The 247,239-nt window shown below is 40.4% G+C and overlaps 1 protein-coding gene and 1 long non-coding RNA gene across 10 annotated transcripts; one reads left to right on the top strand and one right to left on the bottom strand.

Moving 5' to 3' along the window:
* The first annotated feature begins 42,500 nt into the window (after positions 1-42,500).
* BICD1 (BICD cargo adaptor 1) lies at positions 42,501-237,882 on the top strand. Of its 9 annotated transcripts, XM_026119770.2 has the most exons (11): positions 42,501-42,998; positions 141,601-141,813; positions 178,953-179,105; positions 182,708-183,145; positions 188,850-189,944; positions 199,345-199,496; positions 206,095-206,412; positions 207,387-207,577; positions 214,176-214,229; positions 225,322-225,397; positions 232,073-237,882. In XM_026119770.2, exons 1-11 carry the CDS (start codon positions 42,786-42,788, stop codon positions 232,158-232,160), a joined length of 2,991 nt encoding a protein of 996 aa, XP_025975555.2. In that variant the 5' UTR covers positions 42,501-42,785; the 3' UTR covers positions 232,161-237,882. The 9 variants fall into 9 exon arrangements, with proteins under 9 accessions (XP_025975555.2, XP_064370542.1, XP_064370538.1 ...); XM_064514472.1 differs by lacking the exon at positions 214,176-214,229; XM_064514468.1 differs by lacking the exons at positions 214,176-214,229; positions 225,322-225,397.
* Positions 222,481-223,993, bottom strand: LOC135328820 (uncharacterized). The gene is made up of 2 exons (XR_010389857.1): positions 223,862-223,993; positions 222,481-222,874 (listed from the first exon to the last, which is right to left on the bottom strand). It is a non-coding gene; the product is annotated as an uncharacterized LOC135328820 (long non-coding RNA).
* Positions 237,883-247,239: the final 9,357 nt, after the last annotated feature.

Raw genomic sequence — 247,239 nt, 5'->3', positions numbered from 1 at the left:
AATGCACCCAGTGCAAACAATACATAATTCTTATTGAGAATTTCATCTGGAGTTATGTTCTGCCTAATGATATTTGAAGCTAACTTAAATGGCAGAATTAAACCTTTTCAATAGGAAATCATTCAATGCATTGGCCCATGGCAATTATGTTCTAAGTATCTGCAAAAGTAAGTATCTGCAGAAGTCTGCGGATTCTCCTGCTCCCTATGCTGCTGACTGAGACCGTGATGCTACAGCTGGCCCTTGGCAAGACACCTGCATCCATCTAGATGTGGCTATTGGGAAGAAACTAGAGCTATGTTGCTTGGAGAAAACTGACAAATGTCAACATGGAGGACACTCACGAGCAGTGAAGATATCTATCATGGGTCTGGTGTGGGGTCATCATCTTACTTATCCCCTGTAGTTGAAAGGTGGTTAGGAACTTGATATAAATGTCATCAGTAGGGTTGCTTTGTACAACCTATGATGAATGATCAGCTGGATACTTTCAGGGCACTAACAAGCCTTGCTGGCCTTGACTAGCCTCAGCTGGGCCCTCCACCCACACCTCATGCCCATGGACTCAGGAGCTCCATTTAAGCTCAGACCTGGACCTTCAGTCCCTGCCTGAGGTATGTCATAGGTGTACCTGCCTCTACCTGTGTTGCAGCTGTGTCTGTGTCTGGCTATGGACCTATTTATTGATTTGGGTCCTGGCTTGCAGATTGTCTTCCTAGCCTGATTGCAGGCATACCTTGTTGCTATTGAGCTGCCCAGCAATTGATTGCTGGACTGTATCTGATACAGATTACCACTGCTGGACCTGATCCTGACCTGCAGATTGACTTTCCAGCGTGACCTCAACCCTCCTTCACATCACAAACTGATCTGGCAGTTTGGATTTTTAGTTGACCCTGATTACCATCACTGGGCCTGTCCTGCTCAACTTGCTCTGGTGCTGTGAGATCCCTGTCCTGCTGGTTGTGGTATCCTCAGCTCCTGGTGCATCATCCCTTAGGTATCAGCCAGCCCTCACTACACCCTACTGGATGCAGAACTCCGTGATGTGGGTGAGCAATGTCCTCTCCTGTTTGTGCCTCTCTTCTCTTGTCTCTTCTAGGAAGTTATATATCTGTAGGAAAAACTATGATTTCCATCATCCTTGACCCTGTATCCCAGGAGGCTAAGGGCTGCAATTACAAAGTTTGATGTCCTTGTCTCTTGCATTGTTGATGTTAAGCCAAAGTGAGGCATCAGCATCCAAAACGTGAGTGACTCCCTGGTTTGATTCCATGTCTCCTGAGACTACCAGTCCAAGTATCTGTTTAGATCCTGACTTCCTGATGGGTGGAAGTGGAATGTGCATTTAGGTGCCTCACTGCTAGCTGGAAAGTTTGGACAGAGAAATTGAATGATTGTTCCTTCATTCTGTGAAGTTCATTGTGCAAGACACAGTAGTCTACAATCTGTGGGGAACCACTTCAGACAGAAGGGTGTCAAGAGAAGTTCCCCTAGGTATGCTGACAGCAAAAGGAAGAATAATGGAAAATGTGATCTTGCTACTCAATGGACAGTGGTTCTAGCGATAAAGGGTGTGGAAAATGCCTTCTGTACTTCTGTCTTTGCTGTTAGGTTTGCTATCAGGCCTACTATATCCCTGAGCCTAGTGGCAGAGTCTGCAGGAATGCAGCATTAACTCTGATAGAGGAAGACTGAATCAGAGACCACTCAAGCCAATTAATTGTGCACAAGTTCATAAGACCAGAGGACATGCATGTAAGGGCGATGAGGAGATGTGGCTGGTTTCGCTGCAAGGCTGTTCATCATGACAACTAGGAGGAGGTTCCTGATGATAACTGGAAAAAGGCAAATGTTATGTGATACCTATTGTCAAAGACAAGAAGATGCTCCAGGGAACTACAGGAGGCTGGTCAGCCTGACCTCTGTCCTTGGGAAGGTTATGGAGTAAATCTTTCTGGAAGCCATGTCTTCCCAAGCATCTTAAGGATAATGTGATTTAGAACAGTCACCATGGATTTACCAAGGGTAAATCATACTTGACCGATTTACCAAGGGTAAATCATACTTGACCAACTGGATTGCCTCCTATGAGGAGATGACTGATTCTGTGGACAAGGGCAGAGCAGTGAATGTTTACCCTGACTTTAACAAGGCCCTTGATAGGGTTTCTGGTAGTATCTTTGTAGCCAAATTGGAGCAAGATGGTTTGGATAAGTGGACTACAAAGTGGGTGCAAAATTAGCTGAATTGCTGACCATCTGCAATCAATGCTAAAAAGTCCATGGGGGTAAAAACTAGTGGGGTTGTCATTGTTCACTGTCTTCATTAATGAATTGAACAATAGGATATAGTGTACCTGGCAGGTACATTAACAGATTTGCGTGGAGAAATGGGCTCCTCAGGAACCTCATGAAGTTCAACAAAGGCAGGTGTGAAGTCCTGCACCTGTGAAAGAACCCCCTGCACCAGTGCAGGCTGGGCATTCACTGGCTAGAAAGCAGCTCTCTAGAAAAGGAGGTGGGGTACTAGTCAAGAAGTTGAACATGAGTTAGTAGTCTGGCCTTGCAGCAGTAAAGGCTCACTGCATACTGCGTGGTATTAACAAGAAAGTAGGCAGCAGGTTGAGGGAAGTAATTCTTCCCCTCTTCAGCTCTCTTGAGGCCAACTCTGGAGAACCGTCATGTTTTGGGCTCATCAGTACAGGTGACATTGACAAAGTTGAGCAAGACAAGTAGAGAACTGGGCTTTTCCAGCCTGGAGGAGAGAAAAAATAGAGACGATCTTGTTGCTGTTCTCAAATACTTGATGGAAGGGAGTAAAGAAGACAAAGCCTGACTCTGAGAAGAGGTGCACAGCAAAGGAATGAGGTGCAATGGACACAAGTTGCAAAAAGGGAAACTTTTATTTCATGTAAAGAAAAAATATTTAACAGTTATGGTTAAGCACTGGAATGGGTTGTGTAGAGATATTGTGAAGTTTACATCCTTAGAGACATTCAAAACCTGACTGGACAAGGTTCTGAGCAGCCTGACTACCTTTGATGTTGGTTCTTACTTGAAGCTGACCCTGCCTTGAATGATGTGCTGGACCTCTGGAGGTCCCTTCCAATCTTAACTATTCCACTGTGCAAGGTTTCTCTGATTAACTTCATTAACCTGACAGTTGTTCTACAAATTCAGGAAAGGAAAGAAGGCTTGAACTCCTAGTAGGTATGGAGCTGTGTGATGCACTCATCTCAAGGATGATGGTGAGTGGTGTGCATGCATATGTATGTCAAGGGTGGAGGGAGGGAAGGGGCCAGTCTTCCCCAATGGCCCATGCGCACGTGTGACAGTCACAAGTGCTTGCTTTACTCCAGGCTGACAGCAAGCCAAGCTGCTCTGGGTTCAGTTACTGCAGAGAAGTGATCTCTAGGTAGTGCAAGACTGTCACTGAGGGTCCATTATTTTGCTGTGTAGAAGTGGTGCATGGCCAGGAGGGACAGAATGGTATGGGAGGTTTCTAGAGCAGCTGTGTGTGCCTCCTGCTTGCCAGAGATGGCTCACCGTCACATAGGGTATATCACCATAACACCTCCTTTCTCTGACACACTTCCAACAAGTGACACTAGAAATATTCACAAGAGCTGATCTCTAAGGGTGGGATGAGGCCATGGTCCTAGAGGATGGCCTGTCCAGCACATGTTTATCTTTGGCTTCAGGCAGCAATGCCTCTATAGAAACTGGGCTCTTATCAGCTCCAGGATCTGATAAGAAGCCCCTGCACTAACCTTCTAGGGTTCAAAGCCCAGAAGATGCCCCATTTTGATCTTTTGGCCAAAATTTTGGTCCAGTTCATCATGTTAGTTTGAATGTATTTGGATACATCCAAACCAAAGGAGGGTTTTGGCTGTCTCTCAGCCACAAATTGCTCACGTTCCCTAAGATATTTTCTGTGAACTATTTTTCACCAAGTGTAGATAAGAGAAAAGCCAAAGGACCAGTACTGGAATGACTAGGTATCAAAACCTGTGAGGCTTGGGCCATCAACAGCATGTTAAGTAGTATGAGGACATTTCAGGGCTGGTGAGGGCACAGCACCTCCTGGGTAAAACACCAGAGGACTGTTTGAAGTTGGAAGAGCAGTCTTTAATCTTTCCCCTTGGGTCACAGGCAGCTGAACACTTAGACTGGGTTCCAATCTGTCATGGTTTGTACCTCTACATTGTGTTTACACCAGCTTCAGGCTTCAACCATGGAATGAATTACTATGTCTCTGGCACACTGATAGGCTAACTTGTTCTGCTCTAGTTTGGACTCAGTGGAGTGAAATTCTTATGTATTGTGTGGATATTTCAAGGACTAGCAGTCTGGAATGGAACATAGATTGCACCACATAGAGTAGATGCACCTAGTATTATGCTCCACTTTTCGATGTCCTTAATCTTGCCATAGCATTTATCAGTAAGATGATGACTGCAACAACCCTCAAAGCAGGAGGCATCATCGGAATGGTCTCTGTCTTGATGACTGTCTAGCAAAGGTAATGGCACATTAAAAAGTAGTCACAGATATTGTGTAAAATTAAAAAACAATACACTATGTATTAGGATGTTATAATAAGGCATTCAAAATTACCAGAAATAATAATATAATTTTGACACATCAGTCTGGTTTAACTGCACTCATACTGTTTTTTTTTTTTCCTCCCAATCCTTTCTTGTTATTTGCATAGGATGGCTGATGTTCAGTGTATGAGCAGATATCTTATTTTTTTTTCTCCACTGTAAAATGTAGGGCCCTAACGCTGTATTTACTGAACAGATTTCTAAACTCTGCTATGAATGTGGACTTCCCAGTATCCCATAGGTTTCCACATAGCAGTTGTCCTTAGTGTAAATAAACAATCACATTTGTGTCTGCAGCATTCCAGTGAGTTGCTGTGGTTGTATTATTCTCTTTGTCTTGAGGTGGTAGTAAAAAAGTAAGGTCTGAATGCTCACAGGACAATTCTTTTTGACTTCACTTGCAAATTAAGCTTCAAGCATCTCAGGTAGACTACCTAGAAAATGGAACCTGGACAGTGGGTGAACATCTGTGATGTTTCATTTTAACGGTCTGCTTGACATCATGCAGCAGATCACACAGTGCAGTCCAGTTCCCCAGGAATGCCTTTGCCTGTCTTCAAAACAAGACAGCAAGTTCAAGCATGGAGGAAGTTGGAGCACTTCTACTCTATGAATACAATATGTTGCCCCACAGAGTTTTTTTCATCTAGCAAGTTTGATAGGATTCTACCATGAGAAATAGAAAGGACAAAGGTTGCTGTAGTAACCCCTGTCAGATGGTTGAAAGGTCTTAAGCGACTGTGCCCCATCTTTGAAGATTCTACCTCAGCTTATCCATGAAACTGGTTTTGACCAAAAGTATCAAAATCCTGAAGAATGAAAGACTGTAGCAGTGAAGAAAGGCACCATCCCACACCTAGTGGAGATCTGTGGGGAAACAAATGTGGAAACAAACATCTCAGACCTTCCCGGACTAATCCTGAGGGAAGCTAAAACCTTGAGGTAAACTCCTTTTCTTTTTGGGATGTGATGTTCTTACTTTAAAAGTGAGTTGAGGAAGAAGAGAGAAATAATAATACTTTGAGGTAGGAAGATTGTTCACCACTGAACACCTGTAGCTTTATAGTGGGTTGTTATGCTTTGAGTTTGCTGGCAAAATCAATCACTTAGTGTATATATAAGAAGTGGTGCAATAAAATAAGCAGGTCATGGGGCATGCAAGACAGGCAGGAAGTCCTGGGATAGCTGCTGGTTACCACAGAAGTAATTCCAAGCAATTAAGGTCGCACTGCTATATAACTGAAAGGGTTGTAAGCAGTTTTGACAAAGGTGGAGTCATATAAGTTAGGCTTATGCAGGTATAGGTGTAGGCATTGGCTTGCTAGGGTTAGAGTATAAAAATAATCAAAAGAGCCACTGCCAGACCTGCCTTCCAGAAACTGCTTGTTTTGGCACTGTGCCTGCCACAATTGTGTCAGGCATTTCTGTCCAGGTGCTTGTTTGAACTTACATTTCTAGAAAGCAACCGGACAAAGGCTTAATTGGCTGTAATACAGGAAATTTTTTTTTAGCAGGCTTATGGATATGGTCTGTTCAGTTTCCATCACACCAAATCACAAAAAATCTGTTAAGGGAGGTGCATCTGGGAGTCAAACTTGTTTGGATTTGCAACATGAAATTGTAAGGTAGGTGCTATAGCTGAGACCCTGGTCTAAGAACAGGAGGTATGTGGAATATCTGCAGGTAAAGGGATCACTAGTAATCAGAGAAGATCCTGCTTAACTTTGTGAATAAACAGATATATAATCAAGAGCTGAGACTTGGCTGATGCACAGCAATGTGCTTCTGGTGATAATGAAGCCCACAGAAAGTCAGCATGAATTGTGGTGTTCAGCAGCATGAGGGAGAGTGGCTAGATAGGGATTGCCCTCGTGGTGGCGTGCAACAATAGCTTTATCTGAATCAAGCAGATCAACAGACCAAACAACTTGAATAAGCAGTGAGTTGGGGGGCATTTCTGGGGCTCCAAGAAAAGTTTTCTTCTGGTGTCAGAGATAAGCCACATCTCATTCATTTTCCCTCTCAGAGAGAAATTAGGATGAAGCAGTTTAACAGAAAAACAATGGTTTTTTTAAAGAATTTATTATCCTGCAGTATATGTTAGTATCTAGCAAGTTAGTTTACCCAAAGGCTCTTTGTGCAGATGTTCAGGAGATGTTGGTGGGGATGTCAATAGTCTGCTTGGTAAAGAATTGACTTATAGAGTTGGATAAATCATTAAGCAGACTCCAAGCTGGGGTCTATAAGCCTCAGAGTTCTCCATATGGTTGGTGTGTATTACATGTCTCACTGTGGTGTTGCTACCCGTGAGACATCTGTACCAGTGTCTGTGTCAATAAAAATTGTAAGCTGGTAATGGGCTATGGGCTTAGAGTTATCTTCCTTGAATTCTATATATATATTCTATCATTTCCTGGTAACAAAATGAAGCCTGGACTTTTAATGGAATGCTGAAAGAGATCAAAAAGATGATTATATATTTATATATAGATATATTTATATATAGATATATAAAAAATATATATTTTTTTATATAAAATATAAAAAGGCATAGTAAGCTCCTGTAGTGAGAATAAAGTGAGGCTTTTGACTTTTGCAATAAATGAGCAGTTTCTTTTACTGTGTGATCCTGAATTATCACTCATTGCCTGATCTGTCCTGGGAAAACAGTGACATGTGCTCATGCAGTTTAAAACATCACTGCAAAGTACCCATGCAGTAGATCAGTATTAGAGTTCCACATGCATTTCTTAACTTTGTGTTTTATTCCATCCACACATTCTTTTAACATAACTTTGGCCCATCTGATTTCCTAGTGTTCTGTAAAAAAAAACTGAAATACACACTAGCATCTGTAGTGGACATTCCTGGAAGACCTTTGTATTGAAGTCGGTGATCCACGATAATGGTTGACCTGGATAATGTGGTAGGCTGCTGCTGTATAGAGTGCTTGACTGCTGAATAACAGCTGAAGCACACACAAGACTGTGATATATATATGTGTTGTCAAACAGTGCCCACTAGAATAATCGCTTTTGTCATGTGAAGCTCCTGAATTGTCTTTGAATGCTTCTTACCAAATACCTCGCCCACATACAGCATTCCTAACCTGTCATACTTAGTTTATGGGGACATTTACTGGTAGAAGAAAACTGTAAGTACTTTAACTACTTAGAGGGCTGCTGAGCCTCATCATGGATGGAATCTGCACAGCAGGCTGTGCTCCAAACAGAGGTTTGCCAATGCTGTATCATCTCAGGGTTCCCAGCATCTGAAGGGATGTAAACTGAATTTGAACTCTCTTTTCTGTTAGCTTCTTAATAAATGTATTTTGTAAACTCATGTGGAGTGCTCATGCCTTTCTTATTGGGATCTTAAATGAACAGCAGCTGCTGGTGCAGAACCGCATCCCTTTGATCCTCTGCATCAGCTACAAAGCTAGAACTTCAGGAGCCACTGAAGAAACTGCCATAATTTCAGCCCATAGAACAACTGAGGGAAAAATGGGAATTTCTTCCAAAGAGATCTTCTGTTTTGACCTACAGAAAGAGGAAGACCACACTCTGCTAGGGAGTTTTGTAGAGTTTGCTGGCAGCAAAAAAAAAAAGGTGAGACTTGGAAATGCTGGTTTGCATTCAGCGTCTGAAGAGGAGAGTAATAGGTTCAAATCTTTCTGACAACTTCTTCCATGCACACATTTCCGTAAGAAACTGATTCATGACTTTGGCATAAATACACACATTTTGTCTCCTGTTATAAGCAAACCCATACTTAATTTTTCCCATCTACTTGAAAGTGATGTGCAAGCATGTCAATAGAGTGGAAGTCCTTGTAGCAGCAAGATAACAACTTGGATGCGCTTAACCCCAACACTGTTACTTCCTTTGACCAGATATGAACACACATGCCATAATTTCAGTGGCCATTTATTTCACACAAATGTCATGATGCATTGTAAATCACACCCGCTGTATTGCCATGTGTCCACTGTGACCCCATCGTGAGACCTAGAACAGAGCCAGTCATTGAGAACAACATCATCTGCAGGAAAGCATGCTTTACGAAGTGCTGGGCTTGGGAACTTGGAAGAGTTTTACCACCAAATTTGGAGCTGACTGTACCTTCCTTCCCAGGTATTTTAAGTACCTGTTTTCCTAGTGTTACCTCATTAGCTGAATGCTGCTAGGCATGCTAGGCTTGCCCATCAAGAGTAATTTTCTTGGTGGCAGACAGGCTGTAGCCTTTATTCTAGTAACCCTGGTCCTTTAAAATGAAAAATCTTCCCTAAAACTTGACTGTAGTGCCTACATGTAAATATTTCTCTGTCTCTGTTCTTGTCTCTTTGTCTTCCTAAACCTAATCTGTTGTCCTTTCTTTCGGAAACCCTGCCCTGCCTTCATCTTCATTTTTTTCCCTTCCTGGGAGTTCTTATTCAACTGCAACAGGCACTCTAGCCTTGTTTTTGAAGTCTTTTTGTCTTCTCATCTTTCTGGGATCTAATTTGTCTTCTTCTGCTTGCAGGCCCCCCAGTCTGTTTTCCCAGTGGAGCTCCCAGTCTTAGAACTTCTCCCAGCCTCTAGCTCCAGCTCCACCAGCTCAACCTTGCAAAGCCTATCTCATGTTTATACTTCCACACTTAAGCCAGGCAGCTGTTTTCTTTTTTTCCTTCATGTTCTTTGTACATCAGCATTAAGACCACAAGGGGAAAACGGTTCCCTGCTTTCAGCTTTTGTGTTCATTGCTAAAGCAGCTCCCAGGTGGCAAGAAAAGCAACTGGAATTTTCCATTTCCTCACAGCTGGCTTGGTCTGGAGGATGCCCATGGCAAAGAGAGCCTTGGAGCACTTAGCTCTGAGTCCCAGCAAGTCCCCCTGAGTACATGCAAACTGACATTTTTTGAAAGTATTTGGTTAGCCAGACTGGGCTGTTCTGGTTTTGTTTGCTTGCCTTTATTGGGGTGGGGTGGGGGAGAGAGGTGTTTGGGGGAAAGATCAAAAGGCATGTGGCTACACCAGGAACCCTGGCCCACATTTCTAGCCCTTCCTGCTCCATAGGAAGATGCTGGAACTTACCAGCAAATGGAGCACAATTTTCTAGCATTTTATTCTTTGAAATGACTGAATTATTTCTGAAGAAACTTTAAAAATAACCTGAAGCTAAGTTCCTGCTATATGACATTTCCGATGAGACAATTAAAGCTTGGTAGTCAACAATGGATTTAAGCTTTCAAACCAAAGCTATGATGTTTTTCATGGGTACATGAAGATCTATCAGGCTCTCTGGAAACACATCAGCCTCAGTGCTAAGACTTTGTGAGGGCAACTTCTCATTGTTAATGCTGAGATGATAGAAACTGGTGTCTACTGAAGTTCACATGAGTGTGGGCCTTGCAGTCTTCAATATTAAAGGTGAAATTCACCTCAGTGTTTAAATTTAATGAGCAGTAGGAAAAAAGAAGACTCCTACCTTTATGGATATATCATGGCATAAAGTGAAAGATATTCATATGCTGTAATGGCAGACTGCAAAAGTATCTGTTTTCTGTAATGTTGCTTTCTATAGCTACATGCACATAAGCATTTTACGGTACTGTTTAGTTCATATTACTGCTTGTTTTTCTCCATGCAGTGCTAACTGATGGGAATTGTGTGTTTGATCCTGGAATGCCGGCTTAAGTTATTCGAAAATTGATTTCTTATCTTAAAATGACTGAGGTGCATGTGATTTCTTGCTTCTGTTTCAGAGTTATGTTGCTATGGCAGTAATAATTCAAGAGAGTGGGACACAAACCCATATTCTGAGAGGATGTTAGGACTGTAAAATGGAGCCTACACTCTTGTGTCCTGCAGGCCCTGCCACATCCCCTGGGGACTGTTGTAAAGTCTAGTTATGAACAGCATACTCTTTAAAAATAAAATAAAAAAATAAAATCCCCTTGCTCAATAGACTACAAGTTAAAGACAGGAGCTACAGTCCTTGCAACAAAATAATACTCCAGTAAATCAGCACGAAAGATGGCCTTCAGACTGAAATGTAGATATAGCTAATAAGGAGTAAAAAAGCACTCTGTATGTTAATTGGCTCATAGTGCCTTTTCCTCACATCCCTAATACACATCTTTCCCAAAGAAGTTAGCCTCTCCCAGTAATTTTGGGCTCTGTTGGCCAGTATCAAGCAAATACTGTAGAAGAAAACATTGATGGCTAGTTTGACATGAATAAGCCAATGAATCCTTTCTTTTCCCTGTGCTAAGGTAAAGGCCAGGAGATCTCCACTCTCAGGTTAGACTGCACACTGATTTATGTGCAGTTCCCAGCTAGTCACAAGAGATGCTGATGTATACCACACCAGGAGACAATGTGGAATGGAATTAGGGTGCCATATTAGGGCCGTGCAAAATATGGATCTGAACATGGGATATTGTAGAGGAATTCAGAGGTTGCTGATTGCAGAAGTGAGGGAGCATCTCTGCGGAGACGCGGGACATGAATCTGTGAGAAACAAACTTTGTTAATCCCACTGCTTACAGTACTTCTCTGCCTATCTAGTTCTTTAATAGTTTAACTGCGATGATTAAAAAAATTGCATACATTTCTTTTGCTTAAGAAGTACGGAGACTGTCCTGAATCCTTGCAGAAGCAAGATGCAGTGTTGCCAGAAGCAGTAGAAACAGTCAAGGCAAGGTGGATTTATTGCAGAATTCACCTTTAAACTGAAGCAAAATTAAGTTTGGCACAGAGAGCTGCTTGTTCATTCTGAAGACATAAGGAACCAAAATGGGCAGTGCCAGCACAAACCTGAAAGACTTGTTAGATTTGTTAAGTCCATAGTGTGCTCTCAGGAGGACTTCAAGGAACAGACAGAGCAATGTACATTAGAAATAAGAGGCTATAAATGCAAAGGATATAAATGAAGACTAGGATAAATGCTCTACCTGTGCAAAAAATTATTCTGCAGATAACAAGAAAAAGAATGCTGTTCTTGGACCCTAGTGGATGGTAGACTGTGGCCTACCCTACAAATTCATCTTGTAGGACATTTACTCAGAACCAAAGAAGAGTAAAAAATGTGGACATATTCTCTAACTGGATGCCAGTTTTCCTAATAGAAACCAGCAGGACCACCACAATCGTAGAACAGGCATTTTCTTTCAAAGACCTGTCTGCAAAATTAGAACTGAATCAGAAAGCCCGCAGTACAGGAAACTTCTACAAAAGTGTCCATAAACATCATGCATAAGTGATTCATGTTCCTTTGCCATCTTTGGTGAAGGAGGAAAAGACAAATGGAATCTTAGTACCAATATTAAGCATGTCTGTCTCAGTAAAAAAGAAAAGATTGGCTACTTTCAAATATGAGCAAATATCAACACACTAAAACAAAAGACAATAGCAAGACAAAATCACATAGGCAGAAAAATGCAGGCTTTTTTGTGTTCATTATCACACCTGGCTTGCCAAGGGATATTGACAAAAGGAAAATTATCTGATCTTATCAACGTGGAATAATTAGTTCAGTGGTGGATATCCTTAGGTTATGTCAGAGGTTGTAAGACATTGGTAATTTGTCAAGCTCTATAAACAAATGTCCCTTAATGTAATTTGCAGTTTGGGTTCAATGGTGCCACATCCAGCACAGTTACTGTTATTTTAAACTGCTCTATGCAGTTCCAGTGTCCAGTGTATTAACTGCAGAGCATTTTTGCCAATATTGGAACTGTTTTGATAAATTGCAGTGACTGATAAATTGGCCACTGTCCATTCAGACAGCTGCTAAGAGGAAAATACCTGCAAGGAGCAGCATTGTGGCTACATGGAGTAGCTACAGGGAGCAGCATAAAAATCCTGAAGGCCATCTGCTTCATAGAAGCAGTCTTGATATACACATAAATGTCACAAGTTAACATCACATCTCTCATTGTGGCCAGCCCGGCTTGACATCCACCTGCATAACAGAGGGCTGACCACTACTGTGCTATCTGCTTCACCTGTGGGCATCTCCAGTGGCCTGCAATATAAATAGGCGGTACAGCAGAATAACCAACAATAAAAACTTTCCATAGGGAAACCTGATGTTACTCCTCTGCATTTCTGTTCTGCATCTCATGCAGCTAACTGTGGAACATCATCTCAGCTGCAAGCACATCCAAAGTGAGTTTCCTCTCTGGTATGAGCTTAGATTGCTACATACAAGACTTAAGCATGCACGTAAGTCCCTCAAACTCAAATTTTAAAATGGTGTTATGACAGAAAGATATTTTCTTTATAGAAATTAGCAATAGCGTGAATAAATGACAAAATCCTGACATGCTTTAATATATGCAGGTAACTTAGGAATACTCATTTTCATATATAACTAAAGGTTAGTACTGAGGATTTAATGGTTTTGTAAATGCTGTTGATTTTGTGGTATTAATGTCAAATGACATTTTTATACTCTGCTATAACAGTATATATTCTGGGTAAAGCACTGTCATCTCTTGCAGAAATGAACTGACAAAAAGCTTCACCCTGTTATAATGAGCAGGGCAGTAAGAAAGAGATGTTTAGTACATGACTGTATCATGAAGATACTTGTACTGGATTTACTTGTGAACACTAGCCCTAAAATGCTTTTGGCTTGTATTAATTTGGCACTGGGATGATAGGTTTCCACATGTAGTGTAAAGAAAGAGTCTTAGGGGAAAAAAGGAGTAAAATGATGAGTCCTACTGCTGTCTGGTAGGGATGTGTTTTACACTGGGTGAATACAAATGGTTTTAAGCTTTGTTGTGCTTCTGGGATGTTTTGCTCCAACTGAGCTATGAAACTGCAGGGATTTTTCTGTAATGTTGTGACCATCACCAAGCATACTCCATTGGTCTGTTTGCTGGGAACAGAAGGAATGTCAAGGAGATGTGTGGTAACACGGACGGTGGCTTGACGTATGGATTCTGTAGCTGCAAGCGTTCTTCTTTCTCTTGTGTCAGTCAGACTTCTTCATGGGGTTATTTTCAGATTTCATCAGAAGACACTGTCTTTCTGTAGCCTTGTCTGCTTTATAAGTCTTCCTTGGTTGTTACAGACATTTATTCTTAATTCTGACATGGATACAGTTTGTGGAAAGCAAAATCTGGATTGAAAATGCACTGTTTTACTGCTTGCAGCTTCCATTTTGAAAAATCAGCAGTGACTGAGGGGTCACCTCTTGGTGAAAAACTTGAAATTAGCAAGTAGGTATATTTTTAGAGGAGTCTTTGGCTTAGTCAGGCTGAGATGTCCCTTTAGTTAAGACAGTGTCTTAATGAGAGAGAGTCTGGTAAAATATCTTGAGGGTAAAAGTTGGTAACAGCCTACTAATGCTTTCTTATTTGATTAATAAGCTGCAAGTGTGAATTTTGCTCTGGTAACAGGTATATAATTTAAAGCAGAAAATCACTTCACCCTGAGGGATCAGAAAGCTTTTCTGCATGAGCAGTGCATGAGGAGGTGAGGAACATAAAATCCCCTTTTAGCTCAGGGCCAGGATGTTACATTAACACCTAGTCCATGTCCTTGAAACATAGGCATGTATTATCTCCTGAGATAGCCACAAGCTGTGACATCAGTAAGATATCTAAACCCTCGGAAAGATTCTATTTTTTCCCAGACAGAGAAATGATAGCAGAAGTACAGCAAGAAAACTCATCATGTGATGGTATCTGTTCAAGGGTTGTTGAGACTGTTTCACAAGCAGAGCACAGAAAGCCCCCAGTAACACCTGACTATAGCTCCTGTACCCTGAGCTCATGTGTGGTTTTCATGCGCTCAAGGGCTTTTTTTATCATTTAGCAGGAAAGAAATCTCTAGCAGGAGGAGGCAAAGGGAGTTTCTATTCCAGCAGTTGACAGTCCATTCTTCTGGCAAGCAATGCATCCAAAAGAAACTTCAGGTTTGGTTTCCTCCCAGGGCTGTGTTTACCACTTCTTGTATTTCTTGCTGATTTTCTTGCTCTTATTTTCTACTGACATCCAGGGTCAGCTACACCAGACTCCATCCACTCAGTCCTATGGCTCCTATTTCGTGACTAGTGTTAAGAAAACCCATCGGCTTATTAGCATAGGATTACATGCCTTAAATTGCTGTGTTTGAAGCTTCCTATTACATTCAGTTTTCCTTAGGTGAAAAACATTTAAGTTTCTTTTGTTAGGATGCCTAAAATAGACTTTTTGTTTGTTTGTTTGTTTTATACACAAGGCCTGTGAGCCTTAAGGCTTTGCGATAGAGTGGATTAGACACTTAGAGCAATACTGCCTACACTCCTGGTTCTTTACAGAAGCACCACCTTGACTAAATTAGACCACGTTAATAGGAAATAGCACAGCAGAACAGAGCTCCGAAAGGGGACATAACAGAAGTGAGAAATGGACCAGAACTTCCCAATAAAATGAGTTTAACCACAAACAACTAAGTATATCCACATGCCTACTTGGGACACTTGGTTTATGTATTCATGTTAAGATTACGGAAAGAGAATTCTGCTCTGAAATAATTTTTCTCTGGTGCTGAATTCTGTTCCTCCACTGGCCCTTTCAACAGGGAACAGGGTTTCTATTAAGAGCTCGATGGTGGGTTGATTAAGTAGTCATCTCTGGGAGACTGGCCACCAGTTAGCAGGGTCACTAACACAGACTTAATCTCCCGCTGTCATTTGTAGCTCCTAAGTCATATCTAGCACATACACAAGTTTCTGAATTCCTTGTGTCCTGTGTATAAGAGTACGTGCAATGCAAGAACATCTGCTTCGTTCAGGTTAAATGATCAAGGACATTTTCAGTGGAGAAGGGATAATAAGTAAAGGGGGAAGCCAAAACCAAAACACAAGGAGAAACAAAACTGATGGACAAGGGATAACAGAGACAATGACAATGACCAAAAGCCTCCAGCCACTAATTGTTGGGCCATTAGGAAACTACAGGGACAGTTCTGGAGAGGGCCAACCTGGACTTTGTAACTGATATGAAGGGAGGAAGAAGCTGAACATGAGGATGAGGATCTGGGATATCTGAGGGAGGCCTGTGGGATCTCTTTCTCAGGGATGTGTGGGGAAGGGGATCGGGGAGGACTGAGGAGGGTGGAGTAGGGAGGAGGGGTGTGAAAGTGGTGAGAAAGGCACCAGTCGTGTGCAAGCCAAGGCTGCTCAGCTTGCTTGTCTGACCGAGCTCTGTGCCTGAGCACTGCAGCTTACCCTACCTACTTACTAAATTCTTTTTTAACTGAGTTTCTGTGTAATCTCACTGCCTGTCCCCTGTGCGAGTGCTGTAAGGCCCACATGCCAGCACCTGGAGAGACATGAGCAAGCAAATCTGGGGCCAGTGCCTGGAGTCAGAGCTTGGGCGATGGTGGCTCTGTGTCCATGGTGCCAGCAGCAGAGGCAAGAGGGGTCCTGGCACCAGCAGCTGACACAAGACCAGGCTCATAGGGCCTGTGTGTCAGGGTGCTGGCTATGGCAGGGCCAGAATGTTTGTAATTTCCCCTAACCTGGTGTGTGTGGGGGGTGTAATTTGCTAGCAAACTTCAAACTGGACTAGGCAGCAGGTATCCAAGGGATGCACAAATGTGCATGTGTGTGTGAAGCAGTGAGTGAGGGCATGTGCACTTTCACTGATGAACTTCAGTCTTCACTAGCCAGAGACGAGGAGAGAAGGATGGTGACTTGGCTGTCTGTACTGATGTTTGTGTGAGTTCTGGTAGTGTTATATGTGGGTGTTGTTTAAGACAGTTCCTTGTCTGTGACAGCCTGTGTAACCAGCCGTGTTAGTGTCCTCTGTGTGTGTGCCCCTGCGATACACACTCAGGCTCGCTACTCATTGAACTTTCAAACGGGAGAGCAACAGTGTCCAGCAGCCTGGGAGGGAGAGACCCCCAGGTCTCCAGGTTGGGCTCCAGTGGCTGGGCAGAAGGGATCCCCAGTGTCCCCACTGGAGGCAGTAGCCTTTGTAACATCCCTTAACACTTTGTGCATCATATATTATTTACTTACCATAACTCCAGTCAATTAAAATTCTGGAAAAGTAATTGCTGCAAACACCAGGTTTCTCTAGTGCAGGTTGGCTGAACTCTGCATTCCCAGCTTACGTCCAGGAGTCAACCATGAATGTGGCAGTTGTTCTCTTTTCCAGCTAGATGAATACTGTAGCCTATGGAACAGTTTTTTCCCTCTGAATTTCTGCAGAGGGTCATTCCAATGGTTATTAAAATGGAGATTTCTATTAAAAACAACCTTGCAATGCAATCTTTCAAAAGCTTTTTGATAGAGCCTTTGATGTGAATGCAGAAGCACAGTTAATGAAGAAAAGCTGGTATGCATAATCTCCTGGTTATTTGCAAACTAAAGTGTTTAACGCCTCACTCACCCTTTCTGTTGTATGTCAATGGCCTCATATTCCTCCTTTATGTCTTCTGATAAGTCATTTTTCCTTCTTCCTCAGTTTTTGTAGCAGAAAATCTGAAGGCAGCAGGAGGTCAAAAACCTATGGTAGGGAAAGGGGACCACTGAGCCAAGATGGACCAGTAATTGAATTGCCAACCTAGTACAAACATGTTTAGCATTTCTTCTGATGAGACAGAAATTAACCAGATCTCTAACTTAGTATTATTATAAATGTAAAGCAGTAACCTAATTGCTTGTCTGACATTAATATATTTAGCGAATTGCTGATTTAACAACTTTTGGCCTTTAACAACAGGTCATAGGGAAGACAATGTACTAACACTGTGGTTAAAACAGCTGCAGAGAAAGGATGAAGTGGCCAGTTATCTCTGGGTCACTCTGGGGAGCTGATGCCCAGGAAGGCAACTGTAGGATGTAGGTGGAGTGACCCCTTATCTTTGGGCCGGATTCAGAGCTGATTTCCCAGGCACAATAAGCAATCTGGCTGTGTAAATGAGGAAGTACAGGAGGCCACAAGTCACAGAAATGGAGGTGATAAAAGGGAAAATCAAAGACTAAGAGGTAGGCCCAGCAGAATAGGATCAGTGTGGAAGACTCCGCTGGCTGGGAATCAACAGATACAGAGGCAAACATCTCCAGGCTACCTCCACACACGAGGTGGGACACCCCTGGGCTTGCCGTGCCATAGGTGTGGACCCTAAGGGCCAACAAATGCATCTTGCAGACCTTAACAGACAGGGAGAACTCAGGATTTTGAGACTGTTTCTCAAGATTATAACACCATTCTGCTAATATGCATCATACCCGTATGCTCCTAAGTTGTTACATACTGTTAAGGTTAGGTGAGCGTAACTGAAACAATTGTGTGTCACAATTTCCTTAACCCTGTAGTACTTGAGTTTATGGGGCAACTTCTCAGAGTAGAAAACTCCAAACAGTGTGGGGCTGAAGCCTGAAGAGGCAGAGATACCATACGGAAAGAAAGAAAAGCAGCCAGTGTGCTTAACCTGTTAGAGCTGTCTGTGAAAACTGGAGGGGCGTCAGAGGACACCTGTGTCACATACAGTAAACCCTTAAGGACATTTATTCTGCATCTGTCACAGCCAAGGAACTTCTCTCTTTTCCCTATAGTAGGGTAGAAGCATTTTCCTGAAAGAAAGGAAAGGAGACATCCTGTAGTCACTAGTTGACAATGGGGAACTAGCCTTGCTGGTAGTCACACTAACCCAAAGCAAAAGTGATTATTAGACAAGGGGTTTAAGATGGAGAAAATGAAGTTATTTTAAAAAGGGGAGTCAAAAAGGAGCAATCCCAAGAGAACTGATTGAAAAAGGCAGAAAGTGTGTAGAAAGAAATGGTTTAGCTGTGTTATGTCCACTGAAATTGCAATGTAGTGTTAGGCTGAGCTCTGGATATAACGATTAAATCCACTAGATGACAGTGTGGAGAGTGCATTCTGTGCTGCAGCAACATCTGTCCTGCTCTTTATGGGCCTGTTGCTGTTGTCTCACTCCACTGCTTTAAAAATCAAAGCTTGAAACATGCCTCCTCTCATGCCTGGGTTTGTAGTGTCATCCACAGAGAGAGGAACAACTTGCTAGGTACAGGTAACAAATGTAACATTGGCACTGGAGAAAGGATTGTCACTTCTTTAGCACTGGCTGTTTTTTCTTTAGCCTAGTGATCTGGGGGCTTGGATTAAATTGGAGAGTAATGATGGAAAGTAAGTTAATGGGCAACCACCATCTCTCTGCTGTGCCTTGCAGCTTTGCAGACAATTCTGCCCTTACTGGCACACTATGAGCTCTCCCCCTTGCTCCCTCGGTGCATTCCCACAGTGCGCGGTGCCTGACCCAGCAGTCCACCAGAGACCGCCAACCGATACAGCAGAGAAAAAGCTGGAAGGAAGGGGCCAGAAGACAGTGAGGTGACAAGGACTATAGTTTTGGCTTCAGTTTTGCAAGAGGTAATGAACAAAGCAGGTGAGAGCACCCAGGAAACAGAGCAGGTTTCCTTTCACCGAACTGGTATTGCCACACGGCCTCTTTCTATCTAGTGACCCTGTGTACAGGTAGTATCACTGCAGCTGTAGTGTGAAGGACCACTAAAAGTTACTACTAAATATTTAATACCCAACTGAGATTTACAATTACGAGAAAAAGAAAATAGAAACAAAGACTGTATGTGGATCAAAAGCAGTACAAAGTAAGTTAATGTAAATCATGCTATATATATGTAATGTAATTTTTATGGCAACACTATCTGTCTTGAAAATGTGCTATCATTAAATAAATTAGGTAAAATATAGCCTGAGTCTGCAAATCCTGGTTGTTGTGATTAGCTTTGCTGTAAGCTGATAGATGTGATCTTTATCACTTAGCCCTCTCAAATACCCTTCAGTTTGTAGGGCATCACCCGTTGTCATCCCAAGGTCGTCCAGGTTTCACACTGGCTCCGTATGTTGCTCTGCCTCCCTCTCCTGCAACATTAATGTGGAAATGTGCCTGTGTCAGAGAGCAGGACACCCAGAGGGCAGCTTTGGGAGCTGCGCACTAACGGGAAGAGTATGGAGTGAAGCACGAACAACTTGTGTGCCCCTTGAAAAGGGGAATATGAGTGCACTCTGTCTAAATGTGTGAGAGGGGTGAAGGTTAGCCGGGATGTCAAAAGAAGCTGTGCAAACCCAGCTGGGACCAGAGGTAATACTCTCCCTCTGAAGCCCAGTGCCAGCTCACTGCTAGGTCCCACCTGAACTGGCAGGCTGAAGGCAATGTGGTTATGCCCATCTGGTTTTCAGTCGCGCTCTTGCAGCCCAGTAACCTCTGATGGGTTACAACAGCATCTTCCCATGGGGCCTCCCTGGGGGCAGAAGCGCTGCTGGGGACTACATTGGGCACGAGCCCTCCAAGTGCTGGCTGTGCTGTCGTGGGGATAAGGTGATAGCCCTCTTCCCTTCTGTCTCTTCCCTACTAAAAAAATGGCTTCGCTCGAGAGACATGAAATATTAATCTGTTTATGCCATTTATTGTAGCGCAGCTTATCATCCACTGGAATCCCAAAGTGCCCTCAATTCTCTCTCAGCCACAGCACTGCCGGATATGTATGCCTTGCAATTGGCATTTGGCACTTGTCCCAGTGATTTTATAACATGCAGGGTTTCAGGATTTCTGTTTCATGTGCTGGAGAAACATGTCCTTATATGGGATAATATGAAATTCCACAAGTGAGAACAAGTGGACTTTCTTTTGCCCTGCTTTTTCTTACCATTTAGGGAAGATTTGTCAGCCTAATTCTCCTTACCATCCTTTCTGTAAAGAGATAGAGGATAAGAAATACTGTGAGTGATCTCACTTAATAACCACCAATCCGTGAGTCTTTCATGGCCTTTAGATCAGGCAGCTGTGCAAAGAAGAATTTAAAATCAGGACCTTTGTGATTGTCTTTTCCTTCTAAATTAACCTTATATTGCAATTTCATGAACAATTATTTCAGTCTCCTTACTTCTCAACTCAGTATTATTTATCATTAAAGGCTGCTTTGAATGTAAAACTGCTAGGATGCCCTTTATTAGACTGGCTTACTGCAGCTCTCTTTCTAATGAATTTTTTGCTTTATGACTTGCTTACTGAGTTTGGGCTCTTATTTTAAATCATGCAATTGATTCAGTGTTCAAAGTCAGTTTATCGGACCATATCTTCATGAAATTGCCTGCCAGTGGAGAAGCCTAAGCAATGAAAAATTAGGATGGCAAACAAAGTAACCTTGTTATTTTTTAAATTGTCCAACATTTGGGGTCTGCTTCTGCAACCCTTAAACTGGTGGAGGGAGGGAGGGGTACTGAGCAAGGTTTTACTTACTGATCACATCTCAGTGAGCTGTCAGTGGCCCCTGAATCAGGCTACAAGAGCAAGCATAAAATTGGGTCCTCTGTGACTTGTACATGGGCCTTGGTTTGAAGGTTTTTAAGAGAGGACCACTGACCGCAGACACACGGACGGTGCGTACTGGAGGGAGGATTTTCAGTGGCAAACAGAGATTCTTGCAGCACTGAATGCTTCACACCTTTGACGCCATTTCTGAGGACCAGCATTGCCTCTGCAGCAGTGCAGTTTGGGGAATTAGCAGCACTTATTTGCTGGGCCAGCATGGGGCACATCTGCCTTTCACAACAGTGCCAGATACAGAGATGCCTGGGAGAACTGTGATCCAACCAAAGACACCCAAACAGTGCACTGCAGAGCTGTGTGGAGGGGTGAGCCAGGCTGCTGAAAGCAGTGCAGCCGCAAAAACACAGCTGATCTGCTTTCAGTTCCCCCAGGCACTCACCTGGTGCTACCAGGAGCACGGCTGCACCATGTACCATTGTATAGCGTTACCGTGCCCACACCGCCAAAGCAAACTGCTGCCCCAGAAAGGCCATCTGCTTCCAGCCTAGCAAACCGAAAAGCAAGCAGTCCTCTGGGACGCCTGTGGTGATGAAACTGCAGGTGGGGACAGTCCTTTATTTTCCACTGGGAATATTCCAACATGACCTCCTCTTAAATAGCCTCAGTACATCCCTTCCTCCAGTGCCTTACAGAAGGGGGAAATGAGCCAAGGGACTGTTGTGGGAACGGCCTGGAGCTGCCCAGCTTTCCTGCACACTTTGTTATGTGGCAGACTCCCTCTTTTTATCTTTGCGGTGAGATGTCTGTAAATGCCTGCACTGCATTTTCTTTTTGTCGGTGGAGCATACGGGGAGTGTAATAAGCCCCAGGAAAGCCATCGTTCCCAGTTGGTAACTGTGGTGAGTGATCGTGTCTAGCAATAAATGATAGGCATGATAGCATAATGATAGCAAAAAATGCCTTCCTCATATGGCAATGAGAGGAATTTTACAAGTTTTTATAACTGAAACAATAATGATGAGAGACATAATCTCAGAGAATGAGGTTATGATAGGCACTAGAGGGAAAACATTTGTTTTGCATTAGCTAGCCTGGTCTTTCCACTGGTGAAGCAGACACCAAGGGAAGCTAGGATGGCCTCAGAGCCTGGCACATTTAAAACTGTGCTGGACCCAAAGCAGGACATTTGTAATCTTGCTTTGTCTTAGACCAAGAGAACATGGTGCAACAGGTCTTCATAATAATTTATCGCTCTGCAACTCAGTGAGTGAAATAACTGGATATTTGAAGGACGTTCTGCCCTCTCTGCCCAGCTCACGCATGAGGTCGGCAAGGCAGCATTTAAACACAGCAAAGATTCAATTTGCCAACAGGTCAGCTAGCAGCAACACTAACCAAGCAACGTGCTTCAGGGGTACATTAGCCTCTCTTTCCTCATTGTGCCTTTTGACAAATAACACCCCCAGCCTTGTGTCAGATGGTGGGAGCAAAAGTTGTGCCTGGTGGCTGTCTGAGGAGGGAAAGGCCAGGAGTGATCTGTATATGGGATATCTGCAGTTCCACAGTCAAGGGTAAGAGAAGTTTATTAGCTTCTAAAGTAAGCAAACTCGGGTCTCACCACCTGGACCATTAAATGGGGAAATGTGCATGTTTTTATTTTCCAATGCAAGGTTGTGCCTTGGAGCTGAATTCCTGTGAGCCAGAGTAAGGCACAGGTCCTGCCCGCAGGACTGAAATGCTGCTGCCTGCCCATGTCTCAGCCCCATGCACCAGCTGCAGATGTTAGGCAAAGGGAGCCATGGCACAGCCTGACACGCAGTGTCAAACGTGTCCCCAGCAAAGCCAGATTTTGAAGCTGGGTCCTGCCCATACAGTCTAGCTAAGCATAGTAGCTTCAGCACTATCAATTCCACACATGGAGCAAGCAGTTCATTAAACTGCTTTGGTTTTGTGGTTAGTTAGGTGTCATCTTCAGGTTCATATAGACGAAAGATGCTAAGCTGTGTGAGGTGGTTTGATGTTTTAAAATTTGCTACATTTGTAATGTCAATGGAAGGGTGGGGGTGTCACATGGAACAAGCCATCAAGACCAGTTAGTATGATTTTACTGGCGTGATCACTTGATGCTCATATCCTGCCATGTAGATTTAGTATAGATAAAAAAAGCCTATAGGATTCCTTGGCATCTTCTGACACAGAAATCACACATCCCATAGCTGAAGAACAACTGGTCTTCCTGTTCAGGGTAACTGTGGTTGGAAACAGCATCTCTTTCTTGCCTGTGTAATCATTTCTTATGCAGAAACCCAGTGATGAACTTGCCTAGGGACTGGTCGTAGAAGACTTCTTGTTGTATCAAACAACTCAAATTAAATATAACCCAGAGCTCATTCTAGAAGATAACAGGAGAACAGGAGAAAAGTCACGGGGCTGTTTTAGAAATGCTTGAGGAGCACTTCCCTGGTGAGTGAGGGGCTGGAGCTAAGTTTGTGTCTCATACTCAGAGTAGAGGTCTTGTCAGGTCTGCACTGTAAGAGTTACAGCAGCACAGCTATGCCAATGTCTAGTTTCATGTATGCCTCAGCTGTCTGTAAGCAGGAACAGAATATGACCCTTTAATAAATGAAAATTCCACATGGTAAAACCTCTTGGTGTTTATAGATCAAGAACTATCACATTAAAGTACTTTCTGAATGTACACTTAATTTTGGGTACTCTTGACATTGCAAGGCATGTCCTATTGTAGTGCATTGACATATTGTGGCGTGTCACTCAATGAGCATCTGGGATTAGGGCTAAGTGGTTCTACACATACGATGAATGCTGGACAACACTAAACAACGAACACCAGACCAGCTACAAGTATAACAAAGCTAAGAAGTACAGTAAAGCTAGAAATATAGCAGAAATAAAAATATATATACGTATCAGAGCTCTACGGTTAAGCCATGGATGCATAGTATAATGACCGTTCTCACCCTTTCCTTGTCCTTATGGGCCACCCCTCCAGTATAGTTTTCCCCAGATAGTTCTCACCATGCTTGAGCTGCGCTAAGGTGATTCATGTTCTCCCTGGCAGTTGGCATCAGGGGCATCCCCACTGATGGGTGGGTTGTCGGGTCTGCAGGCCAGCTGAAGGTGAGTCCGAGTCCACACAGAGGTATGTGGCTTACTTTCTTTTATCTTTATTGGGCTTAGTTCATTTGAACAATGCTAGACCATGGTTGCACAACAGAACAGATGGCCTCAGCCGATAGGAGTCTGGTCAACAGTATGGTCAACAGATAACAGTACGCATATTCAGTAAGTAGCCCAGTGCAAAGCTCCACAGGACCTAGATGCTTACAGTGCCACTTCTTCTTTGTTGACTAGGTTTGTTCAGCACTCATGGGGTCATTGGAGGGCTACAGTAACCCCTAAGCGTGGTGACTCTGGCCGTGGCACACCCGGGTTTCCTTAACTGTTGGGAAGCACCACAGAGCAAACCCTTCTTCTCTGGGCTGTGCCATCCTGAGTCCCGCGCTTGCTTGTGCAGCACCTATCACATAGGAAGTTGCAAATACTTCCTGACTGCACAATACTACCAGAAGAATTTTCAATTGGTCAGCAGAACAAAGAGTTAAATAAGAATCCAGAAAATCTTGGTTCTTGAAGAAACATCTCATTTCATTTACTCAGAAGAAAAATTATTCATGTTAAATATGCATCAGATCTTTATACAAATTTTAGTCATTTTTATTGCTTTTTGGTTCTTTCTCAAAATATATTTTTATTTTAATAAAGCATATACTTGCGTCTCTTGGTACTGAAATGAGACCCACTGGATTGCTATTTTTGAAGAAGTAGAAAGAGTAATGACATGAACTGCAGTAAGAGAAACAGCATTATAACACAGTGGAGGAGTCCCATAAAAAGCATACTCTAGTGAAGAGGAGACCGACAGACAGCTATAATCTCAGGAGAAGCTGACTATTTTTCGCATTAGTGGTGGCTCTAAAGTAAATGTGCAGGCAGGAATGTTGGTACTTGCCTAGTTCAACTCACATGGCAGGTTTCAAGATTGTAAGAGGTAATTTCTAGACTTGGGTGGAAAATAGATCAGGAAATCCTGATAATGCATTATTTCTTTTGACCTAAATTGGAATGCAAATATGAAACATTTTCCCCCAAGATTTTGATCTAGAAATGCTAACAAATTGCATCAAAAGAAATCAGCCTGACATTCCTGAAATTGGAATACATGTTGCTGTAGTGCTAAGTACTAAGTAGTTATGGTAACACAGACCAAATTCTGGTTTTATGTAAACTTGTGCAACCCCACTTAAAATCAGTTTGTTGTGACTGATGGCAGAACTTGGCTGTTTAACAAATAACAAAAATTGTTGCATTTCATAATAACCAAGTGAATAACTTCAGGACTAAGTCATATTATTTGAAAAATATTTCTTGATTGTAGAAATGCTTTCTTTAGAGTAATTCATCACTATATAGCTTTTTGAGTATTGTGCATTGCATCTTGGATGTTGTTTTTGAGAAACCTGATGCTTGCTATAGACAAAGTTTTCTCATCAAATAAATTCCCCATGGCGGAAAGAATGTAGGCCTACAGTACAATTTGTATTACATAACACAGCAGTCGGCAATGGCAGTTTATTGTACAGTGCTTCAGAATGAAACATACTAGGCCACTTGGAAGAATATTGAACTTTACTTGAACTTAAGTATATGCTGTCTTGAGTACAACCTACAAAGTCTTTAATTTCAATGATTCCAGTTGTAAACTGAAATTTTTTCCTGCAGGAAAATTTTAATTCTGCAAAAGTTGCTTTTCTATTAGGAAATGAGCTAGCTATTCAGTGCACAAAAGACTTTTCAATTGACTATTCCTCCCATATTGCAGGAGAAAATATGACCCTTTGTCTTAGATCTTATTTGAGTTTCATCAGAAAGAAGGAATCATATGACCAAGACTACTCTAAACTGCAATCAAACTCTTTCCTCCAACTGACCCAGGTATCAAAAGGCACCTCTCCGTATGAACCGAAAAAAGACAAAGTCAGGCTGGTGTGATGCAAGTCAGGCAGGTGAGTTCAGAAACTAGCATGTAGTTACTATACTATTCTAATGGACTAAAAAAATCAGAAGTATATTATCTGCAAATTGATCTGCTTGATGAAAAATGTATACCAGTAAAAACAGAGGGAGACATAATATGAATTACTTTTAACTATAACCATACACCTCTGGGTGTTGTCTCAGGACTGTCTTAAAAGGAAATAAGCAACAGCTACTCCAAGTAATCAGAAAAATTTTGGCTCCTGTGTGAGGAACCTATTCAATTATCTGAGCTTGTAACAAGCATCGAGTCATCTGGCAAGGGGTGTAAATCCCTGAGGAAAGTCATCTGCTGCAAGCAGACAGGAAATTTTTAAAAGGAAATTCGTTGATGATCCATTTCTAGATTGAGTAAGAAGGGAGGAGATCTGGCCTGGAATCAGTGAATGCTAAGGAGAAAAAGGCAATTTGGGAAGGCAAAGACTGGGTGGGTGGGATGTTGAGGAAAGCTGAGGAAAGTAATTGCATGCAGGTTTTGCTGTTTTTCCTTAGGTTTGTATAATCTCTTGATCTGTCCTTAGAGTTAAGCTTGTGTGTAGATACTTCTTTGTAGACGCCATGAGTTCTTGCTCTATCACATTGTCCATGAGCAGTGAAACCAGACAGGTCACATTAAGTTGTGGATAGGTGTGTCAGGTACAGAATATTTATTGGGAATGGTAATTGAGAGCCCTGGATGTGAAACATACATTGCTGAGAAAGAACCGGCCCCAGTTGCACTAGATGCACAAAAATCAAAGTTTGGGGTCAGCATTGTAGCTTATGCAGATGAAGCTTATCCAGGCTTCTAACAGTTGAATTAAAGTTTATTCATTCTGGTATGAAGCTGTGGGAGTAGATGACATATGGAAGAGGAGACAGGAGATGGCAAACTATTAAATTCTGCAAATCATGCCATGTTTGCCTGTTCTGGGTTCAAATACGTTAATATAAATTAATTATGAACTTGCCATCAAAATGAAAAGATGGATATTTATGGAAGGGATACAAAGTAGCATAACGTTAAGCAACTTGGCAGAATTCTAAAAATAAAGCAGTTTGGGCTAAATAAGAGGAAAAATGGGGACAAAACATGCAGTATTCTATATCCAGCTTCTGTGTTTTGAAGAGAACTTGACTGAGTTTGTTCTGCAGTGCTGCAAAATATTATGGGATGAAAAAGGTTGACCCATATGGAAATTTCTGTTGAAAAATCAAATTTGATCATGCTGCTTTTCTGACAGCAGTGATGTTTGATAACAATGCAAATCACAGACACATACATAGAAAAATATAGCTGAAAAGAACTCTCTGAGGTGATGCTCTTACTTTCCCAGCTATCTTTTGAACATATCTACCCTGGCTCTGTGCAGGCACTGACACTAGGGCCACAGGTCTATGACGGCAGGAGACTCCCATGAAAAGATGCTAATGGCATCTATCAGGATTCCCTCTAAAGAAACTTCTAAACAGTCCCACTCCCAAGAAAATACACTGAAACATTCCTGTCTTGCTTATAAGTCCAAATAAAATGTCTATCACCTGATCCTAAGTTTTAGACTCTGAAAGAATCTAAGGAAACATAGAAACTAAATGGAAGCAAAACTTTCCTCTATATCTAGATTAAGCAAGCTGACATTGCACTGTATCAAGATCTTTATACATAGTAATTTGATTTAAGCTTCAATAATAAGAAGAAAAATGATAAAGAGTCACTGTCTCTAAATTATGGAATAAATTGCAAGGCCCAGTGGGGGTGTAAGGAATCACTGTTATGTACCTGAATAATTAAAAAAAAAAAATTAGATTGAAATAATTAATCCTAGGTGTCCTGTAAAGGGATATGAATACTAATGTCTTTCCTAGGCATTTATTATTTGAAGAATATTTTATCTAAATCTACTAGAGAGTCAATCATGTAGAACAGTTCACTGTTTTAGCTGAGGAAATGGATTTCTCTTCTAGTAATACTAATTTCTTACAGTACCTATCTGTCAAGATGGTCCTAGTAATTATCATTCCTTATCAGAATGGAATTTCTGATCTGAAAGATCAATTTTCTAATACATCTTTGGGGCTGGCTGGGAAGTCAGCTAGAAAGTAAGTTAAATAATGATGCTCATGACTGTACTTTGCTTTAGATATCTCAAGTTCCTTGGCATCATATTCACAAATGATGTGAAAAAAGACTGGGTTTGACATGGGAGCTCTGGTTTTTAGCTCACTCTATCATTTCTATTCCTTTCCACAGAGGATATCTACTTCCTTACGTTCTCATTTTCTTGTTGGTACATGTTTCTATTGTTGTCTTGTCTCCAACCCTCCAACTTTAAGATTTTCTTTCTTTCTTTCTTTCTTTTTTTGTTATTTGAGAGATACAGATTTTCTTTAAGGGAAAGATAACTTGCTTCTGTGTGTTTAATGGACTATTTGAAAGAGTTGACAATTTCTTTTAATACTATTTCTCATTTCTGACTATATAGCACTCAAAAACAGTCCTTCTAACTAAATAACAGAAGAACAGCTGTACAATATCAGAACAAAGGTCCATATATCCTATCTGATAATTATATCTCTACTGCATCCAGTATTAGATAGTAAAGAAAGAGAGATAAAAACAGGGAAATATTGGACTCATATTTTTTCCAAGATAATCTCCCAGTTTCCACCAATTTCTGATTTAGTGACTTTCTGATCTATAGATTGCATCTACATTATCTTGTCTAGGTGCCCTTGACAGACCTTTCTTCTATGAACTTATCTAGTTGTTTTTGGAATTTATTTATACTTTGGGCATCCAAACAAAACAGGATGATATGTTCTGCAGTGTAATCAGATGCTGTGTGCAGAACTGTTTTCTTTCATTTGTCTTTGACCTGCTGCCCGAGGATTTCATTTAGTGCCCACTAGTTCTTGTCACATGAAAAATAATGACTAATCATTCCCTCATTGCCTGCTCCATGTGATTTATGATTTTCTAGACCTCTATTATGCCTTCAGTCATCTCTTTTCCAAACTGAGGAACCCAAATCTCTTTACTGTCTCCTCCAGTGGAAATACTTCTGACCATTCTGATCCTCCTTCTCTGTATATTTTCTGGTTGTAAAATACCCTTTCTGAAGTGAATTGACGGCAACGTCACACAAGATTGAGTACACCATAGCTTTATAGAGTACCAAGTGATAGTTCCTATTCCTTTCCTGGCCTTTTTGATGGTCAGGGAGAAGGAAGCTTCAGCTTTCAAAGAACTACTTAAAATTACATACAAAAACTCTTTGCTTGGTGATAAAAGCCAACATGAGAGCCTATTACTGTGAACATATAGTTAGTGTCACTCTTCCTCATGTGCACTGCTTTGTGTTTATCAGTGCTGAATTTCTCCTACCACTTTGTTAGCCCCTCAGTACTGGGAGATCCTTCTGTAACTTCTGTCTGGCAATTGCAGTTCCATCTCTCTAAAGCACTATCCCTTCTGAGAAAAACTGAACAAAAATTATAGAGAGTTTTATATCAAATTGTACAAAAGGTCACTTCTTGTGCTTGTTTCCAGTTGTTAAACAGCCAGGAATAAAAGAAACAAACAAAATACAAAATATTTTTTCAACTTGTTTCATCTCCCAATTTATCAGGCAAACCATTTCCTTCAGTTATAAGCTGAAGGCAGAGACCACAAGCCGGTTTCCTTATTGTGCAGTCTCCATCAGTAAAACTTTCAAGAACAGGCCAAAAAGCTGTAAAGAATGGCAGAACAACTCCTGTCCTGGGCAAATAAAATTCATGTCTGTATGAGATTTCCTCTAAAGTGATGACTGCAGAATAGCCATAGACTTGGGATCGATACACTCACAATGAGACCTTGCTGGGTTTGGCACATTTCATTATACTGAGTGAAAAATAGTTGGCCTCATTGGCTTATCATTCTTTCATATGTGTTTTTAAGGATGGAGCATACATCATGGGTATGTGATGTATGTATCAGTGTCACATCAGTATGTAACAGCTGAACACAGCAGTGATGACAGTATTATTTAGATTACTTATATATAGAAATACTTTGAAATCTCACTTTATTAACAGGTCAGATGATAATCTTAATGAAGCAGATGCTCTCATACTGCACATACCCTTACAGCTTGAGGAAAGCTGGGAGTGTAAAGGCAATAGAGAACAAAAAGAAGAGGAATGTACAGAGGAGTGCTACATAGTGTCAGAGGGGGATTTAAGAAAAATAAAACTGCTCAAAGGTCAAATAAGCAGATTTTTTTGTCTCCCAGGGAACAGGCTGAAGTCGTTCAGGAACAGTTGACGTATAAACCCACAAGGAAGAGTAAAGAGCAGAAATGTAAAGAACTAAGGCCTGTGGCAAATAATTCTTCTAGCTGCTGTGAGGTGTCCCTGCCTGTTTCTCACTGTTGTTAAGAAAAGTCTGCAAAAATGATGCAGTGGGAAGCGTAGAAACACATCTGGAATTTCCTATCATAAGCTCATAAGAATCCCACCTTCTTCATTTGAAAGAATAAGCACTGACACTAGGAGGTTTGCAATTCTGCTGTCCCTCTGCATGGGCATGGAGCTGTTTTAATGGTTTTAGATGGTGAGATGTCATGTTGGCTTGTGTAACAGGTAAATGTGACTTTCATGTATATAAGCAGGTCTGCAAAATTCAGCATTAAGTATTGTTTAGAGAAGTGCTGTTTTGTTTCAGATATAATTCTTAACTCAAGGACTATAGGCCATTAATATGGAGTCATTCAGTGAAATCATCAGGTCTGCATGATGAGGAGAAAATGAAACAGAAGACAAGAGACCTTTAGAGGCTTTTTCTAAGTTCATACTGCCAGTCAGTACTTCACATTCCTAAGATTTAAGTACTCAGTTGTGTAGAGATTAACTCCAGTCAGAGAAAGCAGTTTAGTCATGCTGAAGTAATCTTGAATTGCAACAGTCTGTCAGGTTTGGGTGGGTGGGCGTTTGGTGCTCAGGGCTTCAGGGGCAGCGCCAGCTTGCCGAGTCCCAGCAGGCTGCTCCTCCTTCCCTGGCCCCACTCCCCTGCGCCAGCTGGGCAGCTTGTGATGCTCTGCGCCACGTGGGATCAGGGAAGTGATCCACTGGGGAATTTGGGCCACCCGTAATATTTTTTGCTTTTCTCTTTAAGCAGATCACTGGTTAAAAAGGAAATCAAGAGTCTTAGAGCAGCTAGTGTGATCTCTGCCTACTTTTATTACATCCAGTCAGTACAACCACAGCTGTTAATAGCAACAGTTCAAGAGAAATTTCGCTTAATAGGGGGGTTTCTTTTCCCCTTAGGGTGCAAATAACTTTGCAGTATGTAATGTCATTTTTCAGCATCAGGTTTCATCTACCATGCTGGCTATAATATGCCTCTCTCTCCAATTTTTTAATGTTTAGGCACCTAAGTTAAGTTTTCTCTTGACATTTTTATTCAATTCTCTCTATCAAAATAGAGTCTGGAGCGCATGAAGCCCCAGACTGAGGTGAAAGCAGTGTACTGGAGAAGGCTGTTGGATGGTAGCTGTCAAACTGCTTGTCTCCTGTGAGAGTGGTAGCAGCAATGCACTTTTGGACACATTTCCTGAAGGGCCTTTTTCTGCTTGGTCATATCCCAAGACATTGGTGACAAGGATCAGAGTGGCAGGTTGCCATCTCTGAATATTATAACAGGCGGGCTAATCCTTTCTACCCTCAGTTCTGCCTCTGCTCCCGATACCTCTAGTTTACCCCTTCTCAGCCAGAGAAGTCTCACTTTTTCCCCATACATTTCTTTATTTTCTTTTTCTTTTCTGCGTATTGCCATATTGACAAAGTCATCCTTCCACCACTCTCTTACTCCCTTTTTTCCTGGTTCTCATTTGTCATGGGTGGAAAAGGAACACTAGACAACATGACACTGCCAAGATCAACTTACTAAGTCAGCCAAATGAGGGATAGGCTGCATCAGGAAAGGCTGTGTACACACACACACACACACACACACACACACACACACGCACACACAGAGTTGGGTCGGCCCAGTCAAGCCCAGGGCAGATGCTCGCTCTGTCCGACCTGTCTCAGCATCAGGCTCGTGCTGCAGTTCAGCACCAACACGCTGGTTCCACCTCAAGCAATCTGCTTCTATGTAGTGTTGGACGTCTCCATAATGATGTGTGCCCCCCACCTCTTCCCAGTCTCTATTATCGTATAACACTGGGAGGTTTAGAGGCAGAGGAAGACACAGGCCACCAGTCAAACCAGTCCACAATGATACCACCTTCCCAGCAGTTTCAGGTATTGTTCTTCTCTATTTGTCAATGCATGGCCTATCCCATGGCTCACTGTAGTTACTCAACCCTCGATCAAGGCAAGATCATGGTGTTCCTATGACATCATTATAAAAATACACAGATCTGTGTTTAAATCATGTTTTGTATTTGCTTAACAACAAACCTCAACAGCTTGGCATATGAAAGATATTGTAAAAGAGGATGGAAAAAAAAATTCTGCTCGCCCTCTTCTTTGGATAACCCTGCAGCATGTGTGTGAGTGCACGTCTGTTCAAGCTTTCCATGAATTGGAGTCAAAGGATGCCAGCTAACCGTCATGCCAGGTCAGCCAAGTGATATGTCTCTTCTGACCATTCCCACTAGGAATCTCTTGTTCAAAACAAGTCCCTCATCCTGCTAATTCATTTTCAAAACATGTTTCTACTCTGACAGATCCCTTGCAGAGAGAATCTGTGACAAGTTTGCAAATCAACCTTCCCTTCTGCATCTAACATCAGTGAGTTGCCAAATCTCTTAAAATGTAGCAGCTGCCATTTTCTCACTACATTAAGGAGAGGTAATTCACTTAAAGAAAACTAGAGGGGAGAGGGACTTAATATTTGGGTTTCTCCTGTTATCTGGGTTGTATTGTTTGTATCATGCTTGTATTGTTTTCTCCATTGTAGCCAATTTCTTCTTTGAAGGATGTTTCATACTTATTCAATTGCTTGTGAACAAAGGCTTTGAATGATTGGCAGCAAGCAGCAGAGCAGCTGGAAGTCGGGCAGAAGGAAGAGAACGATCAGGTGCCCACATTTATTTTCCCCTGGTTATATGTTACACTCCAAAACACCATCTTTCTTTAAGGGAAGGTTGTCTCTCCAGCTTTGTGTTTGCAGAGATTGTTCCATTCTTATTGTGTAAATAAATGAGAAGATGATAGCTGCCTGAGTTTTCAGACAGCCTGAAAAACAGAAAAACTCATGAACTATCTTCTTCATCAAAAAAGGAATAATAAACTGTAATCATTAAACATCAGAGTTAAATAATATCAAGATGTGTTATCTCTTTGCTCATCAAAGCAGGCAAAAAAGGGCTGTGATCAGATATAGTGTTGATAGATGTTCTGCAGAACTGCACACTGTTATCAGAACTGTAGTATGATATTTGTGTGGACTTTTGGTTGTGACTGGATTTTCAGAAGATATCACTCATCTTTATTCAATGTGGGACATAGCAAATAGTTATTTTGCATGCTGTCCTGTACAGCTATTTCTGATCTGACATGACTACTTGGGGACTTGCAAAGAACTGAGCTAGATATAACTCAGGGTATAGCAACCCTTCTTGTCAGGCCCCTTCCAAGAGCAGAATTATGCTCTCTCTGCCATTTTCTCCTATACACGCCACATTTACATTTGCCATTCACAAGATGTCTCTGAAGCTTTTCAGCGTATAAGCTCCTGGAGCTCATGGGGGAAGTGGTAGCAGACAGATGGGTAACTTGCATCAAAGGAATCACCATCTGTTATTTCGGTTCCCAATTTTGTGCAAGGTTGGCATGGAGTTGAGCGTTTCCCCTAGTCTCCCTTGATCCTTTGCTTGGGCAAACAAAGGTAGGCAAATAGCAGCATCTCTTGCCTTTTCCCCTCTTTATAACAGGAACTCCCATAAGCAGCTGTAACATTTGGCACCCAAAGGTGATTATGCCCACACTTCACTGACTCCCCATGCCAAGCTTCATCTGCTGTACTTTCAGAAACTCCTAATCATCCAAGAAAAAATATAAAAATCTCAGCAGACAAACTCGCAGAAACTGCAAGTTAACTTTAGCCCCCTCTGAAGAGATATTACATGTCAGGAGGGGCTCTGGCACCATGGTTTTGTTTTACTCTACTCTTATACCATATTATTACTTCCCAGCTACATACCTATAGATAGCTATTGTTAAACTACAACACAGTATCTTTCCACATCTGCTTGTTGATGAGACTTGCTCTAGAAATAAAAATGATTCACCCCAAATCCTTACCATGTCTCCTACCAGGACAATGCTAAGAATTCAGCCATGTTTTCTGCTCTGTAAGGTCAATATTGATAACTGCTGCATTCTTATTATGTCTTGCTAATTTGCAGCAGGTTTTGTTACAGTCCATCTCTCTTGGGCCTCAAAAGCTTATTCAAGAATGTCAGGATTTGTTAAAAAAAATAAAGCTCTAGGTTGTAAGGAAAAGCTGGAATCAGATACCAGTTAGTTTTGACCTGGATCAGAAAGCAGGGAGCAAATGAAAGTAGCCTAAAATATTGCACCCCCTCCTCCAACAAACCAAAAACAGAAAGAAAAATCCTTAGTATTGAGTTTCATCATTTTCAAATGGTCATACTTGACAATACAGAACACATGTGAAATAACTTTATGTAATATACATTTCAGCCATTCCAGTCCTTTTCTGTGTGTTGAATAATGCAATTATTAGGAGAAAAAGAGTTTTTATAATATAATTGCAGTTATGGCAGGGGAAAAAAGGTTCTAGAGAGATTTTTAAGTAGTTGTGCCTGTGATACCCTGCTATATGACAGATCAGCCTGATGTATGACAGATCAATCATTTGGTCCAAGACCTGCAAAGTGTGAGTGGGAATATTCACACCGAAGTCATCTCCAGTTCATAGCTAGGTCTTAATTTCCAAACTGTGCTTGACTTCTCTGTTACCCAAGGAAAATAAATGTAGCTTTAATCCAGATGCCTTCTTTGTAAGCCTTCATTCTAGTGTTTAAATATACACCACATGTTCTGTATTAGGTGTTTTGACAAGTACCTAATAAAACCCAAATTTACAGGATGGTGTCATAAATCTGGCACCTTTCCCAAATTCTACACTTACTTCATGTAAATACAACATAATTTTCTTGGTGCTGTGCGTTCTGCATCCATTGTAATGTGTGTTTAGCAGCCGCATTTGAGAGAAGGCCACTGTCAACCCATTCCTGAGAGTTCAAATATTATCTCTCTCTACATCTCTCTACAAAATCAGTTAAAATGTGTGCCTTATTTAGTATCTGAATCATTTTTTCCTAATATTATCGACACAGCATTCTAATTAGATTCCCCATAAAAATTTCAGTTTCTCTCCCAGCCGTCATTGTCTGTGAATGTTTTTAGACACTGATGCTTGACAAGGATTGTAAAGCAAATGTTAACTCCTGTAGAAATTAGTGCTTTTTTGAGCTGTATTTTATAGGTGCACTGCAGCTTTCAGTTTTGAGAAAAGGCACAGTGCTACATACGAGTCTGTTCCCCTTCCCACACTAATCACTCGCGAGGAGAAAAATCAGTTAAAACTGGATCACAAGCTGTAGTTTGCTTCTTTTTCCAGAGCCAGCTTCCACTGGAAACGCAGGGTCTACGCAATCGCCTGATTTTGCCAGCTGCTTTCACGGTGGTAGGAGGGTGCCCAGGAGGCGAGCGGCCCTGCGTGACCACTTGCTCCACAGGCCCTGGTGAGGTTTCACGTCATAAAAGGGAAAAAGGAGACACAGGGAATTACGTACAGCCTCATTTCCCTTCCCAGAAAGAGACTAAGGGTGATTTAAAAAGTTACACGCACGTGCCTAGAAAAGAGTGAGCTGGGTTTAGGAAGTGCCAGCACGGAGCTGCCAAGGAGAGGCGGCCCAGGCCAGCCCCTTCCCTCGCCTCCAGGGAGAGCAGCTGGCCCGGAGGGTGCCACTGCCAGTGCTGCTGCTCCAGGAGGCCACTGCTGCGGCCATTGGCTCGGCCCAGTGGCCACCAGCTCAGCCCTGGCCCCACGAGGGAGGAGGCCAGGCACTGAGGGCCGCGGTGGCCACCCGGGGATGGGGCCTCTGCATGCAGCCCCCACCCATGTGCAAGGCCTGGTGGGGGGTCGAGGCATGGCCGGGGCCTGGCCCCCTTCAGGAGTTTCTCTTCTGGCTTTCAGGAGGCCGTCTGCAGCGTAAGCCGGTGTCCCGGGGCTAAGGGAGGGGAGCGGCCTGAGCCCCGTGCGGAGGCAGCGGCCATGACGGAGCAAGGAGCAAGGATTGCCGGTGGCTGTGGGCCACCGCCAGGCCCCAGCTGGCACGCGTGTTTCGGGGCGTTTCTGCCAAAAAAACCCCTAGGCTGCGGCAACGGCGGAAAATCAAAGCGCTGTTGTCGCGCCAGCATTGCGGTAAAGGTGGCAAGCCTGAGCTGCAGAGCCGCTCGCGGAGCTGTTAGGACGGGTCCCTAGGAGAGTTACACAGGCAACGTGGGAGATACCTGAGCCATGCTTTTCAGCAAGGGAGAAGCCTTCTGCTGGAGAGACTATGTTCAGCCCAGCAGGCCAAAAAATGAGAGAGTTCAGAAAAGACCATCAGGAATTACGAGAGATTTACCAGGGCGGCTTGAGGGGTATGAGGAAAAGGTGGAGATTTGCTTCACGCAGAACAAGGCAGCTATAAGCTGTAGGGGAACAGCCTTCACGCATTTGAAAGACTGCTGTGAAGGGCATGGTGTTTACCAAAGAATTCAAATAGATCATCCCAATATGTAGTGAAAAAAAGTTAAAAGTCTACATTAGAAAAGTTTCCATTTGTGATGCTGGTGAAATACTGGAGTAGGCTTTGTAGGGATATTGCAGTAGCTCTGTCACTGAGAGTTTTAAGAAGATATTAGGTAAATCTCTACCACGAATGGTCTAGATAGATTTCATCCCCACCTGCACGTGGGACTGGACTAGATGACCCTCAAAGACACCTTCTAGTCCTCCATTTCTCTGATCTTAGTGTAGAGGCAGAGCAGCTCCAGACCTCTCAGGAGCGGCGGGGGAAGATGCCGAGGGCGAGTGCAGGAGGAAGGGGCAAAGCACCAACACAGCACGGTGGGGAGACAGGCCAGCAGCTCCGCTGGAGCTGAGAGGGGGAAAGTAAAGGTGAAATTGTTGCTGCTGGGAGGATCTCATCGCCCAAATACAAGTTGCCATGCCCCTCCATATGACCCGCTCTCTCAGCGTTTGGCTTCCCAAGGCTCTGGCAAAATTAAAAAGGAGTTTTGGAATATGGTTATTTTGCCCTTCTCTCTCGTAACAATGTGCTGCCCTAGACAACTGCCTACTTTGCCTTTTGCCTGAGCTGTAATTGTAGCAGTCCTCCGAGCAATGGCTGCTTCTGCCGTTTACCTGCGATAGATCGTGTTCTCCCTTCTCTTCCTGGTTTTAGATCTGTCCAGTAAAAAACAGCACTATGACACTAATTTATCTAGATGAAATTGCTGAAAAGCTGTTTAGACAATGTCTTCTAAATGGATGGGTCCTCCTTGTGTCACAGGAGAGTGCCTAGTAGTTTAAACATAAATAATAATCCTTTCTGTGCTTCTTTAGGGCATTTTTTGTGCTGTAAGACTCTGCATAGAATGGGAGAGTTGTGTCCTCAGTCCTGAGTCTAAGGACAATGCTGTTAACTAAAAGAATAAGCTGACATCTGTGAAGCTGAATGAAGACCCGTGTACTACACTGGCTGAGAGCAACATCCTTTCAGGCTGAGGTGATATTATTCAGTTTAATGGAACAATATCACATTCTTTGCTATGGTTTATAGTTTTCCTATACTGCAAGAATTGCTTTGTTGTTTAATTCTTGCTGTGTTCTGTCATTGTGCTTTATTCTTTTGGTAGTTTTTTTGTAAAAGTTGTTTTTTGTTCTCTGACTCCTGCCCATTGCATAAAAAACTTCCTGACAACCATGTTTGAATGGTCCTTTGTTGTGATTTCCTTGCTGAAGTGTTTTGTTTTACTCTGTTCCCCTTTTCAGATACTGTATATTTTACATAAGCAGTTTTCAACCTTTTCAGGTTTGCAGGACCCAGAATTGTTCTGGTGGAGATACAGGCTCTCGTACACTAAATTTTAGCACACTTGGATATAGGCTTGTTCTTGTATTTACCTTTGCAGATCTTTTAGAGGTAGTTTATGGAGAACTCAGATGAGGACACCACTGTTCAAAAACCTTTCTTCTGAATACTGACACTCATGTTAATCAGTATAATACCATTACTTTTTATTATATACAGTATTGCTTATTAACTTTTGTGTTTAGTTTCTCTTAATGTTCTCTATAAACTAATTGTCTTAAAACCTATTACCATTTCTACTGCACTATGAGCTTTAAATTTCTTCTTAAATTTCATTTTCTTCTGAGTGCCTCCGTTTTATCTCTAGGCTGGTCATTCATTACAAATGTGTAAGATGAAGGTTTGGCAGTATGACAGCTACTTGTTTATTTCCAAAACAGACACAGCCCAGTTATTGTACTGGCTTCCATCAGTGCTTTTTTCCTCTTTTTGCTTTCAGGAAATCAATCCCATTCCTACTAACAAGGACAAATTGGTCCTCATGCCCCCTCCCCCCCTTTTTTTTAATCTTTGGACACTCTGGTGAGCCTGCCAAACACTACTAATTAGCAGTTGCTAGATTTGGGCTCCAGTCCTGTGAGATGCTCCATACAAATGGACTCAAAGTGATTTCTGCATACTCCGCAGGTGCAGTGATTCAGCCATCTGCAATATAGTACCAGACGGCTTTATATGTATTTTCCACTACAATGTAGAACCAGTATTTCATTTCATATAGATCATTAAATGCTTCTTAGATGTTTTGGAATTTTGATAATATTATCCTGAGCAAGATTTGGACTATAGCATTTTGCCTGTTGTTGAATATCTGATTGTATCAAAAAATAGGTAATCAGAATAGCATTTTTTGGTACTGGAACCTAGTATCCTCAGTTTAGAGTCTAGCAGTGTCATATGCCAGGAATTCAAAGGGCAATTTCTGCTCATAAAGTGGATACAGTCATAATGAGGCTTGCTTCACAAGGGTGTCACTATATGGCTATAAACTGTTCTGAAATATTCATGTGCAGGGAGCGCAGCAGGGTAAAAAGAGGGAGGAATAATGATGCAGTGTGATATACTAACCTTTAATAAGATGGAGACATGGGTTTTGAGCTGGGAAAGGCAGAAAATGTAAGAGCATTGTAGCAAGACTTAAACCAGTGTGAAACGATGCATATTTGTGCAGTGAAATTATTTAAAATTCCCACATCGTTGTTTAGGGTTATATATGCTAACAAGTATGCTCCTAAAGGTAACAGAGCCAAGACCTGAGACCATCACTTCGTTGGCACCACCGTGCAGTCACTTTCATCCATATATTATTATAGCAGTCGAGATAGCAAGAAATCTCCATCAGAGGAGATCCTGTTGTTTCAGTTATGAGACATTCACTAGAGACATTCACAGCCACCTTTGGGTCATGCTGCGATAATTCCTTCTTTAACAATGTCCTTCCATATGACTAACATGCTATTTGTATGCTTATCCACCCTTTCTCATCTCCCCAGAGTCAGGAATGAGGTAAATCAGAGCTCCCTACACTGGTGAAAGGAACTTGAATACTTTTTAGCTCCATCAGCGACCTTAGTAGTCCATTAAAAATACAAGTGATTTTGGGAAACTAGAGTGTGGATTTCAGTTTCAGGACCCAAGAAAAGGTATATAGATACAATAGGTGGGATTCATTTGAGTAAACAGAGAAGTCTGAATGCAGACATCCACGACTGAGCTGGTCACCCTAGCTCCAGGTCAGTGGCGAGACACTACCAACTCTAAGGCATGGTTCATTTCATCCTAAAGTAGATGTCTAAAACAGTAGACTTCTAAAATGAGATATCAAAAGGTGGTTGAGACGAATCTCATCAAAGGAGCCAGATTTGGTACTGCACAGGTATAGAAGGCACAGTGCAAAATAGATCAGTGCTAATGATAGCAAATCACAGGCACATTGGGGGTTTTCAATTTAGAGTAGCTACAGGACTTCTAGTTTAGGAAAACTTTCCCATAGTTACTGTGAACTTCTGCACAGTCCATAATAGCTGGAGTTCATTCCTCCTTCCAGTTTAAAAAAAAAGAAATTCTTTTAAGCCTTCTGTGTGAGGCATTGCAGAAAAAAGATGCATTTTAATGAGCTGGATTTCCTCACTGAGGTACAGATGTTCAGACATGTGGCGAGGCTGCCCTTGGGTTATGAGTGAGATTATCAACAAAAGGATGTAAGTGGAGTTCTACCAAGGATAGATCATGTACAGGCAACCAGTTGCTTCAGCCAGTTTCCACATCGTCCTTGAAACAACTGCTCATTTTCAGCACTGATCTTAAACTGTTTGTTTTCCAATCCATTCTCGAATGATTGTTCACAGAAGACTTGCTTTCATAGTGGCCTGGATTGAAAGCTGAAGAAGAGAGCTCTTGCTAGAAGTTGCAAAAACTCTCAAGACAACATTTTGTCAGCCTTTTTTTGCTGTGGTTTGTAAGATCTTTGATCCTCTTTCAAGAAAAGGATGTTGAGGATAGGAGTACAGTTGGGATTACAGTTGGAGTATTGTTTTTTCCCCCTCTGCTTTGAGATTCAGTCATTCATGAGAGCCACTTGCTTTCCTTTCCTATTATTATTCACTCTTGTTTCTTTCCTGTTTATATTCACTCTTGTTTCTACACCTGAATTTATTGAAAATGTGCATTTTTGGAAACTGCTTTCAAGCCCCTCAAACTTCGTCAGCCCCACTGACAGAACACCTATTACTTTGCATTTTCATCCCGTTTATGCTCTCCAGGCAACAAGAAGTAATGTTTATGCAGAGACTAGATTACAACAATGCGTTAGAGTTATGCATGCATGTATATATATTTATAATATGTGTTATATAGTATATACATATATTGTATGATTAGTGTTAATGCTTTTATTTGCAGATCTCAAAACACCTTACTGAGCAGTCTAAACATTATTTTTCTTTCTTACAAGATGGGGAAGCTGAGGTAGAAAAATGATGTGACTTGTCTGAAACTGCATAAGAAGTCAGCAAGAAAGGGAATTCATGTCTTTGATTTCCAATACAGTGCTCCACTGGTGGACAGTGATATCCATCTTCTGTATGTAGCATCTTTTTTTAAACAAACCGCATCTTCCTTTTCCTGGAAATTATAACCTAATTGTTAAACATTATAGTGTAAAGACCTAATTTTGCTAGTATTTTTAAAAAATATGTTTGTCGGAGTGAAAACTTGATCCCATTAGTAGTTACGGCGAAACTCAGTCAATATCAATGTGATCAGGTCTTTTGTTTCTAAGCTGTAGTTTGAAGAAACAGTAAATTTGGGTTCCAGATGCCTAGTACCAAATCAACAAGGCTGCGATAAAGACATACTAAGACATTGATCCAGCATGGACTCATGAACTCACTCTTCCAGTTCAAATACACAGAACCCCCTAATTTGATGTGTTAACTTCGTACTGGCAGACTTCATATGAGATCAGTTACTGTCCATCTGCCCCACTTTAATTTTCTGCTGGACAAGTATCATGTCTTTCTGCAGCCAGCATAAAACTGACATAATCTATGCATCAGATTCTCTGGTTAATTTGACAGAACAACAATGGTGTGACCACATCTGCTCTGGATCAGATTTGTACTGCTGTCTAATCAGTAGAGATCTTGCATTAACAGTCATGGAAGTGTGGCCCTAGCTTAACGCCCTGCTCCCGCGGTTGTTTCACAGGCAGGTTCCCTGCACATTCCCATGTGCATTCACTGGGGACAGGGAACGGAGCAGCCACTTATTCCTTTGCAATTTTCCGAAATGGCAGGTGAGTGCTTGAGGCTGTGCTCCTGCTCCTGCAGTTCACTGGCTGCATCTCAGCTTCTATTTTTAACAGCACCGCCAGTAATGTGGCCCTCGCTGCAACATGCTCGGAAAACCAAGAGGCGCTCAAATTGCACCACACTTCTCCAGCCTTGCTGCGCTGTCAGGAGTGCGCTGGACAGTGTCCAGGAAAGGCTTCAAAATTAGCCAGCGCAGAGACGCTGCTGGACGCCTCAGCCACGAAGGCAAGGCGTAATCTTCTAGGAACGAAGGGGCTGTAGGCGCTGAGCGCGCCTGGCGCTGAGCACCCCTCGCTCCGTGCATGTGCTTTAGTGCTCTCCCCCTTCTTCTGCTACTCACTAGCGGAAAACTTAGGACACCGTCATCTCCAGGAGCGCAGGGGAGGGACCGGCTGCGCGGCCAGGAGGTGGAGGTGCCCGCTCCCCGCGAGCAGCATCTGCCCCCGGGCGCACCCGCGCCGAGGCTCCCTCCCCGCCGCCCGAGCTGCAGCCCCAGCCTCCGGCCGGGCCGCGCCGCTGCCGCCGCTCGCCAGCCCGGCTCGGGCTCGGGCTCGGGCTCGGGCTCGGGCTCGGGCTCGGGCTCGGGCTCGGGCTCGGCGCCGCCGCAGGCCCACGCAGCGCAGCGCAGCGCAGCGCAGCGCCGACACTGCGGCGGGGGCGGCGGCGGCGGCGGCGGAGCGCGCAGGCGGCGCCGGGCCCCGGCGGGCTGCGCGGGGCTGCGCGGCGGCGGCGCCGCCCCTCCGCCGCCCCCGCCCCCTGCGCCCGCGGCGCGGCGCGGCTCGGCGCGGCGGCTCCGCACTGCCGGCAGGGCTATGGCTGCGGAGGAGGTGCTGCAGAGCGCCGACCACTACAAGAGCGAGATCGAGCGGCTGACCCGCGAGCTCTCGGAGACGACCCACGAGAAGATCCAGGCGGCGGAGTATGGGCTGGTGGTGCTGGAGGAGAAGCTCACCCTCAAGCAGCAGTACGACGAGCTGGAGGCGGAGTATGACGGCCTCAAGCAGGAGCTGGAGCAGCTCAAGGAGGTGAGCAGCGGCGGCGGCTTTTGTCTCTGCCCGCGGCCGCCGGGATGCGGCCGGGGGCTGCGCGGCGTTGCGCGCCTCTCCGCCGCCGGCAGTGCCGTGCGCCGCGGCGCCCCTCCAGCCCGCGCAGCCGTCAGCGGTCGGGAGCCACAGCTTCTGCCCGGGGGCGTTTGCGGCGCCGGGGGGTCCTCGAGGCATGCCTGGATTGTCTGCAGCTCTTCCTAAAAGCAAAGGGGAGATGGAGCCGCGCAGAGATGAGAGCCGAGCAAGCCTCGTGGGCATATATATATCTATATATATATACATACACACATGTACACGGGATCCATGTACGCGGTTGTCTGCGATAGATGGAAAGAGAGGCAATTCCTCCTGAAGTTATTTATAGGCCCCCTTTATCAGGGGAATCACTGCCGTTCAGAAGGAAAAAGTAGCCGTACGGTAGTCCTGAGGTCACCCCAATCAGTGGAAATTAAACTTCTGCGTCATGCTGAAACGTTAAAATATGCGGGCTGAGAGGTGTTTTGCGGTTATCTTTTAAACAAGCTTTGGTAGCATCCAGAGTACCAAGCAGGAAAGTGCTGCACCTAACCTTTTAGCTTTACTAAATGTGACTCTTAAATATCGTTGCTGTTCCTATGTTCATCATGAAGGGGAGTAACTTGAGATTGATACAGTGCACACATACAGGATCTGTGGAAGGGGTGTGTGTACACATATATGCAGTAGTTGTCCGATCTCCACATTTCATAGTATTTTTACACTATATCACAGTGTAAACTCTTATGTATTTGGCAGAGAGAAGGTAAAGGATAAAACAGAAAATTTCCAAAATTTTAAAGGTATCTTCTAGTTTTGTCTATGAAATTATATTGCTATATATAGAGAAATTCTATTGAGTCAGAAATCCTGAATACATTCTGTACTGAGGAAAGTCACTTAGTAATCAAACTTAGATTATATATAAATTTATTCTTTAGAATACTAGCTCTGATGGACTTTTAGAAACATTTTTTGTAAAGATAAAGGTTTGATTTTACTTGCAGGTAAATGTGTTTGGCTACACACTTGGTTCAGTGAGCAGAAGAGGTTTAAAAATTGCTTTTTGATGAGGAAGAGAGCTAATTTTCAGAAAAACCTATTGATCTACTTAAACTTGATATCTGCTTCCCCACCCCCTGATGAGACTATGCAGTATGCTCAGGATTTCTGAGACCCATAATCACAGGTGCAGGGATGGGGATACATAACTTGCGCTGGCATGAAGGCAGCACTATTTGAAATGACCCAGCAGTAATAGAGGGACAGAATCAAGAGGGAATTGTGCAATGCAATTTCTATGAAAAAAAGAGATAAGCAGAGGTAGCTGTTATCACATCATAATAAGGTACAAAAGAGGACTGATCCGTAACCAGGGAGAACACATGAGTGTGCATCGCCACAGATACAATGGATAATGCGAGGAATTGAGTTTAAATTATTAAACTAGAGGGATTAGGCAACATGATTAACTGAAATCAAAGATGGGCACAAATTCTAGTCCTGTTTATGTCCCCTTGAAGTCAGTGGGATTGCATGTTCTGCAGCCCAGAATTTGCCCCATGGGGCCATGCCTTCATTCTGTGCCAGCCACAGCCTGGCCATGGAGGATATCCATGGAGAGAGGAAGAGGAAAATCCTGTGGCTTGTCCGACACCAAGCAACAGTGGAACCACTCCAGTTTGCAGTTCAGGCCCAGGGCTCTAAATTCCAGACCTCTCCGTAGTTGTGGATAGGATATTCTAGCCCCTATGTAGGCTATGGGGAGATTCCTTTTCTCCTTTCCAATCTTTATGGGAAAAACTGCACAGATTTTTATGGCACATGCAGCCCTGCGGAGGAGAACTTTCTCATATAGTTTCTCAGAGAACTCTCTCTTCTTGTCACGGTAATCCATTTTCTGATTTTTATCTGTTAACACACTTCCATTAGGACCATTCCTTGAATGCAGATCAGGTTCATAACTGTGAAAAGTAAGCAAATGGTGCCTCTAATGACATTATCTAGGTAGAATTTAGCCTAAGATGGTTCAGGCAAACTGCATGGTGGTGATTTGGGGGCTAAGACTTTTGGGTCGTAGGATTCTTTCTGGAAGCCCTCAGAAAAAGTGACACGGTAAGCCTAAAGCCAGCTATTTCATTAAGGATCCCTCCAACATGTGCTGAGAACGGTCTTTGTGTGTCCTCTCCAGCAGGCACTGCAGGGAATGTCCTGGGCTATGCGCCTGGGGTGTGGACTGCCTACCTGGATATCAATACACCATGAAAGACAGGATTTAGGAAAACTCCTCGTGAACATCTGTGCTGCTCTCTGTATTTGTATCTGTTCTGAAGTCATAGTGGAGTAAAACTTAGGCCTCAGGTTTCTCCTGGAATGAGTAGTTTATCCATTCATAAGGAACAGTAGGCGTGAGTGTGTGGGCGGGATTATGTTTAGGATTATTACCTCTCTGTGTGGACCTTCTTTGCACAGGTTAATTTGCCGGAGTTGAATCTCACCTATATTTGTATTGAGGCAAGTCTTCATTTCTGAACTATTTCATTATTAAATTCTTACGTTTTGCTGTTAGGAACTCACTGTGTTTATTGTTCAGCAGATGGTTTAGTAATCTAGGATCTGAAGTTTTAACCTGTACACCTTGGCAATTCAAAACTCCAGTGAACTTCAAATCTAGATTGCAGTGCAGAGCCTCAGCTATATGGTGGCTGACCATTGTTGGTCAGTGAGATGGGTAGGTGAGCCCATTTTGTAGAAGGAAAAGCAAGTTGCAGTATGTTACACTAAATATTAATACTTGTACCTAGAACATATGCCGTCTACCATGCAATATGAATTGTTTTAGTAACCTCTGGTGTTTCTTGTGCTCTATTCAGAGGTCTCTACTTTAAACTAAGACTTTGATGTTTTGGGTATGAGATTCATCTACATTACAAAAGCCTTGAAGTTTTAATCAGTGACCTAGTATGGACTTCTGTCTTCCAAAATAGAGCAGTTATTACATGTATCAGCTGTCCAGGAAAGACTTGTGCATCTATCAGCTATAGACCTTATGTTGTCAAAAACTGGACTGAATAGTAGGAATGTGGAAAGGTATACTCTGTTGTGTCAATTTTTAACAGCTTTCAGTGTTATGAGATGGAGTAGAGATAGTCCTGATGTTAGACAGGATTGTAGGAATAGAGTTACAAACAGAACATTATTGCTTTAAAAGCTTTATTAATTTTCATCGTAGTTTTTTTTCATTCTGCAAATAATGTTTCTGTGCCTCACGCAATTACATCTCAAACCAGAGGAATTTTGCCTGTGCAGTGAAAATGCTATACTTCTAGGACCTCTGTTAAGGAAGTTACTTCAGCAGATGTACCTTTTAACCTGCAGGGAATAGGAGTGCAGTCAATAAAACTCATTGCTACTAGTCATGCACGTAAAGGTAGCCTGTTTGCACTGTCTTACTGAGGTGGGAATTTAATTACCAGCATTTTTGTAGAAACCATTTTCCAGTGGTTTTAGTATTTGTGGTCTGACATTGCATTTGCTGTAAGGATAATGTTTGTTTTAGTTTTCATTCTTCTAACGAAGTATAAAAATAGCTTCATGTTGACAAGTTACTGTGGAGGGCTAGCCTGTAGTGTTTTCAGAGGGGAGAAATATCATTCACCTCCGGTCATGAAACTATGTGAAGAAGGCTGAGGCAGCTTTGGTGACCAAATATTGCAAGACATTATGGGCTGGAAATCCGAAGCAGACAGATTTCTCTTTGGGAATCAGATCATGAGCATAGTGGCCTATGATGAATAGATCTCCCTGGCTCCCTCTCCAACTGACTAATTCAAGCAATTTCTCACTTGGCTTCTTAGCATCTGTGTATTGCATTCTATGGGGACAGACTCTTCTCCTGAGCTGCGCATAGAGCTGCTACCTGATTTTCAGGTTGAAGATGCACTTTGGTGTTTCTGTTATTTTAAACGTAATTATACTTGGTAAGTTGTTGGAAACCAGGCTATTGATGAACAGCCATATCCTTGTCAAGTGGAAAATGTTTCTTTTAATGTTTCTTTCTTTTCTATGTTTCTTTTACTCACAGAGATATTCTATCAAGCATTATGAAGTGCTTAGTCAGTTTAGTAATGGGGTTTCCACAAATGATTCTTGGTTTCTGACGAAAAAGGGCTTTTGAGGAATAAAGCTGAAGCTCTCTGTGGCAGCCTCTTTTCTGTACTGCTCTTCTCTGCACTGCTTTAACCCAGGTCACTCAAGATCCAGCTCCCCACTCTTCTGACCCAGTGTTGGCCCCTCCAACTCCCCCAGTGCTCTCCGAAGCCCTGTATTTAGAATTTCCTCCTCTTACATGCCTCCTGCTGCAGTCACTTTTCTCTCTTTTTCATCTTTGAAGTGTACATTTGGTGGGACCTCTCTGGGCCCAAAAAAAGGGCAGAAGGCTGGAGGGGGAGACACCCTATCCCAAATACAGCCCTGTTAAATGGGGAATTGCTTTACACAACTGTCTGCAGAACAGGATGCTTAGGAAGGTGTGAATTGGCTCATACATCCCAGTGAGACATTTTGAATACTCCCCAGAGATGAATGTGTCCCAAATACATAATTCTTGAGAGCTGTGAACTGCTGCCATTTCAGTACGTATTTTCACCTCCTTTTAGTGACAGGATTTGTGGGCTTGGGCCAGATGAGGTTGAGCATTTTCAGCACCTCATCCTGGCCTCAACACTTTGTTTTTGGTGTCTGTTCATTTTGGGTCATTGAGAAAAGCAGCATTGCCTAACACCCAGCTCAAAGATGAGGGCAGAGAAAGGGTGACTGGGCTGCAGACCTGGAGGGGCAGTAGTCAGACACTCTCTGCAGTGTTATCTCCTCTGGAGTCCAGCTGACACTATCTTTGTCTCTAAGACATACACTGCTAATGGAAGGCATCTTACCCCGTTCCCTTTCAGCTGGCCTGGTTAGGGCAAGAGAGCAGGAGAATATGGGAAACAGTTACTTGCAGAAAGAAGAGAGTGGAAGGCAGAACTTAAAAACCTCAGTGATAAAGCCATTATCTAAAGACCTGTAAAGCAGCTGGATCTAGAACAACCTTAAGTGGGAAAAACTGACAAAAGGCCTGGGTATCCCTCCAAATCTTCGTTTCTCTATACTCTCCTTTGTAAGCAGAGATCAGCAACAAAAAGGAATCTGAAGATGCTCTGAGCAGTTTGTTTTGGGAGCTGCGCTTGTAAGGATTGCTTTAACAAAATCAAGCAGCAGCTTGCAAAACTTTCCTGTGGTTATTACAGGCTGGGGACTGACTGACTGGGGAGCAACTCCGTGGAAAAGGATTTGGGGAGTCTGGTGGACAGCAATTTGAACATGGGCCAGCATTGTGCCCTGGCAGCAAAAGGCTAACAGCATCCTGGGCTGTATTAACAGGAGCATAGCCAGTAGGTTGAGAAAAATGATTGTCGCCCTAAAACTGGTACTTCTTAGACCACGTCTAGAATACTGCATCCAGCTCTGGGCCCCCAGTACAAGAAAGACATGGATAAACTGGACCATGTTCAGCAGAGGACCGCCAAGATGTTCTGCAGGTGAAGAACTTGCCCTCTGAGGAGAGGCTGAGGGAGCTGGGCTTGTTCAGTCTGCAGCAGAGAAGGCTTTGGGGGGACCTAGCAGCAGCCTGCCTCTGCCTATGAGGAAGTTACTGAGAAGACAGAGCCAGGCTCTTCACAGCAGTCCATGGTGGGAGGACAAGGGCCCTAATTTGAAACAAGACAGGTTTGGACTGGATTTAAGGAAGACCTGTTTCACCATGAGGACAGCCTGGCAATGGCACAGGCTGCCTAGAGGGGTGGTACAGTCTCCTCTGGAGGTTTTCAAGCTCCGGCTGGACAATGCCCTGAGCAATCCAGTCTGAGCTCAGAGCTGCCCCCGCTTTGAGCGGGAGGTTGGGTTAGAGAGGGAAGCAGGTGGACAGCGAGGCACATTGACCAATATTGGCAGGGTCTCTGAGAGCACTCGCCATGCGCAGTTAAACTCCAGTAGCACCTTGCTGCGAGTTACCCAATACGTAACAGCACACTGCCTAGAAACAGTGTTCATTAGTAGGGCTGTAGTCTCACTTCATGCTTGAATTTCACTTTCTTCTGCATATCATTAAGCTTGTATTGACCCAGGGTTACGAAGGGTGTTGTTTGATGTGCTTTTCTCTCAGCAAGACCAGCCTGCATCTCCCTTTGTCATTCCTGCCCCTGTTCTGGCTGTCAGTTGTACAGTCATTTGTGCTGCCATACCAGCGTAGAGAACTGACCTAGGTTAAAAATAACTGAGGAGGGGGTGTATGCTATCTGTAACCCGGACTGGTTACAGGATCCGGTTCACAGTATGTCCCCGTAAACTGTTTTACCTGCATTGCCGAAAGGTCAGTATGAGGAGAGGAAAGAATGCCAGGAAAAGAGGGAAATGGGATGAATTGCTTAAACAGGTACCGTTGTTAAAAGAGACACTCATCAAATTATGGCAAGATTGCTTCCTGTAAAGGGAAATAGATGCTGTGCATTAGCCTACAGAAAACCTAGGCAGCTGAGATCATCTTAAGGGAAATGAGGGCTATTGTGGAGTTCAGTTTCTTTTTTCTCCTTAGTTAAATTATTTTCTGATTTTTCACTCTTTCTTCTAAGAAATCTATGAAATCTCTCTTTAATCTGAAGGATTCTCATTGAACCAGTCATCTGCATTGGACTCCTCTGGGATAACTGGGAGTTGCAACTGGATTTTATGTCAGGGAAAAGTTAATTTTCCATAGATTGTCTATAAAATATTGGATTAGTACCAAATCTAAAATGGCTGATTGAAGTGTTGATGGATGAGGCAGGCATTATTATTGTGAAGTACTTTCTGTTTAAGACATGAGATGTAAAAATGATGGCTTACTGAATAGATTTTAATCTAAAGGTCTGCATCTGTTTGGAATTAGGCCTTTTGTATTAGATTAAAAAAATTAATTAGCTACCGTCTTTTCATCTTCCTTTATATGAAATATATTTCCTTCCCTTTTCTATTGTGTTGTAGCATTTTTCCTTCTAAGATGTGCTGTGTGCAGTAGGTAGTATGCATGATGACAGTCAGACTGAACACCTGGCTTTATTGAAAGTGCAGCTGGGTGCAAAACTGTGGTGAAGAAGATAAGATTTGGCATAAAACAGTAATTTATGAACGTTCATCAAGGTAAAATGAGGAGGATTCTCAAAGTAGGATGCATAGATTAAATTTGCGCCTGATCCTCTTTTACAAATTTTATGCAAATGGCACTTGGAGGAAAATACATGCAACATTATTATACATTTTTGTGGCTGTATTGAGGCCCTCTAGAAAAAAAAGCTTTTCTTCGTGAACAACCTCTCAGTTTTTCGAACAAACTCAAACATGTTCATTCTTCAGCACCTCATCTTCTGGCATGTTTTTGCATTGGTGTTTTCTTCATCATATGGACAATGGGAATAAAATCTGACTCGCCACTTCTTTCTAATTTTTGCCGTATCCCTCATAGCTCTGCTGCGTTGTAGGTCTCTTTTTCAAAGTTGCCTTTGCTATGCATTTCCCTTCCATACTTGTCTGATAGCTGAACCGGTGATGTTTAACTCACTAGAGTTCTGCACCATGCCTTTCTTCTTTTGGATGGTTTTAATTTAAAATGGCAGAGCATGAAAAACACACATTCATTTTTGTTGCACTATCTTATGTTTGTGGCATGATTGCTGTTTCCCTCTTTCCTCTTTTCCTTGTGAAGCCAACAACACTGTGTTTTATGGGGGAGGAGAGGGTATATTCCTAATTTAGATGAATTGATATGGCATGTAAAGACATGAATGTTCCGTTTGTCCCCTTACCCAGGTCTGCTTGCATCACTAGCAGCAGATGACTATGAGGAGAATACAGCAATTCTTTCAGACTGTATTATGAAAACAGTCTGTGAGTACAGACCGGCTACAGATGGAAGTAGTTAGAACTATTCAAAAGGTGAAAAATGCATCTCAGCAAGGGTAGGTGTCTAATGCTGAAGTAAGCAGCTAGAAATTAAGGTAGATTGCAGATTAGTGCTTTAATGGGAACTCAACTTCTCTGGAGAGGGTAAGATTAAAAATAATTTCAGGATTCTAATATTTGGATCTCTAAATTTCTTTCGCTATCAAAGCTAATAAAACATAGTAGCTAAAAGAAAAAGCAAGGCATTCTGTCCTAAATCTATGGTTTTGGGACAGGCCTATGAACCCTATTTAAATGTCAGAAGGCTTTCACAAGACTGAATTCGGTCCATTCCTGTTTTTTGCATATCTCTTGTGGTTCCTTCCTCTCTGTCTGCAGCACTTGATTTTCTGCATCTCATTTTTGTACAGCATTCGTCTCCTGTCCATGGTGGTGTACACACTCTTTTATCTTCCATTTTGCCAGTCTCTGCCCTACCATCTTAATTAGTGTTGATTTGCCACCTCATAATACACTGAGCTGAATATTTTATATTAGAGACCCTTTTTGTCATTGTCTGCATGTAAAAAAAATCTGGCCATTTAGGACAGACTAGACCTTCCACACTGTGCCTGGGTATTGCAGCGACAGGGGAGCACAGAAATTCTTCGTAATGCTGTTTTAACAAGGGCTGCAAATGGAACAGCAGAGGATTTGTCAGCTCTGCTTCGTAGCAGCCACACCATTCTGATCCTCCTTAGAAAGATCATCTTTTAAGGGAGTTTTAAAATTGGGTTGGCTAAGGGAGTGCACAAGAAGATACCTTTTCATAAAGTTTTGCAAAAAAATAACCTTTTCTGTGACCTATTGAACAGGAAAGTTTCATTGCTCCGTTTCTAGGGTTATTTACTTGTTTGACCCCTAGATAGGAAAAATGATGCATAACAAGGTTAAATAATGCAGTCAAGTCCTTGTGATCTGAGCTGGGCGTGGAATCTATTAGCCACAGTCTTCCTTTTTCCTTTGAATCACACTGAGTTTGCTTCTGTGCTGTATATCTGTGTTAAGCCCGTGTGTACAGCAAGTAGTTTTGTAGTGCTAACAGTAATATATTCAACACTATATTTAACCGAGAAGAATAAAAGAAGCCATCACAGTTACTGCAGGGTAGTCACCTTTCACTTCAGTCAGTCGGTTCGGGGGACATTTCAGCTGAACTGTATAAACTGCATCTTTCCTTCTTGTTCTTTTTGGTCTGTCTTTGCTTATTTTTAATTTTGTGCTCTCAGAGATCACAGGTGGCACACAGTATCAGGATAATGCCATGCATTCAGTATGCATGCTAGGAAGTTTATCCACGCAAAACAGCCTTTCCTTGGTTTCCCTAGTTACTCTGGATAGATTTAAATGCCAATGTAATGAGAACGAACTGTGAAGTCTCTTTGTCATCACTGACTATTGGGCACATCCATGGAGGGAAGCTGGAATTTGGTAACAGTTGCCATTGCAACTTGTTTCGAATATTGAGAGGAGAAAAAACAGCTCTTAGTAGAGGTAAAACTCAGGTAGGAAGACTGAAAAGAACTGGCAAACCTCTAGGAGTCAAGGTAGGAATTTGGGTCAGTTATGAGGTCAGGCAAAGGGAGTAGGTGGCTTGGTGAAATAACTCATTTGTAAAAGTTTGGCTATTGGCCAGACATGAAGACAGCATTTATTTGGATTTAGTTTTACTCAGGACTGGAGTACTGTCTATTTCCCACATCCACATGGCAAGATGCAGGATGCCAAATCCTGCAGAGTCCTGGCCCCGTACTTCCAGCAAGGCCGAGCTGTCAACCTTTGGCACTCACGTTCTGAGAGAGCTAGAGAATGTCATATGAGGATGCATGGGGAGTTCACAATTGGGTTAAACTGTGTAGACTGGTTTCAAATTTTATGCATAATCCAGGATATGTAACAATTATTGCCCAAAATTCAAATTTTCAATTCAAATGTTATTAAAATGTAGTCTCAATAGCTTGTAGTTTATAAAATTCATTGCTTTATTAAAGACAGGATTTTTTTTTAATTGGGTGGGAAAAGGTTTTTCTCATACCCAGAATACATCATAGAGCTTTTACAATGCATTAAAAGGTTGTGCTGTTGTGAGTAAAACTAGGCATCTGCATGGCAATCACAAACATGCAGAGCTGGTCCAAGTCTAGTTAATGGGAATATTTGCATTCATTTCTTGCTTTCTTTGAAAACTGCATGCAATTTCCACCTGCCAATAGTTAGGAAAGGTTTTATTTAAGCATTTTGTGTGAAGAATGCTATCTCTAACAATTTACCCTATATTCAGGATTGTGCCTCAGGGTCATTCATAGTAGATACAATTTGAAGACCTACATTCAAGTCCCGGCTACGTGGGTAAGTTGCAGGAAAATTATTAATGGGGCAATGATTTAATTGTTGAGTTTGTGCCCACCAGCTGCTGGAAAACAGCATTGTCATCAGGATGCAAATGGTAAAATGTTATAAACTTGAGAATTCAGAGTTGTTCCCATCAAAGAAGGCAGAACTGGAATAACCATAATTTCTAGGTCTCAAACATGTGATCTTATTATTGCAGCTAAATGAACTGTCATAACTCAGTTGAACTTCAATAGCTGACCATGTGCATACACTTGACTTGCTGCAAATGGGTAAGGATAAGGTTTAAAAAAAAATAGCAGAAACCTGAAGGAAAGAGATTTCAGCTGACATGTTTTATCTTATATCTGCAGTGAGCTAAAAATGTGCAGAAGATCAATTACTTACTAATCTGTAAAATCTCTGTCATAAATCTGGGTCCTTACTGACAATTTTTTAAGTCAAATTTAAGGATATGGTCACAAAGACTCCTTTATGATATAAAATGTGTGATATATTACTGCATGGAAGAGGAAACTGTGTATACTAATATGGAAGTTGGAGGCAAATAGCAACTGTTAGGAGTTCGGTTCTTTGGGCATTAGGTAATTCCATTTCTAGAGCATTAGGTAATTTCTTACTTTTTCTGCCAGTTAAGGGCTGATGGCTGCGATCTGGTAATAACAAAACCTTCATTTAACATGATGTAAGCTCAGCTGTGTAAAAATAGGAGCATATCTGGAATAACACAATTGAGGGATAGCATATTTCCAAACTTGTACAATTTGAAGTTACAGTGATGCTTTATATTAGATCCTAAAATAAAGTCCATATTGAAGTGATACAACTGGATTATAAAACTTTGATACCTGGAAGTTTGTGCCCTAAAATCTTTATTTTCGTTGTCTCATGGAAAGCATTATTTTTGCTTTAATAAGCAGGTTGAGTAACCTCATATTGAAACCTATACGACTTCCTTTTGCTCACATAATTTGAAATTACACATATCTAGTTGAATGACTACTTGTAGATTTAGATACATATATAGGCTGCCACATTTAAAGTTTTTTGCTGTAATCTACTTAATGCTGCTTCATGATTTGTGATTTCAAACATTTTTTGTCTTGTTTGCAGTAGTCTGGAACAATATATTCAAGAACAGGAAATGAAATGACACCTTGAGTATAGCTTTGGCACTTGGTGTTTGAAAAGTACTTTACTCTCCATTCTTTTGGCTGAGATTACATACATTCAGAATCATTCCTATGTTTTATTGCTGTTGAATTTACTTTTCTAGCACATTAGACTGATGAAAAGAATCTAAATTGAGCATATGAGCCTTGTTTGGGTATAAATCACCCTTTTCCAGTGTATAATAAGAAGAGTTAGTAGTTAAAGATCTTGCTTTATACGCTTCTGTTCTGTAAAGTTTCCTGTTTGCAAGGTTCTTCTTGAAAGGGGGCCTCTGGTTTCTCTACCAGTGAGAACATCTGTTAGAGACCCATAACTCATGCTGGGCGCTAAGTCTGAACACAGACGGTTGTCACTTTCCTGCTATTACTCAAGGATCAGTTTGTTGTGAGAAACTAGTACACTAATCATTCCACTCTGCAGACGTAGGTTTGGAAAAGGGGAACCTAAATTCTACCCCCAAAACCTGTGGCAGAGATTCTTCTCATACTAGCTTCTGCAGCTCAGCTCTTTCCTTAGGAATGTTGTCTGGTTTAGAGTGAGGAGCCTCTATTTCAAGTGTTTTATCACTTTTTTTAGGTAGAAAGTAATCAGCTGTCTGAAAAGAAATCAGAAATCTGATAGGCAAAATTTTTAGGAGCTTGCAGTTCAACGCTTTGTGCTGTCTGTAGAGAATGGAATTGCAGCTTTGCAAGTGACAGCGTTATGAATAGTCAAGCACTTACCGGAGCACTGGCTGTGGATGCAGGGGAAAAGCCAGAGAGAGTGAGTCAGCATGACCTTGGCTGCCACCAGTGATGGGTAATGCATCTAGCCTAAGCAGTGCCTGACATTGGTTGGGGTCTTTAGAAGGAAGAGCCTATGGTGAAATAAAATTCAGTAGAGTAACCAGAGATGGGATATGGCTGACAAGTGAAAGGGCCAAGATGCATACAGTGGTAAGGAAGATGTGCATCAGCATAAAACAGAGTCTATACTTTAAAAAAAGTAGTTTCATTGGTAAACAGGTCGAATTCTTTCATACACTGTGAAAGAACACAGACTACTCTGTGTAAAACAGAAACATTCTGAAAACTCAAAATACTGCTTGCTTCATGAGCTTCTGTTTTGCCCACTGGATCTCAGCAGGGTGGGATAAATTGTTCCTTATTGCATGACAGTAGTACCTGGGGATTCCACGATGCCAAGCCCAATGACTTTCAAACATATAGATAATAAAAATCCAGAGATCTTACAGTGGAAACAGGCATGGTTGCCAGGGATTTGGTCTTAAGGAATAATAAGGGGAATTTTTAGATGAGGAATGGAGGCCCAGAAGCTGTGGAGTAATAGGTTGCTTAGCCATAATCTCATAGGAAATCCATGGCTAAATCATGAAGAAAACAGATTTTCTCAGCTCCAGTCCAATGATTTATCTGCCAAAGATCCCTCCATATTAAAAAGCCAATCAACCAAAAAGCCGAAGCAATCAATTGCCCTGTACTCGCCAGATGTGAAGTCCCTGAGTGTTCACTGACCAGCATGTGCATTGGCAATACCTCCCACTGATACTAGTGAAGACCAGTCAGGCTAGTTAGGAATGGTTTCAGTGGTTGTTTTGCTACTGTAACACAATCAAAACTTGATGAAAAATGAGGATGAAAAATTTGTGGAAGCCTGTTTGGTTTCTTAATTCATTACTTGGCAGTGTTTCAGTGGTGAAGTCCTTGTCATTAAAGACTTTTGGTAGCTCTCCACCTTCCTCTGCCTCCTGTGGAATTGCCATCTTCACCTTTCAAGCCTTTTATGGTTCCTCTCCCATTTACTCCAGTGATCTCATCCTTCTCTCTTTCCCAGCTGTCCTTTCTGTTCTGCCACTTTTGGCTTCCACTTTGCCCTCTCTGCCTTTGGCAGTTAACCATTTTCTGGCTGCCACTCCAGTATTTGCAATAGTCTTCCCACTCCTTCCCACTCATCCCTTTCCAAAACATGACTCTTCTCTGCTATGATTGAAATTTTCACATCAACATTTGCTAATCCCTAGAGCTGGCTGAAAGACTTCACTTTTTCTTCTTTCCTAAAAGCCTAACTGTTCATCGCAAGGGGAGACAAAATTCCAGCCACCTCTCCCTATAAAGAATGCCTCACGCCTCTCCTCATCCACTGTCTCCATCTAGCCTCATCCAGCTCTTACCACAACGTATCCATTGTTGGTACTGCTGTGTGTGAAAAAAGTTAAATGACGCCGTTCACTGTGTTGGGCTCTGGAACGTGGGATGCCCCTTGCAACGGCAGTGCGGGGGAAATGTTCATCTAATTCTGCAAGACATGACTTTTGCCATTGCCTTGGGAGCTCATGCTGGCCAAAACCTTACAGGGTCTGTTCAGCACCAGCTCAGCCTTCTGGCAGAGCTGGCAATAGCTAATGGGGAGCTTGGACTGAGAATTTGTAGGCAGCGCGCTCTGTGGGGCAAGGCCTGTCCTTGCCCATCTGTTTGTATTGAATGTAATACAGTGAGGCTGTATTCTTGGTTGGGATAATCAGGTTCTGTGGCAATATGAGTAATTAATAATAATAACAGGGCCTCTTCTGTGGACAGACTGTTAGAAATAATTTCCTTCTGCCAGTTGCTTCTCTAGAATGTGCTTTTGAACTCGGAGAACCCGAAAGAGATAATGAAAACACCAGCAGCTGTCACAAATCTTTAGCTTTGTTTATGTTGGCAGTGATGGAAATTCTTTAAACTAAATTGCCTAATGGCTCATTGGTTTGCTTCTGTTTTGTTAAAGCATTGAGCTGTTATACAATGCACCCTTGTCTGATTAAAGACCATTCTCAGTAAGAGTGGGCTCCAGTGATCACTGTTTCTTCTAAGGGGAGAAGCAGCAAAATCGTGTAAGGCAAACCACTGATCTTCTGTTGCTCTGCATCTGTTTCACTCAGGAGTGCCCAGTGTCACTCTATGGATTTAGCTGTGTTATGTACTGACGTTGCACTGCTGTCAGGGTGATCCAGCTGCTGGAGCTGCAAGAGTTGACTCTTCTTTCCAGATTTATGGTAGCGGTGACCCTGAATCCTGCCATTTACCCATGCAGCATCTTGGGCCTGAAGGCAGGATGAAGCATTTGGCTGCTTTGGAAGGTCACAGTCCTTCAACAGCCATTCTTCATCCCCTTCACAGGAGAGTCTGGGCCATTTGTCCCCCAGGCTGCCATTTAGATGAGTTGGTGAATGGTGCCACAACATAAAAAGTAGCCTAACATCAGTCTTCCTGTCCTCAGGGTTCCTTAACAGTCTGAAGGCTCCTCTGTCCGTCATCTTCCCCATTTCCGGGAGGAGCTGGACCATGCAGGCCTTCAGGAGCCTCTTCCACAGCCTTCTTTGTAGCCTTTGTCAGAACATTTCCCAGAAAGGTATTAGTGACCCCTACATTTAAAATTTAGTATCCAAAATGTGCTTTATTCCTCCAAATTATTTACTACTACTAAAAAACAAATGTTCCTCCAGTGAATGCAAGCATGAATTTTTTCAGGAAGCTGACAGCTGGTGACGTGGTAGTGAAGATGAGTATGACTGAGAATGTCATATTGTAATTCAGAGTTTTAGAGTATTGGTCTCTTGGCAAGCAATGCAAGCATAACTTCAGTAGACTGTTGCTAATGAAGAAGTTAGTCATTTCTTAAATGTGGACATGTACTCTAACTTCCCCCCCATTTCCACTCTGGTAACCATAGTAATTATGCTACAATTTTGTTTTTCTAATCTTTCTGTGACCAAAATCTCTCTGGTGACCAGATCTGACCTGCAGTCAAAGACATTGGTACTAATACAGAATATGATTTTAGCTGTTCTCGTAAGCTACATAGTCAGGTACAATAAGTACTTTTTCAATTTATTTTTTATAAAAGGATTGGACTTCATAACAACACTGTATGAATTACGATCTGAATTCTCTGCTGCTGCACCTCTCCTGAAATCAATAGAATTATACTAGCAAAGAATTTGGCCCTTTGTAGTGTTAAATCACACAACACTAATAGCAGCTGTCATGACAATGTTCCCAGAACTATAAGGTGTTTTGACGGAAGGACTTGGCGGCAGAATCCAAGCGTTGGTGACTCAGTAGGCAACAGGCTGACTTCTGAGTCAATAATGAACCACTGCTCTAGCAGTGCAGTTTGTAGTTTGGTTTTCGTTTCCCTCTTTATGGGAGCTAAACCCATCTGTTATCATAAAATTGTTGCATATTACTTTTGCAAGAGGAGAGTTACTGTTCTTGATGCTTTTTTGTAAATTACTATCAAGATAGCCACTTCTGGTGATGAGTTCACTCTTTGCAGTATCAGACTGGATGAGTTATTCGTCATCACTTTCTGCCCTGGGGAAAAGAAGCAATTCTAAAATAGTGGAGTGACTTAATTCATGAGAATAACTACCCTGTTTCCATTCAACATTGTCTGCATTTTGCAGGGGTGAAGTGATTTCTGTTTAGAAGGAGACAGTTTTCAGAGACATGTAGGGGCCTCTGTAAGTCAGTGGATGTAACAGGTACAGGGCATCTTTCAAAATCAAGCCTGTAAACATTCTGGAAGCCTTTGGGAAGAAGGAACATGTTGTTCTGTGCCTCGTTCCCCACTATTTTGTGTTACTTGGTTGAGAGACCTGTTGTACCTGTTTTCTGTGTTTTCCACTTCCACCTTTAAAAATTCTTTCCTTTTCTTCTCCCTGTGCTTTTCCTGCAAGGATGTCAAAAGTGGCATCCAACCATGTGCATTTGACTGTAAAAAAATTGCGTATAGAATAAAAAAAAAAAATAGGAGCAAATGTGTGACTTTTAAACCCCATCTCCTCTCTCCCTAGCGATCTATTTTTACAGATCTGGTACAAGATGAATCATCTTTGGAATACTTTTCCCTCTGTCAAGTTTCGTTGTAATTAGCCAACAGATTCAAAAATTATTGGAGAAGGCGAAACTTTAAAAGCCCATAGGAAAGAGGCTAAGAATTGCTGTCTGTTGTTAATTAGACTTGGATAGTTAGGTCTAAACTTGCACTACTGAACTTGACCTGGGCACCTTCTTGGGATGACATCCATCCTAATGAGGATCAAAGCCAAATTCCATTCTCAGGTGCACTGCTGCAAATCCTAAGTTATCCCATTGACTTCAGAATCCAGATTTTTATGGTGTTTTCCAGATTTAGGATCTGTTTGCAGAAAGGAGATTTTCTTCTATGGCAGTTATACTGTAAGTGAATTAGAAGACTTTTGCAGTGATACAGTGTGGGAGGAAAAGGGCAGCAGTACAAGCGTCAGCTTTTGTAAACGAGGCAGCCTCTTACACTGGAATAAATAAGAGCGCAGTCTAGCCCTTATGGCTGGTCTAGAAGTTGTTCCTCTTTGCAAACGTTAGCCGAAAAACTTAGCTAATACACCTTAAAATTCCAAATAAGCAAATCTGCGTGTTACTGCTCAGCCTCGGTGTGACAGTCAAATTTCTAACTCTGACATAAGAAGGAAATGTGGGCAAATCAGTCCTCAGATTAACCACCTATCAGTATGTAGCCATACTTGCTTCAGGATTCACGCAACATACCTTGGCCTAAGGAGCCACCAGAAATCTTGTGTAGGTAGTCTTTTTTTCCTAATAGGTATATTGCCAGTTATTATGAAATTGTTAAAAAGGTCTAATTTTAGGTCATGCCAGCTGGGTGGGGGCTAAGGAACTTTTATGGTCTGTCATTTGTGAAAGATTATTTTACAGCTTATGTTTGAAATCCAGTTGATCTTCTGAGGGGAGAAGCAAACAGGGATAGAAAAGTCAGCACTTTAGAGACCCACTTTGCCCCCAAACTTCTCAAGTAGACTAAGACTCCTTTTACAGCCTTACAGAAGCCAGGCTGCTTAAAGCAACATACAGAAAACCCTTAAGTTAGCAAAGAAATAAAGGAGTTCTTTAACCTGACCTTAAAACTTCAAGTGCATTTGTGAAAACCATGGAGGGTTTTTGCTTCTCTATCTGAATTCCCTTATCACTTTCATAAAAATAAAATAAAGGAAACCAAGTAGACTATAACCAACAAAAGAGATCAGATTTCCAGAAGGAGCATCTCACCAGGGCAGGCTTCACCTTGGATTGTCCCCTAGTGGGATTAGTTTTGTAATCCTGTGGAAGACCTGCTGAACTAGCTAGAACTGGCATGTAAATATTATATGAGCTTGGCCTGCTATTTTTCTCGTAACATTTTGCAGTAGTAAGTGTACTCTAAATATGCAACTTCTACATATGCTGCCCTCTGATCTCACAGGAACAGACAACATTAAGGGGCTGGATACCTGTGCACCAGCAGCTCCGCTGAACTGGGTTGGAAGTTAGGACACATCCTTTCCACCAAGTTGCAAAGGCTTGCATGTACCATGTCTGTAAACAGAGATGTTCTGCAACATCTGTTAGCCAGGACCTCTTTATCCAACAGCAGAGGGAGGGAAAATTGGGAATGTTGGTGCTTGTAAGACCAGGAGAACCATCAAAAAGCTTGTGCTCCCAAATCACCCATTAATTGGCCCATCTATAATATGACTTTCAAAGAACTGCTAAAGTATGTTTTTAACATCAGTTTTTCTTATTGTGTGGCTGCAGAGTTCAAGCTTATGTTATCAACGCTTTCTCTCTCGTCCCCCCCCCACCCAAACAGCGACTCCCCTGTCCTGCCTATGTACAGGGACTAATGTATGTGAGTGTGTGTGTATGCTTATATCACTTGTGCATATATTTATAGAAATATATAAACATCAATAAGAACTGGGATGAGATGGCTTTGTGTACAACCATGCACGTACAAATCTTACTATTTTCAGCAATCATTGGTGTGTTTGTGATCGCAATAATTTTATTGTGATGTAGAGATTAAACTTGCATGTGTAACTGGCTGAAATGAAACGTTCTAAATTTAGCTTAAAACAATATAAAATAACTCATGATATTTCTTTGCAGTTCCAAACGGAAGTCTATTTTATTTCCCAGACGTTCTCTCAATTTTATCTACATTTGTGTATCATTTGCAGGAGGCAGCTTTTTAACTCCTTTGCAGCACTGATACAAAGTAGTTTGACAGAGCATATGGGGGGGGTGGGGGGTGGGAAAGCCTGCATTAATTGTTCATTTCAATTTAGAATATGATTTTTATCTTGTGTAACTGTTTTTTTGTTTGTTTTGGCCATAATATCATTGGAAGTTCTAAAAATATTTCTGAAATATTTTCCCTGTCTGTAAATATTTTTAGTGACTTGTAAATGAAAATGAACTGCATTGCAAGATTTTTATTTTTTATGATAGTCTCCATAAGATGTGCAGGTGATCCTGCTTTCTGATGCATGCAACAGAGGACTAGTTAGTAGCATAACAATAGGTATAATTTACATTTGGTAAATTGGACTGCTTTTGACAGCATCAAAAAGGCTGTGTTTCATATCTTGCTAAAGTTCTTGTCCAAAATAATGTAATCAGTTTCTGTAGACTATATTATTGATATTTTTGCAAGGAATTTCTATGTAAATATTACACTTCTGCATAGTGCTATGTATCTATAGTAATTACGATGGTTTAAAGAAGTCTTGTGCACAATTTATGAGTAACACTCCCCTTCCCACAAGTTTTGAATACCAAAGTAGTTTGTTACAGGTATACCCAGGCAGTTATGAAGAAGCTCATTTTTAATTCATGTGAATTCATATGAATCCATAGCCAGTATTGCATAAAGTGACAGCTTTTAGTGCCAAGCATACAACAAGATGGTCTGGGGAGTATGCCTACATGCTATATATGAAATCTGGTAGCGGCTATGAAATTGCTGCACTGCTGAGTGCCTTACTGGAAGGCAAGTCATTCATCTGCTGTTAGGACTGGATCATCCATCTTACAGATGAAGCAAGGTCTAAGGAGTCATTGAATTTTGATGGCTTTTTTCTAGAGAGGGCACCTCAGGATAAGAGGCTGGTCTGACGAATTTTAAGAAAACACATTTTTTCTGCATGATTGGGGTTTGCAGGAATGAATTTCAGGCAGTCCAAAGAGACCAGATATTCTCATTGTCCCTGAAATCCCCCTACGTGAGAACAGGAAAAATCGAGCTTACAGTCATATAAACTATTCCAGCTGTTGTTTTGCCAGAGTGAAGGATTGCTGCCTTAAGCTGCACGTCCCATCTCCTTCCCCAGTGCTCACTGCCCCCGATTGCTCCTTAATGCAGTTAATGCATGTGAAAAGGAAGGTTTCCAGTCCTTAGTATGGTTCACAGACTTTCAGGAATATTGTATGGAAAAGAGCAATGAAAGGGATTCCTTTTTTATGGGCTCAGCAGGATCAGCTGGGAAATGAAGAAATAGGCTGTAAAGGAGAAAGGAAAGAAGGTGAGTCTTTAGGGGTAGGAGCATGCTGTCTTTACAGCAGAGGAGGCACGTGGATCCTGAATTGATTTAAAAGCTATACCTTGAGCCTAAGCAATATTCAAGAAGCTATTTCCCTGTCTCAGTTTTCATACCAGAGTTGGAAACTACTCCTTTACCTAGACCTGTATGTTTCTGGTGCGATGCGATGTAAAAAACAACTGCTTTTGAAACCTTTACATGATTCATCTGTTTCAGCTGTGTGTCCCTGAAGGCTAGGGCAGCTCAATATAGGCCAGCTGATAGTGCAAGAGCTGTGATGAAGGGTGTGCTTTGGCTTAGGGTCTGTTGATGTTTATTCTGGAGGTTTTTGCTGCTCCAGGAAGGTTAAAAAAGAAATAAATAAACAATCCTGCCATGTTTGCAATAAAGAAGTGAGACAAACTAGCTCCTAGCTGCCTGCCTTGCTGCTCTGCTGGATTTCAGCCTCCCTATATGGAAGTGGCAAGGAGCCACACTCCAGAGTATTGGCTCATGTTGCAGGTGAAATAGGTTTACATTAATACCCCAGCACTGTGAATTTTTGCTGCCCCTTGTGGGGGAAGTTGCTGGGGCTACTTGTGTACTTGTGCTGGGCTGCTTGGGCTTTTAAGACAGCAGTGCTGCTGTACTGGCACCTGTGCTGTAAAAAGCAATTTCTGTGGAAGAGAGGAAGTGGCACCCGTGGGAAGTGGCAATCCTGGGTTTTACTTGCAGCTGGGTGAGTGTTGGAGCAGTGGAGGTTAGGTGGGTGGGATGCACGCGGAGCAGTCTGCTGAGTGCCTGACTGGGGAGCCTTTCTGGGGCTGTGCCTCATGTTCACTGTGGGAGGAGATTTTGCATTTTTATCAGTGTGTAGGGATTTGTCTGGGTTTGTGCCACTTCCAGGGTGGTTAGAAATAGTGCAGTGGCAAGCTGCAGGAGCATGGCAACTGCCTAGTCGTGCAAAGTGCTTCTGTTTGCTGTGTAACTATATGAAATCTGCTGCTTTGCTGGTATGTCCTGAAATGCATCAGAATCTTCTTAGTCATGTTTGGGTAAATAATGTTTCTTGTAATGCTCTTTCTTCTTTTTTTTTCCCTCAATTTTTTGTAGCTTAGCTGTAGGAATGTAACTGAGGCTGTAACTGAGCTTGTGGAGCCCTTTCTCCTGAGGGTGTGTGAGAAACTGTGAACTCAGCATGATTTTCATATTTAACAGCGAGTATTTCAAAGTGATGTTTAGGAAAGGCTTCAGCTTTTTCTTTTTTCTTGGTAACTCAAGCACATATGCTATTGCTCTACCATAAAACTATAAGCATGGAATTCTAATTTTTTTCCCCCCTCTATGCTCCTTTTGGGGGGAGGGAGGGAAAGAGAGGTGCAGTGGAAGAGAATGAAAAGACTTGATAATTCAGCACAAAATTGGGCCTTTATTAGTTTGGCTGCAGTGTCAATGGCTTGCACTGGCTAACGAAATGTCAAATGTGGTAGAGCTGAGACTTCCCTATTTGTTGGCTGATAATTTAGTGGGTGATATTTTCTGTGTCAGACTGTTAATTTGAACATTCGTAGCCCTTTTCACAAGGCTGAATGTATGAAGCCAAATGCTTTGATGGACCCATGTTCCCTGTTTGCTTTTCTTCTGCATGGTGTGTGTATGTGTGTGTGTGTGTATATGTGTGTGTGTATATGTGTGTGTGTATATGTGTGTGTGTATATGTGTGTGTGTATATGTGTGTGTGTGTGTATATATATATATATAAAATTCTTGTCCTAATCCCATAGATGAGACTCTTGTATTCCATCAGGTGCTTGATGAGCTGATCAAAGAGGCTATCCGTAGGTTTACTGTTATGTACCTCTTGGCTGAATGAAGAGCTGGAAGCAGCTTTTGCGGTTCATTATGGATGTATAAGAGGGTTAAAATACTTCAGGATGAAAAGTCTGTTAAAGTCATAAACTAGTTTTGTTGATTTTATGTTTTAACTGCTTTATTTTATGTATGGCATTATTACATTTTTCTTCCACCTAGCTGCATTTAATGGATCTGTAAGGCTTGCTTCAAGAGCAGTGCAGGCTGTTGGGGTTGTGATGGTTTCTACAAAAGAAAAAAAGGTGGATGCTTACAAATACTTGGAAAGTGATTGCCCAAATGCAAAACTCTGCAATGGTGTCTGTGATTAGTTGTAGAATATGCTTAACAGACTTTTGTGCAGTCATATTGACACATTTATTAAAAAAATCTATCATTGATAAAACAGGATATTCTTCATGGAAATGATACTACCAGGCTATGCCTTTGCCTCAATGAAAGCTGTTTTTTGGACCAGTCTGTAGCAAAGCTTGAAACCTGAGTCCTGCTCTTACTACTCACTTACGTGCACTAAAAAACAAAGCTTTCATGGTATGCCTCAAACAGCTAAAAGAAACCCAAAGTGTAACTGATATTCCAAATAGTTATTTTGTTTAGTTTTTGAAAAATGTCTTTTTAAATCCTGGTGGCTTGAATTGAATAAAAAGTCATCCTGTTTTTCACTTCTGTTACTACAGGTTTTTCTGATCACTGGTTAGAAGGAATCATAGAATTACACGTTATTTTTTTCCTTATTGAGGAATTGTTAGTATTTCAGGATTGTTTACTGCATTGCCTGATGCCTGCCTGCTGGCAACTTACTATCCTTCAAAAAAGCAAAATTAAATTTGTAGCTCGAAAGGACTCGATGAAAAGAATGTGGATTTAGACTGTTTTTTGTTTGTGTTTTGTTTTCCTTAGTGGTAGCTGTATTCCAAAGCTCAGGGACTAGAATTAAAGGAGACCTCCCTGCATAAACATGGAGATGTGCCCCACAGTATCAGACATGCTGTGGCTGTAACAGAACTATCTTAAATAGAGAACAGTAATTCTCAGATTTTAGACCCTGATTCACTTTGTGTGTGTTTGTGTGGTTTTTCTTTTTATCTGCAGAAGTTATTTAGCATGTCCTTTTTCAAACTCGCAATGCGCTGTATCTGACATGTAAAAGATCTCTAATGATCACATTTTTCTTATTTAGATTTAAATCCCAGATAATTGCTGGGGTGTATGTGTTATCTGTCCTTATTTCCTGTTATGTTGCTTTTCTCTCTTAAATTCTTGTTTGTCAGTGGCTCTGTCATCTTTTTGTGGTTATTAGGCTCTTCTCTCCCAAGTATACGGGGTATACTTCTGGAAAACTGCATCATGCACAGCTGTCTAGACTCTTAAAAATATTTCTTTTGCGTACATTCAGAGACTGTTTTATTGGCAGATAAATTTATAGGATTACTTTAGAAATAGCTAGTGAGTAAATGTTTTCTATATACATAAATGCATTTAAAATTTAGGATTATGTTAAGGTTTATATATATATATTTTAATAGCAATTAGTTATTTCACTAAGGCTAGAAACATCAAGGAGGAAAAAATGAAAATGATCAGAATTTCCTGTAGTTCTCTCTTGCTGGGTTTTTCTGGTTAGTTTAAGGGTGGGGGGGGAAATCTTGTCTGGCAGTTAAGCTAGAAATCTAAGCTACAGTGATAGCTCATAAGATGATGAGCTGTCACATTACAACATTATTATATATTACTGCTGTCTTTTTTTCATAAGAAAGTGCTTTCTTTTCACTCTACTCTGCTACACACGTTAAATATTGAAGTCTGTCATTGGAAAAGAGAGTCAAATTGTACAACAGTGAAGTATTATTTTTGCTTTAAAGGGTAAGATGAATTCACCTTGCACATTTGAGAGAGACACTGTGTAAACCTCCATAAAGAATCTTATTGTCTTCCTTTCAGTTCTTTTCGCAGATCTTTTCTTGGTCTACAGAAACCCCAATGCTGTTTGATGAACAGTATGTCTAACATACCAGCAATCAGTTCTGACAAAAAATGTCTGGTGGTTTCCCTTTGGTCCCCCTGACTCTATTTATTGGTGTCTCTCTACTATTTCTTCTTTTAGACTGTAAAGTTCCTGGAGCAGGGGACTGTCCTTTCACTCTGAAGAACTCCTGGAGCAGGGGACTGTCCTTTCACTCTGAAGAACACCTAGCCCAGTGGGATCCTGTGCATTGACTAAAAATAATAATGGGGATGAAAGTCCTAGGTTCACTGAAGTCAAAGGCTAACCTCCTGCTGACTTGAATCAGGCTGGGGTTTCATTCTCAGCCTCTGAGAGTAACTGAGTACTGATTCTCATTTTTGCCTTTGAAAGTTTGGATCATCCCTCTGACCTTCTGCCACCCAAGCATTGAGCAGCTGGGCTTCTGGGCTCGCTCTGTACCTGGCAGAGGGAGAGGGACAGGCTGGCAGGCTGCAGAAGGGCCCTTCTGGACATCCCCCACAAACAGGACCTAGCGGTTGGTTTAGATTTAACACCAAACTGTTAGATGGCTTGATGAAGATATATCCCATCCAAATGCTTACAGCTGCCCTTGTTGGATTTGCTTTAGGCTGGATGAATAAATTCAGTTTATTTAAGGCTGAAAAGCACTGAGGGTTTCTCTAGTCTTGACCTCCTGAGTAACAGCTGACATGTGACTATCCTGTTAGCTCTGCACTGAACACCCCAGTTTGTTTTAGCTTATGGGCATCTTCTGAAAAAGGTATTCAGCTTGGGGGTGAAGATTTCAAGAGATGGGCTGTACCTTGGCAATAGGTTTTAATGCTTAATTTCTCAGATATCTAAAAATCTGTACCTATGTTCAGTGTGTGTTGTTTGTGTTTTTTTTTAATCCCAGCTGCATGGGGGTGTGGTAAGCTTTTCTCTGCTTGAGGGGGGAAAGCTCTAAAGACCTGGCGATTTCTGCTTGATGTGATTTTTAGATGCCATAATCAAGTCACCTGGCCATTGCCAGTCATGTGCTAAACAGAGCGAGCTCCTTACTACTTTCAGCATTGAATTTTTATATTGCCCTGAGATGATTTTGTAATTCTCTGCATCCTGATTTTCACTGTCTCCTAAAGGAAACTGGATATTGGAGCTCTCAGTTAATCCAGTATCTGTACAGCTAACACCTTATTGGAGAGAAAAATCATCTCTGTGCTCCTTGATTCCTTTTTCATGCATCTGAGGATTGCATTTGCTCTTTTCTGACATAGAAACATACTGGGAATTGCACTGAATTGCTCATCCTCTGTGATGCCTAATTTCTTTTGAGGGCTCTTGTAGTTGCCAACATTATTGATAAAAATACTGAATAGCGTCAAACCTGGCCTCTAATTTAAAAAAAAAAACTTTCTGTGCATTACATCTCTACAATCTTTTGTCTTCAACAGAAATTGGTGGCAGAGGTTTAATTGAAATGCATATTTGACCCTGTGTTTTATCATCTCTCCTGTATTTCACAATATCTGCCTGTAGATATACAACTTTATCCAAATAAAGCTGTAAAATTAAGGAAAGATAAAGACTTTGACAAATCTGTGAATTTTAAATTACTCTTCAAAAGAAATAGGAAAAAAAATAACTGCAAAATAATTTGAATTGGAGCCTTATCTGTTGCGAATCAAGTCTGCAGAAGTTGAAAATCATGGTACTTACATGTGCAATTTAAGCACTTGTGTATAATGTGCAAAACAGATGTTTTCTATTAAGGGATCTGAGGAGAAATAAATTGCGGCAAGACTTGCATTCTATTTACATTGAATTACTTCACCTTGAAGCCTCAGCATTTGACTGCTAATTTCTTAGAGTGCAGTGTAGCCTTTACTCTTCCTTAACCTCACCTGAACAGCCTAGAGTAGCCAGCTTCAAATAAAAATTAAAGTGAGGTAACTAAGGTGATCAACTGGACATTATGAGATTCTGAGAGAAGAGCCTTTATGAATGTTACTGCTAGGTAATAACCTGTTGTTATACGCTTTACCTAGTCTGTCTTGGAGAAAAACCTCAGGACCTCTTCTGCAGATAGGTATCATGATGTGCAAATAAAGAATGCAAGCTAATTGCTGGTGAAAATGCACCTTTCTACTCGTGAAGGCCCAGCCTGAGTGGTGGCACCTCTCTTGGCAGCACATGCTTTTGGAGCCCTGCTCCCCAACTGATGGTGGTCCGATGTTGCGCTGGCTCCAGGTGGTGTAACATCATTTCCATGGCATGTTGGCTGCTGAGTGATGTAGTCAGCATTGCTACCCCACAGCTAAATACGTTTGATAGACCGTGGTGGTGAGGATGATGCAGCTGCTCTGCTGCTGCATTAGCTAAGTGATTGGGAGCTCAATATGGCCAGTAATGCAGCTTTTCCGAGACTGAGCACATTATTGCTCTAATGTTGTGTAATCATCTCCTGGAGGAGATGCTGTCGCTGCTCTGCGGCTCACCTCGGATACATGAGCAGGATGTCAGCAGCATGATGGGGCTATTTCACCACTCTCTGCGTAGAGATTATCTATTATGGGTCATGTGACTGGGAGGTCACCTGTCTCTGCCATAGTTCAGCACATCTTTTTTTTTTTTTTTTTTTTTTTTTTCACCTACCATTTCCTACTTGAAAAGGTATGTATCATCATCACTGTCTTCTATTTTCTGTGTTACTGTGGACCTTGTGATTCTCAGTAACAGAGTAGGACCTTACTGATCTGGACGTTGTGCAGGCACAGAACCAGAAGATGACCTCTTTCCCTGGCATCTGACCACTTTGCAGGGAATGAGCTGAGTGAAAACTGCAGAGGTAACTGGACTCAGGGTTTTTTTTTTTTGTATGAAAACATTTAATTTTTGTTGAAGTACAGTTCTCAGTTCACAGTTTCTCTGATATTGCAAAGTATATGACTTAAAAGATAAGTGATATTTATTTGGGATCAAATTCAGATATACATTTGACTTTAGTAGCAGAATAAATATATTTAGATAGCACACATGTTAAGTTTGGAATTTTGTCGAAAAAGCTTTTTCACTTATTCAAAATGACATTTTCATTAAAATTTTACCACTTCTTCCCATTCATTGTCAAGTTCTAGTCATACTGTTTGCTCGCAAGAAATAAAGAGAGGTTTGGAAGGGGATCACACCTCATTACAAGTTATGAGAGAGAAGTTTTTTCATGTTGTTTTGGAAACTTCATTGAAGTGTCCTTCCTTTAAGGAAGGAAGTTTAAGGAAGTTTGTATGCCGAAGGGTGTGGTGAATCTGTGACAGCTACTCTGGTATACACAGAGAGGCTGAGAGAAGTCTCTTTACAAACAAATCCACCTTGGGTGCTGCACAGTGTGGTGCAGGAGGAAGAAGGATGGCAAATTCTTTTGTAGAGTTAGAGAACAGTTTCTCCAGGCTTGGAAGGCTTGTGACAGTCATCACTGGCAAAAGTGTAAGTGTTCTTAAACAAGTGGACAATAAATTTGTTTATGCTTTAGGAAATTCCCTTTCAGCTGTGCTGAAGGGATAACAGTGCTGTTGTGCTTTCTGTTGAGAGACTGGCACAGAAAGGAAGAAATAATAATAGAGCCAAGGTCTGCAGTTTGGCTCAAGGGGAATTTGCACATGAGGTGTTTGGGACAGAACAATTAATTGGAAAGTGGTAAGAGTCCTTAGGGAAGATCTTCTCTAAGCAACTGTTTGCATGTGAGCAATTGCTTCCCTGCCCGAATTGCAAAATGGAGTGGAAGCAGAGCTAAATCCGTATAATTCACTAGCCTATGATTGCTTTATTTATTGCTTTGGATACTAGTAGTTGTATACTCGGAAAGCTCAGGGAAGGATTTTGGCTGGCAGCTGGCTAAGCCTTGCTACACTGAATCTTCACTCTCGCGCTCTCCCCTGCCCCTTCAAGAGAAGGTACTAGATTTAATGGTGTGTTGGGTCCTACCAATCCAATGGAATTTATAATCCACTGAAAAGAAGTGCTGCTGGTGTGCCTGGAGTCAGTGCCACTGTGCGTCACTCGGTGCTGATGTGAACAGTAAGACCAGCAATCAATCTTTCCAAGATGTAACCTGCTTTTATTAAGTACATCTGACATGTCTCTGGAGTGGCTAACCTTGCTGTTTTTGACAGCATAGTAAATTCAAATAGCAATGTTACTTGAATGTTATGCACTGAATGAGGGTAGAATTTAGCCCATGAATTTAAGAAGATACCTGCCTAATTTGATAACATACAGTGTGGAAACCCTGGTATGCTGTGATCTTTGCAGCTAATGAGCTTTGCAATCAAGCTAGAACAGTTTAAATCATGTAAACAAGATATTTTGTGTGTGTGTGTGTGTGTGTGTTTTTTTTTTTTTTTTTTTAAATCTCAAATCTGTTTTTGAATTAAAATTGCAGCGTAACTATAATGCCTCTTCTTATTGCTTGGTGATTATTTCTGCTAAAACAAGATAAAATATGACTGTTTTGCTTCAGAATGGATGTAAGTAGCTTAATTGAAAACTAATTAGTTGTTAGTTTCTGGGGTCATGCGCTGTTCATTGGTTAGAAATCTAATTGCTATTGTTTCTTTGCATTTCAGTCCCTTGCTTCCCAGAGGTTGACTGTAAGTCATGCGGAGAGTAAACGTTTTAGCACTAGTAATTCCCTTTCTTTTCCCCAGAATACTGCACCATTTTCTTAATATGTCTTTTGCAGGGGGCCATTGCTTGTATTTAGCTAAAATTTAAAAAATGTTAATGCCCTTAATTAAACACTCTTTTCGCGTATGTGTTTTCATGAAGCAGTTTGTATAACAAAGCATCAAAGCGTTTCTCTGATAACATAAACAGGAGACATTTTGATAGATATCTAGCTCTTTCCTTGTGACAAAGGAGGCATCTTGAATTTGTAAACTAAGATCATCTCAAGTGGAAGTAGTATACTTCCAGTTTGGTTCAGCTGCATGTACAATTGTTTTCACCTCTGTTCTTTAAAGGTTTCACAAAACTTGAGAATATTCTGATTCAGTTTTCGTTCTGGGAGATGTAATGGTTCCCCAATACTAACAAGCAATTTCCTGTAATGTTCTTAAAATAATATGGTTATTTCAGTGGTTAATGGCAATGCACAATATATTACAGCAATAATACTAGGCAATATGGATTTTTTCTGCAGTTTCAGTATTTTTATTTGAAGAAAAGTGATACTTTTGGAGCTAGCAGTTCAATTCTGCAGAACATGAACTTTTTTCAAAAGTGTCTCATAAAAACCCTAAAAGTGTAAATGCAGCAATAATCTAGATCTGATCTGTATAAATGCCCACTGTTTCACCTATAGCATGAAGTAATTCATTGGACAGATAAGATGAACATCATTCCAGACTCCTGCAGAAACCAACTTGTTTGTAGTCGTTGAGTAAATTTAGGACAGCCAGTGTCTGTGGTCCAGAGCATTGATAGACAGCAGGGAGCACAGGCTACCCAGAAAAAGCTAAACTCCAAAGGCCTGTTCAGAGGTACCAGGGCCAGGGGTGGGTGAGTAGAGGTGGAGGAAGCTCACATGGGCTTTTGATAAAGGATTTCCCTTCTTGAGCACTAACTGTTTCCCCTGTGACCAGAAGCAGATCCCCAACTGGTACCCACAAGCCATAGTGCTGCTAGATATCACGACTGCTATTGAAAAACCTGGCTGTGCAAGGTGCTGTGCCCCTTCTGAAAGGTGCTGAGTTCCTTTGCTGTACAATGACAGCGATCAGTGTTATGGTCCCTGTGAGGCTCTTGGAAAGCGTCACTATCACTTGTGTTGAGCATTTTTCCTTCTTAGTCTTGTCTGTATAGGCACGTTCTTATTTTGAGTGCTATTGGGAGCCTCCTCTCCAGTGCAGTTTAAGCTACCTACTCAGAAGCTTAAAATGCAAGTTTTCTGCCATTTTTTGTTCATGTTGGAAACCGTGGGTGAAATCATAGCTTCTGATTCATTCCTGTTACCTTGCTCTGACGGCGTGCCCTCTGGGATATTACTCTTAGGCTGCTCCAAGTTATGTTAAGGTCTGACCTCAGCTGAGGACAAGGAAGCAAAAAACATTGGCTTAGGTGTGCCTTCTCTTTAGGGTCCCATTCCCAATAGTCATTAGTAGGTAGTTCAGCCAGGCTCCAATAGGACTTCAGGAGTATAACTCAAACAGCCCAGGCCGTGCTGAGACATTTGGCTAGCAGGCTGACCACAAACAAAAGGGAAATAGGCATCTGAAATTATAGCTGCAGATAGTTACCTAATATAGAAATGCTTTTCTCTGGGTTTTGTCTTTTGTCTTTTTTCTTTCTTTTTCATTCTTTGAGTAATGATAAAGGAGCTGTTTGGTTATGTCTTCCAAGTGTAGTTAGTATTATTATCATTACTATTATTTTAGTTAATACCTCAAAAATGGCAATTCTGCAGGCAGGATCGTAATAGATTGTTGATGGTTTGGGAAGAGCAATTGACCGAATCTGAATTTCTAGATCATTAGCTCAGCTCAAGTCAGAGGACATCTAAAGCATACTGCTTGTGGAATAAGTAATTAATTCCTTTCCAGCAGCTCTTGGATGTTTATTTATTCTATATGATGTGCAGGCATTTCTATTTACTGTTCCATCAGCTTAAACACTCAGTCAGGCAGAGACAGAAGGTGACAATGGAAGGCAATTTTATTATTATTTCATAAAGCAAATTTGTTTTTTTTTTTTTTTTTCCCACCCTTTGTATGGAAAAAATGTTAGTTATCTAATATGATGTTAAGTACAGAACTTGGTTATTTGCCAGATTTTTGTAGTCATGGCTAATGTGACTACTACTTGCTAAACAAAACTGCCATGAGCTTACTCTTGCTATCACGCTGTGACAGAGTGCATTCTGTGGTATTGCCAAAATGTCCATGTAGTATTGTAAGCTGTTACAGTAAGTTCTATTGGGACTATCTATCTGCTTAAAGGTTGGCTTTTGTTTAAATCGGTGTTGAATATACTGGAGGCAGAATATACACAAATATGGAAATAAAGTATTAAAGCAACTGCATGTGAAAAAGCATACTATAAATTATTCAAATCAGACTGTGGAGCAAGTGGAGACTCCTACTCTGCAATGTTGAGTCAAAAAATGGATCAAGCACAGGTACGTGTGTGTGGGGGGAATCTATACTAGCAGGTATGCGTAGAGCTCAAGGCCCAACTGTCCTTCCTTCAGGCTTCAATCAGAATCAACTTTTTTTTTAACCTGTGAAGACTGGCCACTGTTGTCATGATCATGCAGGTGGGAATCTTTGACAGTACTAGAAATGTCTGTGTTTGAGGCTAGGCAGTGACTCTGTTTTGAGTGTTGGCATGAAATCAAGTCAAATGGAAGGTAACAGGACCGAATGAGGAATGCTCGAACTGGTTTATAGGCTTTCCCTTAATTGGGACAGATCATAAAGATGCTAATCTCTGTTTATTTATGTTAGTAATGTTGTATCATTGCGAGGCTGAAAGTCCTCACATGTATATGTAAAGGAGAACCCTTGTAATGCGTATGTTAAGACCTAATGGGAATCTGAATGCTTGAGATTTGAGTTCAGATTTGTTGTGGGAAAGCCAGAATCCGTAACAGCTGTTCTTGAATTACAATTTCTCCTTCTATCAGGATATGGAAGAGATAAGAAAAAGATATGTGGAACTGTGACTCATTAGTTTAGGTCTCATCTCTCTGATAGCTTATCCCACACTGGGCACCTTTGAAAGTGTGGATGCTTTATTTCTGCAGCTAAAGAAAACAGGACAGAACTACTTTTTGACCACTCAGCGTGGTTTCTTAATTAACTGGTGTGTTGATGATAATTGCTTTGCACGAGGAAATCCCTCTCCTGAGGCATGGAAAGTAACACCCTCAGCAGTCCTGGTCCTGGCTGTGCACAGTGATTTGATCTGCCTTTCAGATGACTGACTTGCTGTGCTTTAGCACAGAGGCTGCATGCACTCTAGTTCTGCCTGGCTTACTGCTTTCTTGGGAATGCCCTAATAGGTCTGTTAGATACCTTTTGCATTAGAGAGGAGATGGTTCCTCCCTCTGAAAGTGATGGAGCATGCTCTGCTGTGCTTTCCCCCAAATTCACATCCTGGTACAAGGCAGTATTTGCCAGACTCTGAGGTTCTGTGTTACTTTTTGCTGGTGATCATTTGCAGTTGAGAGGTCCTGCTCCCCCCTGTCCTCCTTGAAAAGATTGCTGCTCCCACCAGTGTGCCAATTCAGCTGTTTCCATGGGCATGCTTTCAGGGAGGGTCTGCACAAAGATCTGGGTTTACAGACACTTCCCAGGGAAGGTGTTTTCTCTGATACAGGTTAGGACAGAGCCATCCAAACGGCTGAATCGGAGCAATGCCGGCAGCAGTGCTCCCTGGCGGAGCAAGGAGCTGGAGGGGGCACAGCTGCAGGCAGTGTCAGAGGCTTCTTCTGTCTGTTCAGTGATGGAAGGACAGAGGTGTAGAAACATAGCCTTGTGCTCTTTGCCCATCTGGAAAAATACCCTCAGTCTTCTCCCCTTTTTCACTTGTTCCCTAAGACCCCGTTGGGCGCTCTGGTGTCAGCAGGAGGAATACTACCTGGGCTGGCTCCAGCTGGCTTCATCACCTCTGCGACAAGTGCACCTACTTCTATCTTTCACCATTTGTAAATGGTGTGAGAGGGATAGAATAGGAAGGAAGAGGTAGCCTGAATTCATGAGACACAGGAGTTAATCTGCTTACTGCTCTTCTTATGAAACTGTGGAGGCTTGTCCTGATGCCAGTGCTAGTGGCTTTGTATATCCATCTGGGGCAACAGAAGTGAAGGAGGGCAAGGCAACCATGAGAGCCTACCCCATTTGTAGGTTTTCTATTTCTGTATTTCCTGGATCATTGCCTAGCCCTGCCTGGACGTCTTTGTTCATCGTCTGCACAGCTGATTTCCTGAAAACTCCTCATATTTCACTCCAACCTCTCCCATCCCTCTTGCTTGGAGACTTCTCAGAGTCCTGCACTGTGAATGCTCAGCAAGCACTTAAGTATTAACCAAAATGTTGGCTTATTGCCAGCAGTGGCAGTAGGGATCGCTGGCCTGGGTTCCAACAGCTTCAGCAAGGTTTTGCTTAGTTCTGCCAGGTGAAGGACTGGCTTCTTACCTGTGTAAACCAGATAGAAGTCTTTAGTCTGGGGTAGCACAGTGACTATAGCCCAGTTAAGCAAGTTGAGAGGGACGGTCACGGGATTACGTGCAGAAGTAATTCAGCTTCTGTTTCGTAGCAACAGCTTCTTACATGAAGTGCGCGCCTCCCTTTTCTTCCTTACAGACTGGCTTTATATAAAGGGGGAGAATGCAGCAATTACCTTGTTTCTAGTGGTAACAGAAAGTATTTATGTAGCCAGTTATTTAAGCTATTTAGGAACAATGTGCAAGTGTGTTGTTTAAAGGAGGATGCTTAATTTATGCTAGCCACGTTGTCCAACTGAAATTTGTTTACCACACTAAAATGTCAATATTATTATCTGCTATTATCTTGAAATGTTCAGTATTTCCGTCCACTGACAATAGAGCATTTTGGAATACCAACAAGGCAGCTCCAGTGAGGAGGCAGAGGACTTCTGAAGCCCATGACAATGTCTTATGTAAATCTCTGCAAAATTTCCTTTGTAACATACAAAACTTCTGTTATTTTGAGAAATAATGAATGAGATTTCAGTGCATGTTTCTCAAAGGATGGGTGTTTTTCTTTTCGTTGTTTAAAGTGTCTTTATACCACGTGAGCAGGAACAAAAAAACTGTGCAAGTGGAAAATGGTGCTTATACAGTAGATATTGTGATATGATTTATAATCTCCATGTGGGAGAAAAATCAGTTTGTTAAAATTACTGATAGTACTTCTGCATTTCCAGTATACAGGGTCTGAAGTGTGTGAGGGTTTTTTTACTTGTTTGCTTTTAATTCAGTCTTTGCTCTAGTTCTAGTGATGTGTTCTTCCCTTTTTGTATGTCTAAGCAATGAGGATGCAGTCAGGAAAACAGTTGCACAAATATTTGTTTGCGCTTACGCATTGGGTATCTGGATACTTGGGTGCTTGGTAGTTTAAGGGCCAGATATTTAAAGCTAGTCCCCTGTCTGCCTTGCCAGCACTTCAATACAGTTAGAACAATGGGCTAAAAAAGTAAATACTCTCATCTTCTGAGGCCAAAAGAAGATCCCAGTATGGATCAGCAAAGTTGGCAGAGTGTTGTGCCAATCCTTTCTTTCTGTGTTGACAGCATGGGCAGGACAAGGCAGATGGAGGTAGGACAGAGTTGCTGCAGTCTCCAGCAGGATCAGCAGACTGCCATATCTTGCAAGCAGCTATCAGCACTGGGGAGAAAGTAGCCATGAGCCCAGAGGAAGAGAACTGTCTGTGAAAGCTCTGTAGTGTTTCACACCACAGGTCTGCGGACTAATATGTTTGCCCAGGAATTTACCCAAAGAAGCAAAGCTTCATTTTTAGCCTTATGGGGATTTCTTTGTATTTTAAAGCCTTTGATGTAAAAAAACCTTAAAAGTGTATTTGGATGGGCTCTGCATTGTGGGTAGGTGAATACTTGTTGAATGAGCAATGCTCATTATGAAACAACAGAGGCCAAGAGATAAATGTGCTGAGTCTTAATGAGACTGATCCTTTTTGCCTCCTGTCTGCAGAAGTGTCTGTGAGCGTTTAGAAGTGATTTGAGAAAGTATTTCTGGAGTTTGGTGGGTTTGGGGACATTGGATGGAAAGGGGGGGGTAGGAGGACATCTGAATTAGTTGTTTTTTTTGTTGCTTTCTGTTCAAAAGCTTTGGTCATACCACAGTGCTGGATAATATTCCAAGACTCTCTCTCATAGTAAGGGACTCTTTCCTGTATCGTATTTTAGGAGACAAGACAACAGTGGAAAATAATTGGTGATGTTAATGGCTCATTGTCACTGCTAATTTATCTTCTCTATAAAAACCTCTCATACTAGGTATTTAGAATCCTAGTCTTTTTGCTCATCCTAGTTTTATTGCTGATCTGATTTGGAGGATAAGTATCAGTTATTTGTGCCTGCAGTTGCTATTACATGCATATCTCCCAGCCTGATCTGGAGATGGGAATCAAAGTTGTCTGGGTGTAATGTCTGTTTTCTTTCTGGAATTTTGTAATAAGGATTTTCCAGAAAGAAAACCAAATCCTAATATCTTAAGGCTGAGCTGAAAATCTGGGCCAAGGCCTACCTAACCATGCCTCTTTGAATAGAGCTTCTCTGAGTTGTTTACAAGAATCGCTAGCTCTGCTGGAAAAGGCAGTTTAGGTGCCTGGCCCTCTGCCTAGAAACCTCATAGCCCTGCCCTGCTGGTGCCATAAGCTTGAAACATCCTGGGCAGCTCACAAGAGCAAGCACCTACAAATGAAGAAAGCAGCTGGAAAAAATATTAACCCTCAAAACCGCACAGACAGAGGCTGCTGAATCGCAAGGAAATGTCCAGATCTTTCTATTGCACATCACAGTCCCATTTGGATAGGGGTTTTGTCGCACATGCGGTGCATGAGATGAGCCTTGGGCTGGACTGCTGGGTGCTGGGGAGGCGATGCTATGTGTTGGCAGAGATGCTGAAGAGTGGGTTTTAATTGCATTGCTTGCTTGCGCAGCAGCCCCTGTGGTCCTCCTGGGTTGACAGTCTGCTCCTTAGCAGTTGGTCTTGGTGTCTGAGCTGTGAAAATACTCTGCAGCCACTGTGGAGACACCTGCCAAGCCAACTCAACTGTTTTACAGCCTTCAAGGGTCTCTCTTGTAATGCCTGCTAGCTGCAGAGGTAGGTTGTGATTGCTTATTGCTGTAGTGCCTGTGTGCTTTTACCCCCCAAAGCTGACTGAAAGGGCAGAGATATAGTTCATTCAGTGAATTAATCTTAGAAAATGTTTCTTCTTTTAGAACTTCATCATTTAGATTAGTGATCAGTGAAACACTTGCCTTCTGGAAATAGCCCTTAGCAGTGCCGCTTTAAAGTATCTCCAAGGTTTTCTCTAACTTTGTTCTACCTACAGTAGCTCATGCGAGGCAGCCAGTTTGCTCTTAGGAACTTGCATGGCTTCTTTAGACATGATTCAGTGTGTGGAAGGGAGGTGTTGATATTTGCAATGAGGAAAACTATGGGCATAAGTGATGAGAAAACACTCGTGTCCTTGGTCTAAATTTGAAGATTTAAAAATCCTGCTCAGTGATCCTTCTTGGATTAAATACAGTTTTATTGCTGCTTTATTCTTCCCCCATCTGTCTGTATCTATCTGTTGTCCCTTGTTTTACTGTAACTTGTTGCTTGCTTTTATATCTGAAAACAGCACCTAGCATATAGCAAGGGCTTCTCTGTGTTACAATGATACAATTAGTAGCAATTAATAATTTCCTGAGCATTTGTCAGAAAATCGCCTTGAGGCACTGAGCCTTTTAAAACCTCAGGGTAATGCAGAGTGTCTCCATATATTGCTGTTTTTCATCCTAACATGCCATTGCAGCTACCTGATTTTTGCTGGGCCTGTGGAATGAACTGTTCAAACAGTTTTGGGTAGGCTGCTCCGTGTGATCTGCAGTTAGATCGTTTTTGGTAAGAGTTGGTTTTGCTGGAGTGAAACATGGCCATCAGAAAGGAGCAGAAGTCCTATTGATAGCATGTTGGGATTTAATTTGCTGTCAAAATCTGAATATCTGCAACATTTGGGGGTGTTAGGATTTTAAGGTTTGATACCCACCAGGATTTTAAACTAAAACATACAAAAAACCCACAGGGAAATAAGAGGGGGAAATCTAATTGTATGTTAAATCTGAAGCACATCAGTATGACTAATCCATCCAAGATTTGCATGATTGGATTATTTCCCTGTGACCTTTATTGTCTTTAGGTCAATATAAGAGCAGTAAGTATTTGAAAACAAAAAATAAACTTTTATGTCCTAGTCTGATACACCTAATATACTTTTGCTTGAGCATTGAGTGTTCCAAACGAGCTATCTTTTGTGTTATAAGCATAAGCAAAACCAAAAACACTTCCCACTGTAAAATTTCCACTGTACTTCATCTTCCATTTCTTTTTTCCTAACCTTTTTTGAATTAGGCAAGTATCAGGTAACTTTGAGTTAGTAGCAAATGGTTTGGCTGAAACAAATTAAGGACTGCTGCTTTTCATTCAACCTAATTGTGTATATGGTCAACCCATATGTTTGGCTTGATGGGTGTATGCTGATTTGCAGCAGCAGGTGATGTGGTCCATTTGTCCAGATGTTCAGTTATTTATTAAAAATTGTAATAAGCTGGATGAAATTTTATTAAATTCCACTAATTTTCAGGAAGCATTGCTGAAGAATTCTTTTAAAAAAAAAAAACAACAAAAACCAACAACCCACAAAAAGCATTGCTTGTTTCCTGGATTAGATAGCTATGCACTCTCTCTATAGCATAGCCACCCCAGTATAATTGGATTTGGAAGCTGCTTCATAGCAGGAAAGGACTGGTAACTTTCAGTAAGGTTGCAAAGGAGGTCATCACCATTACAGTAATATTAATAAATCTCTTGTAAGTGAGATTTGGAAGGGAGCGCGACAGCTTTTGTTTAGCCTGAATGAAAAAGTGTTTAAAAGCTTTCCAGGACCCAAGCCTTTCCTCAAGTATGAAATGAGCACTAACTTCGGGCAAACTCCTGACTGAGAACAGTTGCCTTCTGCTTAATTAAAGTATCATCTCTCAGCGTCCTGTCCTGTTGCAACAGGAGCTAACAGCATGTGCTTCCTACCTACCAAAAGGGAATCGATGTGTAACATCTGGCAATAATTCTTATCAGCCTGACAGAACGGGGAGCTGTGCTGCACACTATATTGTAGAGTGCCTTCACATGGCATCAAATTTGTTGACAACAGTAGCCGAATACCCACAGAACAATTTTTTTCTAAGTACGTAGGTTTAACAAAATGGAAGCGTTTCATGGGTAGTGTCACAATTTTCCTAGGAAGTTTTTGGTAGTTTGTTTTGACTTTTGTCACACTTCCCATGATGACTGTTAGTGAATGGAGTAATCTGTGTTATCTCTAGACTTGTAACAAAATGGGGATCCCCAAGATTGCTCTGGATTGGAAACTTGCGGTGGCTTTTAAGTGAAACTTTGGGATCCAGCACAGAAGATTCCTTGTTTACAAGTGTGGTGAATCATGGATAGAAAGTAAGCTGTAATTTCTATGGAAAAATAAGCCACAGATGACAATAAGAGGTATTTCTAGATGCTAGTGGTTTAATTCCTCTGGCACAAGTAATTTATGAAATTGAAAAATTGCGAACAAGACCATTCCTGGATTATCTTCAAAGCTGTAACACAGCAATCTGCAAAAAATAGACTTTAGAAAAATGGATTTTTGGCTAACACTGGAAGTACCTTACCAAGACATTTTGGCCCATTTAATTAAAAAAAAAAAAAAAAAACTGTCTGAAAAAGTGTAGGTGCAATTAGAGGATGCTTGTTTTGCAGGTGCAGACTGTACTCTCAGATTTTAGCAGAAGAGAAAGACATTGAGCAGAAGCCCTGTGGAAAATGTGGTTTATTCCCTTTATAACTTCTGTGTTTGACACATTAAGTGTATTTGTGACTGTCCATATGGCAGTGATAAATGGCTTACTGGATCAAAGGTCTGGGATAAATCAATAAAAAAACCTTCTGCTTCAGTATACTTATATCTGTTGATACCGGGGGAATATTATTAAATATCAGAGATGAAGGAAAGAACTGTCCAACAACTGCCAAACTGCACTGTGTTTATTGGATAGGCAGACAGTCTTGGAGGAATTCAAAAATTTAATTTTAAGCAATTTAGATGTAAAGTAGATCAGTAATCACTTCATTGAATGTAACACATCAAAGAGTATGACCTTTTGCATATTTTAAAAAGCATGAATTCAGTGTAGCTAGTGGAGACTGGGAAGCTCATCGTCCAAACAGTTTCCGATGTCAGCAGCTTTTTCTGCTCTCATTAATATGAATAATTTAGTTCCTCGGTAATGTCAGTAAGAATTATTTTCAAAGCTTGCTTTACATTAACTTCCTAGCCTTTGAGTGGGCTTGTCTTCCTCTCTTCCCTCCTCCAAATTGCATTATGAGCTCTTCTTATGTTATTTTGGCAGGGGAGCACGTATATAGAGCTGAAGTCCTTCCTTAATGGTAGCATCTTTGCACTGCAGAAGTTGCAAAGAAAGAAGTGTAGTGGTGGTGAAATGCAGTGCAGCTCCCACGTTTGTTCTCTGAAGTGTTTATGCTGTTTCTGAGGCTGTGATTTCTCTCCTAGCAGCTGAACTGTTTTCGTATGTTGCTATTCTGAATTGCTCGTGGAAGATGTATGTTGCCTTACGTATTTAAGGTGGTTTTATATTGTTCCCAGTAATGGAATGGGACTATAACTTTTGTGAAAGATTCAGCATAGGGAATCATTAGGGATTTAAGTCCATCAGTTCCTGGACAGAAGTAGGGCTGTTCTTTTGTGTTTGTACTCTTCAGCTTCTCCTGAAACAGTGAGAAATCTTCCATGAGCCAATTACTTGACTGGGTGAAGTACTGTCACCAAAGTCTAGTGCCTGTTGGTGCAGGAAAAGAAAGGAGGGAGGAGACAGCTGTATATTAAGGGATGAGAATCTTTCTCAAATCTAAGTAAGTGAATATTGCTCAAGGGAACCAACATGGTGGCAATGAATCTTCCTGTGGTCCCACAGATGCTGCATATCTACATTCCAGTCCCTGAGCTACAGGAAATGTGATATGTTTCTAGCAGTGACTATATTATTAAGCGACTATAGGAAACCTGTGGGGATGTTATCAGTTCACCTGTCTTCAGCATTCTCCTTCACAGTGTACTAGGCTCAGGTAGTTCTGTGGCTCAGATGTGTAATCCAACTAGAAAGCCTGTAGAATCCAATTATATTGCATGAACAGAGGCCAGTAAGTTCTCCCTCCCCGGCATTGTCAATAAATCACAAAAGAAAAAGATAAAGGGACCATCTAGATGTAGATGCAACAATAAAATAGCAATGATGCCCTCAAATAAATAAATGTAAGTAGAAGTTCACCAAGGGAGAAGTAGGTTCTTAATTTACTGCTCTTAGTATCCTAAATATGGTTTATGGGGTCCTGGCATACAAACAGCTCAAGGTTCTCAGAAACAAAGTTCTTTTAAGGCTTTTTACTGACCAGGTTCACTTCTAGCTGAGCAACATTGGTGCTGCTGAGGAAGAGGAAATGAGGCAGAGAAGCTCACTGAAGAGCATGCCAGGGACTAAGGCAGTTGCATCTCTAAACTAACAATCCTAGTTGCAGGGCAGGAGAGCAGTGACTTGGTGATGAGGAAATTGGTTGCAATAATGAGTCCTCCACATAGCAGTGTGTCCCCCTTGTGCAGAAAATGTCCTCCCAAGACTTTCGGCTTTTGAAAGAGATGGGAAAGTTACTGAGTTATGAGGGATACATAAAAATTGGTTCTTTTTAGTCAAAGAAGGACTGCCCAGTGACTTGCCTGTTGGCTGTAGAGGTGGTGGGCATCAGAAAGTATTTGGGCAGGTTCATAGGAAAAGGGGCAGACGACCCAGTGGTCAAGGCCTTTTGCCTGTATCCTTGGTACAGCGCATCCAGAGGTTTCAGAAACAAAACTCAGGCTAACTCCTCTACTGTGTCCCCTGCAAGTGGCAGAAGAGGGCTTAGCAGTAGTTAGATGGGGAATGGAAAAGAAGGGTGGGAACTAATGGAGTGTCATTTAGGTGTGCACAGAGGAAAAGAACACCAAAACATGGTGTACATGTTTCTGCACTAATGCCAGAAATCTTAGAAGTAAAACAGGGGAACTGAACACTTATCTTTAAAAGAAGATATTGGCATAACATATATCTCAAACTTGGTAGGAGGAAGACAACTGATGGGATAATATAATATTGAAGTACAGGGAAAGACAGAACACGCTGAGCTGACAGCAAAATTGTGCTGTATGTTGAAACTTAGTCAGACCAGCAGCCTGTCATAGGTAATGTGAAATCCCAATGGGTTCAGATTTTAGGTACAGAAAAGAAAAACTTGGTGGTAGGACTGTTTTATAATGACCATCATTGTTACACCAACAATGATGCTCTGAGGAAGGTGGGAGAGACTGTAGAGGGTTGAGGTTCAACAGCAATGAGTGATGTCTCTTATCTCTATGTAGTTTGGGTACCTGCTGTTTTGGGTTGTGATGCTGAGACTAAACTTTAGACACAGTCAATAACAGTTTCATGGACCTACTAGCAAGGGGGTTCACAAGAGGAAAGGCAGCATTTGGTTCCTGAGCTGTGTATGCAGGAGCAGTTTCAAAATGCCACGGTGGAAAAACTGACTTGTAAAAGTAACTGCAGTGCACTTAAATTCTACGTCTCTGCAGGAGCAACAAAAGCCAGAAAACTCCCTTTTGTGAGCCAAGTATAACAATATTCAGACAACAGAAAAGGAACTGGTTTGTATTTATTTATTAAACAAATACTAAAACTAAAGCCTCCTTTGAAAAGCTGAGGTTGGATCCAAATGAGTAGCATAGGAAGTATCAGAAACCTAGCAGGTTAAATACAAAAACACAGGCTAAAAAAAGTTTGAGAAAGAACTTGTAAAAAGTGTAAAAGAAAAAAAAAATTTTTTTTTTTTTTGCAAGTACACTGGAAGTTGGAATACTGCCCCTGAGTTTCCAGGGCCAGCAGACCATTATATTTTTAAAAACAAACAAGAAAAAGAGAGTAAAAGCTTTCAGAGAAGATAGGCCTTACTAGCAAAAGCAATTTTTTTTTTAAAAAAAACCTTTTTCTTTCCAATGAAAAAAGTTTGGGAGACTTATCCACCACAAGCCTTCTTTATTGGGGGGGCGGGGGGGGGGGCTTGTCTCAATGTCAATGGAAGAGATGACTAGAGGAACAAATGAATAAAATGGATAATAGCAAGTCGTCATAATGATATGGTATGCATCAAAGAGCTGAACAACTAATTGTGATGAGTAACCTCTCACTTTAATGACTCAGAACCAGAATACTGAAAGGATGATAGAGGGGGACCAATGTTTCAAAATCTTCCAGGGAAGACTGGAAGCCTGCTGTCTGTATATGGGGGATTAATTGACATTACTTTCAAGAATATAATTAACCTCTGGATACCCAAGACACAGGAACAGTCAATACGGCTTTTGTACCAAGAGCTTATGCCCAAGTAAACTGTGGAAGTTCTTTGAAGCACATGATGAACATGTGAACAAAGAGAACCCAGGTGATGTGATATACTTGGATTTTTCCAAAGGTATTTGACAAAATCCCTCACCAATCTTAATTGAGGGGGAGGGGACCAAAGAAAACTCCTGGGCTGTAATGGACTGAAAGAGTAAACTTTCATATGGATTAATAATGGATGAAAAGTTGTGAACTGCAGATAAAAGTAAAATGGACCAGCTTTGTGGTGGTGGGAAATCACCATGAAAGGTCTGCAGGGATCTCTGCTGGAGCCTATGCTGCTCAATATATCGATGAATAACGTGGGAAGAGGGGGGGTGAGCAGTCTAATGGAGCCTGTGCTGCTCAATATGTTGATGAATAGTTTGGAATAGTTTGGGTTTGAACAGTGAGGTGATTGAGCTGCTGCTGATGCTCAGGTATTCAGGGTAGTTGGGCTGAGATCTGACCAAAAAATTGCAGACAGGCTTTGTAAGATTGAGCAACTAGGCAATAGAAGGGCAAATGAAAATCAATGTAGATAAAGGTAGATAAACCAATGCATGTAAGTAAACAATCCTGATGAGGTATATATGTGGTGGGGTTTGAGCTGACGGTTTCACTTCAGGAATGATGACTGAAGGTTATAAAAGATATTCTCATGAAAACAGCATCTCAGCAGTGGTCAAAGAAACCAAACCAAATGGTAAGAATTATTAGGGAGGGAATGAAGAACCAGCAGAAAACTTCATAAGGCTTCTCTATAGGTCAATGGTGCACCCACATGTTGAATGCAGTGTGAAATTCTGGCCTCCTTTTTCTACCTGCCATTTCAAAAGTGATATAGGCAAACTGGAATAGATACAAGAGTGACAAGGGTGATTAAAGGCACAGAGTGACTTCTGAATGAGGAATGATTTGACTACAGTAAGATTAGACACACCTTCAGTCTGGAAAAGGGCTTTGGAGGGGAAAATGTGATGGAGGTCAGTACATTTGTGATTGTCAGGGTGGAGCTGCCTGGAGAATGACTGTTCACCATGTCTTCCAGCTCAGGAACTAGGGGCAGCAGGCTATAAGTTCAATGCAAATAAAAGGAATCCTTTTCTGTACACTGTAGTTAAGCAGTGGAACGTGTTGCATGGCATCTTGTTGCGTTGTTTCACAAAATGTCAGAGCATGTTTTAGAAAAATCTGTTGAGGGCTGTTGAATACAAGGATGCCATTTCTGTCTCAGCAAGTCCCAAATGTGCAGACTGGTGTATGTTCTGCAGAGGCCTTGCTGGGTGTTTTGCCTCATCCAACAGTCCTAGGGAAGCTCCTGAGGAGGCAACTGGTGGACCTTGGCCTGACTGGTACAGTTTGTCTTACATCACTGAAAACAGAAAACAAGTGCATGGATGGTCAAATATCTGTAAATTACATTAATCTTCATAGACTTTTAAAATAATATTTATGAATAAATCCTCTCTTCATCCCTTGTATTTCTATGGCTATATATTTCTATGCTGCAGTGAAAGGAGCAAGACAGAATTCTGCTTTACATACTTGTGGACCTAGAGGGAGCTCACCAAAGAGCAGACAGCATCACTTTCGAGTGAAAAGTGAATCAAGTATTTTTTGGTTTGAGTTCTGCTTAGAGTTTTGTAATGGGTTGGCTTTTGAGCATGTTGGCTCCCTGATTTGGCTGCCAGTGCAGTTGCACAGATATGGGAGCAGACACGAGTGCGAAAGTGGGCATGCCTGATCAGGAGGAACAAGGAAGGGAAAGAGTGCGGTCTGTGAAGCAGCCTGTGCTGGGCTTAGGTTGTCAAGCCATGCACTCTGGCCTGCCTGTGGAAGACTGGCGTAGCTAGTCTTTGTGCAACAGTTACATTTGTTTAATTAAAATTGCTTTTCAAATAAATGCTTAGAAACTAGTATAAAGTCCCAGGTAGGGTTTCATAAATGTATTAATGTATTTAATCCTGCTGGTTAATAAATTAGCCTGCGTTAGCAAAAAAAAAAAAAAAAAAAAGGCATTTAAATTACATTGTTACTAACCAGATTGTAATTAACAAAAACAGGTTTTGCAACAGTTTCACAACAGGAGTTTAAACTTTTTTTTTTTTTTTAAAAGAAGACATTCTTAGGTTAGGCTGCAGATTCTTTGCCACGTCTGTATTACAGCTGTGCTCAGAAGTCTCAGGAAGGCTTTAGAAATCTTTCAAGTTTTTTTTCATTGAAGTTAGCTGGATGCTTTAAATGACTTCTGTATTGGATGGTGTTAGAGCATGACAGAAGAATAAGGCTGGCACCAGGAAATACAGGAAGAGACAGGCCATTGCATTTTGTGCAAATAAGTTTGTGTTCCCCACAGCCAGGATTTATCTCTTGGCTCTGCAGCGTTCACATCAGCTACGGAGGGGACGTGGAGTGGAAACTCTGCGTGCCCCTCTTGGCCAAAGAAGGGAGATGACTGAGAAACAGGGGATTCATCTGAGGATGAATAGTGGATGCTGGAGGTTTGTTGGTCAGCCAAAAAATCTATTCTATGGAGAAGTATGGTGTGCTGAACCCTACAGCAGTTTAAAAAGAAGTCTATGTTCAGTTAACACTCACATAAGCAGTGTGAGAAGCAGCTTTAAATCAAGCAATATTGGCAGCAGCTAATTAGAAATGATGAACTATGAAGCTGGATTTTTATAGCAAAGCATTTTCAAGTTCAGCCTAGAAAAGCCTCCTGTCTTCCCTCACACTTTAGATGTGGTAAAAGTCTATTCCTGTTGGTGATTTTTTTTTTTTTTTTTTATCTGTATCAGTGCTTTTGTGCTCTCCTGCTGTCTTCCTATGGCACATGGGAGCTAGAGGTTTGTGGCTATGTGCAACATAGCTTAAAATCCTGTTCTTGAGCACATCTAACCACAGAGTGGTGTTTTTTAATTAAAACAACTCAAAATAACCTGCATTTCTACTTCAAAGAGCCCATATTTTTTGATTAAAAAAAAAAAAAACTGTGAAAAATAAAAATCCTGGCAACTTTTCTGTGAAGGTGATACCTAATGATTAACACCTACAGACCAAAATATAAATTGTCCAGGTTTAAAGTATTCATTACAGTAATTCATAAAAATTAACATTCTTAGTTGATGCATAACAAAATCAGCTCTGTAGCTATAGCTTTTCTGCTAATTCTTCTAGTGTTGTTTTGTGTATATTTAATTTGGCTAATATAGCTAATTCAGTTTCTTTTATCAAATTTACTCATGGTAAAGGTCTATGAAGTGCTTTACATTGAGTTGGAATGTGAGGGAGCTCCTTCCCTTTTCATAAGGGAATGCTGCTAGGTGCCCTGAAATCTATTTGAACCACAAAGTACATCTTGATTGAATTACATTGCTTACATTTCTGTGTCTGCAAGTGTTTTCCGTTCCTTTTCAGCTGTCCTATAAAACTAGTAGAAATGTTTTCAGTTTTTGGTGGTTTGTTGTTGGCCTTTTGGTTTGGATTTTTTTCCACTCCCAATTTGTGATTTTTTTTTTTTTAATTAATTTTATTTTTTGATCTTATGGTCCCAGGTGGAGGGGAAAAATGAGGGGCTGTATGGCAGGAGCTATCTGATTCCTGCAGTACTAAAGATGACAGTCATCTTCATCCTTGCTTGGAAGGATGGAAGTCTCCCATATCTGAACTCTGTGCATGACAGCAGTTTGACACTCATAGCTTAAACTATTGCCACAGTGTAGTAGGTTGAAGGGTTACTGTCATCAGTAGTTGAACTGTGCGTGCTGCTGCAGTCTGTTATGAGCCAAAAATGCTAGAGAAACTTTCCATCTTTCCGTTGAGCGTTAACACTAAAATCCTTGCTTCCTGGGTTGTGTTCCCAGGGCTTTAGGGAATGACAATTTCCCCTCTGCTTGCTTAGTTTCTGTAGCATCATTAATGTTTATGGCGGGGGGACATTTACTTATTTTTGCATGTAAGGTAAGCTTGGAAGATGCCAGGAAGATTGGAAAGAGTCAAATCTCTGAGAAATTAAAGAGCAAGAGTGAAGACAGTGATACTGCACTACACATTCTCTTCTGTTACATTTCATGAAGCATTAAGCTTCTTTTACCATAGAAGTACTGTGACCCAACTTTGTAAGTCATAAGGAGAAGCATCTTAGGGTATTTTCTTGAATAAAGATTCTTATTTTATGGTGTGTGGATTCATTTTCCTATATGTGATCTGGTTCTGTGATGACCCAGGCAAAATTCTGTGCAAAAGATTTGGGTTTTTTTTCCACTTGCTATGTTCACTTTAGTGAAAAAGGAACAAACTCCTTGCCAAAACACCTGAGTGGTGATACAAAACAGGAACAAATCTAAATGACCTAATTAAAGTGAAGAGTTAAAATGTATCTGTGGATTCTGTGCTTACATCTCCTGTTCTGGCATTGGCCGGGGGGGGGGAACAACTCCTAAACAAGCCTTAGTTTGCTTTAAGATCACCTCAGGTTTTAAGTACTTGGAAGAAGAGATGCTGCTCTACAAATTTTAGTGTGTGTGTGTACTTTAGACTTTCTTTACTGAAAAAAATTAATGGCACATAATGCAATGAGTGAAACAGCTTGGTAAAGTAAGTTATTCTGAATATCATGAGAAAATCCTTGATTGTTATACCTAAGATAGCATTCTTACACTTACAACTTGAACAACTTTTTATTTACATATGAATCTTCCCTAAAATATGTTCAGTTCAATGATAATGTGGTTAACCACATAGTACTTAGACAGCAAAAGATTTTTTTTATTTCTTAAAATGAAGAGCATCAATATAGTTACTTTTACATTGGAAATGAATTTCTGGTAACCTCTCAGTAGAAATTTCTGATGTCTATGAAGATCTCATGTCCACAAGTTATTCTTTAATTGAGAATACTTGCTGTCTTTTTTTTTTTTTTTTTTTTTTTTTTTTTTTTTTTTTAGTATTGCTTCCCTTTGATAACACAAAACCTATGATCTGTATGTGAATACATATTAAAGTTTGACTGTGTTTGGCTAGTAATGATAGAAATGACTTTTCTGCATGAATAATTCTTTAGAAAATAGGACAGAACATATATGACTTTTTAATAGGTATATAACTTCCTGTAAAACTCCACAGTTTTACCGTGCACAGTTAAACATATTTCATCTCTGAAGAAAGTTAACCCAATACATCCTTCCTTTTGACCACCTGGCAGAGATTCTTTTACTGAAAAATCATGATTCCTTTTTTCCAAGGCTCTTACCTGTTTGCAGCTGGCTAGAGCAATCCTTATTTGTAGTGTGGCATCATCCAAAAATGGAGCGTTCTCAGCATGAGAACAAGGTAGGCTACTATTAGAAAAGATACAGTTTTGGCAGGAGGACTTTTTTCTGAAAGAAAGTTGTATGGTTTCTATATAAAGTTCCTGGCTTTGCAATTCTGACAGATGGGGGTGTCATTTTTCAGGAATATGATTCATCTCAGATATTCTAACTATAGTTATAACATTTTGAGAGGCATTCCATAATTTATTCACTGACACAAGCTCTCCCAGCTGTCTGAATTTGCAAATTGCAGGGTGAATGCTTTTGTAACACTTCAAAAGCAGGCAACTAGTTCTTTAAGCAGGGTCCTGCTCAGGGACCATGCTGGATGGAAAAAAGGAGTAGATGGACCAAAGGTAGATTTCTCGTTGTGTTATCTCTCTAAACCTGCTGAGTCCCTGCTGCTTGCATAGAGGACACTGGCCTTCTGTGGTAGCATGTGTCAAGCATATAGGGTAGGAAGAAGGATATCCTCAAATACATCACACTGCGATATATGATGGAGCACTACTGAGTTGAAGCTGAAGCAGCATCTAGGAGTGTGTCCCCTGCACTGCTCAATTGTCCCAGTCCTATCAGAATAAGAGGCCTTGTTTTAAGATATGATGAAATATTATTTCTTGGTTATTAATTCAAATGATGGTGGGTTAAATTCTAAACTACTTATGTTCTTCAAGTTTGTTGTCATCCATGGAGTGCAATGTCGTTATCCTATTGCAAGACACATCCAGGTAGGTTCTTTGACTTTCATGCATGATTGTTCACCATATTTTCAGTTTTATCAGCTCAGGTGCCTGCAGTTATGGTATAAACCAGGCAAAAGATGGTGAATAAGCATGTATGAATGTTATGGCTTTCAAAGCCTGGACAAAACTCAATTCTTTGGACATCTGGTAGGAATGCACCCTAAAAATGAAGATGTTTGCTGTTTCTCGTTTCATTATCAGAAATGTGATTCCATTATTCATTCATGATAATACAAGAAAGTGTGAAATGGTGGATCAGAGCTGGCTATGATTTTAGGGGTGAAGGAATGGGGTCAGGGCTTTTCAGTGTCTTACAGGAGATGGGAGAGAAAAGACCAAAAAAAGGGTCAAGGTTCAATGGAGAAGTTTGGTAGCAAAGGCTTTTGCCGGGAAAGGCCCCTCTTCCCTAACCATTCCAGTAAGTGCTGAATGTCCATACCTGAGTAATAGAAATCGTATAGCTCTGCTGAAGTCAGTGAGAGCTGATGAATGTTCAGCATTTGATTTGAAGTGGTCAACCTTGGCGCTTGAACAGGACATACGGTTAGAAAGCCATTTTGGAAAAAGTTGTATATGACTTGCCCAGTAAGAATAGAAGGAGGGGCAGATGGGGAATACTAACCACAAAAGCCTTCCCATCTGAGCTTTAAAATGTTGGTTCAAGGCAGTAGCTCCTAGTTTGGCAGCTTCCCTAGCTGTGCCAGCCATAACTATTTTTGCTCAAGATGCTCCTGCTACATTCAGATGTATTCTTCCTAGAATATGCAAAACAATGTCTAGAATTAGGCATGGACTGTTTTCCTTTTAGTGCTAATAATGTTAGTGACTGCCTTTGAATACAAAACTTTAAACTTTTGTTGGTTTAAAAGGAGAGGAAAATAAAAAGACCAAAGCTTCATAATCATGTTGCCTATTGTACTGCATGAACCTGAGTATAGATTACTGCATAGCAAATAGGTATTTTGCCTCCAGATGACAGCATGGAAGAACATTAGCAAAATCAATATCGCGTTAAAGATTCAGGCTCCATTAAGTTGATATGAGAGATTATTTTTGGTGAGTGCTGATGTCATTCTTTGGTTGCGTATGTTCCTGGATCCTCACGAGGGAATGCTACTGCTTGCTCAGCATTACTGAGACCTTTAGCCTCTTGGGAGACCCTCGCTTGCGCTTGTGCAGCGCCGTCCCTCCCAGAGCGGTCTCCTGGTCATCGTGGTGGAGGCTGCAGCCAGCCTTGCGGCCAGCCAGATGTTCTAGCACTGCTGCCAGTCCCTGGGCTTTGCGCTGGCTGGGATGCTGGAGACGGTCCTTACAGGCCTAGCTAAGGGGCTGCGTTATCCAAAAGGGGAAGCAGGTAGGTTGGAAGTGGTCTGCAGAAAGCCCCAAAAGAGTGGTTGGTGGTGGGAAGGTCTACAAGAGAGTGAATTTCTTCATTGCAGTTTCTGTATTTGCATGGTAATATGTGGTGCAGTAGCAGGATACTGGATTGAGACAAAAAAGCCCCAACTTCTTTTTTCAGTTATGTCACTGGCTCATTTTGTGGCCTTGAGCAATTTGCTTTCTACTTTTTCCAGTAGATCAGGACAATAATGCTTATTTATCTTTTTACGGTACTTTGAGATGCCCGATGGAAAGGTGGTAAGTAGTATTATGCATGGAGTTATTCTTGTTACTTGGCTTTTTCCATTCTTAGTAACTTTTGTATGTTGAAATTAAATATTTACATATCTTATTCTGGGAAGATTAATTTCTCACTTAAAGCAGATGTTGTTTCATGCTTGCCACATTATTGCTTTAATGATAATTATACCAATGCTCTGCTGGGGTGGATACATCAAAGAATAATGACAAAATAGTCTGAAAAAGGCATAATCCGTAGTGTCCTGTGTGCAGGGGCTGGTAGTAAGCCACTTCCTTTATTGAGTACTCAGCTGTACTTTTAGGAAACTGTTGATCTCCGTTAACACAGTTCCTTCAAAGCCCAGGAGTAAAAACTTGCAAAGCTGTATGTGCAGTTTAAGACTTTTATAATTACATGAGCAGATCTTGTAAAGCTTTACGAAATAGGGAAGTAATGTGACAGTTTATAAAAGCAGTTGCATAACTCTGTCATCTACAAATAAGATCAGTGATTTAAGCCTAACTATAGATTTAGATTATTTAACTCTATCTTACTTGGCTCTAATTCTGGACCCATCATTCTCAAATTTCATTTTAAAATGTGATTTTAAAAATGTCTAATCAGCTACTCCTTGTTCAATTTGATTCTCCGTGAATGCAGAATTTCATCTTCCCCTCACTAATGAAGTAAACAAATCAATACAAATGGCTTGCAGTCATAAAATCTACTGAGTTATAAGCTTATGCAACATTATGGAGTCTGCAGATGCATTATTTCAGTGCTTCAGTTCTGGTTTATGAAGCAGCAAGTTTGATAAGGAAGTTATCAAGACTGAAGTCAAATTCACTGTTGCTAAAGTCAACTTCAAGCAATGGTCCAGCTGGGGTCTGAGGGGCAGGAGGAGCAGAGGACTGAGACTTGCAGCAACCAACTTGCTGTAAGTGAACTGCATACGGAGGAGTCACCAAGAACAGCCATCAACACATAGGGATCTTGCATGGGTAGAAAAACAGCATTTTCCTTCAGGAGTGGTCCCTTTTGAACTTTTTCTGATGTTGTGCCTGAAAATGTTCCCCGGGTGTCCCAGCCATGCCACTCCTCCTCAGTGTGGAGGTGCAAGCGCTGAGGTTTCTTGTGGCAGTAGCGCTTTCCGTGCAGGTACCTCCTCGGGGGCATCCCACGGGGTGCTCTGCTTCAGGCCTCTTCTCCCTCTGCCCCTAGCCTGCTGCGCTTGTGCTGTTGGAAAGTGGAATAAGTATTGTTTATACCTGTTTAGCATGGGGATATATGAGCCAAGCATGTGTGTATGTGAGTATTGTTTTTATATATATACATCTCCATAAATATACTCACACATACTATATTTTGTTTTAATTCCTGCATGAAAAAGGTTAAAAATTCCTCAGATGAAGACATGTTCTGAATCTGATATAACTTTCCATTTTATTACTATTGATGGGTTTATTTTTCAGTGGAACCTTGGAGGCTGTGTGAAAGACCATGGCACTGTATTTAAAAAAAAAAAAAAAAAAAAAAAAAAATCCTCTTCAAGACATGAACTGAATAAACACGGTAATCCGAAGATAGAGGGGAAGCAGGCATGGAAAAGCTGAGAACTTCCCTTGACTCTGCTGGCCTTTGCTTCTACCTATGTGTTCGTTTTAAGTTACTAAAATCAAGTTATAATGTAACTGTATATTGTTATGCTGCAAGGTAACAGGTGCAAGGTATTACAAAACTTCTGGTGATCTTTAATTGACGGTTTTGTGGGGGTTAGCAAAGGATTTTCTTTTATACCCAAAATGATGACTTTCCTTTTTTCCTTTTTTTTTTTTTTTTTTTTTTTTCTTCTGATAGACATTTTAGAATTTTCAGTAAAGGGAAAAACTAACAGCATGGTTTGGGGATTAGTATTTTGGCTTGTTGATACTTCTGACTTTTGAAGATAAGTCAATGGGAATTATAACGTGCTTTTGGAAACTTAGAGCTAGCTGTAACCAAGCAAAGATTTAAAAGCTTTCTGGGTAGCGTTATATACTTGCATAAGAAATGGGGGCAATGTTGGCAATAGCACCCAGCAGTGTGATTGTGGGAATATATACTTACTTTGCTTACTAGTTATGGAATGGCTGAGCTTATATTCATTTCAAACTCTATCTTCATTAGATCAGGGCAGAGTTGGAAAGGAACTTGAATTTTCAGTCTCATTCACTTAGTAAATTTCAGCTTGACTCATCCTAGAAATGCACATAACTAATAGCTGGGAGCTCAGTTTGTCTCCAGGTGTTGTGGTGTGAAAAATTATTTGATATAATTGCCTCAAGACAGTTTTTCATTGTATTTTAATACCACGTGTCCGACTGAGTCTGTGCTTTGACCGTTGAGCTGCACCTACCCTGCTCAGTCTGCCTGTAAGCAGTTACCTTCTCTAATTTAAATTGCAGATATTGCCTCCTAAAGTTGATGTTCCCTGTCTTTCTGGGGCTTGGCTCTCTTTGAGGGAATTGGTAAGAGACTCATGTTTTACTGCCCTTTGCATTTCTTCCTCAGTGCAGTCCAGTTCCCGGTATAGACAGATGCTTCCACTGCCTTTTGTACCTCTCTGCAGAAACAAAACAGCATTTTTGGCAAACAAACAAAATTCTCCATCTCTTTCCCATCAGAATCCAAATCTGGTGTAAGGACTGAATCGAAGGGCAGGGCAGATGCACAGATTTACAGAACGCTGATCAGGTCGATGACTGTGGCACTACATCATCTAACTACCCAAGGCTAAAATTCACAGCTGTATCTGTGCTTGGCAAATGATGGCTGTTGCAACACCTCTGTCCAGGTTTCTGACCACTTCTGTTGATATTTGTTTCAGACATTCACCTAATACACTGCACTTGAGGCTGGGGTCTTTCACAGGTTATCAGTTTCTCAAGACTGCCTGTGTTCTGCATATGGAGACTTTAATCAGTTTTCTCACATACTGTTTCAGGACATAGCTTGCCAATTTCTTATCTCAAAAATGGCTATTTTCTACAGCTTTAGTCTGTAATGTTACAAGAGTTAATCTAATTAACTTTCTTGCTTCTACTGAATCAGGCACTGAGGTAAAAGATGGCATGTTGTGAAATGGGATTTAAATGGCAGTCCCAACTTTATTTATAACATCAACCTTTGGATGCTAGCTTTTGCTTTGCAAGCAATGACTGGAATTCATCTGGTCCCTGGTCTTCAGTGAAACATAATTGGAAATAGAGAAAGGAGATCATATCCATACAGATCCAGAAGCTTACATCTTTCTTTCTCAAAGGTAGTGTTGAACCAGCATATTCCACCTTCAGTACAGAAACATTGAATATTTTAGATTGGAAGCATCTTCTGAAGGTCACTTACTCCAGCCCCAAGGCCACCTTTAAAGGCAGATCAGGTTGCTCAGGTCCTTGCCCAGCTGAATTTTGACCATCTCCTAAGACAGGGATTGTTCAGCCTCTCTAGGCAACCTCTTTCGGCGCTGTACCCCTCTCATGGTGAAGTGTTTTTCCTTATGCCAAATCAGAATTTCTTCCTGCAGCTTGTGACTGTTGCCTGTTGTCCTTTTGCCTGTGGATCTCTGAGAAGAGTCTGGCTGTTTTCCCTGCAACCCTCCTTTGGGTAGTTGGAGACAGCAACTAAGTTTCTCCCCTCATGCCACACACGCTTTACCTTCTCTTCTGCAGGCTGGGCAAACACAACTCCTTTAGCATCTCCTTGTATGACATGTGGTCCAAGAGCCTGACCTTTGCTGGTGGCTGCCTGCTAGACTGAACCCAGTTTGTCAATGGCTTTCTTGTACTGGGGAGCCCCAGACTGGACACAGTACTCCAGATACAGCCACATGAGTACTGATTAGAGGGGCGCTCTCTTCTGGTCCTTATCCAGTTATGGACTGTTTTTTTGCCGTCTTGAAGGTACAACAGCTTTTTGTTACATTTTTTTCCTTCTCTTGAATGTGAAATATCTTTGACCCCAGTCAACTTCTCTTTTCTGGGAAATTCCCTTTTGAGCCTCTGCTAATGCAAGTGATAGATTATTTCATAGCATGAATTTTAAATCTGCATTTAGGGATAGGTGGTCTCTGTTCCAGTGCTGAATGAAAAAGGGTATTGTATGGGGACAGTTCAGGTGTATAAAGCTAGTCCTCTGAGCTGAGCACAGCCTAGTCCTTGCCTGAGGTTCACTGTTTCGATTGACAGCACTTGCTGTCATCTGTTTAAATCCTTTTTGTCTGAGATTTGTTTGTTTTTTAATTACAGTCTTCCTTTCCAACATAAACTGAACCAAGCCTTCCTGTTTTTGACAAACTCAGAATTTTATCCACCTATTTTCAAGTATTTTTCCACTTACATGTGATAAAACAATAAAGATCATAATATGTCATGGCATAATAGTTATTTGCATGTGCTGGAAGAGTACAAAGATAGGAAAAAGATTCAAGAACTGTTATGGCTGACCATTAGAGAAAGGAGAAATATCTGTTCCTGAGTAAAAGTTTCAGCACTGGCCTCAAGAAATCCAGTATCGGAACAATTGCATCGGACTGTGCTTTACTGTTCTTTAACAAATACCTGACAAGATACGCTAAATAACCATCTACCCTTATTTTTTTTTGCTTAGCTCTGTGATGCTAATGTGCCCTTTTTTGGTCCACAGTCTGACATTGTGTTGCATTTTCTGCAATCCAGGATGCAATTAATTTGAAGATACAAACTGCACTAGCATCTGTAAGCTAGTATTAACTTTTAACATAATCAAACTTTTCTTTAACCTTTTTTTTATATATAACTATGGGTAGTAGGCAGAAAATAAATTTTGTTGGCTCTCTGAAAGAGTTGGTACAGACAAAAGAAACAGAAAGATTCTTTTTGGAAAAGGCAAGTTTGTACTTTTAATTTGCCAAGCATGGAACTTTCATAGCTGAAATACTTTTCCATTATTACTATGTTAGGTGTCCTTTTAATGACAGGTTGTTCATTACAAGGACAAAAATGTCCGTATGCAGCACATATAACAGGGATAAATTTGGTTCAAACTGCTCTGTAAATTTAAATTAATATGTAAAACTTCCGATGAAGGAGCCCTCTGACACCTCCAGTAATGCCAAATTAATTGCCAGTATGGGAGTCTGCAGCATGTGCTCACACATCATAAAATGAAACTCCATTTTCCTCAAGGTAGTCCCTGCTCATTGTTGCACATCGTATACTGTGTTGCAGTGACAGCTTTAGTGGGGCTGTTTCCACTTGTCAGGTCCCTGATGACTGGGGATGCTACAGCTCTCTGCAGGCTTTAACCAAGAAGTTATGCTGCTGTGGTCTTAGCCTGTTTCACTGAGTAGCCATTTAAGAAGAAAATTGGAGTTTATTGATGCAAAGGAGATAGTGCTGTGTTCAGCAGCTGGATAAAAAGTCTGTTTGGAGAATTGAAGATAATGCTTTCAAAAAGGAGCCAATATGTTTTCTCCCTTTATTGTCCTTGCTTCTAGTGCGATAGGAAAGGGAGTCTGCATATGGTTGCAAAGACATAACACTAGTTCAGAATTCGTAAGGTGAGAGCAAAGGATAAAACTATTCACTTTTGCAAATTTAACCTTGCTTTCAATCTCTCCTCCTTAGATGTTCTTAAATTCGGCAAGCACCATGTCAAAGGAAACAGTCCATACTATTGGCATCTCCCACTGTTAACGCTGCTTTTTTGTTGCTTGTTTGTTTCTGTTTAGCCGTGTCCTCTTAAGCTGCACTAAGCTGACTGGATAATTTTATTTGTAAACAGCTGATTTTAGCTCTTGAAGAGAAGGCTGTCACCTGGGAAACATCCGGAATGAGGGGAGGCTGAAGGGGAGGGGAAGGTATATGATTACCCTTCCCTAGGATTCACTGCCTTGCCTTATCAGAGGTGCAGAGCAGAGTGACACTCTGGATGCTAGGACCTGCTTTCCACATCTGTTCCAGCTCTGCCTAGTCCTTCCCTATTTAACTCCCTTTACATGGTTTCCTAGCTAGATGGTGGGAAGACTTCCCAGCACTCCATCCCTTCTTGGAAGGACCAGTGGAGGAATGTGTGCATGTCACAAATGCTGCAGAGGTCTTGGAAGCAGTGCTAGGGAGGGCTCTCCGGTATACGTTTTGGGAGAACAGTGCCTTAGTGTCTGTTGGGACTTGCAGGTAGACGCAGGCAGAAAGTCTGCAGCTGAGTAGTCTGGTGTTCGGCAGACTTGCTGCATTTTCCCACCTTGAAAAAAGCATGGAATGGAAGTTATATGGGGAATATAATGTTGATTTCCCCTCCCATAAGCAAAAGAACTAATATGCTGCAGATGGTGCAAGATGAGGAAGATAGATGTAGAGCTGCTGGAGATCAGGGCTTATCACTCTAATAAGCCTTGGAAACGTGCAGGAGGAATGCTGGCTTTCTTCTACGTGGTACTGCAAGTCATTTAAGAAAAATTGGCTCAGACGTTGTTTCCTCCACTGCCTATGTAATTGGTTCAAGTCTAATGGTGCAAGAAATCCCTTGAAATAGGGACTGGTCCTGCATCTGTTAAAGCAAGTGGGAAAACAAATCTCATAAGCAAAATCTTCCTTTATTTGTTCCTTCTTGATTTTTCTTTTTTTTTTCTTTGCATCTTCTTGACTCTATCAATGACTGATTTTGATAGACATATATAAGAAGCAAGTCATGACGGAACTGATATCTTCACATATTGTCAGAAACTGTGTAATGCTATATCCTGATTTCTTGAACCATAGTGAGATATGGGAAGGTATGCCCACATGATTCATGGATAAGGTAAAATGAGAAATTGAGCCCATTTAGTTATCTGTATAGGTCTCACTGGTGAGCGGCAGCTTTCTGTTTAACTCTACCGTGGTGTAGTTACTGCGTTTTAACCATGTGGTTGGTGGAGGTCTCTCTATTTATTTATTCATTGCATTGCTACATCAAACTCCTTGATATAATATCCTTGATTAAACATGAGGAGCTGTTCTTCCTGCAGTTACAAACTTTTAAAATGTTTGTCTTTCATGCTTTCCTCTTCTTTCCTCTATGGTCAAGTTCATCACCATCATTCTTGGCAATTAACTGTTTTACTAGCAAGCTCAATGCATGCCCTTAATTTTTTTTTTTTCCCCCCTTCTAAGCAGAAGCAGTCCTTGACTTAAAGCTGCAGTGGTAAATAATAAAATCAATGGGAAGTCATTCCATCTAAATGAAGATGCATGGTAGACTTGCTTGGATTTATATGCAGTGTGGAATTATTTATCTTTTGGTACAGCTGATGATAATGCTGTCTGAGGGCTTCAGGTAATTTTGAAGTGGTCAAGCAAGGAAACATCTAGAAAACACCTAGAAAACTTCTGCCTGCCTGCCTTCCTCTCCTCTCTAACTCTGTGGGAATATTGGCCTGGACTTGAGTAACCCCCCACTGGCTTTAGCTCTGAGGACACTTTCAGAAAATGCGAATGAGGTAAAGCCAGCCTTCCTGACTTCAGTGATTTCTCAGTTATTTTAGGTTGCAAATGCAAACTGGATTTTTTTCATGTGTATGTCACAATATTGTTATGCTGAAAGATATAATCAAGCCAGCCTTTGATCTCAGACACTGTTAAAGCAGATGGAAATGATTCCTTCAGGGAAAATAGAGAAGAAAATTAAGGGAAAGCTAGAAATTACAGGAAACTAACTGTAGGTGAACATACATTTTTGTAGGTTGTTATGCTTTAAACATGATAAATTCTATTAGATCAATTTTCAGTGTATCCTGAATGGATTTATTTTTTTATTTATTTTTTTTTAAACCTGTCACTTGATATTCATTTGATATCCAGAATTCTCCATTTCACGCTCACCTGCTGGCTGAAGCCAGCAGGCACAGACGTTCATAAGGCGAACGTGACGCTGCTGGCCTGAGTCAGGAGCCACTGAAGTCAATCGAGGGCTTCCAACTGGTGTCCATGCTGTCTTGATCAGGATGTGCACAAGTGCTGGTGATGTAGGATGTGCCCTAGATCTAAGTGGAATCAGTGTTTTGACTTCAGGGGCAGTTTGATCAATGCGTTATTCCATATGGCTGAAGTTTGTTTTTCTGTGTATGTTACTGTGTGTTTGTACAGGTACTGCTGCAGGTCTGAATACCCTCTAAACTGAACTATCTGCAAGTGGTTAAAAATGTTTTTACATTGAATAAGTATGTCCCATACCTCTGCTACTCTTCTCTCTATTTCAGATTTCAGCAGTGGTTTCCTGATGGTTAAAAGAAAGAGGAAGAATACTCATTACCATGGCCTCGAAGGACAAAAGTGAACCTGTAAATCTAGAGAGAAAAGCAAACTGATTTTCATCAGAGTCCCAGTATCAGGCTGAAGCAGGTTTGAGCAAGCACAAATTGCTGATATTCATCTCTCCTGCCCTTTTTAATCAAAATTATTTTTCCCTGAGTTGTCACAGACGCTTCTGTAAAGCCACAGACAGGGTGACAGGGCTGAGGCTACCATGGAGAGCATGAACGGAAACAGCAGAAGTGATTGAGATGTCATTTTCACAAGAGAGAAATCCTTAAACTTGGATACCCTAGGCAAGCTTTAGTGCAAGTTTCAAACCCAGACACAAGTTAGCTATCATGCAGATTCATAGCCAGTGCAAAGAACAAATATAGGCAGCACTGGGAAGGATAAAATCAAGGAAAGCCCAGAGTAGTGTGTGGCCAGAAGGATACCAAGGGAGGGATGCTTACAGCAGCAGGGCTGAGGTTATTCAGGATTGCCAGCTCGAATCTAACAACTGGAAAAGATACCATGCCTGGATTACCTTGTCAGAAGCCATCATTGCAGAGCCTCAGAACCTAAAATTGGATTGGCATTTTGTCTTTTAGGGATATTGCAGGATTGCATTTGCTTTGCATAGCAGTACTTCAAAGGGAGGATGTCTGGTATTCTGGGCATAGAGAAGGGTGCAGAGGACTATTGCTTAAGAAATCTTAAAGAATGCTCCCTACATAATGAAATGGTTGAATTTTAGCCTAGTCTTTGAGATGGTTTTCCGCGATAGTGTTAGTAACTAATTAACCTTGCGATAGTGTTAGTAACTAATTAACCTTGCGATAGTGTTAGTAACTAATTAACCTTGTTAGCTGAGGGATCAAGGAAAGGCTGTCTACTAAGAGCCAGGTGGAAGCCTGCCCATGTCCTTGAACAGTCCTTGGCAAGGCATTTTGACTTTCCTCAGTCTGATATTACAGTCTTTAAGGGAAGGATTGCCAACGCGTTAAGAATTTGGGAGAAGAAAGAAGTGATTAAAAAAACCTGAAAAAACAAAAAACCAAAAAAACCCCAGCCATCTAAGTGCCAAGTCCATCATCTGCTTATTAATGTGTCACTTGCTATGTTTACTGAAAACTCCAGTCATACTGGGAGTTATCCATCTGATATGATGCATGTATTGTGAATGTTTCTTCTAACAAATCTGGTATTATAAGCTATATTTACTATATGGAAAATCTTGTAACTTGCACTAAAGCCTCTATTTAGAAAGAATGTGAGTTAAGATATACACTGGGAATTTCAGTTCTAGGGAAGAGCCTAAGGATGGGAGGGAAACTTAAATTTCCTCTTCTGAGTGAGAGGAAAAACTGACTGATCAGAGCTGTAGTTAGTATAAACTTATGCATTTCTGTTAGATAAATTAAATGAGAGAGATTAAACACATGAGGACAACAGTAAGAGAAAGGGACAGAATTAATAGACGTTAATAGTGCAGTGAAGGGGGATCACTTTAAGAAAGGAGCACGCTGGGAGTTACTTCAGGTATACTCCATTGCCATGAACCTCTGAAGCGTGTGGCAGAAGAGGGGAGAATTAACTAGCCAGCTCCTCATCCCTAAGCTAACTGATCTACATGAGCAACTAAGGAGGAACTTTTGAATAAGAATGTCCTAGCAGTATGTTTTATTTTCTTGTCTACCTTACTCCAAGCTTAAGCATACAAGTACAACCTTTCAGCTTCAAAACATGTCAGACTGCAACCTGCTTAACAAGGCAGAAGTTAATTCCAGAGAATATGCATGAGCCCTGGCCTGTCACTACTGCAATTATAGGAGTGAATCCCTTATTGATCAGCCTTTCCATCAGTCAGGGCACTGCTCTGTCCTTGCAGCAAAGACTGCAGGGTTTCTTTCTTGCATGCTCACTGTTGGAGTAGTTCAGGCTACTCCAAGAATCTTAGCTTGTGCCATGTAACCATTACTGCACTATTTCCCTTTTGTTTTCTACTTGCAAATCTATTGGCAATTGGTTTAAGTTTGTTAAATATATAATAAATGTTACACCGATAACTGGAGTAAGCTAACTGACAAAACTTACGTAACAGAAAGGCTTATAATTCAGTATCTCGTTTCCTGTCCTTACAGGCAAAAGCAGTACCTGTGAGTCCCTCACTTCACACCTGTGTAACTTTCCTGCAGGCTTCTTATGTCTGAGAGCTTCAACAGCTAAGACAGCCACTTGTGCTAATTAGACCAAGGTTTATGCCTATGTCTGTTAAAAGGGCTTTGGATGCTGTAATCAAAACCTTTTTATTTGCAAGAATTAATCGTATTTCCATTTGTATTTTTTCTAGTGATTGGGCAGATCACAGAAAAATCTGACAGGCAAAGGGCACTTTTTTCCCCCCTCCAGGGGAGCAGCGAAGTTAAATACAGAAGGATGTGGCTAACCGCTTCATATGCACCATCCAGCACAGGTCTTGGAACTCAAAGGATTTACAGCATTTTTCCATGCCATTCTTATTTCCACGAGCTTTAAGGATAAGTTGAGATATTAGTGCTGGGTCAGTAGTAAGAAGTCTCCCTTTAGAGCTGTAAATAAGGATTTCTGACTAGTGTCAGGCAGTCAAGAGATCATTTATTACTGTAGGTGGACCCATGAGCTTTGTAATATACCTACTGCTGTGGGCCAAGTCAGAGATGCAGGTGTCCTAGCCACAGATTTCTTTGGATATTTTTGTCTGCTCAAACACCTTTATTTTATTTTGGGTTTCTTTAGTGGTCCTGGATCATCACTGGGATTGTCAAGCAAAGTAGCGTTCAAAGTGTTCAGTCAGGTTAGCTGGGATTTCCCACACGTGAAGTTTTCAGCTAATGGCATCCCTTGTTCTAGACTTTGTTTGCTAAAATCATTTTGTTGGCTAAAACATACTCTGGAAGGGAGTGTCACCTGTACAGTGCTGCATCTGGATGGCCTTGTAGGGGAAGTCTCCAACCAGGTGCAGGTTATGAAACCACTTCAATTCCACCGAACACTTATATAGTCTTTGTCAGCTCTTATAATTAGGTCAGTAAAACAGACTTTTTCTTGGTTTTGCCTAGAAGAGCACTAGCAGAGGTGGAAGGTCTGGCATTCGGCAGCTGCTGTGCAGGTTGGGGCTGAGGCGGCCTCAGGGCATCCTGAGAGCATTCTGGTTTTTCTGCAGAGTGAGTGGCCTTAATGGCTTCAGACAGCCACAAAGCATCTGACAACTCAAGAAATGCAGCGGAATTGTTAAAAGTGTCAAGAAATTGTTGTCCCTCTTAACTGGCTCAGTCTTGCCTTCATCATATCTCTCAGCCCAAAGATGGTGACACTTAAATTTGTTACAAATACTTGGGCAATGTTAGAAATACTTAGTGCTAATACAGGTTAAAGTTAGCAGGGTGATATGTGCTTGACTCAGAGATGCAGAAATTCCATGGTCTCGGTAACAGTTCAGTTGGATGGCTATTTCTCTCCGGACAGAATTCCGAGTATTGCTTATGGTCAGATTTTTTCCCCCCCCCCCCCCGGAGGACTTTAATGTTTTGTAGTTGTAGAAGAAAGATTCTGACAAAGGAAAGTGTGAGGAGTACGAATTCCCCTTAATGTTCTCTGTAGCTTGATTTATAATTGCAAAAACAGAACAATAGCTTAGTAATTGTTCTGATAACTTTTTAGGGAAATAGATAAAACACAGATGTTTATCCTTGCAAATGGCTATTATGTTTTTTACTATTTTTTCCTACTCCATTTAATTCCAGTTCTCACTTCCAAAGTGATTGCTGCTGCTGTTTGACTGTAATAGCATTCTGTCATCATGAAGTTAGTGTAATGGAAAGGAATTTTTGTTCCATTTGATGAACAGGGACCACATTGAACCTGTCTCATGTATATTATTTACACAAACAGAACATGGTCACTTGCTTATTTAACCTTATGTGTTCCTAGCACCTTCCTTGAAAGATTAACTTTTTGTAACTGTTTCCTTTGCTTTCTAAACTGGATGTTAGTACAGATGTGGATCACTTCAGATACAGAGGACTAATTTCTTGAAAGCACATAGTACACTTGAGTTGATAAGAGATTAGCCTTTTTCACTTTGAAGTTAGACTTTCTTTTTGAAAAAGTTTCAATTCTGTTTGGTAGCAAAAGTTAAGATTTGAGCTACTCCTATCTTATCTCAAGAATGTCATAATTCCACAGTTTTTAGTTGTGACCAGTCTTTCTGTTCCTGTTGGAACAGGGCATGGGAGTGGGGGTTGTTTGGGGTTGTTTTGTCCTGTTAGGATTTGAGGCTGGATTTGCTTGAATATGGGGGGGTTTTGTTTGTTTTGTTTTTTTTGGTTAGGGGCTGGCTTTTTTTGTTTTATATAATCAAATCCAGAAACATTCTTGCCCTTTTCTAAGAAATAAAGGGAGAAATGAATAAATAGTTCTATGTTACATGACAGATGGGAGATGGGTCAAAGGAGAAGCTGATTGACAGCTGAATATTTTGCTCATAAGTCGTCATTTAAATTCCAAAAAATATGCACATCTTCAGTGTGCTAAGTACACTGTTCTGTGTTCAAAAGGAATTAGTGCATCCATGGCAGAGGAGGTACTTTAATGCATTGTAACATGACAGAAGGGCTTTGGGTAAGTGGATATACCTTGGCCTTTTCCTCCTCACCCACTCTTTCCATTTATTTATTTATTTATTTATGCCTTCCTGAGAAAATTTAGAGTGTTTTCTGCTTCCTGTCAAATAGAGCCATCAGTTTAGTGCCATACCCAAAACTGACTGAAATGAATGGGAGAATTTCCCCTAGGTGTTGATAAGGCCCAGATTTAATTGTATAATAAATGACAGATGAATAGAATGTAAGTAACAGTTTGTTTAATGAGGTGGTGATTCAGTACTAGGCATGTGACCCAGAATGGGACACCCTTTTGGGGCACATAACAGTAGGTGAGTTCTCCCTGGTATGCGTGCAAACCCACTGCCTGTGCTGGAGCTGACAGAGTGTAACGTTAGGTCAGAATTCAAAAGATGAGCTAAACAATCTTAATATAGATTTTGATTCCCCTCCCCTAGCCATAGTGTTAATATTACATAGAATATTAGTTTGTGTTGTTAATAACTGAATAAAACAGATTTTTCAAATTTCTGTGAATTGGAATGGTGAAGCATAGAGGAATATGTAAAATATAATTGGATACTCTTAGAGAGCATGTTACTTCCAAATGGGCGAAATATATGCATAGGCAGCAACTGCAACTCTCTTGTTGCTCTTGACTCTGGAATTAATTAAAGATGCCAAAGTAATCTGCACATGCCTCCTTGGAAATATCAAGGGACACTGATTCATTAAGTGGCTTCTGAAGAGAAAGCTTTTCAGATTAGGCCACTGCCAAAAGCATTAATTCTTTCCTGAAAGAACTTACAAGAATTTTTTTTTTTTCCTTTTTAATAAAGGAGGGGAAGGGGGAATCTAGAGATGTGCTGAATGTATGGGAGACTAAGGAAAGACATTTCTGCCAGCTGACCAAAGACATTGTCAGCTCCCATGGAAGGTACATTGGTAAAATCAATGCAAATATTTCTCGTGCAATTCTGTCTGCTAGCCTCAAGTTCTATAATTCAGCTGACTCTAACATCAGTGAAACTGCAGCAAAATAAACCAGTCTGCTATTTGGCAAAGCACTAGTCATTACAGAGTATAATGTGGAGGGGTGGAAAAAAGAGATCTCATCACAGGTAGGTATTAGGTAACTGAGTGGTGTAGTAGAAAGAGTCCTTACACTCTGTGTTATGCAGACCATGGCTTCACTTATGCCTCTGTTTTTGAATGCCCTTCTTGATTCAGAGAGCTATCGCATTTTCCACATTCCTCATTTTAAATCTGTGCTTTGATCTGTATGAGAACTAAATGGATCATTGTACAAAACTGGGAGCTTGATGCTATTTGGCATCTTATTACAGGAGAAGCAAAATCTGCCATTTCAGGATATGTACGGAAAACAACAGGAAGTTTCACTGAGATAAACAAGCTTGGATTACATTAGAAATATAAAATATTCATCAGCCGTATTGATATGGTTTTTATTCTAGGGATTTATTCTGTATCAGCCCAATAAAGACATAATACAAATACTAAGTGTTTTTCTTTTTTAACTGTAATATGGTGTTTGGGATTGTTTATGCCAAATATTATGCTTGAGATTTAATTCTTTTGCTTTGTTCATCTACATTTAAAAATGTCTTTATTTGCATTTTCTTGTTGTTATCACTGGAAGAAGGTAAAGAGGCTAGATGTAAGCTACTCATAAACTGAGAAGAGGGTGCGGAGGGTGACATAACCTTTTATGCATTTGAAGGAGCAAGCTGTTCTAGATTTTGTTGTTAAAGATAATCTCTTGTCAGGAAAAAAAAAGATGATCTACAAGTTTATTATCCTGGATTAAGCAAATAGAAGAATTGTAACAGCCTGGAATTGTGTATCTTGGCTGCAAGAAGTAAGTAGTTAAGAGGAAGGCATGGGGAGCCTCTGCGTCCTACTGGACAAAGTTCTTGATTTGAGGTATCCTTGCCTGCAGTCCTGTAACCAGGCTGCCTAATGTGTCTCGATGAAACTCGTGTCATATAGGATGGCTGATGTGTTGTGGGTGTCAGTCTTTCGCTTTTATTTCTGTCTTGCTTACCTCATCTTGCAGAGCTTGTGGAAGAGGACTGCGTGGAGGCTGAGCACCCTGCAGTAGTGTTTGGCCATGGCTAAAATGGCAGAGTAGTACAGATTGAGTATAAACTTGAATACGTGTTTTGCTCAGGATAAATTGTTTCCAAAATGTGATGCTGTTCCCACAGAACAAAACAAGTTGATTTGCTTTGGATTGAGCTTTACATAATTTTTTTTTCTTTCAATTGAACTGGACCAAGTTATGCCTTTGATACTACTGCAGATGGCAAATAAAACTGAATTAGCCCAGAAAGATAATATAATCTTATGAGATCATCTAGAATTTTAGTGAGATGTTATTAAACTTGATTCTAATGAACAGCAGAAGCAGAACCATGAAAATGAGGTTGTTGGGCAAGTATACAGTACTGACTATGTTGCTATGTGATGCCAATGAGTCGGCACATCTTTAAAAAGAGGCATGTTACTGGTAGAAGAGATGCAAAAGGCAGCTTTTGCAATGAATATGTGGCTGCCTGGGTTAGATTCCAACGTTCATGAAAAATAATTTTGTGGAGCAGGGATTGAATTGTGATTCAAATTCCTATCTCAACAGGCAGGGCTGTGCACTCAGAAGGATATTTGCTTTCACTGCTCTACTGATAGCATGGAGTTTTGTTAAAAAGCAGGTGTGAATTAATTTCTATTAAACTGAACACTAAGCCTCACTTGGGGAAATAGACCAAGAACCTATTTCCATTTCTTCTGTGAAATATTCATTATGGTATATTACTATCTCTAAATGCTAGTTGGAAGATGGACTTTTTCTGAAAAAAGTTAAACAATTTTCTGGACCTTCCAAAACACTTATTAGCAATGGGAATCTAAATATAATTAAAATACCCCAAAGCTTGTGGCATATCACCTTTTATTTAACTATTTAAAAGAGGTCATTTATAGATGATATTGTATTACTTTTTGTGCATTTGCAGTTTATGAAACTTTTCCTGAGATTTTAATGATTGGGAAATCTTAGCAGTCCTAAAACTATGAAGTATGCCCAGGAAATATTTTGTTTCATACATCTGACCATTGCGTGTGTGTTTTGGGGCAAGGGAGGATTGTGTGTTGTGTTTTTTGTGTGTGTGTGTTTGGTTTTTTTCTTTTCTTTTCTCCAGTTAACATTGAAACTGTTAGGGATATCCTAGACCTTACTCAGCCTGAAATAATTATCTGAGTAGCTGCAAAGAGGAAATAAGGTGTGTTGTCCTAATCCAATGAAACACCTTCTTTGTTATGAATTCCATAGAAACCAGGAGGCCTATTTACATGCTTAAGTGCTTTGCCTCATTGAGGCCTCTTTTGCATCTTTATTGGAAATTCACTTACAGAACATCTAGATCAGTCTTGTTGCTATTCTAACCCCTAAAACAGGGCTTGCAGTGCTACTGTCTTTCTTGCTTAATGTTGACTCTTCTGCACTGCTTTTATTGTTCTTTCCTGCCTGAAATGAATCCTTTTCCTCTTTTCTATCCCCTCATACTTGAGGGTAAAATCCTCTTTCTGATTTAAAGGCTGAGGATGTTGATGACATTGTCGATAGCAGCAGCTTGGATAGGAATATTTTGCTCGCCAGCCCTAAGAAAGGGTCTGGAGTGAACCAAGGAGTTTAACTGTTATCCTATTCAGTTAACCATGAGATACAAATAATTTGGCATTTTTTCATTCACCTTGCATGCTGAATAAAAACTAAATCAGCAGCACATCATATGACCATTAAGTCTTATATATCTTGTGAGTTAGGACAGCAGAACTGCATCTTAAAACATCTGCTGAGATGACTCAAGCTTCCATTTGTATTTGGTAGTTTGAAAATCTTAACTTAGTTCCGATATCAGCTGCTTCAGTGCAGCTGAGGTTCTCTGCATCCAACTTAGGATAGGAATTGTTTGATAACATTGTTATAATAAAAAAAAAAAGGGGGGCGGCGATGAAGAGACAGAATGATGATGATTTCTAATGTATGAAACAATATGCTGAAGAAGCAAAATAGTGCCTGGTTTAATGTTGCATATGTACTAGGCCCTAGTTCTTGCACCTTGAGCCACTGCGGGCTTTAAACTGAGCAGTTGCTTCACTGTGGAAATGCAAAGCATACACAGAGTCAGGGTTTCCAAAAGTGTGTATGACCTGGCCTGCGATTAATGTTAGGCCCAAGCCAGTGGGATGAATCCAGTTCCCACTAAAGACTTTTATCAATGTGACTTTCTTGTTGTTATGTCGTTTTGTTGTTTTAATACTGAGTATGGTATTTGTTACCTCTGACTTGCTTTTAGAATGAGGCCCTGGCCTCCAGGGGAAAAGTGTTTCTGGACATCATGGCCCCAGAGCGAACAAAAATGAAGTACCTATTTCTGTTGTAGAAAAGAAATATCTTTAATGAAAAGTTATCTAATAGCTCTTTGTTTTTTTTGTATCATACCTCAGGAAAAGTATTAATCATACCTTAAATTGGGTTGCTTGGTCTTGCAGTTGTTCGTAGCTGAACTTTATTGAATGAGCCAGAGGAAAACATAGGAAGAGAAAATCTGAAGCTGAGTAACTTTTAAAGATTTGTGTGATCATGTTTTGTGTAATCCAACTGCGTAGGTGGGAGCCTGCGAGTGGCTTTCAGTGTGTGATCCAGCGATGTCTGGCACCTCTGAAATGACTCCTCTGAAGAGATGCATGGGAGTTATTAAAGAAGCCAGTCTATTTTCAACAGACTTAAATTCACTTTACAACAAAGTTCTCCTAGGCATCTGGAAGAAGATAAGGCAGGAAATAGCTTTTGTAGCTTGATCTCGGAAATTTGTGAACCCTAGGGGTAAATCTCCTGTTGCACGACAGCAGTATACAGGGGATAATAAAAATGGCTCTGAGTGAGCAACAAAGATGCTTAAAGTGTAAGCGGATATTCTGTTTTCTTCTGTTATAAGTTCTTATATGACTATGAAATCATCATTAATCGAGACTATTTTCCCATACAGGGATAACAAGTGCCAGTTGGCTTAATTCTTTCCTTCTGTCTTTCTTTTGTGCAACTAGTTGGAAAAGATGTGTGAAATATAATTACACCATCCAAAATATTCATTCATTCATTTTTGTCTGTCTGCGTTTTGTCACTACATTCTGCTGTCCTGTAACACCAGTTTTCCAATGCATTTCCTTTTCTAAGGTTAAGCTTCCTGCAGTCTGTATCTCCCTTACCTCCTGTAAGAAGGTGGGCTGTAGGTGGCCAAGACCGTACAATTTAGGATTCATTTTAAAACTACTTTATCCAAGAGCCTGGAAATATCCGTAAGTCTGGAGGGGAATGATACACCAAGCAAAGTTGAAAATAGATTATATCCCTATTCTCTTTAGCAGGATAAAGGAAAAATGCTGCAAGTGTACCCATCTTTAGGGACTAGGTGTTCTACCTCCCCAGAACTGGCTCATTACCTGACTTCTTCAGGACAATCTTCTCTGGTTCATAATGTCCCCAAAACTGTAGCAAAAGCTTTCATGAGATGCACAGACCGAGCAAAGGTTTGGGTTTTTTTCTTACTGTGACAACATGGCGGTGGTGGTGGTGGTGGTGAAACTACTCTTTATTGTGCCTGTTATGTGCCATGAGTTTTTAAGAACCTCTCTCACATGCCTGTGCTCCTCTAGTTCCTCAGCAGCCAACGCGGTCAGGGGGAGCTGCGTGGTTATGGGCAGTGCAGGATTGCCTGCCTGCCTCTGTAGGAGGCAGCACTCTGCTCTGCCTTCCCTTAGCAGGGCGAACCACACAGACACACTTAAAATAGTCGCTCCTAACCTATTTGGTTCAGGAAAATTGCATTGATTACTTAAACCATATAGGGTTCCTTTTATTGAACTCACTCATTCACTGGTGTGTCAAGTTGTCTTTGTCTCCGTATTTTATTGAAGAAAATGGATAAAACCATTCTCTTTCTGTCCTATGCCCTTTACTGTAACTTAACAGGAGGGCATTTGGTCAGATTTGGTGTTGACGGCAGCCACAATTCACAGCTCTTTCTGCTTGTTTCCCTGGAGCTGGTGTGTATTGCTGAACAGAAGGCTGACAAATTCCCTGCTGAATTTGCAGGACTGCTTGAAGAATAAATTGTGTGAGGGAGTGAGTGGGAAGAGAGACATTTTTTTTCTGTTTTTTTCCTCTTTAATGAAAACTGTTTTCTCTAAAATAGAAAGTGAAGCAAATCCATTCTAAAAGTGGGCAGCACCAACTATAAAATCAGTTGGTAATGTGCAAGGGTATAAATTCTGAATATGGCTGTTTGGCAGATAAGGCATACAGTTTTTCAAAAAGTTAAAAGTAATCCATCCTTAATATATGCATGGAAAATAATCTTTAGCATTTTGTTAGGCTATTCTGTATCACAGGCTGTCAACTTGAACAAAATCTAGTCCAGGGAAGGGAGCAGTTCTTATAAGCAGTCCCTGTGTCTGTCTGTCCCCCACCTCTGCCACCCTTAATCCCCCTGCTAGCAATCAAGCTCAGTAGAGTACAAGATCTAACAATATAAATGTTTTCATGCTCTTTCCAGTAAATATTCCTGTTCTTTATAATTACTTCATATATGAATATATTCACATATATTAGGTTTCAAAAGAATTAAAAATATTCCTTTCCATTGTCATAAAACAGCAACTACCTGTGATGGTCTCCCTAGGAGGAAGCAGGTGTATACGAGAAAAAAATAATAAAAATGCAGTATTTGATACTGTCATGAAAATACAGGCTGAGCAGGCATGAAAACTGCTATGGAGTAATAAGACAGATCTTCCAAAGTGATACGTAGGAAATGATAGGTGATGGAAAACAGCTTGTTTATTTGGGGAAGATGAATTCTGTCCCAGATCTTTATAGAAGGTGTTGTGAGTAAAACCAGAGGGTACCTGTGACAGGAAGTGAGATGTTTTCTACCTGAGTGAGTAAGTAGAGTAATTAGGTGTAGATGTACGTGTATTATAAAGCAGCCTGAAAATAAAACTGATGAGTCTCCAATTAGCTCTTAGACAGAAAAGAAGGGAAGGTAAATGAAAAGCTGAATTACTGAAATGTTTTTCAGCAATTAGAGATTTGTTAGTGTGAAAAAGACAGATTGCAGGCTTGTTTGCCCACCATACGGACATTGCAAGCATATGTTCTATGTAATGGTTTTTCAGCTGACCCAGATATCTGATGAAGTTTTCATGTAGGGGAAGGATTATCTTCTGTAGACTCTTTTGTATAGTACATTGTGAGATTCTAGATCTAGGTTACAGCTACATATAAAAATATGTGAGTTAGAGGGAGTTAGTGGCATTTCAAAACTGAAAGCAGGAGATTACAATTGTAAGAAATGCACCTAAAATTATTGTGTGTGTCTTCCATTTACTTTTCTTTTCACATGTCTTTAGAAATGTGGCCCTTGAGTTCCTCTAAGTAGTCTTTAACTTAAAACCTAATTGGCCTTGAAAATGAATTTCCTTCTAATTGTCTGTGTCAGTATCTCAGATGCTTATAAGAAGCTGTCTAACTCTGTCTTTCTGAAAAGGCAAGGATGTTTTTGTGAATGAAGAAATATGACTTTAGATGTTTGAGCTTCACCCCTTTTTCCACTTCAAAAATGATGAAAAATCTATTCTGAGAAGCATTCTGACATATTCAGTGTTGATTGAACTTATATAAAAGAAGTGATCAAGGCTGTTTCTTACAGAAGCTTTCAGAATGGGCAGCAGCTTTGTCTTATAAATGGATCAAGCTGTTAAAGATGCACAAATATGCTGCTATTTGTGATGTTGGTAGATGAATTACAATTGCAGCATTATAATTGATAGATTCTGGGTAGGCAAGTTCTTCTCGTGAAATGAGTGTTAGGTACACCATTAGTGAGTGATGGGAAGGTAAGGGTATGGAAGAAGGTCTGCTGAGCCTGTCTCACCATGCTTATATCCTTATGTTCTTCTGTTCTCCCCCATTGCCCGTAGCACTTCTTTGTCTGTCCTCTTAGTGGTATGTGATGTTACAACCATACTGCTAGATCATTTCATTAGGACCGGGAGATAGGGGTTTTCTTCCCAGCGTGTGTGTCAATGACGAGAAATTTTGGCTGATGCTATTGATCTTGGCTATGAAGAAATAGAAACCAACAGTTAAAATGTATATGCTTAGACAAGTAGGCTGCTTTTTTAAAAAGGAATTAATTACCTACAATCCTATGAAGAAAGTGAGGCGAGTCTAAGGTTGCCACCTCTGGAACTCAGTCTTGTCAAAGTATTCAGGCTTTTGGCCTTAATGTTTTTGTGATTTAGTTTTTGCTTCTATAGATGTAGTTTTCCATCTATGATTTAGAATAAGCTAATTTTTAAAGTGTGGTTTTTTGTTTTTTTTTTTTTTTTTTTGAGTGGACGTGGGGATGCTATGATTTTATGACCACTGAAAATAGTGGCAAAGGCCTGCAGTGATGCATTCAAGTGCAAGATGCTGGGTTTTTTTTTTCCTCATTCTGCTTTCCTAGTGGCTGCTATCTCCTATCTTTTTCTGAGTGACGCACTTGAAACTTATACAAAGAAGGCTTATCCTAGAGAAATTTTGGGGAAAAAAATCTGCCTCTAACTTGCAGAATAATGCCCAGAGTTCTTTTATGGAAACTCCACTGATAAATGGAGAACTGCCATATTTAAAAAATGGCAAAAATACCACATGGGGCAAGCCACCCCTAGTAAGTGCATTAGACTAAATTTTAGGGAAATTGCCTGGTCCTTCAATATCAGATTTCTGAGGTAAATGCTTACCTGTGAATAATAGTAGTGTAAAAGCAGGTGGGACCATCATGAAAGGAGGAACAGACGTATGTCCAATCTAGCCCTCTTCAAATACAAAACATATGAATTTGGACTTTTGTACCATCCACACTGGTTGTGATTGAATGTATTTTTATATAAGTTATGTTTTTAAAAAAAAAAGAAAAAAAGAAAAAGCCTTGTTAATTTAACACTGTCCTTCACAGTAAACCCCAGTTTGAATGTCACCAGTAGTGGTTTTTAGTGCATCACTGTCCACTGATCTTTCAGTGATCATTGTAAAGTGCTTTCAGATTGTGCTAATGCATGTTCCGTCTTATAGGTAGTGTTTTATTTTAAAATGCTGCTAGTAATGTACTGTTATTAATGTAAGGGTTTCTTTCTGGTTCAGCAGAAATAATGAGGCAGGCAGCCAGGCCATCACTCACTGTCAGTGTTTTAACAGCTCGGAATCAAATTAGTTTATCTCAAAACTGCTCTTTATAATAGGGACTTGCCAATTTAAATTCTGTGTACAGAAATGCACTAACCTTTTTGATCTGAGTAATAGTCACAGTTGACATCCACACTACGCAGGTGAAAAATGTAGATATTTTCCTCACATCAGGAGGTTATTTCAGCAGCACTGAAATTGGCTCTGTAATTTTAATGTTATGATTTTGCTTACTTGGACCACAGTTGTTTTAATAGCAGAAATAGGGTAGCATTTCTGTTCTTTCTACTACAGGATTTGCCTTAAACACTTATGTGCATTTTCTGACACAACCTGGTTAGTCTGTAAAAAATAAACAACTGCAGCATCACCTGATGATTTATACATACACAATTTAGTAAGTAGGGTTCAGTTTAAAATCAGTCAGAAACATGGCACATTATTAATCATTAGTAAAAGAGAAATAGGAAATTGAAGTTTCTGGCTTTATTTTCTTTATGCTCAATGTTTTCTGTCATCTCATTTATAAAGAGCATATAACTGTCCCTTTTAAAGTGTAAAAATTCGTAATTTTCTGCCATCCCCAGTAATAATATTGATGGTTTGTTGCTAGTTAAAAACAAAACAAAAACTGTATTCTTCTAGGACTGCCCTTACCAAATGTTCCCTAAAACAAATTAAAGTAGCCAGGGGGAAGATAGTAAGAGTGAAAGGTCCAATTAAAAAATTTAATCAAAACTGAAGAATGAAAGGTACCTGTTTATTCACTTGCCTTGTTACACAGCCCTTGATTGCCAAGGTGAGTGTAGAGGAAGTACTTCATTCCTTCCCTTTATCAGATCCCAGACTTCTTACTACCATTTTGATTTGAAGGCATGTTTTTTCACATTTAAAAATATGAAATGTCCTAGAACTAGAGAAGACTCTCTGCTCTGTTTTTGAGGGGAAGTACTAACTAGAATTAATCTTTCCAGGAAGTTTCCAAAATAACAATAATAAATTACTTACGAGTGCCTGGTTTGAAATCAGGTTGCAAGGGACTTGATATTTAGAAAGCACTGACCTCTTGCCTTTTAAAATTCAAAGGCCTTTGAGGTGTATAAATGTAGGTACTTGATACATGAGGCCTATTCTCTCTGAAAAATGCCAGCTAGTGTCTGCAGTGTTGCAAAAACATTACCAGAATGATGTGATGAGGATCAAAGCTGTGATCACTGTGGTATCTACTTACAGAATAGAGTGAATGTTGAACTATCTTCCACCATCCTTCTGACTGAATGAGTACCCTGTTCCTGAACTCGTTCTAGTATTTGTTCATCTGGAAGTGTTCCAGCTATCTAGGACAAAGATTATCTGTATTAGTTGATGAGTGATTAGCTGAGCCAAACAGTGGAAAAAGGAGGAGGAGGTACAGAAATGTAATGTGAAATGACCACGATCACATAGGAAGCTATCCTGAGCTTAGCAGGTAGTTTCTTGTTCTCTTTTATGCCTTACTTGTAACTCCTTTCCAATGTTTTCCTGTGAAACCTGTTGATAATTCCTAGCTTCTACTTCTGAAGTATTCTTTACTTGATGAGTGCTGTGAATATCCAAGTTAAAAGATAGGCTCTTGAGGGGAGTGACAGCATTTGTCATAGCTGTGATATTAAAACACTGCTGTCAGTTGACTGAGGCCAATTCAGTAGTTAACAGTACAGTATTTCCCATGTTAAATTTATGGAAAGAGAAAGGCTAATGAGCTTCTTTCAGATGTGTTTTAAAGAGAGTAAGACTATTAAGAATAAATTTGAAGGCCAGAAGAGATCATTATATTAACTAGCTTAATTTGTTGTGTAAAAAAGATGTAAAATTTCATAGAGCTGTTTTTCTATTGGGCCAAAGAGCTTATGTTTGATGAATGCAGTTACATACAAACTTTGCAACTAGTCCTCAGAGGCAGGTGAACAGACTGATCAGGCAAACTTAGGCTAAATACTAGAAATATATTTTCCTTTTATGACATTAGGACAATACTTACATACATAGCTATACAGACCAGGATATCAAGTGATCAAATCCACCTGCCCAGTTCTGATGAAAAGGGGCAATACAGTGGTATTTCTTGTAGTCTCATACAGACAGTCTAGAGGCAGCTTTACCTCTGCTATCAGAATGGTTGAAGGGTGCAGCGTTGTTTGTTTTCTTTTGTTCCCCCCCCCCCCCCCCCCCCCAAATGTTCAAGATAAGTATACCTTATTGATCATCTGTGTGTTCTTACTTCTGGGTTTCCAGACTTCTTAGGGTGGTCAGAAATTCATGTTACGTACCAATGCTAAAAGTAATAAATGAATATTTTATATATATATATAAATTATATATATATAAATTTCTCTCTATTGGCTTATTATTAAACCTATCAAATTACAGCAATGTTACTGGCATTGGTTTAAACTTGGTTCTTCTCAAGTTAAAACAAGCTTCTCCTTGATGGAGATCCATTCAGGTAACCATTGGTTATCACTACTGGCCTCTTGATAGGGCAGTCTACTTCAAATGCTCTGGGCTTGCTGAGATTGTCAGTTGCAAATAACCTTGCTCTAATACAGAAATATATTCCATAAACATTAATTCATTATTTATAGGATGAGAAGTTGATTTTCTTCTGAAACAAAACTGACTTCACTCACTCTCACACTTTCATACCCACATTCTCACAAGCACCAACACAAATGTGTGTTCAAGTGATCTGTCAAGGTTCCTTGTTCCTTCCAGTGATACAGAGGACAGTCAGACAGAGGGCTGTCAAATCTTCAGAGGACAAGTTATACCCCCTGTCAAATCCTCATCACATCCCCATAGTTCTCCTTAGGTTGTTGGTGATGTGCTGGTTTTGGATGCATTTTTTGTATCTTTTGGGAGCTATAGCTGTTATTAGGGTCTTCTTCCTCTCTGTTTGGTTGGAGAGAGAACATCTTAACTCCAGTCTGTAAACTGTTAGGATTTACTTGCTGCCTTTTGCATCTTTGTCTGGAGGTGCTCACCCCATCTTTATCAAGCCAGTAGGCTTGAGTCTTTGTCTTTATCTGGGTGTCCCTTTTCTTCCCCAACTACTAGGTGTCTTGAGAAGGTGTGTTTAGAAGTACTAGGATCTTGATGACCTGCTAATCTAGGTGCTGCCAGCACATACCAGTCCATGGCCCTTCTGCTGCCACTTGCTCCTTCCAGTGCTTCCAGATCCAGACATTCGTATTCTCCCTTCACACCAGTCTTAACACTTCACTTTCTTTGCAGTTCTCCACTGTTACAGTTTATCAGGATGAACATTTCTATACTTAATGGGTTTAGTTTTGTTTCTTGTAATACTCTAAATATTGTATTTCATAAAAAGCTGAGATCAGGTCTCACTACATAGACCATAGGTCATATTTCAGACATTCTTTTGCTGTTTGTATAATATTTGAAACTAATGAGGACATAGGCTTTTGAAGGAAGAGTAATTCTACTTGGTTATGTACCAGGAGTTTAACTTTTCATTCCCTCATAAGAAAGTTTTTAGCACATGACTGCTCTTCAGTGTTCAATTATTCCAAGTGGATTTGCGATCTAACCTTGTTGATGGTGGTCTTACAACTCCCAAACTTCCTAATAAAGAATTTAGGTCCCTACCTCTCTGTTTTACTTCAATCTATTTCTCAGTCCACTGTTTGAATAGGCTTTGCCTGGGATATGTGTGAGTTCTAGTTGAACTGTTTGGAAACTTGTGCTCAATGGAACTCAAGCTGATTTGTATCATACATAACTCCAAATCAAACATAACTTTCAACTCTCCATGGTGGTTTTGAGTAATGGGCTTCTCTCCAGAAATTTAATCTTCCTTCTAGAGCAATTATTTATTTCCTGTAGCTTCGGTGGATATTGTGAGTAGTTGTGGCTACCATGTGGGTTCTCACCAAAGTTGCTATCCTTGGTCTACTATAACAGAGATAAAAAGATGTTCTGGGAGTTCTTACTTCTTCATCTTCAATCTGTTTGAAAGGGTTTCAGCAGGTAATACCACAATTTTTGTTTTATAAGACCAACAGTGGGGACTGTTCACTGTCTGGATTTTGCTTTCTAAATTAAGATTGAATTAGAATTTGCAAGGTTCCCTTACCAATTTTTATGGTCCAGTTAGCTTTTTGACTTTTTTTAACCAACTCAGCATATTTCCAGCTGGTGTTATGGGCAGGAATCACTTAAACAAAAAGTTATCTGTGGGAAGTATAATAGCAGCATGGTAGATAGACGAGGAGCAGGTGCTTTATGGAACCCCTGTGGCACGTTAGTAAAAGCTGCACTGCTTCCCTTGGAACATAAAAGCAAACTTAGAGCAGAATTATTCTGCCGAAGGGACTGCAAAAATATATACGCTAAATCTGTTGCTGAATACCATTTTGCCTCTCCAACAGTTGTAGCAGGCATCTGGCATTTTGGCTACAGCTGGAGCTGTTTGTGAGGTTAAAAGACTTAGGGCTCATTCTGTTGGACTCAGGACTGTTTTCTGTATTTAGGATACAGTTTATTGTCTGCTTTTCAGCACTGGCCAAACTGGAGAGCTGTGTATACTGCAGGGTTGCTGTATTACTATATAGCATACATACCTACTACACACATACCTATTACTGATCTAAATTATCAATGATAGGCTACAATCCCTCTTCAGCTTCTGTCAGATATCTGTATTGGCACTGTGGTGTTGGGACTGAACCTGTAATAAGTACTTTCACTTGATTATTCTCACATCTGGATTTCTTCTGGGCTAGGCAATTTTACTGCCTAACACAGGTGAACCATGGAAATCCAATTATCACTGGCCACATCCAGGCTACTCCATAAACATTCATTAGCTAAATCTAACACCAAACTTTTTTCTTAAAAGCAAGCTGTCTTCTATATCTTGCTGTGCTCCTTTGGGTCCATCTTCATTTGAACACAAAGTAGTAATTTTCCTTAGTAATTTTCCTTGCTAATTACTTTTCTTTTTCTCTTTTTTTTACTTTTTTTTCTTTTACATTTGCTACCACACATGGTACTAAATATACTTTGCTACCACACATGGTACTAAATATACTATCTGTGCAGTCTCTGATTCCCTTTGGTACCAAAGTCTATTAAATGCTATTTACTCTGGCTCTGGAAACAATTAACATATTGGGGTGCTTTTGATTAGGGCTTTTTAAATAATTTTCCTGCCCTCCCAACATAGCACTTAACCCAGGGGGGCCAAAGGGATCAGGTTCCCCTAATCTGATCACGAAGGGGGATTTACTGAAGCCATGGGCTGAGCTACTTCATTTTCCTCAGTTTTCAGAAAGCACTGGTTTCCTATCTCAGATAGCTGTATCTTCTCCCCATCCTTCTAAGTACTCCTAGACCCCATTCTGTTCCTACTTTTTGTGCCCCTTGCTGTTTCCCTTTATGGTATCCTTTAAGGACAGGGTCAATGTTTAGCCCAAGTTGCTAGTTACCCATGAATCTTGTTTGACCCTCTAGTCATTAATTTTAATACATTGCCACTTAAATAGGCTGCTCTTTTTTCATTTTAAATAAGCATGGTAAGGCTCATCTCACAATTTTCCTGTAAAATTTTTCAGTCCTTCAGATGTTATCTACAAGCTCACCCAACCTAGTCTCTGCTGGGTTTCTTAGGCCCGTAGTCACCTTTAAGAGGTAAGTTGATCCTTCATATACTGCTAGTTTGAAACCATACTCATTATACTTGCCCTTGTCCTTGAGCACAAACCTGGCTGCCACCTCCAGGAGTTGCTTCACTGTGAAGAGCAAAAAGAAAATGAGAGCTCTGAAGGATGCACACAAAAGCGATCTTGATAATGTAGCAAAGCCTTTAAAGTGCTGCAGGGCTCATCAAATCCATCTTATTAGCTCATTTTTAGTTATTGGATTAGCTTGCATTTCTGAATTGAGCACAACTCTCATCTGCTCTTGTGGTTGCTTGAGCAATTTGATTTTGATCTATATCTTACGAATGATTTGCAAATCATTCGTGTCTCCCTGTTTAAGGGTCTAACATCTTTCACTGGAGTTCTAACTTGACTGGCATCTAATTTCATTTGGGTAATAACTTGCTCATTTCTGCTTAGCTCATGATCACCTGCTCTTTCTGTTTTAGTAATGCGCTTTGTAGTCTTTGGTTGTAAAGTTTTTGCATTTGGTTTATTTCTTCTCTAATGGAGCGCAGGGAGAGCATGTGCTATATGCTTCAGGACCCAGTTAAAGCCTACAGAATCACACTGGATGTCTCTATTCCAGTTGTTTGAATTTCCCCCCACTTTTGTGGCTGCTACTGTACCTGGTTTTGCTTCTAACTTTTTAAAGCTGCTGTTTGCTGATTGCCCAATATGTGATCAGCATTTTTCCTTAGGTTCCTCTTCACCTCCAACATGACTTGAGCAGCAACCTGTGCTTCACTTTTTCTTCTATTTAATTCTTGTGTTCTCCCTTTAAAAAAGATGGCTACCCCTTTTTCCCCTTAAGCCTTCTTTTTGTAGAAATCTCTTGGCATAGCTGCTTTTCATAATCTTTCTGCTATTGTATTACGTTTCTTTGACATGTATTCCTCTACTTTCTGTTTCAGCTTCCACAATTCCTGTTCTAGGGCTTGTATCCTATTTTTGCTGCCTCTTACGCTGTTTTCAGCCTTTCCTTATCCTGTTTTTTAGCTCCTTGTATTCTATTTTTGTCTCCTTTTCTCACACACCGTAGTGTCCAACGACACGGTCTTAGGCTCTTTTGATGCTCCTAGCTTAATCCCCACTTCTTGTTAACATTAATACTCTCAATTCATCCTGCATTTCCTAACTGCTCTTAGAAAATACCATCTGTCCATGATCTGGGACCCTTCTAAGTGAGAATTTGCTTTTGCCCTGTTTGTGAGATGACGAGACGAAGGTGGCGATCCTTTCAATCAGTCTTTCCAATTTCTCTGTATTACTGTTCGCTGCCTTTTGGGTAATACAGTAATTCTCAGTCACATAGATTATTCGGATATTTGAAACTGCCTTGCAGCTAAAAGGTGAAAGGGAAACAACTTCCCTTCTGTTAATTGCTTAGGCTGTTGACACTGTTGCAGCCAGATTGTGGCAGTGATACAAGCTCCTGCCCTCAAATTTTCACCAGTCGCTATTGCTCAGGTTGCCTATATTCTCCATCAGTGTTGCATCCAGACTTCACAGATAGCCTTCAAAGATAGGTAACCAGACCAATGAAGCAAAACCGGCAAAACGTTAGACTAAATACTTGAAATACCTTTTCCTTTTTAATGATGATAGGATGATACTATCATATATACCACTACAGACCAGGATATCAGTGAACCATTCTGCATACCTAGTTCTGAAGAAAGGGGCACCAGAGCAGTGTTTCTTGCTCTGTCTCATGTCTGTCTCATATGGACAGTCTGGGCGCAGCTCCACCTTTGCCGTCAGAGTGCTTGATTTTTCTTGCAGAGGTTCCTATTTTCTTCAACTTGGCATGCTGCAGACCACCCACCACAGGGCAGGAACTTACTGTAACAAAACTTCGTGAGATACCTTATGGAAGGGGAAGTTGATACTTATGTCACAAAATTAACATAGTTGATTTTACCCACTTGCACTCCATAGATTTCGTTCACTCATGCTCTCATACCCACATGATGGGTATGTCCAGATGTGTGTGCCAAAGTGGTGTGGCAAGGACATTTGTGTGTGATGTGGAAGACAAGGGACTCTGGCTATTGAATCCTCATCATGTGTATTGGGTTGTGTGATCGGTGTCAGTGAGCCGTTTTTCCAGTCGGGTCTTTTATACCCTCTGGAGACATAATTACTATGGCATGATCCTTTTACTCCAGACTTTCTTTCTTCAGCTTCCATAACCTTTAGATGCATTTGCTACTGCTTGTTTGTTTCCTCCTCAAGAGCTGGAGTCTGTCTTATGGTTGGACTAGGGAGAAGGGGATGGTCTGTGTGATGGCCTGCAACCTTGTTGCCATAACGGTGTTGTCAGAGGGCAGGGTCTTCCCCCACACAAGTCCTCTGTGCTGTGGTCCTATGAGAGAGCAAGTCTTCTGGGCCCCACAGAAACATGTTTCTCAATTTTCTTGCTATGAACTGTGTTGCTACTTATCAGTACAGGCAGTTCTTCTAATTCTTTTTCTACTTGTGGTGCTTACACATACTTTCATTCATACCTCATTCATACCAGTCTTAATATTTCTATTACAGATCTGTAAAGGCAGCTATTTCTATTCTCTTCAGATGTATTTGCTAATCAAGTTAACATAGCTAAGATAACATAGCTAATTCTCTTCAGACGCAGATTAACATTGTTTTGAGGCATGGTCTCTGCATGATGTTTTTCCAGGCGTGGTTCAAGATATCCCTAATACCTTCTTGATCACATACATACTCTTACTTCTGGATTCCCAGATTTCTAACATTTCTCTGGAATTTCATGTTACATGGCAGTATTAAGATAAATGTATGTACATAGAGATACATATACCTATATGTACATAGAGATTCTTTCTAACAATTTGTTGATTACTTCTATCTAAATACTGGTATAGGTTTTTATGGTTTATGTTTTGTTGTTTTCAGATTCTAATGCAGTGACTTTCTGCTTTTGGGGAGAGGAGGGGTTTCCAAATAGGGCCGTGGTAATAGTGATGAAGCTACTGTTTTCGCTACTGATTTGTTCTATCGCTGCTTTTTAAAATATGCACCTTATTTCTCATTTGTACTTGTCTAGCCTTAACTTATCTTTCTCTTTTGGATTAAGTAGTTCTTGTTGCATGGTATTTTCTACCCTTGAAATGGGTCTTCAACTTTTGTTAAATGATCCCTCTTTTTTGATAGACAAACTAGTAAAGGCTCTTTGTGATTGAAATAAAATGTAAATAGGCTATAAGTGGTCATTCCTATAAACAGAAATGAAAGGGCAGAAATGTGTTCCCCTTGTGCAATTTGAAGGGTAGTTCTAGTTCAATTTTACTTAGTGCAACAGAAAATCTACGTGTTTGGGGTTCCTCCCCCACACACACACACTTGACACAGTGGTTTAGTCACAATGTAACTGAAAAGAGTCCACAGCATTGAAGTTCAAACTACACTGAAAGTTTATCTGTATAGCTTTCACATGGAGTTCCTGCAGTGTTTAAAAGGCTGGTTTATAGACCTTTCTTCCGGAGGGGTAATGGTCAAAGGAGCTGGCAGTCACTGGACCTGAGTGATTCTCAGCCTCCTGGAGGAGGCTTGGCCAGGTCCATGCTGAAGCAGGCTGGTAGCTGCCATGCAGTGCTGCTCCTGCTGAAAGATGTCAAGTGGGTAATGTGTTTCTGAGTCCTTAACTCTGCTTTTTTTCATAGCAAGAAATCACTGTTCCTAAAACTAGGTTGTCAATCATAGGTGACCCATCTACAAAGTGGCTAAAAAGTGATTGTTTCATGAAAAGCATTTGTTAGAGGTGTACATCTCTCTGCCACCATTTAAAATCTTTGCTGTGGGGACATGTTTCTATCCCTTCATGTTATTAAAACTGCTGAATAATTATTAGTTATAACTTTTGCAACAATTTGATTTCCTGGATAATGCAGGATATGCAATCTTGCTTTATGCAGAGTGCACAACCTCAGTCTGAACAATAACAAATGTTACGGTGGTATCTCAAGATGAAATCTGAACCATTTCTCCATAGTTATTTTCAGTGCTTTTTGTCCTGAGAAGCCCGGCTTATCAGTACTTTCACCAAATTTCATTCTTCTTTTTCTATGGAATACGGATCATCTTTGTACTCTGACCTTTCCAAAACCCCGTACCTTCCTCCATGATGTTTTGCAGAAGTTGGAGACCTAGATCTCTGGTTTTGTTTCCAAATATGCTTATTCTTTGAAACCAAAGGTTGCTGTATGCTGTCATTCTAATATTATTGGTATTCTACATTGTTTTGGCAAGGTCAGCGGTGAAACATGATTATCTTGGGATCTAATGAAATAGTTTCCTGTCTTCTGTAATTCTCCCCATGGTTCAGACATTTAACCTTTTGACCCAGTGGGACTGGCTTCCTAATAAATACTCTGCTATGACAGCAGGTCTGTCTCAATTGTTTGCTGCGTTTTTAAAAAGTCAAATATTTTAAACATTTTACACTTCATTTTCTTTTCCCCCATGATCTCTTTGTATCACAGCTCAGTAAACCTAAGTATGTTTTAGACTTTTGAGTCTTGCATAGTATCTATACAGATTTTAATGAATTATGGCATGCCAGTTAATATCTGGGAGAACTTTTCACTGGCACAGATTCAAATATTTTCTGTTAGACTACATCATTAGTTCTTTTATTCCATTTTTATTTTTTATCACCTCTCTGTATTAGCACGTGTGTACATGTGCTACATGTACAATCAGGGCTGTGTAAGTGGTGGAGTTCACCCAGATCTGGCCATGATGAGGTTCTAGATATTTGCTCTCTCTCACTTCACCTTTCTTCTGATCTCTCTGGGAGCAATTTCAGTATGGTTCTGCAATTCTCAGCAGCAAAATGGCATGCCTCATGTGACTGGCCCAGTGGAGCTGCAACACTGCTCCTACTGAACAGACCTTCAGAAAATTGCTTGGAATGTGTTGGCAAAAATGGATTGAATAGCCCTGAAATAAACCTATGAGTTACTATTTTCAAAGCAGCCGAAGGGGCTTGGAAAGTGTTTTGTGGTGTGTTTTTTTTTTTGTTTGTTTGTTTGTTTTTTTTAATTCAAAAATCCATCTACATTTCCTGGTGAGTTCTGAGATAGTCAACAGTGGTGTATGTGTGTTTGTGTATATACACAACACATTATGTCTTGATGCTATCTGTGTAATAAACAGCAGTGACATGATGAGTTGTTTGTCTCTTTTCTTTAAAGTCTGTCCTAATCCATTTCTCTTGATATATTATATTCTAAACCTCTGGATTCTGTATGTTGCTAGCCTTTTTTATTTTGTAGGATGGCAGCTTAATACTGAAAATTTAATAAAAATATTCTGTCCATTCTTTCACTTTTTCTTCCTTCCAAGCCATGATTTTATAAATCTCTCTATAGCTCCCAGTAATGTGTTAGCAGTTAATGGAGGTTTGCAATTCATCCTGTAAAAGGAAACCAACATTTGAGAAACCCTTAGATGTAGCTCTGATTCATTGACTTAAGACAGTGCTTTGTGCGAAAGGGGTTAAACTGCTGGCAGACATTACAAGCTATGCTGCTGCTGTCTGCAGGCTCCTGCAATGTGCAACCAGCTCGGAGATCAGTAGTGCTGGACAACTTGGTACAGAGACACTCAATTAGCTTTCTACAGAGACAGTGTGGGTTGGCTTGGCTGGTGCTGAATCAGCATGAAGAACTCCTGCTGAGTTTTGCAGAGCCTTTTGCCCATACTGTGCAACCCAAGGCTCAAAGCATTTGTCGGTTTCAATGTAAGCTCATGCTTCATGGATCTTCCATGTCCTTTTTGCCTAACTAATCAGCCAGTGCAAACATGAAGTGCTAAGAAATGTGGTGCAGACTTAGCCAGCTGGAGCTGTGGCAGTCAGGTCTGGTGGGGCTTGTTCTGGTTCACGGCTGCCCACATCCTTCAGAGTCATGAAGTTTGACTTAAACTTTATCTGTATAGCTTTCATATGGAGTCACTGCTGTGTTTAAAAGACTGGTTTATAGATTCCCAGTAACAGAGTTATAAATATCTTTATTCTGGCACAAGGGTGTATCTGTGAACTCACTGCAGAAGAAATGTGATTCTTCCCTGATACAGTGCATTTTTCAGTTTGTGTATCCATTTCTATGGGTATGTGTTTCCAGCAAATGCAGTGTAGATGTGCTGTAGTTCAGAGGTTCAGGTTGTTCAAGATGTTTCATGTGCATGCTTGTTTTTTTTTTTGTTTTTTTTAAAAAAAACAACCAACCAACAAACAAACAAACAAAACCCACCAGCCCTCTCAGGAGTTGCCTGAAAGAGGGAGTCAATAGGGAGATCTTTGTCCCCTTCTGATGTTACAAATCCTAAAAACTGAGAAATCTTCCCAATGTGGATTTGTCTGACACTTTTCAAAGGCTCTCTGTCCATAAAATAATGAATGGAAAACACACATCCCTGTATGCTGTTGTTTCAGCTCTGTCAGATGTCATGTTGTGATAGGATTTTTTCATTTAACGAATCATCAAGTATGATTCAGTGTAAGCTAGAAATGCTCTTTGTATAATGGAAATTTCAGAACAAAGTACGAGAGGCTAACAATAAATGGAAGTTGCTTATGAAAGTTGAAGGGTGGATTGAAACTGGTGAATTGTGGTGTATACCTTTCATCAAGCTACCAGATATGTTAGGTTTCACTGGGCAAACTAGAGCTAATTGTAGTGTAGGTAGCATGAAGAGGTCTTGTAATGAGATTTTAATCTGAGAGGCATACTATAAAAAAAATGCTATCTCAAAAGCTAGGCAAACTGCTAATGCCTTTTGGAGGCCTTATAGAAGGGGAAGGTGGTATTTATTTTAAGAAATCTCTAAGTTGGCTCATTTTTACCCACTCCCACACATTCTTTCAGAGTTTATTCCCTCGCACTTGCATACACACATAGTTAAAAGGACCAAGACATGAATGTGTGCCCAATAGTCAGGCCAGGATCATCTGTGTGTGACATGAGATGGGACACCAAGTACTGAGCCTCATCATGTGTCTTGGGTTGTTCTTGACTGGTAATGGCAAACTGTTGTCGGGCTGTATGTGTTAGGAATGGATGCTAGTTTTAATATTGTGCTTCATTATTTTGTGTCACCCCTTAAAAATACTTGGCAAAATTTCACAGTTCTCTTGTTTTCCTTATCTGGATATTTTATGGCCCCAGTTCTGTCCTTCATCATCTTGACACCTTATCTTCAGGTTAGTTTGTTCTTCCTTTTCATTTGCATGAAATCACACATCTGGTCTCTGTAGCAAATAATTGCTGTCTTTCCTTTTAACCCCTAGTCTGCTGTTACTTACGGCATGCTCATGCATACACAAACACATTTCTGTTTGGATTGTATTCAAATCAGTCTCAGTATTTCTGTTATGTATTTCTCTGCCAAAGGGTAGAGATATAATTCACCTGAAATATTTGTGGGAGGCATTGACATTTGCATTGTGCCATTGCAACTGTGCAAGTGTCCTTCTGACTTGTGCTGGATACGTTACTTCTACTATTTTCTAAGTATCAAGTTCAGAGACAAGTGAAAGCTTCCTTTCTGAAACAGAAGAGGAAAACTCTGATGTCCGGTATCACAACAGATTTATCTTGCTAGCTAAGCACTCTCTCGCTGGCTGCTGCTGATAGTGTTTTCCTGTCTGTGTTGCTGATCTGTTGTTCAGCAGAAGTGTGGGCATTGCTCCCTAGGGCATGGGGTAAGTGAGGAAAGAAGACTTTCCGTTCCACGAAAACTGCTGTTGTGAGAAGGAAGAATCTAAAAGAAAAATTCTGATGGTGCTTGTGAAGTTGTTTGAAATAAGACTACATCTGAGAGAACTGAGATTGACGGGTTTTAATTATTTATTTATTTATTTTTATTTTTAAAGTTAGTTGTTTAAGCTACGTACAATTCCTGCTTGTAATTTTCGCATGATCAAATATAATGAATCAGGAGCCAGGGTACTGTATACTATCCAGAAAAAAATACCTAGGGGTGAAAACTTGGCTCTGTTGAAGCCAATGAAAGCTCTGGTATTTTCTCAGTAGAATGGGATAAGTCATGGGTGCTTGGTTTGCATATTCTTATGCAATTATTTTATAATCTGGAAGGCAGGTCACCCTGAGACAAAGCTGCTGACAAAGCAAAAGCGTATTATCCTTTTAAATTTGTTATTCCTTGCAAATTGCTTACTGAGAGACAATTTATTTCACAAAGGGGAATTTTTATCACTAGGTGGTATTATATATCTCACATTGTGTCAGAGAACAAGGCTGAGAAATATTTAAGATTCAGGTTTTAACTGAGGCAAGATGAGCATACTCCATAAATGTGCTTGCAGCCCAAGAAGCTGGCTGCTGATCCCTGATCTCCCTGGCTTGTGTGTGTGTGTTTTTTTAAAATCCCATCATCACTACAGCCACCTTCCTCTGTGTTCATACAGTAAAAGGAAACTAGTGCTAGGGACAGCTGAGTCCCTTGGCAAAAGCACTGGGACAGCTATGCTGGGACAAATGGCTTAGATTGCAGATTTTTCTTGCTTTATGTTCATAAAGCTTGGCCAGACTATCTTTTGCTTATGTTGAAGTGGCCTGTGGGAGCCTAATCACTCTTGAGCCTCACTGCACTCAGACACATAGGTATACAAATACAGAGCATGGGGCATGGTCTGCTTTCATCATTTTAGCGTCAAGTTGGCTTTAGACAGGCACATCTGGTGCAGATGTAGTAACATTGAGAGGAGTGCCAGGCTGCCTGCCTTCTCACGCAGCCTCATATGTCAGACAAGTCCCTTTCCTTTTCCTCGTTAGTAGATCCTCTGCTCAGCAATGTATAGCAAACTCCTTTCCTTACCATCTTCACTTTGGGTGACTAAAATGCCAGGGTTTTTTACCCTATTCTGAATGAATTGAAGCCTCTATGGAATATAGTGGTGACAACCTACCGCAACTCCATCCTTTGATTCTTGCTGCTCTTTTTCTGTTAAGTAGGCAAGTTGTTGTGCCAAAACTTGATTAGCAAAACCACCACATGCCTTAAAATCTCGTTCACTCTAGAGGCATGAGATTATCCAGCATCTGCAGTAAGCACCCAGCTGCGGCAGGATTGTGTAAAACAGGTGTGTGTGCTGCATTGACCAAAGCTAATGGAGGCCCAAAGTTCCCCACAGCAAATCTGTGTCTGGCAGCACTCCAATTACACCTTGCTTTGGAGATAAATGTTAAGTCTATCATTTTGATCTCTGTTCTCCAAGGCATACTTTTGTTTAGATTTTTTTCTAACTTAAATTTTAAGATTTTATAATCCCCTGATGCAGCAGAAATGCCTGAAAGATCTTTCTTTCTCATTTTAAACCTTTGGTTTAAATATTATTATTCTAAAAGTTATTGTGTGCCCCCTACAGTAGCTTAAATACTACAGCTTTAGGAACTAGAACGTGTAGCTTTTTCCTTGCTCTCCATTGTACAGGCCACTTGTGCTAAACCCAGCTCTGGTTGCCCCATGCTGACATTAAGCATGTTGTGTGTGGTTGCAAGGAGAAAGTGCATTCCTATTAATCATCCATGGAGTAGTCAGAACTGCTGGGCTGTCACTTAGGAGAAAGAATTGCAGGCAATAAGAATGTAAATGGCGACAGATAAATTAAGACTTTATCTAACTAAAGTACTTGTGCTTATTAAATTTATACAAGAGTCATGCATTATTTTGTAAGTATAGTTGTTCATGAGGTTTTAGCAGTTTTGGAAGATCATTGTTTGCTACTTCAGTTGCTGTAAACTTGAGCGAAGTTTTGCCTTGTTACCGGGACTTTGGCTCAGATTGAGCCCCTTTCTCAGGGACTGATTTTTGACTGCTGCAATAAAACTGTTTGATAGTGCTGGCACTCCAAGTTAAAGTAAAACGAAGGTCCATTTACGCTTGAAATCAACTTTCCCCATGTTGGTATTTCCTGTCTTTACACGCTCTGTTTTACTTAAATGGTCAGATTTGTTTATACAATAAAATCACAACAGTCTTGTTTTTCATTTTTAAATAGGTGTTGAAGATATCTAATAACATGGCCAGCTATGAGTCACAGCTCTTTCAAATGTATGATCCATGAGAAGGGTAGTGCTTACCTGTCCTTCCAACATGTGGAATTGCTCACTTAATCATGACATAATTTAGTTTGGAAGGGGTTTCTGAAGATTGCCTTGACCACCGCTCTGCTTGAACCAGGACTAGCTTCAGAGTTAGATGTTGCTCAGGGTCTTGTCCAGGTGAGTTTTGAAGGTCTCCAAGACAGGAGATTCCTCAGGCTCTCCAGACAGTTGTTCGAGTGCTGTGCCGCTCTCGGGGTGAATTTTCCTTGTGTCCTGTGAGAATTTCCCTAGTTGCAGTTCGTGACTGTCGCCTCTTGTCCTTTCCTGTGCACCTGTGAGAGGGGTCTGGCTCTGTCTTCTCTACTGCCTTTTAGGTGACAGAAGAATGCAAATAGGTCTTCCCCTTCCTTGACATTTTCTTCTTATGCCAAACAAACCCAGTTCCCTCAGCCCCTCCTTGTATGTCATGTGCTCTAGTTTCCCAAGCAACTTAGCCCTTGAACTGCTTTGATCTGGCCATGAAGCATGTACTTCAGCATCAAAGATCTCAGACTGAAGTATCAGTGAAAAATAAAAATGGCAGAGTATGGGACTAGTCCAAATGTTAGTTCTTTCTCAGGCAGTGAGATGCCTGAGATACCAACTACTCAGTTGTAGATGCTTAGAGAAAAGGAATAGGACGAGGGCAGACAACAGTGCTGTTCCTCCCAGGGGAACCTTTCAAGCCACCCCTGCACTGAAACTTGTGCTTTCTTTGCTGCTGCTCCCCTCCCAGGCTGCTCCTTTCGTAGAGCTATGGGTAATGAGCCTAAAACTGGGTTAGGTCTGCTCCCCTCTCCTCCCATGCATTGCTCTGCATTTATCAACATTGCTTTCATTTGCTATTTTATTGCCTGAGCTGTAGGAGCCTTCTGCAGCTCTTTGCAGTCGGTTTTAATTCTTAAGCACCCTGAGCAGCAGGCTACTGGATGGCTCTGTAGTGTAAGCCCTTACGTATGCTGAGGGGGGATCCTGAGAGCCCCATCTGAATCCAGATAGCTCTGCAGGTCTGTGCTTGGGTCACGTTACAAGCAGGATAATGAAGGAGGAGTCCCAGCCAGTTTGGCCTTTTCCGTCAGAGCTGGAGCTGTTTCTTGCTGAGTGACAAGTAATCTCCAGCTTTTCTCATATTCTGCTTATAAAATCTGTGGAAACCAATCCTTTCAGGAAGGCATGAAAGGATTTGAAGAGGATTGCAAATTGATGGGGAAAAATAGTGTTTGTGAGGGTGGGGACATTAGTGTTAACTGCTGTACATGCTGATTGCAGTTGATTCTCTTCTCCTCCTGCGTTTGGGGACCTCAGCTGGCTAGTGACTCGAGGCTGAGGGAACAAGCCACAAGGTCATATTTTAAAAAGTTTGAGAAACTCAAAGAAGAGTAGACCAAATCTTTATGCATGTCTCTAAATGTCCACTCAGGGATAAGATGCTTCTGCTTTGAACATCTGAGACTTTCCTATGGGCCCAAAACATACCTTGAAGAAGATATCTTTTCCTTCTCTGTGAAAATGTGGATGGTAGAAATGCCTGTTCCAGCATCTAATTTCTTCTGTTAGTATCGCAAATAGAAAGTATTCTGAGCCTTATGACTTCTACCAAGGATGGCATCTTATAGTATTTTGAAGCTGGGATTATATCTGTACCACTTGTTTTCTTATTCCAGAAGAATTTTGTGTTATTAGAGATTTTTTTTTATTTTCAACATTTGACAAAATTTGTACCGTTTACCATATGTGCAGAATATATTGTTTCAGGCCCATACCTTTTTTAGTAAAAGAAAATAGTGCAAGCTATTAAAAGAAGAGGGTCTAAGTGAAGTAGATGTTTGGAGTTGCTTCCAGGCTATATGTAGATGCACCTAGGTGTTTTGCAGTGCAAAAATACTCTTTCCCTCAAAAGCTGAGTCCAAATGCTGGAATCGCTCCTAGAGTGAGGCTCAGCTGATCTGAATGTTTCACGTGATTTAATAAGCAGGTAAGTTACTGGTGTGCAAGTAGTCCAGTTCTCCAGGGATGGTGTATTGGAAAGTAATGATAGTTATTTATTTAAATTCCACGAATGCACTGGAAAGTTCATTACAAGCATAATATTATGAAAATAAAACTGCAGTTTTCTACTCATCACCTTTTTGCATCTGTGTTGAGGCATGTTCCTTACATCTGCAGCAGGCACTGGAACAGGATTCCTCTGTTCCTTCTCTTATTCTAATGTGCAGAAAAGAACATTCTCTTTTTTAAGAAGTAGCTTTCTGTTTCCTTGCTGCATCCAGCTTCTGCTGTTCTGCCTTTACAGCTGCAAATGATCTTTCCCTATATAATTCTGCCCTTGAAACTTCTCTGCAGAAGAAAACTACAGCAAAATTAGTAGTGACAATGTGGAATGGTATAACTGTTCTTCACAGGTTGCTCTTGCTATTCCCTAGCAACATGACTTTGCTTAGTACATGTCCAAAATGGACTTTTTTTTTTTAAAAAGTGCTTTTAATATGGAATATGACTTTACATATGGGGAGCTAATGTGAAATAACTATTGTTTCCAGGCAGGCCCACAACTCATAAGGAATTGAATTTCAGCACACTTTCCTTGCAGCCATATTCAAACAAACAAGGGAAGGAAGTGCAATTACCTTGGCCATCCCATACTTAGAAAAGAAAGCAGAAAAATATTAAGCTTCAGTTAAAGTTGGGACTTTGCCATTTATGACGAAGATGATAAGGCTTCCATGAAAGGCATGTTCCATCTCAGACTTCAAACGTGTTTTGTTAAAGACGGAAGATTGTTAAGGTTATTTTTATTCTGGCAATGCTTCTATTGGTTTAAATTGCGTATTTTTAATAGTTGGGGATGAAGAAGTTGGCCGGATGGTGGTGTGAACTATAAGTACCAGTGTAGACATTGGTGCAAATTTTAGAATCATCTTATGGTTTATTAATGTGTGAATTATGTTGTTTATAGAAATAACTATTATTGACTATATTCATTTTGAATTAAGCTGCTTTAAAACTACAATCATAAACCTAATTAGTTGTGCTGTAGATAAGTGGTTTTCTTTGTTGCGAGCTTTCCCTTTCTTGTGTTTTCTGTGCCTGGAGGGATTTCTCAGGAAGGGAATTTATATCCTCATCTTGAGTGCTGTTAAAGGCAATTAAATGGAGATTCTTATTCACTCCCCGTTTATGGGATTGCTGATGAACAATGGAGATAGTATTTGAATGTTCATTTTCATGGTAGTGCTTTCCTTTTGTTGTCTATAAATGTTTCCTGACTGACACACTTAGGAATATTTTTGTTCTTCACATATTAAAAAAAAAAAAAAAAAAAAAAAAAAAAAGGAGCTGGAAATTCTGCCTGGCTGCCTAGGGCCTCACACCATGACATATTGATTGAAATCAGCACAATATGCACTGGGGCTGCAGAAGCATGGCAGTGTCTGTAGCTGAGTTGAATGTAAATGCCTGTTTCCCCAGTACTTTTTGAAGGCTCGGTTGATTAGCATCTGATATATGAATTTCAGCAGGCTTATAGACACTGTAGGGATCTATTGAGAACAAACAGAAGATGTCCACATTGCACACACTTTTATCCAAAGCTTCCTTGGGGAAAATACTATGACTTGTTTGTATCTTGTGCTACAGTTCTGTGTTTGTAAACAGTCTGCATATTATGTATGTTTTCCACTGATGTCCTCAGCATTTCTGGCATAAATAAAACCTCTAGCACATTGGTATGCAAGTCCTTTTAGCAAGTTAAATACTTTATGCAGATACTAAATTATGTGACTTTGCCATTGCACCAACATCATTTTTGATGGCATAGATTAAGTATGCTGGTATTTGGAAATAAGCTTAAATGCTTTTTTTTTTTGTGTTTATAAGGTAATAAAAGAGCTTATTCAGGTAATGTTTACAGCTTTATTGCCATTACTTATACTGTGCTTGTAACTATAGTATGTAGTCTCTTGGATCATGAATCCTGTATCATAACAGTCCTTTTCGCTGTGTAGTAGCTAGTCATCTACATTTTCAAATGGGAAGTTGAGGTACAATTTGCTGAAGGTCATATCGAATGCCTGTAGCAAAGCACAAATTGAAACCATCCTTTTAAAGTTTAGTTTTCACCCTTTTCACAAAGCTGTCCAATCTCATGAGAAAAAAGAACAAATAAGGAAACCTCACTTTATTTCAGCTTACTTCCAACTGTTCTGCAAAACATTTAGTATTTTTCTCCAGCAGTTGGGGTATATCAAGTAAAAGATATGTTGTTAAGTTAAACAAAAAATAAAAACAAGAAAAACCCTATTGATGTTGTGTGGCTTAGGAGAAAAATGGATAATCTTCTTGAGTCTGGAAATTATGAAACGACCTTTGCTTAGACAGTTGTTTGGGTATAACTGAATTTTGATCAGTTGTCTAGTATTTCTGTTGACTAGTGACTAGTTAAGTCTAGGAATCTTGTTCAGTATTCTGAGTTGAAAGAGAAATTGGAGATAGGATCCAGCATCTTTTTTCTCCTGTCCATCTGTAGGAGTGTTCAGCATCCTGCTTTCTTGAATGCAGGAGGAATCAGATAAATGGGACACTTCTGTAGCTACCACACTGAGCTATTTTCAGCCAGCCTGTAAACCCAAAAGTTCTTTATCTTTTTTGTAGGTATGCCCATGCGGATTCAGCTTGTATTCTCAATCTGTTTCTGAGTTTTCAATCTGCTTCTCTGCATGGGCTGTCTGTCTCACATGCACTATCCAGTCACTACCTAATAAATCTCTTTCTTCTTGCACCCTTCTGACTAAACATGCATCTGTCTGTGTTTTATATGTCTATGATTTGCATTTGGAACCTCTTATTACTTCAGTATTGGCTTCCAAAGGAAAGTCTCTTCAACTCTCCCAACCATTTTAAATGAACAACAGCAGGACATGCCAACTGTGTGAAGGTTTAACCTAAATTATGAATAAATTTTAGAGGCTTAAAGCTTTTCCATCTTTTAAGAAAAATAGATAAAATATGACTTGAGACCATCAGTCACTTCTGCAAGGGCATTACTGTTTGTTTGCTTTGCAGTAGTGCCAAGAAATACTAGTCAGGTTTGGAGCCCTCTGGGTTACTTACTGTATTCTTCAGGAATAAACCACAGTCCTCGTCTAAGACTCTGGACAATCTACATACCCAAAAGGTGAGGGAGCAGGGAGTAACAGACAGATGAGCCAAATCAGCCAGGTGATCAAAAGCAAGTGTTGGGCGTATGGCTGTGGGAAAGCCTGTGGGAAGACAGATTCACAGTTAGGTTGCATGCTGGCTTGGATTAGCTAGAGGAGGAAGTGCTACTTGTAGGTTGAATTTAGCAGTGTTCAGATAAATAGGATGTAAAATACCAGAGGTAAGTAAAGAAGATAACACACCTAAATGGAGCACTAGTACAGCTGCTGCCACATCCCATCTTGCAGGGGGGCACTACTGTACCAGCTGGTTTCAAGGGAAGGGCTTGAACCTGCTTAGTTTTCATAGAGAGGATTTCATCATAGACCTACGTCTGTCATTGATTACTCTTTAGCAGGAAATTGTCATGGAACCCTGAGCTTTGGTTAATGAAGTGTGAAGAAAGGACAAAAGTATACAGTAAGCTTAATTACAAAAAAAACTTACATGAAAGAGAGGGAGACAGAACTGCAAGTGACTGAGTGAATATTAAGTGATAAGTGGGTATTCAAGTTGTGCCACAAAATAAGGACTGTCTCTGTGAATAACCCCAGCGAGGCATCTCTGACAAAGATTTCCATCTTGGTGTACTATTGAAGTCTGCCTAGGGTATACGCTGCTCCCTTGGATAATCCCAGCCTGCTTCTTCCTTGCCCCTGTGTTAGCAATGTGGAGATAACTAATGCATAATGCATGCCGCCTTGCAGCAAGTTCACAGCTGAAACAGGTAATCATGTGAACAAGTTCGGTGCTGTTGCATTATGCATCAGGGAAGCTACATTAAGTGTCATAAAGGTAAGCTGATTGTTTGCCTGTTCATTTTGGTAGCAGTCAAGTCATCTTTTATTACTTATTAATCATCACAGTCTAGAAGAGTATGTCTCTATGCAAATACTTAAGAATTCCTGCCCCAGCAGGTGGCTAGTAAAAATAAACTGAAACTCAGAAATAGCATCCTTCACTACCTGTTTCTGTTTTTAGATGATCTTTTGCATATGTGCTTCTTTCTACACCCAGATTAGACTTTTAGCTTCTCTCTCTTGTTTTTTTCAAGTGCTAAATAAAACTTTCACTTTACAGAGATTATTCACATCACTCACTGCGCATGAGCTTTTCATTGCTGCTTATATTTCACACATAAATATTCATACATATATAATTTGTTTGGATCAGTCATATTTTTCAATTGCTCTTTCAAAAATCTGTGTCCATTTTACTCATTTCTTTTATGCCAATTTTGTTCTGAGGTTAAAATTTCCACCTGGGGTTATTCTGAGTTTGGTGACAAAGGGCCTTTTCCTGAAACTGATACTCCTTTCTGTGATCAAATTGACCCATTTTTCTGTCATGTCCACTGTTGTTATTCTTTGTAATGCACTCAAACTAATATTGATCATTGTTTAAGGCTTGTTATTTCATAGTTTTCAGAGTTTAAATTTTAAGACATCCCTAAAAAGTCAGCATACTGGTATGCAGTTCTCAATATACATATATAATGCTTAGTGGCATCATGTAACTCAGCTTTTATGATCAACTGAAAAAAATCTCCTACCTCAGTCAACTGTATCTTTCAAGCAAAGTCTTGAAGTATCATAACGTGAAATTCAGACTGGTCTCTGTTAGGGATAGACTTTGTCAAAAGCTAAATATATCTCAGTGTTTCATGCCTGATTTCAGCAGTTGTGCTTGCACTGGGAGGAGAGTTTTCAAGAGGGCAGAAGTCATACAGGGTTTTATACATGGGTCTGTACAGCCTTGTCTGAGTCCTTGTTTGAATTTGGAAGACGATGCGCTTGTCAAATACTCTGCAACGTGACTGCTGAAACTAAAAGCCACCGTGGGACCAATAGTGAGTTCTAAGCGGTTTCCATGAGTAATCACAAGTGACAGTAGGTATCTACACCAAGCAAGGCAGCATCATACTAAAGATAACTGAGGTAATTAAGTAATATATCTTTAAGGGCACAGTACAACACCAGTCGGAAATACTATCACAGAAACAATACAAACCAGTTAGTCTGGGTACCGTTCCTGTGGTTACACTGAGTGCTTTGCTTCTGCAGGTAACTTCTTCAGTGTTAGCTCAGAGAGCTGTGTGGCATATTGTTGATGCACTTGTCCTAATCCAGTTGAAAAGATGAAAAAGCATGGAGAGTGTGGCCCCACTCTTGCTACCCTGGCAACACTTGAAATTTGGTTTAGGAAGAAACCTGTATGGACAGCTATGGTACCAATGCAGGTGACATGGTACAAGGTTTGTCGATCTGAACAGATTTTAAGGTGGCTGGCTTGTCCTGCTACAGGGATGATTTTGGTGAAGTAGGTGTGAGCAGTTATTTGAAGTATGTGGGCATACCTATATTGTAGCAAGGTTATGGGGTTTTGTACATCGGTAAACGTATTAAGCAAATTGCTAAGATATAAAGTTAAAGTAGAACAAATACCTGGCTATAAGCTTAAAAATATTGATGTATAGTTTAATACAAAAGTGAGTAATCTCATGGAAGTCCTTAAATGGGTATGTTTGGAAAATTTTAAATTTTTGGCGTTCCAAAGAGACCATTAAAAGCGGAAGCTAGACTTTTTGCTTACATTTTAATTAAAAGACATGCTTTGTGTTCCTACCCATGATGCATGATTTGCATAATTTCCATTCATATAGGAAGAGAATTATGCTTCCTTTCTTTCCTTCCTTGGAATTTTAACATATTGATAGGAGTTTAAGAAACAATTAAAGTGGTATAATATACAGTAGTATTCAAATCTGCTTTCATAGGAAAAAATTCCTAAATGATTTTCATGTATTTTCTGTGGTACAAGGAAATGTTATGAAAGTACACAGTAATTTTCTGTCAAACTTTGTTTGACAGAAAGTTCTGTCAAACTTTTAAAAATTATTAATTTTATTTATAATATAATTATACAACTATATAAAGTTATATATATTTTTATATAATGCTTTTATGCATTGTATGTGCACTATATTTGTACTTTTCCTTCTTACATAGTGCTTATGTCTGTCAGAAATGAGGATTTAGACAATGGGGAGAGGTTATATTGCATAAGAGCAAGTGTATAGTGTGAAAAGTATATTACAGCTTTGAAGATTAGCACAGAAACCCAAAACAGAATCAACACAGTTCATAATTGCTTTCTAAATTATTTTGCAAAATAACTGGCATAAATAAATGATTTATGTTAGGTAAAAGACCATATGGATAGTTCTGGTATGGTGCAACTAGAATTCTATGACTTCACTAATCTATTAAGAAGTTCAAATACTTTTGACAGTCAATTGTCCTACTCTCCTTTTAGAAATACATATTTGTTCCTGAGATTATGGAGAGGAGAGAAATGGAGAAAAATGTTTGGTTAGTTAGTGATGTTTCCTTTTTACTCAGGCTCTATATGCTAGCGGTTGCAATGGTTCTGGAAAACATCCTCAGTGCTATTATAGATCCTTGCTAAACAAAGAAATGTATTAGATTTGATGTATAAATAAAAATTACAGAGTTGTTTGGATAAATCTTTTCTTGTCTTAAATTCTGTTGGTTCCCAGAGCAGTTTAATAAATAGAACATGGGATTTTTGTTTTGCTTTTCTTGCAAATTGAAAGGGAGCATGGTCCAAAATAAAGAGAAATCATTTCAGGAAAACATAGTATGTACCTGGAAGGCCATCATCACTATGTACTCGTATTTATCTATGGGATTTCAACTATGCAGTCCTCTGATAGAAAGTGCTCCAGGTCCCATTTCTTCATGGGTGATGAGATGCTCTAGCCTTTTCAGTCCCACCTGCTGTTCTGTTATGTGTTTTGATTGTTCCCCTGGATATGTGGCCCTTTACGTTTATCTTATAGTGTCTTTTAACAGACTAGTGCTTTTTGCTTAGGTCTCAAATTAGGCACAGTGAGCCATTTAATATGAATATATATTGTGAGATATAATTTATTAGCAGTGTTCCTGAAACAGTCATCTTAGATTCACAGGTATAGTGACTGAATTGGTGGACAACAGTTTCATTAAATTGAATTTCTTGTTATTTGGAAAATCCTCTCCAGCAAGTTGCTGATGCTTGCTATTTCAGTAATTTGCAGTCTTTCAAGAAGACAGCTGGGTTAATACATTATTGAATATTTTTAGAATCCTTTAATGCTGAGTTCACAGAATTCTCCAAGTAGAGTAGACTTAAAAGCTGCAAAGTTCTGAACAGGGTTTTGCTTTGAAGTTTTTAAGGGACTGTTTCAGTTCTGGTGCCAGTAAAACTTTGAATGTTCTCTGAAAGGCTATAAATACCAACAGTAAAAAAAAATTTCATTTGGCAAGTGGTTCTTATTGATGGGAAGGCAAAGGAGTCCAGTGGTGCCAGTGGGAGCAAATGTATTCTGTGCTGTGTGGTTTGGTAGGTCTGGGCATAAATTAATTTCCCACTGAAAGAATAGATACTACCATGACTTGCATCTCTCTCCTAAATTGGAAAAATAAAATCACGGTCTTTCAGTGCACATATATTCTCTGAGGTAAGATATGAGAGAGTCTTTTCCTATGTTAGGTCTTCTTAATATTTGCTTACTTCTTTAGGCTTTCTCCTGAGTTAGGCCATATGATTTGTGACCGGGAACCTGTTTTTAAAGCTAGTACAGACAAAACAGAAAGATTTTGCTTTTATGTACCTGTATTTTTTTCTTGTCTTTGATAGCTAAACGAAATCTCTGTCATTTCTACTGTTACGGCTTGTGCTTTGTTTTCTTCCAAGCTGCTTCTGAGCTGTCCAGAATAACATCCCCTCAGACACTGTCCCTGAGAAATACTACCTTATTAAGCTGATCACTCGAAGCCAGTAACAAGAAGAGTAAGAGAATCACTGAAAATTACCTATTTATTCATAAACTTCCCTAACACTTAAATATTTTGGTTATTTTCCTATGGAAAAAGGAACAAAAGCAGAAGCAAAGAACATTAAATACAAATGAAAGGAATGAAAGAAAGGAACTGTAAAACTCTGTGTTTAGCCTACTGGTAATGTAGATGGCCGCTGCTTGGTACTCAGCTCATTTATCTTTCTTTCAAGTTATGGGAAGCTTTTTTGCACTGTCTCCCCTTACCATGAGGTCAGCTCCCAGCATAAAAGAACATTGAAAATGGAAAGCAATTTAGAGAGACTTGCCAGCTATTTATGCTTATAAAAAAAAAAAAGGCAAAAAGGAGCACAGTTTGCGGAACTAGAGAATAAAGGAATTGATGAATATCAGTTTGCCTCATTCAGGAGAGTTAACCACAGGCACTAATTAATGGCTAGTTAGCAATGCACCATCTTGATCTCAGTGGAGGCTGCCTGGATGTGGGCCATATTTCTGTACTGCAAATGAGAACAGCTTCAAGATGCTTCATTTCAGCTAAATGAGATGGTGACCCTCTGCTGCTAGGAAGCTGCTAAGACAGTATTTATTAGGTCAGAGTTTGGGACTCAGAGATCTAGTCCATTTCCTCTAGCTATGCAGATGCTCATTACTGTTGATACTTTTTTTAGGGCTTCAGTGGTTTTATACTGTGCCTTGTTTTCCTGTTGCAGGCATTTGGACAATCCTTCTCAATTCACCGCAAAGTGGCTGAAGATGGTGAAACACGTGAAGAGACTCTCCTCCAGGAGTCTGCATCAAAGGAAGCTTATTACCTAGGGAAGATTTTGGAGATGCAGAATGAGCTGAAACAGAGCAGGGCAGTGGTCACCAACGTGCAGGCAGAGAATGAGAGACTCACTGCTATCGTCCAGGATTTGAAAGAGGTAATTGGGTTTGTGGATGGAGCAATGGGGTGAATTTTCTTGGAGTATGATAGATGGCGTGACACTGAGTTATGAAATACTACAGGATGTAAAAACACACACCTGCCAGTCGATGATAGTCCTACAGACTTTATGGCCTGAGAGGTTTGGGATTGAGAGGAAAAAAAAAGCAACTTAAAAAAAAAACCAAAAAAACACTCCACCCAAAACCAAAACAATCTTCAAATATCATAAAGCCCACTTCAGGAAGCTATAATTTTCAAAGTAGTGTAGGGTTTTGCATTTTATTGTACACTTCCTACAGGTAGGTGCATTTTACAGAAATATTTTTTTTGCGTTCTCATTCATGCAGCTCCTTTTCTTCTTCTCACCTTTTGCATCATTTCTCAGGTATTTTGGATTGGCTAGGGTTAGTAAAGCTTTCACCAGTTTTCTCCTACTCTGGAGTAAAATTCAAAGGCATGCTCATGTTTAGAAAATGGACAATAGTAAGGAAGCTAAATGTGGCTGACAGTAGTCATTGATTATTTTCAATGAAAATGTTAGTAAGGTTTAATAATTTGTTGTTGTTCTCTGAAGTTTGGAAGTTTAGACAAAGTGTCTTTACTTATTACTGCTTCCATATACCGGTCAGTGGAGGAATACTGATCTAATGTTACTGATTTATTCTTTCTGTATTGATGGTTCAATCATACAACTTATGTAGCAATGCTCAATGGGAGACCATACAAGAAATGAAGGTGATTTTATTTCATGCAGCTTTACTAGCAGATTGCCTGCAGCTCACATTCTTATAAGCACTAAGATACGGCCAGCATTAATTGTGATGACATGGAGAATAAGGGATGCTGAGTATCAAGTCCTCATCACGTGTCCTGGGTTCCTCTTAGATTGACGACCATGTGCTCATTTTGGATGTGCCTTTGGTACCTTTTAAGAGCTGATGTGTATTGAGATCTTTTGCCTCTTCATCTTGTTCCAATTCTGTGAGTCATTATGTGACACTGCTGATTTAATCTTTGTTCTTTAATCTCCTTTCCTCGGTGTAGGCTGTTTTTCCAGTCTGGGTGTCTGAGAAGTTGCGCATCAGTGTACTATGATCTTGATGGCCTGTTCATCGAGGTGCCGGCAATGTACACTGTTCTTCTATCCTTTTTCTTAGCTTTCTTCTAATACTTATACCTACACATATTCCCATTCACACTTCATTCATACTAGTCCTAATGTCGCTATTACAGATCTCTACTGATTCACTTTCCTAAGTAGACAAGTAATCTCACATCATCCCTGCTTCCCCCAAGTGTGCTCAAACATGGGGACTCTCCCCACTATCTGGCTGCTGGCAAAGAGCTTTCCTAGATGATTCTGGAAGGCACTTCTTTCATGTGAACTTAACAAATTACCAGATGTTACCATTTTTTCTGTAATTAAGTGGAATGGCATCCTCCTAATCTATAGAAACACCTGAGAAATGTCTCGGGTTACCAGGCTCCACAGACATGGTCCTTCACTCTGTGTTTAAGGATTGCCATAGGCAAAAGGATGGTACGTTCTTGTGTAGTGGTTGCACTGAACTTGCCCTTACTGCAAGTCAGGTTTGAATAAGAAGTAAATATACGTTATCTACATAATCCAAATATAACCTGTGTGGTTATAAATACTGCTGAGGTGGTTAACAGAAATAAAAATAAGTTTATATCCACTTATCCTAAAATCATATCCTAAAAGCTTCTCTTACTCTCTGCTATGCAGTCTATAAGCTACTGAAACATCTACCTAACCATTTGGTTAAAGCTTGCAGGAGAGCAGAAACGCTGTGAACTGGGGTTCAGTCACAGAAGAAGAACTAAGTTAGAGGATACACGTTCATCTTTGTACTCAATTCTTTCCTCAGGGGTCTCCTTGGGATTCCTTCAAATGCAAATCTCCCTTCCGTTTGCTGTCATGATTATTGATCTGTAAGTTATTCAGGAGGCAGTTTCAATACCCGTCCTCCCTAGAACATTGATTGTCCTCACTTCTTTGGAGATAATAGTAGCCCTTAGTGTGAGGCCAGCTGCAGTTATTTCCTGTTCTAATGCTAAACAGAAACAAGCCCTAGTAGTTAATTAAAGTACGAGAAAAGAATTGGCCTGAATAAAAATCAGGCTGATAGTGTTCTTTATTTATAGGATGGTGTTGGAATCTGAGTATAAAGTCCTTCAGTGTATTGAACTTTATATTTTGTATAACTACAATTGATGTATTTAAACATAAATGGGATTAGTGCATTCAGTTCATTACTGAGCTGACATCGGACACTATTATGATTAATCACTTGAAACTAATAATAGATATCGGATGATTTACACTTACCCCAGGTTCTTAGGGATCTTGTCACACACAATTATACAGGTATTTCACTTTATGCTCAAAGAAGTCTCCTCCTCGTACCCAGCTCAGTATTGGTTCAGCCATGTAAATGCTGAAACAGTAGTATCTGAGTGCCTGCAGAAATGAGGTGCTCTTCTGCTGTAAGTGTTTAGGAACTTTGCTTCATTCTGTCTCCTGCTAATAGGAAAAGGCAGATTTAGCTTACTCCAAATCTTGAAAACTACTAAGGTTTTTTTGAGGGGTTTGAGGTTTTTTTTGCTTGGCTTCTTACAAAATGTCCAGGGCATTTTGGGGTGAAGGCAGTCATTAGAAGCTGCTGCAGGTGAATTGCTGCAATGAGAAATTCATTTGTCTCTTTAACCAGTATATTTGAAAATCTAGTTATAGAAAAAGTTGGAAGAAGAAAGGATGGTCTTTATGTGAGCAACTGTACTGAGTGATGTAAAGAGAGATTCTGGATTGAAGTTACTTGGCTGTACCCTGTCTCTCCCTGCTGCCCAACAGAGGATGCTTTATAGTTGTTTTTTGAACAACCTTACAAAAACACCTAAATAAAGCCAAAACTAATCTCTTCTTTCACCTTCACACTTGATTTTAAAAAGATTAAACACTACTCTGTGGTTCTGGAAATAGCATTTTTGCATAGATAACAGACTGGTGATATTTTAGTCATGCACTCAGCTAGTGCCCTATGATACTGAAGGCAGATTGCAAGGTTTTCTAAATATTGCCCCTGTTATAGGTATTGCATCCTTAAATAACATAGTCAGTGCTGCTCCATTCTCTAATCTGTCCTGGGAGTTCCCTTCTGAATAGGTTCCACTTTCTGAATTTGTGCAGAAATCCATAGTCATATGAATGCATGTGAGCATTTTGTGAACCATGAGAATACACTTAAATAAGTACTGAAGGCTTTTATGAATCCTGGGAATTCAGTAGCCTTGGAGTTTACAAATTTATGCCTTTTTGCAAGCCTGTGCCATATTGTCACACTGATGTCTGCAGAGCAGCTTGACCTGAATCCTTCCTGTTATGAAAGAGCATGTATCAGGCTCAGGTCTCTAGAGATTATGCATCTCAATTTGGAAAAGCAAACAAACTGATTTCCATGCTTGTCACCAGGAAGAGACACATTTTTGAAGTACTTGAGCATTTGCTTAACCCTGATGATGAAGAATGGACCAGGAATCTCTGGAAATGGATGGTTTTCTAGGTTCATGATAAACTGATGGAAATACTAGCACTATTATTCATGATGTGATGAGAGCCGCTAGAGCTTTGCATAGGAATATTATTAATTACCATCTAACTAAATAAAATACACATTTTGGAAAGTGGGTAGTCTCTTTCATTCTGCCCTCCCACCAAGATTCCTGCCATGGGACATGGAGTGTTATTAGGAGGTTTTTAAAACTGCTGTAATATGAATCAGAAATTTTACCGATTTCATAAATGCGGCTAGAGAGATCATTTTTAGCAGTCAGAGTTCAGACTCATATATTTTACAAATCATATAGTTTATGGTAGCTGGCCTCTATCTAAAGAGATCAGTATGGTTTTCAGCTTGTTTAACCTTTTGTAACGGCTTATGAACTGCCTGTCTTTATTACAAACGTTAAAGAAAGAAACTCTTGTGATATGTATTTAAAAATATATCATCTCTTTTTGTTTTCTAATTCTCCAGTGATTGTGTTTTTCTCCAGTCTAAAAACACCATATTTATTTAAAGTGGGGAACTGAGTGACTGGTTCTTCCATTTGTGCCATTGAAACATCTTTCTGTATGGTAACCATAACCACAATTTATAGAAGGATAAAGAAGATGAAATCACTATCCTGAGAAGTGGTGGTTATGAATGGTGGTTATGGAAGCACAAATAATCCAGGTCAGAAGTTGAAACAGAAAGCCCTTGTGATGGGATCATCTTCAGAAGGAGGCTGAATGCCTTGGACCTGTGCATCTGACTTGAAACATTGGCAGCTAAAGGGGAAAAAGCCTGAAAAAAGGAAGCAAGTACAGTTGTAGAAAATGGAGATGAAAGATGTCAAAACGATTTGAGTTTGGTAGGTGTTATGAGACTGGGAGTAGAAGTCAGTGCAAGGCAGGCAAATGAATGCTTTTGCAGCCAAAGAGGCTGGCAGGTGTTGGTCAGCTCCTTATTCCCAGTCCTCTTGCATATATGAAATGGGACTAGTGAAAAGGAAGAGGAATGACATATCAATGTTGGGAAGCAAAGGGTTAAAACACATAGTCTGTGCAATGAAATGTCATTGCAGCAGCTGCTGGGCTTGCGGAAGGAAATCAGCATCTGGGTACCTGCAGTCCAGGAGATAACAGATGAGTAGTGAGGTTTATGTGATGGTAATGTTAATGAGCCATAGCAACACTGCACAACTGGGCTTCTGGAGGGCAGAAGAAAGGAAAGTGAAAGAAGGGATGCAAGCAAGGGATAAGTGGATAGGGAAAAAAGAACAAATAAGTGAGGGAATACATACTGAAACCAGGTGAAAGAAATTTGAGGATGGAACTATGCCACCCCCCTGCCCTTGCAATCAATAGCTAAAATTACTCACTTCAGTAGTACAAAGATCTTGTACTTCATGCTGATCAGGGAAGGTGTGGCAGTGATGGTTTGGACTTTTTCTATGGAGAATGTGTGTGATTGCAAAGCCTGAGCACTTCAGCTTGGTGAAGAGCTACCACAAAAACTTCAACTGCTGCTTATGGCCATTTCAGAAACAGCTTTATGCTAAATGGCCAGACCTGCATTCTGAAAACACATCAGAAGTGGAAAAAAAAGTTACAGACATTGCATTGAAGTTGACTTTTGTCTTTAAAAAAAAAAAAAAAAAAAAAAAAAAAAAGCACTCTTGATGTTCTCATTTCAAACATACCTTTTAAAAATTCCTACTGGGCTATTTCCTATTTAGAAATGATATCTTTGCAGTTTGAAAAGTCACAAGAGTTAACTCTTTCTCTCATTTTTGACAATGCAAAATAAAACCTAAAAACTTTACATATGAGCACATCTCTAGTAAATGCCTGCCTCAGTTTCAGGTTCTTGTTTGGTTGTGTTGAGGTTAGACCCATAAAAGAAGTTGAGTATTTAGCACTTCCTAACTAATGTAGGATGTAGTTAGGTCCAAAACTGTGATGCTTAAAAGATTCACTCAATTGCTGTTTATTCCTGAAAGCTCCTGTAGTCAATAGGTGCCTAAGTTTTCACCTGTGAGGTTTTTTTTAACCCATCTAGTGGTCTGTTCCTAGGCATGCTCAGGAATACCTCTTGTTTGGACTGACGTCTATTGGTACCTTGTTAGTGGACATGGAGTGCTGCTCTCGGTACCACTGGGATGCCCCAAGGAGCTGCTTCCCTAGCTGATCTCAGTGTGGGTATTTCCCCAGCTGAACTCATCTGTGGGTGTTTTCTGAGAAAACCCACAGGAGGAGGAGTGGATGCTAGTGATTTCCTTCTGCCCTCTGGTTCTGTGGTCATGGCAAGGATTGGGCCTTAGGTTTCTTGTCTGCCTGAGCGAATGCTAATCCACCTCTTCCTCTGAGGAATGTGCCCTAAGAGTTGGCCAGCAGGCTGTTTTGGGGTGAGGCTCCTTCATTCCTTCAGCTAAAGCAGTTCCACTTTGCTGGGGGATAGTTAAGTAGTTTGTGGGTCAGGGAGAGCGAGAGTGAGCAAGTTCATAAGAATGGCTCTGTAGCCTAAAGGCTAAGGCACGCAGCTGGGAATAGGGAACTAGTTCTAGTCCCTATTTCAATTAATGTTTAATAAGAAGTACTTAAATATTAATTGGAGCAGAGACCAGAACCCCAGCCTCTCTTCTGCGAGGTGACAGCCCTCAGCAGAGGCTCTCTGTCGCATCCCTCAGGTAGAGCAAGGCCTCAGGCCTAGATCTCCCATGTCCATGACTAGTGGCTTAACTACTGAGGTCTTGGAGTGAGGTAACTCCACGTTATGAAGTGAAGTAACTTTCTGTGACTCTGTGTTAATAAGATGGCTGAGTCCAGGAGAAGAATCACTGCTGTGTACTGTGGAAAGCAAATTTTAGCAGACTGGCCGTAGTGAGATAACTCTCACAGGCAGAGAGCAATGCTCGCTCTTCAATGGCGTTAGCTCGCTTCTGCTCTTAGATGCCTCACTTTTTTCATGCACTGTATAGGGAACCTGTGAATGTGATTTGACAGTTATCCTAGGCAGTGCAGTGGTTTGTTACTGCAGCATTGACTATGATGAGGCATGCAAGGTGAATGGTCCTTCTGTGATCTCTCCTTGCTCCCTGATGTCCTGTGCCTCCTGGTGGTCACCTCGATGAGCCATCCTGCTCAATCTACTGAAGAAGAGTAGTTTATTTTGGCCTTTGAACTGATGAAATTAAGGCTGCATTATAAATGTATTTGTTGTCTTACTGACATGATGCACGTGCTTGCAGGAATGGCTTCATTTCTACAGGGAGAGGAAGAAAGGAAATGTGGTGAAGTATTCAGTGAGGCTCTCACTAATGGTTTCTCCATCTTAATCTGCCTTCCTGCAAACACTGCTTTTTGAAAAGAAGCTGTGTAAGTGTGATGCCAGAGCAGCCCACAGAGATTACTCTAGAGGTCAGAGCTGCATGAGAAACCAGGTGCAGCTGAGGAGTGATAGAGAGACAGCAGAACTGGGCGGGGGGGGTGGGGGGAGGAGAGGGTTGTGCCAAGAGAGCTCCCTCATCACAATTTGGGGTAGTATTAGCACAGTCACTCTGACTAACTGTATTTATATTCCTTTGTTTTGAAAGTTTCCTTCAACTGACTAGAACCAGCTCTAAATTAGGCTTACAATATAAATTTATTACTTTGCCCACTGGGAGGTGTTTTCCTTTTGTCTCACCTGTTCTTAGAAAAGCCTGCTGAAGGGAGATTTCCCAGCTTGCTGGTGCCTAGCCACCCTCATAAATCTTCCTCCTTCCTTTGCTCACTAACAGTGCTAATGTTTTTCTTTTTTAACCAAGGTTGAACAGTTTGCTAAAAATGTGTTGTTTCCTTCTGCTTTTGGGAAATGTTTTCAGATTGACCTTAATATAAATTCCTAATTATTACATAATAGCAGAGCATTATGTAACACAGGAAATGTTATTAGATGTTGTGGACTTGCTTCAAATCAAATTCCAGTGTACACTTCTGTCTTGTCTAGACCTCTTTAAAAACGTGATAACAGTCAGGTGTTAAAACTTTTCCTGTTAAAGACACTCACTTGTCTGCACTCCACCTAGACCTGAGAGTGCTCCATGGCCTTTCAGGTTTTTAGGCTGAACAAAGTGGGGATTGAGCCTGTACTTGCTCTGAATTCCTGTCCTCTGGAAAACCAGCAGTGTATGTTTGGGAGCTAAGGCCATCAGCAGGCCTGGAATAAAATCCTGTTTAACAGGCAGCATTAACCTTTGCCAGTGTTGTGCCTGGCTGCATAAGCCCTGATGTTAGCCAAGGCTTTTGAACCTGATCAGAGTGGGCACAGGAGCCTCCCCATTTACCTGAAGTCTGAGGCCTTCCAGCAAGGAGGAACCTGTCCAGGGTTGCCTGGGGCTGTCCCTGCTGTAGGGAAGGTGAGAGCAGCCTCAGGTAGTGGGTTTGTAAGGCAGCGGATCAGAGGCTAAGAAGGGCAGCTCTTGAGTCCTCTTCGTGTCTCTTGGTTCTTGACTGGTGACAGCCAACTAGTTTTTGGACAGACCTTTATGTCTTTTGGAAGTCAACAGTTACTATAAGTGTGGTCCTTTGATGCAGCGTATTTTCCTGTTGGACTAACAGAAAGGTGAATGGCATATATGATGTGCTGTGACCTTGTTGCCATCCTGCTGTTGTCAGTGGTGTCTTCCCCTGCTGGGTTGGAGCTGTCTGCGCTGTGTCTTCCTAGAGTGCAGGTCTTCTGTGTTTGACAGAAAGGACATGTTCCTGGGTTTGGTTGACTGTGAATGGTGTCTTTCACTATCAATGCAGGCTATTTCTTTAACTCTTGTTCTGTTTCTTCTTTCTGATGCTCACACACATTGCCATTCATCCTTTGTACCACTCTCTCAATCTCTGGGCAAGTCTCTACATCTGCTCATTTCAGACTGACACGAACCAAAATGTAATGCTTCTAAAAGAAAGAGGCCTGCTATAGAGTTTCTCTTGCAGGCAATAAATGTAGTGTCCAGTTAGGTCTGCAAGATAGCTGTAGCCACAGGCTCCAATGAAAAAGATAGTAGTGGACAACGCTGAAGTGCAAAACCAGGCTTTGCTGCACAAGGCAGCGTGGAAAGTACAAAACTAGAGGTCTTCCCCAATAGTGTTTGCTGACAAAGCTTTTTTTTTTTTTTTTTTTTTTTTTTTTTTTTTTTTTTTTTTTACTGATTTTGACCAAGCTTGTATGGAGGTTTTGTGCAGGCCTTATTTTGTAGAGTTCAATATTGATGGTTATTAAAGGTATGCTCAGTCCTGTGCTTTCACTTTCCCTGTTCACATGGATTTTTTTGTGAAAAGAAACAAAATGACTTTCTTTTTCGTGGAGACAGAGAAATAAATATGGTTTTGGCTTGAGCCATGCAGAATCTCTCCTCATGCTGTGAAAGGGACTGTTGTACTAGTAGTTCATATTGTCTGTCCATCACAGGAGCTTTGAGTATAGGCAGCAAAACTTGTCCAGGTCTGGTTAGCTTGCTTAGACTGCTGCTGGGTACTCTTATTAACAGATATGGAGTTAATTATGAATCTACCATTTAACTTCATCCACTTAATTATTACTATATTATTATTATTTGTTATTATATGCTTTCTTGTGGTTCTTGTTTCACACATTGGCTGACAAATCACTCACTCCTGCATGTGAAACCTAATGTGGCCTTGTAAGAGACACCCTTATATTTGCTGAAATTTGGTTTATAATCCTACAGTTGCTCATGAAATTATTTTGTTTCCAAGCAAATACTCCTTATAAGCAACAAGTGTAATAGAATAAGAACAACAACAGTGCAGGATAAGTATTTTGTTGTGATATGCTTATTTTCCTAAGGGTAATCTTCAGCTCATTTTTTGGCTGTTGTAGTACTCAGATGTACCTGCAAGCTCCCCAAACCAGATTTGGCCAGTCCTGTTTCCTGTTAATAAGCCTGGAACAATGACTTGGGATGCAAACTTAGGATCTGACATATGCATGGCAATGTTCAGGCATTTAGCTCATCTGTGAATAAAAGTCGGACAATGGACAGCAGGGAGGTCAAAAAAAGGCCAGGCAGGATAATGGAGCATAACCAAGAGACCATTGCATAAATACAGAGTGCCTTATTATAAACACTCAAATTTCCAGCCTCTTTTTTCCAAAAGGGTCATTTCCAGGGCCTCAAATACAAAATGAAAGAGCGCATGCTTTCAGCTTCGCTCCTTAATCTCTAGGCACTGATTAGTCAGATCAGGGTGTGGCAGGGAACATTCTTATATAAATTCTGGTGAAATAATTACCCGCCATTTGTGTTGTGATAGCATTTCAAAGCTTTTTATGTACATCGCTGTACAAGGTAGTCTGTAAGTACATACTGAGAGGACAGCTGTGGAGGCCAAATATTAGTGGATTGAAAAAGAAATTGGACAGACTTCATGGAGGATGGGCCCATCACTGCTTATTATACCTGAAGATCTAGACCTCACATCCAGCTCCTAAAATTCCTCGGCCCACTGATGCAGGAGTTGGGAGGGGGCACCAGGGAAAGGATCGGGACATAACAGCTCTGTTTCTCGTGGCTTACGCATGTGTGAGTGGCCACTGTCAGAAGCAGGAGGTTGGACTAGCAACTCTCTGAACTGTGAAAATGTTAGTTTTGTGCCGCCTCTGTTTTTTTTCTTAATGCGTAAGTTTGCTGACGTTTTTATTTCTAGATGAGGAAGCCCTCATAAGAACTGCTTGTGCTGGTTCATTCTTTTCACTATTAATTTGTTGGTTAAGAATAACTTGGGCTTTTGTCCATTCAAGTGGTGTGGAATAAGGCAGTTTTTGGCAGCGCTTGGGTTAGCTGTGTTGCCAGTTTTTAAAGAATCCTTGCAATATGATCTGGACTCTTCATGAGCCGTAGCCCAGGAGCTATGCTGACTTGTGCCTCGTGACTTCATTCATTTGCCTGGGATTAATCTGGAAAGAAAGTATAACCCTGGTTGCCAGAAATTCTGAAGCTCAAGTCCAACAGCTTAAGCGCTGTTTGAAATAAAATAGAGGAATAACAGGAGAAGGAGAAATATTTGCTAAACATCCTCACCTCTTGAGTTCATAAGCGAATGGAGTATAAGTCTCCATGGCATGTGCCACTGATAAAGAATATTAAACAAAGAAAGCAAATAGGTTTGTTTTCCCTGTTCTAATAATTTCCATTTGATTGGCATTCAAAATATCCTGAGAGATTCTGATTAAAAAAAAAAAAAAAAAAAAAAAAAGTTAAAACTTCTGTGAGAGACTAATGCTGTTCTTAACAGTCATTCAATATCAGAATGTGCCTGGCAGTTATCAGATGTTTTATCCCAGAAGGACTCTTTTGGGTTACAGAACACTAAACATGATGTATTCCCAATAGTGAGTATACAAACCATGCAGTCATATTCCTCTTCTCCTGGGAGTCTGCATGTGCGCTGTAGCTCTACCTAACTTTGCCTTCTGTTGCTGACTGTCTCGTACTCACTGCATATGGATGTATCACTGCCTGCTTTCCTCACCTGATGCCTCCTTAACTTTTGACATTGTTCATAATTAATCAGCGCAGAACTGACTGCGTTGAGGAGTCATTGATTCAGTGATGAGATCCACCTAGCAAAACCAAAAAACCTGACAGCTGTTTTTAGTGCTGTGATTAGTACTTGGAGCCTAAGAGAAACTCATGCATGCTCATCACACATGAACAACAATTATGAGCCAAGGTACTTGAGCTTCAGATTAGATGCTCTGCATCTGCTTTAATTTGTATTTAAAAAAAAAAAACACATCTATTTTAAATGTATTTTTTATTGTCCTTTAATCAATACTGATTTATTTGCAAGGGTCTCTCCTGCGATTTACCAGCTGAGTCCTAGGGAAATGTCTTGGATATCAGGATACAGAGCATTGCTGATGACCTGACCCCAGGATGGGATGATTTGTTAGATGCAATCAGATTGAGGCCGAGCATGATACACCTAACACCTATCTTTTGGACTGTTAACAACTAGTAATAATTTCCTTGGCAAGAAGAAAAAAAAAACAAACCAATAAAAACAAAGAAACCATGTAGAACCAAACCTCATGAAACCCCCCAAAATACAAAGAAATGAAACATTCTGGGGGCTTGTATTTTTTTGCTCTACTATATGATGGTGTCCTCTTTTTTGGATTCATTCAGTATGCAGCTAACAAAACCGAAGCCTGTTCCAGGTGGCAATGTGATGCCCCCCCTTTTGTATGGTCCTCCATAGAGTAGGTTCTCCTCCTCAATTCTCTCTTCTGTCTGAAAACCCCAAGCTCATTACCAGTTTGGCACTGCTATGAAATTGTTAATAAGTTCTTGGCTCTCATAATCCATTTTAATTGTGCTTTCTGCAACAAACTCTGTTCTCAAGGGGAAATATATAAGAGGAGGATGACAGGAGGGTGAAGAGCAAGAAACTCAAGTATGCCACTTCTTTTTCTCCCTTTGCCCTTATTACAGGATATGAGACAAGCTAGTTATTTTTAGTCATTCTCAACAGCCATTGCCAGTCAGCATCCAGGAGGAGGACAGCGAGTCAGGCAGAGGTCAGACAGTGTTATCACCCTTTCATTGTGATGGTCAAATCCACTTTTAAGCTTCAGGATTGAGAGAAATGCATTTTTGTTGGCAAATGCTTTAGATGTGTACGTGCAGATGCTCATACATAATTGGAGCTAGTCCGCTTTTGTAATCTTATTGTTTCAAAATATATCAAGTAGGTAGAAATAGATATGAATGCAATTTTTATCTTCAGTGTTCATTCATTCGGTCTCTCTAGCCTTTCTACTCCTTTTGAAGCATAGTACATCAGCTCTTTCAGCCAAACATGTCTTGAAGGCGTTATGAAAGGTACAGGTTTATTCACTTCAGAGAAACAGTCAGGATGTCTGTGCTGATACTGGCTGAGAGTTGCATGCAAAGAATCACTGTGGTATTACAGTGTCAGTTTAGACTGAGGTTGGTTAAAAATGGGCCACTTCCCAGCAGTCTTGCATGCCTAGCTACGAAAATGGGACTCAAAAGCTATTGGAGTCCCATTAAAAATACTGTTTGCTAGTGCAGTACTGTGAGTTGTGGCATAATATAGTAGTTAACATTTGTTGGTCATATTGCCTCATATCTCATTTCGCAAGGGAAGTAACAAAACAGCAGTGAGAAGATACCAGATTCTGGTTTTGTGCTTAGTAGCTGTTTTTGATTAAAAAGGCAAGGGCAAAATTCTGGGCAGTGTGGAGAGAACAAAATGATTTTTTCCCAAATGGCTTTTCTCAAGTGGTGTTTCACCTGTGGTGAATATCTGCAAGTCTCAAATCCGACATGCACAGATTTGAAGGGAGATAAGAAAAGCTGGGAAGTAAAAGTGAAATATTTAAAGAATAGCTGTAGACAGGGTTGGTTGTCAAGTAACTAGACATTATTAAACTAGACAAATTAAAGAAAGAAGTTCAGTCTTTTAGCTTATATCAAGTCAACATCAAGATTCCACAAACTCATTCTGATTTGGTTCACTCTAAATACCTGAGAGAAAAAGGAAAGCTTTGTGTCTTTGTCCCTGATTCCACCAATATCTATGGTCGGGAAGAAGAACCACATCTACAGACCTTCTCAAGGTGTTAGGAGTTCCAACTCATGAAGACATCTAAGCAGGTTTTAAACAGATGCATGAAAAATGTCTAAGAAAACATATGAATAGGCTTATTGATATCTGCAGGCAGATGCATAGGCACCTTGTGGAACTGGTGCTCGTCTTGTTTGGCAGCGATTCAAATAAGCATTTTACTGTGCAGTAAACTTAATCAGGTAAGAAACAAAGATATAGATGTAGATTTACTTGGTTAGTGTGTTTTTGAAGTGCATTTTATTGCAGATCTCTGAGATACCATCAGAATATTTTTGCTTTGGAGGCTAGAAGGTACAGCAGTTTTTTATACAGCTTAATTTGTCCCTGCTATATATATATAAGTATTTGGTAATTCGAACAGTCTGTCTCTTGACAGCTTTTGTGTATTAGTTTTTCACATTGTTTTATGTTTTTATCTCCTGCAAACACTGTTAGAAAAACAACTATGAATTTTCCATTACGACTTCTCTTGCCCTCTAAAAATTATGAATGACTCCTCCTGCTAACCTGACTACATAATTTCTTTCCACCAAATTTGTTATGAAATGGAGCTGTATGCTAGAGCTCTAACTCTATTTTAAAATAAATCACTCTATATGTTATAAATTAAATTGAATCTTAAATTGCTGAAAGTTTAAAAATACCATTTTATTGTTACTCTACTTGAAATTTTATTAACATCTTCAAGAGAAAAATAATAATGTGTTCTGAAGTTCAAAAAGGTTTCAGATCAATGGGAAGAGGGAAAAAAAACTACTTCAGTCTGGAAACATAAAATAATAAAAGACCCTGCTGCTGTTCCTGTTTAGGAAATCCTTCACCATTTAGCATGTTAGCAATAAATTCTTCATGTATCATGAGTTCTAATATAGGGCAGCTACACCACCTGCCTCTTGCTGAATACAGGCTGGGAATTGCACGGGTGACCTAAGGACTAGTTTGCAGGAATTCAATGAATATATTACCTAGCTTCACATTGCAGCAATTAGAAGGGAGTAACGAACCAGCTACCAACTCTACTTCAGCAATGTTTCTGAATGTAAATTAATCATTGTTTTATACACCTTTACTTTTGGGAGCCATATTTCCTTTTCACACCTGATACTTACTTGTTACAAACTCAAGCTCTTGAGTTCCCCTAGCATAGTCTACATTGCTGCTGTTCTTAGTTGAACTGTGATGTGTCAGAGATGTGGGTTCTTTGTGTATTCATAACAACAGTGCTACAGAGACTAACTTCGTGCCTTGAGGCAGGAAGAGCCATGATCATCTATTTAGAGGCAGGATAGTTAGCAAAAATTTTGTCCTGTTTTGACTTTAAAAAGCTCCTTGCTTCTAGAGGTAGCAACTTATTTAGGGATTGTTTTCAGCCCTGTTGTCATTTCATTAAAAAACATGGCAATAATTTAGGGAGATAACGAATTCAGGAGTTAATCTTTCTTTCCATCAAGAACCAAACACAAAGACTGGATTATCATTGTGTTTTTCATATCTTATTGCATGGACCTTTTCCCAGGAGGTTATGAGCAAGCCCAGGAGAGTAAAACCCAAACTATCTGATTTCTTCTTTATTACATCTCAGTGCTTAAGGGAACTTGGCCATGGCTACTTCTTTCCTGGCCACCACTGCAGCAGAATTCTAGTATGAGTCTTTCAATGTTTGAAGTATCAAAGCTTGTATGCTACTGAAACTGAAAATCTCGGTAAGCTTTTGTTGCAGGTATTTAAGCAGTTTTGTTTAATAGTTTTGTATGCTGTAGGCATTCTCTAAAGAAAATTACCCTTTTGGTTGTGCCTTGAAATAGTGGAAGCATCACCAAGCCTTGTTCCCGTCTGAGTTTTGAAAGGTCAAATTTTTAAAGCTGCTGCAGTTGAAAAACAGTAGTTCAGGCCCTATAATGGTGTCATTCAGTGATGTGGTAAAATGGGTTGTGAAAACTATAGTAAAGTAAAATAAACACGTCACGTTCTCCAATGAAGCAGATTACTCGGGACCTGCTGGGGTCGCTGTCTGGAGGCTTGTGCCTTCTCCTCCTCTGGCTTTCTGTGTTGTATCTCCTTTTTCTAATCCCTTAGAAAATTTTATTATTTCAGTGTGAGCAGGGCTAACTTTTAAAGTGATATATGTTAGACTTCTCTCATGAATGCAGAGATGTTTTCAGCTAAGCTGTTCTCCAGTAAGATTCAGACTTTTATTTTGTTGCTCTAAATTTCACTTTGTAGTGTGGGGTTTTACTGCAAAAAGTCAATAGCCTATTATTGTTCAACCAAGGATGGGGAAAAATAATTTGGTCTGAGGGAGAGTTTAAATGGAATTGATGTTTTTCCGTCAATTGTTTTGGATACAAAATCTTCAGAAGGTTTTATAGCTTTTTTAGCAGTATTTTCCTAGAGTTTTCACTTTTTTTTTTATTTTTAGAAAAAGCAAACAGCAAGCACTGACGTATTAGATTTGGCCCTTCAGCAAAATGAATCTGTAATATGAAGGCTCTCTTTTCCAGCTTTCTTCTGTGCTGCAGCTTCTACTGCATAGACTATGTCTATGTATACCTTGTTCTCTCAGGTGACCGGCTGAGCAGCAAATCCAGTAGCAATAGCTTTCATTTTCACACACCTGGAAGTGAAAGGCTTCTCTGAGAAATTAAGTCATTTATTTAAAGAATTTCTGGTGTATAATGCAAAAATAGGTAACAACTAGATAAATTCTTATAATAGCAGAGAGAGTTTCACCGAAGTGCAAAGCCTTCTGTATTTATTTACTTTATTCTTTTCATATAGAGTTTTATCATGTATTATTGTGGGATGCTGTGAGTCAGGTCTCACTCCTTCTCTGGCTGGATTTAAGATGTAATTGTACAGGGAAGTTTAAAAGCGATGATGCAGATCTGCCTGTTTTTGATGACCGGTGGGTCATCTTTGGCTTAATGTCAGATACCATGATTCCTCACTAGCATGTTTTAAATTAGTTTGACCTAGTGGAGATGAGTGCCCTTCAGTGGGTGTTGAGCTCTCCTTTGCCTGGATGAGATTTCAGTCCATGCTAACCACAATAAAAGCGGTCTTCGTGGAGGTTTACCATGTTGCCAGGTATCTGACTGAAAGGTAAGGTTAGCGCTCACGGTTTATTTGAAGAGGATTTTTCTCATAACAGAGATGGATAGATTTCCTGTGTCTCCAGTGTGGCTTTTCTGGGAGCAGACAAGTGGGACAGCAATCAGGTTATGCAAGGATACGTATGTATATGTAAAAGAACAACCAAAGTACTGGCAGTTTAACGTCCCTGTCTAATATAATGAGCATCTCAGGATCAGTCTGGGCCTTCTGTAGATGTATTTGTGTGTGTATTGATGCACTAGTAGTCTCATTTGTTTGCCAATATCACTGCTGTGTAAGGTAAGCAGAACTGGTGTTTGCTTTTTAAATAGGAGCAAATAATGAAATAAATTCCAGAGCTAATACCACTATCTTTTTTTCCTTTTTTTTTTTTTTTTTTTTTTTTTTTGCCAGAAAATGACTCTTGCAAATCTTACTCTCTGCTATTTCAGAGAAAAGGGAGAACTGCAGATATGTTTTCGCATGTGCGCTCAAGACTCTTTTCCTTGCATCACCTCCCAGGAGTACTATTTTCCTACCATACCTGTGCATTATTTTCTTCCAGTATATTTGGTAGCCTTATTTTTTTTTATAACCTTGTGCCTTACTCAACCCAGACGCCAATGTTTCAACTATTCTCAGTGTCAAATATAGGCTGAAGGCAGACTCAGATTTGCAGAATGGTCGAGATTGGAAGGCACCTTTGGAGATCATCTAGTCCAGCCCCCCAGGGTCACCTAGAGCAGGCTGCCCAGGACCATGTCCAGTCAGGTTTTGAGTATCACCAAGGATGGAGACTCCACAACCTCTCCAGGCAACCTGTAACAGTGTTTGATCACTCGTACAGTAAATTTTTTTTTTTTTTTTTTCTTACGTTCAGGTGGAATTTCCTGTATTTCAGTTTGTTCCATTGCCCTTTGGCCTGTCTCTGGGCAGCGCTGAAAGAGTCTGGCTTTGTCTTCTTTGCACCCTTCCATCAGGTATTTACACACACTGATAAGATCCTCCCAAGCCTTCTCTTCTTGAGGCTGAACAGTCCCAGCTCTCTCAGCCTCTCCCTGTATGAGAGATGCTCTAGTCCCTTAATCATCTTCATGATCTTCTGCTGGACTCAATCCGGTAGCTCCATGTCTCCCTTGTACTGGGGAGCCCAGCACTGGATCCAGCACTCCAGATGTGGCCTCACTAGTGCTGAGCAGAGGGGAAGGATCACCTCCCTTGACCTGCTGGCAATGTTCTTCCTAATGCAGCCCAGGATACCATTGGCCTTCTTTGTAGCGAAGGCACATTGCTGGCTCATGGTCAACTTGGTGTCCATCAGGACCGCCAGGGCCTTCTCTGCAGAGCTGCTTTCCAGCAGGTCAGCCCCCAGCCTGTACATGGGGTGCATGGGGCTATTCCTCCCTAGGTGCAGGACCCTGCGCTTCCCTTTGTTCAACTTGATGAGGTCCCTCTCTGCCCAGCCTGTGCAGGTCCCTCTGAATGGCAGAACAACATTTGGTGTATCATGTGTGTATTCCTTCTTCAATTTAGTTAAGGAATCTCTTGTAAGATTAAGGAAGTGCAGTGTTTCTACTGTCCAGCACTGTGCCATTTTAAAAAGGTCATGATCTCTCGACTTAGTGCACTTGTCTTGTCTTGATCCAGGGACAATAAACCTTACAGTTGCTGTGAAAAATTTAAGGCAGGATTCATGTTGGAGCAAAGTTTTGTAACATACACATTTTCTACCTTCTTACTCTGTTTCTGCAAGAAGGTTATCCTAGGAGGCTTTATTATTATTTTTTAATAAAGTACAGACAGCTGGCTGCAAGAAGCATCTTTCTTGGTGCCGATCAGACTTTAGAAGCTCTGTGAAAGCTTTGTTCCCATCTGTGGCCTAATTTGATTTACTCTCTTCAATTGCTTATGTGATGGACAAGTTTCTGAGACCTTAAGTGCTTTCCTTCTCCCCGCCTCCTCTTTTTCAGGAGCTGATTTCACCTAGGTACTAAGATGCTTCAGACCTGTTTACCTGCATAGTAAGTTTATAGATCTTGGCCAAAGTTAATTCCTAATGCATCACTGTTGACCTCAGCTGAACTGTATCTAGTATACATTTGCCTCTTTATTCTCAAATTACTATTAAAAATTACCAAATGTTTTCATATATGTTTTGGCTGTGCACACTTACCGTACTGTAAACAAGCCTTCCTTAAGGGCAAAATAGAGGTGCATCTTCAGTCTTTCTTTTTCTCCTTTGAGTTCAAGATAATCTTAGTGCAAAGAAACAAAAAAAAGACGTAAGTGCCAGTTTACTGAGACTGTTTATTTAGCATGCATCTCATAAGTAATTTAAAAAAAGAGAAATCCCACTAACTAGCAGAAATGAGGTATCTCTTTTTGTGATTTGTTTTTAGAAATTGTAATGATTTAATGTTGATGTCTAAGCATTCCATGATCTTCCATTCCAGGGGAATAAAGGCAACTTTTCTGCTTCATTCACAGAATGTTCTATTTCATAGGCGAATCATTTTCTCATCTTATGGAAATGATAAAGATCATCTGGATAAGCGAGGACTAGATTACTGTTGCTACCTCAGTGTTGCTGCCATCTGTTCAGCTCCCTGCATACTTGGAGAGCTAATTTAACCAGTCTGTTCTTACAGCACACATTAATCTTATTCATATAAGAGAGAAGTTACTATGGAAATAAATTCTGTCCGCAGTAAGTTGTGTGTTTTTTTTTTAAACAAGATATATTTTAAAAATTTACCACCACTTACATAGAATTATTTATAGTTTACCTGGTAATCAAATTTGTGCACTGTACTCTAACTGTGCTTGTATTCTAAGTACTTAAGGTGTATGATTTGCACAAATTTACTGTGGTTAGATGAGCCTTTTTCCCCAAATGGGGAAGTTGAAGCACAGAGGCTATTATCTCCATTTTTAATAACTGAGGGCCTATTGAATTTTAGGTGCCTTTGATACTTAGCAATCTATTTGAGATGATGGAGGAAGTTTGTGTTGCATCCTGAAGTCCAAACTGGATTTCTTTTTTAAAAGGGCTTTTTAATTTTAAGAAAATCCCTTCTTCTGCCTCGCCTGTTTCCCATTTCCCAGTTACTCTCAAAGCTGTCTACTGTTGCTACATCCAAGTTTCTAATTGAGATTCTAAGCAGGCAAAATTGCATCACTGGCTTTTGTTCTTCTGTGAAAGCTCATATTAGTGGGGACTGCCTTATAGAAAGCAGTCCCCTTTCACCTTTGAGGACAAAGAAGAGTTCCTGTACGAAACAAGTACTGTGGTGTTTCAGTGGTTTCAAAGAGCTGCAGTGAGCCCACGGATGCTTTATCTGGAGCCTTTGCAGTCCTCCTTGACAGAGCAATGCACTCTGAGCATCAGCAGTGATGTGATGAAGTCCATGGTGCAGGCCAGAGGAGCCCACCCATCTCCAAGTTGTTTCCCAGGGCTGGGACAAGTGGAGCCACTGGCCTTTGCTGGAGCTTAACTTCAACATCACTGCAAGCAAATAGTTGTGCCGCAGGCTGGGATATGCCTTGCACTCTGCTGCTGCTGTACTTCTCCCTTCCAGTCCCATGACTGCCAGAAATGTATTCAAAGGTCACCAGACTGACAAAACTTTAACATTTCCTGTCCACATTCTTCTGCTGATTAGGCTGGATTTGGATGAGATTTAGGGTTTCTCTAGAGCAGGAAAGGGCTGTTGCTATGGCTTGTGGCATGTGAACAGACTCTCCTAGGAAAGACTTGCCTGACCTAAAGAAAAAGGAAGCCTTTCACACGAGAGCAATCCTGAGTCAACAGGTATCTGATCAAACTGAGAAAGTTTATCCACTACTTTTCTCCTAATTCATATGAGAGGTGACATCTCTCACCTCAGTCTGTTGCATCAAAGTAAAACATGTGAATGTAATTCTTTAGTAGGAGGAAATGCAGATTCAGGTATGACTAGTCAAAATGTCAGTAACCTTGACTACTCTTCTCAATTTAAAGGAAACATTTAGGGCTTTGTCAAACTTTAACAAAAAAACAAAAAACAGATTTTTTCCATCCCTATGCAAACATTGTTAACATCTGATGAGGCTAAACTCAGCCAAGTAAAATGCAGGGATACTAAGACTTACTTTCTCCCTTGTATGACTTTAATGCAGACTAATTAATACACACTGGCTAATATATGTTAAAATACGTGTTTTCAACTAGGTGAACTGTTGAGACAAAAATTTATGTCCACAGCATTCCCACAGCCTCTTTCGTGCAAGCTGAGAGCCAAGAATATCATAACTGTTTTACTGATGCTCAGTTTTTCTTTTTCAAAATTTGCTTTTGTTTTGTTCTTTCTTAATTAAGCTTTTCCCAAGAATGTGACCTCAAGAGGAAGGGGGAACTTGGGAGGAAATCTTAATGAAAAAAGAAAGACTTTGATTTCCACAAGGTATATTCAGTTTTGTAAAGCTTCTGGGAAAAACATCATTAGAGGGACCAGCCTGTCCCTCTGTCCATCAGAGACAGACAGCACAGTGGGATAGACTCTTCTTAGTGCAGGTTTCTGTTTCTGTTTGTTGTCACTAGGGTATGATATTTTTTACTCTTTTTTTGGCACATAAACAGCTTGAAACATTTGTCATCACTTGGGTACTAATGCGCTTTGAAGTTTGGCAAATAAGCAGCCTGTGAGATTTCTTTTTTTTTTTTGCCACTTTAAATTTAGCTATTATACATGATATTTGTATGTCTTTCATTAACCCCTGTTTAAATCAAATGATAGATATTTGAGAAATTAATCTTTGTTCCATGTTGAGCACTCCTGTGCTTTTAGTTGAAAGAACTGGAGAAGAAGGTGACAGGTTTGGAGAGGTAGAAGAAAGATTAATTTGGCAGTCTTCAACAAGGAGAAAAAGGACCACTAATGGTAGTGGGGAGAAGTAGTTTTTTGGGAACCTGGAAGTGTTGGTGTTATTAGGCAGGGCAGGAGGTTTTTATTGCTGAACTTGGAACAAGTTGAGGCAGGAGAAGCTTTCAGTAGGACATTTACATTTGGACAAAATGGTTGGCAAAGATTCATAAGACTTTCTGTGGGTCACCACCACCAACACTTCTCCAAGGGCATATGAGGAAAGAATAAGTCAGTTTAGAAAAGGAATGTTTAATTTTGTTCAAAATCTTTCCCTTCAATTAAGAAACTCGCATGCCTACTCTTAAGTACATAGGCTACTGAGTAAAGCAGTTTCTAAATAAAATACCAGCTTGGCCAACGTCAAACAGCAGCCCCTTGGAACAGGTCTAGAGCAGTGGCAGTCCCTTAGTGAGACCGGCTGAGTAAAACATTTAGGCTTTATTTATGTATTTATTTATGAGCAAGCTAAAAAGGCCCTATTAGAAGAAGCAGTTGTGGTATTATAGTGTGCTAGACTAACAGTAAAGAATATACCTGGATTCTGTCTAGATGCTCCTGAAACACAACAGACATGATTTCTGAGAAGCTCAGAATGGGGCTGGGGAAAACATTTCAGATTCAAAGACTGATTTCCTACTTGTCCTTCTGTTGCTGTATGGGAGCTGTCTCCAAAAGCTTCATGTTTAGTGATGGCAGCTGGAAAGGTCCACAGGGTGGATGGTTCCTACTTTCTCAGGACCGAAGCCAGGAGTGGATTTATAACTTTAACTCGAGCCTTTCAAATTGCACCTAAACTCCCCCCAACACGCATTATGGAAAGCCAGGGATTTTCGCTTAATGCCTCATGCACCATTAAGGTCTCCAATTCATAAGTAGGACTGTTGTTTTCCTAAACTAGCTCAGCTGCCTTCCCTGTGTGTGCTGGAGCTTAGCAGATGCCAGATTGCTATGAATTAATGTCTGGCATATTATAGAACAGCAAAATGGGTACCAGTTTAATTTCATATATTGGGCTCATTCAGTGGCAGTTTGGTCTCTCCAGTAAAAGAAGCTAACCTGTTCCTACAGTGGAGGTGAGTTTGGGGCAGAACAGTTACTCTTCCAGGGTTAATTTTTCATGTTTGTAATTATGGTCTTTCATACCAGGTACCCCCCACACTGTACAAGCCAAAGCAAAATTCTTGTGCCACAGAAATTTGCATTTGATCAAAGGCAAAAGGTAGAGGCTATTAAACAAGTGTGCAGTCTCTGACAGGGATAATGCATTACACCTTAATTCCTGTTTGGAAGGTTTTCCTCTTATGCTGTTGTATTTGGTAGTGTCGTACTTTAAACTGCACAAAGAGCATGGTACAAGTATGTAGATATGATGTGTATTCCATGATATGTATTTTTATGTAGGTATGCAGTGGTCAGGAAGATGAAAAGCTAATTATCTGTTCAAGTTGCTGGATAAACTAAACCTCAGTATAATAATTAAAAGCCCAAGGAATTGTTAGCAGTTTGGGTTGTCTTCCCTATAGACGCTGGTAGCAATATTTCAAAGATAAAAAACCCAGCAATGATCTATAGCTTTATAAGTATATGATGGAATATATTGATCAGTAAAGAAAGGGAAGTTCATAAATCTCATCTTTTTTCTGTTCCTTTTCTGAATCCTGACCTAATTCAAGTGTGATGTTGTTCTTTTCCTCCTGAGGAAGGCAGTCATTTTAGATTGATTATTCTGCTGGGGGGTTTTTTGTAGTGTATAACCAAATTCAGCTGAGCTGTATCAAGCCATGGAGCACACAATAAAATAAGAATTGAAAAAATAACATTTAAATAGTTATTTGCTGAAACTGTCACTGGATTTCATTAGTAATATTGTTACACCGAGGTCTTGGTTGAGTACTTCAAAAACTCAGAGGAAATTTAAGAATGCCATAATGAACTTGCAACTGTCCCCTAATGTTTTGTTATATTTGATATTAAAAATAGTCCAAGTTAGAAAAGTAGAGAAAGCAAATAAAACTGTGGCACGCAATCCTTTACTCCCACGGACGTTGCTTCTCCGTATCTGGAGCTGTAGGCTGGTGCTTTGGTGACTCACCATCCGGTGTTACCCGTGGGCACCATTGCATCTGGTGGGGAGCCTCTGTCAGGCAGCCGGTCGGGAGCCTAGAGGGGTGCCGGCGCCTGCCCAAGTTGGGCTGCGGAGGCACTCTGGTGCTCTCATTTCACACGGCTGTCGCCGGCACACGCGAAGGCTTGAGTGAAGCGTGAGCGTAGAAATTGGAAACCTCGATGCTGAAATGGGTAAGGCCCAGGTACACCTGTCTTTCAAAAAAAAATGTTTTCCTGTCTGCTTCTCATCTGGGCATGTCTTCCTCCATAAAGATATGGAAATCTTTCCGAATTTCCATAAATCTGGAGAAATAATAGTTTTCCGTTCATCAAGATTCTTGAGCACAACTTCAGCAAAGATAAACTGCTCTGCCGTCTTGCTGAATGAGTAGCTTCACTGTCCAGCTCCAAGAGCTGCTGTGTCCCTTTGCTTGTGTGTGCTTTAATGATCATAGAGCTCCCTCAGAATTTGCCGCAGGTTATTCTCCTCTTCATGCCACGAAGAGTTTATACAAAATAATCAGCACTATAATAATTATTATCTTCTTGTAAATAAAAGGATGTCTTAAGTTTTTGGGGGCCTTACCAGTTCAGTTCTTTTAACTGTGTCTTCTTAGGATTCAGTAATCTTATTCATCAGAAGACTCCTGTTATCAGACCAACACCCATAATAAGCTTGTATGAAAGTCCAGTGGAAGGGAAAACAGCAATGTTTTCAAAGTGATATAAATGGAAAAAATTGATTTAAAAATCTACAGTTCAGCAATCCGATAGCGTGACTAATATTTTACTCCTCAAGTAAATACAGCATTTTATTTTGTTTTGATGCATTGCGGGCACTGAATAATATTCAGTGTTTATTCAATTTCCAGGAGGATAATTTAATCCTAAGGTTGTGCTGCCATGAACAACATGCTTGAGTATCTCTCACAGAGATTATATCATTAGTATTCAGTCCTTGCATTGTGTTCATATGGAATGTGTTACTTGTATTTCTGTCCTGGGTGCTAAAAAGCAGGAGTCTTGCTCGATTAGCCTTTTAAGGACTAGATAAAAAACTGTCAATGTAAAAGTTACTAACATTGACTTTAATAGATAAAAAGTAAATCTGTGAAACATGCAGTCTGTATTAAAATAAATAAAGGAAAAAGCAGATTATAGTAACCAAGATAAGGTTTAAAACTATCTTAAGTTGAACTGTCAAGAATAATACAATGTTGCAGAGACACTTTTGGAGTGCAGGTATTTTCACCATCCATGGTCAAGAAAAACAAGTAACCTTTAGTGTAGTTTACTTTAACAAATCTTCCGTGTAGGCATTTGTATTCATGAATTACCATGTGTGCTCTAATGAATAAAAATTATGCACAAAATTCAGTCCTGAAAGATGTAGTTTACAGACTGATGAGAAACATGTCTTTGCTTATGTTCACCACCAAAGTCACTCAAATATATTACCTAAAATAAAAATGCCAAGTCTTTGAGAAAAAGGCATTAGTCATCAAGTCATTTTCATCTTTTTAATATTAATCAACAAATATTTCTGAATTGATGTTTCTGATCGTGTCACAGAAAAATAAGTGTGGGTGGATGGCTGCTCTGCCCACAAGGTCAAATAAATTGCAGAATGCTACGCTTATTCTTGCAGCAGATGGGTAAAATTACATGCATTTTAATTACTGAAATTACTCTTGACTTTGAGGAAATACTGTGCCTTAATAATGACAGAATTGGCCACAAGATAACGTTTGGATTCTGTGGCACAGATGTGTTTATTTAAAGATGCCATGCCTCTATGTCCTTCTGGAGAAGGAGAATTACTGAAGTTTTACTTCCAAGTTGTTCTCCCTCTCTTAGCAGCCTTTTATACCGTATTGATAGTTTTCAAGGATAACTCTCTATAGTCTGTTGTCATTAAGAGGGAAGTATGAGCAGATTCCTGAAGAGCTTTTAAAACACCTCTGCCATCTGGCAATCGGCAAGAATAATTTTTAACAAGGGAAGCTTTGTACGAGCATGTGCTTTTACAGCATTCCTCTGATGCTGAGCTCTTGCAGCTTCACTGCAGTACAACAGAGACTGTCCTATTAGATGATGATTTGAAATATATTTTTACCAGTGAATAGTTTCCTGGTATCCTTTAGCTATTTATTCACACTACTTTCTAATAAGTATTAACAGTTGCATCTTTGGGTTTTTTTTACATATTTCTCCTCAGTTCACTGTGAAGAACCATGCATTAGAAGGTATGTAGAGTGTTAATTGGGGACTTCTGCTTATTTTTCTCATCATCAAGTTACCATTCTTAGCATCAGCCAGCTCCCTACTTTTCCACTGTATCTCATGCAAGGATGTCTTGCAAATTTGCTGTAGCGTAGAAGCTATCTGGAGTCCTCACTTCTCCTACACTCTTCTTTTTTTAAGAAAGAGATGGCTGAAGGTGGATATGGTAGGTAAATAGAAGAATCCTGCAGAGAGGAACAGATGCATTTGTTTTACTACCTTTCGTGGGTGGAAAAAGAAATACTGTTTTCCAATTGCAGCGTGAAAGACTCAGGTTCAGATTAGACATGCAAAAGAGGTTTCTGACAAAGGCAGAAGTGAAGTTGGGAAAGAAGTTTAGGGGAAAGGTGATGAAATCTCTGTCATTAGAAGTGCTCAGGAAGGGACTAGGCAAGTACCAGGAATGGCATAGATATAGTTGCTTCTCTCTTGAGAAAGAAGAATGGACTGGATGCTCCCCTGGGGCCTCTTTGAGATCCATCTTTCTATGATCTCTGTGATCTTTTGTGAGCTCAGGATTAGGGTTAATTACCTGTCTGATTACCTTGTACTCAGCTCCCTGCTAGTTTAGCTGTGCTGTCCCGAGGACCAGCCTAAGGCTGCTGCGGAGTCTGTATCTGTGCATCAGCATACTTCCAGCTAGTTTCCTGAGCTCTAACGCGACTCTGCAGTGTCGTTCTCCCTGCAGCAAGCGGTTCTGCTGAATTGGAGAAGGCAGAAGCACTTGTTCACAGATATTGCAACTTTTAGCTGGTATTTACGAGACCAAAGATTGGTCAGCATGCAAACTGAAAACAGCAGAGCTTGGATAGTATTGCCAGCCAGGGCAGGATGGTGAGGCTGAGCTGGGAGCCCCATCCCGTCCCATGCATCCCTTGGCAGTACAGCTTGATGGCTGAAATACAGAATCTAGGATTGAGCTAGCAAGGAGCTGTAATTAAAATAGCTGTGAGTCCTAAGGAGCGAGCCAGTTGCCATGGGGAATAGGAAGCTTACAGGCGGTCTGCCTGGACTGTGCCTGAAATGTAGGAATGCAATAGCTGCCCCGCACGTTCAGAGACAGAGTACAAAAAAGAACTCTGAAACTGTCCCACCATCAAAAATTGAAGTACTATAAGCAGAGAGTGATGCAAAAGCAAGCAATAACAAAATAGGAGGATATTTTTCCACATCAACCACGCATGGTGGGTGCTAAAATAATAAAGCTCACCCTCTCACTCAGGTGCTTGTGAGGTCACCCTGCCACCTCAAGGACGTTCTTTTTCCTCCTTTCCATCCTCAGGAACTCACTGTACTGCTCCCCACTCTTCAATGTTTCAACACATACAGTGAAATCATAGTCCTATGGGACACCCTATAAATTTTACAGTTTACATTAGTAGGGCAGGGTTTCCACCTCTGGAGCTTAGAGTAGATCATGGATTTTGTGCTGAGCAGAAAGAATACCTAAAAGAGAAGTGGCTTGTGTTCCTGTTGCCTGCCTTCCGATAGCACCAGTGTCTGCGTGTCCACCTCGTCAGCAGTATCAGGAAGTACCACCGAAAACCAACTTTTGTTTTTTAAAAGCTGACTTCTGTCTTTGCTGTTCTTTTTCTTCTGGGATGGATTGCAGCCCCTTGATCTCGCTGATTATGTGAAGAAAGCTAGTGCTGCCCCAAGGGAGGGTCAGGGACCTGGGAGCAGCAGCTGTCATACAGCTAAGCTTAAACTGATTGCAAAAACCACACCCTGTTAGCACAGCTTTCTTTTGTTGGCTACCCAGTGCCCCTGCGGCTCTAGAAAGAAATTTGGCACTTTGCACCAGACAGATGGCTTCTCAAAGAGATACGTGTCACTGGCAGATGTCTCCCCCAAGTGATCAGTTAGGCTTTAAAAGCAGCTTTTGGTTTCTTGATGAGCTTGAAAAGGCATGCATGAATCCTCCATCAAAAAAAGCCTGCCTTGAGGCATTGTCATGTAGAATCACTGCTGTTAGTTTGTTAAACAGTGGTTAGACATTGACACCATTCACAGTAAAGGTTGTAATTGGGCAAAGAAAAAAAAAAGCAGTTCAGTCCAATACGCTCCAAAAGCCCCCTTTTTTTCTTGAGCTAATTTGGTCAGAGTAACTTGTTTTTAAGATCTTTATGATAGTGCCTAGGAGTCCTAGTCAGGCACAGGATAGTAAGTGGTGTACAGAGGGGCAACAGCCCCCCTGCAACGAGCTTGAGTCTTAAGTACTTATTGCTCAAGTGCTACCACCTGCGTTTAATGTCACCTGCCCAAGTTTAATGTCACCTGCATGAGCCACTCAGCTCAGAGCAGGAGGAACAGCGAGGGTGCGGCAAGACGGTTCAGCTCAAGTACGATGGCAGAAGCGGTCCATGCCTGCTCCCGCGCTGTGGGTTGGCGCCCGGCCGCTGCGGTGTCATCACTTTGTCCATCTGCACCTGTAGAAACATAAAGACCAGTATGGGCCTGGAAGCCCCTGTGGGACGGGCCACGGGGCACGCTTTTGAAATGGAGCTGCAGGAGCAGGCAGATGAACTGATGTGGCTGCCGATCCGCAGGCGCTGTGGCTGTGCCTGTGTATTGGGGCTGTGTGTTTTTCAGAAGTGAGAAAAGGAGAAAAAGACAGAGTTACTGAGGATGCTGAAAAAGGAAGTGCCTGGAGGGAAATGGTAGCGTTTTCAGAGCACAAATACTACAAGAAATGAGAATTTTAAAGACAGAGTCTTTTCATGTCATTTAGGTTTGGTAGGCAGATGGGTTTAGCTACTGCAGCAGCAGAGAAAATTATCAAATAGAACTGAAAACGTGGGCCTTGCTCAATGGGTGACAGTGCCAGCCAGCACCTGGTGGTTTCTCGACTGTTGTTGTTAATATGGCATCAGTTGTGCTATGGCAAAATCTTGAGCAAAGGGCAGTGAAGAGTGCAAGGTATTCTCTTCCACATGTGTGTCCTGGCCATAACATTTCCCTCAAGTCTCTCTGTGAAGAGTGCTACATTTTCTACTCTTCTTGTGCAAGATGTTATTATCAGCCTGCTCCAGGGCACAGGTATTTTCATTATCCTTCTTTTAGGTGGTCAGTGTGGCATTTCAGAATACATTTTCCCACTTAGAAATGTTGAATGCCACTGGAGCTGCAAGAGGCAGATGAGCAGTAGAATTTTAAGTTTAAACAAAATGATCTCCACGATGTCCTCTTCTGGGTAAAGCTTTTTCCAGCCAATTGATACAGAATATTTTGCTGTTTTCAGTGACCATATTGTAACGTATGACTTGATTCTAAATGTGCAGATATGCCGAAGGATCACATTGACTGAACTCTGCTATATCACTTAAGTCTGCATTTCCTCTCGTGCTATTTTAATACAGCTTAGTTCAATGTAGTTTCTCTTTCTTCAAAAGAATAAGTGAGGAATATTACAACAATGTTTGTTTCATGGTTCTAATATAAAATATGGTTTGCTATTAATGCAGTCAACATCAAACCATTATTTTTCGTGTGTTCCCCAGACAGTTGCATATAAGAACGGTATTAGAGGTCTATACTTCCTAGTCAGTTTATAAAAGAATCAGTGCTCATAATATTACGTGACTGTGGTACTCAGCAGAAAAATTAAATACCTACATAACCAGAACAATCCTTAATTATCTCTTTTTATATATACTTATATATGAATGTTAATAAAATTGATGTGAGATAGATTTACATGTGGCATGATTTACAACGTTAAATACTATGGGTTTCAAATTTGGTCATAAATGCATACGTTGACCGTTTAATTGCCTTTAGTAAAAATTCACTTCTTTAGGTTTAGCTATCTAATTAAATGTCTTGAAAATCTAACATGATGCAATTATTTGGTGTACTGTAAGTGTTTTATTCACAAACTGCTGCAGGCAAAGGAACTTGAAATATACACCCATTATCTTGATTTGGCTTCTATTCAATATACCGTAGCTAACAAAGATGTGGCTCTTTTCAACCTTATCTGTGATAGTGCCATCATTTTGTAAGTAAATCCATGTGAGGGAAAGATTATAGGTACTTACATTATTTTACGGCTGTATTTTCAAAAATCTAAATGCCTTGTGCACAGCACTGCCTGTCTGCTTTTTTCTGGTTTTGAGATGTAATGAATGATATATCAAAAACTAAGGACTTTGTTTTCATGTCAAACATACATAATTTCAAAAGTTAGTGATTTCTGCTTTTGGACAATAGGAGCACTGTTCTTGCTCTTAAGGTAGTACACCAGCTATCATGGACCCTAGTGATGCCATCTGGATGAAACTTTTTGAAAGATGAAATCAGAGAAATTCAAATTAAAAAGAAGGATGCAAACTTTTAACAGTGAGGAAAATAGATCTTTGAAATATTGTATATTGAGAGACAGAGATTTGTATATTGAAAGGGAAGAAAAACTGGTTCTTTAAGAGATTCTTGGTCCCAGTGTGCTAGGATGTCTACATGTAGGTGTCATCGGGAGGATCAGAGTTGCAAATTCTGTGAGAGAGTCAGACTAGGTCATCCACAAAATCCCATTATGGTCTTAAATATCTATGGAAACAAGGAAGATGTCATTCTTCCAGTTCAAGGTGAGTATTCCTATACAGGAGATAGGGAAATTTTAAGGGGAGTCTAGAGGACATCCTTTGGAGGACTTGAAACCAAAAAAAAAAGGTAGATGAGTGAAAATGGTGCTCGCTTCTTCCATTCTCTCTTTCTTCCTCTCTTCTCTCAACTTCTCCTTTCCCTTCAGAATGAAAAATTGGGACTTGCCAAGGGCAAGCTGAGTATCTCAGCAGACCATTACTGGTTTTCCAACACTTCCAGGTGCTTCATAGCTCTGCCAGCTCAGCTGACACAGTTAACAAGACTATACCTGTGCCTTCCCCTCTCCATGTTGCACAGTACCATTCCTGTATTCCACCTGACCATGTATTTTGTCTATGCCCATTTCCTCACTCACTGTCTGTTCCAGCTGAACCCTTATCTATCTTCTCCCCTGGTTTTCACCTTGGCTAGGTGTAGTTCTGTCTCGAGGCTCAGGCCACCCACAGTTGCAGATGGGGTTACAAATGAGAGTCAGGAGAAAAAAAAAAACCAAACCGAAGACCCTTTTTGAATCTTGTGACCTGCTTGGAAGGATTTATGAGAAAGGAAGAGGACAGCTCTCCACAGTGAGCTGTGGCATCTTCATAAGGTCTCCGGAGAGCTCACTTCCTCAGCTCTTTCTTTGATGTCACGATGCGCGCTGGTGGCAGTCGGGCCCAGGGGCCATGCAGGCGGGTATCTCTGTGCTCTGCTTCTCTGCAGAGCTGGAAGCTGCTGTATATCACCCAGGATCTTCTAAGGTAACCTGGCCTCCTCTTCCTCCCAGATAATGGAGAGCTGAGTACATTGCCTTATTTCTTTGAAAGCTTCTTGTCCTTTGAGGGTGTGAAGCTCTCTGGCCTCTTCCTCGCCGTCTCTTTCTAGACTGCAGGTCTTTTCATTGTAGTGTTTTCCTCATTTCCATCAGTAGGAAGGAGGAAGCATGGCTTTTCAGTGATATCCTGTTACTTCTTCCTACATTGTGCTAGGGAGAAGAATGTTCTATATAATACAAAAATAGATTTTCCTTTATATTTTGACTTTTTTTCTTTTACAGAAAAAAAACCCCATACCCACAACCCACACTCAGAGGCCTCTAAAGAGAAGGTATGTTTTGTTCCAGGATGTGCCAGTTCTTTTCAAATCGTAGCAGGACAGGTGCAAACATTTTCAAGACAGGTAACTATTTATTAATATCTCAGGAAAGGTGATAGCAAGTTACAAAATCTTAGGCCCTTCTGACGCTGGGAACTGCAGGATGACACAGCTTTGGATGAACCTCTGGTCAGGGCACAGCATGGGGCGCAGATCCTGTCCGTGCTGAGGTTCAGCAGCTCTCTGTTCACCTGCACTCTTACAGAGCCTCGCTCGCAATACAGAGTCATCAGACACTGGTAGCAAATCAGGTCTGGACTGTGGACTTAGTTTTAAAAAAAATCCCTTGGGTAATACACCCTAATGTCCCTATCACATTAGTAAACCTACAAGTCCTGGGAGTGACACATACAGTGGACAATGTTGTATAATACTTCAAGTGGACAGAACAACACGTAGCACAGGTGCTTAAAATCACATGCACATCTACTGAGGCATACAGTATTCACAGTAGGCATACACTTGGGCCAGCCATTATGTGGATCGCTAATTCCTCATACAATAGTCTTCCAGGCTAGCCACTGCAAGGTATAATTAGGCTATAAATTTTGTAAGGCTATACCCTTATTTTCTAAAGGCAATGAATTAAAGATGCTTTAGGGTTTTGTTATTTCTTCCTCATTAATTTTTCAGGAATTTATTTATACTGTCATGAGGCCAAATGGATACAGCACATAAGTTTAAAGAGAAACCAGAATTATTTATGATTAGGGTTAATTCTGTTTTGGAATGGTCCTAAAGGAGGTACTAAACCTGTTTTTCACCAAAGGTATTAGTGTTCTGGTAGTGCTCTAGGACCTCCCCCATGCAAAATTAGCCTGTTTGTAATTAAATTTGTACCCAACTTTAATTTTTATGTGGTTTGCTTATTATTGCTATTAATAAAACATACACCTTGTATTTTTCTCTGCAGAGTGAAGTAAATATGGCACATGAATTTTACAGTAAGACATGTCTGCAAACACATGAGATCATGGATATTAGTCTAAGCATAAATTTTCGATTACATTCAATTTACTGCTAGTGCAGTAAAACTGTCACCACATCAACTAGGGTTTTGTACTGCATCAGCCATAATATAGTGCTATTAAATCTGAAGTATATAATTTTTCCACTGTTCTCCTTATTCATGAATTATAAAGGTTATAAAATCACACACAGCATCATGATACTGCATGCAGTTTCTATCAGATAGGTTGTGATTAAATCAGGGTAGTTTGAAGCATCTGTCTAATTAGTTTCTGATTGCAAGGCTGTTCTGCAGCGTGGAAAATAGTATGTTTTATTGCAGTAAGGACTGGAAGTCTTTTCATTAAAATTTACATGAAAAAAAATGTAGGGAAAAAACCCAAACGCTAGTTCAACAGTTTTTTGGGGGGACAAGAACCAAGAGAGGAAAACCAGAACTAAACTAAAAAATGTCCTCTTCGTAGTCCTAGGGAGACTGAAAACTAGCTGACAGAAGGGCATTCGCTTTAAAAAGAAAGCTTCAAAACAGCACCAGTTTCAAAGAAGTTCATATGTCTTGGTCTGTGGGTCCATAGTTCAAGAAATCAAAGCCACCAGAGCTGACTTCTCATCTTGGAACGGAGAATATCCAGCACTGGGCCACTGCCCCTTGGCCAATTTTCTCTCCTTAGATTTATTGACATGTTGCAAGAGCACCTGCTTCCTTAGGTGAGGGTGTTCCAAATTGAAAATGGCCATGGGGAAATGATATTTTTTTTCCTAGTCCTTTCTCATCATTTGCAAGATGAAACGTTTCCATTCTTTCATTTTGAAAAACATTTTCACTTTGAATTATTTGAGCCAACACAATACATTACAGTATGCCTGCACACACAATTAATACAACATGCTCTGTACCTCACATATAGCATACAGCATTTTAAAAGTCTAAATTGAATAAAAAATGAATAGAATTCCAATATATTTCATTAAATTCTGAACTGCAGAAGTTTATTATTTAATGTTTATATTCCACTGAATATAATTGGAATATAAGACCTGTCAGGATTGAAGTGCTGCTCGTACTATAAAGACATTTGCCCCTGTAAAGCCTGGAGATGTCTTTCACTTTTCATACCGTAGCAAGTTTGAAAACATATCTAAGTATCTCTAGATGGGTGACCTAAACAAACTTTATAACAACTGGGACCTTCTGTTTTTCATTTCTCATGATCTATTCTGTTGTGTATAGGTTCATTAGAAGTGCATCGAACAACGTGGCTGATGTCTTCCACAATTAGTGCTCGTGTATAATTAGATGCAATTCTGACAAGGACTCTCTTGTCTGCTATAGTTTCACAGAAAGGCCTTTTCCGTCTTTTTTGGCACAAATCCGTTAAAACCGTGGCACCATGTTCCTCTAGTGACTGGGATTGAAAATAACTTCCAGCCATTAAAACATTTCTTATGTATCATTAGCTCCACCTCTTGGATTAAGCTGTTTTTTGAAGATATGGTCGTTCATAAGGGAATCCTCTCTGGAGATGTAAAATAACACTGATGCCCTAATAAAAATATCTGGACCAGTTGCTTTATCCTGGAAGTTTAATGTTCAGTAGTCGACTACCAGTATGGTTTAATTATGAATCGTTTTGCTGATTGGAGAATAATTTGGGTTGCATTGTCCTCTAGTGGCTCGTGCTGGCAGACTCCTTTTGCCTTGCTTTTTTTTATCTTCTTGTACAGTTTTCATACAAGTCCAAATCACCTCTAGAGAGGACTGGTACAATGACTAAATATAAAGTTTGCATCATACTGCCAGTATGTCAGTACAGTAAGCTCTATTCTCTATAACCACATAGTGTCTGCTGAATAAATGTATATTTTAAACAGTTCCAAATAACAACAGACATTTTTGAGAAGGTACTGTCTTTAATAAGAGCATCTGATGGAAACAAATATATTGTGCTTCCTGAAAGGAAAAAGTACAAACGTGGCATGAAATTTTTTGGGTAGGGGATCATTAGTTTACTTCCACAAAATAGAACAAATAGAGATCTCACATGAATGGAAACAGAGTAGAGTAGCACTGCAGCATGTCCTGTGGCTACTCACTTGTAAGGCTTGCTAATGCTAAGGTTTTGCACTGTTGTTAAAGCACTGCCTTTCATATAAAGCAGTGAAAGCAATAGAGCACTTTGCAGCTGGATCTTTGCCAGCATAATGCGGACTTTCATAAATAAGGGAGCCCAGAGCATGGAGAATAATGCTATGGCATTTTCAGTGAAGAAATGCACATTTTACATGCAAAAAATATTGTATTGTCTTTTCAAGCTGACATGCTGAGTTTGTTTTGCCGTTGTGTCAGAGCAGTAGGATTGCTTCCACCTGAGGCAGACCCTTTGGGTACAGGCAGAGGGGTCACCGTGGGCAGAGCTGTGGCAGGCGTGGCAGATGGCATGCTTTGGCTGGTGACTCTTCCCTTTTCTTTCTGTTTTTTGTTTGACCGAATACCATGAATAATGCAGAAGAGAAGGTTGCTCTGTAGAAATAGTTTCTGTGTGTGAAAGAAGAGAAGTGCTATAAATGGATCTGTTTATACTTCCAAGATTACATGGGAGAAGCAGTTACAAATGATGCAGGAATGTGTTTTCTGTCTTCTTAAAACAGCAGTGATCCACTCCAGCAAGGTGATAGCTCAGGTCTTCTGTAGCTGTTTGCAACACCAGAAAAGAGTACTTCAATCTTGCAGGGTTAATTTCAGAGGCTTTTTAGAAGTAGTGTGCCTTGTAGTCCATCAGGGAAGTAATATATTGGGATTCAGCAAAAGTGTTTTATCGAGGTCCTCCATTTTTGGCCTCCATTTTTCCTTCCTCCCTTTTCTACAGGGTCTTCCTTGTGATGGCAAAGCCTGTTTGGAAGAGGAGCAGAGGCTCTTCCGCTACGTTCCCGGTGGGGTCGTGGGGAATTCTCTCCAGTGGGATGCGATCCCCGGCCCCTTTTGGGCAGCCGCTGGGAAGGGCTGGGGAGCGAGGTGGGGACAGCTCTGCAGCGCACCCGCACCCTCCCTGGGTCCACGGACGAGCCTGGTGTCAGCCCTTTGCTCCTCATTCCCTGGCTGAGCATACTCCAAGCATTCGGAGACTTAATTACGCTTGCCGTAGAGGAGCGGGGGATTTGGTGGTGGGCACAGGGTGCTGGGGGCTTGCACGTACACACATGCCCAGCGCGCCTCAGCGACCGTCACAGCTGCAGGCGTGCTGACAGAAACAGAGCGCCTAAAGGCAGCTCTGTGGGATAAAATGTCTTTGCCCTGTGAAATGAGCTGTAGTGCTATTACAGTTCACTCAGATCACTGAGCAGAAGAGTCATCTTTTAAACCGAAGGCATGCTTTCAGTTAAGAATTTCTATAGTTTCTTTATGTCGTCTTGATTAGCTCGGGGCAGGGAGGGATTTTTCTTTAACAAGCTTCATTTAAAACCTGCTCGTTTGTCACTCTTCATAACCGCTAACATCAGCGTACTTTTTTTTCATGCTTTGCAGTGTTATTTTCCAGGATTTTATCATTGTTTAACCTGGCGCTGAGCACAATTCTGTGCATCTTCAATTCAGATCACATTGTTTTATCTTTTATACACTAGAAGGCAAGCTGCACAGATGGGACCTATTTAGAACTCACTGACTACAATTTCTGCTGTAATGACTTCTTCAGTATTTCCCTTTTCAGGTAGTTACAGGGCTCTCCCTCTGCACAGAAGTCTCTTGCACAAATCTGCGACTGCTACCCCGGCGTGCTCTTCCTGACATCCCAGCGGCGATGAGGGCCTGCCCCATCGTTAGAGACGCGGCAGCTCATCTCTCCGCATTACACTCGGTCATCTCCCCAGGCGGAGCTGCTGCTGCTGTGGCGCTCACGTTCTTCCTGGAGACAAGAGGGAGATGTGACTGATTATGCCTGTTCCTATTAATCAGGAAAATCTAGGCTTCTGTTTAAAGCAGGGGTGTAGACACTTACTGGCCATCCTAGTCACCAGTCTCTTCCAGCTGTGTTTTAATTCCATGTTCACGTCGGGTGTTTTAATTCTGGGTTATGTCATTAGAGCTTCTAGGAAGATGCAAGGTCTTTCTAGAATGGCCAGACTCATGATGTAAAAAATGAGACACACCAGGAATCTGATGGAAGTAATTTTTGGAGAAATTCATCCCTTGTGACCTCTCTCATAAGGTTGTGCGGGAACTGCTTTTGGTAACGAGAAAATTAAAACAATGACCTTGTGTATTCTCAGACACTCTGGGTTTAATTCCTCTCCGTCTTTCCCAGCTGATGAGCTCCACAGAGCAATGGCAAGGTTCCCCCCCACTGCCACACACACACACCCCTATGTTTCTCTTTAATACCTACAGCTACAAACATGTGAGTGCATCCTGCTCAGTAACAGATATCATTACAGAACAGATGCCGTTATCCATTGCTCTTCTGTGTGAATGTAGAAAGTGTCCTTTGGTGGAAAACAAGGGGTAACTGTATTTGGACGCAACCACGTCATATAGCAAATAAAACTAATGAGATGGCAAAGCCTTGCCAGGTTTTCCATTTCAATAAGCATCTAATCTTGGAACTGTTTTAATCAAGCTTCCTTATCATATGTCCTCATTTAGGCATTGCCAGTATACACCTGAAATTACAGTTTTGCCTAAAATAAAAAGGTGATGCTGTTTCAATATGCACTGTTAAATCATTTCTATTTGAGGATTATTTTTTTGTGGGGCCCTTTCTACAGGCAGTGTTTATCATTAAAGTGGCCATGAATGAATGGTAACATGCTTGCGTTTTCTCTCATCAGAATAACGAAATGGTGGAACTACAGAGGATACGAATGAAAGACGAAATTCGAGAATACAAGTTTCGAGAGGCGAGACTTCTCCAGGACTACACTGAACTTGAAGAAGAAAATATCACTTTACAGAAACTGGTGTCCACACTGAAACAGAATCAAGTAAGCATCAAAAGAGTCTAAGTGCTATGCTGAAAAATGACACCATTTTCTCAGATTTCCATAACGTGATCTAGCAGAGCACTTTGATAGAAGTTTCTTTGTATGTTTTCCATTGGGATTTTGCTATACACTTATTCTGTAACAATGTTATTGGCCATTTTTGAGATATGGGGAGGCATTTCCGTCAGTTTTAGGAAAATCCTGAAGGCATATATCTACACAGAATTTTGTAATAGCAGAATAATTACTGAAAATAGGTAGAACTGTAGCTTTTTGCTTTCTGCTTTTCCTCTCCTCCCTCCTTACACACTGAACTCAATGGCTAACCATAGAGTTTAGCCCTCTGTTTCCTCTCTTTTTGTTTCCTGCACTGTTTCCTCTTCTGAGGCAGAGAAAAGAGGAATAATGTTCTCCCTGTTCTCCTTTTTTTCTCCTCCTGCACCGATATTGCTCTCTCCTCAGCAATGCTAACCTGCAAGTTTGGCAAGCTTCAAAAACAGGAGAAGGGATGTCAAATGCCCCCGGTTTGTCTCTTAACTTTCCCCCATTACCGCAATTTGCAGCTGACAGCAAGCCAATGCACTGTGCTTCTCCTTGCAGCGCAGAATGCACCCTGAGGAGCCACGATGTGGTAAAGACCCACTACATGCGGATGCAAACAGTAGCTGGGTCTGTTCTCTTCCCCCTTGCAAAAGCACAGCTTCCTTTGCCGCTGGATATAAATATGGCTGAGGAAGTTAGCAAGAACACAGTTGTCTTTTAAATTGAACAAAAGAGATTTGTTCTCATGTCAGAAAAGTTAATTTGCCATGATAAATAAGTAAGTATCCAAGTTGGATGATGAAACAGTTTTTATTTTTTTAGATGCCTCCCAGACCCGCCGAAGATTATACTGTATAACACCATTTCCTTCACTTCTAACAGGCTGTAGCACTGCTTTGCAGCCCCTGTTTTATGTCCTAAGCTACTGAATGGTTCAATTAGGGCTTTTATCAAAAATAAATATAATAAATACTTATAATATAAAAATAAATATCTAAGATTGTCGTGGTTTCTAATGGGAGCCTGTTAACAAAACTATCTTATTCCTATAAGAATATGCAGAACTGTTTTATCTGTCTTTACTTATATTTTATGCTTCTAGCACAAATGAGATGATTGAAACATTTAGAACAAGGAAGCAGTGCAGTAGGGAATATGCAGGTAATAGAAACTGGTACCTCAGTTCCTTCTTTATGAAGATACCATGACTTTTGCACCCCTGAAAGTGCATTTCTGGCAGATCATCTTTGTGTCAGAGTTATTTACCAAGCTAGCAAATTCTCCCATTGAGGCATGTTTTCTTTCCTCACTAGCCTCACAGGGGGCATTTTCACACTATCAGGAAAAAATGTAAAGATCCCTTTTTGGACTGTCCTAGTTTCCACCAGAAGAAAATCTGTTTGCAAGTGTTTGCAATACTGTCTGGCATAGTATTTCATTCATAATGCATCCGAATACCAGCTGTGTGTGGAGAAAAGAAGCATTGCTACATTTTGAATGACTTAAAAAATCAGTCATTTTCCATCACATTTCTATGCTCTTGTAATTCCGAAAATAGCTTTGATCCACAAGAGAAAATTTCAAGAGCATTTCATACTTTAATTAATAAAACCATATGTTATAAGTTGTAGTGATAAACTGTGATGTGTTGGGCTTTTGTGTAACTTGTTTTCTTGTAACTTTTGGAAGCAAGAATCCATGGGTAGTTACCATATAGATAATATTAACCTCTGGTTTTCATGCAGAATTTAAATGCAAGAAGTTAGGTGTTTTTGTGTCCTTAAGTTATAAATTTAGCTACTAGGTTGGATTTTATAATATTTTAGATGGATATTGCCAGTCAAAAAAGATTTCAAGTTTCTAAATGCAGATTTCAAAATACCATAGATTTTCCTTTTCTTTTAAACATTTTCCAATATGACATAGGAACTTTCTTTGTTGTTTGATGTTTTTCGATTCTCAGAATTTGAAGATTAGTGCTTCAGTTTTTAAGTTTGCCTTTCCAAAGGCTTACAAGTATGAGACTTTTGGCAGGTTGATAAATATTCTACTCCAAGAGGAATGGCTGATGTCTCTGTTTTTACCAGAACCTTATTATAGTTCATTTAAAAATATATATACATATATATAAATATAAATGTCAAATGAAAAATAGACTAGACTATGCCTTAAAATTGCAGATAGTAATGCATATGAATTCGTTAGAATTAGAAATGTCGCAACTGAAAAGAAGATTTTTATAAAAGCATGAAAATTCAATATTTCCTTTTCTCTTTCATGAAACTACTGAAAAATTTCTTCTGATATTGGGAAATTTTCCATTTAGAAATGAAAATGTGGATAAGTTACATGGATAGAAATAAATTAAAAATCAAAGTGTGGTAATTTTTACTGGGAGAGCTGGTCAGGAATGGACATGTAACCATATAAACAAAGGTCTCCCTTTTGGTTGTTGTGGGATTTTCTAGCAGTAGAAAGGAAGATGAGGAGCAGCAAGGCGAAGCATTCTGCAGCAGGGTCCCCTGCATCCTCTAGACGTTGCTGAGCACCTGGTTTACAGCTAGAATGGTTTCCTTGAGCTTTGCTTCGTGCAACATAGAGGCGTGCACGTATCTCCTTCTATAAACACAGGAGCTGCCTTTACAGAGTAGGGAAGAAGCTGTTGTTCTCTTCCACACACACACTGCCAATAAATGTATTGATAAAATGCTGCACCTACGTGTGGGGCTGGTGCCTGTGCTCTGGGAAGGTGAGAGACCAGTTAGTCCCTCCAAGCCTGACAGTTCACTGAGGAAAGCATTTCAGCAACACGTTGCCAAGTGCTCAGAAATGGCATCCATATGCACAGTTCAAACACTGTGTGGCTGAATGAGCTATTTATTACATTTCCCTGATAGTTTTAAAATCACTAAAAATTTGGAGCATCTTGTATTTTAAATCGGTTGTGTGATTAGTCTGCTGTTTTATTTTTAAAATTAAATGTTTCTCGAATAATGGAGAAGCTTGTGTGACGCAAACAGAGAAGACAGTTAGGCCTCTCCTAAGAGTTTTGTACCTTCCATTCATAGATTTCAACACTACTATGACACCAAGATACTTTATAGTGTCCACGCCTGAGTGACTTATGTCTGATACGAATTTCGATGTGAAGATTACAGTCATCTTTAGAATATGAGCAATTAACAGCTCAAACCATATTAACTTAAGATCAATACATATCATGATATACCGACACTGCTTATGGCAACTCATAATAAATCTCTGATTACCAGGACACCTGCTACTAAATAACCTTCTTTCCATGAAATACATTGTTTATCCTCTTAAGCTACTTGGAAAAAGGGGTTTTATTTCTTGATTCTCACCTGCTGAAAAAATGAGCAGTGCAGTATTCAATAGAGAGGTCCACTTGCATTTTCTGTGCAGCCTGTTTTTGCAGCTGCAGGCTGGTATTTCAAATTATATTTTCTGTAGCACCTATTTCAATAAGGCTAATGAATGGCAGGTTTTCATGACTCAAGTTTTAGTATTATGAATGTTCTTTGTCTTGTCTAATTCAGGTTGAATATGAAGGCTTAAAGCATGAGATTAAACGCTTTGAGGAGGAGACAGTATTGCTTAATAGTCAGCTAGAAGATGCCATCCGGTTGAAGGAGATTGCTGAGCATCAGCTGGAGGAAGCCCTGGAAACTTTAAAAAATGAAAGGGAGCAAAAGAACAATCTGAGGAAGGAACTCTCCCAGTATATCAACCTCAGTGATAGTATGTATAATAACCATATTAATATATCAGTAGATGGATTGAAGTTTGCAGAGGATGGGAGCGAGCCCAACAATGACGACAAAATGAATGGACATATCCATGGGCCTCTTGTGAAACTCAACGGTGACTTCCGAACTCCCGCAGTTAGGAAAGGGGAATCTCTGCATCCAGTCTCGGACCTCTTCAGTGAGCTCAACATATCAGAAATACAGAAGCTGAAGCAGCAACTCATGCAGGTAAGAGCTTAATTTAATGTCCTGATTAGACACGTCCTATGGAGTCTAGTACCAGCTTTTACAATGACCTTGATTTCCCCCAGTGACATTCTTGACCACATATGTCCTATTCTCTGCTGCCTGCTTTGGTGTTTCTTCGTGGCCTGATTTTCTTGAAATACCTCGAGAAACAGAATACCTCTGTATGAACACAGTGTGATCTGAGCTGATGTTTAGTAGGAAGAGGAGAAAGGGACTGAGATACTGTAGTTGTCCATGGTTAGATTCTGCTGTCATTTTCCTGGTTTAATAGCAGGAAATGTTCCTCACATTGCAGGTGGAGTAAAGCACTCTTCAACGTGACCAAAGCTATCTGAAAAAAACCCTCAAATATAGACAGACTCGGTTATGCCTCCCTGCAACTCAGAGGGCGTTTTTGCCATTAACTTCAGTTTGAACAGGAATTGCCATACCATCAAAAGAGAACAAAAGGAGAGGGACGTTCTTCTCAATAAATGTTAACTCAGAAAGCATGTGGCATGTGAGATGTCACAGAGTGGCATTGGCCACACCGGCCTTCCTGGCAGAGGTGCACGCTGCAGGGAGCGCCTCTGGGCAGCCGGCCGCGAGCGGTTCGTTGTCTGTTCGTCCAAGCCCAAACCGGGATAGTCAGAATCGGAGCTTGGGACCGATGCAGATAAAAACTCAAGGTGCCAGCCCCAATATTGACATCATCTTAGAAGGGGTAAAATACAACACATATATCAACAGCTATCCAAGCTGTTGAGCGTCTTCCGTGCCACAGGAACTGAAAGGTTTTGGCACCTTCAAGGAAACATCCAGCATTGTCTAGCTGTGGGCTTCCAACAAATGCCTCTTCTGAAGGGAGACCTGCCTAAAATGTGAAAGATGACCCGGAAATCAAGTTGAGCAAACCCTCTCTTCAGCACTTGCTAGAGAGCAATAAAACCCTGCATGGTATGTTCTGTATTTGCTGAAAAGTTAAATGTTTTATTTATTTACTTCATTGCCAAATACACTTTGGGAAGGTTTGATCTGAGCTATGACACGGAAAACACTGATTATATGGCATCTAGTGCTCTGTACAAATACCTTTCATACAAGACGTAGGTGATTTAACTGGAAAATCTTGAAATTTGGAATTCTATTTTTGTGGAAAATTCTGTCAGAAACTGTTTCAATATTCAAATATAAAATTTATGCATTTTTGTCTGTGTATACATATGTATACACACATATGTATGAATGCATACATATATTTATATAATATATAATACACATATTTATATGTTTATTATATGCAGCTTTTGATTTCATTTAGAAACACGTTATGAAAAATTTAAGAACAGCTTCAGAAAAAATGCTTTGAAATGTTCACAATTTAAAATACGGTTTAAATGTTTTCAAGCATAATATACAGTGAAATTTATGCAATATAAATTTGGAATGAAAGTTGTTTCAATCACCTTTAATTTTAACGTTACTTATTTGTTTTATGGTTTTTAAGAAACAGTCAGCCTTCTGAAAGGGACTAGCCACAAACTGTCTATCATAGGACTGTAGCACCCTAGAAAAGAAATAAAACTGTTTCTCAGTCACAACGGCTTTGCCGGGCCATGACAACCTCACAAATAGCAGCTATCATTGCTCAGTGTGCCAGTCATGGTCAGAGGTCTAAAAAAGAAAGAATGGAGCCAGTAAGAAACCTGATTTCTTTAGATACTGAAAAGGCTTACTGCAAAACACTGATGGGCAATTTTTTAAAGTGGTCATCTCTCTGTAGTCATGTCAGCTCACTTGGGGTCGCACAAACTAAATGTGAAAATTTCCTCCAAGATTTTTCTGCATAGTAGATTTGGGGATTTAATTGGGTTCAAGCTGACAAAAAGTAATTCTTCAGCAAAACTGGATTTGCTCTCTGTAATAGTGTTTCTGCCATGTGTTGTTCAGTCTGTTACATCTCAACATGTGGTACATAGTCCTCCTGTTTTCTCTGAAGAGGCTGTGGCAGAGTTGCTGAAGAAACTGTATATCTCTTGGGAAACATTTTTATATCTATAGGACAACAGGCTCCTTTTTTTGAGAGAAGAAAACTTTGCAATTTTGTACATGTGTGTGGCAAGTTTTTCACTCTTTAATCTCAAGAAGCCCACACCAAAAAAAATATTGTACACCACAGATAAAATTCCTTCAGCAACTTTGGGACTCTGCTGCTCTATGATCTGCGTTAGTCCCTAGAGGAGGTTTAATTGCAAGTGCTCATTCTCCCTACATGGATCTTTTAAGTCCAGCAGGTAACAAATGTCTTGCTGAAAATTCTCATATTCCATTTGCTCAAGGTCCTCTGCTCTGCTTCCATGTCTGTTGTTCAGTGGGAAGAATTAGTCATCTCATTTTTAGAGCCTAGTATTCTTCTTTTCTTTCCACGGTGTTGTTTTCCTTTTTCTTGAGGCCAACATCCTCACCGTCTTATTTGGAAAAAATAGATTAAATTATCTTAAAAAACAAAAAAAGTAAAGTATCTCAGATTCTCTTCTGCAACTGTCTAGTACTCTCTGACAAAAAAGATAAGGCTGAGATTCTGGGTCCTTGAAGTGAATTTCCTGTTCATTTGGTGCATTCCTCAGCAGGAACTGTTTGCTGATCTACTCATATTAATAAAAGGGGGGGTGATAAATAGCAACGGTTAAATTGGTTCCCATAATCATGAACTATAGAACAAATTGGGAAGGAAATCTCCCCAAACTGAAATCCTTGAAGGATACGCCAAAATAACAGCATATTCCCAAAAGTGCGCTGTGGGTGGAAATAAGGCACAGTGTTGTCTAGAACAAGAAATATAATTACTGTACGTAAAATCAGCAAAGAGTTGTTAGTATTCAGAAGGTGTCCTCCGGGTTCAGTTTGAGCTTTGGGGTTTTTTTCTCCCTTGGAAGTAGAAGCACATGCTTATACCTTCAAACAGAAGTAGATTAGCTTCATCCATTGTTACTGGACTATAATAAGTAAAAGTCAGTAGGTACATGTATTTCATTTTACCTACTGTCCAAGTTGGTGTATAGATTTTAGATGTTCAATCTTTTCTCCGGAAACAATCCTTTCTTTTTAAGCTCCTCATTTATTATGCCAGTCTGAAACACTGAAAAGAAATATTTGGTTCCAGAACCCATTTGTGTTCATCAGAGAAAGAAATGATCGTAAAGATCCCTGTTAATTCTGTTATAATTTTCCTTTGTCGTAGAATATGATAGCTGAAATCAATAATTTGTCGGGGTCAGTTCTGTCCAAGTTTTTAAGCAGCACTGAAAGCCAATGCTGCTTTAACACCAGCTTGCTATATCAAAGGCACAGCTCTCTGGCTGTAAGCTCTATATTCGTTTTTGCACTAGTGGAGTCGACTGTTATTTGCATGCTTCCAAGGCTTTGAACATACCTGCAGTGCAACTAAAAACCTTAAAAAGCCAACTGCACTTGGTGTGTAATTTATCATTATTATACATGCCGCTTCAGTCATAAGGTGAGATGGTCCTTTATATTAACCGAAACTCAGATTTTCATGCACAAGTTTAGCCCACCTTACCAGGCTGAAGGAGAAATACCTTCGTTAGCTGATGAGAATAACACAGTTAACACCCAACCCTGCTATACCAGGTGGTAACAACCAGAGTTTCCAGGGGGAGTAGACTTGCGGGAGACTGGTTGCTGAAGAATAACAACAGGGTAAAGCTAGTGAAAAAGTTTTTGCTGAATAACTCTCCGAGGCACCCTGGGACAGGTCTGACAGAGAGATCTGTGGAGAGCAGTCACCTTTGAACAATATAGTCTTGGCAGAGAAGAAGGCTCTGCTATTTTGGACTTTCTGTTAATAAATGAAATTCAGAAAGAGTGAGCTGACACTGGCAATGAGCAGTAATGGGGAAGAGGGGGAAACTGGGACAGCAACTGGGGAATAACGTCAGAGAAACCACTATGCTCCTGGCACTTGGCTGTCCTCTCCCACATTGCAGCACAGGTTATGTAGTGCCTAAAATGGAGCTCGCTCTATCTAAGGAGTCAGACTTTTCCTAAATCATTAAATAATGATGAAGTTTGGCCCCGTTTTTTCTTCTTAAGTCATCACTCACCTGTACACAAGGAAAGTAGGACAATTTTTTAAAGGTTTTTAACATGGTTTCTATTTTTGTTCCTAGGATTTGGTGGCTGCAAATGATTAAAGGTTCTAATAAAAGCCATGTTTTGAAAATCTGTCTATAAAACCAGGCGGATCAGCGTATGCTTTAGTACCGTAATACGTTTCAGCAGCAGCCACTGGATTCCTAGTTATGAGATAACAGGAGTCTGAACTACTGCTGGAACTTTTCTGAGACAGCATTAATATTCTCTTAAGTCTCTAAAAGGCTTTTTTTTCCCTTTGGCAAGTTTCATGATGGCCAATTTAAGTCTTCCAAACACTGCCTGGGGAGATGCTGATAGTGAAGGAAATCTTTTTTTAAAGGGTTTTTCACAACTGACAGCTTTGATTTCTCTGAATTAGTAATTCAGGTAGCCATAAAGGGAATGTGGAACTGCCAATTTCACTGCGTGTATGAACACAGGACTGAGGTATTGCAACCATGGGAGAGAAAGAGCAGTAAACCTGGGCTGAGGATTTCCACAGACACCCTGATCCTCCTGCAAAAGCCATGAAAACAAGAAGGAACCCATATATTTTTGCCTTCCTTTGGTTCCCAATTCAGAACCGGACAAAGGCACAGAAAAAAGACCATGGAGTGTTAAATCTAGAAGTTAAATTGGAAATCTTTCAGGGATATTACCTGAAAGTAGTAAGTATCCAAACAGACCAAACTTAAAACAGCTGTTCTTACTCACTTGCTTTAAGATGCTGTTTATTAAAACTTCTAGAGGAGTGTTCCATGACATCTTCTGCTGTTCAAAATCCAGATTTCAGAGGGAGCTTATCAGGTCAGAGCCAGTAGTTTGTTAGTTATACCACAAATCCTGCTTTTTCTCCCTTGTCCTTAAATGGATGGATCTTACATACAGTTAAATGTTGGAGGAGGGGAATCCTGGGAGCTGCATGTGCTCAGTGTCCCAATCTGTGTTATATTCACATGTGGTGGCAATTTAATCTAATCTGTGGAAATGTAGACAGGCATTTGTTTACTGTGTTTGCATTCAGTAATCAAGCACTCCTTTGTGAGTGTTTGCAACGGTCCAAACATATAAATAAAGATTTTGAATGAGTGGTGGAGCTATTCATGGGAAATGTAAATTCAAACCCCATTGACAAATGTGTATGTATCAGTATAACATGTTATAGTTCACATTATTGCAGTTTCTGCCTATTAAAATTCAAGGAATATCTGTTCTAATAAATTCAGTATTATCACTCTATTTTAGCTGACTAGGCAGAATTGCTTGGGCACCAAGTAGTTCTTTACTGGGCAACGTGTAAAAAAATCACAACCTTGTGACATTGCAAATGGTAGCAGGGGGTGAGACTCCCTACAAGATCAAGATATCTCTGAGACTTAATTTTATGGATGAGGGACACAGGTACTTCAAAATCTCCTTGAAGACTTTGAAGCCCTCAGATCGTGTATGCAAAGTGGGGGAGTGAAAGAGATGGATGTGATTGGCAGAGTTTGGTGTTTGGCAGAAAAGCACAGGTAGGATGAAATCTCTTACTTTGACTCTGTTGCAGGTGGAAAGAGAGAAGGCTATTCTCCTGGCCAATCTTCAGGAGTCTCAGACGCAGCTGGAGCACACCAAGGGAGCCCTGACTGAGCAACATGAGCGAGTCCACAGGCTCACAGAGCATGTCAATGCCATGAGGGGGCTGCAGAGCAATAAGGAGCTGAAAGCAGAGCTTGACTGTGAGAAGGGCCGAGACCCTGGGGAGGAAGCACATGACTATGAAGTGGACATCAATGGCTTGGAGATCCTAGAATGTAAATACAAAGTAGCAGTTACTGAGGTGATCGACCTTAAAGCTGAAATCAAAGCCTTAAAGGAGAAATATAATAAATATGTGGAAAACTACACTGAAGAGAAGGCCAAATATGAGAGCAGAATCCAGACGTACAATGAGCAGGTGACAAACCTGGAGAAATCAACCAAGGAAAGCCAGGAAAAAATGGTCCACATGGAGAAGGAATTACAAAGGATGACAAGCATAGCAAACGAAAACCATAATACCCTCAACACCGCCCAGGACGAGCTGGTGACCTTTAGCGAGGAGCTGGCTCAGCTCTACCATCATGTCTGCCTGTGCAACAACGAGACACCAAACAGGGTCATGTTGGACTATTACAGGCAAAGCAGAGTCACTCGTAGCGGAAGCCTGAAGGGACCGGATGACCCTCGAGGTCTCCTTTCCCCACGGCTCGCCAGAAGGGGAATGGCATCGCCAGTAGAAGCCAGGACCCCGACCGAACAGGTGACAAAAGAGGGCACAGAGCCTGGCAAGGAGCAGAGCCCAACAAAAACACCTACAATTTCTCCTGTCATCACAGCCCCACCTTCTTCCCCAGTCTCCGATACTAGTGACATTCGCAAAGAGCCGATGAACATCTACAACCTCAATGCCATAATAAGGGACCAAATCAAGCACTTGCAGAAGGCTGTAGATCGGTCACTGCAGCTGTCTCGCCAGCGCGCAGCAGCTCGGGAGCTGGCGCCCATGATTGACAAAGACAAGGAGGCCTTAATGGAAGAGATACTGAAACTGAAATCACTCCTGAGTACAAAGCGGGAGCAGATAGCAACCCTGAGGGCAGTGCTGAAAGCCAACAAGCAGGTAAGATGCTAATAAAACAGTTCGTCAGGAATGACTGTTGTTTCAACTTACATGCTATTACTTACATGCCTTCCCAGAAGTACTTTTGGGGGAGAGATTTTACGCATAGATTATTTATGCTCCCACTTAATCATGGTGAGCTTAGACCTTTCTTCCCTCCCACCCCAGCTGCTCTTTGTGTGCTTGACCCAGCATTCACCAAGGGAACAGGCAGAAGAGCTTTTCCTGTAGCGTGAGTTGAAAGAAGAGGGGCAGGGAGGGAGTCAGCTAGAATCCAGCTTTAGTGGGGGGCTTTAGTGGTGGGCTTTAGTGGGAACATGAGGTGCCATAGGCTCCCGAGGGTGCACAGCCCTCAGGTGCCAACAGTTGAAGTGTGACACATTGGATTTATATGGCATTGCTTAACCAGGACGCCTCAAAGCACTCTACAAAACTAGATCTTTTCCCATTTTAGACTTGATTTTCAAACTGTTTATCTGAAGTTACATGGTTTGTCCAAAGCTGTGATGCTATCAGTGACACTTAAGACTAGATCCCAGTTCTTCATTCTCCTATACTCCTTCCATAACCAGTCTGGTGCTTACTACCCCACTGTTCTTTCAATGGAGAGTGCTTTCTGCTAAACAGATTCAATGATTTACCTCTAGAGGATCAACAGTATTTAAATGACAGGATTCACCAGCACGTGCTATCAGGGGGACAAATCATTATTACTGCAAAATGAAAAGATCGCAAAAATTGGAAAATGAAACAGGCTGTCCCTGGAGAGGCTCTCAGGAGTATGCTAAACCCTCGCTTACCTGGGGTGCTGTTGTAGGGATTAGGAACACAAGCACAGAAGAGACCACCTGGGCCAGCACCCCCAGCACCTCAGCAGCTGCGGGCAGCCCCGCTTGTGGGATGTAGTTGGGCAGACTGTACGTTTATTTGCACACTATATCCTCTCAAACCTTTTGTATCCTTTAGATTCCAGGTACAAACACTTTACAAAGTTAAATTTGAGCACGCAAATGTTTTATTTACTCTGTTGCATCTCTTTATGCCCTGAATTAGGTATGAATGTAAGAGGCTGCAGGGGAAGTGTCATCAATCCAGATCGCCTAGGAATTTTTTCATCTAAAAAAGTGCAGTGATCACCACACAGGGGCATGAATCTTGATTAACAGCTTAGGCTGCTATCATATGATGACAGTGATGCTGTTTCAGTGTTAAAGTTCCCAATAGTCAAGTAATCTGAAGTCTAAGTTTCAAATTAAAATTGGTTGTTGGATCTCTAACTGAATTTCTAGACTGGAGATTAAAAAATTGGAACAATATTTCAACACACATTGGAGTATTTTATAGCATTTTCTCTCCAACTATAATATACATTCATTATTAATTTAATTAAATGCTATCTCTCACTGTAGTAGCTAAGCAATAATAGTTCTGAGCAAATATATTTATATTTTCCATATAATTAAGATGTATTTGAAGCATATGACTTTAGATTCCAAGTTAAAGATTTTTTCCATTAGCATAGAGCTATCATTTATTTTATAATACTACAAGAGAATCTAGCTCAGTCTTGCTCTTTCTATAGTTTTTTTATTACTATCAGAAATAAAACATCATCTAAAGCATGTTCACTGAAATGGGAAAGATAGATTTGTTGCATAAGAAGGTGCTATTAAGTAAACCTATCTATTGGATAAAAGCATAAATATTGGTAATTGTATAACTGGGTGTAGACTCTTGCAATAACATTCATGCAAACCAAATACCAACATCCTGAAACTTTGAAGTTAAGAAGCATAATAATATAAAAGGAAAAGATAAATTAGAAGTTACAGAGACGGAAAGAGGTGAGTTTTTATTACACGAATAGCAGTACTGCCAGCCAGAAATGATGGGTGTATCCTAAGTACCCAAAGCACACTTCATGTTCAAAAAAACGAGTCAAACATGAGTCACCCTTCTAGTTCTTCCCTCTCAAAATAATAAGATTTAAGCAGCCACAGACTGGTGATATTTTTCTCCATGGGTTTTAGCTTAGGAGATGAGCTGGAATTTTGATTTGTTAAAAACCTTCCTCAAGTCCTAACAAGGCTGATACTAGTGTTAAACAAGGACTTCTCGTCATTCATATATTAATGCAAGATGGTTGCGGTGCTGCAGCGCTGAACCCAAAGCTGTGGGCAGGCCACTGGGAGAGGCAAGGTCACTGCCAGCAATGTGAGTAGGTGCAGCAGCTCCATTCTCAGCCTGCTGATGGGGCAGATTAAAACAGCCTTTTTCTGGGCTACAAGATCTAGAAAGCCTTAAACATCACCAAGTCTTTCATTAAGGTCTTTGATGTGGCAGCTCAGTTTGGGTAATTATGAAACAGACATGAGCAATGTAAGAATTTTTGTCATTTGCTTAAAAGAAGAACCCCAGTTTCCAGCGGGTTAAATAAGTGTGTCTTTCTCAAGGCTGTGGCATACCCCATGATCTCCCTCAGCCTGTTCAGGCCTTCTGAGCTGGATAAACTAAGGACCGCAGCAAGAAATGAAAGGAGTCTCCCTACTCGGAGCAGGCTCCCTCCGCTGCCCGGTTGGGAAACACTTTGCTGCCTTTTGGGAATTTTATACTTTGCACTGGCAAATGGTCAGGAGGGACCTTTTGTTCTTGCTGAATTCCCCTCCGTATTTTAAATGTTGTGCTTTGTAGAAATACTCTTACGAAAAAACCTGTATTGTTAGCACTCTGGACAGACCTACACTTTCAATTAAGTTATTTTGTTGGAATAACATTGGAGAGCAAAATCAGCACAATCAAAAGCACTGTAAAAATCAGAAGAAAGAAAGAAAGAAAATGCTGTGAGGAGAACCAGCCTTCCAAGGGGGTCTTGCCATGCAGACCTAGGGGGGAGAGCAGCAGCAGGCCCCAAGGCTAGGGTTTGGGGCTCTGTTTTGGGTAAGGAAGTCGCACCCTTAACCAGGAAAACGCGGGGGCTATCTAGTGACCACATGAAGTATTGCAGCATCGTGTTAGAAACACATTTGTACGGTGTTCCTGGTGAAACACTTCACTTCAGTGCACTGACATCCTCTGTTATCCAGGTACAGGGGCAAATGGTTCATTGCAAGAAAAAAAGCAAACAGGATTTCTGCCGTCTACCTTGAGTTGTATTCATTGCTCTTCACCGTAAATTGCCCGCCTGCAAAAAGCACTGAAGGAAGCTGTTTCCTTTTATTTCTGTTGCAGTGGGCCTGTCAGTCTGGCAGTGCAGTTATACCTTTTAAATCTTTAACAGCACACAATATATTTCTGTTTGAAGCTGACAAGCCTTCACCTAGTTTAATGCATTTGGCAATTTTTGTAAAAGTATTTCATTTTGTTCTAGTTGTAATTCTTTTCTATAGTAGTATCTTCAAATAAGCATTTTAGTGCTAAGCTGAGCCAGAAGTAAAACACACAAAACGCTGTAACGCAGAAAAAAGGTCAAGGTTTGCTTTAAGAAGCTGCAGACCTAAATGCAGGGAATTGGATTATTGAACAAACCAGTGCTCGAGATAGCAATGCACATTTATCTTGTTAACTTGCTTGCTTACTTTGTTTTGATTTATGTACTCATTTATTCATAGCTTTAACTGCTGTTAAACTTTAACACTGGTTTTGTGGAGCAAAAACAAGTAGCATTGTTACATTGTAGAGTACTATTAAATTAATGTTAGAATAACTTTTAGGATCAGCTCAGTAATGGCTTTGATTCTGATTTCTAATAACATACTGAAAGCAAACCTGCCTATGAGGGGAATTTAACATCCTGAAATTCTGACTGAAAAACAGCCCATTGTTCTCCTGGGTAAATGGTTTGTGGGAAGGCATCCAGTCAGCTCGACTGTCACGCCTGTATTGGCAGCACTATGGTGTCTCCAGCTTCCACATCTGAGATGCCTGTACAAATCTTCAGAGAAATCACTTGAGAACCTCAGCCATGAAGTGCCTGATCTATGAACAAAAAGCCTGATGTTACACGGACACAAAGCAGTAGAATTTGTACTTGGAAAGTGAAGTTGGGCAGAAAGATTCAGTACCACGTACACTTTCTGCACAAAAGTAACAGGCTACTGTTCTCCTGTTATTGTGTGCAAAATTGAAGTACTTACCATTGTAGGATTTAATATTTTTTCAGCAACAAAATTTTACTTCCTCTGCTTCTCACACTGTTAATGTAAAGTAAATGAGATGTAAAGTCATCTTAGAATGTGACATCTCCATTAAGGAGATGAGGTTTGTTCATGTATATTAGGATTAAGGTGGCAACCTTTAAGATGCTGAGTTTGGGCACACATCCCTTCTGTAAGGTTAAAGAATATGATGGTAGAGAGCATCATTAGTTATGGCAGTGTCTCTGGTCCTCTTTGCCTGGGTCTGGGGGGACAGAATTTTGTCATGAATTCTGTCTCCAGGCATCTCAGTGAGCAGCTGGGTAGTTTGTTTTTCCAGTTCCTCGGCATGACCTGGTCTTCTGTCAGGAATGTAATTAGCTCCTCTCCTGACCTCCTGCATTATTTGCCTCTCTGCAGAGTATTCACACATTTTTGTGTGTTTTCCTCCTTTTCTTATACTCTCCATCTCAATACCTATTGCTCAGAGGTGGCATTTTTATTTGAAGCAATGTTCTCTAGTTTCTCTGGTACAGTTTTGTAGTTGACCACAGCTTAAAATCAAATGCTTCAGAAAAAGCTGTAAAAAACTTGAACAGTTGATATGGCTCTATTGTAAACCAGATCTTTGAAATTACCTGGGGTAAAACAAACTTTTTTTTTTTTTTTTTTTGAGAGGGGAAAGAAAGTTTTTAAAAGCTAGATTATTCCCCAGCACTGCTTTAGGACACAGCCACACAGATGGTCCGGTGGGCACAATTTTGGAGGTCAGCTGAGAGGGGGAACAAATATGAATAGTTTAAGCCAGAGCTGTTGCTGCAGGAAGTGCAACATGAAACCATGCCTTTGGTTCATTTTGTCCTTGAGTACGACCCTCAGCGTAACAGTAGAGGTGACCAGACCACTGAAGGAGGAAGTGTCCCCAGAGCCTTGCTCCTCATCACACATCTGCTCTCCAGGATGCTTCAGGCTTGTTTTCTGCCAGTTCAGTTCCCCAACCTGGCTCACCATAAGCTTTGCAGAGTACCGTGTGGGTTGCAAAGGGCAGGGATGGGGAAAGGCTGCATAGTTACTGTTTCGGTGGCACCTAGCCAATATAGATTGATTGAGCTGCATTGTAAACTGGTGTCCTCAGAGCCAAGGAGTCTGACAGGAATCTGCTTCAATCAGCATCTAGGTCCTAAAATGATGTGCACTGGGTAACTTGAGTGTCTGCACAGTCTGGCACCCATCAGCTCATACAAAAACCTATTGAGTGTGAGCCTCACATTAAAGCAGTGCACTTCTGCCATGGTGGCCTTTACTCTGTGTCTGTGGATTCCTGATAGAAGCTCCCTCAGATTTCTTCCCTCTTCTTTGTCTTGCCCATTAAAAATACATTTTTCCTAGTTTTGTTTGCTTTCCTGGTAGAGCGCTTGGGCCCATTTATTCTTCACTTAGGAGACTCTCAGAAGGGAGACCCTTAACAGCCTGCAAACGAGCATGCTGGAAAGCTTGTTTGGTGAGTTGAGAGCTACCAGGCACTTCCAAGAGGTTTTCAAATTTATGCCTTGTTTTCTACATGTTGTTTTATAGAAAACTAAAATAGGAAGTGAAAAAGGCTTGAAGATTTGACGCAGTCGTTCCTCTTTGTTACTTGGGAACTCTAGATATGTTACCTTTATTCATTGTCTAAATTATATTTATGAGTTTTTTTTCATCCTGGAGCATTTCAAGTCTGTTTATAAACTTACATTGACATTGAGGCTAAAATGTATGGATCGCCTCGTTTGGTGAAATTGAGCCTGATTTCTGAATTAGCAGCAGAAATGGCGACACATTTCAAGAAATCACTGCATCCTAGTCAAGCGAGTCTGTTGTGACTTGGTTTGCTATTGCTAGGTGCATAAGGAAGGCGATCCTTGGGAAATCATGCCAGAAGAGGCAGTAGTGTTGTGACTATTTTGTAAGCCTGGTGGTCTGTTCCTTAGCGGGAAGGCATTTAGCTACAGTAAGGGAAATGCCAGATTAGCTCACTCCAGTGCTCACTGTGAGGAGAAGTTGCTTGAAGCTGCAAAGCTCAAAGCCTCGTAGAAAACGTTAGCACAACTAAGAAATTCCCTCACTTGAGGGTGAGATAGGCAACGTGCCTGCACACTGGGTAACACAAGGGCAGCATCCTCACTTGCACTGAGGTCACGCAACAGGAGTGGCGCAGGGGCCTGCAGTTAAGGGAAGTATCTTTTACCCCGTGCGGCTTCCGCAGGGCACCGCTGTCCCTCCGCCACCAGCCTTTTCCTTGGCGAGGCCGGGCGATGGAGCTGCTCTGACACGGCAGCTCCTGGTGAGGCCATGAGGGTGTGGGTGCCGCAGGGGCACAGCCGCCTTGGTGGCACGCTGGGGAGCCTGCCTGAGTGAAGAGCAGTGGTTTCATACTGCTATCTGCATGACAGATGTTTTATCAGGGCCATGCCAGAGGATCTGGAAGACTCCTTGAAATCACTGAGTCTGTAGGAGAGGTACCAAAGACCTCAAAGACAGCCCTGGAAATACTCCTGAAAACTGGGGTGGAGGAAATGTAGCAGCTGTCCCAAGCTGGTCAAAATCAGACCTCATGAAGCCATATAAGAAACTTATTAAAATAGTTAATAACAAGAAAGGACTGTTAAAGTCTTTTTTATCTTACCATGGAACACATTTCTATGTGTGTGCTGCATGTTTTCACTTTTCAATGTAATGCTATTAAATTTAGGCAATGGTGACAAAAACCTCAAGGTTCTACCTTATCTAGACAATTATTTTCATCGACTGGGTAATAAATTATGAGTAGTCGTGGAAAGTAGAAGTAATGAATTAATTTCATCCTTTCGTACTTAAGAATACCAAAATTGTTTTTATTCATTCTCCAGAAAAAAGGCAGTGATAAAACATTGCCAAGTGTTTAATCTGTTGCTCAGACTTTCCAGCACTCTTCTCTGGTAGTGCAAAGCAGCCAGAGCAAACAGGTCAGTTCAAATGAGTCGCTGATAGTTTGTTTTGCTCAGTCAGCCTACCGAGCCAGAATACGAAGATGAGTTTCTGCAGAATAGATACACTTCATGAAATTCCCCAGAACAGGATATTGTGCCCTTCATTCCCTGTTGAGACAGGGAGAGAATTTCAGTTATGAAGAATAACTGGAGGGACAAGATGAAAGGGAATTAACTACTTCTGTCTAGTCCTTGCATGCAATTTTAAAGTGTAAATTACTGGGTTTACAAGGAATATGTAATCCCACTGCTGAAACAATCAAATATTTCTTTTCTAATCTGGAATTAGGTAGTACATGTATTTAACTCCTTTTGATGCTTAAACCAAGGAAGAGCTTTACATGAACTCAGCTGTCTTTGTTTTGTAAGAAAAATACTCAAATATTCAAAAAACTAAGCATGATAAATTTAGGGACTGTAGGCTATATTTTTCTTACAAAACGTAGATAGCTGAATTCCTTCTTTAGGGCCAAAGCAGAACTTAGCTGGAGCTATAGAGTCTAGTTGTGCTCTCATAAATCACTTTTGCCTGGCTAGCAACCTGAAGATTCTTAAATAAATCTGATTTAATCGTATTTGTTAAAAGGAGTTTGTCCCCTGGCTTACTGTTTCCTTCAGAAAAGTTGTTTTATTAAGCATGGTTAATCCTTTTTCTCTATGTTAATTTATGAGTGTACACTTTTGCTCCTGCTTGGAAACAGATAGGAAGCAGATGATTTCTGCTTTATCCTGCCAAAGCGTAGGATGGTGTTTCCCATCCTACATTATATCAAGGCATATGTCATTAAGACTGATAAAAGCTGCTTTTATTTGAATATATCGCTAAGTGCTTTTTTACCTTGTGTTGCTGATGATTTCAAATTTGATGTAGAAATCCATCTATTTAAAATTACAGATAGTTAGTAGTGAATTTTAAAATCTCTTCTATGTAAGATGGTGTGAAAGTAGGAAAAACATTACTGATGGGTGCACAATTGAAGACAACTTTGATATAATTTATTTTAGTACTGCAATTTATTACTGTACTATTTTGCCAGACACAATTGAATGGAGTTACATTTTAGCAGGAGATGTTAATATGTCTTTTTCTTAAGAGACATTGTTAGTGTGAAATCTAGTGAGTTTCAGAAAACTGAGTTTAAAATAGATTTCCAGCTGTTTGGCCATTACTCTCTTTTGTCATGTCCCCTTGCTGGTTGCCTTCAAATCATGTTTTTTGACAATTCTCTCCCCTACTGATGGCTCAAGAATGCACAAAATCAACAGGGAAAACTGATTGTCTATGTGAAATGCTGCAACTTATTATGCAGTAAATGAAGTAAAAAAACAACAATAAAGCCCCCTGAGAAAATGTAAAAGGAAACATTTTTTCTTAATGTCTTTCAATGGTAATAATTTTAAATAAGTCTCATAGCAGCAGTAGGTATAAAGCCTCTATAAAAATATGTATTTTGAATAACTTCAAAATGATACTACACTTCATAAATAAAACAGACAAAATTCAATTCTTTTCATTTCCAAAAATAAGACAAACCTAACAATTTTATAAGCAGTAGGGCAGGAAATTAAAGCAATTTAATGGAGGAAATGGAAAAAAGAGTGAAGCAGAAAAATCAAGGAATAGGATGACTACAATTCTTTGCTTTTCTTTTAAGTGGAAATTGTAATGTACACAATTTTTTGTTCTTTTTTGTAGCAGTTAAAACTGACAAAATAAAGTAATTTTGTACAACAGTAAGTATTTCCAGTGCCCAGAGGCAAAAGGCAGGTGTCAGGTCCTAGCCGTTACCTTACACAAAGTTGGCTTGAGTAATCGAAGGTAAGGGAATTCTCAGCTGGCAGAAAGCTCAGTTCACACTCAGCTACAGAAGCTGAGTCTAATGTGCTGCGTGTCCTGTTTGCAATGGGTTAAGAGTATATGCATGGTTGGTCGCTGCAGTTCAAATGATCTTAAGTAACTTGCTCACATGGCTGAGCCCTCAATGTATAGCTGCGCTGTTTTGCAGAGAGATTTAAGGTTTCCAGTTGCTGCCCGGTGTATTGAAGTTGGCTTGGTTCTTTCAACTTCTTTCTCCTTTTCCTGGCTTTGTGGAGTATAATTTAAAAGAAGTCATGTAAGGGGACAGTGCAGTGGAGCTTACGTCTAATATTCTCTTACTGTGTGAATGAAGAAGGAAATCGGAAGTAAAATCAAACACGGCATCTTAGCTGTTATCAAATATCTGTCTGATAAGTATGTATCTTTGACTGTGTTTTCAGACAGCTGAAGTGGCATTAGCCAATTTGAAGAATAAATACGAAAATGAGAAAGCAATGGTGACTGAAACCATGACCAAACTACGAAATGAACTGAAGGCTTTGAAGGAAGATGCAGCAACCTTCTCATCCTTGCGAGCAATGTTTGCAACCAGGTAAGGGAAATGGTTTCACAGTCTGGTTCACATTTACAAAAGTAAATATGTGTGCTGAATGAGAACAGACTTAGCTCTGTATGTTGGGTGCTTAGGAGGAGATGCAGAATTATTTTCTGCAAAGGCAGAGCTTTGCTGGATGAAGGTGAATGAGTCTTGTACTGCACACTGTGCAAAACTTGCAAGCTTTGAAATGCTACTGAGATGTATGCCCTTGGAAGATAAAGCTGGAGGATGGTAATGTCAATACAACCTGGAATAAAGTGTTATACAGGCCAATATCAACCTCCAATTTATTTGCATTTGCAGGGTTTTTTAAAGTGGAAAATAAATGCTAGATTTATTTGACTGATGTTCACACTCAGAAGTGCACAGTGATTCTCTCACATAAAGCTATTATATGGTTAATGATAATCTTTAAAACCCTATGTTTCCAGAATTACAAGATTCATTACTTACCACTGGAAAAATCTATTTCATCAACTATTCTATGCCATAGTGCAGCACAAATAATTGTGAGACCACTGCACTTTCCCACTCCACTGTGAATTCTTATTTTCGACAGCTGTGGTATTTGACTTATTGTCTTCTCCTTCTTAGGTTTAAAAGTGTCACATATCTTCTGCAGAATAGTTTTTTCTGTCAGGACAGTAATTAATCATCTCTCTCCTTTTCTTCTGCCATACATTCTTCAGGAGACCTTTTGATTTTAGCAGCTTTTTTAAAGGTGACCTATGAATAATTTTTTTTTTAAGATACAACACTTTCATCAATAAATTCTTAACTCCCAAATAATCAAGGAAAGTATTAGCCTCAGGAAATTTCTCTATTATGTCATGATTTTTCTCCCCTTTTGGTCAAACACAATGCAGATTTCTTGCTTGTGCTTTAGCCCATAAATGATGAGCCTTCTTCATGCCTCATGCCAACATCTCTCCAGTGCTCCCTTTAGTATGCAGGTGCCATCTCACCTCTTCCAGCCTCCTGCAGTCCCTGGGTGCTTAGTGACAGTGGCTGTGGCAGCTGGGAGAGGTAGGAAGGAAGGAGAAGGAGCCATTTACATGCCATGACATTGGTGCTGCGTACAAATTTGTCATAGCTTCATCGTCAGAAGAGTACGGGTAGGGCCATAACAGAAATAATAAAGAACCAACTCATCAGGTGATGTGAACCAAGGTAACTCCATTGATTTCAATGGTGTCTAGAGATTGTCTTCAGGAAAGCAAAGTTTTGTGTGTATTTTGGAAATGCATGTGTAAATCTTTTTACAAGCTTGTTACTCTAGGAGATACATGAATGAACTAATTTCATAAGGCTACCTGCTAACTCCTGAGGAGAGGGGTGGCATCATGAGCATAAAGCAAAGGGTCTTTGCATGGAACATAAATCAACAACCTATGAGGCAGAACAGATCTGAAAAGCTTTAAAAGTTGTTATTTAAAGGTCATGTTAGATTGCTGGCGTACTGAATGCTCTTTACCCAACTGAGGCATCCTGAATGAACACTTCTGTTGGATTTAAGGCATGTGCTAAAGCTGCTGGGAGATAGCAGTGTCTTTTCTGTGAGAATTAGACTTAAAGGGGGCCGTTCATCTCACCTGTTTGAGCCATTGTGTGTTAAGATGCGATAAAATTTTTGTTTCTCTTCTATGAACTGTAAGGGGAATCTGGGTGACTTGCTGAGTTATAGATGTCTACCTTGTCTACCTTGTAGCGTTAGTAGATTTGAATTTCACCTGTAGCATCTTCTACTGCTGGTAAACACTATACAGTGATTAAAAAACATACTGCATAGTCTACAAAAAGTATCCCATAAGAATTTTGCCCAGCATTTTCTTTACAAAAAGTCCCTGCAAAGTCTTGCATATTAGTGTGCTCCTATAGATTTTCCTGTTGTGAAAAATTCCTTTTCTTTCTCTACTCCAGAATCTAATGGCCTTTATAATTAAATCAGTTTTCCTAAACGTTCAAATGGTTGACTCATTCCGAGTACTCCATTTGGAATAGCATTTATCTAAATGACAGATAGCTGATACACTATAGTTGTCTATTCAAGAAGAGAAATCTATTTGGAAATGGAAGAATGTAAGATTCTCCATGCAGTAACAGTTCAATGGAATAGCACAGAAAAACAATTGTTTAGTCTTCTGTTAAATAAAACAGTGGTTTCCATGGTAATCCTGCATCACATAGTACTTACTACTGAATTTGTTTTCCCCACCCAAAATCTCTGCGGTTCTGATCTCTACAGCTTCTTCCTTCTCTCTTTGTTGATCCCTTAATTCCATCCTGGATTTACTTCAAACCTGTCAGGACTGTGTCCTCATTACAGTTTGAAAGAAGAATAAAACAGCTTAGAGTATAAAACCCTCTTTTCTGTGAACAAACCCTTGACAGAGCTACCATGTTACCACTTACACCATAGAAGCAGTACAGAAAAATGAAGGGTTTCTCCATTCTCACACTAATCCTTTTGGATCTCAAAACCACAAAAAATCCAACACACTTTCTGGTCAAAGGAGGATCCATTTCCTAGGCTCTCTTCATCATCTCTGCTATTTGTAAAGTTGAGAGCTGCAGAAGGTTGGCAGGGTGCACTTGATTGGGACCACTAAAGTTATCTGGCAATAGAGATGAGTAGGTAGCTGTTAAACACAGTAATTTGTTCATTTGCAAGCATTCTAAGTTTCCTGCTTTTAAAGATAATGTCTTTTATCGGTGATGATGTTTTGGGGCACTAGGTAGGCTCTGCTGACAGTACTGCTCTGCAAGAACTCTTTCATAAAGGCATTTTTGTTGGGGCATTTTAATGGGGTGTTAACTCTGCTGCTTCAGCCTTGGCTGGGAAGGTCGCTGTATGCATGGGTGAGGTGCATGTGGTTGACAGAGCAGAATTTCAGTTCTCAGCTCCTGTCATAAGCCTGCTTATTCTGTCCTGTGCTGCTTCTTGTAGTCCCAGACCAGCAAAATGACATGAGCCTTTTCTGCCTCTCCTGTCATTTCCCCTCACACCAACCCCAAGTCTCTGACGCAGGCTACGAGCCGTGTGAGTGTGAAGTAGTGAGACTGAGGGCCAGCACACATCTGGAGGACAAATGGAAAATATATTCTTTAAAATATTAGTTTTCCCATCTACAGTAGGGGTTGAGAGAGAAGAAAAGTCTAGTGCTGAAGGAGAGAAGGAGCTACTTTTAAAGCAGCATCATGAAGTATTTAGAAAGCTAGCTTTAGTGAGTCTCTAAATATGTTTGCTTTCCCAGTCTAAATAGAGATAGTCAAAAGGAGAGAGAAAGAAATATTACTCATGATACTGCCACGGTCCTGACACTGCATGCACTGATTTTATTCTCTATCCATCAAGATGTTTTCTTATGTTTAATGTCTGGAAAAAAAAATGCACTGAAAAGATGGATTAGGAAGTAAGGAAAGATCCTGGAGGTGACTTAGATGGGAAAGCATTGCTTGAGCAGAAGAGAATTATCCTTACATGGCTAAAGCAGGGATCTGTCAGTGTCAGTGCCTTTGGGTTTTAGTTCACGCTCTGCTACCGATTTATGTAACCTAAATTATGCATAGGCCTGACTTAGTATTTGGTTTGCATGCCTAGACAAGAGAGTAAGATGGAACCAGAAATCCCTTAAACTCCTATATAAGCTTGTTGGATCAGTTTATAGAAAATAAGTGGGGTTATGTGTCTGTCTGCTTCCTTTCCAAGACAAGGGAAATGAGAAACAGGTGAAATCTTGGCTTCTGCTCTGGCAATCAGTAGACCACCAGACAACAGAGTAAGAATCACGTTTATGTAATAGTCACTAGCAGCTTGCACCCATCCTGGGGCAAGGGAAAAATTGGGAAAGAGCTCTGACTCAAGGGGGACAGGACAACTTTTGTTATTTGGTATTTGAGCACTTCTGAAACCCCCATTCAGAGCCCTGGTGCATCCTGGAGCCCAGCTTCCCCACTCGCGATGGTCAACCCCTGCCAGAAGTCCTCTCTCTTAAGAGCTCTTAACCTTTTTGTTCCTCAGTATGCTGTGAGACTTCTTGAATGTTTATAAAATGTGTGGGCAAAAGGCAATATAGATGTGCGTCATGCTGCTTTTCTTTTTTAATTGGAAACACTTCTCTTTTCATCCCACACTTGCACATAGCGGGGAATATTTCAGTGAAGGGAAATGCTGTGGCTGCAGGCAGTAGCTGCCTCCCACTGTACGGAATAACCTTCACTGCTGCAGACTTCAAGGAGCTTTTAGGCTGTTGATTCAGCAGTTTCTAAAGTTAATTATGGCCTTTACTTGACTGATTTAGGCTTAACCTTTCTGAACAGTTTCTCAAAAAAAATATATAAGCTTGAGCAACAAAACACAGACACAATGGGCTCTGTGTTTGTGAAAAATAATAGGAAACTTTGAGTCGTGGTGGAGGTCAGATGACTGGAACCACCCAAACACTGCAATGAACTGCCAAGAATTCTGTATTGCTGTTATGGGGAGATCTCTAGGAAGGGCATATAATTAATCAGAACAATTAGAAAACGTTGTATTCACCAGTTTGTTTTTGTTTGAGTATGAGGCCAGCCTGACAGCATCTAATGTATCCACATTTCTAGAGCCAGCTTATTATAGTTTACAGCAGGCAAGGAAAGGCAGGTTTGTCTAAAGCTCCTTTAGTAATATCCATCTTTGTGAAGCTTTATGTTTCTTAACTGCTCAATTACACTGTTTTACAAAATAGATGTCTCGTTGCCTACACATCCTTCAGCCTGAGGAAAACCAATCTTTTTCCAGGAAGAAAATTGGCTCATTGCCTTACTAAAGCAAGGTAGTCAGTTCCTCTAGTGGCACTGTGCTGCAGGTGTTGCTGCAGATGTTACTTGTTTTTGTTTTAATTTCCAACAGAAAATGTATTTGGAAAAAAAAAAAGATATCTGTTTCTTCTAGACAAATTAAAGGCAAAAGTGTGAGAGAGAGAGGTTGATACAGTACACATCTTGTTGCAAGAAAGAGAATTTTAAACTTTGATAACACAGATCTTATAGTCATTCCTATTTCAAATGGATTGAGTTTAATCTCCAGGATGCTGATTTCATTCTAGGGACTTCATCAAAGAAACTGGCTAAAGCATCCATGAACATCACAAAGCTTGCAGCAGAAAGAGGTGTGCAAGATGATTTTGAGCCAACCAACATTTCAGAAATATCTGTGTTCCTCACAGCTTAAATAAAGACAGTCATGCCTGTTAAGGTTCTGCAGAAGAAAGTTACTGAAACTGTAGCTGAACCTATGGCTGGCTTAGTCATTTTGCTTCCAATTAAAATGCCTAAATTATTCAAAAGGATTGTGCAATATATGCATGTGATTTGTGTGTGAAGAATGATTAAGAATCTTCAAGTACAGTTTATTTCAGCTTCCCAAGGAGAAGATTAAAGTTATGGAAAAATATATTTCATCATTTGGTGTGCAGTAATTCAAAGGTTTATGGAGTCATATATTTTGAGAAGGAAAAGTAAAATGGTTTTCTTGATGTTTGTTTTCTGTGGATAATACTGATTAAGCTAAATCGGCATCCATTACATTATCATAATTACATTACAAAGCTATTTAGATTTATAGAGATCACATATGAGAGAGGATTTGGCAAAAGCTGCGTTATTACAAGTGAAAAAGTCTTATGTGGAGCATCTGATGTTGCTACAAATGTCTGATGCTCAGACAGTACTGCTACCTGTGAAGCATTTCACTACTGGTATACTTTTATGACTCTTGGCTCTTATTGAATAGATGGTTCTATTTTTAAGACCATACTGGAATGCCTTGCTCTTCCTGTTAACTTTAGCAATTATTGTTTAAAGCAGGACTAAACTGAATTGCTTCTTAAATCATATGAGAAAGGAGTGTGTTTCAAAATCTGACTCAGAGATCTAGAGAATGAAATCAGGGTAGTTTTTCCTACAGATAAAAGAGGGTCAGGATTAAAAAGCAGCTGGTGATATGTGAGCACACCTCCAAGTGACTTGTCATTAAGTGTGAAATCATTTCCAGGTGTGGGGTTTCCTGAACAACATGTCTTTAACCAGTTAACAATGGCGAATAACTGAGGGCTTCTCATTTCACGAAATCTGAAGTGCCAAGTGTTCAGAGAACGTGCAGTCTTTTTTTATCTTTTATGTAATACTTTGCTTAAGTAAATATTGTTGTCTATAGTAAATAACACTATCTAATTAGTGGATATTGTTATCCATGGTGAGTTATTAGATGAACCAGTCCCCAAAATTGTTACTTGTGGTCTGACTTAGAGACAGTCCCAAAGCTACCCTCCCATTGCTCATTATCTGTGTTAGAAACACATTACATTGTCATAGACTACTCTGATATTCCACATACAGGTTCTCCTGCTGAATGGGAAGCTTCAACATGTAGATCCAAGTCCAAATTTGTTCAAAGTGGGAATAGAAGGATTAAGGCTGTCTCCTTCCAGGATTATATTCAGCAAAGCTTTGACCCAAACCTGTCTCTGTAACGGAGGCCCTGGAATGCCCTCCCTGCCAGGGTTAGTTCTTGGACCAGTTCCCCAGATTTCTGTCCTGTTTGTTTTTCCAGGTGTGATGAGTACGTCACGCAGCTGGATGAGATGCAAAGGCAGCTAGCAGCTGCAGAGGATGAGAAGAAGACCCTAAACTCTCTGTTGCGCATGGCTATCCAGCAAAAGCTTGCCCTCACCCAGCGACTGGAGGATTTAGAGTTCGACCATGAGCAGTCCCGACGCAGCAAAGGCAAGCTTGGAAAGAGCAAGATCGGCAGCCCTAAAGTAAGTGAGGAGGCATCAGCCACCGTGCCAACCATAGACACTTTCCTCCTGCATAGTCAGGGCCCACAGCAACCAAACTTACTGGTCAGCAGTGGCACTCAGAGGAAAAGGTATGCATGCAGTGATCTTTACAGTACAGTGCAGTGGCCAGATTTTCGTTAAAGTCTTTCACTGAATTGTAAACATTATATATATTTTTTTTCTATTTTGACTGGGGAGAAGGAGGTGGGGAGGATATGACTACGGAATTCAAAGCCTGGCTACATGTGGTTCTGATCCACCTGCTCACAATGTTATTTCCTCCTCCTTAATGCAGTTTTTTGAACTATATTCTGTCAGTGTCTCAGTGCATCTTGTATGTCTTTAATATTAGTATGAATGTATTTTCTTTAACAAGTTTTCCATAACAAGTTAAGGTATTGCATATGGTAAAATGAGCATCTGAAATAAGAAAAAGGGATTGTGTTCTATGAGCATTTCAGTGCTTAACACAAAAGAAATAGCCTCTCTTTGTTAAGCTCTGATGTTCACTTTTTCTTCATCAGTGCAAAAAAATATATGGATGTGTTCACTCAGATCAATTTTTCTGCATATGGGCAAACAACTTTTTGAAGGGGGATGGCTGCCATTCATAACATAATGCAAGTATTTTGCTGTTCAAGCAGTGAGTTCTCATCTTGTCTTGTGACTGTCCTGTCAAAGCTCTATAGCTGGGGGGATCTCCATGGTTCTGCTGGCTTCTCTGCTAGGGGAGTCCTAGATAATCGTTCCCTTTTCGTTCTGTAATCGTTCCTGTATGTTCTAGTCACAATGCAAAAGATAAGAGAACATCCCGGGAGCCTTATATATGTCGACTCCAGGACGCTGAGGTATAAGTCAACCTCATCTCCTCCTCCCCTAATAAGAACAAGAATTTCCTAGGCAGGCAAGGTGTCCTGCGGTGGAAATGACAAGGGGTGGCAACACTGGTTGGTTTTTACCTGTTAAGCAAATTAACATGATGTTGTCATACATGAGGCTTTGAAAGGTAATTAAAGTAAAACTCTTTTGTTTCCATATGTATTTTTCTTGGATCTCCTGCAAGACTATTCTCACCTTCCCTTTGTGATCAGAGCCATCCCAGGACTTCAGGGACCTACCTACAGAAATTATTAAGAGCCCCCCCTCATCCTGCCTCCACAGAATCATATCTTCTGAGGGGCCCCCCTTCCATGAGTGAATTCATCCATGGGCACCGTCTCAACAAGGAAAAAAGGTTAACCGTGGCCACACCAGGTAAACATTTTTTCCTTGGGTGCATGTGGTGCTGAGTGGTTAGCAGAGCAGGGGACCCTCCCCACGCTGCACATGCAATCTAATTTGGGCACCTTATTGTGACATGAAAAGCAAAATGTCTTCTCCTGTGACACGTGTGGCAGGAGCTGACATTGTGCCAGCAGTGACCCAAACTGGTTCCAGATGCAGTGGGGAAAGTCCATCCATGCAGTAGGTGGGTGCAGCTCCCACTGCCACCCACAGAGGCTGCACCCCTGTGCCCCAGGCAGTACTTGATGTAGTGGTTGTGTTGGTAGTCCCTACTGAAAACACAAATCGACCATTACTTAATGGAGGAGTCAGATGTATGAGGACCGATGACAGAACAGCTAGCAATATGCACAAACCTAAGTGATAACCTTCTCCTACTCACACTGGAGTATTCAGTCAGGGTTTTCTAAAGTGTAATGTTAAGCTCACAAAAGGTTTGGCTTAAATAAGCTGAGTCATGAAGTTCGTCTTGTCAGGAAGCTTTTGTTCTTCATTTCCTGCCAAACTGTAGTATCTCCCTAGAACAATGCATAAAATGGAAATGCAAACTGGAACGCCATTTCAAAGGTGCTATCATCTTTCTTCTCCTGACAGACAAAATAATATTTTCTCTTTTCTTAGAAATCACTCTAGGGGAGGATCTGTTTTTGAGCAGAACTTTAATCTTTTATATGTGCACACTCTTGTCTGGTGGTAAATTTTTTCATTCTTTGTTTTGAAATTTGTTATATACAAAAGGCATAAGTAGAAACTGTAAAAGTTAAACCCCAGAAAGCTGTTTCTGCTGAAGTAAATGTCTATTCTGGAAAACTGAGTAATACCCCATAACATGTTTTATCTCAGTTAGTGCCAGCAATATCACAGCAGCCTTTGAGTAATGCCATGCAAGTAACACCTACACAGATGAAGAAATGACAGACAAATGTAGCGCTGCAGAGAGCCTCAACAAGACTTTCTCGTTAGGAACACTGCAGTCAGAAAACCAAATGTTGGCTCCTGGGGGGAAAAAAAAAGAGGTGGGGGAAAGCAAAGACTTGAAAATTTATAAAACAAATTATAATCATCTTTTAGCAATTCCTTTGTGTTCTTCTGGCAACAGTCTAAAATATGCTGGTAATACTCGCTTGACTTCAGAAGAAGCCTCCGTGAGCAGTTTTGGCAATATTTTTTTGTGATTCGGAGGAGACAGAAGTGTGCTAAGAAATGGAAGTCCATGTGCTCTTTTTCTACCCTATAGACAGGAATCTGTTCCCTAAACATTGGCAGTGTCCTTTTCATCCTATGATGGAATGAGGATCGTTTTCTTTCTGATGAACACTTAACATGCCCAAACACGGCAATCTTCCAAGATACAATTGACAAAACTCTTCTAATTGTAACTCTACTTCTAATTGTACTTCTAATGTACAATTCACAAGGGGGCATCAGGCCTAAGACAACCGATTTTTAATCCAAGGACTTGCTCACCTTTGTGTGAAGAACCCTGACTGTGTATTGTATCTGCAAGTTGATGGTTGGGAAGAAGTCATGGTTTAAAAAAGAAGAGTGCTTAACAAATAGATAAACACGAATTTACTGTATTGCAAAATTGATAGTACTAATGAAAAAATAATGTGATCTTTGAATGCGGGGCGCTTTAGCTGCTGACAATGTCTTCATGCATTAATTTTTTTTTCACTATTTTCATGGACCACTGTGATGTCTCATGAAATACCATAGACTCATGGACCACAGGTTGAGAAACACTGATGTAGCCTCTGACTTTTTGCATTAGCAGAGGCTAAAGGACGAAGCAGCCTGAAAAGTAGAATCATCCCGAAAAAATTTATCTAGCGTCTTGCCCAATGCTTTAGGTACATCTCTACATATTCAAAGTACAAGCACTGTCTGAAGACAGTGTTACTGATTTATGTTTTAATTTTCCTTATGAACCTAAAACGGTCGCAGCTTTCTGAATGCAGTTTATCAGAATTTTATGCCCTCACATGACCTTAGTGGCAACCTGTGACACTTGACAGGTTCAAATATGATTTTTTTGAGCACTCAGACTCCCATATTAGTGGGAGCCCATGTTAGAATCAGGTTGAGGATGAGGTAGGGAGTTGTTCAACATTAGTCTCACCAAGCTTAGTAGCTTCAGGAAAATTTCTTATTACTGTTAACTGATCAAATGAATGATGCACCAAGTAGGATTTTTTGCCATCTGTCTAATTATCTTTTTTCCTGAAAGCGAGGGACAGTGAAGGATGTTATTCTACTGTTTTTAGAGAGAATTTTTAAAAGCCTAATGTCAGAAAGAGTGTCTTTCCCCTGATGTTTTGCATAGTCAAGCAAATAATCAAGAGATGTAGCAACCACCACCTACTTCTTCATCATATAGGCCACAAAAGAACAGTGTCCAAATTCTAACAATCTGGAACAAAGGACAACTGGAGTTGAAGCTGTGTCTTCGGTTTTGGAGGAGGAATGGTGCAAGCCTGAATTAAATGCATTCAGGCTTTTTAAAGTCCTGAAAAATTCCCCCTCATGCAAAAACTTCACCCCTGTGATGTGTGGGCTTCCCTGTTGTTTCATTAGCTCCCCGCATTGGGAGACTGCGAGCCAGTAGTCCAGCTCTGCCTGTCTTCTTGTTGCACCTTCTCCTAGACTTTCTGCTTGGAAGAAGAAGCTGCCCTGGCCTCTATCTGGCCCCGGATTTGACTGCTACTGGCTCCCTGGTAGATGGAAAACTGGGATTGCCGTTTACTGCTTTCTTCAGAGGAGGATCCCAGCATGTAAGCTTACTAGTGAAGGCCAACTGAATTAAAGACCGCTCAAGAAAGATTGCTCTTTCTTACTTGGTTTTCTCTTGACTGCCACTCAACTTCAAATCACCATGTGTGTCCCTTTGACATCAAGCTGTGGCAGTATGACTTTTGAATTGAACTAATAGCTTCTAATTGCTGTGCCTAGAAATACCACTTGGTCCATTTCCAAGTATCTTGTTTCTTTTTCCCCAGGTAACAGTATGCATTTAGCTTTGCTGTGGTATTGCTGTACACTAAGCTGGAGTGGCAATTTATGGATGGCGTTTAGGCCTATGATTTTACTCCTTCCTGTTTCTCCCTTCCTTTTGTTAGTAATGCATATTTTTACACTATAAAATCTTTATTCTTCTGATAGAGAGAACCAGCCAGTATATGCCCAGCACACTTTCAGCCCTCTTTTGCATGTGGCTGTTTCCTTAAATATGTGAAGAAGTCCAGGCATATAGAAAGCGTGAGGCTGAACTGGACAGCTGCACAGTGTGTAACACTGTATTAGAAGTGACCTTTCCTTTGCAGTTGCATTTAAACTCCTTCCTGAATTTCATATACAGGGCCTGAAAATGAGGTGACCCACAGTCCCAAATATGAAATATGTTTCTCCTGACTTCTTCAAGGAAAGAACAAGACAGAAAAAGTCTACCACAGATGACCTGGTAATAGAATCAGGTCATCTATGGTAGACTATGTTAGCATGGAAATTCTCAATGAGGAATTTAAAGTGCCCTAATTCTAGCTTAAAATTAACTCCAATAAGATCTTTGTATGGGTGATGCAGCTGAAGTAAGAGGCTCTTGAGACAGAGAATCATGCCTTCAGTGTTCACCCCTATACAGGTGGCTGAAGAGTCAGCCACAATTAGCATTATGTTTTCTCTTTGGTTGACATGAGACCCAAACTCATAGGTACTTCTTTTCTGCATTGTTTTCCTTTGTGTGTACCACAGTGCAGTTCTCAGTGTTTAAAATTCCATACAAGAAAACTCTTTGAATAGTAAAATATTTCCTATTTCTTGAGAAAAGGAATTACTTAAATCATAATGAATAATCCCTTTCCTTCTAGAGAATTCTGTACAGTCATATTTTACTTTATTAAAAAAGAAAAGGGGAAGTAGCCATAAAAAGTGACATATTTCTCTCAAATTCAAAGGCTAGCTGAGGTCAGATTTTTAGTTGATATAACCCAGGCTAGCTCCACTAGTTTCTGTAGAGCCAGGCTGGTTGTGTAGTTTTTAGATTCTATTCTTCATTGTTACAAGACCTTTTCATAACATAATGTCTCTAAAACTTGTGAAAATAAAAACCACTATAAAAATAGGTAGTTTGAGCGAGTTGCTTGTTTCTGAAAGCACATTAAACCTGAAAGTTTGCTTGCTTTTCAGGTGTCTTTCAAGGCTGATTTACAGAATGGCATTTAATTCTCACAAGAAGAGACTAATGTGGAAGATAAAGACAGCATAAGGATAAGCCATTTAATAATACAGCAACTGCTTGAGCACTAAGCTCACCACCTATGCATAAGTAATTAAGAGTATATACTATATACTCTTAATATAAAATCATCCAAGATTAATTTCTGCTATAGCTCTATGCTTATATGCAAATCAAATTTGAATCACAGTTTGATACAAACAAAATTTAATTTTTTTTTAGGAAAGGTCTGCAGAACTAGTTTTTTGTTTTGTTTGTTCTTTTGCATTCTTAGCATAAAAGTTAACTAAATTTGCAGAAATTCTGTGTTGAAAGAAATTCTTGTAGAGAGTTCCTAATAGAGTCTCTGAGATAGCATCTGTAGGTAGAAAGTAATTCTTTAAGCTGACAGGGAAAATGATAATGAAAAAACTCAATCACCCAAATATGAAGACCCTGACAAGTCTTCCAGTTAATACTTTAAGTTGGGACTCAAGGGGAATTACTTCAGGGATGTCTTTGTTAATTGCCCTTTAAATTGGAAGAGGTGTCACCTGTGAAGGCTAACTTAGCTGGGAATGCATTAATCTGTTTGATGTAGCTCAATGACAGTTTAATACTATGTGGAGCAAGAGGGTCTGCTGAGTAGGGTGCTCCTTAGTGTCGAAGAGTATTGATTTAAGGGCCTTTGGTGTGAGCTGTGAGGTGCTTAGTCACCTCCACACAAGGCATAAGTGATGAGGAATATGCACTGCTGCTGTTTTCATTTTGTTGTCCTGAATTTTGTGCTTTTTTGCACAAAGAGGCAGTGTTTAGGGTGGCATTTTTCAGAAATATTGTACAGAATGTCTTTCTCCTTGTAACTGAAGGCTCATGTGTGTTTTTCCTTAAAATTATGTTAAAACAAAAGTGTTCTCTGTGGGCTTACCTGTGAAACAAGATTCTTGGCTTCTGCTCCTGCTTCTTCATGTTGTTGAGGAAGTGGGAAGATATGGGAAAGCATCTTCAGATGGAATACTATGGATAGGAAGGCTTGGTAGGAGGTAAAGCTGGCTTTGCCCTTGCGCATGAAGGGGCTGGGAAAATGACTGAGGAAGGCTCGGGCTGATGCTACTGTCCACACTGGAGCCTGTTCCCAGGGACGAGCCTGTGCACCTTACAACATTGGAAAGGTAGGGGAAAGCATTTTTGATAGCGAGTTTGTGTCTTCTTTCATTGTGGGATAAATAAATTTTATGCTGAAAGTCTGTAGATGTGCACATTTTTTGTTTGTTTAGGAGTATTTTGCCAAAAAAAAATGGTCCCAGCTTTGCTTTTGAACTTTAATGCCAATGTCACAAAGCTCCTTGCAGACTTCTAAATCCTGCTACCATAAACGTTACTTCAGTACCTAAACCTTACTTTTTTTATGCACAGCTTCTCTTGCTTCTGAAACAGCAGGGCTATTAGAAATCTGAACACTGAAGGAAGCACAGCTTCTTTTAAAAATAATCATGGGATAAGGCCTTTGAGGAAAAATATCATTTCAGACCTAAATTTTGCAGAGGGGGTGCTTTGTAGAACTTTATCACCTCCTGGATCATTCAGCCTCTATTACTATAATGCTTAAGTCATCTGTTGGAATGAATTTAATAGCAGGTGTGAACAGTTTTTAACATTTCTTACTTCTTATTTGTTAAGAAATATTGCAGATTGATGAAAAAGAAAATCAATATGACTAGGAATTGATAACTCTTTACATGATTATTTCATGTTAACAAATAATTTTATTCTGTGATTCAGGATTCCAGTTTATTTACAGTACGGATTTATCTGTACATTAAATGAAACAGTTTATTCTTGAAAAGCAGGGCAGGTAGTTAACTCAGTCACCACTACTAAATAATATATATGTGCAGCCATATAATTTTTAACAAGCCTTAAGCACAGGCCAGACTGTCAGTCTGCTCTGCTTGTTCAGGTGGATAAGTTTGACTTGCTTCATCCAAGCAACACAAAGCGGTTGGAGCATGAAAGATCTTTAAGCCTGTTATTTAAAAAAAAAAAAAAAAAAAAAAAAAAAGCTTTATTTTGATAATTCTATACATTATATAGGGAGAAAAAATTCACTGCCTGAATGCAAATTGCTGCTTGCCTAATTAAAGAACCGTGGAATTTTTTTTTTGAGTCCTCAACTATGAATATATTGTATATTTATCTACAGAGAATGTTTTTGTGTTGATGGTGGACCTGTAAATGGAAGTTGTCTCTGAGTTTGTGTAACCAGGCAGGTTACTGGCAATTGCAAGACGCGTGCAATATTGGTGCAATTTGTCTCGTACTGCTCATGAAAATTGGGTTTTATTGTGTTTTTAGCAGGGTTTTTAAAATCGGGTGTTTTAACTGAATGTGGCGCTCTTCCCAAAAATGGTAATTTAGTCATTATTAATTTATTATCTGTGTTCACTTTTTGTTCTGCATAGTTCTGTTTTCTGTGGTTTTTGTAACATGCCGTATCTGTGCATATAAATGTTCATTGTTTAATGAGTGATATTAATGCATATACACGGATATGTGTATATATCTTCCTGCCCTTGGGGCCATTTCCTGCATCTGATATGCTCATTTAACTAAGCTTAATGAGCATTACATTATTTATGCCATTTCAAGCATGGTACATTGTCCTTGTGGAGGCCGTTTTGAATCTGAAGAACAGTATCCTTGCCAAGGACATGAGTTGGCTGTAACTGATCCAGAAGTCAGCTGGCTAAATGTACTTTTACCTCTTGGTGCCACTGTGAATAGGACCTTTTCACTCTATGCTTTTCCTCTCTTACGTTTAGTTTTCCAGTTACCACAGATAAGACCAAAAACATACATTTCATGCTGATCAATATAATTTGGCTTCTACAATATAATTTAGCTATTATGACATGAATTCACTGCAGTGCTAGAGGGTTCATTTAATTTCTATTTGTATTTTTTACAGTGTAAAGAAAGGAGTTCCAAAATAAAACTTCTTTCTAATGGAAGCCCCAAACCATTTATTTAAATGGTTTAAAAAAAAAAAAAAAAAAAAAAAAAAAGAATTGCAGTGAAATCCATGCCTTACTGATATATTCATCAAAAGGTTATTGACATTTTTCTCTGCATATCCAAGTTATTACCTTATTATTGGATGGAATGGCAAAAAGTACCATCATCTTTTGAAGTTCTCCAGTAAAATCCATTAGATTTCTGGTTGTTTCTAACTAAATAGATATGCAGGTGACACATCACAGATATTTGCTGTAGTCTATTTAAACTTTGGGCTTTGGAATCCACTATTTTCAATTAACTGAAACAGCTATTTAAATCTCTTTAAAATGTTGATACCAAATGTTCTCTGTCTTTATCTTCTTTTATGACAAGGTTTAATGTGGTTTCGTGACTTACTGATTTTACCATCAAATATACAGGAATATTCAATACTGTGCTCGTCTCATAAAATAGGCAAAGCAGAAGTGAGTCCCTCTTTAAATTAGGCATGCTGATATTTTAACTGTGTAATAGAGCAGTTCCTTGGGATGTTGTGATCTATGGAATAAGCTCACCAGCAATTCTTTAATCAAGACTAGTATCCCTAATTGTAAGTATCTCTCTGTCTGCATTTTGTAGGGCTGTGAAATGTTATAGTGGTACCTTATGGTGGTTGTTCCAAAGCCTACTAAAGTACCATTCCCTCTGACTTCTTCAAGTTTTGGATCAGGCCCTTCTTTACCCAAGAAATAGTGCAAGTATTTTTGGTTTGGCCATGTTTGTGGCCCAAAATACATTTAAAGTGTATCTTAGACACTTATGTTTCCTTCAGAGTTGGATAATCAACAAGACAGAAGTATGATGATTTCTGTGTTTATAAGACCTTTCTTTTTCTCTTTTGAAATGTTTAAAATGTGTGTCTCTGTTAATGAATAAGTACTTCATAAATCATCAGACCTTTCTAAGTGTGCTTTTTGTGAAATGTATAATGAAAGAAAGGAACTGAATATATATGTATATATAGTCTGCTTCTACCCATTCCCATTTCTGCTGTTTTACTAACCCATTGTTCAGCTTCTAAGTAGATTTAATGAGGAATTATTTAAAGCATTCACAGAAACCATTTGAGAAAATAACATAAACATATCATGATATAAAAAGTGTGAAAAACACTACAGAGCTGGCAAGAAATCTCTTTATGTTCTTAGTCCATAATGGAATAAAAAATGAATTTCAATAATTTTGTTAATGACTAGGAAAAAATTGTTTTTTTGTCCTTGATGTGAACTAAGGCAAGGGACAAGGTTGACATATAGCATTGTTGTAATACTTTGAGCTGTCAGTCACATTATCACTGAAGCACAGGGACTGATGGGGGAGACAGCCCTTTAGGTTGACGATAATTCAGGTATAAAAAGAATGTACAAATTGAGTCAATTCAAATAAGCAAAAAGCAGTCTTGTGCCCTACTGTAGGGCAGTGGGTTAAAAAGGGAGAAAAGTCTGGGTGGGGGGGGGGGGAGACATCAAAATGGCTTAGTGACACAGATTTGAAAGGAGAAAACACTAGGGATGATGCACTAGTGATTTTTGTGGAAGTATGTCACTCACAGTGTTTCTATGGGCAAGACTTTGTGAGCATAGTACAAAGAAGGTGGTATGGTTAGAAGTGAGTCTTTTCATGCTGAAATATTAAGAGGGAGAAGTTTGTTAGAGGGGAAAAAAAATATTAGCTAGTCCCTTTCATGCTTTGCTTTTCTTCTCGGGCTATGTTCATTCCCAGGTCTGGCTTTCCAGCTGCATCCAGTTCTACTAGCTCATAACCTAGCCCATGTTGTTTGAGGTCAAGCCTTTGGCCCAACCGCTGTTCCTTAGTTATGAACTGTTCACTCTCTTTTCCCTTGAGTGTCTTTCTGCTCACTTCATCTTTTCGACCTCCTCCTGTAGTCTGGATGGGTGTCCCTTGGGAAAGCTGTGCCCCCATCTGGGGTGTTCCTGCAGCCTTTTCCCTCCCTTTCCTGCCTGCTTGGGTTTCTGTTTCCTGCCTCGACACATAGTGCCAGTCTGCCCCCAGTCTTCAAACTCTCCTTGTGCACGGTGACTGTTCAAAACCCATCTTGGAAAATAATTCAGCTCTGCAGGGAAGATGGCATAGCCCCCTCTGCATGGATGCCAATTTATTTCTGCTCAAAGGAGGTGGTGTGCTCCACACCTCAGGATAGGGGCGGCTGGGGATGGCCATGTACTTGCTAACTATTCCTGCCTGTCTGCAGCATGTACCAGAGCCAGAAATGAACTCCTGAGTGCTATTGAGAGATAACCTCTTACCTCTTTCATAGTGAGGGGAAAAGGCACATGTGCATGCATTTAGCAGAGGTCATTATTTATCCATATCTGCTAGCTACCTGTCATGCAGCATCTTGGTAGTGTGGAACAGAAGGACCTGGAGTTCTCTTACTCCTAAGATTAGCAGATCTCCTTTGTAACACTTAAGACTCACCTGCTTAAATGCCAAGAGGGAGGAAAATCCCTGTACTGTTACTCTTGCATTGATGAAGTAGCTCACTATAACATAGCCAAGAAGCCTGATGTGTTACAGAATCACAGAATGGTTGAGGTTGCAAGGGACCTCTGGAGATCATCTAGTCCACCCCGCCCTGCTCAAGCACGGTCACCTAGAGGATGTTGGGCAGGATCGTGTCTGGGTGGGTTTTGAATATCTCCAGAGAAGGAGACTCCACAACCTCTCTGGGCAGTCTGTTCCAGTGCTCTGTCACCCTCACAGTAAAGAAGTTTTTTCTTAGATTCAGATGGAATTTCCTGTGTTTCAGTTTGTGCCTGTTGCCTCTTGTCCTGTTGCTGGGTGCCACTGAAAAGAGTCTGGCTCCATCCTCTTGACACCCTCCCTTTAGATATTTGTATACCTTGATCAAATCCCCTCTCAGTCTTCTCTTCTCCAGGCTGAACAGGCCCAGCTCTCTCAGCCTTTCCTCATGAGAGAGATGCTCTAGTCCCCTGATCATCCTTGTAGCCCTATGCTGGACTCTCTCCAGTAGTGCCGTGTTTCTCTTGTACTGAGAAGCCCAGAATTGGACACAGTGCTCCAGATGAGGCCTCACCAGGGCTGAGTAGAGGGGGAGGACCACTTCCCTCAACCTGCTGGCAACACTCTTCCTAATGCACCCCAGGATACCATTGGCCGCCTTGGCCACAAGGGCATGTTGCTGGCTCATGGTCAACCTGGTGTCCGCCAGGACTCCCAGGTCCTTCTCCGCAGAGTTGCTTTCCAGCAGTCAACCCCCAGCCTGTACTGGTGCATGGGGTTATTCCTCCCTAGGTGCAGGACCCTGCACTTGCCTTTGTTGAGCTTGAGGAGGTTCCTCTCCGCCCATCTCTCCAGCCTGTCCAGGTCCCTCCGAATGGCAGCACAGCCCCGTAGTGTATCAGCCACTCCTCCCAGTTTTGTTTCATCAGCAAATTTGCTGAGGGTCATCCAGGTCATTGATGAGTAAGTTGAACAAGACTGGACCCAGTACTGACCCCTGGGGGACACTGCTAGCTACAGACGTCCTACTAGACTGCGCTGCTGATCACAACCCTCTGAGTTCTGCCACTCAGCCAGTTCTCAATCCACCTCACTGTCCACTCATCTAACCCACACTTCCTGAGCTTGCCTATGAGGATGCTATGGGAGACAGTGTTGAAAGCCTTGCTGAAGCAGACAACATCCACTGCTCTCCCCCCTCATCCACCCAGGCAGTCATTGCATCCTGGAAGGTTATCAGGTTGGTTAAGCATGATTTCCCCTTGGTGAATCCATGCTGACTACTCCTGATCACCACCTTTTCCTCCACATGCTTAGAGAGGACATCCAAGGTGAGCTGCTCCACCACCTTTCCAGGGATGGAGGTGAGGCTGACTGGCCTGTAGTTTCCTGGGTCCTCCTCCTTGCCCTTTTTGAAGACTGGAGTGACACTGTCTTTCTTCTGATCCTCGGGCACCTCTCCTGTTCTCCATGACCTTTCAGAGTGGATGGAGAGTGGTCTAGCAATGACATCTGCCAGTTCCCTCAGCACTTGTGGGTGCATCCCATCAGGGCCCATGGATTTGTGTGTGTCAGGTTTACCTAAATGATCTCTAACCCAATCCTCCTTGAACAAGGGAAAGTCTTCCTTTCTCCAGACTGTCTCTCTTGTCTCCAGGGTCTGGGACTCCTGAGGGCTGGCCTTAGCAGTAAAGTCTGAAGCAAAGAAGGCATTCAGTAACTCTGCCTTCTCTGTATCCTCCATCACCAGGGCACCCACCCCATTCAGCAGCGGGCTCACATTTTCCCTCATCTTTCTTTTGCTACTGATGTGTTTGAAGAAGTCCTTTCCACTCCTGTGTTCTTGGGCCCTGTAGCAGTTCTGGTGTAGGATGACTTCAGTCTGCAAGACACTCCTCCCAGTCTTTATTTTTTTCAAAAGAAATAATGGCATATGCTAAGCTTCCTTAAATACAATGTTTCAAATCATTTATCTATAAGACTGCCACACAAAGATGGAATACTGAGAGGGTGGCATATTAGAAAGCTGGAGTATTGATAAATTAGTCATCTGCAGGGACCTGTTGTGGCAGTCAGGCCAAGCATTCAGTCTAAAAATGTGAGATATATACACATGTTTAACTAGCTGGTTACCTGCTTCCTGAAGGTAAGAAGCTGACAGGAGGAAGAGGCCTATGTCAGAAGCTTGGGAATGTGGGAACAGTTGGGCTTTCCTGGGCAGTCTCTGGAAGAAAAAGAGAGAACATGCAGAGGTGACAGGAGATCTTAGATACATCCTCCTGTTAACCTATTGCTTATTGGTGCAATATGTAGATATTGCTGATTCCTTCAGCTGTGTGTGCAAATGGGAGTTTGGCAGCGCACTCAGATCTGTTAACCTTTATTCTTCAAATAATTTCTTTGAAGACTAAAATGTATGTCTTGGAAGAAATCCTTCCCCCTACTCCATTCAGACAACTGCAACCTGAGATAATCTAATGGACCAAATTTCTCTGAACAGCAAGTTTAAGATATGTTTTACCTGGATATTTGCAAAACTTGACACAGAAATTTCACAGTAAGTCAGCTTTACCATTGAATATGCCAGAAGTGTAGATAGACAAATTTATCAACTAAGTTTCAATCAACTCCCCATTATTCAGCTTAATGGGAGCAGAGCTAAAACCCAGACAGCGAGGAAACCTCAGAGACCCTGAGTACTGAAAAATGCTTTTGCAGGAGCTAATTGGCACATGGCTAAGGTGGGGTTTTATGGGTGGTTGGGTTTTTTTGGCTCCCTGAGTGCTAACTACACCAGAGAGGGGCTGGCTTTCACGGAGCAGTGGCACTGTACCATGCTCCCCCCACGCTGTTGGTTTTGCTGTCAGGACAACCAGAGCCAGTCCTGCTCCAAAAGGAGGACACAGCCAGTGTGGTGGCTCCACCATATTCGCTCCTTCCAGGAATGTCCTGCAGAAACACACAGCTGCACCCACTTTGCATTTGAGAGACTTGCTAGCTGGGGCTCTGCACGTGCAGAAGTTACTGCGTTATTTCCAGACCCAAACTGACCCTGGAGGCATAAGCAGGCAGAGACTTTTCTAATCTTTGACCTATACCATTGTTCATGCTTTTTTCTAAGGCCAACCACAGCTGTCCTCTCACCAGCTGCTGTCTGCGATAACCATTACCACTTTAAGTTCCTCTTAGCCTTGAGGAAGGTCAAAGTTTTTCTGGCATCCCTTAGAAAAACAGAGATATACCATGATAAATTAAACCAGCTAGTCAGATAATAGCATAAAGATTTTTTTCACAAAGTATGAAGACAATATATGTAGCAAAGATGAAATGTTTTTTTTCCTGGGCGTAAAAAGTTTGAAGACTCTTCTCAGCCTGTCAGACTGCAATTTAAAGGCCTCTCTAAAATACTATCATCTCAGCAAAATGGGCAAGTGTTTTAGTACCACCTGTCCTGTTCTTCTTGACATATTGTGTGTCCCTTTTGAGTTTGACAGTTTTCCTCATTTTCCAGTGTTTTAGTAGAGAGAATTGATTGTCTTTATAGGACTTGCAGCGTGTGATGCAGCATGTTTCTGCACAACCAGAAGACTACTAATTTGGTTTTTGCCCAATACTTTTGAATCATCCTATTAGCCATTCATTCTTTCCCATTAAATGTTTGTTGTTTTTTGCTTCGACATCTCAAGGAAGAAAACAACTCATTACCATGTAAATGGATACAGCTTCTCTTTTCAAGGAAATTGTAAATAAAATCTTCATAAGACATGTTAGCAAATTTCCTAAACTTTATTCAGCAAATTCAATTGACACTGGGTAGCATGACACAAAGTGTTGCTGTAGATACTCTAAAACTTTCAGCTAGGAAGGAAGGCCTTTCTGTCAGCCTGGGCAGTTCAGTGGGATACTGAGGAAAGTTTGATTTAAAAGACTTGGACAAAGCCTCAATCTTGTGTTTTGCCATAAGCATTTCTTGAGAGCTTTTTCTTATCAAGAACCAATTTTCGCAATATTTATTTCACATCAGTGATACCAAATATGTAACAATCCCTGTAAAAATCATGTTTGAGTGGTTTGTTTTTTGACTTTCAATTTTACCCTTTCAGATAAGAGAGAAAAAGCTCTGTATTGGCCAGTTATAACTAGACACAGTTAGAAGTGTGTTATGTATCAATTGCTCATCTACAGCATCCCCACTACTCTGTCCTGGGATCCTTCTACTCTTGGACTTTGACAGCAGTAAGTAGAGAGTAGGAGTTTAAGTGCCAAAATGTACTGAAACATTCCAGTGTGTTATGCTGGGTCCAGACCAGGTGGGACTAAAAATGCTTGTACATAGGATTTTCACTGGGGACATTGCTGATGTCAACAGAAGGCATGCCCATCTCTCTGACACCAACAGCCCAGTTAAGCAAGTCTGTGTTGATGGGAGTCACCCAGTTCATAGGCTGGAGGGCAGAGCACACCTTGTGACACTAGGGAAATACATTGTTCCGGGGCTGAGCCAAAGAGAGGAACAGGAAAAGGTGGGTGTTTCTTTTCTTTTGTAAGAAGTTTGCTTTCAGCAGAAAATTTATAGTAGTGCATTCAATCCTCATATGAACATATGTAGCTTCACTGAGTTTGGGATTTTTAATGGTCTTGCATTAGGAGCTGATCAGCCAAATTAGGACTGGACTTGAAATGCCAAAGGAAAAGCAGCACAGGCTAATCTCTGAGAAAGGAAATCTCTGAACCCTTTACATCTCTACCACTAGCAAATGGCTAAAATGGAGAGAACTGAATAATCTTACCAGGCCCCATGCGTAGTATGAGTTATACCCCTAAAGCTCCAAATGATGCTACAGTGAACAGTTTTTGTGGGTTGTGTGAGCTGTGTGACTCGGCACAGCTTCAAGTTCTGCTGAATTCAGTGGAACCTGGGTTATGACATTCGTGCAGAACAGCCCCTCTTTGCACTTTGTGCTTGCAGTGGTCACTGAATTTCATGTCTCTGTTGTAGGTTCACAGAATCATAAAAGATTCTGTCTAAAAGATTCTCATTAAGAGATCAGCTACCCCGTCCCCTGCCCCACGGTAGTTTATTTTCTCACAGCACCTGGAGATGAAAGAAACAAGATGGTCTGTGTTTAATAACTTTATTAACCATTTTGTTGATGTTTGTCTCTGCAGACATACAAGAAGTTACAGTGTGTATCTGTTCCCCAGGTGCTGTCTACACAAATGACAAACTGTCCTTTCATTCATAGCTTGACTGACACTCCCTCAGAGTTGAAAAATCTTGGGAACGGGCCTCTTCCAATGTAATGACTTCTTTTTTCTTTTTTTAGTACAAGAGAGCGTGTCTTTCCTTCCTTGTCTTCATGGTATGTGACATTGACCACAAACTCAGAAAAGAGATCTTTAAAACTTTTGACCTTCAACAGAACATTTCAGGAAGAAACAATCATTTACTTGATAGAGACAGGGGTTCCTGAGCAGAGCAGAAGGACCAAATGCAGTTTTCCAGTTTTCACCTTTAAACACAATATAACAAGAAGTCATTTTATGACTGTCATGTTGTTAGAGAAGATAGGAGCAAATCCTCCAAACTTTAAAAGGATTAAATATAAAAGGAATAAATTTAGCTCTGGCATGGCTGCCTGAATATGAGTAGAACTGAGCCTCTTTGAATTTGCAATGTATATGTTTAAGCCATATGCGTTGTGCTTAGCTCTTCCTAGCATAATCCTCAAGAACTTCACTCCTGGAGGATGTAGGAGGAAAATTCAGCCATTTTAAGTCATGTGGATCAGTAGCTTTCGTACTGATGTAACTCACTCTGAGCCAGATTGTGAGTATTGCTGACACTAAGTAGAACTGTTTCATGTGAAGTCCAAGGAATTTGCTCACATTGAATAGTTGTTATTCAGGTTGCATAATGCTTGCAGAATCTGGCTCCCTATTCATGAATTCTGCTAAATCTAGCAGATGATGAGGTGTTGTAAAATGTTTGCAGGATGGCTGAGATATTAGGATAGGATCATAAATCAGACACTTGCATTGTTTCTGGCAAAGCCTGTCAGAACAATTTCTTCTACATTTATGAAACCTGTCCAAACCTCTTCATCACGCAGACTTCTGTCTTCCTTTTCTCACTGACTGCCTTCTATAAGCTGTCAGGGACAACTTTGCTTTGGATTACTGCAAACTAGTTTATTTAGAATAAGAAAAAATTTTATTTTTTTTTAACATTAAGTTCCCTTCTGCAGTTAGCTGGCTCTGTCTGTCCCCATCAGGCACCTTTTCTTTTAATTGAGCTTTTTGCTGAAGTGATAGACCTCTCTATTTGTGGCTCAGATATGTTGCAAACTCTTGCATTCCTCTGCTAAAAGACATAGTAAGGACAAGAGTGACCACCCTGGCATATGAAGGAATGGCAGTGTCCTTCCTTATTCCATTTCTGCCTCCTCACACAATGGTGTAGGCTCAAACTGTGCATATATATTTTATGATATAGGTACCTGTGCACTTGGAAGTAGGTCCAAAATCATCACCTGCTGGCTGGGGCAAGAAAGTAGTGAGCGATTTGGATGCACTTGCTTCCACCCACAGGAGGTCAGCACAGATCTTCCTAGGAAGTAGCACTCTGGACCTGTCTGAAAAGGAAACACCATAATACTGGATATGACGTTCAGTGTTGCTAGGAAGGTGTTTTGCTCTGCTTTGTACCTGATGTCATCTCAAACATCTTTACAGCACATTACTGCGGGATCCTTCACTTGAATTATGCAAAGAATAGAAGTGAATTTTGGAAGGCAAACATATTTGAAAGAGAAAAGATGATTACTGGTGTTGAGCTTCAAGTAGCAGCTAATTTAAAAAAAAATCAAATTATTTCCTAGTCTATGAGGTCTAGTGAACTCATTTTTAAGATTCATGGGAAAGTAACTTCTTTCCCCTGAAGAGTTAGGTTGAGAATCAAGTTGTAGCAGAGAGGTTGCTAGCTCTGCAAATGCTGCTGGAGTCAAAAAGTAATCTCCACCTGATTTCCAGATAGTTAGAATTTCACCCATAGACTTTAATGTCCGAAAGGACCCTGACAACCATGCTGTTTGACAGGCTGAATCACGCAGGCCATGGAAAGTATAGATAATTTCTTATCATGAAGGGCCAGATTGATGTGGGGGGAAGTTAGGCAAATGTTGAGATCTGGAAATCTGGCTAGAAACTAGTGAGCTAGGAGGCAGGGTTGTGTCTTGTTCAGCTACTTCTCTGAAGTCCCCCAAATAATATTGAGTTTAAAACTGTTTTTATATTTGAAATGTCACAGTAAAAACATAGCAACAAAGGATTACTTGCTTTACCTTTATTAAATTAAGAACTAGAATACAGCTTTGCAAGTGATTTGTGTGGAAACTGCTTTGGCAGAGAATTGATAAATTAGTCTGGACAACAGTGAAAACCAGCTGCATCAATTCCCCCCTTCTTTTCCTATACAAAATAATCTCACAGGCACTATTTAGAAGATGTAAACTTCTCGCAAACTTTTCCTCAAAGACCATAATGAGATGACATCTGTAATTGTAAGATGTAAAATCTGTGGAGAAATTTTGAGTAGCTTTGTTGACACTTTTTATATTAGGTGTAAGCAAAACAGTTGCATTCCTTACCTGTAGAAGAATGATGGATACAAAAGTTAAATCCAGATTCTGAATATGACCTGTTATTGCTGTCAGTTTAAACAAAACATTTGCCAATATTTAGGGAAGACAAAAATGTCTTCGCTGCTACTTGCAGAAAGAAAAAAGCCAACAACTATTGTTATTACTATCAGGAAAAAAGGTGTTTCTGACAGATAAGGAACCAAGCAAACATTCCTCACTAAATCTCTCCATCAGATGCATAGCCTGTGTACTACTGTTACTAACCCCTTGCTCTGTAATCTCTCTGTATATATGTCTAATTTATCAGTTTCTTGTAGATTGTCAGCAGCCTGCTGCCTCCATACCGCCACACGGCTCACAACTAGCCAGGGGGCCAGATTGCCAGACTGTCAGGTAAACTTAACTAACTCTTTTCTCTTTGCACATAGCTGCATGTTATAGCAAGTCTGCAACTCCCCTTGCCTTCCTTTTAGAGAAGTTCTTCCCGTCTGTACAAGTCTTCACTAATAGCCAACTTTTAACAGCTTGAGGAGCAGTGATGATTTCTGCAGTGACAGTGTAGACGTGAATCACGAAATTCATGCCCTTATGTCCGTGTAAAAATATGAACAAGAATGCAAAACCAAATCTTGCAGTTCTCACTTGGTCTTTCTATGCAGACACTTTCTCAACGATGTCAAAATAGTAGTGATTTTATTTTCTTGCTAGATGAATTTACTTAAATGTCGGCTTTTGATTTTAGGGCTAGGTGCAGGCTCTCTTTTTGTAAGACAGTATTTTAAAGGCACTGGTGAGATTTAAGCAGGCAGAGAGCTCTCCTGGTGCTGGCAACTCTGTCCCACCGCAATGGGTTCTTAGGCTTGTTGTTAAAAGTTAAACTGCTGGTGTCCTTGCTCACGGGCAGTGCAAAGGCCGAGTCATGCTTCCGAGACAGTTGAGTAAATCAAGGCATACAGAAAAACAAGCTAAGCGAAAAGACTTCACAATACTTTTTTAAATGAGTTCACTGTATGTTCTGTGCATATATTCATCTATGACCGTACTCTCTCATTTGAAATAGCTGGTATTATTTTTAGCCTGATACATAGTGACTGAGTTGGTCTAAAGCCCTACATATAACAAAGATATTCCCCCTCACCCCCCAGCGATAAACTTATGGCATATGGAAGTCTGCAAAAAGCTCGCTGGAGAATGGTTGTGGTACGGCTTTCAAGCTGCAGGTCAAGCACTGCTGGGCACGAATTCTGCTAGGTCACAGGCAATCTCTCAGTGACCTTGAGACAGCCCCTTAATTTGTGGCTCTCTTTTATTGCCTGTAAAGTGGAAGTATTATTAACTTCTTTACTACATACAGGTATTATGAATATTAAATAATATTTGTAATAAAAAGTTGGTGAAAGTTCCATATAAGCAATAAGTACCACTTACCAGTTTGGAGTTTTTATAGCACAAGCAAAGAAGTTACTAGTTCCATTTAAAATCCCTATAAAGCATTTTCTGCTGTATTTTAGATATGACAACAATTTGATAATACCACTGGATAGGTGCTTTGAATATATGGAGATCTAATATCTACAAACTCCATTTCATTTAGCATCACAAAAACAAAGCCTATTCAAGTGCTCCTTCCAGAGAAGCTCTCCTTGTAGAGAAAATGCTATTTTACCTTCTCACTCTGAACACTAACAACCAGTTGCTCCTGCAGTTTTGGAGATTCTTGTCAGAATGGAAGACCTAGCTAATTTACTACTGCTATGTATTTGTCTGTAAGCATTACTTTGTTTGGCAAACAAACCCGCAGAAAGGGGTAGGTTCCAAAGGGAAAGTCTCAGGATTTTCTGATTTGTCCCTGAATTCGTCCTCTGTTAGAAAGATATCATTAGCTACAACCAGAACTGGGAGTTGTGTTCAAGAAGCATTTCTTGCCACGTTTCCAAATCGAAACAATGGCATACAGGAAATAATAATGATAATTAAAATTAGGGTTCAGTACTTTAGAAATTCAGATCAGTCATCCTACGCACAATACGTACCGTATACTTAAGCTTAACTGATAACCTTTAAATGGCTATCAGTATCACTACACTGATAATCTTCTGGTAAGAGAAAACACACACTGCTTTTGATGTATTACCTATGATGCCTTGCTTGTCTCAGCCACATAGCTGCACAACCTCATAAAGCAGTGAAGCATAACAGATTTAATAGAAGTCAGCATGATGGCATGAGTTTGTGAGTGCTTTCAATCGAGTAATTGAAATGTGGAGTAAAAACTAAAGGCATTTAAAGAACCACTTAGACTTACTGAGGCTCAGATTTACCAAATCTGGGAGAGGAGGAAGACAGGAGATTGTAAAGCCCTTCTGTCTCTTCTGATCATCCGGACTGGTATAACACGCATGCTCTCAGTTGTGTGATGATGCCAGATGAGGCAGATTAAAGCCATGCCCAGCCCTAAAGTCACCCATTTTAAGAGAGAGGTATGTTTGTTTTTGAAGTCTCTATTATCACTCTTGTAGTAATGTGACCTCTCAATGGCATCTCACTGAGGATCAAACAGTAGCATGCTAAGACTTGTAATTCACACAAATATTTTCTGTCCTGTGGTGTGTCTAATCATGTTCAGAATGGATTTTTATGCCTGACCATAACACAGATAAGTTCACTTTGTATTTTAATATCACATATAGAGAGTTTTTCCTAACCCATTATCTTTACTGAACTTTAAATGGGACTTGTGTATCTCCTTGGATTATCTGGTAATGGTGAAAGTGCAGTGATTCCAGTGTATAAGTTTTGGTGAACCATGCTGGATAAGCTAAGAACAGATTCAAGCCAAACTGAATCCCAGTGCTGATGCTAGAGGAACATCCAGTCAACTTATTTCAGTCTTTTCACTTGTGTCTGCATATTCAAATTGAAATTTGATCTGGAGATTCTATGAGAGCTTTTCTTAAGAGACTTTCTAAGTAAACTAAAGTGACATTGCATGAAAATCTCAGTTTGCCTTCTGTGCCTCCCCTCAATTTCTAGATCCAAGATCATGTGGCAAGCAACCAAACGTAGGCCTATCCAGAAAATTACGGAGTAATGTCATCATGTTCCACTCCACTTGCTATCACATGTAGTTCCCTGTCTGATGTATTATATTGGACAAGACTAAAATATTAACTGTAATCCAAAATTAAAAAGTGTGTGTCTTTGGGCTGTATTCAGCCTTCTATTGAATCCAGTGAAAAACCTCAGGTTCATTATCAGAAATCAAAAGATAGTTGCAAGTTAATTGTAAAAAATATACCAATACTGCAGATAAAATGAATGTTCATCAATTTATAAGAAATAATGCTTTTTCATATAAAAAGGAGATAAAGTAAAAATAAGGTAAAATATTACTGCGTGCAAAACGGTTCCATTCTGAAAATGTCACTGATTTGTTTATATTTCCCTATGCTGAGTTGTTAGAGTTACAGTCTATGCTAGACAATATTGCATGTGAATGACATCTTTAGGAAAGAAAAGAGCACTTACTAACATGGACGGGCTTTGCATGATTCTGTCCAATTGATTTTAAAAATAAGTGTTTGCATTTTGAGTGCCGGGGAGGAGGGGAAACTGCTTAAAAACATATAATACTAACACAAACAATAATACTAACACAAAAATTACAGAGACCTCATTCATCAACTGAATGAATCCCCAAATGATGTCAGCCATTAAACAAAGGTTTAGAAAAATGTTTATTAAAACCAAATGCTTTAAGAGCAGCACATATTATATGTGTGGACTGTAACAATGTTCTCACTTATTTCCAGTTAATAGTCAACAGTTTCAGGTTCTTGTCTTTCTGTTGTTTTGTGTTCCCACTCTACCTGCCATCCCCTACGACCTGCAGCCTTTGGTGTGCCTGATAGCTGAACTCCAGAACCTGCTGCCACGATCACCTGTATGGCCATAAAAAGCACACACACTGCATGCCATGGGTCACTTGCTAATTCTGCCTGATGGATGATGTATTTTCTGTTCTTATACTGCTATAGCAATCTGTATTACTGAACTGGATGTATTGTTTTTCTGGAGAGAGGATGGTATAACAATGGAGTGTTAGGATAAATACTCCATGGAGTCAAACCCACTAGGACTGCAAGTGATGGGTGTGTATACATATGTTGCTGCAAAGGTGTCTGTACTGATAACCTTGTGATTTTTTTTCTCTTCCTAATGCCCCTAATGTTTGTTATTGGTTGAAAAGGGAATGGTGAGACCAAATTTTACATTTATTCTGTCATGTAGAAGTGTGCTTGTATTTCAAGATGAGAAGCAATGCAGAATTACTGAGAAAATGAATGTGATGATAAGCAGAGTGTTTCCTAATCTCAGCATATTCTGAGACAGTTTGTATTACAATATCTTCAGTAAGCACTGATTTTGTACTGAAGGTGATGCCAGAACATCAATATGGGTGGGCATATATGTATACAGGTGAATCTTATCTTTCAAAGAGGCCCCGTTTCAGGCCATTCCTGCACATAATTAGTCCTAATGATGGCCATTTCCTCACCAGTCCTCTCACCCAAAGCATGAACATCTTGTGTTGTTTATTTTTAAAGTTAGGATGGAAGCCCCAAAAGGCAAACACATTTTCCCTGCTCATTAGCAGAAATATATGTTGAGTTTTCCATTCCTTTCTGATAATCACAGAAGTCCTTGAAAGAAGAGGTGGGGGAGCAAGAAGGGGAAAGGCAGCCTTTGTAGAGCAACATGAGCACCACCTTGTTTGTCCTCCCCAAATGCCATGTTAAAGTTTCAATTTGCTTTTATTTCTCTTAAGGACTTAAGACTAAGATGTCTAGTGCTTCCCCTAAGCCTATCTTGAAAATGTAAGGCATGCCAAAGCCTGTAGCTGGCTCTTGATGAGTGGTTAAGTTTTAGAGTAAATGAAGATCGTTTGGTCCCTGTCCAGTGACTCCTGGCATACTCATTTGAGTGCAGTAGACAAAGATCTCATTCAGATCCCATTTTAGGTGCCATATCTACATCTGTATATTGTGTAATACAGCAGAACAAAAGGAAGGTTACAATCATGGAAAGAAATACCTAGATAAGACAGGTTTGGTGTCCTCTCAGGATTTTTGTTTAAACCAGTCCAACTACTAAGCTTCAAGAAAACATTTTGGGTTAAATATTTATATCTAGGTGCTTAGACTTAGTAGGTTTTCTAGATCTGTATAGAAACTGAGGAGTCATAGTCCTAAAAAGTACTTTGTGACCAACCTACTCAGAGAGCTGAGCATAAAGCAAAACTTGAGAGGTGCAGAGCACCTACAGCCCACACTGACCAGGCATTTTGCAGTCAGTCAACTACTCTTTAGGAGCATAAATGTGAAACAGAGTCTAACTTAAGGCATGCAAGTTCATGATCTTCAAATAAGTCAGAGGTGCAAGGACTCTTAAATCCTGCTGAATTATAATACCTATCTATTTGTGGTCATGATTTCTTAAGCTACTCTGATTTGAAAACATGGATATCCCTGTCTAATTTCTTAACAGTGATGGTACACACTTGTTTCTGTCTTCAAATAAATGCAATGTCATTTCTTTGTTTTCCTAATTTTAAATGCTATATGTGTAACTACAGACATTAGCAGTACCTCTGGCATTTCCAACTGCAGATTTTCAAATACCTCTGGCAGTTCAAATTGATTCGTTTCCAGTGATAGACTAATTGCTTTCCTTTCAACATTCCCATAGTCTGTATTGGAGAGATAATATGTAACAGCATGGTTTCTAAAGGAAGGAAAATGAAAAAAGCAAATTTTCTTGAGGACAGGAACATAAATGATTGTGCTTCATCATATACACACTGCTGAGCTTGGAATAGCTCCAAGACTGTAAAATATATGAGACATTAAGAAAATAAAAATTCTTCCCAGACACATTTAAGTACTGCAGTTGTTTATAAATTGTATTTGCTTGTATTCTGTTTTGGCATTTTGATTTGCCACATGCTTTCCTTGAAAGATTAGTGGCTGTCAGTCAGCTCGACATCAGCTCTATGAGCTGAAATTCACCCTTGTAAAAGTGAGCAGCCCATGGCTGAGGAATCATGGGGGGGGACTAACTTAAACTGTGCCTGCATTGCATGTCACAGTGCAGTGTAGATAACTGAGCTAGCTTTAAATGAGCAAACCAGAGTAAGTGAAGTTTTCTAAGAAGAGCATCCCAGAGCTCCGCACCAAGAAGTGAGGTGCGTTTCTGGCAGCCAGCCCTTATCTTTGTGCTGCCACAGCCTGGCTGCTACTCATACCAGACCTAGCCTGCTGAAAGCTAGTTCAGACCTCTCCGTACTACATGACGGTATGCACTACCTACAGATGCATTTGTAGGTATTATATAGGTATGCACTACCTATAAATGCACATTTAGAGGTTTAAGAGGTGAATGTTGTTTTCAGAACAATTGTTTATGGAAAAATGATCAAACAATATTAGGGAACTGAAGAGGATTCAAGGAGCACATTGAAAAAAATAGGAACCTTTGGAAGTGGTGAATTACAAGATGGTTATGTTGCCTGCTGAGGAAGATTGCCCTGTATTTCTATGGACATACTAGTTGTTAGATTGCATTCAGTAAGAGACCATGTTTTCACAAAGTGATGAAACCCGATTTCCAGACTGGCACTTTTCTTCATTTAGAACAGTTAATTGGTTGCATATATAAAATCTTTAATGCTGTCGTTAAAAATGGCACCTGTACTTTGCTGTTTAAATTCATTCTCTCATTTTACACATGCATTCATTTCTCCATTCTTCATCAGGTCATGCAAACAGCAGTTGTATACACGAATTGGCAAGCAGGATCTCTGCAGCATTTCATGTATACATCCAGGTGTCCCTGAACACTTGTGCACTGAGGATTTTCCTTATGTATACTATGTATCTGAGGACACAGATTTAGAGATGAGATTTCATCACCTTTTGGAGTTTATTTCCATCCCTGTACTGTTTACGTGCACATGAAATGTTTGCCGTGTTTTTTAAGCCCTTTTTCTCTTTTCTTTTTAATTTTCAGTCCTAATGCTCTTCCAGAAGAGCAGCCACATTCCAGCTCTCAGTGTGCCCCTCTCAACTGTCTCTCTAAGCCTCCTCCTTACCCCTAATCTTCATATGCAACATAAGAGAAAACACAAACAGAGCGGAGTTGATGCAACAAGGGGTCGGGTTGTTCCCAGCGAGCCGGCAGACAGTCCTGCCTTGTTGCTGCGTTGACAAGCCTGGATTCAAATCCACTGTTCTGGCAGCAGAGGGAAGGTTGAGAAGAAGAACACAAAGCACAGAGCCCAACCTATCAAGAAGACTTTTTATGGTTCCTCTGATTGTATCCAAACTTTGCTATCACAATTACGGTGTAGTGAAATTTAACATCCCGACAAAATGTTCCTCCCAGCTGCTTGGCTTTACCTCTGGAATACTGAGAGACTTAAGCCAATATTTAAAAAAGTATGTTACAAAAATCCTACCCTCCCATTCTGTAAGTTCAGCCATAGGAACCAGTTCAGATTTCTTTTTGTCATTAAGGGTGTGGTATTTATTTCTTACTTTATTTGCATCATAATTTTGTGTTTATAAAATACAGTCTTTTTGAGAGAGTTGTATTTAATTCATTTTATTTTTTTAAAAAAAACAAGCAGAAATAGCTTAAGTGAAGAATGACTGAGTTAATATTAAAAAAAAAAAAAAAAGAAGTGTTGCATTGGCCAGCATATGGCCAATTTGTATTGCACAAAAACGTTGGAAATGGGTTGAATTGGAAAGTTAACAATGACTGTATATTTTGCTGCTGCACTGATATTGTTTATGCACTTATTTTCTAATTCCTATTACGCTAGCTTCTGGTTTTGTTGTAGCTCTTCACTGAAAGATAATTATTAAGCCTAAGAAGGAGATGAAAGGATGGTGTATTGATTTGTTTTCAACTGTTTGCTTGCATCGTAATTACATTTTTGCATTTCAGACAAGTAGATGAATTGGTGCTGTTTTTTGGGTTACTTTCTATTTGGTACCTGAGGAAGAATATCTAAAACAAGTAAAATGTTGTGTGCTAATTAAAAACATTCTTTCCTCCTGCTCCCGTATTCAGGATACTAGCTCGAGGCCTTACCGTGAAAGGCTAATATGAATGGCGAAGTTGTATGCATTTTGTGTGAAGTATTCTGTGGTGAAATAACTCCCGCAGGTGAGGTTAACGGTGTGGATCAACGTTAGTAGGATTTTACTGTAGTGCATTTTTTCCTTGCCAAAAATTGACAGATACCGAACCTTAGCTCATGTCAGTTTATGACAAATACTCAGGTGATCTGCGCTACACAGATTCTATTGCAACAGTGCACAGTGTTCCTAGTTAAAGATTCTTTCCTGCAAAAGCTGAACAGATTTTTTTTTTTTTAAAGGGTGGATTTCAGAACAAAATCAAGGATCGCAGAGTTTATTTTGCACAATACCTGACAGCAAGGCTAGTGGCTAAGCAAGATGTAATGTTTTAGCATCTGTGGGCTTCCCATCTGGTTATCAAATAGAAAAGAAGTCCTCAGTACTGCCCACTTGCTGGTAATTAGCACACTCCTTGCTCTTTGTCAGGTGGCCTTAATTTCTTTACAGATGAAAGGCTTAGGTTTTTCCACATCACTCTGTTCCTTCTCTGCAGCATAAGTATGATCTACAAGCTCAAAAGACAGTACAGCCTAAAGTGCAGAGCAGTTGAAAAAAATTGCTGCAGAGACAGTTGGAGTAATTCCTTTATATTTTTGTCTGTATCTGAGAAAACAAACTCAGTCGTCTGTTATTAACAGTGCTAACCAAATGTTATGATACACAGAGCATCAGCAGAGGAAAGAATCCGTGACCAATCAGTGTGCCTAACTATCATTATCACCGTAGTACCAGTAATGAAGGTGCTGTAAATAGAAGTACTCTATGTAATCAACAGTGTATGTCATGTAACCTTGGCAAAGCAGCTGAGCTATTGTAACAAAACATTCAGAGTCAGAGGTGGAGAAAATAGCAGCAAACTGTTATCAAATTCTGATCAGATCAAACAGACAACACTTGGCAGTGTTTCTGCTTAGGTTTCTGTGCAGTTCACATGATTCTTGTATACATTTACATAACTATTTAGTATCATACTTAATCTACATGTTGTCTTGTCATAGGAAAGTCAAGAAAAACTTGTTTAAGCTCTATCATATTTTTGGCACTGAGATTAGCTGCTATTTTGATTTTTACTAAAGAAACGTTTTGCCTGAGGCAAATGTTGCCTTTAAAAAGCATCTCCGAATTCCTGACCTTGTCAGACTGCTGCATTAATACTCTACAGTGGTGATGTCTTTGTCCAACAAAGACAGCTACTGTGTGTTGTTCAGTGGGAAAAGAATTTGCATTGCACATTGAATACAGTTACCGCAAGCTTTACTTGGAATATTTTTACCTATTTTCGTATCCAAACCAAAAATTTTTCCCTCAATTTAAAAGTTAAATTGACCAGAAATTCAGTGAAATACATTTCCTTTCTACATATGAATTTATTGCAAAAATTATTTGTATTGAAACATTTGTTTGGTAATGTATTTGTTTCCAATTGTGATTTGCAAAGCAACTTTGGCAAATTGAAACATTGTGCTGGTACGTCCATGTGGATCAAGAGTTATAGAATAGCATCCAGTGGTTTAGAGATTGTGGCCATGTTTTATAGAAATCAGTGGGTTTATTAAATTTTTTATTCTCTTAAGCTTTAAACTCTTCATTTCTAATTTTTCAATTTATATTTCTTTAATAAAACGTAAGTGTTGGAAAGTTAAGAGAACTAGAAACAAAGCAGCTTAAATGTACAATTGACTGTAGTTATTGCATTGTAAGTTATAAAACTGTGTAGGTCCCCAGGACAGCTTTTGTCAGTTAATCAGTACAAAATAAAATATGTATCTTGAACTTGAGATGATAAACTCTTCTTTATTATTTTATGATTGATGACATACAACTTTGTGAGAGATTTCATAGGAAGTATTTACATGCAGACAAAAATGAACAAAAGCATGTCTTTTTAAGAGTTGCAAAATACTGTACTTCACGTATTTAGAGTTAATTTCCAATGTGTTGATACCTGTTTTGATTTTTAAAGATTAAAAAAATAAGAAAAAAGATGCATATATTTTCTAAAGGTCATATTTACTTTAAAATGCTGAAGTGTGTCCTACACAGGAAAGAAGTGATTTTCAAATCCTGCTTTGGCTTTCATGCCTGCAATGCAGCTTTTGTTCTCTAGGAGGGCCTTGACATTTCTTTGGGTGTGGAATAGTCTGTTCAGATCTGGGGCAGTCTGTTTTGGGCTTTATTTTCTCACACAAGGGAAGAAAGTATTCCTTGTTCAGTGAAATGATCCACTTCTGGAAATCCAGTTTATAGGAAATGTGTGAAATAACGAAACAAATGTATAGATTAAAATATAAGGGGAGAAGACGATGAATGAACAAGAAATTGCAAATTGTCATAGTATGGAAAATATTTTCTATCAGTCAGAAGATAAATGGAGGCTTTCACAGAAAGAGGAAATACTGTCATTTCTCATGCTAACCATACAGAAGTTTCTGCCTTGTAGGTGGAGGTGATAGTGAGATTCTTTCTGCTTGATCTGATTGACAGGCTGGCATCTCTGCGCTTGCTCCATCCAAATTTTTCCCAGTAAATTAATCATAGTTATACTGTAGGGTTCATAGAATGAAGCTATAATTAAGGTAACGCTGCAAGTTTTAATGCCAAGATGAATTTCAGTTTATTTTCAATTAAAAAGGATTCTGAAATTGTTTTAGTCATTTGCCATATTTAAGTGTAAGCAAAAAGGAGATTATATTATGAAATACAGTCTAGACCTCATCTATGAAGGCTGCTTATGATAATTATGTTGCAAATGCTTAAGTACAGCTGTTAGGAAAGTGGAACACACTGGGGACGACCTCCACAAGTCTGGGCCCTTATTTTGATACCAAGCTTGTCACTCGGCGTGCAGCGCAGAAGTTGGTAGGAGTTGTGGTGCCTGTTCCAGTATAGCTGGATTGAGGTCATCGCAGGGTACAGATCAGATCAGCCCCTTGGAGGTCTGTTTCCTTTCTCTGGCGGAAGATGGACATCCATGGAGGTATAGTGAACTTATTTCTTTCTGTACTTCAGAAGTCTTTGTTTGAAAATGGCAGGAGTGATGTTTTACCTTTGAGGTATGATCATTGCTATAGTTACCTCTTAAAAAATTACAGTCATCACTTTTCTTCAGTTTTCTTTCTTTGTGTGTGCAGTGCATCTGAAACGGATATACAGTATTCAGACTTTTTTAACCATTGAGAGTTGTTTTTTTTTTTTAATAGAATTAAGCACCTGTGGGAAAGAAACAAAAAAGCAATTGCCTTTCGCCTTAAGGCACGAAAGCATCTAAATATGCAATGTAAAATGCGTGCATGAGATTCTTAACATCATGTAGCTTTTCCATATCCATGATTAAACTAGAAAATTCTTATTTATTGTGTGATATGCATATTCCTTGTGTTAGAAAGGCAAGAAGACTATCACACAGAGTCTGTATCTTTCATTCTGAGATGCAGGGCTTAAATCCGTGTTGGATTTTAATCTGTTTCCTGTGGAGTTCTTGAAAATCCCCTCCATGAAATCAAACAGCACCCAAGTGACAGACTGACAAGAGGTAAAGGAAAAATCCTGTGTTCCATGAACGGAGTTAATGTGCAGGCAGACTCTGGGTGATAGGGCCTTGTGTTTCAAAAAGTGTCTTTCTATGAAGGTCTGTGTTGGTTTTGCTCATCATTATTAGCTGTAGCAGAAACAGTGGAGAAGAGTGTATGTTTTTTCTCAGCATCAGTAAACTGAATTAAATAGACAGTTTTTTAATAAAAGCTACGGTTGTTTTGATTTCAAGAATATTTTGGAAAATAATGAACACGAGAGGTTGATACAAGTTTCAAGTAGACTGGTTTGCTAGCTGAGCCGTTATTTCATCAGCTATGAAGAAGAAATAAGAGTAATCTAGCTTTTATTTTCCTATTCACAGATATGGCCATTTGGGTGCCATGCCAGTGGATAAATTAAGTCCATTTTATTAGTTATTGCCCTATTGACTTAAGCCCTGTGGTTTGACTGTTAAAGGGTTAATTAACTTGATCCTTTGTAAACAATTTAAAACAACGAAAACTGATGTTTTGTGACTTTTGTAATCTATTGAATGTTTCCATTTGCATGATGTTCTGTATCTAATGAACCATACAGATTGCTGTGTTCCTTTCGGAAGAGTTTTCACATTGGTGGTGTTTGTGGAAAAACACAAATTTGTATACTGTATGTTTACTGCTGTAATAACTCAGCTACTCCTGTGTTGAATTGACATTATGTTGTCCTGCCTTCTTGGGGTTAAATGATGGAGTGTTTCTAGGTGGTGAAGAATATGAAAGTATATGTGTTCATTTGCTAAAGACTGAATATTGGAAACTCTTCTTGTTGCTACTTTATGCTAAAAGCAAAAAAGTTAAATAATTCTTGTTTCCAAAAAATGCATCATTTGTTTTTAAAATCGAAGTAATTCCCATGTTAACTCTTCCTTGTCCTTGTAGACAATCTTAGGTTAATGCCTTGTGAGGGATTCATAAAGTCTGTGCTTGTACATGTGTAATATGATCATGCAGTCAAATGGTTGGGAAAAACACTCTAGTGCTGAAGAAAATAATTAAAAGAAGCCAATATACTGATTCTTACATCTTTATGTTCAAATTAAAATTACAGTGTAATGCATAACTGTTCCAGTGAATAAACTGGCCATTTTTGTTCATTTAATTCCGTGTTCTCTGGTCTACTTCCATCAGTTTGCAGTGCGTTGTCTTGGCCTGTGCTTTTACATTTATCTATTTCTTGAAGATGCATAATTGTAAGTTTAAAAGGTATCAGGATTAAAGGAAAGAAAATTGGGAAAGGCAATCAAAATTAAAGGAAAAAGAAATCAGAATTAAAGGAAAGATGCTTCCTCTTTTTTCTGAGGTGGAGGTGAATAATAAAATACAGGCTGGTTCCCCACATGCTGTTTCCAACAGATTTGAGTAATCTCTGAAATGCTTCAATATCTAAATAAGGTCTCTGTACAAGACTGCTGCGTTAGATGCAGATCTCCAGCCTCAGGGGATGTGGAAGCAAAGGAAGAGCTGAAGTTGGCAGAAAATTGCGTTAGGTGTGCTGTATACAGTACAGTGTACCATACAACCATACAGCGTACCATCCAAACAAGAAATAGGTGTTTCCCTTGCCGAAGTGCCCGTGCATGCCCTGACAGCAAGGGCATCACAGTCCTCCTCCCTTGGCAGCTGGGCTCGCAGGCCTCCAGGAGTGTGGCCACAGCAGGCAGGCACTGCCGCGGCAGCTCCACTAAACCCTAGAGGTGCCAGGGTCCCTGTGGGAGACGTGGCCAGGAAGAGGGAAGAGCCTAGATGGGGGTTTTCCCTCCCAAGCCTGCTCGGCCTTAGTGATGTTCAACTTGGTGGGGGATATTGGAGGCAATAGGGCTATCTTTGGCTTGGGCTGGCTGGCGAGTGAGGGGCTTTGGACCATAACATGATTTGTGCCTGAACACAGAAATGCAGTCCACAAGCCGTTGCTTGTCTAAATTCTTCCCATTTCTCTATTTTCTTCCTTTTTTTTGTCAGGGAGAGCTGTCGTGGCCCACCATCTGTTTTCATCACAGGAAGTGCCGATGGGAAAAGCTTTGCATGATTATTTTTTGCAAAAGTGGAACTGCTCAAGATAGAATTTTCTTGCGCTGGGTGTTCCTCGCCTTACATTTTTAATTAAAAGAGTTTCTGAGACTGAGGGGCAAACAGGCTTTGCTTCCTCAGCGTATTTGTTTGGATAGCTGTTTCAGAGAGAGTTACTGCTTGCATGAACAGTCTCATGGCAAAGTTGGTTTAAGAGACTTCTAACCCTTATTGCTCCTGCCCCTTCCTCTGTATCATCCCTTTAGCTGGTCCTGTGCAGCTTTCTGAGAGGCAGTGTTGTGAGTAAGGTCACTGAAGTGGTCTGGGTTAAAAAAAGAAAATCAAAACTGTACCTTCTGCTTCCAAAAAAATATCAGTGTGATGTCTCCTTTGAGAAGCACCATTACCTCTTATTCTGGAACAGGAGTTACTTTCTGACAAATGAACTCTTGTTTTTCCTATAAAAATATGCCAGAAAGATCCTGAAGCTGAAGTTTTCAGGTGACTATCATTGCATTGCATGTATTCATTTTGGGGTACCTCCCTTGATAAAGCCCACAGATATATGTAGACAGATGCAGAGCACTCCCAGTTGCGCCCAAAGGTAGCAGGAGCCTTATTTTGATTGTCTAAACACTATAAAATATTGACTGCATACAAAACCACGCCAGTGGCACCCCAAGCACACAGAATTGCTGCATAATTTTGAACAATGTTGAAACCCATGCTTCATGAGATATAGCAAGAACAGAAGCCCTAATTATGAAGAGGGCTATATCAAAGCACTTGATGTCCACATCTTCTAACAGGCTGTGACTGAGAAACATAAATGAGATTTTATATACAGTACAAAAAGAATCAGAGAAAAAATGAGCCAAAATAGGTAATAATAATTACATGAATCCTGGGTAAACCAAAAAAATGGAATAAGACCAGATCTCATCTGTCTGTGTATGCTAACAGCACAAATACAACAGCTTTCCACTCAGTGGAAGGTTTGAGTGATTGCCTGAATGAAAGGAGAAAGCACTAACTTTGCACAAAAATAAGGCTCAATACTATAGCTGACAACTCAGCAGAAACTGAATAGCCCAGTAACAAAAAATTGACCTTTGTAAGAGTGATTCCTTTTTGACTACGGCAGTAAATTAGAAAATGCACATTTCACTCACCGCTATTTATAAATTCTCTTTTATCATATTGGAGGTATCTAACTCCAGGAATAAGATTTGATGGCCATTAGCAAGAAATAAAAATAACGTTACATGCGCTATTGAGAAATTGCTATTTGTGAATAAACTCCATTGGAGGGGATAAGAAGCCCTTTGATCTCCTACAAATGACTTACCAGGAAACTTTGGAAAAGAGGAAGCAGACAGTTGTGTACACTTAAATGAATTCACAGGGTTGTTGATTATGTCTGTCAGGGAATTGACTTTTGTGTAATGTCAACTGTGTAATGCCATCGTATCGTTAAGATATTAAAACTGAGGCTGTGTAATCAGATTAGGAGTATAATACAGAAAGCTACATGAGTACAGAGCTGCCTTGAAAATTAACTTCTGAATGCAGAGGATGTGCCCTGCATTTTGCTCCCCCCCCTCCCCCACGCACACACACAGATGTGAGACAGTGATTGTGGGAGAAAAAACAGTTACCGTGTTTACAGCAGTGCATCTTCTGTCTGCCTATACAGGACTAAGTGGTTTTGCTAATAGAGATTAGATAATCTCTGTAAACTCAGATGGCTCAATAGTGATCAGTACAAGGTAGCTGTTCCTCTGCTTGCTAGTGCTCTGCTCATCCAAGATTAAGTGACAGCTCTCCTGCATAGTGATATGGATGCTCCCATCGGGCACTAGGACAGTGGGTTACTTTAGAAACCAGGTGGGGTTTGACCCATGTCATACACAGAGTCTGATTCAAAGTTCGTTGGGAAGCTTGAGTGAACACTGGTCCTGGCATCCAGCTCCTTCCTTTGTAATTTGATGCAGAGAGATGCCTGGGTTGGAGCAAAGCTTCTCTGACCTCAGAGGGCTCCATGTGGATGCTGGGCAATCACCTGCACTGAGCGTGTTACAGGACTGTGGGCACAGCATGGTGTAGCTAGTGCATTTTGAAGAAGTGACTGGCAAGTGCTTTTGTAACCAACTTGTGACTCAACTGCCACCATGCAAAATGTAAAATTAGAACTTATTTAAATTCACTGCATACAAATCACCAGCAATCTTAATGGTCCTACATTCTTGAAAAAGGGAATATCTCTGTGAAGACACCACTCCTTTCAAAGGTTCTTGTTATCTAAGCAAAATGCAAATTAGCTTTTTTATCTTCAGAGCACTCTATGCATATTAATTCCATCCTGAAACATCTCTGCAAAATGAGTACTGTTATCTCTCACCTACAGATAGACAAATTGAGACTGAGAGCCTGGAAAACATACTCAGCAGTCAATAAAATGAGCCAAGTTTCATTACACGTAACCTTCTGTCTTTCCACATACGTTCAAACTGCGCACACTGGAATACCAAAGTGGTTTTAGATGCAGTAGTCAGTAACCCTCAACAAGGTGCATTAGTCCATGTGGTATATCATGCTACAGACTCTACATGTCTCTAGTATTTGAGAGAGTTCGGAACTAGTTCTGTATCTGCAGTGCTTGGTATTAACAGATCCTCACTATAAATAGCTGAGCTTTAGCATCCACTTTCTGATTTTAGTTTCTTTAGTTCTATGCCCTGCTTCTGACTGTGTGCCAGACCTGCCAGCTTAAAAGGCAAATTGACTGATTAGGCTGAAATGAAAACACTGCCCAAACATGGGAAAATGTTTCTTCCACCGACAGTGTCAGCTCAGTAAAATATAACGGCTCTTTTCTGGTAGAGAATTTGAATTTCCTTTAAATCGACTGTGTCTCTTTCTTTAAAAACTCTGTCATACTCATGGATATAAATCCATGCCAGAGCCAAAATTAAGATTTTGGCATTTCTGAAGTCTCAACCCATGCTCAGAGCACCCCTTTCCTATGCAGTTATGCTTGAATATAAAAGCATGGCACATTTCGGTACAATAAAAGCATATCCATTTGCAGTGCATGGAGCCTTGGGTGTGTACAGTATAGCTAGCTCAAAGTACTGACTCCCAAAACTGGACAGCATTAGATCTATGGAGGTAAGATCTGTTTGTGACACATCCAAAAATACATTTTAAAAATTATAAATATGAATGCAGTTCTGTTTTTGAGATTCAGGATGCAAGAGAGAGTCTAAGTGGAACAGGAGCAGCATTTGTTTCCTTTTCACAGCCTTTGCTCCAAATAATCAAATTTCAGCCCCGAAATATCCAAGAGAGACTGTGGAATGTGGACTAGAATGGATGAGAACAAGAACAGATGAAGTTAACTTAGAGGAGTCTGCAAATCCAGCAACTGCTTTGAAGTGTCTCTGATTTAAGTCATTATAAATTATTAATAAGCATGCTGAAACTCCTGTGCCTGTACCATATGCCTCATTAGAAGAAATGCTAAATACCTGACAGCTTGGTTTTTACAATGAGGAAATGAAACAAAGTTAAGGGAGAACTGCTGTCAGATTGTAGGAATTATGTTACCAGCAATATTGAGACTGGTATATTCTGTTCTAGAGCTGGGACTAATAATTATGCCTTTCTTTTCACAACATGTTTGATCAGCCTGTTGGTCTTTAAATTGTGATTTGTTAAGGACAGAACCACAACATTTTGCTTTGCTGTTTTGCTAAGCATTCATGGAGGGACAACAGTTAATGTATGCAGCACCTGAACAGTACATGGCTCTTTAAACAGAGCACCTCTCCTATGAATTTACTATCCCATACATCACCGCTCCAATGAAAGCAAGTGGGGCTAAGGCTGGGTTTTGGGAATAAATGCCAGGCTATGGCAAGGAGCACTTGTTTCATATTCACACATTTCCATACGGACAGAGCAGCTGCTCCCAGCTGTAGCCCTTCCCTGGAGATCATAGGCCCTGCGCAGAGGCACACCGGAGTAACGGCTCAGAGCAGCCACCAGCTCCTGTCATCCTTTCTCCAGGAGCTGCTGCCAGCTTTCCAGTCATATAACCGAACGTGGGCCCCTCTGAGAAAAGGGAGATGCTGCAGGGTGCAGAAGAGCTGGCAGCAAGGGGCTGCTGGCTGCACCCCATGGAGCAACTACCCCATGGGCAGCTCGCAACCATCCCTGGAAAAGCTCTCCCAGGAGCTTGCTGGCATGTATTTTCCTGGCAGACCACAAGTGACTTGTAGGCCTAGCAGCTTTGCCTTATTAAGTCACATTTTTCCAGCAGTGAATTTAACTTGATTTGGTGAAATGCTAGAATGACTATTCATTTTGGATGTGGGGCACACCTTAAAAAGTGATCACTCCTTCCCTGGGAATCAGGCCCACTACAATGTCTCAAATGGGGAGCTTTGACCTTGGTTTTTAACCTGGCTTTCATAGTGGCTGTCAGCTCTCGCAGCAGAAGGAGCTAAGAAATAGGAGGAGAGTATGACATTTTTCTCAAGCACAGCTTGCTTTCTCCTTTTTGCTAACAGGACCTTATGGCAGTTTGTTTTCATCTGCAGTTAATCCAAATCAAAGCTACAGCACTGTCACTAATGCTGTCTCAGTGCCTGACATTAATGAGATAGCGTGAAACATATTTCATTAACCTAGGTAGTGATAAGAATATTCCTAGACTTTTGAAGGCAATCAATGTCTTCGTTAAATGAATGCCATCCTAGGAGGCTTCGCTAACAAAACTGATTAACAAGTAATTCCTCCCTCTAAGCAGCATTCTTGCAGTAAAACTAAGGGATATGTGTGACAGCTTTATCTGGACATGATTTTAATAAATTCCAAGAACTTGCTTGCAACAGACAAAATACCTCCATGCAGAAAAATAGGGGTAAGACAAAATTAGCTGCAGGGCAGTATGTAGCCAGAATGGTTAGTCTTTTGATTGTTGCATTCTTGCAGAGCTACATGTTAGAGTTACATGTTCATCTGGTGGTCTTCTCTGCGGTGGAGAAAGAAACCCTGGCTGTAAGGGGTATAAACAGGATTATTTATTAAGGTGGCTGGAAACTGATGAAACCTGCTGCTAGGTAGACCCCAGTGATCAGTCACCACAGAAAGTCTAGCAGCTTCAGGTCATCTGTCCTGCGGCACTCGGCTCTGGAAGGGTTGACCAACTGAACAGCCCCACAAAAGCACATGACCTGGGTAATATACAGGCTTGAACCCACCATCATCCCAAACAAGCCTCTCTATAGTACTTGTCCTTCTCCTACTCCTTCTGGCTGCGCATAGGATCATCTGAACTGGGCAATGTTCAAAATGTACTCCTGGAAAACATGAGTTAAAATGACAACAGGAGGAACTTGAAACAAGACAGCATTCTATCTTATAAATACAGTGAAGCAGGACAAAACAGGAAATCTGTGTTAGAAACACTGTTGCTTGGGTTACAAGAAGCTGCCATGGATTTTCTTCTGATAGCTATCTACCCTTCATTGGTTAGTCCAGCAGTTAATACCTAGGATTTGTCTAAATACCCTGTGGAATGCTTGGCATGTTTTTTTTTTTCCTTCTGATGTTCGACTTGTAATTCATGCTACTGACTCTGCAGCTCCTTCTCATCTGGGAGTAAAACCATTCCCAGGATCATGTGTGTAGTACACTTTGTGGTGGGGAGTAAGTAACAAAATAGCTGGGTGCATTTTTTTGGTGCAAGTCAGCATAATGCTATAAATCCAGTGACCCCTGACCTGTTCTGCCATATACTGTGGGAGCTGCACAGAGGAGAGGTGTGAGGAAAGAAGAGGCTTGACTACCTCTGATGTCTGTAAACCATTCTCCAGAGTAAGAAGCCTGAGTCTGCAGCCTTAGGCTGAAATTCCCATAATGTCCTTGAATGTTTGATTGTGTGTTTGCCTGCTGATTTAACTGAGGTTAAATCTCTCTCGCGCCTGTGCTTGCTTGTTCTGTGTATCTCTGTTGCACACACTGCAGTTGCTTTGTGCATTGTACTGAGGCTGCCATCGGAGAGACTTTTCATCTGGAATGTGCACGAGTGCCTGAGATGAGAGAGATTCTTCTGTAATTAGTATCCTACTCTCTTTTGATATATTGTGTCTTGTTCTTCATTATACGTCCCTGCTGGCAGAACTGTTTTGTGGGTTACACAGTATTCTGTTCACGGAAGATTCATAATGTATGATGTACTCTAACTTAGGCAGGACTTGGCTGGCTATGTAGTTAACTATGGGTTTTGCATATGACAAGTTGCATTTTAATTTTAGATTTTATTTGGAGTCTTGTATCTAACAGAGAATGGCATTTTTCTGTTGGGCCTCAATGAAGGTAGTGTCCAAGTCAGCTCTAAATAAGCTACTCTGAATCTTTTGAAACATTATACTTGCATTTGTGCTAGGCACCATCTGAGTTTCATGTATCGTCCTTCTCAGGGTCCTGTAGAATAACCCTCTAAAAAGATACGAAAAGTTATTTCATCCAGATTTCCTATGGGGTACAGCACAGTGTAGTATGCCAGGAAACCAAAGCTACAGTCCATGAACTGAATCAGAAAACAGAGTTATACTGTAACTGAGCTGAAGATAAAGTTAAGTTCTAGCAGAAATAAAGAAGCTTGACCTAAGCCATTCTTATGTTCATAAGGCAGCAACAGAAACAGTCTTACTCAAGCAGTTAGGCAAATTGAAGGCTTCTGAAGGTTGTTTCCATTAGAAGAAATGGTTAATACAAAGAGGTTTTATAGGGGGAACAATCTGTTTTCCATACAGAGTGAAGTATTTGTTTTCTTACAAAGTAAACAAAGATTGATGATGAATTCTTGTTTCCCTGAACGCTCTGGGGATCCAACAGCATGCTATGAGATGAGTGGCTTCAAGTCTGCTACTTGCCAGAGGTATGCTTTCAATTTTTTTCTTGGGGCCATACTTTGCTGGCTATCCTTGACTTTCTTCTACACCTTTGCCTGCTTCCTTGGGGTTCCTGTTGCTCCTCCAGCATGCAGATAGGTATAATTAAAGGATTTTTCCACCATTGCCTTTCTCATCACCCCCAGAGAAAGTTTTTGAGCCAGATGGCGCTGCTATTGCCCACACTTGAATGTGGACTAGTTGTTGCTCACTTGTTACCACAGTTATCATAAAACAAAGGAGTAAGTAACTGTTCCCTCACTTTGCTGGGAGTGGGAGATAGCATGCAAGACCATTCAAGTAGTGAATGTGTGTGATTTTTGGACCCTCACACATTTTAGTGAATGGGTGTGATTTGCTGACTCACACATTTTGAGCAGAATTGGCAGCACTGTCAATGTTTAAGCTTATTCAGTACTTTCTGTTCTCAGATCCTGTTTCCAATTAGCATGCTAAATTTTAATCATTCAGGGTGATGTTTTCCAAGGTAGTATCTATCTCAGATTGACTTAGACAAATGTTGCTCTTGCTGGCATTGCCCAAAGTCTGTCACTCCATGGAAACAAGAGACACTGAGAGCAGTGTATAAAAACGAAGGAAGGGCATTCCAGGAGGGGAGGCCGGTTGTTACTGTGTTAAAGCAGGCAGAATGGACCTATTGCTGGCATATAGCAGTTCACAGCCAGCTTGAAGCAGCTGGTCCAGGTCTGCACTGTAACTAAGTGAAAGGAAGCGAGACAATTAGCTACTCTGAGAAGCCTGCACTGCACTGAAGTGTACGAATGCTATGAAATTTCCATAAATTCATTGACTGCGTGACTTTCCTCTATTACAGAATGTCATCTCACTGCTTTAAATACATCAACATGCTTCAGAAGGATTTTCTCAAGGAAATGAGCTTTTGTGTGCCAGTCTCCTGAGGCCACAGCACAGTGTTGTCACAATTCTCCTTTCTAAGGTGACATCTATTGTCCAGAATGACATTATAATAAGTTACTGCTCACTGAAAATCACTGTGTCATAGAAAACAAAATTAACACAGTCCATATCCCTTGGTTAGAATCTGTGGAATGCGTGCATTGTCCTTGCTTCCTTATTTTATCTCCAGGAGCAGAACTCCAAGCTTAAAGAGGCAAGTACAAAGTTTAAAAATAAGTGATAAATATGCCTAGCTGAACATTTGTGGTTGAGCAACAGCCTTCTATTTGGTTCGATCTCAGTTAAGTTACATAAGAGAAAGAGGGAAAGGTCCTCTCTTTTCAACCTTATTTTTAGTCTCATAAGCCAACAGTTTGTATTCCATTGCTGGCTCTGCCACAGGCATCTTGAGCAAACTTTGAGCAAATCACTTCTCCCTCTAATACCTTGCTTTCCTTCTCTGTCAAATGAGACTAATACTTGTCTCCTTGCGAAAGTACTCTAAGAATTATTAATGAAACATTTTCTGCCTCTCTTGCCCTTTCCATATTTAAATCAGTAATATTTAA

This window comes from Dromaius novaehollandiae, chromosome 1 (assembly GCF_036370855.1).
Source record: "Dromaius novaehollandiae isolate bDroNov1 chromosome 1, bDroNov1.hap1, whole genome shotgun sequence".
NCBI classification, from domain to species: Eukaryota; Metazoa; Chordata; class Aves; order Casuariiformes; family Dromaiidae; genus Dromaius; species Dromaius novaehollandiae.
Note: the sequence above shows the minus strand (reverse complement) of the source record. Positions and strands in the feature narration are given on the sequence as shown.

Excerpts from the sequence above, each read along its gene's own strand:
- BICD1 (XM_026119770.2), top strand. The coding sequence starts at position 42,786 with ATGGCTGCGGAGGAGGTGCTGCAGAGCGCCGACCACTACAAGAGCGAG. Across the intron at positions 183,146-188,849 it reads TGAAGCAGCAACTCATGCAG|GTGGAAAGAGAGAAGGCTAT; the intron begins GTAAGAGCTTAA and ends ACTCTGTTGCAG. Across the intron at positions 199,497-206,094 it reads CGAGCAATGTTTGCAACCAG|GTGTGATGAGTACGTCACGC; the intron begins GTAAGGGAAATG and ends TTGTTTTTCCAG.